The 256,472-nt window shown below is 44.9% G+C and overlaps 2 protein-coding genes across 2 annotated transcripts; both read left to right on the forward strand.

Moving 5' to 3' along the window:
• The first annotated feature begins 7,139 nt into the window (after positions 1-7,139).
• Positions 7,140-158,424, forward strand: LOC144693541 (1-phosphatidylinositol 4,5-bisphosphate phosphodiesterase beta-2-like). Its single transcript, XM_078563385.1, has 31 exons — positions 7,140-7,280; positions 21,135-21,212; positions 22,470-22,538; positions 38,160-38,300; positions 40,808-40,887; positions 47,699-47,752; positions 47,966-48,041; positions 63,103-63,203; positions 63,659-63,843; positions 66,126-66,272; positions 67,421-67,578; positions 69,018-69,100; positions 78,127-78,211; positions 82,603-82,768; positions 93,489-93,592; positions 99,807-99,903; positions 101,576-101,660; positions 102,852-102,976; positions 105,913-106,064; positions 113,679-113,846; positions 119,659-119,758; positions 120,667-120,771; positions 128,312-128,403; positions 130,929-130,998; positions 140,494-140,692; positions 142,847-143,036; positions 143,623-143,699; positions 148,810-148,905; positions 153,991-154,048; positions 154,771-154,857; positions 158,182-158,424. Exons 1-31 carry the CDS (start codon positions 7,140-7,142, stop codon positions 158,422-158,424), a joined length of 3,612 nt encoding a protein of 1,203 aa, XP_078419511.1.
• A 14,850-nt stretch (positions 158,425-173,274) lies between these two features.
• LOC144693252 (EH domain-containing protein 3-like) lies at positions 173,275-233,112 on the forward strand. Its single transcript, XM_078562923.1, has 6 exons — positions 173,275-173,551; positions 190,105-190,281; positions 193,450-193,547; positions 209,195-209,607; positions 217,413-217,577; positions 230,680-233,112. The coding sequence occupies exons 1-6, from the start codon at positions 173,325-173,327 to the stop codon at positions 231,199-231,201; spliced, it is 1,602 nt and encodes a 533-aa protein (XP_078419049.1). The 5' UTR covers positions 173,275-173,324; the 3' UTR covers positions 231,202-233,112.
• Positions 233,113-256,472: the final 23,360 nt, after the last annotated feature.

The following is a 256,472-nucleotide window of genomic DNA, read 5'->3' on the forward strand; positions in this document are numbered from 1 at the left end:
ACAAATTGGCTAAAAAAAACAACAGACCTGAGGATTGGGAGCAGTTTAGAATTCAGCACAGGAGGACCAAGGGATTGATTAAGAAGGGGAAAATAGAGTCTGAGAGTAAGTTTGCGGGGAACATAAAAAGTGACTGTAAAAGTTTCTATAGGTATGTGAAGAGAAAAAGATTGGTGAAGACAAATGTGGGTCCCCTACAGTCAGAAACAGGGGAATTTATAATGGGGAGCAAAGAAATGGCTGACCAACTAAATACATACTTTGGTTCCGTCTTCACAAAGGAGGACACAAATAACATACCAGAAACGTTGGGGAACACAGGGTTTAGTGAGAGGGAGGAACTGAAAGAAATCAGTATTAGTAGGGAAATGGTGTTGGGGAAATTGATGGGATTGAAGGCCGATAACTCCCCAAGGCCTGATAATCTACATCCCAGAATACATAAGAAAGTGGCCCTAGAAATAGTGGATGAGCTGTGAGGAGGATGCAGAGATGCTTCAGTGTGATTTGGTCAAGCTGAGTGAGTGGGCAAATGCATGTCAGATGCAGTATAACGTGGATAAATGTGAGGTTATCCACTTTGGTAGCAAAAACAGGAAGGCAGATTATTATCTGAATGGCTATAAATTGAGAGAGGGGAATGTACAATGAGACCTAGGTGTCCTCGTACACCAGTTACTGAAGGTAAGCATGCAGGTGCAGCAGGTGGTAAAGAAGGCAAATGGTATGTTGGCCTTCATAGTGAGAGGATTTGAGTACAGGAACAGGGATGTCTTGCTGCAATTATACAGGGCCTTGGTGAGACTACACCTGGAATATTGTGTGCAGTTTTGGTCTCCCTATCTGAGGATGGATATTCTTGCAGCGAAGGTTTACCAGACTGATTCCTGGGATGGCAGGACTGACATATGAGGAGAGATTGAGTCAGTTAGGATTATATTCACTGGAATTCAGAAGAATGAGGGGGATCTCATAGAAACCTATAAAATTCTAACAGGATTAGACAGGGTAGATGCAGGAAGGATGTTCCCGATGGTGGGGGAGTCCAGAACCAGGGATCACAGTCTGAGGATACTGGATAGACCATTTAGGACTGAGATGAGGAGAAATTTCTTCACCCAGAGAGTGGTGAGCCTGTGGAATTCGCTACCACAAAAAGTAGTTGAGGCCAAAACACTGTATGTTTTAAAGAAGGAGTTTGATATAGCTCTTGGAACGAAAGGGATCAAAGGATATGGGAAGAAGCTATTGAGTTGGATGGTCAGCCATAATCATAATGAATGGTGGAGCAGGCTCGAAGGGCCGAATGGCCTACTCCTGCTCCTATTTTCTATGTAACTCCTGATGAACTTTTCCAAGAACATTATAAAGGAAAGTGTGGTGGGGTGCGGTGAAATATGGTGTGGAAAGGTAAGCTGTGGTGAGAAACAGTTAGACTGGTGGGGAATGGTAAGGTGAGGTGAGCAACGGTGAGGGACAGTGCAGCCAACGAGGAATGGCGTAGCCAGTGAGGAATGGTGAGGGCAGTGAGGAAAAGTAACATACAGTATGAAATGATGCTGTAAGGAATGATGAGGTACACTGAGTAGTGTGTTGTGGTGCAGTAATGTATGATTAAGTGCAATGAGGTATGGTGTGGAATATTAAGGTATGGTGAAGTACAGTAAGTAACTGTGAGTACCAGTGAGGTATGGTAAGGTACGGAGAGAATGCAGTAAAAAAAACAGATAATGCTGGAAATACTCAGCAGATCAGACAGAATCTGTGGAGAAAGAAACAGACTTAACTGGCTGAATTCTACCCACCCCGGGGCTTAGAGGAGGGGGAGGGGCTGGGAAAATAGCAGAAACCTTGTCAGTATGGCTCTCTGCTGCTGTCCCACCTCACGTTGGCTTCCCCAGGGGAATTGGCAGCCCGTTCCACAGAGGCGGGCAGCCAATAACTTCAATTAAGGTTCCAATCAGGTAGCATTTTCCCATGCCTACGGAATTTCCCCAGTGTCGTACGGGACCCCAGTTGAATGCAGAACCTGGCAACTGCTGCAAGTGGCTTCCTGTCTGAGTGCCATCGGAACCTCCTCTCAAACTCCTAGTGAAGGAATGGCAAAGCTGGAAATGGTCATGGCCACAGTCACAATCATTTCCATGGGAGGGCACCCCCTTCATACCAACATCTGAGAGTATTCATCTACCCTTCGGCAGCAGCACCCTTTCCTGGTGGCGCTGCCAGTTGTCCAGTGCTGCGGGCCCTCTCATTGGCCTTTCTGTGTCGCGATCCCTCCCACCATCCTTAATTGGTCACCAAACCTAGATGCAGCCAATTATGAGACCGCCTCATTGAAAGCTGCCCCAGCATGTGTTCGGGACCCACATACCTTCCAAATGTCAGAGTCCCAGTGCCCATGGGAAAATTCATCCAATTTTCAGGTTGATGACTTTTTGTTGGAACTAAGAGTTAACATTGGAGATGTAACAGATTTTAAGCAAATTCAGAGGCAGGAAAAGGTGGGAGGGAAGGAAAGAACAAAAGGGAAGTCTGTGATAGGGTGGAAGGCAAGAGAGATTAAATAAAAAAAAAAGGGAAGGTGGTGCAAGACACAAAGAGATGATAATAGGGCAAGTAAAGAAACAACTTTGGGGTGTAGAGGAAGTGTAAATGGTAATAACAGGATCCTCACCAACAGCTGCTGCCTAAAAAAATGGGGACAGAGGTTATGATCTGAGTCCAGAAGGCTGTAAAGTGCCTAATGGAAAGATGAGGTGCTGATCCGCAAGCTTGGGTTGGGTTTCATTGGAGCAGCGTTGGAGGGCAAGGACAGAGAGGCCAGAGTGGAAGTGGAGCAGGGAATTAAAGTGACAGGCAGTTGGAAGCATGGGGCCGCATTTGTGGACTGAACGAGGTGTTCTACAAAATGGTCACCTAATTTGCATTTGGTCTCTCCAATGTAGAGAAGATTGCACCGTGAACAGTGAATAAAGCATATTAAATTGAAAAAGTAAACTAAATCTCTGTTTCACCTCGAAGGTGTGTGCTTAGGTCTTTGGATAGTGGGAATGGAGAAGCTAGAAGGGCAGGTGTTGCATCTCTTGTGCTGGCGCGGAAAGGTGTACGGGAAGAGAAGGAGGTGTTGGGTTAATTGAGGAAAGGACCAGGGTATCACAGAGGGAATAGTCTCTTTGGAATGCTGAAAGGGGAGGGGAAGATGTGTTTGGTGGTGGGATCACACTGGAGGTGGTGGAAATGGTGGAGGAAGGTTTGTTCAATTCAGAGGCAGGGGGATGGAAAATGAGGACAAGGGGAACCATATCTTGGTTTTGAGAGCAGAAGTTGGGAAATGGGTCAGACATAGTCGAGGGCCCCATCAACCATAGCGGGAGGAGGAATCCTCGGTTGAGTAAAAAGGCAAACAAATTGGAAGCCCTAGTATTGAAAGTGGCATCATCAGAACACATGTGACAGAGACAGAGAAACTGGGAGAAAGGAATAGAGGCATTACTAAAAAATGGAGTGAGGAAGAGTAATGAGGCTAGAATGCTGAGTGGCTGATCCATCTCGGCCTCCTGCTGAGGTCCCCTGCATCACAGATGCCAGTATTCAGCCAATTCGATTTACTCCACATGATATCAAGAACGGCTGAGTGCACTGGATACAGCAAAGGGTATGGGTCCTGACAACATGCCATCCCGGCAATAGTACTGAAGATCTGTGTTCCAGAACTAGACACAGTACAGCCACAAACATTGGGTTCTACCCGACAATGTGGAAATTGTCCGGGTATGCCTGTCCACAAAAAGCAGGCAAATTCAATCATGCCAACTACCACCCTATCAGTCTACTCTCAATAATCAGAAAAGTGATAGATAACCTTCTCACTGTTGCTCAGTTTGGGTTCCGCCAGAACCACTCAACTCCAGACCTCATTGGGGCCTTGGTCTAAACATGGACAAAATTCCAGAAGTGACTTCCCTTAACATCAAGGCAATATTTGACCGAGAGTGGAACAAGCAGCCCCAGAAAAATTAACTTCAATGGGAATCGGGGGAAAACTCTCCATAGGTCAGTGTCATACCTAGCACAAAGGAGAACAGTTGTGGTTGTTGGAGGCCAATCATTTCAGCCCAGGACATTGCTGCAGGAATCCCTCGGTAGTGGCCTCAGTCCAACCATCCTCAGCTACTTAATGACCTTTCCTCCATCAGAAGGTCAGAAGTGGAGATGTTCGCTGATGATTGCACAATGTTCATCATTCACGACTCCTCAGGTACTGAAGCAGTCTGTGTCCATCTGCACAAGAGCTGGACAACATTGGGATCAAGCAACATTTACGCCATACAAGTGCCAGAAAATGACCATCTCCAGAAAGACAGAATCTAACCATCTCCCTTGACATTTAACAAGATGGAGGTGTAGATTGAGTTTGGGCATCCATGGTGAAGAAGAGACAGTTTGGGCCTGGAAACTGAAAACTGTTAAAGTGACAGAAGACATTGGAATAGCCACAGAGGTAGGTGGGAAAAAATTGGACAAAGGGAGAAAAATAGAGTCAAGATAGGAAAAAATCAGTTCAGTGGGCAGGAATAGGCTGAAACTGGGAGAAACTGAAACATCTACCTGGGCAGTCCTGTTTGTGGATCTTGGTTTATGTAGAACGGGCTTTTTGGGTTTGGAAGTCATAGAGGGAAGACATCAGAGGAATTGAGGTCAGTGATAGTGCTGGAAACAAGAGCTTGATGTTTAGTGATTGTGTCATGATCCAGGGGCAGGTAAGAGGAAGTGTCAAAGAGTTGGTGTTCAGTAAGTTAAAGGTTAGTTAATTGAGCAACAACAGTGACCCCCCTTATCAACAGGTTTAATGACTTTATTGGTGCCATTTCCTGCTTTCGCCCTGAATTTCATCAACTTTGCTTCAAATTTCCACTCATCTTTCACCTTCACATGTCCCATCTATGACTCTTCCCTTCCCTCCCTTGACTTATCTGTCTCCATTTATGGGAATAGGCTATCAAAGAATATTCACTATAAGCCCACTGACTCCCCAGCTACCTTGACTACATTTCTTCCCATCGAACTTCCTGTAAGTATTCTATTCTATTCTCTCAGTTTCTCTGTCTCCATCACATCTGTTCTGGTGTGGCCAACTTCCATACTAATGCTTCCAATATGCCTTCCTTCTTTCTCAGCCAAGAATTCCCCACACAGTGATTTATTGGGTCCTCGACTGTGTCCATCCATTTCATGCACACCTGCTCTCACCCCTTCCCCTCCCTCCCTCCCTCCCAGAAACATGATAGGATCCTCTCATCATCACTTTCCACCACACCAGCCTCTGTATTCAATGGATCATCCTCCGCCATTTCTGCCACCTCCAGCATGATGCTACCACCAAACACATCGTAGCATTCTGAAGGAACAGCTCCCTCTCAATATCCTGGCCCATTCCTCAATCACTCCCAGTACCCCTCAACTTCCAATGTAACCTAACAATGCAAGAGCAGGAAATGTAACACCAGCTCTATTACCTACTTCCATGGCCCCAAGCATGCCTTACAGGCGAAACAGCAATTTACTTTTACTTCTTTTAATTTAGTATACTATATTCACTGCTCACAGTGTAGCCTGCTCTACATTGGGAAGACCAAAGGCATATTTCCAGTTCTGATGAAAGGCCATTGACCTGAAACGTTGACTTTATTTCTCTCCTCACATATGCTGCCAAACCTGTTGAACATGCCCAGCATTTTCTGTTTTTCTTTCAGCCTTCCAGTATTTGCATTATTTTGATTTTGTAGTGTAGTAAGGTACAGTAAGGAATGGTGAGGTACAGTAGTGAGCTATAAGTAAGTTAAAGTGAGATTCAATGAGTTACAGTAAGGTAGTGAATTATGGTAAAATAGTAAGGTTAATAATGTTACAGTGAGCGATGGTAAGGGGTGGTGCGTTGAGTTATGAAACAGTAGTGTATGTTATGGGATCATAAAATCATAGAATGGATACGGCAATGGACACAACACAGTAGAGGCCTTTCGGCCCGTCGCATCAGTATTGGCCCTCTGCAAGAGCAATTTACCTTTACTGTGCCACTCCCCTGCCTTTTCCCTGTAGCCCTGCAAATTTTTCCTTCTCAGATAATGATTCAGTTCTCTTTTGAAAGCCACAACTGAATCTGCCTCTACCACACTCTCAGGCAGAGCATTCCAGATCCTAACCACTTGCTGTGTTAAAAAAAAACTCTCATGTCACTGTGGCTTCTTTTGCCAATCACCTTAAATCAATGTTCTCTGATTCTCGATCCTTTCACTAATAGGAATGGTTTCTCCCTATCTACATTATCCAGACTTCTCATGATTTTGTAAAACTCTGTTAAATCTCCACTCAACCTTCTCTTCTGTAAAGAGAACAACCCCGGTTTCTCCAATCTATCCATGTAACTGGAGCTCCTCATCCCTGAAACCATTCCCATTAATCTTTTCTGCATCCTCCCTTCACATCCTTCCCAAAGTGTTCCACCCAGAACTGGATGCAGTATCCTAGTTGAGGTCAAACCAGTGTTTTATATAGGTTTACTATAGCTTGCTTGTTTCTGTATTCTATGTCCCTATTTATAGAGCCCAGTATCTCTTATGCTTTAAAAACCATTCTCCCAACCTGCCCTGCAACTTTCAGTGATATGGCTGGGCCAGCATTTATTGCCCATCCCTAGTTGCCCTTGAGAAGGTGGTGGTGAGCTGTCTTCTTGAACCACTGCAGTCCATATGGTGTAGGTACACCCACAGTGCTGTTAGGAATGGAGTTACAGGATTTTGACCCAGCAACAACGAAAGAACGGTGATATATTTCCAAGTCAGGATGGTGAATGACTCGGATGGGAACTTCCAGGTGGTTGTATTACCCCCAGATCCATCTGCTCCTGCACCCCCTTTATAATTGTACCCTTTATTTTATATGCCTTTCCTCATTCTTCCTACCAAGATGCACTGCAGGAATTCACCAAGGCTCCTTCAACAGCACCTTCCAAACCCATGACCAAAACCATCTAGAAGGACAAGGGCAGCAAATAGATGGGAATTTTGAGGGAGCTTGAAGGTGAGTGCGGACAACGTGGTGCTGCTGCAAGGGGGGTGGACCTAGCTGAGGAGAAGATGGAAGAGCTATATGTCTCATCCCATGAGGAGGACGTCAAAGGGAATGATGATGATGAGATCCTCGAAGACGCGGATGCTGACAATAATGACATCGCACTGGCCAGGTCAGACAGGGGCGCTCGGGAGACCCTCATAGCTGTAAGATTCGTGGAGGATGAAGATGAGATGTAGTGAGGACAGTCCTGACATCCTCACCTTGCATCTGTGAACGTTTGATTCCTGTGTGGCTGATGGCAGCGCGCATAAGGATGTGAAGGGAGGATGCAGAAAAGATTAATGGGAATGGTTTCAGGGATGAGGAGCTCCAGTTACATGGATAGATTGGAGAAACCGGGGTTGTTCTCTTTACAGAAGAGAAGGTTGAGTGGAGAATTAACAGAGTTTTACAAAATCATGAGAAGTCTGGACAATGTAGATAGGGAGAAACCATTCCTATTAGTGAAAGGATTGAGAATCAGAGAACTTTGATTTAAGGTGCTCAGGCTCATGTGATGGAGACTTAGCAGAGGCCCTAGTAGTCGCAAGATTCCAGGAGGATGATCATGACATGCAGTGAGGACACGTTTTAGATCTTCACATTGCCTCTGTGAATATCTAATTCCTGTCTGGCTGAAGGTAGCTTGCTTGTGCTCTGTGATCAGGGTCATATCATGGAGAAGCACCTGTGAAACTTTAAATGCATCTGATCCTTTGTCAGCCTTCAGCACCTGAACCCTGGTCACAGATGCTGAAGAGATAGGGGGGCCAGCCCCACCTCAAAGATGCTGAGAGTACATAGAGAGAATGATGGAACTCTGTGGTGCCTGCCCGCGACATTCTGGCAGCAATGACAAGCACCTCTGATGTGTCCAGTGAGTGTGAAGCCAGACCATCACTTTGCTCTGAAGGTTACACACTGCACAGGGAAGAGGCCCTGGACTGAGACACCTGCCTTTATCTTGTGCAGGAACCAAGGTTTCACAACTGAGTGACAGGAACACTGCTCATCATAACGAGGAGTCATAGGCAAGGAGACATTCTGGGAGTTTATTTACAATAGTGAATCCTATGTACATGATTAACACCCATGCCCACACTGTGCAACTACATCTACTTAACTTTCCTAACCCTGCTGCTATGTCTTGGTGTTCCCCCGACAACCACAGTGGAAGTGGAGGCAGCCTGCTGACTGCTACACCCTGTTGTCTGTGATGACTTCGGTGTGCATCCCCTGGAGGGCCGAGACCTGGAGGGTCCCGGCCTGCTTTGGGTGTCCTGCTGTGAGCCAGCTGTACGCTCCTTGGCCAGTGGAGCTGGATCAGCGGGGGTCACAGGAAGAGAGGATTTGGATCAGTTGAACATTCCTGGAGTCATCTGGGTGGGTGGCCGAGGGGCATCGTGCTGCTGGTCCTCCACCCTGTGGGTGCCCGACGGCTCCTGGCTGACTCCTTTAGGAGAGGGGAATACTGGAGTGAGATCGAGCTATCCTGCACCTCTCTTGAGTTGACACTGTTGGAGGCCAAGTTGACGTCAATGATGGAGTTCAGCCCATGCAGCAGTGCAGGGCCGATGTCCTGGAGCAAGGTCTCCATGGCGGCTGCCATCCTGCCAATGTTGACCTCTGGAAATGGCATGCTGGCACTATCACCTTGCACTGAAGGCAGACAGAATGCTTGATCATCACTTGCAATCTGAGGTGTGCACCGGACATTCCTTCCTGATGTTCCCGTGATTGTCTTTGCAGCTTCACGAACTGATTGTCTTTGCAGCTTTACGAACTGATTGACGACTGAGTCCAGAGGCTCATCATCTGACTCGGACTCAGCAGATTCCTTGCCCCCAGCAGTCCTCTGAGTGCCAGCCACCAAGGATGTCCCTGCCTCCGCCTACTGTGGAACAGATTGTGCTCACCAGATTGTGACCCTTAGGCTGCTCTACATCTATGCCCCACCGAGGTGCGTGTTGCTGCGCTGGTGGAGGGTGCGGGTGAGCTCCGTGACAGGTCTTTAACGGTGCTGCCTTCAGGGTCCTCATCTGAGGTGCTCTTGGCACTGGGGTTGGGCTCAAGGTTGCCTGAGGGCAATGGGTCAGATGTGCCTAGGACAGAAAGTGGAGATTATTAGCGTTTGGCAGCCACGTTGAACACAGAACATTGGACTCAGAGTAGTGTTGAGAGGGGGATGATGTGGTGCAGGATCCTCACGTGCGTCTTCCCTGCTGACCTCACTGTCACCACAGGAACAGTCTGCATCCTGTCCGGACAGCTCCAATGCGCAACTCTTGAACAGAGTGAGGACCTTGATGTCCAGCACTCCACCCCCGATCTGGGACCTCTCCTGGTGATTGTGCGCAATCTTGTCCTGTATAAAGATAGATGGAGAGAATGTGAGCAGGGAGCACGCCAGACCAAATAAGAAGGATGCCAGACGTATGTGTGTGCTGAGTGGAGCCATGGACGGGTTGAGGAGGCAATCTCCAGAGGAAATGAGCCAGATGGAGATGTGAGGGTGTGTGTGAGAGGATGAATGGTGATGTCCTTTCAGCTGGCAGTGAGTGATATGCCAGTGAATATGTGATGGGCTTGTGAGTGGGTGATTTGAGATTGATGAGATGGTTTCTGTGCTGGGTTGTTGACCTCTTGTGTGCAGCATTGGCACTGACCACCTCTGCCACCACCTCCCAAGCCAGAGAGGTGAGACTGTTGGACCTCCTGTGGCCAGAGCGGGAGTAGAGGACATCGCGGTGGGCCTCCACGGCATCCAGAAGGCATCCCAGGGATGTGTCACTGAATCGGGGTGCTGCACTCTTCTTGGACTTTGGGCCAAGTCTTCACCGGAGCAGTCCTGGGCTGCAAACATTGACAACTGTGCATGTGGCTGCAGATTAAACATGGTGCCCAGCGTGAAGAAGCGGCGAAGCAATGGCGTGGCGGGCAAATCAGTGGCCAGGAGCCAGCGATCCAGCGTGTTTCCCATGACTGCATTATTTATGACGAGGGAAGAGGATGATACAGCACAAAAACCACCAGTACCCGTTACCCCACTTAGTGTGAATCTTAATTCTATCCATCCTCTCCAGCACTGCAATGTTCTCCTTAATCAATACTGCAAACCCCCTCCTTTCTTTCCTTCTCTATCTTTCCTGAACACCATGGGTGGAATTTTCCATCCCTGTTTGCTTCGGGCGTCATGGTGGGAGTGAGTGGACAATATGGCGGGAAGGTCAAAAATTGCTTTCACGCTGTCGTGAAACCAGTTGCGATTGTCCACTACGCCCGTCATGGCGGACTGCGTTTCCTGCTGCGGCACGTCAGGAATGTCATTTTAATACATCTGCATATCATTATAAGCCCTGCTTGCCAGACTATAAGACCAAAAGACGCAGAAGTAGAAGTAGGCCATTTGGCCCATCGAGTCTGCTCCGCCATTCAAAGAGATCATGGCTGATCTGATAATCCTCAACTCCACTTTCCTACCTTTTCCCCATAATCCCTTGATTCCTTTACTGATTAAAAATCTGTCTATCCCAGCCTTGAATATACTTAGTGGCCCAGCTCTACAGTTCTCTATGGTAAAGAATTCCACAGATTCACTACCCTCCGAGAGAAGAAATTCCTAATCTCTGTCTTAAATGGGCAACCACTTACTCTGAGATTATGCCCTCTGGTCCTAGACTCTCCCACAAGTGGAAACAACCTCTCAGCATTTACCCTGTCAAGCCCCCTAAGAATCTTATATGGTTCAATATGGTCACCTTTCATTCTTCTAAACTCTAATGTGTACAGGCCCAACCTACTCAACCTCTCCTCATAAGAAAATCCCTCCATACCCAGGATCAACCTAGTGAACCTTCTCTGGACTGCCTCCAATGCCAGTATATCCTTCCTTAGATAAGAGGACCAAAACTGTTCATAGTATTCTAGGGACAGAATTTTTCTCTTGTCGGGTGGGCGTGTGCCTGATGTTATGAGACAGCCTTTTGGTATGGCTGAGTTATTTAAAAATTCCAGAGGGAAACTTTAAACAACTGTCATAACCTATATTTTAAGTGGTATGCTCGAGATGCAACTCTAAATTCAGGAATCAGACCACCCGTTCTCAAGAGGTTTTATATTAAACTAAATGAAACGTTTTATTAAATTACAACACATTAAACACATACACATGGCTACAGATTACTACTATCATAACTTTTAACAAATTCCCAAACTAATCTGCATTAAGGCAACAGTAACCCATAGACTTAACCAGACACCAGGCAAAGCATTTTCACCTTATGAATTCAAAATGACGTTCCTCTCATTTTGGTTCCTGTGGAGACAGTTGTAGGCTTACAGCTACTTTGATCTTACATTGCCTCTGCCCTGTACACACAAAACTGCTGAAGTTATACCTAACACAGCTCATTGAATGTATATTCTAATTGTATCACCAGCCCCTTCTAACAATAAAACCCATTTCATAGTACCAATTTTATTAGTAATATAAACATTGCTTGGTCTCTGCTAGCTAGATGCCAGATTTCACTCGCTTTCTTGAATGCTCTATTCAAAAAATACAAATGTACTCTACCTCTCTTACATCTCAAAACTAGTACACATCAAAGCACCCAGACTAGCTGGCTTAAATCCAATTAAGACACACCCACAGACTAAACCTCTATTTTAAAAGAAAAATATTTTCCAATAATATTATATACATTAATAGCTTCATGACATCTGACCCGAACGAACATAAAATGATGCATGAAGATGTCGGGCGAGCGTCCTAACATCATCATGTACTCGCAGGATATTTCGGTCAGCGGGCGTGCGTGGGAGTCAGCAGTGTGCCCGCCAACAATTAAGCAGCCTATTAAGGCCCTAAATCAATTAATTGACTAGAACTTTTGGCTGCCTGTCCAACCGTTCTGTTGATGGGTAGGCGAAAAGGCCAAGCGACCTTTGCGTTTTTGGTGAAACCTCATCCACAGGCTGGATGAGGTTTCGACCAGTGATTTAAAAAAATAAAACCTTTTAACACTCACCATTTAACATGTCCCTGCTTATGTGACAGAGTCACATGAGGGGACAAGTTTTCATTATTTTTAATATCTTTATTTTGATGTTAAAAATCTTCAGCTCTCTGAGGCAGCTCTGTGCCTCAGGGAGCTTTTACTGTGCGCACTCGCGTGCATGCAGGAACTTCAGCGCTCACCCACCACCCAACCCCACCTCGGCAGTGCTGAGGCTCTGAGCGCGCCTTTTAATTGGCCAGCCAGTGTGAAATCGTGATCGAGGCCTGATCGCAGGCGGCAGTTGGCTTCGCGACCACTCCCGGGCCTGCCTGACGTGCCCACCCAATGAGGGCAAAATTCAGCCCTAGGTGTGGTCTAGCTAGTGTCTTGTATAGTTTTAGCAAGACTTCCCTATTTTTAAATTCCATTCTCTTTGAACTAAAGGCCAACATTCCATTTGCCTTCCCTGTTACCTGCTGAACCTATATGCTGGCTTTTTGTGATTCATGCACGAGGACCCCCAAATCCCTCTGTGCTGCAGCTTTCTGCAGTCTTTCTCCATTTAAATAATATCCAGCTGCTCTATATTTCCTGCCAAAGTGCAAAACCTCACACTTTCCCACATTATATTCCATCTGCCAAGTTTTTGCCCACTCACTTAGCCTGTCTATATCCCTCTGCGGACTCTTTGCGTCATCTTCACCACTTGCCTTCCCGCCTATTTTTGCGTCATCCACAAACTTGGCGATAATACATTCACTTCCCTCATCCAAGTCATTTATATTGTAAATAATTGTGGCCCCAGCACTTATCCCCGTTGCACGCCACTAGTTACAGGTTGCCATCCTGAAAATGCCCCCCCTTATCTCAACTTTCTGTCTTCCATTAGTTAGCCAATCCTCTATCCATGCTAACATATTACCCCCAACACCATGGGTTCTTATCTTATTAAGTAGCCTTATGCGTGGTACCTTATGAACGCCTTTTGGAAATCCAAATATATTACATTTACTGGTTCCCCTTTATCTGTCCTGCTTGTTACCTCCTCAAAGAATTCTAATAAATTTGTCAGGCATGATTTCCCCTTCATGAAGCCATGCTGACTCTGCTTGATTATATTATGCATTTCTAAATGCTCTGCTATTACATCCTTTGTAATAGACTCCAACATTTTCCCAATGACAGATGTTGAGTTAACTGGTCTATAATTACCTGATTTTTGTCTCCCTCCCTTTTTGAATAGGGGTGTTGCACTAGCTGTTTTCCAATCCTTTGGGACTTTTCCAGAATCTAAAGATTCTTGGAAGATTACTACCAGTGGATCCACTATCTCTGTAGCTAATTCCTTTAAAATCCTAGGATGCAACCCATCAGATCCAGTGGACCTATTGGCCTTTAGCCCCATCAGTTTCCTCGTACTTTTTCTCTGGTGATAATTATTGTATTTATTTCCTCCCCCACTTTTTCCCCTTGATTATTTAGTATTTTTGGAATGCTATTATCTTCTACTGTGAAGACTGATGCAAAGTATTTATTCAACTGCTCTGCCATTTCCTGGTTCCCCATCATTATTTCCCCAGCCTCATTCTCTAAGGGCCCATGTTCACTTTGGCCTCTCTCTTCCTTTTTATATATTTAAAGAAGCTCTTTCCGTATAAAAAACTGTCCGTTTTTATATTACTTGCTAGTTTACTCTCAAAGTTTGTTTTCTCCCTCTTTATTATCTTTTTGGTCATCTTTTGTTGGTTTTTAAAACTTTCGCAATCCTCTCACTTATTATGTGATTAGTTGTATGCTTTTTCTTTCAATATGACACTATCCTTAACTTCCTTGGTTAACATTGTTGGTTTATCCCCTTCTTCCTTGCTGGGATATATCTTTGTTGTGAGTCAGGAACTATTTTCTTAAACATCTGCCATTGTTCATCAACTGTTTTTTCTGCTAAACTCCTTTCACAGTCCACTCCAGCCAACTCGGCCCTTATTCCTTTGTAATTACCCTTATTTAGGTTTAGCACAGTTGTTTCTGACCCAAGTTTCTCACTCTCAAACTGAATGCTAAATTCTACCACGTTATGGTCACTGTTTCCTAGGGGATCTTTCATTCTGAGATCATTTATGAAACCTGCCTATATTCACATTACCAGATCCAAAATAGCCTGATCCCTGGTTGGATCCATAACACATTGTTCTCGGAAACTGTCCCGAATACACTCTATGAATTCTTGCTCATGGCAACCTCTGCCAATTTGATTTTCCCAATCTACATGAAGATTAAAGTCATCCATGATTAATGTACTGCCTTTTTCACATGCCCTCATTATTTCCTGATTTATTCTTTGTCCTACAGTATAGCTACTCTTAGGGGGCCTATAGACTACTCCCACCAGTGTCTTCTTCCCCTTGTTATTTTTTACCTCCATCCATATGGATTCTACATCTTCCGATCCAAGATCATTTTTTGTTATCGCACTTATTCCACCGCGTACTAATAAAGCTACCCCATCACCCTTTCCTTCCTGTCTGTGCTTTCAAAAAGTGACATACCCCTGAATATCTAGTTCCCAGCTTTGATCTCCTTATAATCATGTCCCTATAATGGCTATAAGATCATACCCATTAACTTCTATCTGTGCTATTAATTCATTTATTTTGTTCCAAATACTACATTTACTATGCATTTAAGTAAAGAGCCATTCATTTTGCCTTTTGACCATTCTTTCCCCCTTTGACAATATTTGCTGCTTTTTTTTAATGTTTGTACACTCTGTCCCTTCCTGACACACGCTGGACAACATTACCTAAATAGCTGCCCTGCAATGATGCCATATTCTTTTGTTTTGTAAGCTTATTTATCCCCTCTCCAGAACCCTCCTCCCTCTATTTAGCTTAAAGCCCTGTCTACAGCCCTAGTTATTCGATTCGCCAGGACACTGGTCCCAGCACAGTTCAAGTGAAGCCCGCCCCACCAGAACAGCTCCCTTCTACTCCGGTACTGATGCCAGTGCCCCATGAATTGAAACCCATTCCTCCCACACCAATTTTTGAGCCACGCATGTAACCCCTTGACTTTATTTACCCTATGTCAGTTTGCCTATGGTTTAGGTAACAATCCTAGCCAGGATCTTTAGGTCGGCAAGCAGGGGGCGGGGTCCGCTTGCCAACACGTAAAATGATGTGGGATGATGTCGGGTGGAATCCCTGACGTCACCCCATGTCATTTCAACTTTCAGGTCAGCGGGGGCACAGCCGAATCAGCTGTGCACCCACCGACCTGTCAACGGCCTATTGAGGCCATTGACAAACTCAGTAACATCATTAATGGACCTGCCCGTCCAACCTTAGGGTTGGCGGGTTGACCGGGAGCCCTGGTGGGCTTCATAAAAAGCATGAAACCTCATTCACGGGTGGGATGAGGTTTCATGAGGACTTTTAAAAATGTAATAAATGTTTGATTTAAAGTGCCCCAACTCATGAGGGGACATGTCAGGGACATTTTGTTTATGTACATTTACCATTTTTAAATTTGACGCTGATCTCCCTGAGGTAGCACTTAGCCTCAGGGAGATGAGTGTGCTCTTTCACGCATGCATGAAAGAGCGCACTCCCAGATGAGGGAATCACCCCCGCCCACACAGGAAGCGCATAGCTCTTCCTGGCGGACGTCAGCTGAGCGGGCCTTAATTGGCCCGCCCACATAAAATGGTGGCAGATCGGAGGCGCGCCTGCACGCGCCCGCTCCTGAACATCCCCCCCAACAGGGGGAAAATTCACCCCCTAAGATTATTACCTTGGAGGTTCTGCTTTTTAATTTAGCTCCTAACTGTTTAAATTCTTTCAGCAGAACCTCCTTTCTAGTCCTATCAATATCGTTGGTACCAACGTTGGTACCATCCCTCCCCACCCACTCCAAGTCCATCTCCTGAGGAGATGTCCTTAACCTTGGCACGGGGCAGGCAACCCAGCCTTTGGGACTAATGCTCATGGCTGCAGAGAACAGTACCTATCCCCCTAATTATACTGTCCCCTACCACTACTACGTTCCTACTTCCTCCCCCAACTTGAATGGCTCCCTGTACCACAGTGCCGTGGTTAGTTTGTTCATCCTCCCTGCAGCCCCCACTCTCATCCACACAGCTTGCAAGAACCTCGTAACTGTTGGACAATTGCAGGGGCTGAGTCTCCTCGAATGCTACCCTCTGCGTCCCAATACGTGCCTCATCTGCAGTCACACCCTCTTGTCCCTGATCACAGATCAAATTCATAATACCTAATCTTAGGGGTGTGACCGCCTCTTGGAGCAAAGTGTCCAGGTAACGTTCCCCCTCCCTGATGTGGCGCAATGTCTGCAGCTCAGACTCCAGCTCCTCAACTCAGACTCAAAGCTCCTTGAGCTGCAAACACTTACTACAGATGTGTTCGCTCTGGATCACCTTGGTGTCTAGCAGGTCCCACATGCTGCAGCAGCAGCACATCACCTATCCTTCCATCTATCGTAGTTTAATTAATTAATTAATTAATTACTCTAGTATCCCTGCTCTTTACACTTGAAGAAGCCCCACTCTTTACTTTATTGTAATTAATTATTTTTATATACCAGTATCGATCTTCTACTTAACAAGCTATTATTAAGAAAAAAAGACTGGAGACCTAAACACAAACTAAAGACTTTACTTTTACTTTAAAGACCAGAAATACTCACCAATCCTACTCACCAATCAGCTGCTTTCCCTGCACTCGTTGTGGTTCGTGATGTCACTCTGCTGCTGGTCTGACATGAACTCTCATCACTCTTTTTGAAATGATGTCTCCCTGCTCTCCCCGCTCTTTTTAAAGTGAACTCTCCGTGCTCTTTTTTTAAAATGCCGGAATCAGCCCCCCATGCTGGATCACCCGTGATTGTACGCTGATGTATTTCACATAAGCAACATGCACCTGGTGAGCTGCACTTCATTTGGAACGTTGAAGCTTGTTTGCCTACCTTGCTTCGGGCAGCACTCACAGTCATCAGCACTAGGCTTCACAGGCAGCACCACATCACTTTTAGAGGACTCACAGGCAGATCTCTACCTACCAGACCAGCAGTAAGGCGGTGGTTGCTTTTCAACAGCTGCAGAGCGAGTGCTGTGCTGGGGAAGGAGGGTATACACAGGGTGTGTGTGGGGGCACATGTTGATCTGTGCAAGTGGCCCCAAGATGGTGAGGGCTGAGGAGGCAGTCTCCAGAGGAGATGAGGCCAGATGGAGAGGTGAGGGTGTGTGTGAGAGAGTGAGTGGTGATGTCCCTTGAGCTGGCAGTGAGTGAGATGCCAGTGCATGTGTGATGGCTTTGTGTGTGTGTGAGTTTAGAGTGATGAGATGGTTGCCCGACCCTGGTGGCACGGATGAGACCATTCATCCTCTTTCTGAACTGGATGACCAACCTCTTGTATGCAGCATTGGCACTGACCACCACTGCCACCGTCTTCCAAGCTGGATTGATGAGATTGCTGGACCTGCTGTGGCCAGAGCAGGGATGGAGGAAATCATGGCGGGCCTCTGAAAGATGGGTCACTGAACTCTTCTTGGCTTTCAGGGCCATGTTTTCACTGGAGCAGTCCTGGGTTGCAAGCATTGAGAACTGTGTGCACTGCTGCAGTTTAGATAAGGCACCCAGAGTGAGGAAACAGAGAGGTAACGGTGTGGCGGGCGATTCAGAGGCCACCTGCCAGCCTGACGGCGTGCTTCCCATGGCTGCATAATTAATGAGGCGGGAAGTGGGTGATATGGCGTGAAAACCCGCCATTGCGGCTGGAGGATAAAATGTCCGTTTTCCTGCCCGCTACCGCAATTAGTACAAATCTGGGATGATCCTGCCCCTTGTATTCAGGAATATTTAGTACCAATCCTGCCCTATTTTGAGCCAGGTCTCTGTAATTACAGCCACATCATATTTCCACATGGCTATCTGCGTCTGCAGCTCACTAACCTTATTTACCACACTCCGCGCATTCATGCACCTGCACAGTAACTGTAAATTTAGATTTTAATACATTCTCTCTTACCCTGACTCCACCTAATTTTCTATTCTAGCGCTACCTGTCTCTCCCAATTCTCTGTGCACCTTAGTATTTCTCTCTGTTATTATGTCTTGGTTCCCACATCCCTGCTAAGTTAGTTTTAAACCTTGGCAGGTCTGGCAGCATCTGTGGAGAAAGAAACAGAGTTAACATTTTGAGTCCAAATGACTCTTCTTCAGAGCTAAAGAGAAGTAGAAATCTGATGGATTTTATATTGTTTAAGAGGGAGTGGAGCAGATGGAGAAAAATAGAAGGTCAGGGATGGGTGGGAGCTAAGGAGAAATTTGACAAAGATGTCATGGACACAAGACAATTGTAACAAGACTAAAAAGGGTGCTGATGGTAGCATAAAGGTAAAATAACAGAATGTGTTAATAGCAGAACAAGGGTCAGCGCTCTGTGAAAGCAAAACATAAAATCAAGTGACAGATGGCCCTGTTGATGGAATGGGTGGGGGGGGTGGCAGAGCTTAAGGTAAATAAATAAACAAAATAAATAAATAGATGGATGAAAAAGAGGTAAATATGGAGTATTTATATATGGTTTGAAATTGTTGAACTCAATGTTAAGTCTGGAAGGCTAATCAGAAGATGAGGTGCTGTTCCTCTAGTTTGCATTGGGCTTCACTGAACATTGCAGCAGGCCAAGGACGGGCATGTGGGCATGAGAGCAGGATGGTGTGTTGAAATGGCAAGCGACAGGGAGGTCTGGGTCATGCTTACTGACTGAGCGAAAGTGTTCTGCAAAGCGGTCACCCAGTCTGCATTTAGTCTCCCCAATGTCGAGGAGACCACATTGGGAGCAGCAAATGCAGTTGACCAAATTGAAGGAGGTACAAGTGAAGTGCTCCTTCGCCTGAAAGGAATGTCTGGGGCCTTGGACGATGCGGATGCAGTGGTAGGATCCCTCCCTCTGAGCCAGAAACTCTGGATTTGATTCCCATTCTGGGACTTAATGGCCATGTAAGGTGCATTCATAAAGAGGCCAAACAGGCTGCTTATCAACCTGTAGATTCTTCTAATACACCTATGGCAGGTGGTAAAAGTGGGAGGGTCTCTTGGCCACCCAAAACTGCAGAAGGCAATGATAAACCACTGTAGTACCTTACCAAACATAACTGTGAACTAAAACATGGAAGTCCATGGTCACCAATGCCCTTTTAAGGCATGGTACCTGAAGAAAGTGTGAAGTATGGTGAGATGCATTGTACTGTACAGCATGGTAAAGAATGGTGTGACCAGTGTTACGATTAGGTGATCACTCCTTGTTTGACTGTAATAGTTTTTAAAAAAAAGAATATGCGCGCCAATTCAGTGAATGTTTAACTGTTTACATACTGTGCCAGCAAAAGTCACACACAGACAAGTTTCCTTGAAAGTTTTTAAAAAGAAAAGAAAATAGTAATTATTGCACTTAACTGGGTCTAATAAAAATATTAACAACACTCCGACTTTCACACACACACAAACACACACAAGTAAGTTACAGAGTGGGAGGATAGGTCAAGCAGTCTTTTTAGAGTCCAATAAAAGTTAAAGGTCTTGTAGACTGACAACTTGGATGGTTTCAGGCTGAATTTGAGGGTCCCTCTGGATTTGGCGTCGAGATGATTTAAATATGTTGACAGATAATTTCTCTGTTTTTATGGTGTAGGTAGCAGCTGGTTCTTAAAACTTTGCCTGGGGTGGATGGATGGTCAATCAGCAGACAGGGCTCAAACTTACAAGCTGGCTGGAGAAAGTGTCCCACTCAGTGGTCCAGCCTTTTTGGCGTCTCTTCTGCTTCTGTTCTGTGGCCTGGAGAAAAGCAGTTTCATATACACAAAAGAGGGTTAGTTGGCTCATCACATGATCAGTTACCCAAAAATGGTCATGGCTAATGGATTCCAGGTCCATGGTTTACATGATTAGATTATGGCTGGATGAATTCCTTTCTCAGCCAGAGTTCATTGTCGGAGATGATTATGTCTAATGTTTCTTACCCTACCGAGTTGAGTACACAGGTGATTGTATGGATGCCTTGTGAATGGGTTAGGAGATAGCCCATCCACACTCCTTCAAGGTAATTGTTTCTGATGGAGTTTTCTAGACAGGTTGACTGCAATTTAATACTTTGTAATTTGTAAGATATCGTGATGCAAATGTTCACCCATCTTAGAAACTGCTGTTTCAAGTCACTGGAATACTCTTTTAGTCCTTTAAAACATAATCACTGGTTTTTGGCCACAAATACATAAGTCATTTTTGATATAAAGCATGGCTTTATAACACTAAGTACGAAACAGTGGTATATCGTAAGTTACAGTAAGACACAGTGAAGTATGGCAAGATAAGTGAGTTACGCTGAGGTGCACTGAGATATGGCAGGCTAATATACAATCTTTTTCTTTGTGTCTCTCTCTTTCTATCTTTCTATCTCTGTCACTTTCTCTTTCTCCCTCTCTCTTTGCCAGTCTCTTGCCTCAGTTGGATGAATGATGAATTATTAAATCAAGATCCCGTCTGTCCTCTCAGGTGGATATAAAAGATATAAAAGAAATGATTTAAAGAAGAACAGGAAGTTCTCCCTGGCATCCTGATCAATACCTATCCCTCAATGAATATCACCAGAAACAGATCTGGTGAATATCTGATTACTGCCTATGAAACCTTGCAGTGTGCAAACTGGGGCTGCTGTGTTTCCCACATTACCCCAGTAACTACACTTCAAAAGTATTTCATTAGTTCTAAAGTGCTTTGGGACATCCTGTGCTCATTAAAGGCACTATAGAAATGTAAGTTCTTCCTTGCTTTCTCTTTCCTCTTTCCACTCTTCTTGCTCACTGTGCCATCAATGCCAGAATCCATTGAAAACACAGCCAGACAACTCAATTCTCATGATAGCAGCAGTTTTCTAGAGTTCCCGAGACCAGATGTGAGCTGGCAATATTTAAGCCAATGTTGTGTTATTTTGTACCCTCAGGATACAGGGGTTGGATCACCAGTGGTTCTACGTATTGATTCCCATGGGCACTTTTTGTACTGGACCTATCAGAATAAGGTAAGGAGAATAATCAAAACTTCAATGGCCTAGAACTTGCACATTTCCCTCTCAATTTTCTCCACTCCTGGAAACAGGACGTGGCTATTCAGCCCCTTGAGCCTGTTCCACCATTCTACCATTATACCCTAATTGATCTGTACTCAATTCCATTCACCTGCCTTTGCTCCAGATCCCTTAATCCCTTTACCCAACAAAAATCTATCAACCTCAGCCTTGAAAGCTCCAATGGACACCCAGAATCTAAAGCTTTTAGGGGAAGAGAGTTCCAGATTTTCTTTCTGTGAAGAAGTGCTCCCTGATTTAATTCCTAAATAGGCTGGCTCTAGTTTTAAAATTATGCCACATTGTTCCAGACCCTCTCATCAAAGGAAATAGTTTTTCCATATTGAAGTGTTTTGCCATCTCAAACACTTCAGTTAGATCAGCCCCCCCATTTCCAACACTCAACTCCTGAAGGCAATGATACTCTGATGTTCGGGTTCCATAGATACTAATACTCTTTAGGGAATATTAGAGTATGTTGAAACAAAGATATAAAGGTGGGTTAAATTGAAACACATCTACCAAGAGTTAACCTGAGAAAAGGTGGGTTGGTTGGATTGAGAGATATGCTGAGATAGTGGGGTTGAGGGATAAGGTGAGATGGTGAGGGATATTGTGGGTAGGTGGGGTTGAGGGATATTATAGGTAGGTGAGGTTGAGGGATATTGTGGGTAGGTTGGGTTGAGGGATATTACGGGTAGGTGGAGACTGATGGGTGTAACCACTGATGGGTGAGATAGAGCCAGGCTCAGATCTCTGCTTTTTACACGTCTCTCTGGGGCCTGTGGTCTCTCTCTCTGGTCTCTGTGCTCTCAGAACGTGGGGTCTCTCTGCATCTGTGTATTCTCTGGGTCAGTGGTCTCTCTAGGGGCCTGTGGTCTCTCTTGGGGCCTGTGGTCTCTCAGGGCCTGTGGTCTCTCAGGGTCTGTGGTCTTTGTGGGCCTGTGGTAAACCTGTCAGTGTTACTGAGAGGCAAGTGTTAAAGAGACGATTGCATTCCATTTAACAATCGAAAGGGGAGCCGGTCCATATGGAATGAATCGTTGATCAGAAATGCAACTAAAACATTAAGGGACTACCCAGTGTGACAACAAACAGCAGGAAGGAGAGAGACTAATGCTGCTATTCACCAACCTCTATGCGTGGTCTGTTGGGGCAGTAATGGGCTACAAGTGATTCATGATCATCATCCACTCCTGTTTCTTTTTGCAGCATTTGGAATGCCTGGACATCACCGTGATCCATGACACAAGAATTGGAAAATATGCCAAAGTCCCAAAGGTAAGGTCTGAGACCTTGACAAGTGCTCTCCCACAAAGGAGCAGCTGCCTATTGGTTGGTGCTTCCCATTCTCCCTCCCTACACTTTGCTCACACTAAATGTACTCAAACACAATGGGAGATGAAGGAAGGGCTGCCGGAACTCTCCATTCTCAATATCTTTTTTTCAGAAGCCCACTGATTTACTCAGTCGAACCTCTTCCCCCTACCCTGCCATTCCCCATGCGTGACAATCTCACACCAATTCTTCAAGCTTCACCAACCTGGTGCCATTAGCAGAGCCTGGTGTGGCAGAGAATTACATTGAAATGGCAGGATGCAAATTGACCATTTAGCCCACCAGGTGGTGTTAGTGTTTACCTTCAATATGAGCACTATTCTAATCCCATGACCCAACCTGTCCACATATCCCTTTGTTCCCCTTTTGGTCAACCACTGATCTAATCCATTCTCAATCGTTGACACATTTCTGCAGCAATCACCAACTCCAGCAGCGAGTTCCCTGGGTGGAAAAGCTTCTCCTACTCGCTGAATATTCCACATTTAAACTTGTCCTCGGGCACTAATCCTCAATCTCTATAAACAATCAGCTTACTCCATCTATTCTCTCCCATCTATTGGGAATAATAAGGGAGAAGAGTGGGAGTCCTTCTTTCAGGAGCGAGTTAGAGGCTCGAATCATGGGATTCAGGGGTTTGAACGTACACCTGGAAGTGAAATACAGACTGGGATCTAATCAAGGAGTTAAGAGGATTCATATATAGAATAACAGATACCTGGAGTGAGTTAGACGATGAAACTAACCAAGGGGTTTGGCTAGTTTATAGATGGGGACTTGTGCCTAAATCGCAAGAGCTCCCATAGATTAGTCAAGCAAAAGCCTGACATAGTCATATTCACTAAACCATACCTTACAGCTTATGTCCCAAACTCCTCCATCACCATGCCTGGGTATATCCTGTCCCACCAGCAGGACAGATGCTGCAGAGGTGGCAGCACAATTGTATCCAGTCAGGCAGGAGTTATCCTGGGAGTCCTCACCATTGACTCCGGACCACATGATGCCTCATGGCATCAGGTCAAACATGGACAAGGATATCTCTTGCTGCTTACCACCTACTACACCCGCCCTGCATCCCCCACACCTCTCTTCCCTTCAGCTGTTGAATCAGTGCTTCTCCATGATGAACACCATATGGAAAAAGCCCTGGAGGGGCACAGAATACTCTCTGGTTGGGGGACAGCACTGAAGAATGTAACCAGGAGTGGCTCAGTTACACCATTACTGACTGAATCGACTGAGTCCTAAAGGACATATCATTCTCACTATCTACTTGTCGCAGATTCATCTGACCATGACAGTATAGGAAGAAGTGACCACAACACTACTGTTGAGGAGATGATGTCCCGCTTTACACTGAGGATACTGTCCTCAGAAGACCAGAATCAGATCAATCTGTGACCTTATTAAATGGCAGAGCAGGCTCAAGGGGCCAAATGGCCTACTCCTGCATCTATTTCTATGTTGTATTTTTATGTTCTTATGTAGTAGTATGTAGTATGTGTCATATTAGTCTTCAATCCATAGGAAGGGTACTGTGGCTTCAGAGAGGATATCAGCACAGATTCAGTAGGATGCTGCCTGGTATGAGAAATTATAAATAGCAATATAGATCTGAAATAATAAATTCACAGTAAAATAATGATGACTACGGAGCAATACAAATGGTTAAAATTATGAACAGATGGGACAAGATAGTTTGAAACAAACTATTTCCAGTAACAGAGTGGCCTAGAATGAGGGCCCGTAGATACAAGATTAAATTTAAGACATTTACAAATGAGAGCAGGAGAAACTTCCTCACAGAGTTGGGAGGCTATTGAACTCATTGCCAGGATTAGTGATTGAGGGGAAAACTATGTCAATATTCCAGATTCGATTGGATAGATGGATGAAGGAGGAGATAAAATAAATCTGGGGGCAAGGCAAATAAATGTGGCTAGAATTAGATGTTCAGGGTAAACACCAACACATGGAAGATATAGGATGTACGGCACTGAAAGATGGCGTTCAGCCGAACCAGTCCATGCTGGTGTTTATGCTCCACCTAAGCCTCCTCCCATCATTCCTCATCTAAATCTATGACCTTCTCTCTCATATGCTCGTCTAGCTTCTCCTTAACTGCAACTATGCTATTTTCTTCAACCACTCCCTGTATAGCGAGTTCCACATTCTCACCACCCTTTGAGTGAAGAAGTTTCTTCTGAAACACATGCTGGTTGAGATTAATAGCCTTTGAGGTTTTACAATTTGTGTATTTCAGTGCACTGAGGATCCCCCCAACCTCGAGGCTGTGTTGAGGTCCCCTGTGTGAAGGCTGTATCAAAGTCCCCTAGGGAGGCTATGTCAAGCTCCCCAAAAACAGGGAAGCTGTGTCGAGGCCCCTCCAACCTCAAGGAGCCTGTGTCGAGATCCCCTGGGAGGCTGTGTCAAGATCCCCAAATACAGCAAGGCTGTGTCAAGGGCTCCTGGGTAGACTGTATCAAATTCTCCCGGGGAGGCTGTGTCAAGATCCCCAGATACAGGGAGGCTGTGTCGAGGCCCCTCCAACCTCAAGGGAGCTGTGTCTAAGTCCCCTGGGACGCTGTGTCAAGATCCCCAAATACAGCAAGGCTGTGTCAAAGGCTCCTGGGGAGACTGTATCAAATTCTCCCGGGGAGGCTGTGTTGAGGCCCCTCCAACCTTAAGGGAGCTGTATCATGGTCCCCTGGGGAGGCTTTGTTGAGGCACCCAAATTCAGGGAGGCTTTGAAAAGGTCCCCTGTGGTGTGGGTGATAGGCGTTTGCCTCCATTTTTACTCATAAAAACTTGCATTTATATAGTGCTTTTCATGACCACCAAACGTCTCAAAGTGTTTTCCAGCCAAAGAAGTACTTTTGAAGTGTAGTTACTGTTGTAATGTAGGAAACTCAGCAGCCAATTTGTGCAAAGAGAGGTCCCACAACAGCAATTTGATAATAAGCCAAATAATCTGTTTTTGTGATGTTGATTGAGGAATAAATATTGAACGGGAAGAACACCCCTGGTCTTCTTCAAAATAATGCCATGGGATCTTTTACATCTATCTGAAAGGGTAGACAAGGCCTTGGTTTTCTGTCTGTCACCTGTGACAGTGCAGCAATCCCTCAGTGCTGCACTGGCCTTCATTTTTGTGTTTAAGCCCTGGAGTGGGACTTGAAGCCCAGATTCTTGTGATTCAGATGTGAGAGTGCTACCGACTGAGGCAGCTGTTGGATGACAGGATAAGCAATTTGTTTAACCAGAATGCAAAACCACTGTCCCTGAATGCACAGATCCACTGATCCATGGGATTAACAAATACAAAAAACATGCAAATACTACGAACTGACAGCCTGAAGCACTGACACAAGAACACGAAAGTTAGGAACAAGAGGAGGTCATTCGGCCTCTCAAGCTTGTCCCCGCCATTTGATAAGAACATGGCTGATCTAATTGTGATCTCAATTCCACTTTCTCTTGACTCCCTTGCTGGTCAAAAATCTAACTCAGCCTTGAACGTATTAATTGATCCAGCCTCCACTGCTCTCTGGGGAAGAGAATTCCACAGACTAAAAAAATTTCTCCTCATCTCAGTCTTAAATTCAAGAACATGCTAACAGTACAAACCACACAAAGGGAAAAGGTAGGCTGGAATCTGAACTCTGGGTATTGAAATTAACAACAGTAAATGGAAACAGTTAGGAACATAAGAAAGAGGGTCAGTCAATCAGTGCCTGTACAGGGGTCAGTCTTTATACACAGGGTGTTAGCTCCTGTAAACAGGATCAATCTTTGTGCACAGGGTCAGTCAGTCTCGGCATGTACATCAGTGGTGGAAGGAGTGAATGTTTAAGGTGGTGGATGGAGTGCTAATCAAGCAGGCTGCTTTGTCCTGGACGGTGTTGAGCTGCTTGAGTGTTGTTGGAGACGCAGTCATTTGGGCAAGTGGAAAATATTCTATCACAGTCCTGACTTAGGAGCTAGGCCTAGGACATTACCCTGCAGAACTCCAGCAGCGATGTCCTGGGACTGACATAATTGGCCACAACCATTTTCCTTTGTGCTAGCTTTGACTCCAACCAGTGGAGAATTTTCCTCATGGTTCCCATTGACTTCAGTTTTGCTAGATCTCCTTGATGCCACACTTGGTCAAATGCTGCCTTGTAGCTGGTGGACAGACTTTGGGGAGACAGGGGGTGAGTCACTCGCCTCAGAATTCTTAGCCTCTAATCTGGTCTTGTAGCCAGGGGATGTATATGGCTGGTTCAATTGAGTTTCTGGTCAATGGTAACTTCCAGGATGTTGATACTGGGGGATTCAGCGATGGTAATGCTATTGAATGTCAAGAGGAGATGGTTAGATTCTCTATTGTTGGGGATGGTTGCTCTTTTTGGAAATGGACATTGCCTGGCCATTGTGTGATGCAAATGTTACTGGTCACTTATCAGCCCAAGCCTGAATGTTGTTCATGTCTTACTGCATAGGGACACAGGCCGCCTCAGTTGCAAATGGTTCTGAATATTGTGCAATCATCAGTGAAAATCCCCACTTCTGACCTTATGATGGATAGCAGGTCATTGATGAAGCAGCTGAAGATAGTTGAGCCTATGACACTACCCTGAGGGATTCCTGCAGTGATATCCTGGGACTGAGATAATTGGCCACAACCATTTTCCTTTGTGCTAGGTATGATGCCAACAAATAGAGAATTTTCCCCATGATTCCTATTGACTTCAGTTTTCACACTCGATCAAATGCTGCCTTGATGTCAAGGGTAGTCATTCTCATTTCACCTCTGGAGTTCAGCTCTTTTGTCCCTGTTTGCACTGAGGCTGTAAAGAGGCCAGGAGCTGAGTGGTTGCACTGGTACATTCCTCAGTCCACTTTAGACCAGACCTGGTCACTGTCACCTTTGGGCAGTGCATACAATGGTGCTGCGATTTCTGCAAATTGAGAAATGAAACTGTTGATACCCCTCCAGCCCGAGGATGGAATGTAAGCCAGTCTTTGAGGTGGGCAGGGCCAGATGTTGGATGGTCTCAATCTTGTGTTGATCAGGGCTAATATCAGATGACCCGACTTGGACTCCCAAAAAGGTGACGTGGTCCTGTACCAGCTGTGCTTACACGAATGGACTAAGTCTGGCCTTCTTTAGTAACTGCAGCAGTTCCTTTAAGAGGGTTAAATTTTGGGGGCAGTCCTTAGTGGCAAAGAGGAGGTCATCGATGTACTGGAGTAGGCAGCCTGGTCATGAAAAGCCTTTCAATGCCCCAGCCATACGTTTATGGAAGATGGTGGGGGCATTGTGAAACCCTTGTGGCAAGCATGTCCAGGTATAGCCCTCGTCTTTGAAGGTAAAGGCAAACTTAAACTGGTCCGTCTGTTTTACTGGGACACTCCAAAAACCATTCGAAATTTCCAGGGTAGAGAAAAATGCTACCGCTGGGAATCTTGGAGAGTAGGATAGGGGTTTCCTGCACTACCGGGGTGTAAAACTGGGGTGATTGAGTTCAGTTTCTGATAATCGGTAATCAGACAGCAACTGCCAGTGATTTTTTAACTGGCCAAATTGGGGGGTTTGTGGTAACCGTGTCTTTGCGGACAGCACCCTGCCTTAATAATGACTCAATCGTAGCCCGGATATACAGTACGCTGTTGACTGGGTAGGAATACTGTTTCACAGGAGCATGTACCTGCCTGTTAATTTCCTCACGTCCAGTCATGCCTCCACATTCATGCTTGTCAGCTGGGAACGCACCTAGGACTGACTCGAGAATTGCCTGAACCTCAGGGTCATCTGAAGTGACCGGTTCGTACTCCCTAACTTTTTTGATCGCGAATACCGAATGCACACTAGACACCAAAGTCAGGAGTCCATTCAAGTTCCACCAGATATAATTATTGACATAATCAATTACGCTCTGTAACCCTTGAGCACGTCACTACCCAATAGGCCCCTGGCCGTCATGCATGGCCATATAAATCGGGGACAAAATTGTGACTCGGATCCCGTCTACGTTTAGTTTTATGGGAAGGAGCCCTGTATTGACGTCTGAGTGGAGTTGCCAAGCCCTGTTAAAGTTTGCGGTGGGCTCTTCCTGGTGTCCGGCTGGGGGTTGTGGATAATAGTGGAGGAGGAGCCGGAGTCGATTAGCATTAAATGCTGACAGCCTCTACCATCAACAGTATGGACTACCGGCCTCCCATGGCCATTGTATCGGACAGGGGAAACCTCCTCTCCCTGGGAGGCTGGTAGGAGTCACAGTGGAGGCTGTGTCACTGACCTGGACTGCTGAGACACTGCTGTGGCTGCCTGCCGAGTCCCATTTTCCAATCCTCATGGCCTCTAACGCGGCCTCCATCCTCTAGACGCTGTTCAACCGAGTCAGGACTCATCTGTACTGGAGGAGGAAGTGGAGGGAAGCAGAGCACGTTATTCTTGCCAGCCCCTGCCCCCGTACACCTACCACGGCAATCGCGGGCATGATTGCAATAAAAACAGCGAATTTGAATGCCCCTTCTTTGTATGGAGTTCTTAGGCAACGCAAACTTTTGGTTGGGTAAGGGGCTGTGGACAGCTGCTACCTTGGCTTTTGCGGGTGTTCGAGGAATGTTGTTACAGACTTGTCCCCAGACTGTGTTAGCATATTGGATCAACTTATCCCGGCCCACTGCTCTACTGTTATAAACCATCAAAGCACTACGAACTAATGACTGGAGCACTTTCAAGAAAAGGCTCTTGAAACTTGGGGAGTTACAGTATGCACCCTCATCATCCGAATCACCTCTCTCCTCTGACCGTGTCTTCTGGTAACAGTTATGAAACCTCTCTGCAAATACACCTGGGCTTTTGGTGGGGTTCTGTTTGAAACTAACTAGGACCTTGTGAAAATTAATGTTCTCCTCTCCTAGTGCCCTCTGTAGGTAACCATAATATACTGGTTCACCTCTAGCTTTAAGTCTAGGGAGCATGCAGCTAGGTGGATCTGTTAAAATCCTCCTTCTCTAACTCTGGGTGAGGCTTTAAAAAATACCCATTTTGACACTAGGAGAAGGAGGTCAAAACTCATATCCATTGTAATTCCCCAACTCTTCCCTCAAAGCCCTAGCTTACCCTGGGCTAAGGGGGTCTGTGCATGGTTGTGACCTCCTCCTCCTTAGACACGCTGGATTGTCATTCGCCATCCCCCTCTGCTCCTGTCTTTGCCCTGGCCTGGGTGACTATGCATACCAGCCTCACTGCATGGCGGTGGGGGAACAGAGCACAGGAGGCCGTGCTCTCAACAATCTCATTCCATCAAAAGCCCTGGTATTGGAGACAGCAGCCGCAGCTGCTTGCTGTTGACTGATCTGTGTCTGGAGTTGTCTGATTTTAGCTAAACAAGGGTCTGCATCAGGGGAGGCAAAGGCCCTCCTCCAGTCTCATTCTCTCAAAACCCTCCGCGCATCCTCTAGCTCTCCCTTCAACTCGGCAATCCCTGCTCGTAACTCAGTGTTTTGTTCCAGTATCTGCTCTATCAGCTTCTTTTTATAACGTGCCTCATCACGTGCCTCCTGTTATCACTGTAACTGAGTGTGTAAGCTGTCACATTTCTTTTGCAGCTTATTAACTTGTTCCCTTGACTCCTTATACTTTTTATTCGGCTGTAAGGCACACACATGTAAGCCAACTTATTTCAGACTGTTTTTATCCTAACTTTACTCTTCTGAACTTCTTTAGAAAGCTTTTCAAAAATAGGCTTGTAATCTCCCTTGCATTCCTCTACAAGTCCCAGTGCTTCTCTTGCTCCTGATGTGCCTGTTTTCACAGTCAGCCTCTCTATCTTTAGCATATGCCAATGCCAATGCCATTGTCATGTCTGGTTTCACTTAACAACTACCCACACATTTAACTACAATCTAAAACTGTTGCTTCTCAAATTCCAAGCCAATCTCGACTACTGTGTACCCCACTCCTGACACCATTTGTGAGATTTCGGGGTTCATGGCCACAGATACCTAAATAGGCAGTCGACTAGTCATAATTAAGAAGTATACGACCGTGACAGTTGAAAGCAGTTTACCAGTTCCAGGGGATAGACAAATGAATGTAACTGATCTTTGCAGCCCAAGGTGGTGGGGTGGGGGGTGGTCGCAGTCCTTCACCGATTACACACGGCAGTCTCCCTCTCTTACTTTATTTGCCTTTTCCTCAGGTTGGCTGAGACGTCAGGAGGCTCTCGGTCTCCCCCCAGGCAGTGGTTCTTCTTTTCCCCTCCCTCCTATGCACCCCTTGATATACCCTATTTCTGGGGGCTGGTAGCTTACCCAGTGTCAATCATCTATCTACCCGCTTTAGCCCAATGGATACAGGACAGGCACCCAAACTGTCAGGATGGTTACCATCTCCCCCTGCTCGCCACCCTGCTCGAGGTTAGCTTTTTAGTTTACATCATGCTGACAGTCATATCCTAGTTCTTTCTAAACAATTGCACAGATAAGGGGGTACACAGGACACCACCTTAACAACTTAGGAATGTCAACATGAACCAAATGACCTTGCCTGTTTCCACAGACTGTTTAAAAATTGTTGCCATTTTAGTAAATTTTTTAGGGGGAGTTAAATTATGCAGAAAATATCTGTTTATTCAAGACCCCAGTTTCTTACAAGCCTCCCTGGTGTCAGGGTAAAGGACGTCACTGAGAGGGTGCCGAACTTTCCCCAGGTGGAAGGTGAACGGCAGGAAGGAGTGGACCACATGCAAACCAATGACATCGGAATAAAGGATTGAGATTATGCTGTCAGAGTTTCAGGAGCTAGGGAGGAAGTTAAAGAACACAAGCTTAAAGATAATAATTCCTGGATAATTTCCAGAGCCATTGGCTGGCGAGTACAGGGATAGTAGGATAAGTCATATTCAGAGGTGGCTTGAGGAATAGTGCAGGAGGGAGGGTTTCAGATTTGTGAGGCACTGGAACCAGTTCAAGGTGGGATAGCTTGCGCCTTAATAGAACGGGGATCAATTTCCTCGCAGGAAGGTTATCTAGGGGTGTGGGGGAGATTTTGAAATAATTTGGCAGAGGTTGAATACGATTATGAAACATTACATAGCATAACATAGGATATAAAGCACAGAAACAGGCCATTTGGCCCAACTAGTTCACACTGGCGTTTATGCTCCGTTTGAGTCTCCTCCCATCTTTCCTCATATATTATCTATTTCCTTCTCCTTCGTAAACTTGTCTAGCTTCCCCTTAATTGCATCTGTACTATTCACTTCAACCACTCCCTGTGGTATGAGTTCCATATTCTCACCACTCTTTGGGTAAAGAAGTTTTTTTTCTGAATTTCCCATTGGATTTCTTGCTGACTATCTTATATTGATGGACTCTAGTTATGTTCTTCCCCACAAGAGGAAATATTCTCTCTGTATCCACACTATTAAAATCTTATATAATTTTAAATATCCCTATTAGGTTACCCCTCAGCCTTCTTTTTTTGAGAGAAAAGAGAGGCAGCCTATTAATCCTTTCCTGATAAGCATACCCATGCATTTCTGGTGTCTTCCTTGTACCTCCTCCAGTGTTTCTATGTCCTTTTTATGATATGGTGACCAGAATTGCACACAGGTTCGCAGTGTATTTATATTAATGTGGTAAATAAAGTTGATGAGCTGCAGGCACAAGTCACCAAAAGGGACTCTGATGCAGTGGCTATAATAGAGACATAGTTCAGAGAAGGATTTTTTAACTAATATTCCTGGCTACAAAATATCCAAAAAAGAGAGGGAAGAGAAAAAAGGAGGAGAGGGCTAATAGTATTGATCAAAGGAACTGTTATTGCACTGGAGAGGGATGATGGAGTCAAGGGGTCATTGACAGAATCTATTTAGTTAGAATTAAGGAACAATTAGGGAACTTTACACTACTGGCTGTATACTATAGACCACCAAATATTGGGAAGGAGATAGAAATGTAAATTTGCAAACTATTTAAGTTGTTGGTGCATTTGTAACTGAGTCGTAGTCGTTTTCTCTGGTGTAAGTGTCTCAAAAACATCTTCCAATTCTCCACTGCCATAGTGAAGGAGCAAGGCCTTTTTCCTTTCATCATCTGTGATTGTAAAACCTGCCACTGTGCCTTCAAACTGGTGTAATCACTTTTGCCAATGTGGGAATACAGATGATGGCTCCAAATGCACATCTAAAGGTGGTGGATTAGGCATAAACATATTCATCAGCAATCCCGCTATTAAACTTGTCTGTAAAAGCTTTCCAGCTTTTTAGATCTGAACTTGTGTTCACTTAACACAGCCTGAGTGTGTCTCTAATTCTGCAACTTAAAATACGGCCTTCCCCGTAGAAAGTAGGCAAAACCCTCCAAAAACGATCCTCATCTGGAAGGAATGTTTCATACTTTGCATCCTCCTCCTCGTCTGCTATCTTGGGAGTATCTGTTATCCAATAACACCACGTTGGATGATTAAATCATCCATCCCCTGACAAAATAAGCCAGCATTCGGGAGGCTCACCCACAGACTTTGGAAAAAGCATGGAGTTTGTCTCAAAACTAAGATCAAAGTCTGCCAGGCAGTGGTCCTCACATCACTTCTCTATGACTGTGAGGCATGGAGAATCTTCTAGTGTCACATAAAGTAACTAGATGCATTCCACCTTCGCTGTTTAAGATCTATCTGCAACATCAAGTGGCAGGACAAAATCTCAAACACCAAAGTTCATGCAAGGTGCCACATACTGGTATCAAGAGCATGCTCATCAGTGCTCAGCTTTGCTTTGTCAGTCATGTGGTCCGCATGGAGGATTCCTGCATACCAAAGGCAGCATTCTATGGCCAGTTAAGCATGGGAACCCACACTATAGGATGTCCCAAAATTCTTTTCAAAGACATCCTGAAAGCCATCCTTAGCGCCTCTAAGTTGGACCTCATGACATGAGAAAAAAAACAACCTTAGAGAGATCAAAATGAAGAAGTCTCTGTCATCAAGCAACCTTAACATTTGAGGAGAACAGAGTCAGGTCCTTACAGGACAAGTGAGCACATTTCAAAGTCAGTACCTTCACCCACCCCTCCAACAATGACTTCATATGTAATTTGCAATCAGATCTGCAAATCAAGATTTGACTTAACATCACATATGAGTTGACTGCCAACCTAGAAGATGAATAACTGGTCTCCTTGCTGAACATTCATCCATCAAAGTGATGGGAGAATCCATTACATGGGGTTAGTGAGTGCACCCCATACCAGTATGACACACTGTGATGCTTCTGAAAATTTGTGCTGTTGTCCTTATAAATAGTAAGCCTGACTGGGAGGCAAAAGGGAGTGGATTTCCTAGTTTGCAATGCTGTGATTCACCTTCACATAAACAATAAAATCAGGCTGGTAACAGGAGCTCTATGTGTACAGCTGGAGCTCTTAGGCAAATAAGTTGTTCCTGACTTCCTCACTTGACTCTGAGCGTCTGACTTAGGGTCGCAAGATTTTGACACAGTATTCAAACACTATCATTATCAGTTTGTAAATAATGGATCCCAACAAAGCCTCATCAAGCTGCAGACCCTCATCCAATCACCAACTGGCCCTCACCCATCCTGGTCGGCCCTTACATACCCTCACCCACCCTGCCTGTTACATCCTTCTATTTGATGTAAAAGTACCAATCATGCAACAAAGACCCTTTATTAGAAGACTATATACATACATTGTTAACTAGGAGACTGTACACATGTCTGATTTCTGCCACTGCTGCTTTTAGTCTGAGTTCAGAGTCATGGGACTACTAGGTCACATCCTATCTTGTGGTAGTGATTGACAGCAGTTTAAGATACGCCCTCTTAAATGTACATGCACATCATATCACCCTTTAATCGAAATTAGAAGGATACCCTTAGAGAATCAACCTATTTACATGAAAGCAAAACAAAAATAATGGGCGGAATTTTCCAAGCCCGCTGGTGGCGGGTGTGATAGGTGGAAAATATGGCGGGACCCACTTCACGACGGTGTGAAGGCAGGTCGCGATCTTCTGCTCAGCCGGCCAATAGCAGGCCGCATTTCCTGTCATCAGCCGGTGGAGAGATAATTGTAATACATTGGCATAATTAAAAGGCCATCCGGTCAGGCTTTTGGAACCCCGCCATATTGTCTGTCCAAGTCAGTGGGAAAGCACGATGACGTGTTTCACAGGAGCATGCAGGCAACGTGCACTTGGCGGCCTTCGCTTTGGGGCAACTGAGGTGAGTGAGCAGCAGCGTTCTCCACAGCTCACCCATTGTTTATAGGCCTCAGGGATGCCGGAGGGTGGAGGAAACCCCCGCAGGTGACTGCTGAGGAGTGGGGGATGGTGTCTGGGGGCAAGTGCTGGCCAGCCTCGGGGGTGACTGCTGAGAGGGGTTCGGGGCGGTCAAGTGCTGCCCTGGTGCTGCATCCCGCGCACAGGCAATCGAGGTGGGGGCAGGGTAAGCTAGGGAAATGGCCACTCATTAGGGACACTTGTATAAACTGATCATGCCTCTGCAACTAAGACAGATCAGGCGCAGGCAGAGTGATATGATTGGGGTCAGGCTCCTAGCCTACCCACCCATGCAAGTGTCGCGAAGGCACCAAAGGGCCACTAAGCGCTCCAGACCTTACACCCCCCCCCGCCGCCTCGCCTTCCCCCCCCACCCTAGTGGCATAGACTTCGAGTCCTCCACCATTTTATTGGACCCCAGAGCAGTTGGACTGCACACCTTGTACAATCTCCTCGCCAGCGCTGGCCATGCAGCTGTCACTGCTGGAGGTGCTCACTGCTCCTTGCAATCTCAGCATCCTGGTTTGGACCAGTGTCCCCCTAGTCGCAGTTTGACATGGCAGCCATGCAGCGCACTCATCCCTGGCCATCCGAGAGGTGACCAGGACTCTCCGGGAAGCATTAAGGGGCGGTCACATAGGGCCAGGAAAGGTGCTAAGTACAGTCATGATAACCACGTCTCTCTCTCTTTCAAGCTGCAGGAGGACCACATCAGGATCATGGATCCTGGTGACCTAGCTGTATGCCTGATGGCTTACAGAGAGCGGAGAAGATGGAGGAGAGAGCGACTGAGGCACCTGGCCACGCAAAAGCAGGGGCAGCAACCTCATGAAGAAGGGGCAGCAGGGGCTTCCACACATGCTGCCGAGGGGCGACAGCGAGCAGTGGCTGGTCAGTGCCTAGCGACACGCAGGGTCGATAGATGCCGTCTGCCATTCCTGCAGATGACTGAGAACCAGTGTTGCCGACGATGGCGCATGTCTTGGGACCTGGTGGCTCACATCTGCCACTTGTTTCAGGACTTGGCGCCAAGGGGATGTGGAGGGCATCCACTGCCAGTGGCTGTAAAAGTGACTGCGGCGCTCAATTTCTATGCCAGTGGCTCCTTTCAGGGCTCCACAGGTGACCTCTATGGAATCTCACAATCTGCTACCCACAAATGCATCCATGGCGTCACGGATGCCATCTTCTCCATGGCACACAACTTTCTGCATTTTGCCTGGGATTGGGACAGCCAGGATGCAAGGGCCATTGGATTCGCCCTGATCTCGGGATTCCCACAGGTGCAGGGTGCGATTGACTGCGCTCATGTGGTGCTCAGGTCTCCATCACTACACTCAGTGACTTCATCAACCGCAAAGGCTTCCACTCACCGAACGTGCAGCTGGTATGTGACCACCAGAAACATATCCTGCAGGTATGCACATGGTTTCCAGGGAGTGTGCACAATGCCTACATCCTGAGTTGCTCGCAGATCCCTGCAGTCTTCCAGGGTCCACAGAGGTTGCAGGGTTGGCTCCATGGGGACAAGGGTTACCTGCAGAGGCCGTGGCTGATGACAAAGTGTGGCGGCCATCCCTTCCTGATGTTCCCGAGCTTGCCTTTGCAGCTCCAGCAACTGTGCCATGACCGAGTCCAATGGCTTGTCATCTGACTCGGACTCAGCAACGTTCTGGCCTCCAGCAGTCCTCCAAGTTCCGGGGAAATCTCTGCCTCCACCTGTTGTGGATCAGAAAGTGCAATGTGCTCACCAGATTGTGGTCCCGAGGCTATTCTAAAGCTAGGTCCCACTGAGATGTGTGTCTCTACGCTAGTGGAGAGTGTGGGTGAGTGCTTTGATGGGACTTCAGGGAGGGTGCCTTCAGATTCCTTTTCAGAAGTTTCTTCAGAGCTTGCTTGGAGGCTCTGGGTCATGTGCTCCGCTTGCTGCTTCCCAGATGTGCCTGCGAAAGCAAGGAGAGATAACTAGTGCATGGCAGTGGCCTGTGAAAGAGGACACATCACTCACAGCATGGCTATCTGGTGGATGTTGCACTGCTGGATCCTCACTTGATAGAGCAGCGCCGACCTCACTGTCAGCACAGGACCGGTCCCGGTCATCGCCGGCCAGCTGGATGGCTCTGTTTTCAAATCCTGTGAGAACTTTGAATTACGGCATCCCTCCACCTGTCTGTGACCTTTCCCTCCTGTTTTGAGCCAGTTTGTCCTTAATGGATAGAGATGGAAAGAGCGTATCAGGATGCCTGCCAGGCCGGATGATAAGTATTCCTGGCCTGTGTGGGTGGTGAGTGGTCCCATGGACGGGATGAGGGCAATGATGGTGTGTGTGAAAGAGTGAATGGTGATGCCCCTTGCACTGGTAGTGAGTGAGGGCCCTGTGGGCGTGTGATGGGTTTGTGAATGTGTGAGTTGGGAGTGATGAAAAGAGTGACTTACCCTAGCAGAATGGAGGAGATCATTCCCCTTTTGCGGCACTGGGTGGCTGTCCTCTTCTGAAGGGCATTGGCGCTGACCACCACTGCCATTTACTCCCAAGCTGGATTGGTGATATTGCTACCCATGTGGCCAGAGCAGGGATAGGGCACATCCCGACGGGCTTTCACGGCATCCAGCAGTCGCTCAAGGGACCAGTCGTTGAAGTGGGGGGGCTGCAGTCTTTTTTCCTTTGCTGGCCATGTCTCCCAGGCAGCGGTGGTGAGCTGGTGGCAATGAGCGCTTTGCTGGCGGCTGCATTTTAAATCTGGCGGTCGGCGTGATGCAGTAGTGGAGTGATGGCAAGCGGGCGAATGAGAGCCCGCCTGCCATGGAAACGGTGTGTTTCGCAGGAGTGAATATATAATGAGGTGGTGCCTTATTTTAGGACAAGAATATATATATACATATACATACAATGGTAACTAGGAGACTATGTAGACATGTCTGACCTCTGCCACTGCTGCTTGTAAGCTGGGTTCAAAGTCATGGGACCACTACATCACATCCTCTCTTTGTGGTAGTGATTGACATCAGTTTAAGATATGCCCTCTTAAAGGTACATGTACACCACATCACAACACTGCCCAGCTCTCACCCAATACCCATCCACCTCTTACTTGACACTCGCCCACCTCACTTGGCCCTGCTTGATGCTCACCACCACCCCCCCCAATACCCACTGGAATCTGCCCCATTCTTGTCTGGAACCTGGGTGGCTCAGGGTAGGGGATTCATTATTGATTGTGAGTAGGATGCTATGTATTTCTTTTGTTTTATTTTTTTCTTAACAGAATCCTAAAATTCGTGAGATTTTTAACGTAGAAAACCCGGAGTCTAATTTCTATTCCAAGTGTCTCACCGTGGTGTCAGGGTCTGATTTTGTTAATCTGACTTTCGACAACTTTGTTGCTTTCAAGGAAAATGTGGTCAAGGTAAGTGGACTGTGTTAACTCATTGCCCTGGGGCTGAGATGACAGAGAGAGTGCTGGAAATATGTAGACACAGGCTCTTCTTTGATGCTGTGTAATCACAGCAAAACCTGTACTTTCCATCATCACCACAGGTTCCACAGGTACATGAACCTGAGAAGGTAGACCAGGCCTCAGTTTAATGTTTCATCTGAAAGACAACACCACTGATAGTGCAGCGCTCCCTGAGTACTGCCCCTCCGACAGTGCAGCGCTCCCTGAGTACTGCCCCTCTGACTGTGCAGCGCTCCATGAATACTGCTTCTCCGACAGTCCAGCTCTCCCTGAGTACTGCTTGTCCAGCAGTGCAGCACTTTCTCAGTTCTGTCCCTCTGACAATGCCACACTCCTTTGGTACTGACCATCCGACAGTGTCACATTCCCTCAGTACTGTTCTCTGACAATGCCACACTCCCTTGGTACTGACTTTCTGACAGTCCCTCAATACTGCCCCTATGACAGTGCAGCACTCCCTCAGTATTGTTGGGTGGGATGGGTTTGTTTGGGTGGGGTCAGTTAGGGTGGTTAGGGTGCAGTTGGGGTGGTTAAGATGGGGTGAGTTCAGGTGAATGATCACCAGCACTACCATCTCTATGATGACCATTAATATTACCACCATCATCATCATCACCCTCACGTGGAAACTAGATATAAGCAAATACCCATTCATTGGCATTACTCACTCTCTCCCATCACCTCCTATGAAATAAGGTGATTATTTTTTTATTCATTCATGGGATGTGGGCATTGCTGGCTAGGCCAGCATTTATTGGCCATCCCTAATTGACCTTGAGAAGGTGGTGAGCTGCCTTCTGCAGTGGTTCAAGAAGGCAGTTCACTACCACTTTCTCAAGGGTAATTAGGGACGGGCAATAAATGCTGGCCTAACCAGTGACACCCACATCCCATGAATGAATCAAAAAAATCATCTTCTTTTATAGGATGTAATGTGAGGGAGGGAGTGATTGAGGAAGTGTGAAGGGAGTGAGTGAGTGTGAGTTGGAGGTGTGAGGGGAGGGAGTGAATGTGAGTGAGGAGGTGTGATGGGAAGGGGTGAGTGTGAGTTGGAGGTGTGAGAGAAGGGAATGAGTGTGAGTTGGAGGCGTGAGGGGAGGGAGTGAGTGTGAGTTGCAGGTGCAAAGGGAGGGAGTGAGTGTGAGCTGGAGGTGTGAGGGGCGGGAGTGAATATGAGTTGGAAGTGTGATGGAGGGAGTGAGTGTGAGTTGGAAGTGTGAGGGGAGGGAGTGAGTGTGAGCTGGAGGTGTGAGGGGAGGGAGTGAATGTGAGTTGGAAGTGTGAGAGGAGGGAGTGAGTGTGTGTTGGAAGTGTGAGGGGAGGGAGTGAGTGTGAATTAGAAGTGTGAGGGGAGGGAGTGAGTGTGAGTTGGAAGTGTGAGGGGAGGGAGTGAGTGTAAATTGGAAGTGTGAGGGGAGGGAGTGAGTGTGAGTTGTAAGTGTGAGGGGAGGGAGTGAGTGTGAATTGGAAGTGTGAGGGGAGGGAGTGAATGTGAGTTGTAAGTGTGAGGGGAGGGAGTGAGTGTGAATTGGAAGTGTGAGGGGAGGGAGTGAGTGTGAATTGGAAGTGTGAGGGGAGGGAGTGAGTGTGAGTTGGAAGTGTAAGGGGAGGGAGTGAGTGTGAATTGGAAGTGTGAGGGGAGGGAGTGAATGTGAGTTGTAAGTGTGAGGGGAGGGAGTGAGTGTGAATTGGAAGTGTGAGGGGAGGGAGTGAGTGTGAATTGGAAGTGTGAGGGGAGGGAGTGAGTGTGAATTGGAAGTGTGAGGGGAGGGAGTGAATGTGAGTTGTAAGTGTGAGGGGAGGGAGTGAGTGTGAATTGGAAGTGTGAGGGGAGGGAGTGAGTGTGAATTGGAAGTGTGAGGGGAGGGAGTGAGTGTGAGTTGGAAGTGTGAGGGGAGGGAGTGAGTGTGAATTGGAAGTGTGAGGGGAGGGAGTGAATGTGAGTTGTAAGTGTGAGGGGAGGGAGTGAGTGTGAATTGGAAGTGTGAGGGGAGGGAGTGAGTGTGAGTTGTGAGTGTGAGGGGAGGGAGTGAGTGTGAATTGGAAGTGTGAGGGGAGGGAGTGAGTGTGAATTGGAAGTGTGAGGGGAGGGAGTGAGTGTGAATTGGAAGTGTGAGGGGAGGGAGTGAGTGTGAATTGGAAGTGTGAGGGGAGGGAGTGAGTGTGAATTGGAAGTGTGAGGGGAGGGAGTGAGTGTGAATTGGATGTGTGAGGGGATGGTTTATCAGTGAGTCAGGGCTCCTTGCAGGAAAACAATTCTTGTTTTGAGAGTCAGGGCCCAGAATGTCGGAGCTTCACCAAATAACATGAAATTAAACCAGTCACTGATTTCTTCTCTGGACCTTTGGAATTGCTTTGCTTCCTATGATGTGCTGGTGGAGTGTGTAGAGGTGATGCAGTAACAGGCTCATGTTCTCCAAAGCTTCATCTGCACCTTTCCTTGTTTTCTTGTTTAGGGCTGGGCAGATGAAATCCTGAATATCGCTACCCATCCACTGTGCCGCAATCCTCCCCAGTCTGTCACCATCAATAAAATGTAAGTGTTCCCTGTAGCTTTGTGCAGAGATTAGATTCTGCCTGTAAATCATTGGCCTGCAGACAGTGAGCCTCAATAATACAACATCCTCACAACAGGCGTGTCTGAGAGAGAGTGTGGGCATATGTGAGAGAGTACTACATTTGTGTGTGAGTTTGAGGGGTGAATTTTCTGGGGGGGCGGGGCGTATTCTAGCACCTGTGTCCACCCCCCTCCCCCAGTTAGAAAAGCTGGCCGCAAACCAACTAAAAAAGGCTATCCCTCAGTGATATTATGCCGCAGGTGGCTTCAGTGGAAGGACGTCCTCTCCTCGAGAGCTGCTGGCCAATCTGGTTGGCCAACAGCTCTTGCAGTCCCAGCAGCACCAGAACTCAGTTGTGGGCACCACTGGAACTGCAAACACTTCCACGGAGAAGATAGCATGGATACTGGACTCAGGTAAGTCTGGTATTTTGTGGGGAGAGAGGGGTAGCGTGCTTTGGAGGCCAGGGTGGAGGCACAAAAGGTGGTGGGGGATACCGACTTGGGGGGAGGGGTTGCACTCAATGTGCAGAATTGGTGAAAAAGCGGCCAATCAACTCTTATCCACCTTCCACTGCCAACCGCATTATGGCGTGGGCAGCGTATATTTCGGGTCACTTGCCTTGTTAACAAATGCCTTTTAATAAGTCTTTTACAAGCAGTGGGCAGGCTGCCCGGCTTCAGTAATATGGAAAACTGGCATGTTAACGTTGGATTCACAACCTGGCATCATCACCCCGGATTTTTGTGAGTACGTGTGACTGTGTTTGTGTGTGAGTGTGAGTTTGAATGTGTCTTTGTGTCCATATGTTTGTGTGTGTCTGTGGGTGTGTGTGTGTGTGAATGATACAAGCCTGTAGATATGAGCAGAGCCTATGGAGGAGTGTCTTGAAGTGATCTGGGTTTAGAGGAGGTCTCTGATTGAATCAGGGCCCATCGATGTAATTGAGTTTCCATTTGGAAGCCACACACTCTGTCTTTATTGTTTATATAAACCCGATGTAAATTCTCAAGGCAGGGCCTAGCCCCTTTCCTCCTCACTCCTCCCTTATCAGACAATCTCTTGCCACACACTGGGCGGAATCTTGTTGAGGCCTCGGGGTCTCATCTGCCAGCTAGAGAACCCGTCAAGCAGTGGTGAGGCCAGTGGTGGGCCATCCCCTGGAATCAAGGCCCCGGGGCCGGAAGTCTCACCTACCGAGAGCTGCTAGCCAATCAGAGGCAGCTGTTGTGTTCACCAGTGCCTCTGGGGCGACCATGGCCGCAGCTGGAAGGAGAGGCATCAGAGTCCCAGTATCGCAGAACGACCCAGGCCACAGGTAAGTAATGTGGGGGTAGTGGGATTTTGTGAGGTGGGGGTTGCAGGGTAAGGAGTGAGGGGGGTTCAGCAGCAAGGGCAGGGGGGTGTCTCTCAGCGAGACCCCCCATTCCTGATGCCCAGTCTCTTGATCGGGCACTGAGTGCCTTTGATTGGGTCCTCCCATCACATGTGACAAGTTAGCTGCACAGTTTTACCTGCCGTGTATGCCACATGGTGACAGGGGCAACTGACCATTAATTGGCCACTTAAGGGCCTCATTAGGTGGAGGGGCGGAAGGTTGGCCATGGGCTTTTCTGCTGAGAACTTAATTCTGGTGGAGGCAGGGAGGTGGCAGGGTTCCGGTAGGCCACCATCCTGTTTAAGTAAGTGCCCTTCCCATCTCCAAGCTTGCCACCAGCGAGAGCACAAGATTCCAGCCACTGTCTCCATCTGATTCCCCAGGGACTGGTGGGTGGAGTGGGAGAGATACATGAGCTGGTGTTTGGTGTCCCGCCTGAAGTTCAGCCCACAGTTTCAAACTCACCCTGAGCTATCACCTCCGCCTTTTGATTGCTCCACTCTTCATTCTTCTTCATCTGATCAACTCTTGCTCTCTACATCCTCTCTATACTTGCATCGCCTTCATTGACAAACTATTCTCAACAAGTCCTCTTTTCTTAGCTTTGTGCCAGGCTACCTGCATATGGAGTGAACGTTATAAACCCTGGCGACTTGAATACTCTGTCCCTGCCCATCCCTCAGCGATTGGAACCTCGCCTCGTGAATCTACCCTCTTCCAGATCCAAAGGGCAGTCGGGCTGTCTGATACCATCAGCTATTGAGGGGTCCTGGATCCCTGCAGGCAGCCCCCTGACTCCATAGGGATATCTGGGGACCTTCTCTTCCAGACCCCTGGACACGATATTAAAGAAAACATATCTTAGTGGTAACCTCTTCACCATTCCATAGAATCATATAGCATAAAAAGTGCCATTCAGCCCATCATGGCTTTGGATCAGGTACCAATGAACCCCACTCCCCTTCTCTTTCTCTGTAGCCCTGCACAAATTTCCTTTCTCGCTGACTTTATTGCCACTATTAAGAATTACTACACTGAACTATTCCTCTCTTGTACCTTCTCATCTCCAAATGCTTTGCCTGGTGAATACACACACACAAGCCCACAGACTCTCTCCCTCTCTCACACACATGCACACACACAGACACACACACACAATCACCCACACACTCACTCACACACACATACACCCACACACCCTCACACACCCACACACCCTCACATACCCACATACACTCACACCCACACTCACAACTCACCCCCTACACACACACATACACACTCACACCCACCCTTCCACACACACACATTCTCACTCACACCCACACCCATACCCGCATGCTCACACACCTACACACACACACACACATGCTCACACACACACACACATGCTCGAACACTCACATACGCACACATCCACACCTACACACGCCCAGACACACTCACAACCCACATGCTCACACGCCCACAACACATTCACAAACTCATACTTACAAACACACCCATACACTCACATACCCAAACCCACACATACAATACAGATATAGACATACACATACGCGCACACACACACACATATACACACACACACACCCATACCACACTCTCTCTCACACACACTCACATCCACACCCACACCCACAAACCCATACACGTTCACAACCCCCCACACACATACACACTCACTCACATTCATACTCACACACCCATACCCGCACACTCACACCCTCACACACCCACACACACTCACATCCACACACACACCCACCCACCCCCACACAGACACACTCACTCATGCTCACGCTCACACTCACTCATGCTCGTGCTCACACTCACTCATACTCACGCTTACACTCACTCACACACCCATATGCATACACTCACACCCACACCCATACCAACACACTCACACACCTATACTCACACACCCACAACACACTCACACACACATTCATACACAAACTCATACTCACACACACACCCACACACTCACATACCCACACCCACACACACACAGATACAGCCACATACACACAAACACACACAAGTATACACATGCGTACACAACACATGCAACATTCACTCCCTCCACCACCAATGCACAGTGACAGCAGTGTGTACTATCTACAAGATGTACAAAGTGTACTGCAGCAGTTAACCAAGACTCCTTTGATCGATAGCACCTTTACCCACCTAGAAGGGCAAGGGCAGCAGATGCATGGGAACGCCAACAGTTGCAAGATCCCCTCTAAGCCACACACCATCCTGATTTGGAACTATATCACTGTTCCTTCATTGTCACTGGTTCAAATTCCTGGAAGTCCCTCCCTAACAGCACTGTGGGTGTACCTACACCACATCAACAGCAGCAGTTCAAGAAATCAGCTCACCATTATCTTCTCAAGAGCAATTAGGGATGGGCAAAATGCCTAGTCAGTGATGTCCACATCCCAAGAATGAATTTTTAAAAATACACACACATCCACACCCACACGCACATACACACACACACACACACACACATAGACATACGGGTATACACTCACATATATATAAACATGCATACACACACATACAAACATGCATACACACACACATATACAAACATGCATACAAACATGCATACACACACACACTTACCCCGCGAGGTAAGGTCAGTGCGCCAGACAACAACAGTACCACCCTTGTCAGCGGGTTTGATGACAATGTTGGGGTTGGACCTGAGAGAAAGGAGTGCAGTAAGTTCAGAGAGTGACAGGTTAGAGTGGGTGAGAGGAGCAGAGAAATTGAGACGGCTAATGTCACGCCGACAGTTCTCAATGAAAAGATCAAGAGAAGGTAAGAATCCAGAGGGAGGGGTCCAGGTGGAGGGAGAATATTGGAGATGGGTAAAAGGATCCGTTGAACGTCTGTCTCTCTCTGAACTTACTGCACTCCGTTCTCTCAGGTCCAACCCCAACATTGTCATCAAACCCGCTGACAAGGGTGGTACTGTTGTTGTCTGGCGCACTGACCTCTACCTCGCGGAGGCTGAGCGTCAACTCGCAGACACTTCCTCCTACCTCTCCCTGGACCATGACCCCGCCACAGAACATCAATCCATTGTTTCCAGGACTGTCACTGACCTCATCTCCTCTGGAGATCTTCCTCCCACAGCTTCCAACTTGATAGTCGCCCAACCTCGGACGGTCCGCATCTACCTCCTACCCAAAATCCACAAACAGAACTGTCCTGGCAGACCGATCGTGTCAGCCTGTTCCTGCCCCACGGAACTCATTTCTCGTTATCTTGACTCCCTTCTCTCTCCCCTTGTCCAGTCCCTTCCCACCTACATCCGTGATTCCTCTGACACCTTACGTCACATCAACAATTTCCAGTTCCCTGGCCCCAACCGCTTCCTCTTCACCATGGATGTCCAATCCCTCTACACCTCCATCCCCCACCAGGATGGTCTGAGGGCCCTTAGCTTCTTCCTTGAACAGAGGCCCGAACAATCCCCATCCACCACTACTCTCCTCTGTCAGGCTGAACTTGTTCTCACACTGAACAATTTCTCCTTTAACTCCTCTCACTTCCTCCAAATAAAAGGTGTGGCTATGGGTACCCGCATGGGCCCCAACTATGCCTGTCTCTTTATGGGGTATGTGGAACATTCCTTGTTCCAGTCCTACTCCAGCCCCCTCCCACAACTCTTTCTCCGGTACATCGATGATTACTTCGGTGCTGCTTCATGCTCTCGTTGGGACCTGGAAAAATTTATTAATTTTGCTTCCAATCTCCACCCCTCCATCATTTTCACATGGTCCATCTCTGACACTTCTCTTCCCTTCCTTGACTTCTCTGTCTCAATTTCTGATGATAGACTGTCCACCAATATCCATTACAAGCCTACCGACTCCCACAGCTACCTCGACTACACCTCCTCACACCCCGCTTCCTGTAAGGACTCCATCCCATTGTCTCAGTTCCTTCGCCTCCGTCGCATCTGTTCTGATGACACTACCTTCAAAAACAGCTCCTCTGACATGTCCTCCTTCTTCTTTAACCGAGGTTTTCCACCCACAGTCGTTGACAGGGCCCTCAACCGTGTCCGACCCATATCCTGCGCATCCGCCCTCACGCCTTCTCCTCCTTCCCAGAAACATGATAGGGTCCCCCTTGTCCTCACTTATCACCCCACCAGCCTCCGCATTCAAAGGATCATCCTCCGCCATTTCCGCCAACTCCAGCATGATGCCACCACCAAACACATCTTCCCTTCACCCCCACTAGCAGCATTCCGTAGGGATTGTTCCCTCCGGGACACCCTGGTCCACTCCTCCATCACCCCCTACTCCTCAACTCCCACCTATGGCACCTCCCAATGCCCACGCAGAAGATGCAACACCTGCCCCTTCACTTCCTCTCTCCTCACCGTCCAAGGGTCCAAATACTCCTTTCAAGTGAAGCAGCATTTCACTTGCATTTCCCCTAACTTAGTCTACTGCATTCGTTGCTCCCAATGCGGTCTCCTCTACATTGGAGAGACAAAACGCAAACTGGGCGACCGCTTTGCAGAACACCTGCGGTCTGTCCGCAAGAAAGACCCAAACCTCCCTGTCGCTTGCCATTTTAACACTCCACCCTGTTCTCTTGCCCACATGTCTGTCCTTGGCTTGCTGCATTGTTCCAGTGAAGCCCAACGCAAACTGGAGGAACAGCACCTCATCTTCTGACTAGGCACTTTACAGCCTTCCGGGCTGAATATTGAATTCAACAACTTTAGATCTTAAACTCCCCCCATCCCCACCCCGTTTCTTCCCCCTCCCCCTTTTTTTTTCAATAATTTATATAGATTCTTCTTTTCCCACCTTTTTCCATTATTTTTAAATCTACAACTAATACTTTGTTAGTCTGTCCACCCCACCCCACTAGAGCTGTACCTTGAGTGTCCTGCCATCCATTCTTAATTAGCACTTTTCTTAGATAATATCACCACCTTCAACACCTCTTTGATCCTTTTGTCTGTGACATCTTTTGATTATCTGCTCCTATCACTGCTTGCTTATCCCTACAATGACCCCACCCTCAACTTCTCTCTCCCCCCGCCCCCCACCTTAGACCAGCTTATATTTCACCTCTCTCCTAACTATACTTCAGTTCTGCCGAAGGGTCATGAGGACTCGAAACGTCAACTGTTTTCTTCTCCACCGATGCTGCCAGACCTGCTGAGTTTTTCCAGGTAATTCTGTTTTTGTTTTGCCCAACATGCACTCTCCTTGTAACTAATGGCATGGCAGGATGTATCAATCGATGGGTGTAAGACAGTCCGGTAAGAGACTCTGATAGTTTCGCGAACAGCATTCTGTTGTGGTTGTTGAGCACTCCAGATCAATGGGAATGCCGATTAATTTTATCATTTTATTCTGCAGATTCACTAAAATAAAGCTGTTTGTGAATGAAGAGAGGAGGATTCCAGTCAGAAAGTATGTTGAGAATTTGAAAAACGAATCTTAACTTTTGATTTATAAAAGTGCAGGTGTAAGAAAATATATAAAATAATTCCTTATCTGACTAATGAGTGAATATTGCCACAAATCCTGATATTTAAATAACTCATTGGTGGTAAACTGGTCTTATAATATAAGTAATACTGGAGTTAAGGATGTTCTTTCTTCTCATGGTGTTTGCGTCTGCAGCATTTACCAGATGTTTCCAGCTGACAGGAAGAGGGTAGAGGCAGCACTGGTTGCCAGTCATCTCCCCAGTCTCAAGGTGAGTGTCAGTTCTACCGAAGTCCTTTTTTAAAATACTAAAAGATAACTTCCTGGGATTCAACACACAGCAGTCCTGAAGCAAGGAGGTCCACACAACTCTGGGAACAACAACCCCCCACAATGGAGATAACAGTCCCCAGAGATTACAGTTCGTCCTCAAATTCCCTCTGAGATTATAGCCCCCATGGAGATTACAGACCCCCCAGAGATTACAGTCCCCCTCAGAGATTACAGTTTCCCACTGCAGAGATTACAGTCCCCCAGAGAATACAGAGCCCCCCAGAAGTTACAGTTCCCTTAGCGATTACAGGCACTGCCTCTCCGCCGAGAGATTACAGTCTACCATTACAGTCCCCCACCCCTCAGTCTCTGCAGAGATTAGTTTCCTTAGAAATTTATTTTTATTCATTCATGGGATGTGGGCATCACTGGCTAGGCCAGCATTTATTGCCCATCCCTAATTGTTCTTGAGAAGGTGGTGGTGAACTGCCTTCTTGAACCACTGCAGTCCATGTGGTGTAGGTACACTCACTGTGCTGTTAGGGAGGGAGTTCCAGGATTTTGACCCAGCGACAGTGAAGGAACGGTGTTATATTTCCAAGTCAGAACGGTGAGTGGCTTGGAGGGGAACTTCCAGGTGGTGATGTTCCCATGTGTCTGCTGCTAGATGGTAGCGGTCATGGGTTTGAAAGGTGCTGTCTAAGAAGCCTTGTGAGTTCCTGCAGTGCATCTTGTAGATGGTACACACTGCTGCCAATGTGGGTCGGTGGAGGAGGGAGTGAATGTTTGTGGATGTGGTGCCAATCCTGGATAGCGTCAAGCTTCTTAAGTGTCATTGGAGCTGCACTCATCCAGGCAATTGGGGAGTATTCCATCACACTCCTGACATGTGCCTTGTAGATGGTGGACAGGCTTTGGGGAGTCAGGAGGAGAATTACTTGCTGCAGGATTCTGAGCCTCTGACCTGCTCTTGTGGCCACTGTATTTATATGGCTAGTCCAGTTTAGTTTCTGGTCAATGATAATCCCCAAGGTGTTGAGAGTGGGGGATTCAGTGATGGTAATGCCATTTAATGTCAAGAGCAATGGTTAAATTCTCTCTTGTTGGAGATGGGCATTGCCTGGCACTTGTGTGGTGCGAATGTTACTTGCCACTTGTCAGCCCAAATCTGGATATTGTCCAGGTCTTGTTGCATTTGGACATGGACTGCTTCAGTATCTGAGGAGTTGCGAATGGTGCTGAACATTGTGCAATTATCAACGAACATCCCTACTTCTGACCTTATGATGGAGCAGCTGAAGATGGTTGGGCCGAGGACACTACCCTGAGGAACTCCTGCAGTGGTATCCTAGAACTGAGATGATTGACCTCCAACAACCACAACCATCTTCCTTTCTGCTCGGTATGATTCCAACCAGCAGACAGTTTTCCCCGATTCCCATTGACTCCAGTTTTGCTGGGGCTCCTTCGTGCCACACCTGGTCAAATGCTGCCTTGATGTAAATGGCAGTCACGTTGACCTCATTTCTGGAGTTCAGCTCTTTTGTTCATGTTTGAACCAAGGCTGTAATGAGGTCAGGAGCTGAGTAGCCCTGGTGGAATCTAAACTGGGCGTCAGTGAGCAGGTTATTGCTAAGCAAGTGCTGCTTGATAGCACTGCTGATGACCTCTTCCATCACTTTACTGATGATTGAGAATATTCTGATGGGGTGGTAGTTGGTCGGATTGGATTTGTCTTGCTTTTTGCGTATAGGACATGCCTGGGCAATTTTCCACATAGCCAGGTAGATGCCAGTGTTGTAGCTGTACTGGAACAGCTTGGCTAGGGTCGCAGAAAGTCCTGAGCACAAGTCTATTAACAGCATTCTTCCATATAATTACTCCACACAAGGGGTTGAATTGGATACTATTTTATCAGTTATCTCACAGGGTAGAAAGATCAAATGACTCCTGAGCAACAAAGTGGAATGATTGAACAACATAGGTCTTCACTGTCAAAGAGAAATTTTGGAGTCCTCAGATGTCTCTGTGTGACACAACTTTTAAGAGACCAAAGGACAAAGACTTAATAGTTCACAATTGTATCTGTGTTTTCTTGATCAGCAAGTTTGAAGACTCTGCTGATTGCTAGTTCTCGTTACAGTACAATATCTTCTATGCAACACAGCTTTGTCACGATATTCCAATACCTCAAAAAACTCATATAAGCAGCAAGATAAACACAGAAACAAAAAAAATAGGAGCAGGAGTAGGTCATTCGGTCCTTTGAGCCTGCTCCGCCATTCAATATGATCATGGCTGATCCTCTATCTCAAGCAATGGGTTTTGGAGCTCGAGTGTCAGCTGGAGACACAGCAGAGCATCTGTGAGGCTGAAGGTTACATGGCTAGCACGTTTTTGGATGTGGTCACTCCGCAGCTTAAGGAAGTGCAGTCAGAGAGGGAATGGGTGACCACCAGTCAGAAGAAGGGAGGCAGGCAGGTAGCCAGGAAAGCCCCAGAGTGCATCTCACTCAAGGTCCGTATTTCTGTGTTGGAAAACGGTGAGGGTGAAGATTCCTCTGGAGACTGTAGCCAGAGCCAAGTTCACGGCCAAGTGGCTCAGCTGCACAAGCGGGGATGAGTAAGAGTGCAAGAGCAATAGTGGTAGGAGACTCAATAGTGAGGGGTGCAGACAGATGCTTCCGCGGCCGCATATGTAACTCCAGGGTGATGTGTTGCCTCCCTGGTGCCAGGGTCAAGGATGTCACAGAACAGCTGCAGGGCATTCTGAAGGGGGAGAGCAAACAGTCAGAGGTCGTGGATCACATTGGTAACAATGACATAGGTAGAAAGAGGGATGAGGTCCTGCAACAAGAATTTAGGGAGCTAGGCTAGTGCTAGTGAGTATAGGAATAGGAGGACAGAGAGGATGAATGCTGAAGAGATGGTGAAGGAGGGATGGCTTAGTTTCCTGGATCACTGAGTCTGTTTCTGGTGAAGGTGGGGCCTGTACAAGGTGGATGGGTTGCACCTGAACGGGGACAGGACCAACATCCTTGCGGGGAGGTTTGCTAGTGCTGTCGGGGAGAGTTTAAACTAATTTGGCAGGGGGATGGGATATAGAGTGGAGATACAGTAGGGGGTGATGCACCGCTAAATATTGAAGAGAAACTTAGTCAGGCTGGAAGGCAGAGCAAATATAGACCTGTTAAGGCACAAGGGAATAATGCGAGGCTGGATTGCATCTATTTTAATGCAAGGAGTCTTACAAGTAAGGCAGATCAATTGAGGGCATTGATTAACACATGGGAATATGAGATTGTTGCTATCACAGAGACATGGTTGAGGGAAGGGCAGGCCTGGCAGCTCAATATTCCAGGGTAAAGAATCTTCAGGCATGATGGGGGAGGGGTAAAAGAGGAGGTAGTATTTCACTATTGATCAAGGAGTCAATTACTGCTGTAAGGAGGTATCTAAGAAGGTTCCTCAAATGAGGCCATATAGGTAGAACTTAAAAAAAAAGGGGCAATCACTTTGCTGGGAGTGGACTATAGGCCTCCAAAGAGTCAGGGGGAGTTAGACAAGTCAATATGTAGGCAAATCGCAGAGAAGTGCAAAATAATAGGGTAATAATAGTAGGGGATTTCAACTTCCCCATATTAACTGGGATAGTCTTAGTGTGAAAGGCTTAGAGGAGGTGGAATTCTTAAAGTGCACCCAGGAGAGCTTTTTGAGCCAGCACGTAGAAAGTCCTACAAGAGAATGGGTGGTACTGGACCTAATCTTAGGGAATGAAACCGGGCAAGTGGTAGAAGTGTTAGTGGGGGAGCATTTCGGGGATAGCGACCATAACTCTGTAAGATTTAAGGTAGTTATGGAAAATGACAAAGATGGACCGGAAATAAAGTTCCTGAATTGGGGGAAGACCGATTTCAATATGATAAGACAGGATCTGGCCAAAGTGGACTGGGAGCAGCTACTTGTAGGAAAGTCTACATCAGAGCAGTGGGAGTCATTCAAAAGGGAAATAGTGAGAGTTTAGGGCCAACATGTTCCTGTAAAGGGGAAGGGTAGGACTAACAAGTCCAGGGAATGAACCCTGGATGTCAAGAGATATAGAGGATTGGATAAGGGAAAAAAGGAGGCTTATGACAGATACAGAGGGCTGAAAACAGCAGAAGCCCTAGAGGAGTATAGAAAGTGTAGGGAGGTACTTAAAAAAGTAATTAGGAGAGCGAAGAGGGGGCATGAAAAAACACTGGTGGGCAAGATAAAGGAAAATCCCAAGGCATTTTATAAATATATTAAGGGCAAGAGGATAACCAAGGAAAGAATGGGGCCCATTAGGGGCCAAAGTGGCAATCTGTGCATGGAGCTGGAGGACGTAGGTGAGGTTTTGAATGATTACTTTTCATCTGTATTCACTATGGAGAAGGACAATGTAGGTGTAGAAATCAGGGAGGGGGCCTGTGATATACTTGAACAAATTAGCATTGACAGGGAGGAGGTATTAGCGGTTTTAGCAGGCTTAAATTGGATAAATCCCGAGGCCCAGATGAGATGTATCCCAGGCTGCTATTTGAGGCAAGGGAGGGGATTGCAGAGGCTCTGACACTAATTTTCAAATCCTCTCTGGCCACAGGAGAAGTGCCAGAGGACAGCAAATGTGGTACTATTATTCAAGAAGGGTAGTAGGTATAAACCAGGTAATTACAGGCTAATGAGTCTAACATCAGTGGTAGGGAAACTATTGGAAAAATTTCTGAGGGACAGGATTAATCTCCACTTGGAGAGGCAGGGATTAATCAGGGATAGTCAGCATGGCTTTGTCAGGAGGAGATCATGCCTAACAAATTTGATTGAATTTTTTGAGGAGGTGACTAGTTGTGTAGATGAGGTAGTGCAATTGATGTAATCTACATGGACTTCAGTAATGCTTTTGACAAGGTCCTGCATGGGAGAATGATCAAGAAGGTAAGACCCCATGGGATCCAAGGCAATTTGGCAAATTGGATCCAAAATTGGCTTAGTGGCAGGAGGCAGAAGGTGATGGTCAAAGGTTGTCTTTGCGATTCGAAGCCTGTGACGAGTGGTGTACCGCAGGGATCAGTGCTGGGACCCTTGCTGTTTGTAGTGTACATTAATGATTTAGACATGAATATAGGAGGTATAATCAGTAAGTTCGCAGATGACACGAAAATTGGTGGTGTTGTAAATAGTGGGGAGGAAAGCCTTAGATTACAGGACGATATAGATGGGCTGGTAAGATGGGCAGAGCAGTGGCAAATGGAATTTAATCCTGAGCAGTGTGAGGTGATGCATTTTGGGGGGACCAACATGGCAAGGGAATACACAATGAATGCTAGGACCCTCGGAAGTATAGAGGATCAGAGAGACCTTGATGTACATGTCCATAGATCCTGAAGGCAGCAGCCCTAGAGGTAGATAAGGTGGTTAGGAAGGAATATGGGATATTTGCCTTTATTAGCGGAGGCATAGAATATGAGAGCGGGGAGGTTATGTTGGAGCTGTATAAAATGCTAGTTAGGCCACAGCTGGAGTACTGTATGCAGTTCTGGTCGCCACACTATAGGAAGGATGTGATTGCACTGGAGAGGGTGCAGAGGAGATTCACCAGGATGTTGCCTGGGCTGGAAGATTTCAGCTATGAAGAGAGACTGGATAGGCTGGGGATGTTTTCTTTAGAGCCGAGAAGGCTGAGGGGGGACCTGATGGAGGTATATAAAATTATGAGGGGCATAGATAGGGTAAATAGGGAGACACTTTCCCCTTAGCAGAGGTGTCAATAATCAGGGGGAATAGATTTAAGGTAAGGGTCAGGAGGTTTAGAGGGTATTTGAGGAAATATTTTTTCACCCAGAGAGTGGTTGGAATCTGGAACACACTGCCTGAGGGGGTGGTAGAGGCAGGAACACTCACAACATTAAAGAAGTATTTAGATGAGCACTTGAAATGCTACAGCATACAGGGGTACCCGTCAAGTGCTGGAAAATGGGATTGGAATAGATAGGTCCTTGATGGCCGGTACAGACACGATGGGCCAAAGGGCCTGTTTCTGTGTTGTATAACTATATGACTATGTCTCAATTCCATACTCCCGCTGTCTCTCCATACCCCTTGACACCTTTAGAGTCCAGAAATCTATCTATCTATATTCAGTGACTTGGCCTCCATAGCCCTCTGTGGTAGAGAATTCCACAAGGTCACCACCCTCTGAGCAAATTAATTGCTCCGTATCTCAGTCCTAAATGGCCTACCCCATACCCTGAGACTGTGACCTCTGGTTCTAGATCCCCCAACTAGAGGAAACATCATCCCTGCATCCAGTCGGTCCAACCCTGTCAGAATTTTATACGTTTCAATGAGATCGCCTCTCATTCTTTTGAATTTCAGTGAATACAGGCCTAGTCGACCCAATCTCTCTTCATATAGCAGTCCTGCATCCCAGGAATCAGTTTTATGAACCTTTATTGCACTCCCTCTATGGCAAGTATACCCTTTCTTAGTTAAGGAGACCAAAACTGCACAAAATATTCCAGGTATGGTCTCACCAAGGCCATGTACAGCTGCAGTAAGAGATCCTTGCTCGTGTACTCAAGTCCTCTCGTAATGAAGGCCAACAAGCCATTTGCCTTCTTAACTGCTTGCTGCACCTGCATGCTTACTTTCAGTGACTGGTGTACAAAGTCCCAGGTCCCTTTGTACATCAACACTATCCAATCTACCACTGTTTAAATAATACTCTGCCATTCTGTTTTTCCTACTGAAGTGGATAACTTCACACTTATCCACATTATTCTGCATCTGCCATGTATTTGCCCACTCACTCAACTTGTCTAAATCGCCTTGAAGCCTCTTAACAACCTTCTCACCATTCATATTCCCACTAAGTTTCATGTCGTCAGCAAACTTGGAAATATTACATTTGGTTCCCTCATCCAAATCATTGATGTGTTGTGAATAGCTGGGACCCAAGCACTGATCCCTGCGGCACTCCACTAGTCACCACCTGCCACTCCAAAAAAGACCCATTTATTCCTACTCTCTGTTTCCTGTCTGCTAACCAATTCTCAATCCATGTCAATATATTACCCTTAATCCCATGTGCTTTAATTTTGCACACTAACCTCTTATGTGGGACTTTATTAAAAGCTTTCTGAAAATCCAAATACGCCACATCCACTGGTTCTCCCTTATCTATTTTGCTAGTTACATCCTCAAAAAATTCCAGTAGGTTTGTCAAACATGATTTACCTTTAATAAATTCATGTTGACTTTGTCTAATCTCGTTGATATTTTCTAAGTGTCCTGTTATCTCATCCTTTATAATAGACTGCAGCATTTTCCCTACTACTGATGTTAAGCTAACCGGTCTATGATTGCCTGTTTTCTCCCTCCCCCTTTTTTAAAGAGTGTGGTTACATTTGCCACCCTCCAATCTTCTGGGACTTTCCCAGAATCAACAGAATTTTGGAAGATGACAACCAATGCAACCATTATTTCCATGGCCACCTCCTTTAGTACCCTGGGATGTAGATTATCAGGCCCTGGGGATTTAGTGGCTTTCAGACCCATTAATTTCTCCAACACTATTTTTTTAGTAATACTAATTCCCTTCAATTCCCTCTTCTCACTAGACCCTTGGTTCCCTAGTATTTCTGGGAAGTTATTTGTGTCTTCTTCTGTGAAGACAGAACTAAAGTAGTTGTTTAATTGCTCTGCCATTTCCTTATTCTCTATTATAAATACTCCCGTTTTGAACTGTAAGGGACCTACATTTTTCTTCACTAATCTTTGTCTTTTTACATAGTTATAGAAGCTTTTACAGTCAGCTTTTATGTTCCTTGCAAGTTTACTCACATACTCTATTTTTCCCCTCTTAATCAATCCCTTGGTCCTCCTTTGCTGAATTCTAAACTGCTCCCAATCCTCAGGCTTACTACTTTTTCTGGCAACCAAATGTGACTCTTCTTTGGATCCAATACTATCATTAATTTCTTTGTTAGCCATGGTTGAGCCACTTTTCCTCTTGTGGTTTTGCACCAGAAAGGAATGTGTAACTGTTGCAATGAATAAGTTTGTTTCTTAAATATTAGCCATTGCCTATCTACCATCATGCCTTTTAATGAAGTTTCCAAGTCTATCTTAGACAACTCCAGCCTCATAGCTTCATAGCTTCCTTTGTTTAGATTTAGAACCTTAGTTTCGGTTTGGACTACTTCACTTTCCATCCTAATGAAGAATTCTATCATGTTATGGTCACTGTTCCCTAAAGGACCCCGCACAACAAGGTTATTAATTAACCGCTTCTCATTGCACAATACCAAATCTAGGATAGCCTGTTCCCTAGTTGGTTCCTCGACGTACTGGTCTGAAAAAACCATCTCATACACACTTCAGGAATTCATTCACCACAGTATTATTGCTAATTTGATTTGCCCAGTTTATATGTAGATTAAAGTCACCCATGATTATTATAGCACCATTGTTACATGCATCTCTAATATCCTGTTTAATGCCACCCCTTACCTTACCATTACTGTTTGGAGGCTTATAGACAACTCCCACTAATATTTTCCACCCCTTCTTGCTTTTTAGCTCCACCCAGACTGATTCTACATCTAGATTTTCTAAGCCAATATCCTCTCTCACTATTACACTGATTTCATCCTTAACTAACAACGCCACCCCACCTCCTTTTCTTTTTTGCCTGTCCATCCTAAATATCGAGTTCTCTTGGATATTCATTTCCCAACCTTGGTTACCCCGCAGCCATGTCTCCATGATCGCAATGATATCATACTCATTTACATCTATTTGGCTGTTAATTCATCTGCTTTATTGTGAATATTCCATGCATTCAGATACAATGCCTTAAGACTTGTCTTTTTAATATTTTTACATATTTTTTTTTGTACTATGGCCCTATTTGCTGCTAGCCCTTGTTTCCTCTGTCTTCTGCTTTTCCTTTCTACTTTTCTGCCATTCACTCCTATCTTTGGTTCCCTCTCTTTCACCCCACAAAGTCTGCTCAGTAAACTTCCATCAGCAGCAAAATAAACAGAACTCCAATCATGATTCCACTCTCCATTTGTAAGATAATTATGGATGACAAAGGCCACCTAGCCCAGCTCATGGCATTCATCCAAATGACATAAGAACATACATATTAGGAGCAGGAGTAAGCCATTTGGCCCCTCAAGCCTGCTGTGTCATTTGATAACATTGCCTGCCTATTACCAGTGACTACAACTCAAAAGTATTTAATTGGCTGTAAAGCGATTGGGACATCATGAAAGATGCTGTATAAATGTAGGTTTAGTCTTTCTTTCATTACACCTGCATGTAATAAGCAGAGTGGCCGAATCAAAGGTGAAACTGGAGGCCCAATGCTGATTCTCTAAGGATAATTAATCATAGATCAATCAACTGATGTTAGGAAAGTGGCTACATAGAAATCACTACATTTACAAAACAATTCAACTTTGTAGCTAATACAACCATACTATTCTGACTTCTCAGGTGCCAACCCACAATATACCATAAATGGCACCTGCTCCTTTTACGCTAACAACAATATCCCCAGGATTTGTCAGTTAGACATCTACCAGCAGCTCAGGAAAATGTAGATTGAATTGTTGTTCTGAAAGTTTCAGAGAATAATGATACATGGTACATAAATTCAGTACATCTATAACTCAAGATCTGGATTGTTTCCCCTTCCCACAGAAACTGTCATGCAAATTATGTTATACATTGTGAATTTACAGACTACCTGGGGTGAACCTAGGATGGAATAGAGATTTGTAAAACATTCTTTCAAGCAATCTCTTAGGCTGGAATTGTCTGCTCCTGTTGGCAGTGGGCATCATAGTGGGCGTGAGTGGACAATATGGCGAGAAGGCCGAAAATTGGTTTTATGCCGATCGCCATTCCTGCAGGTGACTGAGAGCCAGTGTCGCCGAAGATTGCACATGTCTAGGGAACTGGTTGGTCACATATGCCACCTGCTGCAGGATTTGGTGCCACTGGGACATGGAGCGCATCCACTGCCAGTGGCCATGAAAGTGACTGTGGCGCTCAACTTTCACACCAGTGGCTCCTTCCAGGGCTCCACAGGTGACCTGTGTGGATCTCACAAGCCTCCCCGCACAAGTGTATCCAGGAGGTCATGGATGCCATCATTACAAAGGCACAGAATTTTGGGCATTTCGACCAGGATCAGGCAAGCCAGCAAGCAAGAGCGCTGGAATTTGTGCAGATCTCTGGTTTTCCACAGGTGCAGGGTGCCATCAACTGCACTCATGTGGCGCTTAGATTTCCATGGCAATAAGCAATCAATTACGTCGGCTGCAAGGGCTTCCACTCGCTGAATGTTCAGCTGGTGTGCAACCACCACAAATGCATCCTACATGTCTGCGTACGATTCCCAGGGAGCGTCCATGACTCCTACATCCTTAGCAGGTCTCAGGTCCCTGACATCTTCCAGGGTCCTGAGAGGCTGCAGGGTTGGCTCCTTGCGTCAAGTTCTACCCACAGAGGACGTGGCTGATGACCCCCATGCGGTGGTCTCAGACAACAGCACAGAGACAGTACAATGGGGCTCATGCCGCAACCAGGACCTTGGTGGAGCAAATGTTAGGCATATTGAAAATGAGGTTCCGGTGACTCTACAGGTCCAGTGGAGCACTGCAATACAGTCCCCAGAGTATGTCGTGCATCATTTTAGCTTCGCTGTGCACTACACAACTTGATGATCCAAAAGGGGGGGGATCTGGCTGAGGAGGAGATGGAAGAGCTGCATGTCTCCTCTGATGAGGAGGATGTCGAAGGGGATGATGGTGATGAGGTCCTTGAAGGTGAGGATGCCGGTGATGAAGCCATCACACTCGCCAGACAAGGCAGATGTGATCATGAGGCCTCATAGCCCCAATATTCATGGAGGGTGATGACGAGAATCAGTGAGGACAGTCCTGACATCCTCGCCTTGCATCTGTCAACGTTTGACTCCTGTGTGGCTGATGGCAGTGCAATATCCTCAGTGCTCAGGCTCATGCTGGAGACACAGCAGAGGCCCTAATAGTTGCAAGATTCCAGGAGGATGATCACGACATGCAGTGAGGACACTCCATAGGTTTTTACATTGCCTCTGTGAATGTCGCACTCTTATCTGGCTGAAGGCAGCATGCTTGCGCTCTGTGATCAGGATCATATCATGGACACACAATCATGAAATTTTAAGTGCACCTGATCTTTTGCCAGCCTTCAGCAGCTGACCCTTTCAGGACTCCACCATCACTGGACACAGATGCTGAAGAGATGGGGGGGACAGCCCCACCTCAAAGATGCTGAGAGCACACAGCGAGAATGACGGAACTCTGTGACACCTGCCCGCGACATTCTGGCAGCAATGATAAGCACCATCGAGGTACAGGCATCACTGATGTGTCCAGTGAGTGTGAAGCCAGACCATCACTTTGCTCTGAAGGTTACACACTGCACAGGGAAGAGGCCCTGGTCTGAGACACCTGCCTTTATTGTGCGTAGGAACCAAGGTTTCACATCTGAGTGACACAAACACTGTTCATCATAACAAGGAGCCACAGACAAGGAGACATTCTGGCAGTTTATTTACAATCGTGAACATTGTGTTCAAGTGATTAACACCTATACCCATACAGTGCAACTACATCATCTTAGCCTTCCTAACCCTGTCACTACGTCATGGTGCTCCCCCGACATCCACAGTGGAGGTGGAGGCAACCTGCTGATTGCTACGCCTTGTTGTCTGTGTTGACTTGGGTGGGCATCCTCTGGAGGGCCGAGACCTGGAAGTCCCCGGCCTGTTTTGTGTATCCTGCTGTGGGCCAGTTGCACCCCCCTTGGCTTGTGGAGCTGGAGATAATGGGGTCACAGGAAGAGGGCATTTGCATCGACTGGGCATTCCTGGAGTCACCTGGATGGATGGCCCCGGGGTGTCGGGCTGCTGATCCCTCTCCTTTTGGGTGCCCAACTCCTTGAGGAGAAGGGGAAGCTGCAGTGAGATCGAGCTGCCCCACACCCCTCTTACGTTGGCACTGTTGGAGGCCAGGTAGGGCGTCAGCAAGGGAGTTCAGCCTGCGTAGCAGTGCAGGACAGATATCCTGGACCAAGGTCTCCATGGTGGCCGTCATCCTGCCAGTACTGACCTCAGGGCACAATGAGAATTTGGACTGCTAGTTATATGTTGATTTAAATTCAAAAGAGAATTTTGAGAAGTGTACAATATTAAATTTTGTGGTACTAAACCTCTAAAGTGACCCCCCCCAACCCTCCACCTCATCCTAATGCCCCCACCCCACCCCACCTACCACCCCTGCCAATCCACCTACCCCCCCACAGCCACAACATCCCCCATCCCTTAACCCACCACTCACCCATCCCCAACCTTACCCTTACCCCCTCACACCAACCCCATCCCACCTCCTCCCCAACTACCCATGCCCTTTACCCACTCCACCACTCCCTCAAACCCCCACCCCACCCACCACCCACACCCCAACACACCCCAGCACTGCACCCCCATCCCACACCCCTCCCCTCCACACACATATTGTCCAATTAGCTCCAAAATAGTAACTGCTACTGACCTTCAAGCAGCTTCGTAGTTTTCTGGCGGGCTTTCAAAAAAATATAGGAACCACGAAGTTGCCCAAAGGTCAGCAGCAGTTCCTAATCATAGCAACTGTCAGTGAAACTGACCTGAAAGCTCAAGGTAATCAAGAAGAGTCAGCATGTTTTTGTGAAAGGGAAATCATGTTTAACCGATTTATTGGAGTTTTTTGAAGGAGTAACATGTGTTATGAATAAAGGGGAGCCTGTAGACATACTATACTTGGATTTCCAGAAGGCATTTGATAAGGTGCCACATCAAAGGTTATTACAGAAAATAAAAGCTCATGGTGTAGTGGGTAACATATTAGCATGGATAGAAGATTGGCTGTCTGGCAGAAAACAGAGAGTATGCATAAATGGGTCTTTTTCCGATTTGCAGGATGTGACGAGTGGAGTGCTGCAGGTGTTTGTGCTGGGGCCTCAACATTTTACAATTTACATCAATGACTTAGATGAGGAGAGTGAGGGCATGGAGAGGCAGTAGCATAGTGGTATTGTCATTAGACTGGTATTCCAGAGACCCAGGGTAATGCTCTGGGTCCTGGGTGCGGATCCCACCGGCAGATGGTGACATTTGAATTCAGTACAAATCTGGAATTGATCATGAAACCATTGTCGATTATTGTAAAAACCCCTCTGGTTCACTAATGTCCTTTAAGGAAGGAAATCTGTTGTCCTTACCTGGTCTGGCCTACATGTGACTCCAGACCCACAGCGATGCGGTTGATCCTTAACTGCCCTCTGAACAAGGGCAATTAGAATGGGCAATAAATGCTGGCTTAGCCAGCGACGCCCACATCCCATGAATGAATACATTTTTAAAAATTGCATATGACACAAAGGTAGGTAGGAGAGGAGGTTGTGAAGAGGACATAAGGAGATTGCAAACAGATATAGATAGGTTGAGTAAGTGGGCAAAGATCTGGAGTTTAATGTCGGAAAATGTGAAGTTGTTCACTTTGGCAGGAAGAATAAAGAAGCAGAGTATTACTTAAATGGAGAAAGGCTGCATAATCCCGAGATGCAAAGGGATCTAGGTTAGTAAAAAGTTACTTTGCAGGTACAGCAAGTAATTAAGAAAGTTAATGGTGCTATCCTTTATTACGAAAGGAATTGAAGATAAAAGTAAGGATGTTATGCTTCAGTTATACAGGGCACATCTCGAATACTGTGTGCAGTTTTGGTCTCCTTATTTAAGGAAGGATGTAAATGTGTTGGAAGCGGTTCAGAGGAGGTTTACTAGATTGATACCTGGAATGAATGGGTTGCCTTATGAGGAAAGGTTGGACAGGCTGGGCTTGTTTCCACTGGAGTTTAGAAGGACGAGGGGTGATTTGATTGAAGTGTATAAGATCCTGCACGGCCTTGACAAGGTGAAAGTGGAAAAGATGTTTCCTCTTGTGGATGAGTCTAGCACTAGGGGGCACTGTTTTAAAATTAGGGGTCGCCCCTTTTAGGACAGAGATGAAGAGAGATGATTTTTTTCTCTAAAGGGGTTGTGCAACTTTGGAACTCTCTACCTCAGAAGGCGGTGGAGGTGGGGTCATTGAATATTTTTAAGGCAAGGGTAGATAGATTCTTGTTAGCCAAGGGAATCAAAGGTTATCGGAGGTAGATGGGAATGTAGAATTCGAAACACAAACAGATCAGTCATGAGCTTATTGAATGGTGGAGCAGGCTCAAGGGGTCGAATGGCCTACTCCTGGTCCTATTTCTTATGTTCTTGTCGAATGCCTTTTGGAAATCCAAGTTCACCACATCCTTAGGTTCCCCTTTATCGACCTTGCTTGTTAACTTCCTCAAAAACCTCTAATAAATTAGTCAAATGCAATTTCCCTTTCACAAAACCATGTTGACTCTGCCAACTTGTATTCTGATCTTCTAAATGCCTTTCTATTACCTCCTTACTAATGTATTCTGGCATTTTCCCTATTACAGGCCTATATTTTGCTGCTTTCTGTCTCCCTTCTGCAGTACCCCCAGCGATTACAGTCCCCTCCAAGAGATTATAGTCTCCTCAGAGATTACAGTCTTCCCAGAGATTACAGTCCACTCAGAGATTGTAGAACCACAGAGATTACAGTCTTCCCTGGAGATTACAGCCCTCCCAGAGAATACAGTCTCCCCAGAGATTACAGCTTCTCACTCCAGAGATTACAGTCCCTCAGAAAATACAATCTCCCCAGATATTACAGTCCTCCCCAAACCCTGGAGATTACAGCCTCCAACCACAGAGATTACAGTCCCCTTGGAGGTTACAGCCCACCCAGAGGTTACAATCCCTGGAGATCACAACCTCCCAAAGATTAGAGTCACCCTCCAAGGAGTGCAACACCAGGCCTGTCATACCATCTAACCAAAACCCTGTTTAATGATTTTTATTTTCTCACTATTTTCATACAGACCGACTTGATCAATCCAGAAGATTTCACTGAAGTGGTCTTCAAACAGTTTCTGTCCCACCTGTGCCCAAGGCCTGAGGTTAATCAGATCTTCGAATTGCTGTGAGGCACTTTTTAAAATGTGATTTCTGCAACTTTGTGAAGTCCTTATTTCTGCATGAATCAAAACCCATTTCTTAACAGTACCTTCCCCTGTTTTTATTGTCTGTTTATCTCATGGTTCCACTTGGCCCACTGTATCCCAGGAGGGAGGCCCAGATGGGATGGTGGCCAGAATCAGTGAGAAAGGGTAGCAAGGCATTCAGAGACCCCCCCTTGCATTGACTTCCTGACCAGTGAAACTAAGACAAATTTGGCTGAGTGAGGAGATTCAATGAGTGGAGGGAAGATTATACATGGTTTGTGGGGGAAGATTAAATGGGTGAGTCGAGCCCATGTCAGGTTAGAGTGTACATGGGCTGTGAAAGGAGAATAAATGGGTGGGTATAGTGAGATTGAAAGGAATTTATATGTCCTGTGAAGTAGCAAGCCTGTGGAACAGTAGGTTGAATTCACAGATCTACTTGTCTTTCCAGGGATGTGTTGGTAAAGCCATACTTGACTCGACAACAGTTGTCTACATTTATAAACAAGACACAGAAAGATGCCCGGCTCAATGATTTTTTTTTTAAACCATTGCAATCTGAACAAATCCAGAACTTAATTGACAAATATGAACCTGTCAAAATGAATTCGCACAAAGGTCAGTTCTGTTCATGTATTCTCATTAACCTAGGGTGAAAGCTTTGTTCTATTCATGTATCTTCACTGAGTTAAGTTCAGTTTATCACTGAATCTGAGTGAAAAATCTCCTACAGTTCACCCATTTCTATTTCCTTCTTCTTTAGAAGTGGCTCCATCCATCTTCTTTTCAGTGTTATGCCACTTTGTGTTACAATGTTGAACAAGTTTGGTGTTTCATTCTGAGCTGTGTGCCACTAGTTTCGGTGTAGTGGGTTTGATGAATAGATTCTGCAGGTTTAGGGAAACGTACCTGCTCTCCTTCATTTCTGGAAGGCTGCAGTCTGGGGCTGTCCAATTCTGATCACAGCTGTGGTAACAATGGAGCTTCTGTGTTTAGAGAGAGATTTCAGCCAGGTCCTATTTCATATCACTAACTAGCAATGTCAGGGTGAGACTGGGATCCGTGAGTCCATGATCTGGTGAGACTGAGACCTGGTGAAGCTGGAATCTGGTTTGGCTGGAATCTGGTGACTGAGATCTGATGAAACTGGGATTGGGTGAAGCTGAGATCTGATGAGGCCAAGACCTGGCAAGGCCAGGATCTGGTGAAACTGGGTTGCTTTTCATGGCTTGAAACATACCAGCACCCAACTTCTAGGATCAGCCCTTATATTGACAGCTGTCTCAGCTCATCTGCTGCTGAAACCCTCATCCATGTCTTTGTTACCTCTAGACTTGACTATTCCAATGCACTCCTGGTTGGTCTCCCACATTCTACCCTCTGTAAACTTGAAGTCATTCAAAACTCTGTCCATGTTCTAACTTGCACAAAGGCCTGTTCACCTGTCACACCTGTGCTCACTGACCTACATTGGCTTCTGGTTAAGCAACATCCCAATTTTAAAATTCCACCTTATTTTCAAATCTCTCCATAGCCTTGCCCTTTCCTATCTCTGTAACCTCTTCTAGCACTGGAGCTCATTGTGATGTCCACAATTCTGGCCTCTTGAGCACTCCTGAATTTAATCACTCCACCATTGGCCATGTCTTCAGCTGCCTCAGCCTTAAGCTCAGGAATTCGCTCCCTAAACCTCTCCGCCTCTCTATCCCATTTTCCTCCAATAAAAGGCTCCTTACAACCTACCTCATTGACCATCTGACCTAATGGACTGGATTTTATGGAAATGCCGCAGCTCCCACCACCCCCAACACCCATCCCCACCCCATCAACAACTGACGGCTGCCCCACAGCAATTTCACGCAGGGAGCAGTGCTAATTGCTTTAAGGTGAGGCTTCTGGCCCTTTCTCAGAATATAGTCTCGCCAGCTGGGAGCAGTGACCACTGCTGTGATTACAGGTAGTTCCACCATGTCAAAGAGCACAGGTAAGCCTGGGTTTGAGGGGTTTCAGCATGGGGGTGGGAGGGAAGTGGGCTGTGTTCAAGAAGCCAGGAGAAAGGTTAAGATGGGGTGGGGACTGACCTTAAAGGGGGGAGGCATGCCTCTGATTGGCCAAGAGAACCCCCATAAGAGATCCCCGTGCCTTGCCTGACACCAGCCCAGGCAGCCAAATCTGCTGGGCTTCCCACAAGGCGTGGGCCTTCCCTTGCCATGGGTAAAATATCAGCGAAGGCGGGATAAGATCCATAAGTGGCCATTAATTGGCCACTTAAGGGCCTCAATAGCCCAAAGGTCAGCAGGCTAGCTCAGTTGGCTAGATGGCTAGCATGTGGATCAGATTAATGGCAAGCGCACAGGATTCGATTCTGGTTCCAGCTGAGGTAGACTTGGGACCTGCCTCCTCACCCTATAGACAGTAAAAAATCACATGGTAACAAAGCATTTTGTTATGGTTTGGCAAATAATTACCAAGGACCTGCTTTCAGGCAGAGAACTAAAGAAGAAGAATGCATGAAAAATGCTATGGGACATTTTATTACATTATTGGCACTCAATAAATTCAAGTTGTTGTTGCAGAGGGATATCAGGGAATGAGAGAGCAATGAGAGGGGTATGAGGGATTGAAAAAGGATGAAAGGGCTATAAGTGAGTGAGTGGGGAATGAGAGGAGTACAAGAGAAGGGATGGGGTGTGACAGACCCGTAGTGAGAGGTATGAGGTTACTGTCATAAACACTTGCTTGATGACCATTAAACTGTCCTTTTACAGTTAAATTTGGGGACAAATATTTGAGTAAATTCCCCTGGATTGTGCAGCTGCCAGGGCCTCTGGTTTGGGCTCACTAGAAGCTGTTCGACACAGCTCACTCCCTGGCCTAATACTCTTTTGGTTCCTTCACAGGTCACATATCTCCAGAGGGGCTGATCTGGTATTTGTCTGGTCCAGAGAACAGTCTGCTATACCCAGAGAGGCTGACGGTATATCAGGACATGACGCAGCCTCTGTCACATTACTTCATCAACTCCTCTCACAACACCTATCTCACTGGTAAAAACATGGGAGGACACAAATAGAAACTGAAAGGGGAGGGGCTGGGGAGTGTGTCTTTGTCATGTGGTGTAGGTACACTCACAGTGCAGTTAGGAAGGGAGTTTCAGGATTTTGATCCAGCCACAGTGAAAGGAACAATAATATAGTTCCAAGTCAGGACGATATGGAACTTGGAGGGGAACTGCAGCTGGTGGTGTTCCCATGCGCCTGCTGCATTCGGGCTACAAAGGGCATGAATGAGGAAGATAGTTAAATACAATGGCACTACTTTGTGCTGAAAAACATTTTAAGGGCAAAACTTTAATAGATAAAAAGTGGTCCAGCAATTCGAGCTGAAGGCCAAGAGTTGAATTATGAATGGGCCATTATTTTTCACTGTTTGTCCACTGTAGCTTCATTGGCGAGTACATTAACACGTTCCTGAGTATGTACACTCATTAATAAATATGAATACACATTTATAAATATGTACACTCATTGAATATATTTACGTTTAGATGAGTACATGTGTTCATGCATATGGAGACTTGCTGGTGAATATATACGCATATGAATGAATATGCATACACATTCATGAATATATGTTGAAGAATACTCATTGAAGAGTACAAACTCTCATAGAATATGAATATATATTGAAGACTAAATGTACTCATTGATGAATATGTCCATCATTGATGAATATATGTACTCATCAATGAATACATGTATACACTGATGAATATGTGCATCATTGATGAATATGTGTACATATTGATGCATATGTGTACTCATTGATGAATATGTGCCTCATTGATGAACATGTGTACTCATTGATGAATATGTGTACTCATTGATGAATATGTGTACGCATTGATGAATACATACATCATTGATCAATATGTGTACTCATTGTTGAATATGTGCCTCATTGATGAACATGTGTACTCATTGATGAATATGTGTACTCATTGATGAATATGTGTACGCATTGATGAATACATACATCATTGATCAATATGTGTACTCATTGTTGAATATGTGCACCATTGATAAATCCGCACACTCATCGAAGATTTTGTACATTAATCAAGGAATTCTTACCCTCATTGGGCATTTCTATCTTTGATGTTGGTCCTCTCTGCTTTCCATTTCAACCCTGTTAGCTGGCCAGTTCTCTGGGATTTCCTCCCCAGAGATGTATCGCCAGGTCCTCCTCGCTGGCTGTCGTTGTTTGGAGCTTGACTGTTGGAAAGGACGGCCGCCAGATGAAGAGCCAATCATCACGCATGGTTTCACTATGACAACAGAAATTCTCTTCAAGGTAACCTAATGAATTCTACACTTGGTAAGAGGACTTGGCAAAAACTGAGAGATTGTTTTATCGAGGTGATGGCTCAAGCCAGATGTGTTTTGATGTTATTGACCTTGTTGTGTAGATTCATTGAGACATGTGAATCCCCCACCAACTTTCCTCTCTCTCTGTTGGATATGGTTTTCAGCACTCAGCATCTTCTGACAGTGGTCTGAAATCAGGAATGAGTCCTGCCTGGTCTCTGCAGTGGAATTGTGCTGCTCCGAAAAGAATTGAGGCACTTCCCATGGGTTTCTGAGGTTCTTTAGTAAGATGCAAAGAGAGACTCCCCCAATGCACTGGTTAATGTAGCAAAGGCCAGGTCTGAGTGTGAGATCACCGTGTAGCTGATCTACCTGACCAGATTATCAGATCAGTAACCCAAGAATTGGTTCCATTCAGGTATTTAACCAGCAAAGCAAAACACTTAGAACAATATTAAAATTATAATACATAGTAAAAACCAAATTATAACCAAACTGTGTAAACCTGTGGCTGCCATTTAAACTATTACTAAAACCCTTCAATTAATGATGGTGGCACCAAAATAGTGTTAATAGTTCATAAACTAGTGTTGGTCCCCATAAGCTAGTCTTAACATCACACATACTGGTGTTAACGGCACACAAATTAGTGTTAGTGCCCAGACACTGGTGTTAACGGCACAAAAACTAGTGTTAACGGCACACAAACTAATGTTAACAGTACACAAATTAATGTTAACATCACACAAAATTAGCATTTAATGCCCATAAACTAGTGTTAACGTGATGTAAGCTTCTATAATGTTCATTCAAATTTGTGTTTATATGTCCAAAACTGGTGGTACAATAATTCCGACCTAATGCACACTTGAATATATCTGCATGTATTAGCACACATGGGTGTGCACAAGCAGGCACACACGTTCACCCGTGCAGGCATAATCACATACATTCACACAGATACACGAGCAAACACGTATACATATGTCCAGACATGCACAAATACACCAAAATATGAGTACATGCATGTAGATGTGTTAGTTTGTGTGCCATTAATGTCAGTTTGTGTGCCTTTAACACTAGTTTGTGTGCTGTTAACATTAGTTTGTTGACGCCAACTCAAGTTTGTGTGTTCTTAGCACTAGTTTGTGGGCACTAACATTGATTTGTGTGTCATTAACGCTTGTTTGTATGCTGTATGGGGTATTGGGGTATAAGGGGCAATGGCGGTCAAGGTATAGATCAGCCGTGGTTTAGCTGAATGGTGGAACAGGCTGGAGGGGAGGAACGGCCTTCTCCTGTTCCTATGAAGGCCTATGACACCCTATGAACTGATCAATACAAACAATCTCAGAATGTAAATCAGCTGACAAACGGCACTTGTTTACTGGAAATGAATATGTTATTTGATGTTTTCTGTAACAGGATGTGATCGAGGCTATTGCAGAAAGTGCTTTCAAAACCTCCCAGTACCCAGTTATACTGTCCTTTGAGAACCATGTTGACTCGTAAGTGAATTCGACTTTTTGAAAAGATTAGAAAGTGAACAGAAGTGCAAGGTGGAAATTCCCGACAGTGGGAAGGGGAGTGGGGATCTCCAGAATGCCAATTGTAACTGTGACAGAGATCCCACTCCCATGTGTCTGAGCTTTTCACAAATGTTACATCAAAGTTACGGCAGTTGGTCAAGAAAACACTCCCAAAAGTTCCTGCCGTTTGAGCCTACTCAGGTACTCCACTCATAGGCATTTATTGGGTGAAGCCAATTGCTGACTGGTTACTCCAGATCTCTGCCCATTTCACATCCCATGCAATGTCCAGGTTGGGTTCCATACTAGTGGCAGAAATGCCATGGTTTAATGTTAATTTAATTAAAATTAGTGCATGATAATGTCTTTTAGATGCCCATCCAATTGCCTGATTCATGCCCCGTATGGTGTGGTAGCCTAGCAACTGTAGCATAAGGGCGTTCGGCATCACAAGGATGAAAATGGGACTGGAGAACAGTACTGTCCACAGTATGATGTAGAGAGTCCTGTGATAGTAGACAGGGGGCAGAGTGGTGTAGGGAGAGCCTGAGAGAAGTCAGCATGGAGATAGTACCTAGTTAGGGCTATACCTTGGAGATATGTATATAATTGTGTGTAAACAATAAACGGTTTACGTTCAACCACAAAGCCTTCAGACCTCTTAGTGAGACACCAAACAATCTTACAACAGCAACAACAGAAGTTGTGAGTTCAAATTCTGCCAAGGCAAGTGTGAAATTGTATTCAATAAGTATGGTCATTTATCGCCAGAAAATTAAGTATGGAATGAACAAACTTACACTTCTGTGACGTTTTTCCCAACATCAGGACACCCCAAAACACTTTATGCACAATGAAGTACTTTTGAAGCATAGTCACTGTTGATATATAGTCTGAGCTTTTCACAAATGCTCCCTCAAACAGACTTGAGATAATGATCAGATAATCCTTTTTTAGCCATGTTGGTTGAGGGATAAATGTTAGTCAAGACATCGGAAACAACTTCCTTGCTCTTCTTTGAAATGGTGGCTGGGGATCTTCTAGGAGAGGGCAGATGTTTCAACTAAGAGATGGCACCTCTGGAAGTGCTGCACACCCTCAGTACTGCATTGGTAATGTCAGCCTAGATTGTGTGTTCAAGCCTCTAGAGTGGGACTTGAACCCAAGAACCTCTTGAAAGGGCTACTCAATAAGCCACAATTGATTGGAATCTAAAATAAAAGAAAAAAACTGCGGATGCTGGAAATCCAAAGCAAAAATAAAAATACCTAGAAGAACTCAACAGGTCTGGCAGCATCTGCGGAGAGGAACATAGTTAACGTTTCGAGTCCGTATGACTCTTCAACAGAACTAAGTAAAAATAGAAAAGAGGTGAAATATAAGCTGGTTTAAGGGGGGTGGTTGGGACAGGTAGAGCTGAATAGAGGGCCAGTGATAGGTGGAGATAGCCAAAAGATGTCATAGACAAAAGGACAAAGAGGTGTTGAAGGTGGTGATATTATCTAAGGAATGTGCTAATTAAGGGTAGAAAGCAGGACAAGCAAGGTACAGATAGCCCTAGTGGGGGTGGGGTGGGGTGGGGTGAAGGGAAGGGATCGAAATATGCTAAAAGGTAGAGATAAAACAATGGATGGAAACACATTTAAAAATAATGGAAATAGGCGGGAAAAGAAAAATCTATATAAATTATTGGAAAAAAAGGGGGATTGGAAAGGGGGTGGGGATGGAGGAGAGAGTTCATGATCTAAAATTGTTGAACTCAATATTCAGTCCGGAAGGCTGTAAAGTGCCTAGTTGGAAGATGAGGTGCTGTTCCTCCAGTTTGCGTTGAGCTTCACTGGAACAATACAGCAGGCCAAGGACGGACATGTGGGCATGAGAGCAGGGTGGAGTGTTGAAATGGCAAGCGACAGGGAGGTCTGGGTCATGCTTGCAGACAGACCGAAGGTGGTCTGCAAAGCGGTCACCCAGTCTGCGTTTGGTCTCTCCAATGTAGAGGAAACCGCATTGGGAGCAATGAATGCAGTTGACTAAATTGAGGGAAGTGCAAGTGAAATGCTGCTTCACTTGAAAGGAGTGTTTGGGCTCTTGGACGGTGAGGAGAGGGGAAGTAAAGGGGCAGGTGTTGCACCTTCTGCAGTTGCATGGGAAGGTGCCGTGGGAGGGGGTTGAGGTGTAGGGGGTGTTGGAGGAGTGGACCAGGGTGTCCCGGAGGGAACGATCCCTGCGGAATGCTGCCGGGGGGGAGTGGTGAAGGGAAGATGTGTTTGGTGGTGGCATCATGCTGGAGTTGGCGGAAATGGCGGAGGATGATACTTTGAATGCGGAGGCTGGTGGGGTGAAAAGTGAGGACAAGGGGGACCCTATCATGTTTCTGGGAGGGAGAGGAAGGTGTGAGGGCGGATGCGCAGGAGATGTGCCGGACACAGTTGAGGGCCCTGTCAACCACCATGGGTGGAAAACTTTGGTTAAGGAAGAAGGAAGACATGTCAGAGGAACTGTTTTTGAAAGTGTCATTATCAGAACAGATAATTGGAATCTGTTGGATTGCTGGAAAAACTCATGTGGTTCAGTAAATCTCTTTCGGGAAGGGAAACTGCCACCACCATTTCCCCTACCCTACCTGACCACCAACCAGTAAGGCTTATGCATGATTTTACTTTCACTCTCTGTGATTGCCTCTTAATGCCCTCTAAGTATTAATTTTTGATTTGTCCTGTTTCCACTTTGTTCCTCAGGAGGTTTGAGCCAAATATTTTGCCCTGCCAATTGGTCTGTTGACAGTGAACTTTCCAAAGGGGAATCAACATTTGTTTCTATTTCTTGGAGCAGTGGAAGGAGGTTGGTCAACACCAGAGGCAGTCAGGCCAAGCTGTCACCCTCCCACATTTACAGGCACAATCTCACCTATCAGGCACTTTCAGTGGCTGCAATGGCCTGCATTGTTCTCCAGCCCTCTTGTCCTGTCCTTTGTCCAATGGGTAGGATGCAGCCCTGGGGAGAAAGCAGGAGCACCTGCTTGGTCACTATGCATTCAGCACTGCCTCAAGTCTCCATACAGGGCTGCATTGTTCCATCAACCACCCTCAAGCACCATTTCCAATCTCCACATATGTTGTCGATATTTTTTTAACCATAACAGCCTGTCTGAAATTGCATTAATATATAAATAACTCCAGCATTTTTGCCATTGCTTACTTTTAAGGTATATTCCTTTAAATTTATCCATCACCGATGCAAGCCATTCTCTGCTGTAAGCAATTGTCCCCCTCCTCCTCATGAACTCCCATAGCCAGGCCTTGTATAGGTCAGGAGCTGGCCTTCATTCGGTAAACAAAACTGAGCTCACAACTTCAGACAGGATCGACATGTGAATCTGCTCCAAGTAGAGAGTGGTATGAACCAGTCCTACAAACTGTCTATGGTACCAACCGTATTCACAGAGCTAAACAACAATAATGTCTTCATAATAAAGGAAGAACTGGGCATCAGATGACTGGATGAATCGTTTTGATCTCCATAAGACCATTTTGTGTCCCTTATACAGGTCTACATAGAGAATCAATTACATGCCACTCCCTGTCCACCCCTACACCACAACCCCTGCAACCCCCACAAATACTCAGTCTCTCTCCACCTGGTGACTATTTTGTTCATTCATGTGGTGTGGATGCCACTGGCAAGACCAGCATTTGTTGCCCATCATTAATTGCCCTTATGAAGGTGGTGGTGAGCCACCCTTTTGAACCATTGCAATCTATGTGGGATAGGTACACCCACAGTGCTGTAAGGGAAAGAGTTCCAGAATTTTAACCCAGCAACAGTGAAGGAGTTTTTAAAAAAAATTTTCATGGCAAGGCCAGTATTTGTTGCCCATCCCTAATTGCCCTTGAACTGAGTGACCTGCAGGGCCATTTCAGAGGACAGTTAAGAGTTAACCACATTGCCGCAGATCTGGAGTAGGCCAGACCAGGTAAGGATGGCAGATTTCCTTCCCTAAGACAATTGTCCTTTTTCAAATAAGGAGGCCAAAACTGTACACAGTACTCCAGATGAGATCTCACCATGTCTCTGTACAGCTGCAGTAAAACTTCCCCACTTTTATATTCCATTCCCCTTGCAATAAATACCAATGTTTTATTTGCCTTGGAGAGTTTTCCCCATGATTCCCAGTGACTTCAGTTTTGCTGGGGCTCCTTGTTGCCACACTTGGTCAAATGCTGCTTTGGTGTCAAGGGCAGTTACTCTCACCTCACCTCTGGAATTTAGCTCTTTTGTCAATGTTTGGACCAAGGCTGTAATGTGGTCTGGAGCTAAGACCTGGCAGAGCCCAAACTTCTGAGCAGGTTATTGCTGTGTAAATACTGCTTGATAGCACTGTCGACGACACCTCCCATCACTTTGTTGATGATTGAGAGTAAACTGATAGGACAGCAACTGGTCACATTGGATATGCCCTGCTTTTTGTGGACAGGATATACCAATTTTCCACATTGTTGGGTAGATGCTAGTGTTGTAGCTGCACTGGGATTACTTGGTTGGAGTTGGGACTAATTCTGGAGCACAAGTCTTCAGGACCACAGACTGGACGTTGCCAGGGCCTCCATAGTTTTTGCTGTATTCAGTGCCTTCAGTCATTTCTTGATATCATGCCGTGACTCAAGTTGACTGAAGACTGGCATCTGTGATGCTGGGTACCTCAGGACGAGGCCAGTGAGACAGGATGAGCCCAGGGATGGTGAAGGAGGAGTATGGGACATTGGGTGTAAGGTATGATTCTGTGAGCATGATTATGTCAAGCTTTTGGACAGCTCTCCCAGTTTTGGCACAAGGACTCTGCAGGGTCGACTGGGCTGGGTAGTGCCTTTATCATTCCCAGTGCCTAGGCTGATGCCAGGTAGTCCATTGGGTTTTATTCTTCTTCAACTTTTTTGTTGTGTTTGATACAACCTTGTGGCTTGCTCAGCCATTTCAGAGGGAAATTAAGTGTCAACCACACTGCTGTGAATCTGGAGTCACATGTAGGCCAGACAGTTGCCAATGTAACATCTATATTCAAGAAGGGAGGGAGAAAGAAAACAGGAAACTGTAGGTCAGTTAGTTTGACATTTGGAAAATTCTAGAATCTATTATGAAGGAGGTAGTAGCAGGACATTTAGAAAATCATAATACAATCAACATGGTTTTGAGAAAGGGAAATTGTGTTTGACAAACTTATTAGAGTTCTTCGGGTAGGTAACAAGCAGGGTGGACAAAGATGTAGGTGTAGTGTGCACGGTTTTCCAAAATGAACTCTATAAAATTCCACATAAAAGATTACAGCATAAGCTAAGAGCTTATGGTGTTGGGGGTGATATATTAACATGGATAGAGGCTAATTAACAGGAAACAGAGAGTTGGGATAAATGGATCATTTTCAGGTTGGCAAACTAACTACTAGTGGAGTACCACAGGGATCAGTGCTGGGGTCTCAACTATTTATGATCTAGATTAATGACTTGGATGAAGGGACTGACCGTATTGTAGCCAAATTTGATGACAATACAAAGATAGGTAGGAAAGCAAGTTGTGAGGAGAATACAGTAAGTCCTCACTATAAATAATTTCACTATAACGTTGTTGATTTTTTCGTGATATATGTCGCCATTTTCCATGTTACATCATCTGCACTCTAGCCCTGCCTCCCTACTGAACTCTGGACCAGTCGCCACCATGTTCTGATGCCAGAGCTGGCGCTGCAGTCACCAGAGGCTGAGGCTGCAGGTTGAGAGCGAGGCCTGAGATTCGGGAGATGATGCACAGGGCAGGGACAGGAAACTGATGGCTGCCTTACTGTGAGTAACCCAGGTTGAGAGCGGGGGGCAGTGAAGGAGTGGCCCCCCACCCCAGCTTCTTCCCCGGTCCCTCCAACTTTTTCCATGCGCACCCCACCTTCCCAGTTTCATCCACGGCACAATTTGGGACAGGGGCTCGGTCCCCACAAACTGTCAGGAAAGAGACAGGCTCTGGAGACAGAGATAGAGACAGAGTGGGAAAGGAGAAAGGCAGTAGGAAAGGAGAGAGAGAGACTGTGGGAAAGGAGAGAGAGAGGGAGACAGAGGGAAAGGAGAGAGAGAGAGACCAAGTGGAAAAGGAGAGAGAGAGTGGGAAAGGAGCTAGAGAGAAAGAGAGACAAAGTGGGAAAGGAGAGAGAGAAAAGAGACAGAGTGGGAAAGGTGAAAGAGGGACAGAGTGGGAAAGGAAAGCAAGCAAAAAGTTGAACTGAGTTTCAAGAGTGCTGTGGGTGAGACACAGAAACTGTGCTACGCAGAGCCTTGTTTGCATGATTTAGTGTTATCTAATTTCAATGTATATAGCGTTCCTGTTATATTCAGTGATTTATATTATTTTGCAAGTTATTCCAGCTAAGAATGCACAGAGCTGTACATCTATGGTACAGTACTTCAACTTGTACATTGGTTTATCCAGATGAGAAATCACAGAATCACAGAATTGTTACAGCTCAGAAGGAGGCCATTTGGCCCATTGTGTCTACACCGGCTCTCCAAATGAGCAATTTATCTAGTGCCATGCCCCCATTTTCTCCACGTGACCCTGCATATTCTTCATTCACAGATAACAGTCAAATTCCCTTTTGAATGCCTCTATTGAAACTGCTTCCACCTCACTCTCAGGCAGTGCATTCCAGACCCCAACCATGCATTGTGTGAAAAAGTTATTCCTCATGTCGCTTTTGTTTCTTTTGCCAATTACTTTAAATCTGTTCCCTCTTGTTCTTGATCCTTTCATGAGTGGGAACAGTACGTGGGAACATCAATTCAATCAATGGTACAGCAGACTAGTGCTAAAATACATTGTGCTGACATTCCAGCTCAGATGTTGCAGTCATGTTCACAGTTGTTACACCTCTCAAATTGAGAGCAACTTCTGGCATGCTATCATGCAGTTAAATGTAGAAATCAGAAGTTGCTGTCAGTGATTCTGTACTTCGCCAGAGGGTGCGTAGTTGAGGTCTCCCCAGATTGAAGTCAACTGAAGGACATTTAACTGATGAGCATTTCCATTCTTACATGGTTAGTCTCACTTTAAAAAAAACACCCTTGGAAATGTTACACCTTGTAGAATGAAGTGTAAATGGGTTTTTAAATGGAGTCCAAAGTTCATAATTATTGCTAAACAGCCGTACTGTTGGATAGACTTGGGTTGTTTTTGTTGGAGCAGGGAAGACTGAGGGGCGACCTGATCGAGGTGTACAAGATTATGAGGGGCATGGACAGGGTGGATAGGGAGTAGTTGTTCCCCTTAGTTGAAGGGTCAGTCCCGGGGCGACATAAGTTCAAGGTGAGGGGCAGGAGGTTTAGGGGGGATGTGAGGAAAAACTTTTTTACCCAGAGGCTGGTGACTGTCTGGAATGCACTGCCTGGGAGGGTGGTGGAGGCGGGTTGCCTCACATCCTTTAAAAAGTACCTGGATGAGAACTTGGCACGTCATAACATTCAAGGCTATGGGCCAAGTACTGGTAAAGGGGATTAGGTAGGTAGGTCAGGTGTTTCTCACGTGTCGGTGCAGACTCGATGGGCTGAAGGGCCTCTTCTGCACTGTGATTCTGTGAAAGTAATTTTGTATTTGTTGAATGTAAAATTTTTCCATTACAAGAAATAGACTTAAGTTTGATATTTTAGCTTCTACCATCATTCTGAATACATGTCCTATTTGTTTTTCTTTTTAAAATTTAATGATTAAAAGTGAAGCTAATCAGTGGTTTTACTCCTAATTGCTGCTGTGAGAACCCTTCAATGTGATCGTCTGCTTATGCTGCGTCTTCAAGTTGTGGTCACTCCCAGCAGTCTCCAATGCTGAGTACCTGTTTGAGTGTGGCACACTCCCCGAAAACTCCTAAACTTTCTGCCTCTTCCTGATGGCTATCCATCTACTATGCTGAACCCTTGCTGCCTATTGGTGGCCACCCCCTGGATCCAGGAAACTCTCATCCTCCCTGGTGCTTCGCAGTGACTCCAGCTGCCAGTAAAACTCAGAAATCCTCAGCCCAGCTGAAGCAACTGTTCAAAGACGCCTAACTCTGGCTTTAACATCGATTCCTATGGGAACACATGATTCACATAAAGTTGTTTCACTTAAATTCATGATTTTCAGGAATGCAACCACAACTTATAGTGAGGACTCACTGTACAAAGAGTCTGCAAAGGGATATAGATTTGTTATGTAAGTGGGCAAAGATTTTGCAGATGGGTTATAACGTGAGGTTGTCCACTTTGGTTGGAAGATTGCAGGGTATTGTTTAAATGGAGAGAGACTGCAGAATGCTGCAGTACACAGGGACCTGGGTGTCCTTGTATATGAATCACAAAAAGTTAACATGCAGGTATACAGCAAGCAATTAGGAAGGCAAATGAAATGTTGGCCTTTATTGCAAGGAGGATGGAATATAAAAGTAGGGAATTGTTGCTACAACTGTACAAGGCATTAGTGAGTCTAGACCTGGAGTACTGTGTACAGTTTTAGTCTTCTTACTTAAGAAGGGGTAAACCTGCAAATGGGGCAGTTCAGAGAACACTCACTGGGCTGATACCTGGGATGAAAGGGTTGTTTTATGCAGAATGTTTCTCTACCCCCAGTGTCTGTCTTGCTCTCTCTCTCTCCACATGTGTTGCAATTCCCTTCTCTCTCTCTCTCCCTTAGTGCCTGTTATCCGGCCAGTGTCCGTTTCTCTCTCTCTCTCGCCCAGCATCTGTCTGTCTGTCTCTCTCTCTCTCGCCACTGTCTTTCTCTCTCCTGCTCCCCCTACCCCGCCCCACCACCCACTCCCAGTGCCTGCTTCTTCCCCTCAGTTTGTGTCTATCCCCAATAGAATCATAGAATGGTTACAGAACAGAAGGCTCTCTGCCAGAGCAACTAACCTAATCACATTTCTCTGCCTTTTCCTATGGTCTTGCATTTTTTCTTTTCAATAACCTGTCTGACTTGTTTCCTTAAATTTCCAACAGCCCTAAACAGCAAGCTAAGATGGCAGAATACTGCCGAACAATATTTGGTGATATGTTACTGACAGAAACGATGGATAAATACCCAGTAAGTACAGACTGGCATCCATAGAGGGTGTGATGTGATGGTAAGGGGTGTGGGATGTTGGTGATGGTGAGTGTTGGTGATGGTGAGGGGTACGAAATGTTGGTGCTGATTATAGTGAGGGACTTGCTATATTGTGGAGGTCTTTTGTTGATGTTTGTTGTGTTCTTGGGGGAGCCTGCGTGTTTGTAGTTCAAAGCTTTCCAGCGTTACACAGTGTGGTACTGATCCTGACAGACCCTGAGGAAATGAGCTTTAAACCCTGCTCTGTGCAAAGTTTGCACATCTCAGCCAGCGCAGCGCTTCAAGAGCCGCACACAACGTTTGCTGATTGGGGTGGGGAATTGCTGGAAAATCAACCGGGGTTCCCACTTCTGATCACCATCCAGTGACCTTTATGGGAAACCAGCATTTATGTGGAATTTAGTTAAGGAAAAGATGGGGCCTTGCTCTCTATGCTCTCCCCGATTAGTGTATAGTCTTCCTGATAGTGGATGAATGTTCTTACTTAGAAGTTTATTAGTTACATCTCAATATAATAGGGTCCAAATTAATTTACTGTTGGTGTACACAGAGTATAAAGCATCGAGTGAAAACTATTATTTGGTTTCCAAAAGGGAATTGGATAATTATTTGTAGACAAAATATTTGCAGGGCAATGGGGAAATGATGGGGGAGTGGATTAGCTGAGCTGCTCTTGGAGAGAGCTGGCATGGACACAGCCGCTGAATGGCCTTCTGTGCTGTAACCATTCTATGATACTCTTGAATCATAGAGTGCAGCTGACGCTCAACAGCAGCACTTACATTAAAACTCACAAGTTCGCCGAGAAATTCAAACACTTTGCTACAGTTCTCAGCTCAAAGGGTTCGTGGCTGATTGGGCCCACTCTAACACCTCTCTATTATATATCTGTTGCCCATCAGCTACTTGAAAATTTACATGTTTACACGTTGCCCAGTGTAGATATACCATTAAGCACTGATGTGCCTTTCCTGTGCTTGTAGTGAGTAGATCAGGCTCCCTGCTTGGTAACTTTCCCTCGTTTTCCAGATCGATTATTTTTTCCAAAAATATACTGTATTCATAAAATTTGTAAAAGTACATTCCAAAACATTTCAAATTGAATATTACAGAAGGTTCAATAGAATTCAGCTTTTCTTCACACAGCATGTCCCTCTCTGAGATGCTTCAATACAAGTTCAATACTCTTGATGTTCACAATGTAGGGTTCTACAGTTTCCAGCCCCTCGGTGTAATATGGCTGAAAGGCCTCAGACAGTCACCTTTCCCCACTGCACCTCAGCAGCAACTGCCCCAAGCTTTAGTGTGTCCCTCAGCATTTTATCCTGAACCTTGGAATGTGTCAGTCTGGAACACTGGATAATTCTTTACACTGGAAGACCAGCAAATTTCTGACAGACCAAAGTGCACTTTTTACTGAATAGGAGATCCTCTAGTCAGAGTTGATGTTTATCTCAGTGTGCGTCCGTGGAAACAGCCCGTAGAGCACAGAGTCCAGTGGCACAGAGCTGCTCGGGATGAACCTCGACAAAAACCACTCCATCTCTCCCAGACCTTCTTTGCAAAGACACACTCCAGAAGGAGGTGACCAACAGTCTGTACCCCATCACAGCCACCTCAAGAACAACATGCGGAAGGGGTGAGACTCTGGGCGTGTAGGAAGGATTTGACAGAGGGGGCCTTTATCACTGCTAGCCAAGCTATGTCTTGGTGCTTGTTTGAAAGTTCTGGTGATGAGGCATTTTGCCAAATGACTTTGACAGTCTCCTCAGTGAACTATCCGACGGAATCCACCATCTCCTTTTCCCACAGGGCCTCTAGGACGTCATGTGTGGACCACTGCCTGATGGACCTGTGGTCAAAGGTGTTTTTCTGCATAAACTTTTCCATGAGGGGTACATGGTATGGCACGGTGCAACTGCTTGGAGCGTTCCGCGGTAATATGACCAGACCCATCCTTCACAACACTGAGGACAGGTAGAACCTCAGCACATAGTGAGACTTGGTTTTGAGTACTGAGGGTCCATGCACAGCTTCATGCAGCTGGACATAAGAATGGCCATCAGGATGAGCACAGTGTTGGGTATGGTTTTTCCTCCTTTATCTAGACATTTGTATATCATGTCCCTGCGAACATGGCCCATTTTCAAACTCCAGATAAAGCGTATGATGGCTCGGGTGACTGCCACAGTGCAGGAGTGAGGACTGGGCTAGATCTGTGCATGTACAGTAACATCGAGAACACCTCACACTTGATGACCAGGTTTTCACCTGCAATGGAGAAGGAGCGTCTCTCCCATTGTTCAGCTTCTGTTTTACTTGCTCCTTCTAGATTTTGGTGCATGCTCCAGCCCCTCCGAACCATATACCCAGAACCTTCAGGTAGTCTGACCTGATGGTGAAGGAGACAAAGGATCAGTCGGCCCAGTTCTCAAAGAACATGGCCTCGCTCTTGCCACAGTTTACCTTGGCTCAGGAGGATGGTTCAAACTGGTTGCAGATGCTTATCGGCCTGTGCACCAACAGCGGATCTGAGCAGAAGACGGTGACATAATCCAGGTAAAGGGAGGCTTTGACCTGAGTGCCTCCACTGCCTGGAATTGACACCACTCTTTTGCCCGCATTTTTCCTGATGGCCCCAATAAAAGGTTTGATACAAAATGCGAACAGGACAGGGGAGCGAGGGCAGCCCTGCCTGACTCCAGATTTGATCGGAAAGCCACTGAAAAAATTGCGCTACTGATGTTTATGTAGGGCAGTTGTATCCAATTGCAGATTCCCTCCCCAAACTCCACTTTGGAGAGCATAGCCATCATGTGTGTGTACAGTATTCTGTCAAAGGCCTTCTCCCGGTCCAGGCTGATGAAGTAGATGTTCACCCCCCTGCCCTACACATAGCCTCCTGCTACTCATGGAAATGATTGCCTATCAGTAATCTTCCTGCCAGGCGCAGCACAGGTTTGGTCAGGATGGACTACCAACTCCAGAGTAGGCTTGGCAATGACTTTGGACAAAATTTTGTAATCCACATTCAGTTGTGAGATGGGCTGCCAACTTCTGATTCCCCCAACCCTATCCCCTCCCCCACCTTACACATGTAGATGATGGTGCTGATGCCTTTCCAGCCAGAAGCAAAGTGCCCTCAGTCAAGTGCCCTCTCAAGACTGGAGCTAGGAAAAGACAGACACTAAAGACTGTCTCTGCTTGGTACAACATTTAATTATCACTGGCTGATCTGAACACTGGAGCTCAGTTAACAGGCAAAAGCTAATACTTTATAATATTACATTATAAAGAGAATTAACCTTTTCTTTACACTCCCAACATCACCAGTTACACATGATGAATATTCATTTTGACAACGTGCGATTGGCTGTCTCGTTCCTTCACCTGTATTCTATCACAGACCTTCAGGGGCAAAATTGGGGCCTTGTGGGTGGGTTTCTTTGTGCATTTGTTTCCCAGTATATGGAAGTTGACTATTTGTGATGTTCTTAAATCTTCTACCATGCTGTGTGTCTCTGGGTGGAATTTCACAGGGTGAGGGCGCATCACTCACCCCCCCCACCCTTGCAAGAATCAGCCAGCAGCCGACGGACTCAAAAAAAGCCCGCCCCACAACAGTAACACGTTGCTAATGGGCTAAACACACTGAGAGTGGGACTTCCGCACCTTAGTGGAAGGAAGTCTCACCACCGAGAGCTGCAGGGCAATCTGATTGGCCAACAGCTCCAGCAGTCCTAGCAGTGCCAGAACTGAATAGCGGGCGCTGCTGAGACTACAAGCTTCTCCAAGGAGGAGAGAAGATGGATGCCGGAGCCAGGATGAGTTGGGCTTTTTTGGGTGGGGAGGGATCGGGCAGCCTAGAGAGTTGGGGGGTCGGGTTTAGGATGCTAGTTGAGGAGGCACAAAGTGGGGTAGGAGTGCCCCTGATATGCAAAGGACACCCCCTGAATGCTTTGCACCGCCCCCCCCCACCCTTCCTTCCGTCTTTACAAAACTTTTTTTCAAAAGCAGACTCCTCACTCCAGCATACACCCCCCATGCCAAACATTTTATAGCTTGGGCAGGGTAAAATATGGGTCAATTGGCTCGGTAGCAAGCTCAATTGCCTGTTAATTATTTATTTTAAAATGGTGGATAGGGCTGCTGATATACCCGCCATATTATGGGAACTGAGTCAGGGGTGGGCAAGAAGATGGTGGGCTTGCCACCCCTCGTATTTCACACATCTGGTGGGAGGGGGCCATGAAATCCAGCCCTCTATGTTGCAGGCTGCACAAAGCAGTTGAGTTGATGACACTTTAGCCCCACAGGTTGGTGAAGCATGTCAGGGGCATGTCTCAACATATTTGTCCCTTCTGTGACAGCTGAAGCCTGGTGCCCCTATTCCCAGCCCCCAGGAGCTGATGGGCAAAATCCTCATCAAGAACAAGAAGAATCAAGTGACCAGTCAGAGAAACCAAGAGGGGAAGAGGAGGAAGAGCTTGGAGCCAATGTCGGATCAGACAGTCCAGGCTGACTCAATTCAGACAGGTACTGCTTCCTTTTTCACTGTGTATGTGTCTTGGCAACAATTGAAAATACTTACCGCAGTGTTAACGGCAGTGAGTAACATGTCAATTCATTGACCAGAGACAGGAAAATGCTGGAAAATCCATAGGTATACCCCACATTTCTCACTGTGAAACCGATGTACTCCACACCCTCTACTGTAACATTGCTGTAGCTACAAACCTCATTGTAACACTGAATATACCCCACAACCCTGTGACACTTTGAAATAAGCCACAGTCCTCACTATAGTACTTAGACATAAGAACACACGTACATAAGAACATACGAAATAGGAGCAGATGTAGGCCATTCGGCCCCTCAAGCCTGCTCCGCCACTCAATAAGGTCATGGCTGAAATAAAAACAGAACATGTTGGGAAAACTCAGCAGGTCTGGCAGCACCTGTGGAGAGAGAAATAGAGTTAACGTTTCAAGTTTGTATGAATCTTCTTCAGAGCTATGGCTGATCTGTTTGGTTTTTGAATTCCACATTCCCATCTACCTCCAATAACCTTTGATTCCCTTGCCTAACAAGAATCTATCTACCTCTACATTAAAAATATTCAATGACCCTGCCTCCACTGCCTTCGGAGGCAGGAAGTTCCAAAGTCACACAACCCTCGGAGAAAAAATTTCTCCTCATCTCTGTCCTAAAAGGGCAACCCCCAATTTTAACACAGTGCCCCATAGTTCTGGACTTACCCAGAAGAGGAAACATCCTTTCCACGTCCACCTTGTCAATACCGATCTTTAATCAAGCATTCAATCACCTCACTCTTCTAAACTCCAGTGGAAACAAGCCCAGTCTGTCTAATCTGACCTCGTAAGACAACCTGCTCATTCCAGGTATCAATCTAGTGAACCTTCTTTGAACTGCCTCCAATGCTTTTACCTCCTTCCTTAAAAAAGGAGACCAAAACTGCACACAATATTTGAGATGTGGTCTCACCAATGCCCTGTATAACTGAAGAATAACATCCTTACTTTTATCTTCAATCCCTCTCATAATAAATAAAGGATAGCATTCCATTAGCCTTCTTTTGCTTGCGTACCTGCTTACTACCTTTTTGTGACTCATGTACTAGAACACCTAGATCCCCCTGCACCTCAGAATTCTTAGCCGTTCTCCATTTAAGTAATACTCCGCTTTTTTATTCTTCCTGCCAAAGTGAACATCACATTTCATACTTTATACTCCATCTACCAGATTTTTGCCCACTCACTCAACCCATCTATATCTGTCTGCAACCTTCTTATGTCCTCTTCACAACATACTTTCCTACCTACTTTTGTGTCATCTGCAAATTTAGTTACCATGCTTTCACTCCCCTCATCTAAGTCATTGATCTAAATTGTAAAAAGCTGAGGCCCCAGCACAAACTTCTGTGGATCTCCACTCATCATATCCTGCCAATCAGACAAAGACCCATTTATGCATACTCTGTTTTTTGCCAGCCAGCCAATCTTCTATCCATGCTAATACATTTCCCCCTACACCATGAGCTTTTATTTTCCACAATAACCTTTGATGTGGCATCTTATCAAATGCCTTCTGGAAATCCAAGTACAACACCTCTACAGGCTCCCCTTTATCCACAGCGCATGTTACTTCTTCAAAGAACTCCAATAAATTGGTTAAACATGATTTCCCTTTCACAAAACTATGCTGAGTCTTTCCAATTACCTTGAGTTTCTCTAAGTGCCCAGCTATAACCTCCTTAATGATCGATTTTAAGGCCTTCCTTGTTAACTTGTAGACATCTTGTTAACTAGCCTTTAGTTTTCTGTTTCCTGCCTACCTCCCTTCTACATCACACACTCCCATATGTCACACACCCTTCATTCAAACACTGATATACACCAGACCGCACTATAACACACTGATATACCCCACACCCCTCACTGTAACATAAACCCCACACTCCTCAGTGTAACATTGATTTACCCCACACTCCTCCTTGTAACCCTGATATATCCCACACCTCAATGTAACACTGATATACCCCAAACCCCTCACTGTAACACTAATATACCCCAAACCCCTCACTGTAACACTAATATACCCCACAGCCCTCACTGTAACCCTGATATACCTCACACTCCTCATTGTGACCCTGATATACACCACACCCCTCATTGTAACATTGATATATGCCATGCTCTAACTGTAACCTTAATATATCCCACACCACTCACAGTAACATAGATATACTCTGCACCTCTCCCTGTAACACTGATATACCACACACCCCTCTCTGTAACACTGATATAGCTAAACCCATCACTTTACCACCCTGATATAAGCCACACCCCTCACTGTAATATTTGGTTATATCACATACCCCTAACTGTAAGATGCTGAAATACTCCAGATCCCTCACTGTCACACACTGAAGCTCCCAATACCCCTCACTGTAACACTGATATACCTCACACTCCTCATTGTGACCCTGATATACACCACACCCCTCATTGTAACATTGATATATGCCATGCTCTAACTGTAACCTTGATATATCCCACACCACTCACAGTAACATAGATATACTCTGCACCTCCCCCTGTAACATTGATATACCACATACCCCTCTCTGTAACACTGATATAGCTAAACCCATCACTTTACCACCCTGATATAAGCCACACCCTTCACTGTAATATTCGGTTATATCACATACCCCTAACTGTAAGATGCTGAAATACTCCAAATCCCTCACTGTCACACACTGATGCTCCCAATACCCCTCACTATAACACTGATATACTCCATACCCCTCATTATTACAGATATACCCTACACCTGTTACTTTAACCCTGATATATCCCACACCCCAAACTGTAACTCTAATATCCCCCCACACCGCTCACTGTAATACTCTGATATATCCCACACCACTCATTGTAATACTGATATACCCCACATCCCTCAGTGTAACACACTAATATACCCCACAAACCTCACTGTAACACTCTGATATATCCCAGATCCCTCGCTGTAACACACTGATATCTCCCACACTCTTACTGTAACACTCTGATATACCCCACATCCCTCATTTGAACACTCTGATACACCCTACACACCTTACTGTAAAACTGATATATGCCCACACCCTCACTGCAATACTTGGATATATCACACACCTCTCGTTATAATGCTGAATGCCCCAGATTCCAGTGTAACACACTGATATACACAATGCCCTTCACTGTACACTGATATATCTCACACCCCTCATTGTAACACTGTTATACCCCACAAACATCAGTGTAATATTGATATACCCCATACCCCTCATTGTAACACTGCTATAACCAAACCCATCTCTGTACCACCCTAATGTAAGTCACGCCCCTCACTATAATATTTGGTTAAAGCACAAACCCTTCACTGTAACATACTGATATACACCAGCCCCCTCACTGTTACACACAGATATACCCTAAACGCCTCACTGTAACACTAATATACCCTACACCCCTCACTGTAACATTGATAGATCCCATATCCCTCACTGTAATAATGATATACCCCACAAACCTTATGTAAAACTGATATATGCCACACATTCACTATAACAGTATGACACACTGACATATCCCACACCTTTCACTGTAACACTGTGATTCACCCCACACAGTTCATTGTAACACAAATATGCTCCATACCCCAAACTATAACTCTGATATCCCCACACCCCTCACTGGAATGCTCTGATATATTCCACACCACTCATTGTAAAACTGATATATCCCACAAACCTCAATGTAACACTGTGATATACCCTATATCCTTCACTGTAACACTCCGATATACCACACATCCCTCACTGTAACACTTTGATATACCCCACCGACTGCATTGTAACCTACCATACCCCAGCACCGTACCACTCTGATATAAGCCACATTCCTCACTGTAATACTCAGATAAATCACACACTCCACATTGTAGCTCTGTTAAACCACAGAACCCTCACTGTAAAACTGATATACCCCACATCCCTCACTGTAACACTATGATATACCCCACATCCCTCACTGTAACACTATGATATACCCCACATCCCTCACTGTAACACTATGATATACCCCACATCCCTCACTGTAACACTATGATATACCCTACATCCCTCACTGTAACACTATGATATACCCCACATCCCTCACTGTAACACTATGATATACCCCACATCCCTCACTGTAACACTATGATATACCCCACATCCCTCACTGTAACACTATGATATACCCCACATCCCTCACTGTAACACTATGATATACCCCACATCCCTCACTGTAACACTATGATATACCCCACATCCCTCACTGTAACACTCTGTAACTGGGCAAGATTGCTGCCAAAATAGGGTGCATCAAAGCTACCCTGTGGGATAATGGCTACCCCAATCAGATCATTGCTCATTATATATCGTGCAAACTCATGAATGGGCCTAAGGCCTCCACTTTCAGTCCTGAAAAGTGCCCAGTCTACCTTAGATTACCCTAGAAGTGTAAGGTATCTCAAAAAATTGAGCAACAGGTGAAGCTATCTGTTTCACACTGCTACTGTGTAGTAGCAACACAAGTGGTATCCTCTCACTGATGTATCCCACACCTCTCACTGATGTATACAACACCCCTCACTGTAACACTCAAATATATCTCACACCCCTCATTTTATCACTGATATATCCCATACCCCTCACTGTAATGCACTAATACACTCCTAACCCCTCACTGTAACGCACTAATACACTACTAACCCCTCACTGTAACGCACTAATACACTCCTAACCCCTCACTGTAACACACTAATACACTCCTAACCCCTCACTGTAACACACTGACACTGTTACGGTGCAGGACAAGGCCATTCAGCCCATCGTGTCTCTACCAGCTCTCCGAATGAGTATTATGACTCAGTGCCATTCTCCTGTCTTTTTGCCATAACCCTGCACATTGTTTCTATTTAAATAATCATCTAATGCCCTCTCGAATGCCTCGATTGAATGAGCCTCCACCACAATACCAGGCAGTGCATTCCAGACCCGAACCACTCACTGTGTGAAAAAGATTTTTCTCACATTGCATTAGCTTCTTTTGCAAATCACTTTAAGTCTGTGCCCTTTCGTTCTTGACTCTTTTACTAGCGGGAACAGTTTCTCCCTATTTACTCTGTCTAGCCCCCTCATGATTTTGAATATCTCTATCAAATCTCCCCTTAGCCTTCTCTCCATGAAGAACAGTCCCAACTTTTCCAATCTATCTTCATAATTGAAGTTTCTCACCCCTGGAACCATTTTTGTAAACCTATTCTGCACTCTCTCCAATGCGTCCACATCCTTCCTAAAGTGTGGCGCCCAGAGCTGTACATAACTCTCCAGCTGAGGTCTAACTAGTATCCTATACAAGTTCAGCATAATCTCCTTGCTCATGTACTCTATGCCTTTATTCATAAAGCCTAGGATACTGTATGCTTTATTAACTGCTCTCACCACTTGTCTTGCCACTTTTAATGATTTATGCAGATATACACCCAGTTCCCTCCACTCCTGCATGCCCTTTAGCACTGAACCCATTATTTTACATTGTCTCTCTATGTTCTTCCTAGCAAAATCAATCACCTCACACTTCTCTGCATTGAACTTCATCTGCCACCTATCTGCCCACTCCAACTTGTCTATGTCACCTTGATGTTCTACACTGTCCTCCTTACAGTTTACAATGCTTCCAAGTTTTGTATCACCCGCAAACTTTGAAATTGTCCCCTGCATAACAAGATCTAGATCATTAATATATATCAGGAAAAGCAAGGGTCCCAATACTGACCTCTGGGGAACTGCACTACAAACTTTCCTCCAGCCTGAAAAATATCCATTAACCATTACTCACTTTTTCCTCTTCCCCAGCCAATTTTGTATCCATGTTGCTACTGTCCCTTTTATTCCATGAGCTATAACTTCTCTCACAAGTCTGTTGTGCGGCGCTAAGGGGAGGCAATGGGCATAGTGGTATTGTCGCTGGACTAGTGATCCAGAGACCCAGGGTAATGCTCTGGGGATAAAAGCAAAAAACTGAGGATGCTGGAAATCCAAAACAAAAATAGAAACAGAAATACCTGGAAAAACTCAGCAGGTCTGGCAGCATCGGTGGAGAAGAGCACAGTTGACGTTTCGAGTCCTCATGACCCTTCAACAGAACTAAGTAAAAATAGGAAAGGGGTGAAATATTCTTCTCCGCCGATGCTGCCAGACCTGCTGAGTTTTTCCAGGTATTTCTGTTTCTGTTTTTGTAATGCTCTGGGGACCTGGATTTGAATCCCACCACAACAGATGGTGGAATTTGAATTTAATAAAAATCTGGAATTAAAAGTCTAATGATGACTGTGAAACCACCGTCAATTGTTGTAAAAACCCATTGGGTTCACTAATGCCCTTTAGGGAAGGAAATCTGTTGTCCTACATGTGATTCCAGACCCACAGCAATGTGATTGACTCTTAAATGCCCTCTGAAATGGCCCAGCAAGCCACTCAGTTGTAACAAACCGCTACAAAGTCACAAGAAAGGAATGAAACTGGACGGACCACCTGGCTTCGACCTAGGCAACGGAAACAACAACGGCAATCTCCAATCTTCAATGTCCACCACCAAGAGTGGCTCGATAGCATCACTACTGACCCGGCTGGCCGAGTCCTAAAGAACATAGCTGCTAGACCGGGTCTGCGGCAGGTGGTGAGGGAACCAACAAGAGGGAATAACATACTTGACCCCATCCTTACCAACCTACCTGCCACAGATGCATCTGTCCATGACAATATCAGTAGGAGTGACCATGGCACAGTGGTTGTGGAGATGAAGTCCCATCTTCACATTGAGGATATCCTCCATCGTGTTGTGTGGCACCATGCTAAATGGGGTAGATTTCGAACAGATCTAGCAACTCAAGACTGGGCATCCATGAGGCACTGTGGGCCATCAGTAGCAGCAGATTATACTCAAACACAATCTGTAACCTCATGGCCCGGCATCTCCCCCACTTTACCATTACCATCAAGCTAGGGGATCAACCTCCTGGTTCAGCAGGAGGGTATGCCAGGAGCAGCACCAAGCATACCTAAAAATGAGGTGTCAACCTGGTGAAGCTACAACACAGGACTACTTGCGAGCCAAACAGCATAAGCAGCAAGTGATAGACAGGGTTAAGCAATCCCACAACCAACGGATCAGATTTAATCTCTCAGCCCTGCCATGTCCAGTAGTGAACAGTGGTGCACAATTAAACAACTTACTGGAGGAGAAGGTTCCACAAACATCCCCACCCTCAATAATGGAGGAGCCCAGCACATCAGTGCAACAGATAAGGCTGAAGCATTTGCTACAACCTTCAGCCAGAAGTGCCTCGTGGATGATCCATCTCGGCCTCCTCCGGAGGTCCCCAGCATCACAGATGCCAATCTTCAGCCAATTCGTTTCACTCCACATGATATCAAGAAACGGCTGAAGGCACTGGATATTGCAAAGGCTGTCAGCCCTGACAATATTCCGGCAGTAGTACTGAAAACTTGTGCTCCAGAACTTGCTGCGCCCCTAGCCAAGCTGTTCCAGTACAGCTACAACACTGACATCTACCTGGCTATGTGGAAAATTGCCCAGGGAAGTCCTGAATACAAAAAGCAGGACAAATCCAACCTGGCCAATTACTGCCCCATCAGTCTTCTCTCCATCATCAGTAAAGCAATGAAAAGGGTCATCAACAGTACGATCAAGTGGCACTTGCTTAGCAATAATCTGCTCACTGATGCCCAGTTTGGGTTCTGCCAGGGCCACTCTGCTCCTGACCTCATTACAGCCTTGGTTCAAACATGGACAAAAGAGCTGAACTCCCGAGGTGAGATGAGAGTGACTGCCCTTGACATCAAGGCAGCATTTGACAGAGTGTGGCATCAAGGAGCCCTAGCAAAACTGGAGTCAATGGGAATCGGGGGAAAACTCTCCATTGGTTGGAGTCATACCTAGCACAAAGGAAGGTGGTTGTTGTTGTTAAAGGTCAGTCATCTCAACTCCAGTACATCACTGCAGGAGTTCTTCAGGGTAGTGTCCTCAGCCCAGCTATCTTCAGCTGCTTCATCAATGACCTTCCTTCCATCGTAAGGTCAGAAGTGGGGATGTTCGCTGATGATTGCACAATGTTCAGCACCATTCTCGACTCCTCAAATACTGAAGCAGTTTATGACCTGGACAATATCCAGGCTTGGGCTGACAAGTGGCAAGTAACATTCGCACCACACAAGTGTCAGGCAATGACCATCTCCAACAAGAGAGAATCCAACCATCGCCCCTTGATGTACAATGACATTACCATCACTGAATCCCCCATTATCAACATCCTGGGGGTTACCATTGACCAGAAACTGAACTGGACTACTCATATAAATACTGTGGCTACAAGAGCAGGTCAGAGGCTAGGAATAGTGCGACGCGTAACCCACCTCCTGACTCCCCAAACCCTGTCCTCCATCTACAAGGCACAAGTCAGGAGTGTGATGGAATATTCCCCACTTACCTGGATGTCTGCAGCTCCCATAACACTCAAGAAGCTCAACACCATCCATGACAAAGCAGTCCGCTTGATTGGCACCACATCCACAAACATTCACTCCCTCCACCACCGACGCACAGTAGCAGCAGTGTGTACCATCTCCAAGATGCACTGCAGGAATTCACCAAGGCTACTTGACATTAACATTGATATACTCCACACCTCTCAGTATAACATTGATATACCCCCCCAACAATCCTCACTGTAACATTGATGTACCCCACACTCCTCTCTCTAACACTGATATATACCACACCCCTCACTTTAACACTGATGTACACCACATCCCTCAGTGTAACACTAATATACCCCACATTCCTCACTGTAACACTGATATACACCACACCCCTCACTTTAACAATGATATATACCACATCCCTCAGTGTAACACTAATATACCCCATACTCCTCACTGTAATACTGATATTCCCCACGCCTCTCACTATAATGCTGATATACCCCACACCTCTCACTGTGACATTGATATACCCCACAGTACACCCCCAAACATTGATATACCCCACACTCCTCACTGTAACACTGATATACACCACACCCCTTACTTTAACACTGATATACACCACACCCCTCAGTGTAACACTAATATACCCCACACTCCTCACTGTAACACTGATATTCCCCACGCCTCTCACTATAACACTGATATACCCCACACCTCTCACTGTGACACCAACATACCCCACACCCCTCAGTGTAACACTGATATACCCCACACTACCACCCCCCCTTCATTGATATACCCCACACTCCTCACTGTAACACCGATATACCTAGACCCCTCACTGTAACTCTGATATACCCCACACTCCTCCCTCCAACACTTATATACCCCACATCCCTCAGTGTAACATGGATATACCCCACACTTCTCAGTATAACATTGATATACCCCTCCACCTCACTATAACACTGATACATCCCACACTCCTCTCTCTAACATTGATATATTCACACCTCTCAGTGTAACACTGATATACTCCACAGTCCCACCTCTAGCATTGATATACCCCACACCCCTCATTGTTACACTGATAAACCCCACACCCCTCACTGTAACACCAATAAACCCCACACCCCTCACTGTAGCACTGATATACACCATACCCCTCACTCTAACACTAATATACCCCACAACACTCACTATTATACAGATGTACCCCACACCCCTCAGAGCAACACTGATATACCCCACACCTCTCACTGTAACACTGATATATTACACACCTCTCAGTGTATCATTGATATACCCCACACTCCTTAGTATTACATTGATATACCCACACCCCTCAGTATAACACTGACATACCTACCTCACACTCCTCTCTCTAACACTGATATACCCTACAACTCTCAACGTATCATTAATATATCCCACACCTCTCATTGTAACACTGATATACTCCACACCTTTCAGTGTAACACTGAGATACCCGACACTCCTCAGTGTAATGGTATAACCCTCATTCCTTTCTCAAACACTGATTTACCTAACACCCCTCAGTGTAACATTGATATACCCCGCACTCCTCACTGTAACACTGATATACACCACATCCCTCAGTGTAACACTGATATACCCCACGCTGCTCAGTGTAACATTAATACATCCCACATCTCTCACTGTAACACTGATATACTCCACACCTCTCACTGTAACTCTGATATGCCCCACACACCTCAGTGTAACACTGGTATACCCCTCATTCCTCCCTCTAATGCTGATATACGCCACACCCCTCAGTGCCACATTGATATACCCCACACTCCTCACTGTAACACCGATATACCACATACCTCTCAGTGTAACACCGATATACACCACACTCCTCACTGTAACACTGATATACTCCACACCCCTCTCTCTAACACTGGTATACCTCACACCCCTCAGTGTAACACTGATATACCCCAAACTCATCTCTTTAGCACTGATATAGCCTCTCAGTGTAATACTAACATACCCCACACTCCTCACTGTAACAATTGGTGGTGATAACTGTTATCTTTGTGAGCAACTTGGTGATTGCTGGGTCCAGCCTGGTGATGATTGTGTGTGTTTGCCTTGGGGTTATTCCAGGAGAACCTGCGGTGGATCTATGTGAGCTTGAAGAGGAGCCTGAGAATATTGAGCAGGAGGAGGAAGAGGAGGAGGAGGAGTTGAAGAAAAATGAATCTGACGAGGTGTGATGCCTTAGGTTTTACTTTTTTTTCTTCTAATCTTGGAGTTCAGTCAACCTGAGAAGGTGGTGATGAGCCTTCTTCTCAAACTGTTCAAGACCATCAGATGTGGATTCCTCACAATGCTGTCAGGTCAGGAAGTCCAGGCTTTTGACACAGGATTATGCAGAAAACGTTCAGATTGTGGTAACATCCCAAATGCTTCACTAGATCTCTTCTGGAAGAGGTGTTTTTATTCTTATGCAACATAGCCTGCATGAGATTCCAGTCCTGCGCTATTTTATTGAGCTCTGATGCCCTTTGAAAGGGTCAAACCAGTCTGCAGCTGTAAACAATCATGACAGCGTTTTGTTTCTAATTATTTATTGATTTATCCATTGAAAATGCATGTGATTAAATGTTGCTCTTGAAGGGTGATAGGGGCTAAACCTTTGGGAGACCATCTACTGATTACTGCTGCAAAGACATTTAAATCTCTCAAAGTGGCCATTTAAAAAAAAAAACTGAGGGCGAAATCAGCCTAGATTTGCACAAAGTGCGGTAGAGAGTGGGATAATGGACGTTTTAACCACCAGCCACAATGGTGGCTTTTCGCGCCATATTGTCCCATTCCCGGCATGTACCGCCTCATTACTTATACATTCCCAGGAAAATCTGCCAGGCTGCTGGTGGGACGGCCTCTGACTCGCCAGCCCCGCCCTCACCTCAGGCCTCCAGTAATCCTGGCATCATATTTAAAGGGCATCCCTGCACAGTGCTAGCTCTCTCTAAGCTGCTGAAAACTCATGCTGCCAAAGGGAGGAAACCTGCTGCCCCCAAATTTAGCACTGCCTCCCTTGGATGCCTATTGGATGCTGTGGAGGCTCACCGTGAAGTCCTCTACCCCTGCTCTGGGCAAAGGCCAGCAAGCAAGGCCACCAATCCAGCATGGGAGGTGGTGGCAGCGGTGGTCAGCACCAATGCCCTGCAAAAGAGGACAGCCATCCAGTGCCGACAGAGGATTAATGATCTCCTCCGTTCCACCAGGGTAAGTCACTCTTCTCATCACTCTCAACTTACGCACTCACAAGCCCATCACACATCCACAGGGATCTCACTCACTGCCAGTTCAAGGGACATCACCTTTCATTCTCTCACACACGCCTCCATCTACCCTATGGTTCATGTCCTTATCCCATCCATGGCACCACTCATCACCCACACGTGCCAGGCATCCTTCATCTAGCCTGGCAGGCATCCTGCTTACACTCACTCTGTCTGTATTCATGCAGGACAAGCTGGCACACAAAAAAAGGGAGGAGCCACAGTCTGGTGGAGGAATGCCTGACATCAAGCTCCTCACAGACTTTGAAAATAGGGCCATCCAGCTAGCCGGCGATGACCGGGACCGGTCCTGTGCTGACTGTGAGGTCGGCGGTGCTCAACCAAATGAGGGTCCAGCAGTGCAACATCCATCAGACAACCATGGCATGAGTCAGTTTCCCTGTTCCGCACTAATTATGCCATGCACTAATTATCTCTCCTTGCTTTCGCAGGCACATCTGGGAAGCTGCTGAGGGTGTCTATGACCCAGGTCCTTGACTCAAGCCTCGGAAGAAGAACCTGATGACACCCTAATTGAAGACCCGTCACAGCGCGCACCCACACCCTCCACCAGCACAGCGACACACACCTCGATGTGACCTAGTTCTAGAGTAGCCTCGGGGTCACAATCTGGTGAGCACATCGCACTGTCTGAATCACAGCGAGTGGCGGCAGAGTCTTCTCAGGTTTCCGGCACTCAGAGGGCTTCTGGAGGCCAGAAATATGCTCAGTCTGAGTCAGATAAGGAGCCCCTGGACTTGGTCATACTTCAGTTGCTGGAGCTGCAAAGACATGCTCGGGGATATCAGGAAGGGATGTCTGCTGCACTCCTCAGATTGCAAGGCATGATAGAGGAGTCTGTCCACTTTCAGTCTGAGGTGGCCGGCATGCCAATGCGCCAAGGTCAACACTGGTAGGACGGGGCCGCCATGGAGACCTTGGTCGAGGACATTGGTCCTGCACTGGTGCGCAGGCTGAACTCCATTGCTCATGCCATAGTTGACCTCCAGCAGTATTGATGTGAGAGCAATGTGGGGCAGCTCAATGTCACTCCAGCTTCCCCTTCTCCTCAAGGAGTCAGCCTCGGGCACCCACAGGGAGCAGGATCAGCAGGTGCACACCCTGGGGCCATCCACCCAGGTGAATCCAGGAGTGTCCAGCTCATTCGAATCCCCTCTTCTTGTGCCCCCAGCAGCTCCAGGTCCACAGACAGCAGAATCCTGAAAGCAGGCCAGGGCTCTCCAGGTCTCGGCCCTCCAGAGGATGCCTGTCAAGGTCATCACAGATAGAGCGTAGCAGTCAGCAGGCTGCCTCCACCTCCACTGTGGATGTCGGAAGAACCAAGACGTAGCGGCAGGGTTAGGAAAGTTAAGAAAATTTGGGCTTGGGCATTAATCACTTGTACATAATGTTGACTATTGTAAATAAACTCCAAAAAATATCACCCTGTTTATGGCTCCTTGTTATGATGAGCAGTGCTCGTGTCGGTCTGAAGTGAAACCTTGGTTTGTGCACAAGACAAAGGCAGATGTCTCAGACCAGGGCTTCCTCCATGTGCTTTGTGCAACCTTCCCAGCACACTGATGGTGCGCCTTCACAGTCACTGGACACATCAGTCATGTCTGTACCTTGATGGGGCTTATCATTGCTGCCAGAATGTCCTGGGCTGGCGGCACAGAGCATCTGTGTCCAGTGACAGTGTGGTCCTGAAGGGTTCAGCTCACGAAGGATGCCATAGGATCAGGAGAAGTTAAAGTTTCCCTGCTGTATCTCCATGGTATGACCCTGTTCACAGAGCGCAAGCAAGCTGCCATCAGCCAGACAAGAGTCAGACATTCACATTGGCTTTGTGAGGATCTATGGTGTGTCCCCACTGTATGTCTTCATCATCCTCCACGAATATAGTGGCTATGAGGGCCTCCCCAGCACATCTGCCTCGTCTGGACAATGCAATGGCCTCATCACCATCATCCTCGCCTTCGAGGACCTCATCACTCTCATCCCCATCGACATCCTTCTCGTCGGAGGAGATGTGCAGCTCCTCCATCTCCTCCTCAGGCAGCTCCTCCGCCTGTTGCAACGCCAGGTTGTGAAGGGCACAGCAGGTGATGATGATGCGTAACACCCTCTGTGAACTATATTGCAGGGCTCCACCAGACTGGTCCAGGCATCAGAACTTTATTTTCAACCTTCCGATGGTTTGCTCTACCGAAGTGCGAGTTGCAGCATGAGCCTTGTTGTATCTTCCCTCTGCTACACTTTGAGGCCGCCACTCAGGCGTCATCAGCCACGTCCTCTGTGGGTAGCCCTTGTCCCCGAGGAGCCAATCCTGCAGCCTCTGTGGACCCTGGAAGACGTCGGGGATCTGAGACCTATTGAGAATCTAGGAGTCGTGGACAGTCCCTGGGAATCGTATGCAGACCTGCAGGATGTATTTGCTGTCATTGCAGACCAGCTAAACATTCAGCAAGTGGAAGCCCTTGTGGGTGACGTAATTGATTGTTTGTTGCTTTGGAGACCTAAGGGCCACGTGAGTGCAGTCGATGGCACCCTGCACCTGTGGAAAACCAAAGATCTTCACAAATCCCAACGCTCTTGCTTCCTGACTTGACTGATCCCAGACGAAATGCACAAAGTTGTGTGCCTTCATGCATAAGGTGTCTGTGTCCTCTTGGATGCACTTGTGTGTGGAGACTTATGAGATCCTGCAGCAGTTACCTGTCGAGCCCTGGAAGGAGCCACTGGCATAAAAATTGAGCACTGCGGTCACTTTCACAGCCACTGGCAGTGGATGCCCTCCAAGTCCCCATGGCACCAAATCCTGCAGCAGGTGGCAGATTTGACCGACCAGCTCCTGGACATGCACAGTCTTCGGCGACACCTGTTGTCGATCACCTGCAGGAATGACAAGCCCTGCTTATAGACCCCGGGTCCAGCTAAGCACTGACCTGCAACTGCTTACTGTGGCCCTTCAGCAGCATGCGCAGGAGCCCCAGCTGCCCCATCTTCTTCAAGGTGCTGCTCCTCCCTCTGCCCAGCCAGGTGCCTCTGTCGCTTTCATCTCCTTCATCCCTGCTCCCTGTAAGCCATGAGGCATACAGCTAGGTCACCAGGTTCTATGCTCCTAATGTACTCCTCCTGTAGGAGGAAAGTGAGAGATGCATGGGTTAGCATTAGTCTCATAGGGACCTCTCATGGTTAAGTGTGCAGCTCCATCTCAAGGCCCCTTAACGCATGCCGGAGAGTGCTGACCACCACTTGGATGGCCAGAGTTTAGTGCGCTGCATGTCTGCCTGAAACCCCACCCATCACCGCCTCGCTCCACCTGACCAATTGGCGGCAGCCTTGCCCATTGGACTGCATGCTGTGCTCCCAGTCCAGGCGCAGGCATTCTCCTAACCCACACTGCAAGGCTGCGCTGTTAGCTTGAACCATGGGGGAATCTAGTCCAAACATAAATGAAGACATTGCAAGGGACTTTGAGCATCTCCAACAGTGACTGCTCCATGGTGAGCTTCTGAAAGGAGATTGTACAACTTGCCCAGTCATCCAATTGTTCTGCAGCACACTAAAATGCTCATTAATTTGCAATCTGATTTTTGGCCTTCTCGCCATGTTGTCCCATTCCCCCGCCTGCCATGACATCTGCCGCCAACGGGGGTGGAAAATTCTGGCCTGAATTTGAAGTGAATATTTCTGCTCATTGACGTGAGGCATGTTCATTTTTGGGATTAGAACACTGGGGTGCAAGCGTCTGCATCGAACACACCCTGGGCAGGTACAGCATGGGTGCAATACAGAGCAAATCTCCCACTACACTGTCTCATCAAACACTACTAGGATAGGTATAGCAGGGGTTAGATAAAGAACAAAGCTCCATCTACACCGTCCCATCAAAAATTCCCAGGGCAGGTATAGTACAGTTAGATACAGAATAAAACTCCTTCTACATTGCCCCTTCAAACATTCCCAAGGCAGGTACAGTACAGGTTAGATACAGTGTAAAGCTTGTTCTACACTGCCCCATCAAACAGTGGGGCCGATTAGGAGGTGCAGAGCATGGCTGAGGTACTAAGTGAGTACTTGGCATCCGTCTTTAAAGAGGAAAAAGATGCCTAAGTCATAGTGAAAGTAAGATAGTTGAGATACTGGATGGGCTTAAAATTGATAAAGAGGTGGTATTTGAAAGCTTGGCTGTGCTTGGAAGTTGATAAATCACCAGGACTGGATGGGATGCATCCAAGGACATTGAGAGAAGTAAGGGTGGAAATTGCATTTGTATTGGCCATAATCTTCCAATCCTCCCTAGGTGGTGAGGTGGTGTTAGAGAATTGTAGAATAGCAAATGTTACACCCTTATTCAAAAAAAAGTATAAGGATAAGCTGGGCAACTACAGGCGAGTCAGTTTAACCTCAGTGGTAGGAAAGCTTTTAGAAATGATAACCCGGAACAAAATTAATAGTCATTTGGATAAATATAGATTAATTAAGGAAAGCCAGCACAGATTTGTTATAAACAAACCATATTTAACTAACTTAAATGATTTTTTTTTCATATGAGGTAACAGAGAGGTTTGTTGAGGGTAATGCAGTCGATGTGATGTATATGGACTTCCCCTGTGGGAGGCGCTGCCCTATGTCACTTGCTCACTTTAGAGAATAGAGCTGAGGCATGCCCAGAGTTGTGCTTTTTTATTCATTTTTGGGTAGCGAGCATCACTGACAAAGCCAACATTTATTCCCCATTCCTAATTGCCCTTGAACTTAGGGACTTGCTAGGCCATTTCAAAGAGCAGTGAAGAGTCAATCACATATAGGCCAGCCTGGTAATGACAGCAGATTTCCTGTCCTTGTCCCATCAGCCAGATGGATTTTCATGATAATGCAGTATTTTCTTGATTATTATTAATAACTCATGTACTAGTTTTTATTCCCACAGCTGCCATGGTGGGATTTGAACACCTGCCTCCAGGGTATTTGCTTAGGCTTTTGGATTACTAGTCTAGTAACATTACCACCACTATGCTACTGTACTTTTGTAATTGTGGACCTACTGTCTTGACTGCAGCGCTATCCTTGCTTGAACTGGCATTGTTTGTAGCTGAGGTGTAACTTATGCGTTCTTTCCTAACAGGGCACTGCTGGCCAGGAAGCGAGAGCGTATGAAGAGATGTCCCGTTTAGTCAACTACATTCAGCCTGTTAAGTTCGAGTCCTTTGAAGTGGCTAAGAGTAAGATATTGCCTGTGATCCTATACTCTCTGTGGCACTCAATTCAGTTCACTCCTTCTGTCCTGGCAAAGCTCAAGGGCATTGGTGTCCAATGAGGAATTGTGCATGGACAGCACATAGCTGCATCACAATTGATTGCAATATCAGAACTGAGAGGTTATCATTCTGAGGAAAGAAGAGATTGAGGCTCTTTTCCCCAGAAAGGGGAAGACTGAAGAATGTCCTGAAAGGGGTCTTCAAGATAGTGATAGGGTTCGTGTGTTACAGATCACTCAGGGAGTCCCCGTTGCCTTGGCAACATACATTTATTACATGTATGTTGTAGTCTGGAGTTATAGACAGTGATGGTAGAGGTTCTAACTTTCTTTGCATCACATGGTACCCCACTCTTATATGTGTTGGCAGATATTCAACTTGCTTCGTCATATTATGAAACACTTTCCTTGCCCATCAAATCCTGGGGTGGGACTTAAATCCAGAGCTTCTGACTCAGAAGCAGGAATGCTAACCCGCTGTACCACAAGACCTCCAGTAACAAAGGGTAGAGGTGGAGAAAATGCTTTCATTTGCGGGCAAGACCAGAACTAGGGGCCATAAATATAAGGTAGTCACTAATAAATGCAACGGGGAATTCAGGGGAAACTTCTTTACCCAGAGAATGGTGAGAATGTGGAACTTACTACCAAAGGGAGCAGTAGAGGCAAAAAGCAGAGATGCATTTAAGAGGAAGCTAGGTACATGAGGGAGGTAGGAATAGAAATATTTGCTGATAGGGATAGAAATTGGGCAGGAGGAGAATCATGAGGAGCATGAACATTGGCATAGACATTCTGTTGAAGAGTCATACAGACTCGAAACATTAACTGTATTCCTCTCTGCAGATGCTGTCAGACCTGCTGAGTTTTTCCAGGTATTTTTGTTTTTGTTTTGGCATAGACCAGTTGGGCCAAATGGCTGTTTCTTTGCTGTGCACTCTGTGTAATTCTATGTATTATTACTCAGATCCAGATAAACACATGTTGGTAGAAACATACAAGCCACAGCAGAAACCTGTAGTTCTATGTTTACCTGATCTATCATTGTCCTTATGAAATGCATTCTCTGATCACTGACCTGTGATCAAATCCTGGAGTGGGATTCAAACCGAGTTTGAAGCCAATGCAGGATCTGGGGAGGCAGTCTACCCCATGCTTCACCTGTCCCCTCCAGATCCTCACAGTGTCCTTTCTGTTTAAGCAATGGTCAGTGTTCCCCTGAACGAGCCTTTCACATTCCTTCCAATCTTCACATCTATTATCACCATCAGTGATTGTGGCCCAATCACAGCCTTCTCTCCATGGTCCTGTAGAATTCACCTCAGCTGGATCTGGATAGCAGTCTCCCATCTTCAGGAAGGGCTGCCTGACACCTCACAGGTCTGTGAATTCCTATACACCCCCAACAAGTGCAACAAGAGACAAATGAGTCACATTTACCCCAAGTTCATGATCACAGACTATAGCTGCCCTCCAGTAACTCACTCTGAAGCTGAAAGAAAGAACAAACTTGCAATTTAATAGTGCCTTTCACAATCTCAGGATGTCCCAAAGAGCTTATTTAATACAGTGTAATAATATATTCTGGTAAAACTACAATGTAAATACTTGCTAAATCAGCTCTCTTCATTTTACAGAAATAAATAAATCCTACATCATCTCATCGTTTACCGAGACCAAAGCTCTGGATCTGCTCATCAAATCCCCCACTGATTTTGTTGAGTATCCTTCCAAAGGCTAACTATATCAGGTTCATACAAAGACTCAATGCTGAAGTGTGCTGTTCAATACTTGGGCAGCTGATGTTGGGGTTACTGTACACTACCATGAGAGGGAAAGCTAATAAATCAGCTGCAACACAGCCAAGCAAGATACAGGGAATAGCCAATTCCCCAGAATAGGATACAGTTTGGAATCTAACCGAGCGATTCATGTGGTTTATATATAGAATAACCGATATCGAGGCATGAGTTACAGTCTGGAATCCAATAGAAGAGCTAGGGTTGTTTATATATAGAATATCCAGGGAGTGAATTAGATTGTTCTGTGCCAACTGGATTCTTTTGTGGAATGGTGTTGCAGGTTTTTTAGTGAAGATTTAATCCTCTGTCATTGCCTCAACTGACATTGACCCTTTCTTCATATCAGTGCATCACTCTGCTCCTTTGTAACTTAGTCTCTTATTCTGACTGTGTGATGTCACCTGCCTTCACCTCATCCCTGGACTGTCTGTAAAAGAAGAGTGATGTAGAACTTTACTGAAATCTACTACATTCTTCCTCCCATCCATAGTTCCTGGTGCCTAGTCTTTCATCAAGCTTGGTCTTCAAATTTTAGCTGGATTCACCTTTTCCCCATTTCTTCCCCCTCCCTCATCCTTCCTTCTCTCTTTTAACCTCCTCTTCTTCCCCTTCATTCCTTCCACTCCACCCATACCCATTCAGCTGCTTCCTTTCACCCTTGCCCCATCCCTTTGCCCCATTTCCTCCCTCCAGCTCTCCTGTTGCTGACACCCCCATCCAGAATCTTGTTTCCCTTTGTTATGCCAGTCACTTCCACCCTGCACCTTATACCCCACCCCACTCCCAGCTCCCCAACATGTTCACCCTTTTTGAAGCCTGAGTCTACACTGAAGCTGGGGAGGCAGTTTAACCCATCCCTCGCCCATCCCCCGCCAGATCCTCACAGTGTCCTTTCTGTTTAGGCAATGGTCAGTGCTCCCCTGAATGAGCCTCGTATGTTCCTTCCAATCTTTACATCTACCATCACCAACAGTGATTGAGGCCCAATCACAGTCTTCTCTCCATGGTCCCCTAGAATTGACTGCAGCTGGATCCAGATAGCAGCCTTCCATCTTCAGGAAGGGCTGTCTGACACCTCACAGTTCTCTGAATTCCTATACACCCCCAACAGGTACAACAAGAGACAAATGAGTCGCATTTACCCCAAGGGAACAAGGGTGGATTCCTCGAACTACATGCCCCATGTCTTCTGGAATGCTGGCTGTCAGATGGTAGCTCTCAACTTCCAGACTGCAGGTGAGTGGTGGAGCAGAGAATGGACTCAGGCCTGGGCCCTAGTTTAATTCACTCAGAACTCTTTCAATAAGACAAAGTTAAAATCAACCCCAGGGACTCTGGGTCCTTAGTCAGTCACAGAAATTTACCCTAGAGGTTAGTAAGAGATTAGCAACAACAATTTTCATTTATATAGCACCTTTAACATTGTAAAATGCTCCAAGGCGCTTCATATGAACCTTAACAAACGAAAATTGACACCGAGTCACTTAAGGAGATATTAGGAGGGATAGCCAAAAGCTTGACCAAAGAAGTAGGTTTTAAGGGGATCTTAAAGGAGGAGAGAGAGGTGGAGAGGTGCGAGGTGTTGGGAGGGAATTCCAGAGTTTACAGTTTAGACAACTGAAGGTATGACCACCAGTGGTAGAGTGTTCAGAATTGGGGATGCTCAAGATACCAGAACTGGAGGAGTACAGAGATCTTGGAAGGTTGTAGGACAGGATAATTCATGAGGTAGCTAATTAGAGAGTAATTAAACAGAGTTGATTAATAAAATGAAGGAGATTAATGAGAGAATTAATCAGAGATTAACAAGAGGTTGAAGGTTAATGAGCCATTTAACAAGAGGTTAATCAGAGGAAAGAGATTAATAAAATAGGTTGATGGCAGAGGTAATGAGGGATTAACAGAAGGTGAGAAATGTACAACATTGTTAACTAAATATTAATATAATGAATGATATCAATGAGAGATTACCGACAGAGAATAAGAGATTAATTTGAGGAATGAGACTGACAGAAGGATTAGGACAACAGATTAAATAGAGTTAGGAGGAATTTGATATAAACGAGATTAGCAAAAGGGCTAATTAAAATTAGTAAAAGAATAAGAAGATGGTTGAAATCAGATGGATGGACAAGAGCATTAACAAGAGAAAGGTCGCACACTGGTTTTTGTATTTTGCCAGACTGAATTGATGTAATATTAACATATGTGTTTTCATCAAATTATAATGTACCAGAGGTGGTCAGGGTCAGAGCACATGAGAATTTCAATCAACAAATTACTGAGGCAGGATGTCAGCATTTCACAGAACACTATTCCTAAAATGATGATAGCAGCGATCTGGTGCTTTTATCTCAATGTTTGCATTGCTACTCAGCTCATTGCACTTCCTTTAAATTTATACAATACTGTTCAGACTTGATAGAGGATCTTCTGAAACTGACCAGGCAGCTGAAACAACATGGTCTGATACTAACTCTGGATCGGATACAGGATCCTCTGACACTGACTCTGGATCTGACACACGTTGCTCTGATGCTGACCTTGGATCAGATACAGGATCATCTGACACTGACACTGGATCTGATACATGATCCTCTGACAGTGAGTCTGGATCTGATACAGGATCGTCTGATACTCACAGTGGATCTGATACAGGATCATTTCATACTGACCCTGGATCTAGTACAGGATCCTCTGCTACTGACCCTGGGTCTGAGACAAGATCCTCTGATACTGACTCTGGATCTGAACCAGGATTCTCTGACTCTGACTCTAGATCTGATACTGGATCCTCTGATATTGACCCTGGATCTGTTACAGGGTCCTCTGATACTGACCCCAGAACTGATACAGGATTCTCTGATACTGACTATGGATCTATTGCATGATCCTCTGATACTGACTCAGGATCTGAAACAGGATCCTCTGAAACTGACCCTAGATCTGATACAGGACCCTTTAATAATGACCCTTGGTCTGATACAGGATCCTCTGATACTGACTCTGGATCTGTTACAGGGTCCTCTGATACTGACCCTAGAACATACAGGATTCTCTGATACTGACTATGGATCTATTGCATGATCCTCTGATACTGACTCAGGATCTGAAACAGGATCCTCTGAAACTGACCCTAGATCTGATACAGGACCCTTTAATAATGACCCTTGGTCCGATACTGGATCCTCTGATATTGACCCTGGATCTGTTACAGGGTCCTCTGGTACTGACCCTAGAACATACAGGATTCTCTGATACTGACTATGGATCTATTGCATGATCCTCTGATACTGATTCAGGATCTGAAACAGGATCCTCTGAAACTGACCCTAGATCTGATACAGGACCCTTTAATAATGACCCTTGGTCTGATACAGGATCCTCTGATACTTACCCTGGATCTGATACAGGATCCTCTGATGCTGACAATGGATCTTATACAGGATCATCTGATACTGACACTGGATCTGATACAGGATCCTCTGATACTGATCCTGGATCTGATATAAGATCAAAACAAAAAACTACTGCGGATGCTGGAAATCCAAAACAAAAACAGAATTACCTGGAAAAACTCAGCAGGTCTGGCAGCATCGGCGGAGAAGAAAAGAGTTGACGTTTCCAGTCCTCATGACCCTCATGAAGGGTCATGAGGACTCGAAACGTCAACTGATATAAGATCCTCTGATACTGACCCTTGATCTGACACAGGAACCTCTAATACAGACCCTGGATCTGATACAAGATCCTCTGATACTGACTCTGGATCTGATACATGATCCTCTGATACTGACCCTGGATCTGGTACAGGATCCTCTGATACTGGCTATGGATCTAATGTAGGATCCTCTGATACTGACTGATGATCTGATACAAGACCCTTTAATACTGACCCTTTATCTGATACATGATCCTCCGATGCTGACTATGGATCTGATACGGGATCCTCTGTTACTGACCCTTGATCTGAAAAAGGATCCTCTGATACCAACTCTGGAATGATACAGGATACTCTGATACTGATTCTGGATCTGATAAAGGATGCTCTGTAATTCAAACTCCTCTTTTCTTTCAGATAATAAGATGACTACCTGGGTCTGATCTATTAGAAATCTAAGAGCCATTCACTATCTAAGATCTGATGATCAATTTCTCTTACTCTCCTTCAGATATACCCATGCAACTGAACAGCTCGTTCTTTGAGTTCAATGGGCGGAGTGGCTACATTCTGAAACATGAACTGCTGCGCTGTCTGGAGAAGGAGTTTAACCCCTTTGCTGATCGGATTGATGTTGTTGTGTCGATCACTGTATCCATCTTGGTAAAGTTTGCATTGATTCCAATTAAATCCATTCTAGATTAATTCAGCACTCCTCGCATGAGGATAATAGGGTGTTAAAGGGAACTCCATATTCAAACACTGTGCATTCTGGAATCTGTATTTCCCTTGTTCTGTAACAACAGTTCAAGATCATAAACTGGATCATCAGGTCAGTCACACAATGACATGCATGATTTGAAGGGCACATCTCCAAAATGATCTGAAAGTGTTGCAAAGAAGTAATATTCAACTTGAAACATTGGGTGGGACTTTCTGGTCCTACCTGTGGCAGGCGTGATGGCGGGCCAGAGGGGAAAATTTGGCGGTTGTCCAAAAATCAGTTTCCCGCTGGTGTAAAAATAGATCGTGATTGTTCCTTGGACTTTCATGGCGGGTCAGGTAGGCTGCCACACTATGTCGGGAACCACATTTGCATGTACTTAAATGTCATGAATACTCACCAAAAAGCCGGCTCACCAGAATCACCTCCACACTCCAGGTAAAAAGGCCACACCAGCGGCTAATTAGTCCGGCGTGATTCACAACTGGATATAAGTGATGGGCACCTGGCGACCTGCGCTTCACTCATGACTTTGAGGTACGTTCGCTCGTGGCTGCTCTGACTTTGTGCTAAGGCTGCACATGCAAGACCAGCAGGAGCTCAAGCAGGGCTCGGAGCCAAGTGTCTCCATTGCAGACCAATGGTATGATGGCGGTGGTGATGGGGATGGTGGTGGAAGGTGATGGAGTGCAAAGGCTTGACTTGGGGGTTTGTGTGAGACAAGACAGAGGCAAGAGAAGAGGCTGGAAGGCAAAGGCTTGAATGGGGGAGGTGGGGGGAAGAATGGGGAAGGGTGCACACAGTTACGTGACTCATGGTGGGGAGGGGGAAATTATTTGTGGCCCGAAAGCACAGACAGTCCTGGACAAGAGCACAAGAGATAGTCGGGGCCAGAATGCATTGACAGTCCTGTAGCTCAGCGCTAGAATTTAGAGGGCTGTGCTTGGAAGGACTGCCCTTGTCTCAGTCCAGGGAGGTGTGGGGGGGGCCTGTCAGTCCTGTGTCAATTGTGCCCAGCATGGTGCACAGGGCTTGTTCAGTCCCTCACACACATTGATCCTGGGAGTTTCTGCCTTCATACTGGGCCGCAGATGGTACAGTCACAGTCAGGGAGGCACCTGCAGCCTTAGATGGGAAAGAGGTAATGTAGGGGCAGGCACTTGGCCTCATTGGGAGGGCAGGGGGGGTGCTCTGTAGGCCACAGTGCAGTCGGCCTCAAGATGCGGAGGGGTCAGGTTTACATGGAGCGTTGGGGCATAAGCATCAAAGTGGGTAGGACAGGGATCTCCATGACTGTCACGATCGGATCAAGGGTTAGTGGGGAAGGGAGGAGAGTGATTGAAGTGTGGGAAACCTGAACATGATGCTCTTCCTACATGATGGGAGGGATTTCCACAGTCACAAGGGAGGGTTGAAGCTGGTCTGGGAGTAGAACCTCAGGACCGCCATTTTCCAAGCTGAATCAATGAAAAAGAAAGTATGGAAAAACTTACCAGGGGAAGGCTCTCAGCTCCTTGGGGAGGAGTCGACCACTGTGCTTGTGGGCCAGTTGAAGGGTCACCCTACTAAATTCCGATTTTCCTAATGGAGAGGAAGGCACAGCTCAGACATGTTAGGAGCAGTCAAATACCAATTTAGGGAATTTGGCACCTTAACTCTTCTAGTGCATTCATGCGAGAGTATAATTACGATTGGGGCTTTGTAAAGATCCTTTGTTTCACTCATGGGAAATCCCGAGTATCAAAAAGAACCGACAGAAAAGGGTCCATGAGCAAAAATGCAGGTGCCTAATGGCCACAGGATCTCTAAACCTTGCAGCTGGCAGGTTCAGATATGGGAACCACCCACCCACCCCCAACAAACTCTTATTCCATCACTGCAAGTCGGGGCTGCTGTGTAAACCAAAGGATACAGTCTGAGAGCGCCTTGCCTGAGGCTTCTAATATCTTGCAGAACTCTTTCAGATCCAAGCCCCTTTGTCAAAGCACTGTCACTGGAGTTGTGTTTGTTGGGGTTGGGGTGGGGTGGTTGGTGCACTTCGGTGATCCTGAAGGCTATAATAACGTTACAAAGGGATTAAGTGGGGATGTAATGGCTGGGATGAAGTCACTCCACAGTCATTCCCTAGTAAGCAACAGGAAGATGTGCTTTGCAGGCTTATGCTCAATCATGTTTCTGTTCAATGTCCCTGCAGAGAAGAGCACAAGGGAAACATCGATGGAGCAGCCAGCTTTGCGCTCATCCTGGCAATCAGGCAACTAAAAAGGAGAAGAAGTGCCCATCGCTGCCAGACTGGGGAAAGGGAAGAGCCTCACCCTGATGAACAACACCCAGAAACTGAGGATGACGGAGCCATTAAGTGAAGGCATCTGGCAAGACCAAGGATGTACAGAAGATGCTTCTCATACCTACAGATGAGCAAGAGACAGTGCCGTTGATGCCTTCACATGTCTAGGGATGTGGTGGCTCACAGCTGCCACATTCTCCAGGAGGAGTTGAAGCTGCAGGGACCGGGAGGCCATCCATTGCCAATGGTTCTCAAGGTCACTGCCGCTCTGAACTTCTTTGTGAGTGGCTCGTTCCAGGGCACTATTGGGGACCTCTGTAGGATTGCTCAAGCATCTACTCATAAATGCATACGGGAGGCCACTGATGCCCTATTTAGCAAGGCTCACAGTTATGTGCAGTTTTCTCTAGATTACACCAGCCAGGCTGACAGAGCAGTGGGCTTTGCTGCTATCTCCAGATTCCCACAGATGCAGGGTGCCATCGACTACACTCATGTGACATTAGGAGCTCCCTGGCAGCAGCCACGATGACTCATCAACAGGAAAGGGTTCCACTCTCTCAATGTGCAGCTGGTCTGCAATCACCACAAGCAGCTTATGTAGCTATGTGCGAGATACCCTGGAAGCTCCCATGCCTGGCACATCTTGAGTCGCTCATAGGTGCCACAGATCTTTGAGGGCCCTCAGCACATCCAGGGTTGGCTCATTGGTGACAAAGGCTACCTGCAAAAGATGGCTGATGATGCTTGTTCAGCGCTGCAAAGTGCCTAAGAGGAAAGGTATAACCCTGCCCCTATCACAACACACTCATTGATGGAGCAGACCACTGGTATCTCAAAGATGCGTTTCTAATGTCTGGAGGTCAGGCGGCACTCTCTAGTACATTCCTCAGAGAGTCTCATACATTATCATGGCTTTCTATCCTTCACAACCTGGCGCTCCAAAGGTGGGGGGGCAGTGTCCTGCCAGATGCCAAGATGGACGAGCTGCACGTGTCCTCCAATGATTAGGACGTTGAGCGTGATGAAGGCGAGGAAGCTGAGGGTCTAGAGGAAGAAGCCATAGCATGGGCCAGCTGAGGCAGGTGTGCATATGAAATGCTAATAGCCACCAGGTTCCAGGAGGATGACAATGACTAGCTATGATGATCCTCTCACCAGGGCCCTCCATGCTGGGTTCGCCTTATCACCTTCGTTGCTATCCCCCTCATCTCAACGCACCACTTCAATCTCTGAAAGAGTAGTTACACTCTAGCATCACAATGTCCTCATCCATGGAAAGTACGGTATCTTGGGAGCATGTGATCTTTCTGTAATCTGATAATAACAGCAACAGGGCATTTTGTGAGCACAGTTGAGAAAGTGCAGCCTCTTCAAGCATCTCACCAACATTCTACTGCCTACGGCAGCATACAAGAGGTTGGAGCAGCACTCCATCCTCAGTGCACTCTTGGCAGTATGCCTGCATTGTGACAAGGCATCTCACAGAGGTCAATCTTCACTCAGTGGTTATCACCTTCATGTGTGAGGCCCATTCTGATTCCGCACTGTGGTTTTTCCGCACAGCCAATTATTCATGCAAGAAAGTGTTGATGATTCTTCATCATACTCAGTCCTCAGCATCACATATATCCTCAGGACACAGTCATCTGTAAATCTCAGTGAAAGATGCAAAGCTGCAGTTCAGCTCACCTTTCAATGGGTCTTGTAAACTTCATGAGCAGTATCTTCTGATATTTGCCTGCCACTCATGAACATGCCTTTGTTTGGAATCTTCCAATTTCCCCTGATGCCTAGTCGTGGCATTTGTGCTCCTGAAAATGCTCTCCATCTAGCCCTTAAGGACCCAAATTGTTGATACCAAAGAGCACACATCAGATGTATTGCAGCCTCGTTCTGATCCCATTTCAGGTCTACACATTTTCATCCCAACACAGAAACCAGGCACACCGATGCCATTGTTAATTGCACATAACCATTTTGATTGACCACCTGAGAGCTGGCAGAGGGTTAATGTCAGGAGATGTTAGCCAGCAACCTTATGGCCCAGTGCAGCATCCTCCCATGTCCACACCTGGGGCCTTTGCACACAACTCCTATGTCGCACACTTTTAACCATCTAGCAAGAGATGCAAGGACCAACATGCGTCAGCAAGGTTGAAAGCTCAAAACATGGAGGTCAGAAAGTGGGCACTAATCTTGGGGTGATGTACAGATGTACACGTGGATGTGAAATAATGCTGCAGGCAGACAGGAGCACGTAAGAGCTCAAAGTTTGGGTTCATTGGTAATGCACACTCAAGGCTGATGGAAAGTACATGCAGGACAATGAACATTCCAAACATTTCATCACCTAGGATCCACACTGAGCACTCTACAATGCAGAAGCATCAGGGAACTAAAGCAGCCTCCAGGTTCTAGGCTCATGACTCAATATCAGGTGAACCTCTGATGCAGGTCTCAGAGGTGCCTTGGCCAACCACAAAGTTCTTTGAGGCTGACGCTTCACTCATGTCAGTACTGAACAGAGAATGGACAGAAGCTGTTGTGAAATGGTTCTACACACTATAAAGCTGAGACACATGATGGGACATCTGCGAGGAGGGTGGCACTACAATAACCGCAAAGCATATCATCAGATAGAAGAGGTATACCCAACATGAAAAATGGAATGAATGGAATCTATTTACATCAGTGCAAACTCCATACAGATTGTGAACACCCGTGCAACCTTGGAGCTCCTAGTATTTTTTAATTTTTCTAATCCTACCACTACATCTTGGCGCATCCCCAACATCCACAGCAGAGGTGGAGGCAGCCTGCTGACTGCTATGCTCTGTTGTCTGTGATGATGTTGGTGGGCGTCCTCTGGAGGACCAAGATCTGGGGGACCCCAGCCTGCTTTGGGTCCCCTGCTGTGGGGCAGATGCACTCTCCTTGGCCTGTGGAGCTGCAGCTGATGGGGTCAAAGGCAGAGGGGATGTGGATTGGCTGGACACACTCAGAGTCACATGGGTGGATGGCCCTGGGGTGTCCAGCTGCTGGCCCTGGTCCTTATGGGTGCCCAAGGACCCCTGGCTAACTCCTGGAGGAGAAGGTCTTCCGGAGTGAGGTCCAGTTGCCTCATCTCCCTCTTGCTTAGCCAGCGATGGATCCCACCTATGCCTACAGAGATGGAGTGCAATTCCTGGTGCACATCAGGCACTATGTCCTGGACCAAGGTCTCCATGGCGGTCGCTATCCCACCAGTGTTGACCTCGGATCACTGACATGTCGCTGCAATGACATCAGACTGAACGTGGATGGACTCCATTGCCTGTTGAAATCTGTTGATCATATCTGACAACCTTGCCTGCTTTCCTGTGTCTGTCTTTCCAGCTCCTACATCTGTGTTAGGGCCAAGTCCACATGCTCGTCATCTGACTCGGACTCAGCAGAATCCTGGCCTCCAGCAGTCCTCCGAGTGTTGGAGACCTTGGATGTCCCTACCTCTTCCTGCTGTGGACTGGAATCTGTGCTGTGCTCACCTGACTGGGACCCCCGAGCCTACGCTACAACTAGGTTCCATTGAGGTGTGTGTCTCTGCGCTGGTGGAGGGTGCGGATGAACACTGTGATGGCTCTACATCTAGTGGATCCTCAGGATACTCATCTGAGGTGGCCTGAGGGGTTGAGGAGCTGGCTGCCAGTGGGCCTTTTCCATTTCCCATTGGTGCCTTTCAAAGAGAGAAGAGATAATTAGTGATTTTCTGCATAGTAACCAACATTACAAAGCACTAAGATAAAAGCAAAAAACTGCGGATGCTGGAAATCCAAAACAAAAACAAAAATAAAAATACCTGGAAAAACTCAGCAGGTCTGACAGCATCTGCGGAGAGGAACACAGTTAACGTTTCGAGTCCGTATGACTCTTCAACAGAACTAAGGAAAAATAGAAGAGAGGTGAAATATAAGCTGGTTTAAGGGGGGTGGGACAGGTAGAGCTGGATAGAGGGCCAGTGATAGAGGACCAAAAGTACAAAGCACTCACAGTTTTGTTGGGTGAATGATGAGCTGGTGATGGGTCATCACTTGCTTGAGAGAGGCTGGTATCACCCTCAGTACAGGCACGGTCCCGGTCCTCGCCAGCCAGCTCTGCTCTTCAATTAACGGCCAGTCAGCGTGAAACGTGCGCTGAGAGCCTCAGCGCTGCCGGGGTGGGGGTGGGAGGAGCACAAGCGCTGAAGTCTGCGCATGCGCGGGGAGCGTGCACTGAAAGATCCCTGAAGGTACAGAGCTGCCTCAGGGAGCTGAAGAATTTAAAAATGAAAAGTAAAGATTTTAAAAATAAGGGGAAAACATGTCCCCATATGTGACTCAGTCACATGAACAGAGACATATTAAAAATTATGTTTCAAAATTTTATTTTCTTTAAAATTACTGTTGGAAACCTCATCCCGCTTGTGGGTGAGGTTTCCTCAAAAATGCAAAGGCTGCCTGGCCTATTCGCCCGCCTGCCAACCATAAATAGGATTAAATTAATTAACGAATGGCCTAAATTTGCCTCTTAATTGTCGGCGGACATGCTGCTGACTCCTGCATGCACCCACCGACCAAAATATCACGTGAATGCGCGATGACGTTGGGACACTTGCCTGACGTCATTGCGCACTATTTCATTCCCAATCGGGTCAGGCGTGCACCCGCCCACGGGGCGTAAAATTCTGCCCATAAGATCCTGAGAGGATGTTTCCCCTTGTGGGAGTGAACAGAACCAGGGGACACAGTTTAAAAATTAGGGGTCTCCCATTTTAGACAGAGAAGGGGAGAATTTTTTTATCTCAGAGGGTCATGAGTGTGTGGAACTCTCTTCCCCAGAGAGCAGTAGAGGCAGGATCATTGAATATTTTTAAAGTAAAGGTAGATAGATTCTTGATTGACCACGGAGTCCAAAGGTATAGGGAATAGGAAAGTAAGTGGCGTTGAGGCCACAATCAGATCTGCCATGATCATATTGAATAGCACAGCAGGCTTAAGTGGCCAAATGATTTACCCCTGCTCCTAATGAGTATGTTATTATGTGTGCTGATCGAGGTAACCACTCGTTCTATGTTGGAAAAGGTGAAATCCAAACTCTGGAAGTTGGTGCCAAACTACTCCATGTTTCCTGACATTGTCTGGCAGATTTTTCAATGTACCAAGCATTTGGGTGTATACATCACGCATCACAATCCCTGCAGCTGTTTCCAGGCACGAACCAATTTAACCTCCATTGTTTCCTGTTACAGATTATATCGGGACAGTTTTTATCGGATCGTAACTCTAGGTTCTATGTTGAGGTTGAGTTATTTGGGCTCCATCATGATCCTAAACGGAAATACAGGACAAAATTGAACACTGAGCAAAACTCTATCAACCCCCAGTGGAGGGACGAGGAAACCTTTGTGTTTGAAAAGGTAAGTTGTAGCGGGCACACAATGCTTCCTTGTTGACAGGGCCCTCAGCTGTATCTGTCCTATTTTTTCTGTACTATTGCTCTCACCATGATAGGTTCCTCTTGTCCTCACATTGCGCCCCACCAGCTCCCACATTCAACGATCATCCTCCGCTATTTCCACCACTTCTAATTTGATGCCACCACCTTTCCTCCCCTTTCAGCATTCTGAAGGGCCTTGCTGACAGACTCTGGGTTCCTAGGTTCCCTCCGCGACATGTTGGTTCACTCCTTAGTCACCTACAATACCCCCTCCCATCCCTGCAGCACTTTTCAATGCAGGCGTAAGAGATGAAATATCTTTCCTTTTACCTCTTCTCTCCTCACTGTCCATGGCCCCGAGCACTCCTTTCAAGAGACACCAATTTGCATGTACTTCTTTCAATTTAGTTGACAGTGTTCACTATTCATGGTGTGTTCTCCCCTACATTGAGGAGACCAAACGCAGACTGGATGATTGCTTTGCAGAACACATCCATTCAGTCTGCAAAAGTGACCCCAAGCTTTGGGTTGCCTGTCATTTTAATTTGCTGCTGCACCATTACTCTGACCTCTCTGTGCTTGGCCTCCTATGCCTACACTGTTCCGAATGATGAAAAAAAGATAGATTGTCTGCTATCACTCAGTTGGTAGTACTTTCACCTCTGAATCACAAGCTTCCACTTTCAGGTCCCATTCCATCATAAAAACAGACTATCTGGTCATTATCACATTGCTGTTTTTGGAAGTTTGCAGTGCACATATTGGCTGCCTCAGTTTCTACATTACAACAGTGACTACACTCCAAAAGTACTTCATTGGTTGTAAACCACTTTGAGATGTCCGGTAGTTGTGAATTGTGCTATATAAATGTAAGTCTTTTTTTCTTTCTAATGAAACTCGAGGAACAGTTCCTCATCTTTCAATTAAGCACTTTACAACCTTTCCGACTCTACTTTGAGTTCAAGAATTTCACACCATAACCATTGTCGCAATATTTTCAGGCAGCAGCTATTGGTGATGATTTTGCTATTGCCATTTACACCTCCTGTAGATTAAATTTTTTATAGAATGATAGAAGGGTTACAAAACAGAAGGATGCCATTTGGCCTATCATGTCCATACTAGCTCTCTGCAGAAGCAATTCATTTGGTGACACTCCACTGTCTTTTCCCCATAACCCTGCACATTTTCCTTTTCAGATAATGATACAATTCCCTTTTGAATCCCATGATTGAACCTGCCTCCACCACACTCCCAGGCAGCGCCACTAACTGTGTAAAATACGGTTTTATTCATGTCGCCATTGCTTCTTTTGCTAGTTACCTTAAATCTGTGCCCCCTGGATCTCGATCCTTCCATCAATGGGAACAGTCTCTCCCTATCTACTCTGTCCAGACTCCTCATGATTTTTGAATACTACCTCTTTCAAGTCTCCTTTCAACTTTCTCTTCACCAAGGAGGACAGTCCCAGCTTCTCCAATCTATCTGCACAACTGGAACTGGAACCATTCTTGTCAATCTTTTATGCACCTTCTCTAATGCCTTCACATCCTTCCTAAAGTGTGGTGCCCAGAACTGGAGGCTGAACCACTGTTCATATGGGTTTAACTTTAACGTCCTTGCTTTTGTACTCTCTGCCCCCATTTATAAAGCCCAGGATGCCATTTGCTTTATTAACCACTCTCTTTCTTATGTTTCTTTACTTGTCCCATTCCCTTGCACCATCATCCCTTTTGTCATTTAATTTCTTGTGTCTTCCATCCCATCACAGACCCTCCCTTTAGCTCTTTCCTGTCCTCCCCTGTTTAGCAGACCTGTGTTTGCTTAAAAACCTGTTACATCCCTAACTTTTTCCAATTGTGATAAAAGGTCATCAACCTGAAATGTAATTTTGTTTCTTTTGCCACAGATGCTGGGTATTTTCTGTTTTCATTTTGGCTATGTTTATTTTTTCCACAACACTAGGGGGAGAATTTCCTGCACTTATTTAAGGAAAGATGTAAATGCATTGGAGATGTTTCAGAGGAGGTTTACTAGATTGATACCTGGGATGAGCAGGCTGTCTTATGAGGAAAGGTTAGACAAACTGGGTTTGTTTCCGCTGGAGTTTAGATGGGTGAGGGATAACTTGATTGAAGTATATAAGATCCTGAACAGTATTGATAAGGTGGATGTGGAAAGGATATTTCCTCTTGTGGATGAGTCCAGAACTAGGGGGCATTGTTTTAAACTTAGGGGTTGCCCTTTTAGGACAGAGATGAGAATTTTTGTCTCTCAAAGGGTTGTGCGACTTTGGATCTCTGCCTCAGAAGGTGGTGGAGGCGGGGTCATTGAATATTTTTAAGGTGCAGGTAGAGAGATTCCTGTTAGACAAGGGAATCAAAGGTTATTGGAGATAGATGGGAATGTGGAATCCGAAACACAACCAGATCAGCCATGATCTTAATGAATGACGGAGCAGGTTCAAGGGGCCAAATGACTCACTTCTGCTCCTATTTTGTATGTTCGTATGTATATACAGTGTCAGTCTTAGTATCAGAGCTGCTGCATTAAAACAAACAATTTAGCTTGATGCAGATTAACAAAATTCAAGTTATCCATTTTTTGGGCCTCTGCAGTCCTTAACCAATTGCAAGTTCTTGTACCTTTCATTTATCTACTGTTCCCTCTGTAAAACATGCTTTTGATGATTCAGTTTTGGTCCCCTTATCTAAGGAAAGATATACTGGCATTGGAGGCAGTCCAGAGAAGATTCAGTAGGTTGATCCTGGATATGGAGGTATTTTCTTATGAGGAGATGTTGAGTAGGTTGGGCCTGTACTCATTGGAGTTTAGAAGAATGAGAGGCGACCTTATTGAAACATATAAGATTCTTAGGGGGCTTGACAGGGTAGATGCTGAGAGGTTGTTTCTCCTTGGGGGAGAGTCTAGGACCAGAGGGCATAATCTCAGAGTAAGGGGTCACCCATTTAATACAGAGATGTGGATGAATTTCTTGTCTCAGAGGGTAGTGAATCTGTGGAATTCTTTACCACAGAGGGCTGTAGAGGATGGGTCGTTAAGTATATTCAAGGCGGAGATAGATTTTTAATCAGTAAGGGAATCAAGGGTTATGAGGAAAAGGCAGGAAAGTGGAGTTGAGGATTATTAGATCAGCCATGATCTCATTGAATGGTATAGTGGACTCGATGAGCCGAATGGCCTACTTCTGGCTTTATGGTCTTATTCAGTGAAAGATGAAGATATATAACCAGGAAATTTCAGTAAATGAGATTCCCAATGTTTAATGGTTCTCATAGTTCACGGAGAATGTGGAGAATTGATGGTAATATTTTTTGGTAAAAATAAATTTTATAAAGTACTTTGAATAAAATACTTAAGAAGAAATTGATTATCTCATGTAGAATTGAAAACAATGTTCCTGAGACTAACAGTCTGATTATGTGCTACCTGGGCTGAGAGACTGTTTGCACAAAGGATTAACATGCTGAGGAGAAAATAGCATTTAAATAAACTCATTTACTTTGTTTATTTTCATGATCTAATTTATTATAGATTGCGGCAAGTTAATTGATGTTGTGTGGTGGGGAGGGGGTGGGGGGGTGGGCTTGACCCCTCTGAAGATCCAGCCATTTCTCTATCTTGATTTCATTGCAGAGCTTTAATAAGACATCAATCGTAGCACTAACACTCATTCAATGGTGATGTAAATAGGCAGCTTTACAAAACAGGATTTCACATAATAATCCAAATAGACAAAAATCCTATCCCGCCCGCAAAGGGGTGTCAGAAACAGTTGTGCATGTGCCTGCAGCTGTATGTGGGTCAAGTGTGCATCTGATGTTGCCACACTTCCAGTTGGTGGCAAGAGTTACATTATTTTTGCATCCTGATATATCTGGATTGACTGATTCTGGGTTACTGTTGTACCCGGACTGACAGACGCTGGGTTCCTGTTGTATTTTGACTGAAGGATTCTGGGCTCCTATCGTATCTGGATTGACGGATTTTGTATCTGTGCTGAGGGACTCTGGATTCCTGTTGTATCTGAACCGATGGAGTCTGGGTTACTGTTGCATCTGGACTGACGGACTCTGGTTTCTTGTCATATCTGAGCTGACAGACTCTGGCTTACTGTCATATCTGGGCTGATAAGACTCTGGTTTCCTATAGTATCTTGACTGACGGACCCTGCGTTACTGTTGTATCTGAGCTGACAGACTCTGGCTTCCATTTTGGTCGGAAGAATAAAAAGGCAACTTATTATTTAAATGGAGAGAAACTTCATAATGCTTCAGTGCAGGGGGATCTAGGTGTCCTCGTGCATGAATCGCTGAAAGCTTGGTACAGCAGGTAATAAGGAAGGCAAATGGAATTTTGGCATTTATTGCTAAAGGAATAGAGTATAAAAATAGGGAAGTGTTGTTGCAGCTGTACAAGGCATTGGTGAGACCGCACCTGGAATACTGTGCACAGTTTTAGTTCCGTTACTTGAGGAAGGATGTAGTTGCATTGGAGGTGGTTCAGAGGAGGTTCACTAGATTGATTCCAGAGATGTCTTATGAGGAGAGATTGAGCAGTTTAGGCCTATACTCACTAGAGTTTGGAAGGATGAGAGGAGATCTAATTGAGTTATATAAGATGCTAAAGGGGATAGACAAAGTAGACGTGGAGCGGATGTTTCCCCTTGTGGGGCATTCTAGAATGAGAGGCCATAGTTTTAGGCTAAGGGGTGGTAGATTTAAATCAGAGGTGAGGAGGAATTACTTTTCTTAAAGGGTCGTGAATCTGTGGAACTCACTACCTCAGAGTGCAGTGGATGCTGGGACGCTGAATAAATTTAAGGAGGAGATAGACAGATTTTTAATTATTAACGGGCTGAAAGGTTATGGGGAGAGGGCAGGAAAGTGGAGTTAGGCCAAAATGAGATCAGCCATGATCATATTGATTGGCAGGGCAGGTTCGAGGGGCTGAATTGCCTACTCCTGCTCCTAGTTCTTGTATTCTTATGTTACTGTTGTATCTGGACTGATGGACCCTGGGTTATTGTCATACCTGGACTGACGGACCCTGGGTTACTGTCGCATCTGGACTGATGGACTTTGGGTTACTGTTGTATCTGAACTGAAGGACTTTGGCTTACTTTTGTATCTGGAATGACAGAGTCTGTCTTACAGTTGTATCTGGACTGATGGCCTCTGGCTTACTGTTGTATCTGAGCTGATGGACTTTGGCTTTCTGTTGTATCTGGACTGATGGACCCCGGGTTACTGTTGCATCTGGACTGATGGACTCTGGGTTACTGGACTCTGGGCCCTAATCTGGCCTGGGCTCATTAGCTCCCAAATCTCTTGTGCTTTGGGCTTGCTAGGCCCACAGTCCAATGTTTCCATGGCAATGGGTCCACAATCCCACTATGCCCCTGGAATACCTAAGCAGTACTTCAATCACTGAAAAGCTGCTTGGAACTCTCCCACACATAGGGCCAGTCTGCACTGATGCCCCCATCACTATTAATCTTCGACAACCTGCGCCTTGTTTAAAGTATACTCAATCCTATCACATTTATCAGAGAAATGACACTGAGAAGGTCCTTCAGTGCCTGCAGCATATAACGAACACAGAAGACCACAGAGATGTTTAAATTTCCTGACCAAGGGCAACTCATTTGACTGCAGCTGATTCCACGCTCAGCAGTATAAAGGTAGCTTCTGCTGCCAGTGTCTCAGCTGCCCATGTGTTCTAGTATTAATCTTACATTGCAGTTTAAAAGGCTATTTTCTGACTTTCAGATCCTTGTGCCAGAGCTGGCTTTCATAAGAATTACCACTTTTGAAGATAGTGGAAAATTCATTGGACACAGGATTCTTCCAGTTACTGCTCTTCAGACAGGTAACCCAGGCACTGCTGCTTCCCACAATGTGGCATGGGCCAATCAAATCACCTGACTGTTGGAGGCAACACATGGACATATCCCACACTGCTGAGTGACATCACATGGACATACCCAACACTCCTGAGTGACATCACATGGACATATCCAACACTCCTGAGTGACATCACATGGACATATCCCACACTCCTGAATCACATCACATGGGCATATCCCACACTCCTGAATCACATCACATGGACATGTCCCACACTCCTGAATCACATCACATGGACATATCCCACACCCCTGAATCACATCACATGGACATATCCCACACCCCTGAATCACATCACATGGACATATCCCACACCCCTGAATCACATCACATGGACATATCCCACAACCCTGAATCACATCACATGGACATATCCCAAACCCCTGAATCACATCACATGGACATATCCCAAACCCCTGAATCACATCACATAGACATAGCCAACATTTCCCTAGCCCACATTTCTGAACCATGTTACTTGGACATATCCGACACTCCCACATCTTGTTACAGGGACATATCTTACACTCTTGAACTACATTACATGGACGTAGCCCACACTCCTGAACAACATTACAAAGACATATTCCACACTCAAAAATCACATTACAAGGACATAACCCACACTTCCGAATCAGATTACCTGGAAATATCCCACACTCCCACACCTCATTACAGAGACATACCTCACACCCCCAAACCACATTGCATGGACATATCCCACACTGCCACAACACATTACAGTCTAATTTATCCCACTCCTTCCTCTCCTCTCCCTTACTCCCACATCTAAGTGTCACTCTTAGTTCCATTCCATGCCCCCCTACTGTGCTATGTATTACTGATTGAGATGTGGCTTCTCTCCTGTAGGATATCGCTATATTGGCCTGCGGAGTGAGACTAACCAACCCCTCACCATGCCGACTCTGTTTGTTCATATTGAAGTGAAAGACTACGTGCCCGACACTTGGGCAGGTATGGTAGAACATCACACGTCAAGCTCAACTGTCCTCACTGCCACTGCAACACATACAGGCTCCAATCCCTTTCTAACCCATATTGTACGTGAAGAATCCTGCTTCGGATGCCATGAAGGCTTTGTAGTCTTGAGTATATTAACAGCAAGTCTTTATTAACAACTTGTAATATATATATACATATATACATATACATATATACACTAGAGGCTACAGGTGTGGACCTGACTCCACCTGCTCTATCTTTTGACTGCCCCTGGCTCTGGGTCATGTGCCTTCTTACATCACTTTGTGGGTGGTACTGTACTCAGTCCCACATTAACCCTGTATGTACCAGACCTTACTACTACACCCCCCCACAAGTCTTTATCCCATAGGTATAGTTACTTTAATTCAAGTCTTACATTGTTATAAGTTACATTGTTGTAAGTCTTGTGCAGTTACCTCATTGTTACATCCTTAATGCTATTCCAACATTGTTGCTATTACACTATTAACATTAACAACATTCTCGCTACCCCATCTCCCTCCTTCAAGGCCTTGAAGTTAGAGATTCAAGTGGTCTGGAGGCCTTATAACCCTTCCACATCTTGTTTGCCATTCTGTCGGGCACGTGGTTCTGGTTCCTGTTGTTGGCTTGGAGGTTGGACTGGTGTTTGGGTATGATTTCATCCGTTTCTTCCATTGCTTGATGTTAAACCATGCCTGGTTGGTCTGGCTGGTTTGGGGGTGCATGGTTGTTATTACTTTTGATTGGTTCCTCTAGGGAGGGCAAAAATGATATTTGTCTGCTTGGAGGTGCCTTTTCTTCTTCTATTTCCGTTTGGGCCATCGGGAAGCTCTCTGAGGCTGAGGAAGGGCCTTCCTCTGGCAAGGAGAAGATTGAGTAGCATGCTCACCTCTAAGCATTCCTTGTGGTTCTGGCATGCTAGCTGGAAGTTACCATGTGTGTACAGTGGTTGGTGTGTCTCCCAACCATACCATCATTGTAGTTGGGGCTAGAGGCTCCTCAGACTGTTGATCCTTCTCTGGTACCACTTCCACTGGATGTGCTATGGTAATCTTGTATGTGGTAGGTTGGTCTGACCACTGGAGACTTTCCATGACCTGGATTGATGATGGACACATCTGCTCTGCAAAAAGAAGAGAGATCGCAGATGAAATGAGAGTCTGAATACTCTTTAGTGTTTGAAGACTCAGGACCGTGCTGTTCTGGCTGGCTAACAACAGTAGTAGTCCTGACACCGTCTGCCGTCTGGAGGAGATCCAGGGCTATGCAGGCATCCCTGCACAGAAGAGAGAAAGGCTGATTCTGGACAATGTACACCAGCTCTAAGACCTGTTTGTTGTCATACTTCAGTAGTTCAAGGATCATGCCGATAACTGGGAGTCGGACTCCCCCTGCTCAATACAGTGGAATGTATTGGAACCAAGGTTCCTCGTCTGGCAGGACTGTCATGCTGGCATTTGAATCTAATTTAAAATATGTCAGATGACCATTTACCAGGGTATCAGCGTTCCAAAATGAAGAACCGCATTCTCTGATATCACCCAAGATGAATGGTGGTGTGTCTTCTGGGTCTTTGGTCTCGATGTTGTGGGTTATCTTTGGGATGTCTGTGCGGAGCTGGGGTTTTACCTTGCACAGTTTACCAAGTGTCCCTGTTGATTGCAGTGGAAGCATTGGGCAGTGCTCGCAGGGCACTGATCTCCCCTGTGAGGGTGCTTCACATCGCAGTGCTGGCAAGGACACTCTGCTGGGCGGTTCAGGGGTTGCTTTCCCTGACTTGAATGGTTCCTGTGTTTTTGTTACTTGATATGGCGGACTGAGGGTTAGTTTCTGTGTTCTCTCCGCTTAGGATGGTCCAGCGTTGCTCACGTAGCTCAGACAGTCTAACTAGCTGGATTGCCTCATCGAGGGTAAGATCATCTTTAGCTTGTTGGAGGTCAGGGAGTGAATTGTCTGCAACACCCACCACGGTTCTGTATTGGATGGAGCTCAGACTTTAAATCACCAGCCTGTAGAGATTATTTATGAAGGAATCGACAGGTTCCCTGGGCATTTGGATTCTCTAACTAAATTTGGCTCCCTCCAAAATTTTATTGGATCTCAGTTTGAAATAAATGTCGAATGATTTTAAACCATCATCAAATTTGGCAGATGACTCATCGATAACTTGTCGTGCAATGATGTTGTCTGTAATTGCCCAAGCGAGTAAAGAAGTTTATTGACTTGTTCTGCTTCTGATTTTTTATTTAGACTTTTATTTATTTATCTTAATCTTCTCCTCCAAAGACTCCAATTCTGCGACTGGCCCGGGCCATGGATGAATTCCAGTGAAGCTGGAAGTGTGGAATTGTGATCCATTTTGAAGATTTTGAAAAGTGTGGGTACAGCTTTAAGAGATTACAGGCTTCCCAGGTGGCATCGCCTTTCACTGCTGAATGATGGATCTTCCCGCGCTTGCTGGTTTTTGGCTGGCTTTTCAAAATGGTGGCAGCGCACTTCTGCCTAAAGAAGAAGGTTCTGCAATAGCTGCGTGGATCGGCCGGCTGCCGACTTGATTTAATCAGCGGTATAGCGCTGCGAGTCAGGATGAGTGCAAAAGAACCACAGGCTTGTTGTGTAGGAAATTGGATGGTCACAAGGTACCAGAAGTAGACAAACTTAATTATTAATTTAATTTATTTTCTTTGCCGAGCTCGGGAGACACGTGTAGAGACTTGGGGCGGAATTTTCCATGCCTGCTGGCGTTGGGCATGCTCAGCGGTGTGAGTGGACAATAGGGCAAGAAGGCCAGAAATTGGTTTCACGACGTCATGAAACCAGTTTGCGATCGTCTGCTCAGTCCGTCAATGACAAGCCATCGGACATCGGGAACCTCATTGTAACACATCTGCATGTAATTATAAGGCCAGTCTGCCAGAATCATCCCCTCCCACTGGATCGTCCGCTCATGTTGTCGTGATTGCACACTGGTGCAGAACACATCTTGACAAGTGTGACATGCAGGAGTCACCAGGGCCTTGCTCACATCGCAGACATCTGAGGAGCAGAAGATGCTGGAGCCTGACAGCAATGGCACATTGGAAGAATGTCCATGGCATGCTGGTGGATTGTCATGGACATGGCTCTGCTGTGAAGCAGCCCACGGAGGTTGGAAAGTCACCGTTATGGGTCTGGTCACAATGGATGATGGTCGAGGGGGTGGAGAGGATGATCCAGCTGTGTTTGGAAGAGGAAGATGTACTGGGGGGTGGTGGGGTGAGGTTGGGACCGGGGGTGGGTGGTGGGGGAATGAAGGTGTCAGGATGGGGTAAGGTTGGGGGGTAGCGAGTACGGGGGGAGGAGGGGCTAACGGGAGAAGACGGCAACTGGGCAGGTAGTTGTAAGGAGGATGGAAGGTGTAAGGGAAGGAGTTTGGAGTGGGGAAGGAGTGCAGAGAGGGAGGGGATCTGGGGGGAGAAAGAGGTAAGGATGGAGGAAGGAGTCAGGAAGGGGGAAAGACTAAGGGTGGCGGAAGAAGTAAGGGTGTCTGAAGGAGTTGGGAGAAAGGAAGGATTAAGTGGGGGTGAAGTCCGTTGGGAGCAGAGAGGACCAAGAGAGGGGGAGTTCAGCAGGGGGAAGGGGTTCCAAGGGGGGAATTGGTCCGGAGTGGGGTGATGTCCAGGTGAACGTGCAAGGTAGGGCTCTGATGAGTCCAAGACTGCCTCCTGGGGAGCAAACTGAGGGTGGGCGTGGAACGAGGGAATGGTGAGAAAGACTGATGGCAGAGTGAGGTGGTAGGGTGGGAGGGTGAGGATTCGACGGTAATAGTAGAAGGGACGGTGAGGGTGGTTGGTGGGGACTCAGAGGCAGACACAGACCCTGGGGTGGGAAGGAGGAGGTTGGGGAGATTAATGTGGATGGGAGTGGGATGTTTGGGAAGGAAGGGAACGTGCACATTCACCAGGACATCCCCGAAAGAAAAGGGTTGTGGCTGGTAGGTCACGGAAGAGAGGTGGAAGGGGATGCCAGGGGGTCATCAGTGATGGAGGAAAGGAAATGGGTGACCAGGAGAGAGGAAAAGATGGGGGAGCACACGAAAAGCTGAATCACGACCATGCTGTCTAAATCAAAAGTGAAACGAGAGTCGTGGTGGGCGAGATCAGGTGCTGCATGGAAGTGTAGTCAGTGGGTGGGCAGAGATGCAGGTCGGCTCAGATGGACAACTGAAAGCGAACTCCAGCAGGGAACATTGAAAATGCTCAGGACAGTGAGATGATCCGCATGTGTGGGAGAGTGCTTGCACGAGGCTCTGAAAGGCCCTGCCACACAAACACTTCTCCATCCAGAATCACTCATTGGCCAGCTGCTCCCTCTGCGGTGACAGAGGACGAGGTTGAGGGGCTCACAGGCATAGGGGACTTGGAGGGAGAGGACAGACTCTGAGATTCCTAAGTGGGTGACCCAGTGGTGTCCAGCTGCCGCTCCTCCTCCCTTTGGGTGCCCGAGGGCCCCAGCCTGACTCCTTGTGAAGAAGGAGCAGCTGGAGGGATGTCAAGGTGCCCCATTTCCCTCTCGTGTTGCCACTGCAGGAATTCACCCATGGCTCCTGCGATGGCATCCAGGGCGGCACACATCTCCACATTCTGCTGGACTAGGGTCTCCATGGTGTCCACCATCCTCCCCATGGAGACCTCCATACGTGCACATGTGGGCACCACTTCATCAGAAAGCAGGTGGACGCACTCCTCCGACTCGCGTGCCACTCTGTTGAGGGCTTCCAACAGCTCTGCGTGATGTTCCCCCACCTACTGCTGACTCTCCAGGATGAGTTGGAAGGCCAAATCCAGAGGCTCATCATCTGACTCGGACCTCACTGATGCCTCTTCCCCAGTAGTCCTCTGAATGCCGGGGAGTTCGGCCGAATCTGCCTTCTCCTGCTATGGACATCTGTCCGTGCGGTGACCACCAGATTGTGAACCCAAGCCTGCTCTAGATTTAGGTCTCACTGAGGTGTATCTCTGTGCTGGTGCAGGGTATGGGTAAGCTTTGTGATGGGTCTTCCAGGCTGTTTATTTCCAGCTCTTCAATGGAGGAGGTGTCCTCTTGGCTGGAGGTGAGGACATGGATGGAGCTGAGGGACTGGTTGGCTGAGGGTGTTGGTCACTTGGCAGAGCTCCCTGTGAACCAAAGTAGCGATAATTAGTGCATGTCAGCAGAGTCAAAAGCAGGAGAGAGAGCACTCACAGTTGGGTTGAGAGAGGGATGATGTGGTGCAGGATCCTCATGAGGGTGGTCGCCACTGACCTCACCGGCATCGTAAGCATGGTCCACGTCCTCACCAACCAGCACGATGGCACGCTCCTCAAAGTGAGTGAGGGGCCTAATGTGGGCCACTCCATCCCTGGTCTGGGACCTCTCCCTACTGATGTGAGCAGGCTTCTCCTGCATGGAATCAGAGGAGTATGAACAGGGAACATGGAACTGCATAGAATGTTTGTGTGTTGAGTGAGCGGAGCCACAAACAGTATGCGTACACGAGCTCGAGAGGGTATGAGCCTGATGAAGATATGAGGGTGTTTGTGAGAGTTAGTGGTGTTGTTCTTTGAGCAATGAGATCCCTGTGGATGTGTGATGGGTTTGTGAGCGTGTGAGCTGAGGGTGATGAGAAGTGTGAGTTACCCTGGCAGAACGGATGAGATCATTCATCCTGTAGCGACACTGGGTGGCTGTCCTCTTTTGCGGGGCATTGGCGCTGACCACCGCTGCCACCACCTCCCATGCTGGATTGGTGATGCAGCTGCCCATCCTGCAATCTGAGTGGGGGTAGAGGACATCACAGTGGGCCTCCACGGTGTCCAAAAGGCACTTGAGGGATGTGTCACTAAACTGGGGGGCTGCAGTCTTTTTGCCTCTCGGGGCCATCCTGTTCTCTGTGCAGCAGTTCTGGGCTAGGAGCACCGAGAGGCGTGCATGCGACTGCATTTTAAATGTGGCACCCAGTGTGATGATGCGGCGAGGTGATGGCGTGGTGAGTGAATGAGAGCCCGCCCGCATTGAAACAGCGTGTTTCCCAGGAATGCATAATTAATGCAGCGAATTTGGGAAGATACAGCATGAGAAGCTGCCATTGCAGCTGGCGGGTAAAAGGTCATCTTTCCCGCCCGCTACCACACTTAGTGCAAATCTGGGACGATTCCGCCCTTGGAGTCGGGGATCGGGATTAGTGACAGGTTTCTTTCAAACAGCATTCCTGACTGAACGAGTGAAAAGGAGTTTCTCAGGACTGGCTGGCCTAGAATTTTTAAAATGTTATCTCACTCTTGCAGGCTGTGAACTCTGCTTGCTGAAGCTGGACTTCCAAGAGAAATTCAATGGAGTCTTATGCTGGAGTAAAGCTTCTACCTTTTCGCTTCTAGGCTCTTCTCTCTTGAGCTTTTTCTTTCTGGTGAATTTTCTCCGTGTCTGTAGCTTCAATTGGGTGTTTGTTTTAGTTCAGAATCTGTTGAAGGTGTTCTTTCTCTCAGTTTTTTCTGCATTCTTTTGAGGATAAGGCTTTTTGATCCAGACACTCGCCATGAAGAATCCTTTTTCGGACACCATGAAGTAGGCTTTGTAGTCTTGAGTATATTCACAGCAAGTCTTTATTAACAACTCCTAACTATATGGCATATATACAATAGAAGGTACAGGTATGGAGTTGACTCCATCCTAGGTCTTTATACACCTCTGTTCATCTTTAGATTGCCCATGGCTCTGGGTCATGTGCCTTCTTTCATCACTTTATGGGAGGTACTGTACTCAGTCCCACATTAACCTTTTATGTCCAGACCCTACTACAACAGTACCTGCTCTGGGACTGTTTGGGACAGTGTAGAGGAAGTTTTACTCTGTATCTAATCCATTCTGTACCTGTCCTGGGACTGTTTGAGGGGGCAGTGTAGTGGGAGCTTTAGTCTATATCTAACCCATACTGTACCTGCCCTAGGAGTGTTTGATGGGACAACATAGAGGGAATATTACTCTGTATCTAACCCACACTGTAGTATAAAGGGTTAACAGATGGGATATGCTAATGTATTATGTAGAGGATGATGTAGCACTGACATCAGGCAGTCATGTGCTAGGTACTCTAGGGAGTAGACAGGTAGCATAGAGAGATGTGACTTCCCTGTAACCCACTATGTACATTCTGTAAATAGTGTTAATAAACTAGTTTTTAGATTAATACCCTGATAACGCCTACAGCTCTTCCTTGTTAAAATCCTGGTTTAGCACAGTCTGCAACATGGTAGCAGCTTTGCAAGTGTTTGTTGAGACAGTGTAGAGGGAATATTACACTGTATCTAACCCATGCTGTACCTGCCCTGTGAGTGTTTTGGGCCCTTCAAACTGTGTACAGGGGTTGGAGAGGGAACTGGACATTGTGAGCAATCAATGGAGGAAGTGAGGGTATATTTTGAAGGAAGCACTTCAGGACTAATTCTCACAGAGCTGTCCATTTCTGCGTAGTTCTGAGCTAGAACACTTGACACTCTGCTTGTCTTTACAGATTTAACAAAGGCTCTGGCTGACCCAATTGAATTTGTCTGCACATTGAAGAAACAATGCAGACAAGAGACAGCAGCAGCATATGGTCAGGAGGTGAGCAGGAGGGAATAATAGGGAAGCAGTGAGAGACAAGAGGGTAGAACAGGGGAAATGGTGAAAGATGGGGGATAATAGGGGAAACGGTGAAGGACAGGGTGTAATAATAGGCATAACAGTGAGAGACGGGGGATAATAGGAAAAACAGAGAGAGATGGGGGGATATGAGGGAAAGCAGTGAGAGATGGAGGGAATAATATGGGGAACAATGAGAAACAGGGATAATAGGGGAAACAATGAGAAATTGGGGATAATAGGGGAAACAGTGAAAGTCGGGGGGGATAAAAGGGGAAATGGTGAGAGATGGGGGATAATAGAGAAAACAGTGAGAGACAAGAGCTAACAGGGGAAACAGTGAGAGTCGGGGGGATAAAAGAGAAAGCAGTGAGAGACGGGGGGATAATAGAGGAAACAATGAGAGATGGGGATAATAGGGGAAACAGTAAGTGATGGGGGGATAATAGGGGAAACGGTGAGAGATAGGGGATGACAGTGGAGACAGTGAGAGTCAGGGGAAAATAGGGAAACGGTGAGAGATGGGAAGATAATAGGGGAAACAGTGAGAGGTAGGGGGAATAATAGGGAATACAGGGAGAGATGGGAGGATAACAGGGGAACAGTGAGAGATGGGGGTGTAATAGGGGAAACAGCGAGAGACGGGGGATAATATGAAAGATAGGGAGTGACAGGATAAATAGTGGAAATGGGGGTGATGGGGGATAATAGGGGAAACAATGAGATATGGGGGATAATAGTGGAAATGGGGAGAGATGGAGGTGATGATGTGGATTCACAGTATGTTGGCTTTGGACAGATGATATATGGAAGTAAGTGTGCTGTCTCTGGGAAGAGTACCTGCTAGTGAGAGAACACTGTTGGGAAATAATAGATCATTCTGATTCCAATGTGATATAATAAGAGCAGGGTAATCAAGGGTGTCATGTGATCCACTCCCATCTCAGTAATAGAATCACAGAATCACACAGTGCAGAAGAGGCCCTTCGGCCCATCGAGTCTGCACCGACACATGAGAAACACCTGACCTACCTACCTAATCCCATTTACCAGCACTTGGCCCATAGCCTTGAATGTTATGATGTGCCAAGTGCTCATCCAGGTACTTTTTAAAGGATGTGAGGCAACCCGCCTCCACCACCTTCTCAGGCAGCGCATTCCAGGCCATCACCACCCTCTGGGTAAAAAAGTTTTTCCTCACATCCCTCCTAAACCTCCAGCCCCTCACCTTGAACTTGTGTCCCCTCATGACTGACCCTTCAACTAAGGGGAACAGCTGCTCCCTATCCACCCTGTCCGTGTCCCTCATAATCTTGTACACCTCGATCAGGTCGCCCCTCAGTCTTCTCTGCTCCAACGAAAACAACCCAAGTCTATCCAACCTCTCTTCATAACTTAAATGTTTCATCCCAGGCAACATCCTGGTGAATCTCCTCTGCACCCCCTCCAGTGCAATCACATCCTTCCTATAATGTGGTGACCAGAACTGCACACAGTACTCCAGCTGTGGCCTCACCAAGGTTCTATACAACTCTAACATGACCTCCCTACTTTTGTAATCTATTCCTCAATTGATAAAGGCAAGTGTCCCATATGCCTTTTTCACCGCCCCACTAATATGCCCCTCCGCCTTCAGAGATCTATGGACACACACGCCAAGGTCCCTTTGTTCCTCAGAACTTCCTAGTGCCATGCCGTTCATTGAATACTTCCTTGTCAAATTACTCCTTCCAAAGTGTATCACCTCACACTTTTCAGGGTTAAATTCCATTTGCCACTTATCTGCCCATTTGACCGTCCCGTCTATATCTTCCTGTAGCCCAAGACTTTCAACCTCACTGTTAACCACTCGGCCAATCTTTGTGTCATCCGCAAACTTACTAATCCTGCCCCCGACATAGTCATCTATGTCATTTATGTAAATGACGAATAATAGGGGACACTTTCTTTATTCATTCACGGGATGTGGGCTTCGCTGGCTGGGCCAGCATTTATTGACCGTCCCTAATTGCCCTTGAGAAGGCGGTTGTGAGCTGCCTTCTTGAACCGCTGCAGTCCATGTGGCGTAGGTACACCCACAGTGCTGTTAGGAAGGGAGTTCCAGGATTTTGACCCAGCAACAGTGACGGCGATATATTTCCAAGTCAGGATGGTGAGTGACTTGGAGGGGAACTTCAAGGTGATGGTGTTCCCATCTAGCTGCTGCCCTCGTCCCTCTCGATGGTAGTGGTCGTGGGTTTGGAAGGTGTTATCCCCTGACCCCTTTGATATTGGTCTGTAATATACAGACCCCTTTATTATCAGACTGTAGTATGCAGACCCCTTTAATATCAAAATGTAATATACAGGTCCCATTAATATTGGATTGTAATGTACAGATTCCTTTAATATCTGACTACCATTCCTTTGTTTTGTGTTCTGGTGTAAGGTTCTTGGGGAGGCTGAATGCTGTTGATACATGGATATGTTTTGGTGACACTGAATTCCCTCTTGTCTATTCTTTGCAGATAGTCATGGAGGCGAAAGCAGAGATACCAGACAGCAGCGATGGAATGATGGACACCAGCGAGCTAAACAGTAAATAAACATCCTGCCACCTTTTATAGGCCCACATTGGGAAGAATAGTTCCGTTCAAAGCGGGTGAGCTGGGAAAATCCAGCATTTTGAATTAATCCTCAATTCCGCTGGCTCCATCCTACCCTGCCTCCCTCTCTTCTTTCCCACCTGCACGTATTGAATTGAGTGATATTTAGGAATTAACCTGTAAATCAAGGACAGTCAGGTGTTTGTAATATTTAAGAGCCAGTGGTTTGCAGTTATGGAGGTGACTTGTGGGGATCAGTGCACTGTAGGAGAAGGGAAAGTTTAGACTATCCAAACCCTCAAAGGTGGCAGGTCAGAAGGAAGAGGTTAAAGGCCATTTCAGAGAGAAACTTCAGAGAGGAATATAGCATCTTCCACTACCTCAGGATGTCCCAACATTCTTTACAGCCAAAGAAATACTTCTTGAAGTGTAGTCACTGTTGTAATGCAGGAAGCAGCCAATTTAAGCACAGCAAGATCCCGCATACAGCAACATGACAATAACCAGATTGTCTCTTTAAAGGATAAATATTGACCAGGACACCAGGAGGAGCTCAGCTGCTCAACTTCCAATAGTGCCTTGGAATATTTTAACTCTGCCTTATAAAGCAGATGGAGCCTTTTAATGCCTCATCCAAAAGGTAGCACCTCCATCAGTGCAGCACTCCCTCAGTGCTACTCTGGAGTGTCAACCTAGATTTTGTGCTGAAGACTCTGGAGTGGGACATGAATCCACAATCTCCTGTCTCAGAGGCAAGAGTGTTACCCACTGAGTCACAGCTGACACTGTTTGAGAGGTAGCTGGAGCTGGCTAACAAGATATTCCCGGTGGGAGGCTGAGAGCAGAGAGCTGAGGGTTGAGCAGGGAGATGAAGAAAGGAGCAGAGAGGGTAAACAAACTACACTGGCTTGTTCTAACTGGGTCTGTCATATAATTGGCTCAAAGATAAATATAACTCAGCAATATAACTCTGTGACCTCTGAGCCACAAACATGGAGCAAGACCACCCAATGGTGTTGCCTATGAGAACTCTCAGACACGCTGCTCAGCCAGAGAGACAAAGTTGGGATGGTGAGGGAATGGGGATGTGGGGGGTGGTTGGCAGGCTTACATAGATCGATTGAGACCACGGTACCCAAGCTATCTGCAGGGGGGATGCAGGGGGTGGGGAATGCAGACATATTGCGGTGGGTTATACAGGATAAGCTTGTTGGGCCTGGAGGAAGCACTCCTGCTCTTCCAGGCCTGCGAGCAGTGCTGTGAAAGCACTTACCTCATGGAATCAGCCTTCTCACCTCCTTTTAATTGCCTCTCCTGGGGCCTGGGAAATATGGTTAACATGGGTTTAAAGAAAAAACATTGGGTAGAATATTCCACTTGGCGTGCGGGCACGTGATTGACACGCTCAAGCGTGAAATAATGCGCGATGATGTCGGGTGAGCATTATGACATCATCATGCGATATTTCAGTCAGTGGACGCGTGCAAGAGCCAGCAGTGCACCCGCTAACAATTAAAAGGCATATTAAAGCCATTAAAGTAGCAATTGATGGTGATTTTTCACTGCCCGTCCAATGTTGGTGGGTGGGCGAATCGGCCAGGCAGCCTTTACACTTTTGAGGAAACCTCATCCAAGGGTGGGATGAGGTTCCCGTGATTAATTTTTTAAAAATTTAAATGTTTTGAAAAGATTTTCAGCATCCATGTGTTGAGGTGACTCATTCTGAGACATGGACGTTTTTTCAGGATTTTAAATTCTTCTTTTATTGATTTTAAATTTGTCAGCTCTCTGAGGCAGCTCTCTGCCTTCAGGGAACTTTCCTTCTGTGCTACCCGGTGCCTGGGCTGACTTCAGTGCTCGTCCCCTTCCCGGCAGTGCTGAGCCTTTCAGCGCGCCTTTCACGTTGGCTGCCCGTTAATTGGCCAGCCAGCGCAAAATCGCAGTCGGACGCCGATCGCGGTCAGCGGTCCATTCCCCAACTGCTCCCAAGCCCGCCGATCATGGCTGCCCACTGACCCAAAAACTCTGCCCATTGGCCGTAACCTCCGAGCTCCCCAGTGTTGGATTTGGGGGGGGTATCCCAAGGATGCGCTGGGGAATCTCTCTGGGAAGTTCCCAGGTAAGGGTTTGCACAGCAATTGCCCAGAAGTGCACACTTCCTCTGGACAATTGCACTGGGCTGGGAACCATTCGAAATTGCAAACTTTGAATGATTCCGCCAGGGTTATACCAATCGTTACCCAGAAAAAGTTAGAAGAATTAAAACCTCTTCTAATTTCTGGCTGACTATTGTAAAGACCCAGGCCGATCCCCTATGGACTTCCCCCACAGCCCTCCGCACCCCGCCCAAGGGGACTCCCCCACCCCTGACTAACCACCCCCCCACAATGGTATTCCCCACCCGCCAAACCCCCATGGGTTTCCCCTGACCCACATGGGACTCCTCATTGGGTAAACCCCACCCCCGACACCAAAAGTGCCGGACTTTGACACTGGACTTCAGAGACATCTGCTCTGTCAGGATCCCGCCCGGCCTGAGTTGGAAGAAATTTAGTATAGGTAAGTGGTCATGGAGTGGGAATCTAACGACCTGACCTGACTCCCCACTCTCTGCCAATATCCAACCCTCCCAGACCCCGAGTGTCCGACCACCCAACCCCCACGAATGTCCAGCCCACCCGCACCCATGAATGTCTGACCCGCTCCACCCCCTCCTGATGTCCAAACATCCCCCAGCCTTCCCCACGATGTCCGGCCCCCCCCCCACTCCCATCCCCCTCGAATGTCTGACCACCCCACCCCTCAACCTGCCCGAGTGTTCAGCCTGCTGCACCCCCTCCCAATGTCCGACTCCTCACACACAACTCCCGATGTCCAACCCCCCTCCCCCCATCCCCACCTGACCTCTGAACACCCCCACCCCCCCAAATCCTTTTCACTTACCTTAGGCACTTACCTTTTCCCTGGCCTGTCAATTTCAATGGGACCTTTAAACCTACCTACTTTACAGCAGCAAGTGTATAAAAAAGGGGGCGTACCCTCCTTCGATTCTATGGTGCTGGACTTTGAGAGACTGCCTAGATCTAGCCTGGCCTGAATTGGAAAGTCGGGCGAGACAGGCATGGAAGAAATCTGGCATAGGGAAGTGGGCATGGAGTGAGAATCTGACACTGATTGCCACTCCGAGGAAGTTATGACCCATTGTTAAAATGGTTGCACACAGGCTCCTTAAAAGATTTCAATGACCAACGTGTCGCCTCAGAGCAGATTACTCACCCACTCTCCTTTCCTGCCTCCGTTAAAACCGGAGGCGGGTGAGTTTGAGGTGGCTCGGGTTCCTGGTTAAGATTTTTAAACTCTTAACCTCTAAGTTGACCCAAACCCACTGGTTTTCGAGGATTAAATCTAGCCCAGCGAGTATCTAGCAGTTGTTTGGTTCTGGAATGGATTTAATGGCTTCACTTATTCTCAAGCAGGCCCCTCACAATAATAACGCAGTGCCACAATCTGAGGGTCCAGTGTTTCAACCTGGTTCATACAGTCAACCAGCAGCATGAAGGGTCATGGGCAATGATTACTGTCCCAAATCAGTCAAACAGCAGCCCCTAAAAAAAGCCCCAACCTCCCAATGACATTGCAACACATATCCACTGGATAATTGCCCCAATCAAACTCCACTCAACCCTACATCACTGCAGCAATAAGGCCCTGAATACTGTACCCCATCCAACTCCCCCCATTTCACACACACACTGTACCTCATCCAACTCCCACCCCTCACACACACACACACTGCACCCCATCCAACTCCCCGCATTTCGCACACATACTGTCCCTCATCCAATTCCCTGTTCACACACACTGTATCCCATCTTACTCCTCAGCTTTCACACAAACACTGTACTCCATCCAACACCCAGAATCTAGTCTCATTCCTCACCATGTAGCCCTGCAAGGTTTTTTCTCTTCAGATAATTATCAAATTCTCTTTTGAAAGCCACAATTTAATCTGCCTCTACCAAGCTCTCAGGCAGTGCATTCCAGATCCTAACCATTCGCTGTGCAATAAAGTTTTTCCTCCCATCGCCTCTGGTTCTTTTGCCCTTCATCTTAATTGGTGTCCTTTGGTTCTCGGTCCTTCCACCAATGGCAACAGTTTTGCTGTATCTACTCTGTTCAGACCCATCATCATTTTGAACACCTCTATCAAACTTACTAAACTTCTCTTCTCGAAGGGCAACAACTCCCGCTTCTCCCCTCAATCTGTGTAACTGAAGTTCCTCGTCCCTGGAACCATTCTGGTAAATGTTTTCTGCACCCTCTCTAATGCCTTCACATCTTTCCTGAAGTGTGGTGCCCAGAATTGGTTACAATACTTCAATTGAGAGCGAACCAGCGTCTTATAATGGCTCACCATAACTTCAGACAGTGCTGAAAATACTCAGCAGGCCTTTCAGCATCTGTGGAGAGAAAAACAGAGTTAACACTTCAGATCTGTGACCTTTCAACAACATGTTGACTATTTCCAGCAATTTCTGTCGTAATTTCAGATTTCCAGCATCTGTAGCATTTTGCTCTTGTTCACCATAACCTCCTTGTTTTTGTACTTGATGCTTCTATTTATAAAGCCCAGGATCCTGTTTTCTCAACCTGTCCTTCCACCTTCAATGATTTGTGCACACATACCATGAAGTCCCTCTGCTCCTGCACCTACTTTAGAATTGTATCATCATTATTATTATCCTTCTGTGCTGTAAATGGCTCTATGACTCTATTTTGTATTGCTTTTCCTAATTCTTCCTTCCAAAATGTTCCCTACTTTAAATTTCAACTACTACTTGACCATCCATTCCACCAGTCTATCTATGCCCTCTTGAAATCTATCTCTGCCCTCCTTACAGTTCACAGTACCTCCAGGTTTGATTCCCTTTTATGTTAGCTGCCAGTCTCTTCTCATATTCTCCCTTGCTCCTCGTTTCTTTTTGCACTTCCCCTCTGAATTTTCAATACTTAGCCTCGTTCTCACTTATATTATCAATCAGACATCTATCATACACACCCTTTTTCTGCTTCATCTCATTCTCTATCTTTTTCAATATCCAGGGAGCTCTGGCTTTGTTTGCCCTACCTTTCCCCCTCATGGGAATGCACTTCAACTGTACCCACACCATCTCCTCTTAAAAGGCAGCCTATTGTTCTGTTCCCCTACTGACCCTTGATCCACTTGATCCATCTCATTCCCCAAAACCAGATATAGCAATGCCTCCTTCCTCATTGGACTGGAAACATACCAATGTAGAAAATTCTCCAAACACACTTCAGAAACTGTTCCCCTTTCTGCCCTTTACACTATTACTATCCAATCTACATTAGGATAATTAAAGTTCCCCGTTATAATGACTCTATAGTTTTTGCACCTCTCTGCAGTTTCCTTGCCAATTTGCTCTTGTATATTTCCCACTAGTTGATGGCCTAAAAGGTACATCCAGTAGTATCTCTATTGTTTCTTAGATCTAACCAAATAAATTCTGTCCTTGATGCTTTGGACAACCATTCTCCCCAGCACTGTAATATTCCCCCTAATTAATGCTGCCACCCTTCCTCCTTTCTTACAAAGAACAAGAACAAAGGAAAGTACAGCACAGGAACAGGCCCTTCGGCCCTCCAAGCCTGCGCCGATCATATTGTCTATCAAACTAAAACATTTTGCACTTCCGGGGTCCGTATCCCTCTATTCCCATCCTATTCATGTATTTGTCAAGCTGCCTCTTAAACACCACTATCGTACCTGCTTCCACCACCTCCTCTAGCAGTGAATTCCAGACACTCACTACCCTCTGCATAAAAAACTTGCCCCGCACATCTCCTCTAAAGTTTTCTCCTCTCACCTTAAATCTATGTCCCCTAGTAATTGACTCTTCCACCCTGGGAAAAAGCTTCTGACTATCTACTCTGTCCATGCCACTCATAATTTTGTAAACTTCTATCAAGTCGCCCCTCAATCTCCGCCGCTCCAGTGAAAACAATCCGAGTTTCTCCAACCTCTCCTCATAGCTAATAACCTCCAGACCAGGCAGCATCCTGGTAAACCTCCTCTGCGCCCTCTCCAACGCCTCCATATCCTTCTGGTAATGTGATGACCAGAATTGCATGCAATATTCCAAGTGTGGCCTAACCAAGGTTCTATACAGCTGCAGCATGACTTCCCAGCTTTTATACTCAATACCCCTGCCAATGAAGGCAAGCATGCCATATGCCTTCCTGACTACCTTATCCTCCTGCATTGCCACTTTCAGTGACCTGTGGACCTGTACACCCAGATCCCTCTGCCCGTCGATGCACTTAAGGGTTCTGCCATTTACTGTATAATTCCTACCTGTATTAGACCTTCCAAAATACCTTCACTATTTTTCTTGAACATTTATTGCCAGGAATATTTAGTCCCCAGTCCTACCCATTTTTGAGCCAGGTCTCCCTTATCACCCTAATATCATATCCCCACAAGGCTATCTGCACCCTCAGCTAAACAACCTTATTTACTACACTCAGTACATTCACATACAAGTACAGGAAACCTAATTTAGACCTTATTACATTCCCTCTTACTCTGATCCCACCTAATACTTTACTATTCCCTATTCCAATGCTACCTGTCTCTCCCAATTCTCTGTGGACCTTGTTTTGTGTTACTAATATTCTTCCTGGTTCCCATGCCCCTGCCAAATAATTTTAAACCCTTTCCGATAGCACTAGCAAACTGCTTTCCCAAGGACATTGGTCCTGGTTCTGTTTGGGTGCAACCTGGCTGTCCTGCATAAGCCCCATCTTCCCCAGAACTGGTTCCAATGTTCCAGAGATTACTGCACTTGAGGCTCTATTTGCTGACTGCTCCACTCCCAGCCTTCACCCTCTCTGTGGCTGCTCCATTCCTGGCCACGCCCTCTCTCTGGCTGCTCTGCTCCCAGCCTCATCCATTCTCTGACTGCTCTGCTCCCAGCCTCGCCCTCTGACTGCTCTGCTCCCAGCATCGCCCTTTGACTGCTCTGCTCCCAGCCTCGCCCTTTGACTGCTCTGCTCCCAGCCTCGCCCTTTGACTGCTCTGCTCCCAGCCTCGCCCTCTCTCTGACTGCTCTGCTCCCAGCCTCACCCTCTGACTGCTCCGCTCCCAGCCTCACCCATTCTCTGACTGCTCTGCTCCCAGCCTCGCCCTCTGACTGCTCTGCTCCCAGCATCGCCCTTTGACTGCTCTGCTCCCAGCCTCGCCCTTTGACTGCTCTGCTCCCAGCCTCGCCCTTTGACTGCACTGCTCCCAGCCTCGCCCTTTGACTGCACTGCTCCCAGCCTCGCCCTTTGACTGCTCCGCTCCCAGCCTCACCCATTCTCTGACTGCTCCGCTCCCAGCCTCGCCCTCTCTCTGACTGCTCTGCTCCCAGCCTCACCCTCTGACTGCTCCGCTCCCAGCCTCACCCATTCTCTGACTGCTCTGCTCCCAGCCTCGCCCTCTGACTGCTTCGCTCCCAGCCTCACCCATTCTCTGACTGCTCTGCTCCCAGCCTCACCCTCTCTCTGACTGCTCTGCTCCCAGCCTCGCCCTCTGGCTGCTCTGCTCCCAGCCTCACCCATTCTCTGGCTGCTCCGCTCCCAGCCTCGCCCTCTCTCTGGGTGCTCCATTTCCAGTCTCACCCTCTCTCTGGATGCTCTGCTCCCAGCTTCAGCCTCTCTCTGGGTGCTCCATTTCCAGTCTCACCCTCATCCAATCATAGAGTCATAGAGATATACAGCACAGAAACAGGCTCTTCAGCTCATCGTGCCGTGCTGGCCATCAAGCACCTATCTATTCTAATCCCATTTTCCAGCACTTGGCCCGTAGCCCTGTATGCTATGGCATTTCGAGTGCTCATCTAAATACTTCTTAAATATTGTGAAAGTTCCTGCCTCTACCACCCCCTCAGACAGTGTGTTCCAGGTTCCAACCACCCCCTGGGTGAAAACATTTTTCCTCAAATCCCCTTTAAACCACCTGTCCTTTACCTTAAATCTATTCCCCCTGGTTATTGACACCTTCGCTGAGGGGAAAAGTTTCTTCCTATCTGCCACTGCTCTGCCCATCTTACCAGCCCATCTATATCATCCTGTAATCTAAGGCTTTCCTCCTCACTATTTACGACACAATTAATTTTCGTGTCATCTGCGAACTTACTGATCATACCTCCTATATTCATGTCTAAATCATTAATGTACACTACAAACAGCAAGGGTCCCAGCACAGATCCCTGTGGTACACCGCTGATCACAGGCTTCCAATCGCAAAATCAGCCTTTGACCATCACCCTCTGCCTCCTGCCACTAAGCCAATTTTGAATCCAATTTGCTAAATTGCCTTGGATCCCATGGGCTCTTACCTTCTCCCATGTGGGACTTTGTCCAAAGCCTTACTGAAGTCCATGTAGATTACATCAACTGCACTACCCTCATCTACACAATTAGCCACCTTCTCAAAAAATTCAATCAGATTTGTTAGATATTTGTCTCCCTGACAAAGCCATGCTGACCATCCCTGATTAATCCCTGCCTCTCCAAGTGGAGATTAATCCTGTCCCTCAGAATTTTTTCCAATTGTTTCCCTACCACTGATGTTAGGCTCACTGGCCTGTAATTATCTGAGTTATCACTACTACCCTTCTTGAATAATAGTACCACATTCGCTGTCCTCCTGTCCTCTGGCACTTCTCCTGTGGCCAGAGAGGATTTGAAAATTAGTGTCAGAGCCCCTGCAATCTCCTCCCTTGCCTCACATAGCAGCCTGGGATACATCTCATCTGGGTCTGGGGATTTATCCACTTTTAAGCCTGCTAAAACCGCTAATACCTCCTCCCTTTCAATGCTAATTTGTTCAAGTATATCACATTCAAGTATTTCTACACCTACATCGTCCTTCTCCATAGTGAACACAGATGAAAAGTAATCATTCAAATCCTCACTTGTGTCCTCTGGCTCCACGAAAAGATTGCTACTTTGGACCCTAATGGGCCCAACTCTTTCCCTGGTTATCTCTTGCCCTTAATATCCTCTCTCTGGCTGATGCCCTCTCTCTGGCTGCCCTGCTCAAAGCCTCACCCTCTCTTTGGGTGCTCCATTCCCAGCCTCGCCCTCTCTCTGACTGCTCCGCTCCCAGCTTTGCCCTCTCTGACCTATCCGCTCCCAGCTTTGCCCTCTCTGACCATTCCGCTCCCAGCTTTGCCCTCTCTGACCACTCCACCGGGCCCTTGTCCTCTCTGACTGCTTCACTCCGGGTCATCATCCTTCCTGACGGTCCATCCTGGGACCTTGTCCTCTCTGACTCCTCCACTCCGGGGCCTTGTCCTCTCTGACTTCTCTACTCCCAGGCCTCCCCCTGTCTGGTTATTCACTGCTGCCACTCATTTTCAGTACCATTTCTGGTGTTTCAGTGCTCTCCAATCTATTGAAATAATCTTTTATCTTCCAGAGTTGGAGCCTCTGACTATAGATGAGCTTAAGACTCATAAGGCCTTCGTCAAAGTGCAGAGGAAGCAAGAGAAGGAACTGAAGGAACTGGAGAGGAAGAGTCAGAAGAAGAAAGATGATATGATACAGAAATATTCCAGCAGCTTCTCAGAACTACGCAAGAAAAATTCCTTTCTTAACAGAGGGCAGAAGAAAAAATGGTAAAAATGGCAGCTTAACACTGTAGCCCACCCAACTCCCCATCGTTTCACACACACACTGTACCCCATCCAATTCCCCACCGTTTCACATACACACTGTACCACTTCCAACTCCCCATCCTCTGAAACACACACTGTACCCATCCAGTTCCCCGCCCTTTCACATACACATTCCAGTATACCGAACAATAGCTGACAACTACATCATAGCAAGGATTACACAGGCTCCAACTCTTAAACCTGGCTTAAGATTCAAACTTCACTTGAGAGCCACTTACTGTGTTTCTACAAATTAAAGAAGCTCCCACTAGCCTTTCCAGCACTGATCTACTTTCCTTGGACCATAGTATCTGGATCATTTCTCTTGTACCCCAACTCCTACCTGTACCTCACTTCCCCTCTCCTTTCTGTACCTCCCTCCCCTTCTTGTAGATCCCTTCTTTTACTGTGTCCCCCCATCATGTACGTACCACTCCCGTGCATCTTCCTGTATCTCCTCCTCCAACTCTACTTCCCCTCCTGTAAGTTACTTTCCTCTTCTTGTTCCAGCGTTCATTCTAACTCTGCTGGGTTGTAATTACTGTAATCTATTCTCACACTCTGCTGGGATTATGGGGATTTACTGTAATCCATTCTCACACTCTACTGGGTTATGGGGATTTACTGTAATTTACTCTCACACTCTACTGGATTATGGGGATTTACTGTAATTTACTCTCACACTCTACTGGGTTATGGGGGTTTAATGTAATCCATTTGCACATTCTGCTCGGTTATGGGATTTACTGTAATCCATTCTCTCACTCTGCTCGGTTATGGGATTTACTGTAATCCATTCTCACACTCTGCTCAGTTATGGGATTTACTGTAATCCATTCTCACACTCTGCTCGGTTATGGGATTTACTGTAATCCATTCTCACACTCTGCTCAGTTATGGGATTTACTGTAATCCATTTGCACATTCTGCTCGGTTATGGGATTTACTGTAATCCATTCTCTCACTCTGCTCGGTTATGGGATTTACTGTAATCCATTCTCACACTCTGCTCGGTCATGGGATTTACTGTAATCCATTCTCACACTCTGCTCGGTTATGGGATTTACTGTAATCTACTCTCACACTCTACTGGGTTATGGGGGTTTACTGTAATCTACTCTCACACTCTACTGGGTTATGGGGGTTTACCGTAGTCCATTCTCACACTCTGCTCGGTTATGGGATTTACTGTAATCCATTTGCACATTCTGCTCGGTTATGGGATTTACTGTAATCCATTCTCACACTCTGCTCGGTTATGGGATTTACTGTAATCCATTCTCACACTCTGCTCGGTTATGGGATTTACTGTAATCTACTCTCACACTCTACTGGGTTATGGGATTTACTGTAATCTACTCTCACACTCTACTGGGTTATGGGGGTTTACTGTAATCCATTCTCACACTCTACTGGGTTATGGGGGTTTACTGTAATCCATTCTAACACTCTACTGGGTTATGGGATTTACTGTAATCCATTCTCACACTCTGCTCGGTTATGGGGTTTACTGTAATCCATTCTAACACTCTACTGGGTTATGGGATTTACTGTAATCTACTCTCACACTCTACTAGGTTATGGGGGTTTACTGTAATCCATTCTCACACTCTGCTCGGTTATGGGATTTACTGTAATCCATTCTCACACTCTACTGGGTTATGGGGGTTTACTGTAATCCATTCTCACACTCTGCTCGGTTATGGGATTTACTGTAATCCATTCTCACACTCTACTGGGTTATGGGGGTTTACTGTAATCTACTCTCACACTCTACTGGGTTATGGGGGTTTACTGTAATCCATTCTCACACTCTGCTCAGTTATGGGATTTACTGTAATCCATTCTCACACTCTACTGGATTATGGGAATTTACTGTAATCCATTCCAACACTCTGCTGGAGTGCAGGGATTTATTGTAACCCATTTTAACACACTGCTGGAATAGGGATTTACTGTAATCCATTCTGACACTTTGCCGGGATGGAGGCATTGATCCTTATGGTTTCTGAGGGTGAGTTTCCTTAGTTTTCTTGAAATATTATTTAAATATGGTTGTGTAACCAAATTAAGCACGCAGGCAGTCAGCTGATAGTGTGTCTCTTGCTGTTACAGGAGCCGCGGCAACATTCATGAGAGTGTCCTTTGTGGGGAATCCCCAAGCCCCACAGACAGCAGGACAAGAAATGGAGCAACGGCTGAGAAAGTGAGTGAGCTCGAGGACAAGCTGAAGGCAGATTTACAGCAAGTGTGCACAGAGCAGTACAAACTCGTCAGGGACAGAAAAGAACAACACATCTCCGAGGTATAGTACTGGGACAGTGCTGCTTTGTGTGGGAATGCAACTGTTTGGACTTTAGGGATCACAAAATATGACAGGTTACAGGCCCATCAGATCCATTCTCATGCCTCACTTCCAGGAGCCAAACTTCATCACACAGGCCAGGGCCTGAGTGTGAGCTGGCTATTGAGTTTTTGACATGCAGAGGCCTGGATTGATGCAGCATACTGAGGGGTTTCAGTGGCTGAGCAGTGGGGAAGGTTGGGAAGGAGGTTAGGCAGATTCTGCCTGTTCCAAATGGGGTGCCAAGACTCCTGGGTAACCAAGCATAGCAGGGATGGGCATTCATGTGCTGTGCCTCAATGCAGAGTTCTCCAGTACCAACTAAGCCCCACCCCTGAGAGGAACAGGGAGAAGCTAAGAGAAGGGAGTTTAGCAACTGTCATCTTCAGTGTCCAAGAGCAGGGCCATCCTCTGGTGTATCCTTTCCTCATCCCCGGTACTGATCCCTGTGCACAAACGGTGATGGGCTATTGTTGGAAGCAGACCATATTCCAGCATTTACAAATTGTAGACAATCTAACTGATGGTTTTATCTTCAAACCTGCAGCAAGTGGCCAAACTGATGGAAATAGCAAAAGAGAGGCAAACAGCGGCACTGAAGAGTTTAAAGGAGTCAGCTGAAAGGTGAGGAATCATCATGAAAAACTGGGAATATCCAGCAGAAGAGTGCAGGGATTTCCAGCAAGAACAATGGAATGGTGGCATAGTGGTAATGTTACTGGACTAGTGATCCAGTGGCCTAGACTAAAGCTCCAGAGACATGCATTGAAATCCCACCATGGCAACTGGAGGAATTTAAATTCAAATGAAGCTGTAATTAAAAAGGTAGTCTCAGCAATAATGATCATGAAGCAACCAGATTGTTGTAAGAACTAATCCTCTTCAGAGAAGGAAATCTACCATCCTTACCCGGTGTGCTCTACACGTGACTTCAGATCCACAGCAATGTAGTTGACTAAGCCACTCAATTAAGGGCAATTGGGGATGAACAATAAAAACTGGCCTTGCCACATCCCATTAATGAATAACAAAAAGGTTTGCAGGTCCAGCAGAAAGATAAGTGAATGCTCAGCAGCTAATGGACCTAGATCCAGCAGAGGGTGAAGGAACTCCAAGTAAAAAATGGACCCAGATCCAGCAGAAAGGGAAGAGAATTTCCAGCAGGAAATAGACCTAGGAAAGTATGAGCTGTGAGTCTGTGGGGTAACTGTTTTCCTACAAGACATTGGTTCCACCACACAACAGCCTTTTATTCAATGGTGGCTGTTGTACTTGAGGTAAGATACTGTATCTATCCTATCAAATTCTTTTAACGTTTTAAATATCTTGATCATTTTAAATATCTCACCCTTTCTAAAGTCAAGGGAATGCAAGTCTAGTCTGTGCAACCTGCCCTCATAATTTAAACCTTCCCTCGTAATTTAAACCTTTTAGCCACAGGATCAGCCTAGTGAATCTGCACTGCACCTTTTCCAAGGTCTCCTGTAGTGTGGCACCCAGAACTGAACAAAATTCTCCAGATGGGAGCTAACTAGATCTTTGACAGCTGGAATATCATTTCCCACCCTTTGAACTCCAGCCACTTTGAGATAAAGGCCAACACTTCTTTTAATCTTTTCGATTACATTTTGTGGCTGTGCATTAGCTTTTTCTGTGCAATGATACCTAAATCCTGTTACTCCTCCAGCACTCTGTCTCTCGCCATTAAGAAAATAACTAGCATAGTAATAGAATTACTAACCTGAGAGATAGTCACAGAGAAGATAACCCAATAAACAACAGCCAAGATGTTAGTATCGTTGGTGGACATGCATTAGTGACTGAGTAAAGGGATGGGGCATGTGGTCTGAGAGGAGGTGGGTCTCACAATGGGGGAGAATTTAATGTCAGGTGCTGGTCTGTTGAAATGAGCTGGATTTACAGATTGAATACAAGGTCATTTAATGGTACCAAGTTAGCAGACTGTGAACATGTAATAATTTATAGCTATTTTGCAATGATTTTTCATTTCCACGACAAGAATTGAAATGTTTTCAATTGAAAAGAACAATGGTTGCTACAAACAGCCAGAGACAACAACAGACAAACCTACATCTCCTCTTTTAAAGGAGAGCATTATGCTCTTTAAACTTCATCCTGTCAAGCATTACTGATCGTAAAATCACTTTCAATTTTCGTATTTGAAATATCTCTCACCCTTCCAGGAAAAATTAATTTAAGCTTCACAATTAAGCTCAAATTACAGAAGCCTCCAATATATTAGAAAATGCACCAATTTTTAAAAAAATTCATTCGTGGGATGTGGGCTTCGCTGGCTGGGCCAGAATTTATTACCCATCACTAGTTGCCCTTGAGAAAATGGTGGTGAGCTGCATTCTTGAACCGGAGCAGTCCATGTGGTGTAGGTACACCCACAGTGCTGTTAGGAAGGGAGTTCCAAAATTTTGACCCAGCGACAGTGAAGGAACAGCGATATATTTCCAAGTCAAGATGGTGAGTGACTTGGGGGGGAACTTCTAGCTGGTGGTGTTCCCATCTATCTGCTGCCCTGGTCCTTCTAGATGGTAGTGGTCGTGCGTTTGGAAGGTGCTGTCTAAGGATCCTTGGTGAATTCCTGCAGTGCATCTTGTAGATGGTGCACACTGCTGTTACTATGTGTTGGTGGTGGAGGGAGTGAATTTTTGTGGATGTGGTGCCAATCAAGTGGGCTGCTTTGTGCTGGAAAGTGTCAAGCTTCTTGAGTGTTGTGGGAGCTGCACTCATCCAGGCAAGTGGAGAGTATTCCATCACACTCCTGACTTGTGCCTTGTGGAAAGGCTTTGGGGAGTCAGGAGGTGAGTTACTTGTCACAGGATTCCTAGCCTCTGACCTGCTCTTGTAGCCACTGTATTCGTATGGTTAATCTAGTTCAGTTTCTGGTCAATGGTAATCCCCAGATGTTGACAGTGGGGGATTCAGTAATGGTAATGCCATTGAACATCAAGGGGTGATGGTTAGATTCCCTCTTGATGGAGGTGGTCATTGCCTAGCACTTGTGTGGTGCGAATGTTACTTGCCATTTGTCAGCCGAAACCTGGATATTGTCCAGGTCTTTCTGCATTTGGACATGGACTGCTTCAGTATCTGGGGGGTCGTGAATGGTGCTGAAGATTGTGCAATCATCAGAGAATATCCCTACTTTCGACCTTATGATGGAAGGAAGGTCATTGATGAAGTAGCTGAAGATGGTTGGGCCAAGGACACTACCCTGAGGAGCTCCTGCAGTGATGTCCTGGAGCTGAGATGACTGACCTCCAACAACCACAGCCACCTTCCTTTGTGCTAGGTATGACTCCAAGCAGTGGAGAATTTTCCCTGATTCCCATTGACTCCAGTTTTGCTGGGGCTCCTTGATGTCACACTCGGTCAAATGCTGCCTTGATGTCAAGGGCAGTCATTCTCACCTCACCTCGGGAGTTCAGCTCTTTTGTCCATGTTTGAACTAAGGCTGTAATGAGGTCAGGAGCTGCAGTGACCCTGGCAGAATCCAAACTGGGCGTCAGTGAGCAGGTCATTGCTAAGCAAGTGCTGTTTGATAGCACTGACCTCTTCCATTATTTTACTGATGATCAAGACTGATGGGCTGGTAATTGGCCAGGTTGGATTTGTCCTTTTTGTGTACAGGACACACCTGGGTAATTTTCCACATAGCTGGATAGGCGCCAGTGTTGTAGCTGTACCGGAACAGCTTGGCTAGGGGTGCGGCAAGTCCTGAAGCACAAGTCATGGTACTATTGCCGGAATATTCTCAGGGCCCATAGCCTTTGCAGTATCCAGTGCCTTCAGCCGTTTCTTGATATCACGTGGAGTGAATCGAATTGGCTAAAGACTGGCACCTGTGATGCTTGGGACCTCCGGAGGAGGCCGAGATGGATCATTCACTCAGCACTTCTGGCTGAAGATTGTAGCGAATGTTTCAGCTTTATCTATTGCACTGATGTGCTGGGCTCCCCCATCATTGAGGATAGGGATATTTGTGGAGCCTCTTCCTCCAGTGAGTTGTTTAATTGTCCAACACCATTCACGACTGTATGTGGCAGGACTGCAGAGCTTAGATCTGATCCATTGGTTGTGGGATTGCTTAGCTCTGTCTATCACTTGCTGCTTATGCTGTTTGGCACACAAGTAGTCCAGTGTTGTAGCTTCACCAGGTTGACACCTCGTTTTTAGGTATGCCTGGTGCTGCTTCTGGCATGCACTCCTGCACTCTTCATTGAACCAGAGTTGATCCCCTGGCTTGATGGTAATGGTAGAGTGGGGGATATGCCAGGCCATGGGGTTACTGATTGTGCTCGAGTACAATTGTGCTGCTGTTGATGGCCCACAGTGCCTCATGGATGCCCAGTCCTGAGTTGCTAGATCTGTTTGAAAGATTGAGACCATTTAGCACGGTGGTAGTGCTACACAACACATTGGAGTGATTCCTCGATGTGAAGGTGGGACTTTGTCTCCACAACGATTGTGTAGTGGTCACTCCTACCAATACTGTCATGGACAGATCAATCTACGGCAGACAGGCTGGTGAGGATGAGGTGAAGTATATTTTTCCCTCTTGTTGGTTCCCTCACCACCTGCCGCAGACCCAGTCTAGCAGCAATGTCCTTTAGGACTCGGCCAACTTGGTCAGCAGCGGTGCTACCGAGCCACTCTTGGTGATGAACATTGAAGTCCCCCACACAGAGTACATTCTGCGCCCATGCCACCCTCAGTGCTTCCTCCAAGTGGCGTTCAACATGGAGGAGCACTGATTCGTCAGCTCAGGGAGGGCGGTACGTGGTAATCAGCAGGAGGTTTCCTTGCCCATGTTTGACCTGATGCCATGAGACTTCATCGGGTCTGGAGTTGATATTGAGGACTCCCAGAGCAACTGGATATCACTGTGCCACCACCTGTGCTGTCGGTGGAACAGGACGTTATCTGTAAGATATGATTCCGTGAGGATGACTATGTCAAGCTATTGCTTGACTAGTCTGTGAGACAGCTCTCCCAGTTTCGGCACTAGCACCCAGATGTTAGTAAGGAGGACTTTGCAGGGTCGACAGGGCTGAGTTTGCCATTATCATTTCCGGTGCCTGGATCGATGCCGGTTGGTCCGCCTGGTTTAATTCCTTTTTTGAGTTTTTGTAGTGGTTTTATATAACTGAGTGGCTTGCTAGGCCATTTAAGAGTCAACCACATTGCTGTTGGTCTGGAGTCACATGTAGGCCAGACCAGGTAAGGATGGCAGATTTCCTCCCCTAAAGGGGATTAGTGCACCAGATGGGTTTTTACAACAATCGACAATGGTTTCATGGTCATCATTAAACTTTTTAATTCCAGATTTTTATTGAATATCCTGCCCTGGTGTGATTCAAACCCAGGTCCCCAGAGCATTACCCTGGGTCTCTGGATTACTAGTCCAGCGACAGTACCATTACACCATCGCCTCCCCAGTGGAAAATGAAGCCCCACCTGGAAAAGAAATGACTCATCTTCAGCACTCCTATTCACTGATAATAATTTATAAATCAACCCTTTTTGCACTACAAGTGCTTCAATGTTGGTAATAGGATCTTTTATCACCTTTTCGAAGTGAGTTAAGTGCTAGTGTTGAATGTTAGTCCACGTGTGTACGGTTAATTGTTCAGACTACGACACCTAAGAGATCCCTGCAGTCAGGACTCAGTCGTTCACTCCAAATCAATATTTATTTCAGTGAGATGAAAGAAGTGAAGAAAAAGATTGAGCTGAAGCGACAGGAGAAGATTGAGACCATGCTGAAAACCACAACGGAAAAGTGTACCCAAGAGAGGTGAGTGATCAGCACCTGCCCCTGCTTTGTTAGGAACAACCTTTTAATGATAAAGCAGCCTGGACTGAGAACTACCGTCTTAATCGCTAGGTGACAGTGTGCTAAATCTGATCTGCTAACCACTCGTCCTGATAGTGGTGCAACATTCTGGCTTTAGGGGTCATCCAGCCCAAAAGGTCCAGCCCAACCAGTGTCCACCATTACTCGACATAGCTGCTGCCATGAGGTGCTAGGGGTTTATCTCCCAGGGCCTGACTGCAAGTGAACTGAACTTAGCGGGACCTCACACCTTGGTTTTAGAACATCAGTTGTTTGGGTACCCTGAGAAATCACAAAAAAACACACAAGTGATTAGATCCATTTGTGGCTGTGTCAGCACTGGTCACAGCAGGGAGAGATGAGATTAAGTTATTGGGATGAGGGAGGGCTCATAGAAGTTCAACAAATTTATTGTCAATAAACCTTCTTTTTAATGCCTCCCACCAGCTGAGTGAGGTTCATGCCAGATGGCTGGCCCACTGTAAACTTTGGTCCAACCTCTGTAGTGAGGGTAGATGCTGGGAGAGATGTTTCCCCTGGCTTAGGAAAAAGAAATAGGAGGCAAAGTCCCAGAATAAGTCCATTTAGGACTGAGATCAGGATAAATTTCTTAATTCAAGGAGTTATGAATCTCTACTGCAGAGAGCTGTGAATGATCAGTTGTTGAATACATTCATGGCAGAGGTTGATAGGTTTTTGGGTATTATGGGAATTAAGGAATTTGGGGATAGTGCAGGAAGATGGAGTTGAGATTGAAGATCAACTTGAATGGCAGAGCCATGACTGAAACATGTAGGAATCTGTGGAATGTGTTGCAATCCTGGACAACCATACCTGTAGTAAGTGCCTGCAGCTTGAGTAACTTCAGAATTGCTGAGCTGGAGTCTGAGTTGCAAATATTGCAGGGCATCAGGTGGGAGAAGAGTTACTTGGACACTATGTTCCTGGAGGCAGTCACACCTCTTTGGTTTAGTAGAACTTTAGAGTTGGCCAATGGTCAGGGACAGGAGGGTGTGACTATGAGTCAGGCAGGTTGTTGACCCAGCATGTAGTGATGGAAGGGCCACAGTGCTTGACTTTAACCAATAGGTCCAAGGTACTTGGTACCTGTGTGATGAAAATAAGGACTGCAGGGTGGATGAGCTAACTGACCATGGCACCATGGTGCAGGGTGCCATTCAAACGGGTGGATTGGAAAGGAATGTGACAGGGGACAGTATAGTCATGTGAATAAATACTGTTCTCTGCGGCCTGGAGCTTGAAGGTTGTGTTGCCTACCTGGTGTCAGCGTTAAGGAAATCTCCTCATAGCTGGAGATGAACTTGGAATTGGAGAGTCCAGTTATTGTGAGTCCACAAAAGAACCAACAACATAGGTCTGCTGAGAGAGTTTGAGGAGTTAGGGTCCAAATTAAAATGCAAAGCCTCAAAGGTAATCATCTTTGGATCGTTAACTGAGCTATGCGCTAATTGGCATAGAGTCAAGCAGATTAGAGAATTAAACATATGACTCAAAGAGTGGTGTGCAAAGAAGGGGTTTTTCATGGGACACTGGCACCATTACTCAGGAAGGAGGGAGCTGTTCGGCTGGGATGGGCACTACTTAAACCAGGCTGAGGCCAGTGTCATTGTGAATTGTATAGCTAAGGCGATGGGTAGGGCTTTAAATTATCGGCGGGGGTGGTGGGGTTGGCATGGGGGTTGGTTCGGGTGTACAGAGATTTAGAAATCGAAAAAGATAGGTTGAGACAGTAGAATAGTGTAGCGATGTGAGTAAAGACAGCACAGTGGCACAGGAAGGGGCAGAGTGTTTGCCAGTGATAGCACATCAGCGAGTATAAGGTCCATGTAGGGAATAGTAGTAAAAAAACTAAAAGCTCTTTATCTGAACGTGCAAAGCATCCCCAATAAGATAGATGAACTTGTGGCACAAATAGAGACAAATGGTTTAGATCTAATCGCCATTACAGAGACATGATTACAAGTGACCAAGGTTGGGAAATAAATATTCCAGGGTACACAATATTTCAAAAAGACAGACAGAATGGAAAAAGAGGAGTGGTAGCCCGAATAATAAAGGATGACATAAGGACTTTAGTGAGAAAGGGTCTTGCTTCAGAAGATCAGTATGTTGAATCAGTATGGGTGGAGATTAGGAATAGCAAGGGTCAGAAAACACTAATGGGAGTAGTTTATAGGCCCTGTAACAGTGGATAGAGCTTAAACAAGAAATCATTGGATCTTGTACTAAAGGCAATGTAATAATCATGGGGTCTTTAATCTTCATATGGACTGAACAAGTCAAATTGACAAACGTGGTCTGGAATATGAGTTTGTAGAATGCTTTTGTGAAGTTTCTTGAAACCATACATTGTGGAACCAACTATGGATAAAGCTTTTTTAGATCAAGTGTTCTGCAATGAGGCAGGGTTAATTAGTAATCTCATAGAAAAGGATTCGCTGGGAAACACTAATCATAATACAATTGAATTTCATGTTAAGATTGAAAGCAACATACTCCAATCACAAACAAGAATCTGAAACTTAAACAAAGCCAATTACATAGGTATGAGGGGAAAACTGGCTAAGGCTGATTGGGTAAATAGACTAAAAGATATGGAGATAAATGAACATTTAAAGAAACAATTCAAAATGTTCAACAAAAATACATTCCATTGAAAAACAAAAACTTAGCAAGAAAGACCCATCCGTGGCTCACTCAGGAATTAAGGGTAGTATTAGATAAAAAGAAGAAGCTTATAATGTTGCAAAGAATACTAGTCAGTCTGAGGAAAGGGAGTATTTTGGAAACCAGCAAAGGGCTACCAAACCATTGGCAAAAAGGGAAAAAGTAGTGTTTGAGAGTAAACTAGCCAGGAATATGAAAATAAATTGTTAGAGCTTTTACAAGTATGTAAAAAGGAGAATAGAACGTAAGAAATAGGAGCAGTAGGCCATTTGACCTCTCAAGCCTTTTGCACCATTAAATAAGATCATGGCTGCTCTGATTGTGACTTTAACTCCACTTTCCTGCCTGATAACATTTGACTCCCTTGTAAATCAAAAATCTATCTAACTCAGCCTTGAATTTATGCAAAGATCCAGCCCCCACTGCTCTCTGGGGTAGAGAATTCCAAACATTAAAGACCCTCTAAGAGAAGAAATTTCTCCTCATCTCTGTCTTAAATGAGAGATCCTTTATTGTGAAACTGTGCTCCCTAGTTCTAGATTTGTCCAAGCAGGGAAACATCCTCTCAGCATCCACCGTGTTAAGTCCCTCCACCAGCATTGCCCCCAACAGAATCTTAAATGTTTGAATAAGATCATCTCTCATTCTTCTAAACTCCAATGAGTATAGGCCCAACCTGCTCAACCTTTCCTCATAATACAATCCTTCATCCTAGGAATCAACATAGTGAACCTTCTTGGAACTGCCCCCAATGCAAACGTATCACCCCTTAAATAAGATGACCAAAACTGTACACAGTACACTAGTTATGGTCTCACCAATGTCCTATACAGTTGTGACAAGCGTTCTTTTATGCTCCATTCTTCTTGCAATAAAGGCTAACATTTTATTTGCCTTCCTAATTACTTGCTGTATCTCCATGTTAACTATTTGGAATTCATATTCAAGGGCACCCTGTTCTGCAGCCTCTCTCTATTTAAATAATATTCTGCTTTTCTATTCTGATTTTCTAAATGTTCTGCTAGTACTTCCTTAATAATGGATTCCAGCATTTTCCCAATGACAGATGTTAGGCTAACTGGTCTTTAGTTCCTGCTTTTTGTCTCCCCCCTTTCTTGAATAGAGCTATTATATTTGTGGTCTTCCAATCTACTGGGACCTTTTCAGAATCTTGGGATTCTAGTAGCTAAAATAAACATTGGTCCCTTAGAGGCAGAGACAGGATAAATTATCATGGGGAATGATGAAATGCAAAGGTATCTGGGTCTTTATTGCAAAGGGATTGGAGTAAAAGGATAAAGATGTTTTGCAATAGTCGTACATGGTTTTGGTGGGACCACATCTGGAATAATGTGAGCAGTTTTGGTCTCCATATTTAAGGAAGGACATACTTTCATTGGAGATGGTACAGTGAAGATTTACTAAATTGGTTCTTGGGATGACAGGACCATTCTTGATGAGAGGCTGAGTAAATTGGGTTTATATTCTCTGGAGTTTAGAAGAATGAGAGGTGATCTCATTGAAATATATAAGATTCTGATGGGTCTTTTGACAGGGTAGACACAGATTGTTTCCCCTGGCTAGGGAACTGTGAACCTGGGGGCACAATCTCAGGGTAAGGGGCCCAATCATTTAGGTCTGGGATGAGGACAAATGTCTTCATTCAGAGGGTTATGAATCTTTGGAATTTTCTACTCCAGAGGGTTTTGGATGCTCTGTTGTTGAATATATCTAAGGTTAGGATAGACAGATTTTTGGTCTCTAGGGAGTTAAAGGATATGGGAAACAGGTGGGAAAGTGAAATTGAAGCCAAAGATCAGCCATGATCATACTGATTGGTGGAACAGGCTTGATGGCCTATGCCTGCTCCTATTTGTTATGTTCTTATGTGAGGAGAGTAATCAAGGAGATAAGGCCAATGAGGAAGTAGCAAGACTCAATGCCAAACTCTGTGGATTCAAAGTCTGAGGGCTCCATGAGAAAGGGAGTAAGGAATTCAACAGTTTTCTGGCCCTGGGTAAGAATGAATTGGAACGCTGTGATGGGTCTAGATTTGCACAGAGAAAGAGTGAGTCAGCTGAGGGATATGGAGCTTTTGAGAAGAATGTTGAATTAGACCTTGACCCCTGAGCCAGAAATCTCTTGCCCCATTGAAGGGCCTGGCTAGGGAAGGGTTTGAGCTACTCAACTGTGAGCTTCAGATCATTGACTGAGAGGAGCGATGGTTCTTAGTAGCTCTTATCTATGGATTGCTTTGCTACTGCACATATTGTGAGAGAGAAGCAGTCCAATCTGGTCTGAACATGTTGTATTACCAAGATCACTCAGCTCACAGAACGCTTTGCTTCTTGTTTGCAGGCGCAAGAAGGAGATCAATGAGCAACATATTCAGATGTCAGTGAAATTTTTCAAGCTGGTATGTGGCATTGCTCAGATGGGATTACAGTTTGCTCCACCATCAACAAACCAAAAAGGAGAAAATAAAAGCACTAGAAAGGCAATTTAGCCCATTGAGCCCATCATGCTACTCAATGCCAGTTGCACCGTACAACAATCCCACTCCCAAGTAAGAATCCCACTCCCCAAATAAGAAACTGACTCCAAAAACAATTATCCCAATCTCCCAAAATACCAACCTCACTCCCCTAACCAACAATCCCACCCTCCCAACCAACAATCCCACCCCACCAACCAACAATCCCACGCTCCCAACCAACAATCTCACTCCCTCAACCAACAATCCCACTCCCCCAACCAATAATCTCACTCCCACAAACAACATTCCCACTCCCCCAATCAACAATCCCACTTCCCCAATCAACAATCCTGCTCCCGAAATAAGAATCTTACCCCCAAAACAATAATCCCACTCTCTCAAAACAATGATCCCATCCCCCCAAAAAACAATCCCAATCTCCTAAACAACATTCCCACTCCAACAAACAACATCCTCACTCCCAAACACCGATCCCATTCCCAAACATTGCCACTTCCCAAACACCAATCCTGCTCCCCAACAATCACACTTCCCAAATAACAATTCCACTCCCCAAAACAACATTCCAACTCCACAGCCAACAATCTCACATCCCCAAACAACACTTCCACTCCACTTATTATATTTCCTTATTATTGCAGGCTTTAGTGAATCAGTCGAATGATGAGAGCAAACTTGAAGAACAACACTCTGCTAAATTAGAGGAAATTAAGGAAAAGGAAAAAGAGGTAACAGACCTACCCTGGGATGTTGGATGGGGTACAGTGTGTGTGAGAGGGTGGGTGGCTGGTGGGGTACAGTGTGTGTGAAATGGTGGGGAGTTGGATGGGGTGCTCCTCAGAAACTGAAGCAGTCCATGTCCAAATGCAGCAAGACCTGGACAATATCCAGGCTTGTGCTGACAAATGGCAAGTAATATTCGCGCCACACAAGTGTCAGGCAATGAACATTTCCAACAAGAGAGAATCCAACCATCACCCCTTGATATTCAATGGCATTCTCATCACTGAATCCCCCACTATCAGCACCCTGGGGGGGTTACCATTGACCAGAAACTGGACTGGACTAGCCATATAAATACCGTAGCTACAGGAGCATGCTCTTCCATTACCTTACTGATGGTCAAGAGTAAATTGATGAGGCGGTAATTGGCTGGGTTGGATTTGTCCTTTTTGTGTACAGGACACACCTGGGCAATTTTCTTCATAGCTGGGTAGATGCCAGTGTTGTAGCTATACTGGAACAGCTTGGCTAGGGGTGTGGCAAGTTCTGAAGCACATGTCTTCAGTACTATTGCCAGAATGTTGTCATGGCCCATAGCCTTTGCAGTATCCAGTGCCTTCAGCCGTTTCTTGATATCACATGGACTGAATCGAACTGGCTGAAGGCTGGCACCTGTGATGCTGGGGACCTCCGGAGGAGGCCGAGATGGACATCAGCACATCTGGCTGAAGATTGTAGCAAATGCTTCCACCTTATCTTTTGCACTGATGTGCTGGTCTCCCCCACCATTGAGAATGGGGATATTTGTGGAGCTTCCTACTCTAGTGAATTGTTTAATTGTCCACCACCAGTTATGACTGGATGTGGCAGGACTGCAGAGCTTAGACAGAGCTAAGCAATCCCACAGCCAACGAATCAAATCTATCACTTGCTACTTATGCTGTTTGGCACACAAATAGTCCTGTGTTATAGCTTTACCAGGTTGACACCTCATTTTTAGGTATGCCTGGGGCTGCTCCTGGCATGCCCTCCTACACCCTTCATTGAACCAGTGTTGATCCCCCAAATTGATGGTAATTGTAGAGTGGGGGATATGCTGGGCCATGAGGTTACAGATTGTGTTTGAGTATAATTCTGCTGCTGCTGATGGCCCACTGTACCTCATGGATGCCCAGTCTTGAGTTGCCAGATCTGTTTGAAATCTATCCCATTTAGCACGGTGGTAATGCCACACAACACGATGGAGGGTATCCTCAACGTGAAGGCGGGACTTCATCTCCACAATGACTGTGCGGGAAGGGAATTCGATGGGGCACAGAATGTGTGTATGTGTGTAAGGGTAATGAGTTTGATAGGGCACCATATGTGTTTGTGTGTCTTTGTGTGTGTAAGTATGGGGAATTTGTCGGGGCTCGGGTATGTGTGTTAAAAGGTTGGGGAGTTGGGAGTTTGATAGGGTACATTGTGTGTGAATGGGTGGGAAGTTGGATGGGGTACAGTGTATGTGTGTAAGTGTGGGGAGTTGGATGGGGTACAGTGTGTGTTAAAAGGGTGGGGAGTCGGATGGGGTACAGTGTAAGTGTGGGGAGTTGGATGGGGTACAGTTTGTGTTGAAAGGATGGGGAGTTGGATGAGATACAGTGTGCGTTGAAAGGATGGGGAGTTGGATGGGGTGAAATTTGTGTTAGGGATGGGGAGTTGGCGTTCAGGAACTTTTTATTGTGAAGCTGGTTTAGTTTTTTTTCTAGGAGCCTTTGTAAACTTTTACCCCTTTCTAATGTGTGCTGAAGTCTCACAGCACATATATCAGAAATTTGCAGACTGCAGTTAAATATAGCAATAACAGTGAAGTTCATACCAGGTAATACTGACAATACTGTGCCACACCATAAACCAAGCAAATGGTTTGGTTCAACCCTGTACCAAATGTTTAATTTCTGTGTATTGCTGGTAGCGCTCTCTCCTCTGAGTCAAAAACTTGTGGCTTCCAGCACTTGGGATGGGATTTTCTGGTCTCGCCCATGATGGGACCGGAAGTTCCTGCCCAAAGTCAATGGTCCACTTGATGCTCCATCAAATTTACTGTCCCGCCTGCGACAATTCCCACGGGACCAGAAAATTTAGGCTTTGAACACAATAATGTTAGCTGACACTCCAGTGCAGTACTGACTGAGTGCTGTAGTGTCAGAGGTGACATCTTTAAGGTGTTAAACCAAGGTTCTGATCCGTGCATCTATTTGAAGGAAGAAAAACTTTCATGACCTGAGGATATCCAAAAGCTTTTACAGCTAATGAATTACTTTTGAAATGTAGTCACTATTGTAATGTAGGAAACATGGCAGCCATTTTTTGCGTAGCTAGCTCCCACAAACAGCAGTGGGGCAATTACCAAATAATCTGTTTTAGTGATGTCAGCTGAGGGATAGATATTGACCAGGACACTGAGGAGATCTCTGTTGCTCTTTGAAACAGTGCTATGGATTCTTCCATGTCCATCTGAGAGGTCAGACAGGGTCTGGGTTTAATGTTTCATTTGAAATTAGGCATTTTCACCAGTGCAGCAGTCACTCAGTACTGAAGCAGAGAGAATTATCCAGGGCAACATCACCCACAACAGTTTAACTGGTCCCTTGAGTATAGACAATTAAAGGGTGATCTACTTAAGGTGTTTCCCACGATTAAAGGATTTGATGAAGTAGATAGAGAAAAACTATTTCCTCTGGTGGGGGAGTCCAGGACAAAAGGAGTTAAAATTAGAGCTAGGCCGTTCAGGGGTCATGTCAGGAAATACTACTTCACACAAAGGATAGTAGAAATCAGAACTCTCCTCCTCCAAAATACTGTTGAAGACATGGGGGGAGGGGAGGCAGAGGTCAATTGAAAATTTCAAAACTAAAGTTGATAGACTTTTGCTAAGTGAGGGTATTTTGTTTCATGGACCAAGATGGGTGGATAGAGTTAATATACAGATCAGCCATGATCTGATTGAATGGCAGAACCGGCTCGAGGGGCTGAATGGCCTCCTCCTGTTCCTATGTTGCTATGGTCACTCATACCTTTGCTTCTGCAAATGTGCTGTGAGCCTTTTCCTTCACTCCACACAAATTCAGAGTATGTGGAACACTTAGACATGTTGTGGGACTGCATAAATGAGCAAATTGTTATCCAAGCGCAGCAGGTTTGCATTGACAATGCTAGAGGGCCTCAGGCATAACTACACACTCACCCAAACCATAACAAATCTGAGCCAGCACACAGGATTAGGGTAAAGACCCCTGTTTGGGCCACCATTCATCTGTTTTCCTTTCCTTGTTTTCCATGATATTCAGTACCAGCAGGACTCCCAGAATGAGTATGAGGTAAAAATGAGGGACTTGCCACAAGTGGTGGCGGAGCTGAGCAAGTCAATCATCGCCACCAGGTTCACGCTGGAGCTGCAGGATCAAGGGAAAGATGTGATAGAATCAAAGGCAAATGAATTGCCTCCCACTAATGAGATGACGGAGAACCCACCATGCAATGCAACTAACGAGGCTAAGGACAACCTGGAGGATCTTATCGCTGAGCTATAACTTAGTTATAAGCTGCCAATAACACCAGTAAACCCTGCACCAGAGATGGCCTATCCTGTGTGCAGAACTGGCACTGGGTCGTGGTCGGCAGAAAAATGGGCTCAGCAGTTTCACTCAGTACTTTCCACTGGTGCAAGGCAGCACATGCTCACTTGCTGATTTGGTATTGTACTTTGCATAGTCTCACTTGTTAGCATGCACACATCCAGTCAGGGATTGGCATCGTTTAAGGATGGGTTGTCAGAAAAGTGCTTCATATTCCTGTCTATCTGTGGTTTGCATGACATTCCTTCTTCCATAGTTGGAAGTCTCTCTTGTAAAGCTTTGCATTCAATCAGCAGCTCCTTGTGTGTCAGGAAATTTTGTTCTCCTTTTACCTTAACACTAACCCATTGACACTGGACATGTTACAGTAACACCACACATCTTGGTAATGTTAGAGATCATAAAATTATTAATGTAGAAAGTTATAAGACAGTTATGTCTGTTATCTCTTTCCTTTGACACATTTCCTCTGCCTTTTTATAACAGTAGCAGGAGAATGGAATTAAGGAGAGAGCTCGTTTGCAGAGTAGGCACAGTGTGATGAGCCATATGTCTGTTTCTGTGATCTAAAATTCGGCAGTTCAATGAAATTTTAATGTGTTTGTAACAGGCTGTCCTTTTTAGGTTCACGATTCAGTCAATTTCCTTTGAATCCTAACCATAAAGCAAAACTATTTCCACCTATTCTTGGAACATTCACTTGGAGGGGTTTTCTGCTTTGCATATCTGGATCGCATGGTAATTTTTCAAGACATTAGAGGTAAAAGTTAAGGTGCAGCAGCTTGATGACTGACCTCGTGGACCTTTCCACAGGCAGTGTCCCTGGGTGCAAATGTGTATCATTGAGGATTTATTATGATAGGAATTGTGTGTTCACTGTAGCAGCAATGATCCGTCTCTATGAAACCAGCCTGTTGTACTAGAAACACTGGACTATGTGTAGAAATTGGGGTAGGGATAAGGCCTTTGTGGCACCACTGGTTATAAATAATCTTGAGTAGGTACTTCTCTCTGAATCAGTTTACCATGGTTCTCTGGAAATTATTAGTTGCGAGTTGTGTAGAAAATGATTACAGTACATTTAAAATGACTTAGACTACAGCCTGAGTGAATAACACCTGCAGATGCTTTTGACAATAAAAATGTGAGCATTCTCTACTTCAGATGTGTGTTTTTTTGATATGAGAGACTACTGATTTATTAGGTTACCCATTGCAGTCTTGAATGGGTCTGCTGGGAGGCATACACCCCGGGCACAGTCCATCGTCTCTCGAGATGGACGGATGTCTACTACTGGGGGCAGCGCAAGCTCACAGCCAATGCCAGCAGATTGAATGGTCTGAAATTTGGGATTCAACATTAACTGGCACCATCTGACCGTCTTGGTTCTGGGTTATTAATGTTAACAGAGTAGTTGATGGGCAGGAGGTTGGGTCAAATTACAAACATGAATCGAAGATGTCAGTGACACCAGCAAGCATCGATCAATGGGCATGGGGAGGGGATGTTCCTAATTGCTAATCTGACATCTCCTGGGGATGCTTTGCTCTGACCATCATTGAACAGGTACAAGCAGAGATAGTGGGAGTGAAATACGTCTTTGCCAGTACAGTGAATCGGCAACTCATCTCACATTGCAGATCACTTCCTTTTCCATTGAAGACATTGAATCAGGTTGCCCATTCACCATCAGCCCATATCACACAACTCACACTTTTACCCCCAGTGTTACTCTGAGGCTCAGGGACACTATACTTCTTCCCCCAGAGGAACTTTTGTTATGTTCTCTCAGTCTGTGGCCATCGCTGCCAAGACCCATTTAATGCACATCTCCAGAAACTGAACTGGACAAGCCATGTAAATACTGTGGCTACAAGGGCAGGTCAGAGGATAGGAATCCTGCAGCAAATAACTCACCTCCTGACTCCCCAAAGTCCATCATCTACAAGGCACAAGTCAGGAGCGTGATGGACTGCTTCCCGCTTGCCTGGGTGAGTGCAGCTCCCACAACACTCAAGAAGCTTGACACCATCCAGGACAAAGTAGCCCGCTTGATTGGCATCCTATCCACAAACATTCACTCCCTCCACCACCGACAAGCAGGTGGCAGCAGTGTGTACCATCTACAAGATGCACTGCAGGAACTCACCATTGTTCCTTCCAAACCCACACTACCATCTAGAAGGACACCACTACCTGCAAGTTTCCCTTCCATCCTGACTTGGAAAAATATCACCGTTCCTTCATTGTCACTGGGTCAAAGTCCTGGAACTCGCTCCCTAACAGCACTGCCGATATACATATACCACATGGTTCAAGAAGGCAGCTCACCACCACCTTCTCAAGGGCAATTAGGGATGGGCAATAAATGCTGGCCTAGTCAGTGACACCCACATCCCATGAATGAATAAAAGAGAAGTTACCACTGAGACGGTGATGGTGCATCTTTTCCTTGACCCACTGCATTACGTGTTATGAAAGTGCTCCAACATTGCTGTTAGGTAGAGTTTTGCAGGAAATTGGCCCAGTGACGATGAAGGAACAGTGATGTATTTCCAAGTCAGGATGGTATATGACTTCGAATAGAAGTTGCAATAGATGGTGCTGCCAAACATTGCTACCTTTGTGGTTATGGGCCCAGGAGGTGCTGCGAAAGAAAACTTGGTGAGTTGCTGCAATGCAATCGGATTGCATTAAATCAGATGTACAGCAACTACAAAGGCAGTGGAGGAGACAGATAATGAGTTCAGTGCTTCAATCAAGTTAATTACCCTGTCGTAGATGGTGCTGAGGTTCTTAGGTATTGTTGTAGTCACACCCATCAGAGAGAGCGGTGAGTATTCCACCAAAGACTTGAACTCTACAGATGGTGAAGCTTTGAGGGGTCAGGAGGTGAGCCACTCATCATAACAGTACCAGCCTGTGCCCTCCTTTCGTAGGCATGGTGTTAATATGGCCAATCCAGTTCAGTTTCTGGTCAATGGCAACCCTCAAGATGTTGATGGTGAAGGGCTTACTGATGGTTGTGGGAGATGGTTGGACTTTGTGTAGATTGGATAGTCATTACTTCGCACTTATATGACACAAATGTACTTGCTGTGTGTCAGCTCAAGCCTGGATGTTATCTGGGTTCTGCTGTAGTTTGGTATAGGCTGCTTCATTATCAGAGGACTGGTAAATGGAGCTGAACACTGAAGAGTTGTTTACTCTTGTGAGGAAGAGAAGATGAATATATGCTTCCTTTCGAGCTGCTGCAGTGATATCCTGGGTCTGTAATAATTAGCCTCCAAAAACAAAATACATCCTTCTTTGTATCAGGTATGGGTCAACCGCTGGAGGATTTTCTACTGGAAAATGATCATTCCAACCCCCAAATGAAGGTCAGTGAGAGATGCTAATGGTCAGTGTCAAGGATCTCAATGACCAAAAGGATCCACCGTTTTTATAAACTTTTAGAAATGACCGGTTAGTCCTCAGCTAGAATCATAGAATGATACAGAACAGAATGAGACCATTCAGTCCATTATGTTGGTTTTGGCTCCTTGGGAGAGCTCTGCAATTAATCCCATTCCATGGAACTTTCCCCATAACCATGGGCAGAATTTTCAGGTCCGAGTGCGGGGGCAGGCCCGTCACGCCGACACATCAAATGACGTGTGACGGCGTCAGGCTTGCGTCCCGACATCACCGTGCGCCAGTGCAACATTTCAGAAGGCGGGCACGCTATGAGTTCCGAAGTGTGCCCACCATTAATTAATGGACCAATTAAGCCACTTGAGGCAGCAATTGACAACGATTTTTCACAGCCCGTGCGATTTTCAGTGCGTCGCACGAGCGCAACGGGCGGGTGGGTACGCCACATTTTTAAAAGCCTGATCCACGGACAGGATAAGAGGGGTGAGTGGGCTCGCTAATGTGAGTTGTTAGTAATTTAGTTTTTAAACTTACTGCTACTCGCTTGTGTGAGCCGGGCAACTTCAATTCTCTTCAGAGCTGCTTTGACAGAAAGAACACGTTTCAGTTGAGGACTCTGGAGGAATCATAACACTTGGAGGCTTGCAGGCATCAGACAGCCTTCCCTTACCCTGGGAATGGAGATTGTGCTCTCCACTGGAGGCACTTCCTCTGAGGAGGGAGGGCCAGAAGGGGGAGGAGGCCAGGGGTCCATATTCAGCCTCCAGGGGAGCCGCCTTTGGGAAGAGAGGCGCAGGCACAAGGGATGCAGGGCCAACAGGAAGTGCAAGGTGGAAGGGGCCACAGAAGACGCCACTATCCTGCTGCCAGGGTTTACAGGCGGCGATGCAGCTACCTCAATATGAGGTGCAGTGCCAAAGGAGGCACCGTCTCTCAAGGGAGACAGTGACCTCCATCTGTCAGATGATCGGCGCTGAGATCAGCTCCGACTGCGTGGGTGGACACCCCAAGCCAGTGGCGCTGAAGGTCACGGTTGCTCTCAACTTCTATGCCTCTGGCACTTTCCAGGGGTCAGTGGGGGATATTTGTGGAGTCTCCCAGTCAGCTGTCCACAGTTGTGTCAAGCTAGTGACAGACGCTCTATTCAGCCGTGCATTGACTTTCATTCACTACCGCTCGGACGAGGCTAGCCAGGCAGAGCGAGCCAGAGGCTTTGCAGCGATTATTGGGTTCCCCCGTGTCCAGGGTGCAATCAATTGCACACATGGCCATCAAGGCACCAGCAGGTGAGCTGTTCATCAACAGGAAGTGATTCCACTCCATGAACGTGCAGATAATGTGTGACCATAGGATGCAGATTCTGCAAGTCTGTGCAAGGTACCTAGGCAGCTCCCATGACGCCTACATCCTGAGGCACTCCCAGGTGCCGAGGCTCTTCAGTGCTTCTGCCCAGCTAGATGGACGGCTGCTGGGTGACAAGGGCTATCCCCTTAAAAGGTGGCTCATGACGCCTCTCTGCCATCCAAGAACAGAGGCCGAGCAGTGGTACAATAGGAGCCACGCCTTCACAAAGGCTGTGGTAGAGAGAACCATCGGTCTTCTCATGATGCGCTTCCAATGCCTGGACCATTCGGGGGCACACTCCAATACCTCCCAGATCGTGTGTCATTGATAGTGGTTGCATGCTGTGCTCCCCGCAATCTGGCGCTGGAAAGGGGGGAAGCAGTGGAGGAAGATGTAGACACAGATGCTCTGGCTGCAGATGATGAGTCCAGTGGTGAGTCTGAGGATGAGCATGCACAGGAGAACACTGAAGGGATAGACGCTAACCTGGGCAACCTCTAGGGAGGCAGGGAGGCTTTGATCCAACGCTCCTTCAGCGAGCGTACCAAAGATGAACCATCAACACATGCCAGGGCTGCAGGCTCCATACTCAACACCTGAGAGCAACATTTGCCTGATCAGCAACATTATGTGCCTTGTCAATAAAGGTCAATGACAAACAAGTCACTCATAACCTCATGGGTTTCCCTTCACCTGCAGAACTAACGAAGCACCCAGAGCCTTGTTGAGAACCAAAACATTTAATGATTGCCAACTTGCATACAGAAATCAAAGTGCATTAAAAGGTGTTGAACAACTTAAACGGAGGGCAAAAGAAAACCACCAGTGATAAGCCCGTGGTGTGCCTAAGGTGATTTACGTTTACGTTTGTGGGTGCTACGTCTAGGTGCTCCCCCCTCGCTGGCACCGGCATTGGAGACAGCCTGCTCACTCTGCTGTCCTGTTGGCCTTGATGATCTAGGCGGGTGTCTTCTGGCCCGTGAAGCCTGTGCAGGCCCCAACTGGGAGCGTCCAATGGCCGGCTGGTATCTCCCCAGTCGCCGCAGCCTCATCAGATGCCATGTCACTGGCAGAGGGGCGGAGGAGCTACAGCTGTCAACCGGAGCGCCCTGATAGGAGCCCGCTGAGACGCCGTGAGGTCGCTTTGGACCTCCCTGCTCACCATTGATGGACGGGGACCTAGCTGGAATACTGGGTGCCCAATCCATCTTCCACACTGACACTGACCAGCTGAGGTCAATGCCGATGTGAGGGCTTGCAGGTCCGAGCGCATCCCCAGGAAGCCCGATCTTATCTCCCAGTGGCACCCCAACCTCACCGCGGCCGGTAGACCTGGGCGCATGGCGCCTCTCCAGCTCAAGTATCTCCTGCTCGTATCTGGTGATGGTGAGAAGGTGGGGCTGCCCTCCGCCAGACTGCCGTCGCTCTGCATTATTGTGGGCTGTCTTCTACTGAAAGGAGAGAGGAACATTGATTAGTCCACCCAGTACCTGCATTGCCATTGCAGCATTGCCAACCCCACCTGAGTGAAATATTGCAAGGCTTATCTGATTCATGACCCTGGAGCCACCATATACTCACCCCAAGCAGCCAGGACTGACCCCCCTTGCCCAGATGCTACCTCACATTTGCCACTCACACTCTAAGACCTTGCTCAAACCCACAAGCACTACCACCTAGAAGGACAAGGACAGCAGATAGATAGATACACCGCCACTCGAAGTTCCCCTCCAAGTCACTCAGCATCTTGACTTTGAAATGTTTTGGGGCTCCACCACTGTCTATAGGTCAAAATCCTGGAGCTCTCCCCCAAACACTACTGTGGGTGTTCCCGCACCATATGCAGCGGATGCAGAAGGTAGCTCAGCACCACCCTCTCAGGGGCAACTAGGAACGGGCAATAAATGCTGGTCCACCCAGCAAAGGCAACATCTCGTGAACGAATGAATGCAGAAACAAAATTCTGAGTTGGGGGGGGCCAACCTAACCACTGTGATAAGTGACCTATGCCAACACGGTACTCACCCTTCCCGATCGCAAGAGGTCATTAAACCACTTATGGTACTGTGCCCAGGTGAGTCTCACCACATCGTGGGAGCTGACCCTTTCTGCCATCTCCTCCCAGGCACATTTTGTTATGGAGGGGGGCCTTCTCCTCCTGTCCCTTGGCACAAGGATCTCACGGCATGCTGCCACCTCCTCAAGGAGGGCAGTGAGGCACTCATCCGAAAACCTCAGGGCCACCTGCCCCACTGACCTGCCCTCCCGCCTGGCCTGGTCTCCGAGAACGCTATCCAATATCCTCCTGTCCGACATCAGTGGCAGCCTTTGGAAGGCTGTCTGCACCGTTTTTGAATAGGCCGCCGGGTCACCATTGAACCCGGCGGTCATTAGCCTCCTGCTGCTGCCTGCCCCTCCCGCTGATCTCGGGAGCCGCGATTCACACTGGGCGGGCCTTAATTGCCCTGCCCGCGTAAAATGGTGGCGTGGAGCCGATTGCAGGCGGCGATAGGTTCCGCGTCCACTCCCGCCCACCATAAGTAAAATCCTGGCCATGTATTTTTTTTTCTCTTCAAGTGTCCATCCAATTCTCTTTTGAAAGTTACTATTGAAACATCTTCCACTGCTCTTTTAGGCAGTGCATCCCAGATCAGAACAACTCATTCAGGAAAAAAAATGTCTCCTCATGTCACTCCTGGTTCTTTTATCAATCACCTTAAATCTATGTCCTCTGGTTACCAATCATTCTGTCTGGAAAGAGTCTCCTTACTTACTCTATCAAGCCAGCTCATGATTTTGAACAGCACTATCAAATCTCCCCTTTAAACTCTCTCCGCATTATTGAAGTGTCTTATCCCTGGTACCATTCTAGAGAATCTTCTTTGCATCCTCTCCAAAGACTTGCTCAAGTGTGGTGCCCAGAACTGAACACAGTTGAGGGCTAACCAGTGTTTTATAAAGGTTTAGCTTAACTTCCTTGCTTTTGTATTGTATTAATAATGCCAAGGATCATATATGCTTTTTTAAACAGACTTCTCAACTTTTCCTGCCAGCTTCAAAGTTTTGTGTACATATTTGTACATATTAAAAAGTACCTGGATGAGCACTTGGCACGTCATAACATTCAAGGCTATGGGCCAAGTGCTGGTAAATGGGATTAGGTAGGTAGGTCAGGTGTTTCTCATGTGTCAGTGCAGACTCGATGGGCCGAAGGGCCTCTTCTGCACTGTGAGATTCTGTGATTTGTGTGCTGGTCCTGCAACCCCTTTAAAATGGTACTATTTGTTTTATACTGCCTCTCCTCATTCCTCCTACTAAAATGTATAATTTCACACTTCTCGGCATTAAATTTCATCTGCCATATGTCGGCCCAGTTCACCTACCTGTCTAAGTTTTGCTGTTATTAGTTCCTTCTTTGAGAACAAACCATGCTGCAAGGTGAACTGGAGACATCCAAGATCAGGGTATTGGCACCAGCTGGACCTGATCATCACCAGACATGACTCTCAGAACAGCAATCGCAACATATGCTGCTATCACTGCGCTGACTGTGATACAAATCACTCCCTGGTGTGCGTCAGGTTTAGGATGCAATCCATGAGGCTTTTTCATTCAAAGTCGAAATGCCATCCTGGTATCAACGTCAGCCATACTGCCTACCCAAATAAAAACCAACAGCTCCTCTATTTGATTGAACAGGCGCTCTCCAGCATTCTCAAGCAGAGTGCAGAAACGAAATGGAACATACTTCCAGACACCATCTAAAATACCGTACTCTCAACATATGGGAAGCAAGTACGGAAAAATGCTGACTGGTCCAAGGCTAAGATTGCTGAGATGAAACCTGTTAGTGAAGCAAAGCGACCCTCATTAATTACAAGTGAGATCTGAGCAGGAAGACTCTGAATGCACGAAAGGGTGCTCAAAGTAAAGTCCAACAGACTGCTAGGTGCTGCACAAATGATTACTGGTTACAACTTTGCCAGAATATCCAGATGTGCTTCAACACAGGGAATGCTAGGGGCGTTTATGAGGAGATCAAAAAGGCAACTAGTCCATCAGCAAAGAAAATGGCTCTATTGAAAATAAAGGCAGGGAAGTCATCAGCAACTCCTATAAACAATTGGAGAAATGGGTGGAACACTACCTTGAGTTGTAGTCTAGGTAGAACACGGTCACCAAGGAAGCTCTAGACACACCAGAAAACCTGCCTATCATGGCAGAGCTGAGTATCAAACCCACAGTGAAGGAGCTTAGCAAAGCTACTGACTTATTTGCCATGGGTAAAGCTCAAGGTGCTGACGTTATGTCACCTGAACTCATCAAGCATGGGAAACCAGCACTCCTGCAGCATCTGTCTCTGTCTCTGCTAGAGGGAAGGAGCAGTGCCCCAGGATATGTGTGATGCAAAGATTGTGACCCTGTACAAGAACAAGGGCCACTGCAGCGATTGCAAAATATATCGCGGCATCTCCCTGCTGAACATTGTGGGAAAACTATTTGCTTGTGTTCCCCTTGTTAGACTACTGATCCTGGCTGAATGCATCAACCCTGAATCCCAGTGTGGTTTCAGGACTGGAAGATCTACAAATGACATGGGGCGGAATCGTCCCAGATTTGCACTAAGTGCAGTAGTGGGCGAGTAAAATGATGTTTTTCCCGCCGGCCACGATGGCGGGTTTTCATGTCGTATCGTCCCGAAACCGCCACATTATTTATGCATTCCCAGGAAACACGCTTCATCCTGCCGGGCGCCATATTTAAAGCCCAGCCATGCGCACCACCAGCCCACGACTGCTGCAGGGACGATGTCCACGGATGTTCACGAAAGGCAAGAAGACTGCAGCCCCCAGGTTTAGCAGCGTGTCACTGGAACACCTTTTGGACGCCGTGGAGGCACGCCGGGATGTCCTGTACCCCTGCTCTGGCCGCAGGATGGGCAGTGGCGTCACCAACCAGGCTTGGGAGGAGGTGGCAGTGGTGGTCAGCACCAATGTCCTTCAAAAGAGGACAGCCACCCACTACCACAAGAGGATGAATGATCTCCTCTGTTCCGCCAGGGTAAGTCACTCTTCTTATCACTCTCAACTCACACACTCATGAACCCATCACACATCTACAGGGATGTCACTCACTGCCAGTTTAAGGGACATCACCATTCACCCTCTCACACTCACCGTCATTGTCCTCATCCTGTCCATGGGACCACTCAAAACTCAAAACCCACACATGCCAGGCATACTTATCATCTGGCCTGGCAGGCACCCTGCTTACACTTTCTTCATCTCTATTCATGTAGGACAAGCTGGCACACAAGAGGGAGAGGTCTTAGATTGGTGGAGGAATGCCTGAAATCAAGGTCCTCACGGACTTTGAAAACAGAGCTATCCAGCTGGCCAGCGGGGATCTGGACCAGTCCTGTGCTGACAGTGAGGTCAGCGGTGCTCTACCAAGTGAGGGTCCAGCAGTGCAACATCCATCAGACAACCATGCTGTGAGTGATGTGCCCTGTTTCACACGCTACTGCCATGCATTAATTATCTCCCCTTGCTTCCACAGGCACATCTGAGAAACAGCCGATGGAGTCCATGACCCAGGGCCTCCAATCAAGCGCCGAAGAAACCTCTGGAGAGGAATCTGGAGGCACCTTCCCTGAAGTCCCGTCACAGCGCTCACCCATACCTTCCACCTGTGCAGAGACACACACCTCGGCTGGACCTAGCTTTAGAGTAGCCCCAGGATCACAATCTGGTGAGCACATTGCACTGTCTGATCCACAGCAGGAAGCAGCAGGGACTTCCCAGGTGTCTGGCACTTGGCAGACTGCTGGGGCCAGAAATTTGCTGAGTCCAAGTCAGATGACGAGCCTCTGGACTCGGTCATGTCCCAGTTGCTGGAGCTGCAAATGCAAGCTCGGAAGGGGTGTCTGCTGCACTCCTCATATTGCAAGGCAGGTTGGAAGAGTCCATCCGCCTTCATTCTGAGGTGATAGTGCCGGCATACCAAAGCACCAAGGTCAACACTGGCAGGATGGCGGCCACCATGGAGACCTTGGTCCAGGACATCGCTCCTGCATTGCTGCACGGGCTCAACTACATCGCTGATGCCATAGTTGGCCTCCAACTGTGTGTACAGAGCTCGATCTCACCCCAGCTACCCCTTCTCCTCAAGGAGTCAGCTTGGGGCCATCGGGCACCCATAGGGAGGAGGATCAGCAGGTGCACAAACTGGGGCCATCCATCCAGCTGACTCCGGGAGTGTCCGGCTCATCCGAATCCCCTATTCCTGTGACCTCAGCAGCCCCAGTTCCACAGGCCATGGAGGGTGCCACTCCCACACAGCAAGACCTTGAAAGGGGGCCAGGGCCCTCCAGAGGATGCCCACCAAGGTCATCACAGACAGGGCATGGCAGTCAGCAGGCTGCCTCCACCTCCATTGTGGATGTCTGGGGAGCACCAAGACGTAGTGGCAGGGTTAGGAAAGTTAAGAAGAATTAGTTGCACAGCCTGGGCACGGGTGTTAATCACTTGTACATACTATTCACTATAGTCAATAAACTCTCAAAAATATCTCCCTGCCTATGGCTCCTTGTTCTGATGAGCAGTGTTTGTGTCACTCAGATGTGAAACCTTTCTGCACAAGTTAAAGGCAGGTGTCTCAGCCCAGGGCCTCTTCCCTGTGCTTTGTGCAGCCTTCAGACCAAAGTGTTGGTCTGGCTTCACACTCCTCTGGACACATTACTGATGCCTGCACCTCGACAGTGCTGGTCATTGCTGCCAGAATGTAGTGGGCAGGCGTCACAGAGTTCTGTCATTCCTTCTGTGTACTCTCAGCACCTTTAATGTGGGGCTGGCCCCCATCTCTTCAGCATCTGTGACCAGTGACACTGTGCTCCTGGAGGACTCAGTTGCTGAAGGTGGACAAAGGATCAGATGCTTCTAAAGTTTCATGGCTGCATCTCTATGATATGACCCTGATCACAGCAAGCTACCCTTGGCCAGACAGGAGTCAGACATTCTCAGAGGCTATGTGAAGATCTATGGAGTGTCCTCACTGCATGTCATCATCATCCTCCTGCAAACGAGTGACTATTAGGGCCTCCACTGCGTCTCCATGACAGGACCATTATCACAGAGAGTATGCGCGCTGCCATAAGCCAGACTGGAGTCAAACATTCACTGGTGCAATGTGAGGATTTATGAGGTATCCTCACTGCATGTCGTCATCATCCTCCACAAATCTAGCAGCTAGCAGGGCCTCCCGAGCGTGCCTCATCTCCATCATTATTGCCTTCAAGGACCTCCTCACCCTCATCCCCTACGGTGTTCTCCTCATCGGAGGAGACCTCCAATTCCTCCATCTCCTTCTCAGCCAGCTCCTCTCCCTGTTGCAGCGCCAGGTTGGAAAGGGCGCAGCAGCCGACAACGATGCGTGACACCCTCTGTGGGCTGTATTGCAGGGCTCTACCAGACTGGTCCAGGCCCCGGAACCTCATTTTCAGCATCCCGATGGTCTGCTGTACCAAGCTGCGAGCTGCAGCATGAGCCTCATGATACCTTCGCTCTGCTGTGGTCTGAGGCCGCCGCACGAGTGTCATCAGCCACACCCTCTGCGGGTAGCCCTTGTCCTCGAGGAGTCATCCCTGAAGCTTCTGTAGGCCCTGGAAGACTTCAGGGATCTGTGAATGACTGAGAACGTAGGGTTCGTGCACACTCCCTGGGAACTGTGCACAAACGTGCATGATGCATTTCTGGTGATTGCACACCAGCTGCACATTCAGCAAATGGAATCCCTTGCGGTTGATGTAGGTGACCACATGTTGCGATGGAGACCTGAGCACCACGTGAGTTCTGTCGATCACACTCTGTACTTGTGGAAACCCAAGATCTGGGCGAATCCAATCGCTCTCGCATCCTGGCTGACCTGGTCCTGGGAGAAAAGCACAAAGTTATATGCCCTCACAAAGCTGGCATCCATGACCTCGTGGATGCACTTGTGGGTGGAGGCTTGTGAGATCCCACAGAGGTCACCTGTAGAGCCCTGAAAGGAGCCACTGGCGTAGAAATTGAGTGCCACTGTCGCTTTCGTGGCCACTGGCAGTGGATGGCCTCCAAGTCTCCATGGCGCCAAATTCTGCAGCAGGTGGCAGATGTGACTGACCAGTTCCCTAGACATGCGCAGTCTTCAGTGACACTGGTTCTTGGTCATCTGCAGGGATGAAAGGCAGCGTCTACAGACCCTGGGTGTCGCTAGGCGCTGACCAGTGATGGCTCGCTGTGGCTCTTCGGCAGCATGTGCGGGAGCCCCAGCTATCCCTTCTTCCAAGAGGGTGCTGCTTCTCCCTCTGCATAGCCAAGAGCATCAGTCACCGTCTCCTCCGTCATCTTCACTCTGTAGGCCATCAGGCAAACAGCTAATTCACCAGGCTCCATGCTCCTAATGTACTCCTCCTGCAGGATGAAAGACAGAGACACATGGGTTAGCATGGGTGTAAGACCATAAGACCATGTACTAAGAACCTCTTCTGGTTAAGTCTGAAGGGCTCTTATCACTTTCCGGAGAGTGCTGACCATCACTTGGATGGTCAGAGATCAGTGCGTTGCATGGCTACCCGAGACCACACCCACCTCCGCCCCACTCCACCTGATCAATTGGTTGCAGCTTTTCCATTGGACTGCATGCTGTGCTCTCAGCTCAGGTGCAGGCATTCTCCTAACTCGCACTGCAAGACAGCACTGTTAGCTTGAACCATCAGGGAGACTGGTCCAAACTGGGATGCTGACATTGCAAGGGGCTGTGAGCGCCTCCACCAGTGATTGCTCCATGGCCAGTCTTCGCAAGAAGATTGTACAATGTGTGCAGCTGTACAATTGTTCTGCAGTCCACTAAGACGCTCATGACATTGCAGTTTGTGCCGGGGGCAGGGGAGTAGAAAGCTCTGGAGCACTTGGTGGTACTTTGATGACTCTGTGTTGGTTGAGCGGGCAGATAAGCTAGAAGCCCGACTCCAATCATATTAATGGCTGTGCTTGAACTGTCTCAAGTTCAGAGGAATGGTCACTTTATATAAGGTGTTCCTAATGCGTGGCTGCTTCTCTCACCCACCCTACCCCCCCACCCTGAATGCTTGTGCACTACATTCAACTGCAAGGCAGCCCTTGCCCCTGCTGCGAAGCTGCCTCAACAGCAGGGCTGCCCTTGCCCTGTCTGCAAGTCACCTCAACCGCAATGAAGCCCTTGCCTCCCCCTCAAATCGCCTCAACGGCAGTGCTGCCCTTGCCCCCACCCCAACGCACCACAAGCTTGAAGTTCAACAAGCGACTCTGGCAAGAGCTGCACATCATTGCTGTGTCCTCGCCTCCGAGTTCCCCTCATAGTGCAGCCCGCCAAGTGCACACGTTTTATATGCTGTCGTGAAACACATCGGCATGCTTTCCTGTATCTTCCTCTGCAGCAAATAATACAGACTGTCATACCAGACTGGGGTTCCTGGGCCACACCAGGTGATGCTTAACACAGAGTTGACCACCAATGCGCAAACCATCATCTCACAAGGTGGAAAGCTGCCAGTGGATGGGAAGAAGAAAAGGGGGCTGCAATAGGGTAGGGCAGGTTGAATGACAAAAGAGTTCAGCGACGCCAAAGGGATGGTAATGGATCAAGTAAAGAAATAAAAAGTTGTGTCCAGAGGAGGAGGTGTAAATGCAGAATCAGGATCAGCTGCTGCCAGAAAGTCAAGAAATACAAGTTAAAAATCCTTTGGAGAATGGTCTTTGTAAGGGCTGTCACAGCTACGATGGTCGAGTGGCCCCTCCCCCAACACGCCCCCTCCCTCTCTCCCTCCCTCTAGTCCACACGCCGCTCCCCTCCCTTCTCCCCCTTCCCCACAAGCCCCTCCTCTCTCCCTCCCTCCCGCTCGCTCTGGGCGGTCTGATTCTGCGCATTGACCGCAGACGAAGAGGAACTACAACCTCCAGCAGGCAGCGCGGCAGCTTCCGGTGCGGAGGGGGCGGGGCTGGTGCTGGGCGTTTTTTTTTTGACGGCGAGAGGAGTGTGCTGAGTTGGTCAGAGGGAGAGTGAGTTGGGTGATAGGCACTATGTTCAGCTGGCTGGCCGGGCCTCAGGCCCGTGGGAAGGACTCGGCGGTGTTTAACACTGTGTCCGAGGGGTTGCGCTCCCTCTACAACAAGAGGCTGCAGCCGCTGGAGGATTACTACCAGTTCCATCACTTCCATTCGCCCGCCCTGGAGCAGGCCGACTTCGAGAACAAGCCCATGGTGCTGCTCATCGGGCAGTACTCCACCGGCAAGACCACTTTCATCAGGTAAATCCAAACAGGAGCTGCTGGAGCTACTCAGCAGGTCTGGCAGCATCTTTGGCGAGAAAAGCAGAGTTCATGTTTAAGGTCCGTGACCATCAATCAGGATTGGAAAAAGTTAGAAATGTAATATTTTTGAACAAGGGGAAGGGTGGCAAAAGAACAAAAAGGATAAGTCTGGGATCAGGTGGCGGACAGGAGCGATTAAATGACAGGGTTTCGCGATGCAAAACCAAAGGGCGTGGAAATGGGACAGTGATAAGGAAACTAAAGGTTTGCCTGGAGGATGTGTGACTGGCAGACTAGTTAACTGTCGTCCAAAAGTAAAGTCAATGAGAGAAACGAGAGTAAAAAGCAAACCTGCAAAGAAAAATGAAACCAGATGGGGGCAGAGGTTACAATCTAAAATTGTAGAACTCAAACATTAAATCTCAAAAGCTGTAAAGTACCTTATTGAGAGATGAAGCGTTGTTCTTCAGCCTTACGTTGAGTTTTACTGGGATAGTGAAGACAGGTCTATGTGGGAGCAAGGTGGAGAATTAAAATGACTGACGATCAGAAGCTTGGGGAAATTTGCAGTTTGATGATCTGACTGTAGAAGAGAACACATCCTGAGCAGCAAATGCAGTATCAGGGAAATATCTGAGTAGATTGCTGAAGAGGAGGAGGACATTCAATACCTTAAACCTGTTTTGCCATTCAATGAGATCATGGTGGCTCTGCATCCTAACCCCATATGGGACATATCTCTTGGTGAACAAAATCTATCAATCTCAGGTTAAAATTTACAATCTTGAATTGATTTAATTTCAACTTCCATTTGCGAAGAGTGGCCCAAACCTCTACCACTCTTTGTGTGAAGAAGTGTTTTCTAATTTCACTCCTGAAAGGTTTGGCTCTAATGTTTAGACTCCTAGCCTCTGCAACAAGGTTTCTCTCCATCTACCCTATTTGTTGCCTGTAATATCATGAAAACTTTGAAAGGTTAAGGGATGATTTGTTCAATTTCCAGGGAATTTAACCCTAGTGTGTGTAATCTTTCCTTGTAACTTAACCTTTGCAGTCTAGCATCGTTCTGGTAAATCTACACTGCACTCCAAGACTGATATATCCTTCCTAAGGTGTGTGATGTCCAGAACTGCTCACAGTACTCCAGGTGTGGGCTAACCAGGACTTTGTTTAGCTGCCCCCTTATATGCTAGCCCTTTGGATATAAAAGACAACATTCCATTAGACTTTTTGGTTATTTTCTGTACCTGATCATGACTTTTTTAATGACCTGTGCCCCCAAATCTCTTTGGACCTCCACTGTTTCTAGCTTTTCACCATTTAGAAAGTACCCTGTTCTATCTTTTTTAGGTCCAAAGTGGATGACCTCACATTTGCCTACATTGAAAACCATTTGCCTCAGTTTAGCCTGTTCATTTGATCAATCAATATTTCTTTGTAATTTTATGCTACCATCTGCACTGCTAATGAAGCTGCATATCATTGTGTCATCAGCTAATGTGACTTTCTATTCCATCATAAGTATGATGAATCGTTGAGGCTCCAACACAGGCCCTTGCAGGGCATCACTACAGTGAGGGGTGGTATTATAAATACTTAGGTTTGCAGTCAGGCAGATGCTGAGTAAATAGTCCTGCAGTTGGGAGTTATCATGTAGTAACAACAATTTGTCCATGAAAGCTGCTGGTTTATTTTAAAAATCAAACTTTCCTTAAATGTCCTTCAGTCATCTCTCCTTAGTCTACATATGATTCCATTAAACTCTTAATTCCTGCTGTTTTGCTGGTGCACTCTATAGGCCCAATAACAAATGGTGTGGTGGGATGGGCTTTAAACATAACTGATATATAACATCTAACCGAAATAAGTGCTTTCTTTGTTTTCATTTGAGCTGGAAAATTATGGTACTTGGGGAGCAAATGTTAATCATACAAATAGTACCATGGTATTTTACTGATTTCTAATTGCTTGTCCTACGTAGCAATTCTTGTGTCTGGGATAAACAGCATATAATTAACTGGGACCTAGCTTGATTTCAGGTAAAATAAGTGTAAGGTGCCTTTGTTTTTAAAGCTGCCTGAATTTATACAGGTGATGAAGAACTACATAACCACATGCAGAAATGGCATACACATTAGATGTGTTAGATAGATGTACCGTGTATAAGATGAGGATCAGCACAGTAGAATTCATTTGGCCCTGTTCACATGTGGTTTGTGTCAGCTTTGCCTCTGTGGTGGTATTCATGCCTGAGTCAGAAGGCCATACATTCAAACCTCCACGGCCCCACCCCCCCAACCCTAGAAGCTTGAGCATCAGACCTAGACTAACATTTCAGTTGAATACTGAGGGAGTGCCTGCACTGTCAGATGTGTTGCCTTTCAGATGTCATGTTAAACTGAACTCCCCTCAGACCTCTTTGGTAATTGCAATGCCTAATTATAAATCAGGCAGGGCCTGACTCACATTTGCTGACGATTGTACAATGTTCAGCACCATTTGCGGTGACTCAGATACTGAAGCAGTCCATACCCAAATGCAGCAAGACCTGGACAATATCCATGCTTGGGCTGACAAGTGGCAAGTAACATTCGTGCCACACAAGTGACAGGCAATGACCATCTCCAACAAGAGAGAATCTGACCACCTTCTCCTGATGTTTAATAGCATTGTCATCACTGAATCCCCCACTATCGATATCCTGGGGGTTACCATTGACTAGAAATTGAATGGGACTAGCAATATAAATACCGTGGCTACAAGAGCAGGTCAGAGGCTAGGAATCCTGCAATGAGTAAACTCATCTCCTGCCTCCCCAAAGCCTGTCCACTATCTTCAAGGCACAAGTCGGGATTGTGATGGGATACTCCCTACTTTCCTCGATGAGTGCAGCTCCTATAACACTCAAGAAGCTGGACACCATCCAGGACAAAGCAGTCGGTTGATTGGCACCGCGCCCACAAACGTTCACTCCCTCCACCACCAACGCACAGTAGCAGCAGTGTGAACCTTCTACAAGATGCACTGCAGGAATTCACCAAGGCTCCTTCGACATCACCTTCCAAACCCAAGACCACTACCATCTATAAGGACAAGGGCAGCAAACAGATGGGAACACCACCAACTGGAAGTTCCCCTCCAAGTCACTCATCATCCTGACTTGGCAATATATTGCTGTTCCTTCACTGTTGCTGGGTCAAAATTCTGGGACTCCCTAACAGCACTGTGGGTGTACCTACACCACGTGGACTGCTGCGGTTCAAGAAGGCAACTCACTACCGTCTTCTCAAGGGCAACTAGGGATGAGCAATAAATGCTGGCCCAGCCAGCGAAGCCCAAATCCCATGAATGAATAAAAATAAATAAATAAATATGCTTATGTTATGGTTAAAGCTGAAAATGTGTGTGCAGCTGTAAGTTTTTTATGTTTGATAAGAAATCAGTATGTAAAAGACCAGTTATGTGACTTTACAAAGAGGACTGAATTACTTGCCTTATCCCATTTATCCCTTGCCCTAAACACCACTTCACTTCAGGATAATATTAGATTTTAACTCAGCTTGGGAAACTGAATGTTATGCATATTATACATATGCCTAATTCAGGCAAATATCAAGGGAACTACATAAATCAGGTTAATAGGTGTAATATAAACATTTATTCTTGTATTAAATATCTTTTAATGTACACATTTCAGTCTTGCCTATAAATAATTACTGTAAGTGCCGTCCTTGTCCGGCCAGACCTAAGCTTATTTTTTCTTGCCTTCAGTAGCTGCTCTCCTGATCTGCCCAGCCCAGCCAGCTCAATGAATAAGTTCATTTTTTAGAAGTTACTTTATTTTTTGAGCTTTTTGTGTCTATTGCCTGCTCTTGACTTTTACTCCGTGGCCTCTTTTGCTTCACCCTTTGCTTCCTTGACCTTTTTGACCCATTTTGTGTATTCGGGTCTACTGGCGGTTGCCCTGTTAATCGACTTCAGTAATTTTTAAGCTTGGAATTTGTGTTCTGGTATTTAACACAGTGCATCCTACTGCACGGACCATATTCCTAAGGCTTTTATATTTAGTTACAAATGATACTAAATGAAATAGCTTATGTTTGTGTACCTAACTCCCCTCCAGCTCTACCTGCCCCACCCCCCTCAAACAGCTTATATTTCACCTCATTTCTATTTCTCCTTAGTTCTGATGAAGAGTCATACGGACTCGAAACGTTAACTGTATTCCTCTCCGCAGATGCTGTCAGACCTGCATAGTTTTTCCAGCTGTTTTTGTTTTAGACTTCCAGCATCTGCAGTATTTTGCTTTTATCCCCTGCCCTTTAATTTCACTTGATTGCCCACTACACTTGTTCTTGGCTCCTGATATTCACTGTTGCATGAAATTGTTTCAGATTTTATATTTACAAAAAAATCTGCATGTGTTCCTCTCAGTTTGTGTGACACCCAGATTTGAGAAAAAATTCGTGCTCAAGTAGAATTTTTTTGAGCAATACTCTTGGGCTTTCTCCTGCAAGGTGACGTTTAAACAGAATTTGAGTTGGCTAGTTAATCATTGAGGCGCTATGGAAGTGTAAGTAGAGAATCCATACCCCAGGAAAGCCATTGTGAGAATTAAAAAAACTGTCCCATAAGTCAAAATTCTGCAGATGAAATAAGGAACATTAGCAATTTGCAGCCAAATCATGTATATGATCAAGAAGGCTAATGGAATGCTATCCTTAATTATGAGAGGAATTGAAGATAAAAGTAAGGATGTTATACTTCAGTTATGCAGGGCATTGGTGAGACCACATCTCGAATACTGTGCAGTTTTGGTGTCTCTATTTAAGGGAGGGTGTAAATGCATTGGAGGCAGTTCAGAGGAGGTTTATTAGATTGCTACCTGGAAAGACCGGGTTGTCTTATGAGGATAGGTTGGGCTTGTTTCCACTGGAGTTTAGAAGAGTGAGGGGTGACTTTATTGAAGTATGTAAGATCCTGAATGGTCTTGACAAGGTGGATGTGGAAAGGATGTTTCCTCTTGTGGGTGAGTCCAGAACTAGGAGGCACTGTTTTAAAATTAGGGTCCCTCCCCCTTATAGTACAGAGATGAGGAGAAATTTTTTCAGGAACTTTGGAACTCAGCAGAGGCGGGGTCACTGAATATTTTTAAGGTAGAGGTAGGTAGATTCTTGTTAGGCAAGGGAGTCAAAGGTTATTGGGGGGTAGATGGGAATGTGGAACTCAACACAAATAGATCAGCCACAAATAGATCAGCCATGATCTTATTGAGTGGCGGAGAAGGCTTGAGGGGCCAAATGGCCTCCTCCTATTTTGTATGTTCTCATGTTTATAAATGTTGCTTGTAGTTTTACCAAATTCATTTCTTGCTTTGGACACTGGGGTTACCCATGGCTTGGGAATAACTACCTGATAGCCACTTGAATGCCAGTTAACCAAAAATATTCTTGGTATGCTCAATTCTATTATTAGGTAAGTTGCATGTTAAGTATTTGTCGTATTCTTCACTATAGAGAGCAGAGTATTTCAGAGAGCTGGTATAACGTGGAGCCTCCCCATAAATAGGGATGGGTGAGTGCTGATGCTATGATTCACAGCTTGGTTAATGAAGTATAGAACTCAGCCAGCACCCATTTTGTTTACTTTTCAGTAAGACTTTCTGGGTAGTGATCAGGTACAGGGACCTCACTGGTTTCCCCTACCCCACACTCTAAGGACACTGAGGAATCCAGTTGTTGTCCTGGCTGAGGTCAGCTAATTTGTTGCACTTCTGGAATAAGCTGTGGTCTTGTGCTTTCGAACCAAAGGGAATGCTGCTGAAGTGGTGACTAATGCTTTGAAATTCATCCCATATCAATCTAAGTCTCAGTATTCTGACACTCAATTTGGAGCTGCTTTCCTAATAGGGAAATGATCAGCGACGTTCTCGTCACCTAATTTTCTGCAAGTTGCCTTAAACCACTCAATTCTGAATCAGGGATTTGATTTTTGTCACTGTGTCCATGGACTGTTCTAAGGCCAAGCTATGTTACTCCATTGTGCTTTTCAGTTGGTGATGGCTTAAAACTTATCTGCTTTTGTCCTTCTAAAAAAAATTTAGCAGTTAAAAGCAAAGACTCTGTCGATTAGTTACTCGGAAGGTTGTTCATATTTCAGAGCTTTGGTTTGCATGTTTTGTGTGAAACTCCACACCCTTGAGCTTTAGACAAAAGAAGTGTGGCCCATTATCAAGTACCTTGTTTATTTCTTTCCTATTGCCTTTCATGCCTTCTCTGAGATCATCTTGCTCTGCTCCGTTGACCCTAATCCCACTGAACTGCTGACCACCAATCCCCCTTTCCTGGTTCCCAAGTTAGCTTATATTGTTAACAGTTCCCTTCCAGTCTGCCATCATCGCCCCTCTATTCAAAAAAAAACCTCACCGTTGACCCCTCTATCCTTACTAATTATTGCCCCACCTCCAACCTCCCTCTCCTCTTAAGTCCTTGTCGCCTCCCAGATCAATGCCCATTTGTCTCGCCATTACATATTTGACCCCCACCGATCAGGTTCCTAACTCTGCCACAGCACTGAGATGGCCCTCATCAAAGCCATAAATTACATCGCATGTCATGAGTTCTCCATATTGGTCAGGAGGCATGGATAAAACAACAATTTCTATTGCTTATTTTTGGAACCCCTGAAATCTTCTCATGTTCCCCATTGAGAACCTCTATCTTGTATGACTATGGCATCGGTAAGATATCCCTCCTCACCCTTCAACAACAACAACTCATTTCTGTTGTGTCTTTTAACATAATGAAATATCCCAAGATGGTTCACAGGAGCATTATAGAACAAAGTATGACACTGAACCACAGAGATATTAGAGCAGATATACAAAAGCTTGGTCAAAGAGGTAGATTTTAAAGAATGCCTTAAAGGAGGAAAGCAATGTAGTGAGGTGGAGAGGTGTAGGGAGAAATTGCACAGATTGGTGGCCGTGCCTTCAGCTGTCCAGGCCCCGGTGGTGGAGCATTTATGAGTGGGAATGCCTAAGAGGCCAGAATTAGATGAGCACAGATATCTCAAAGGGTAGTGGAGCTGGAGATCACAGAGATAGAAAGGAGCAAGGCCATGGAGGGATTTGAAAACGAGGGTGAGAATTTTAAAATCAAGATCTCACTTGACTGGGAACCAGCGTAGGTCAGCAAGTACAGGGGTTTTGGGGAAACAGGGACTTGCAGCGAATTGAGATACTGGCAGCTGAGCTTTTGATGACCTCAAGTTTACGGAGGTTAGAATGTGGGCGACCAGCCAGAAGCACACGGAATAGTTGAGTCTATAGTAACAAAGACATGAATGAGGGTTTCAGTGACTTCTCGACCTGTCTGCAGCATTTGACAATAATGACCACACCATCCTCCTTCAACACCTCTTGAACGTCATCCATCTGGGTGGAACTGCACTTGCCATTCCTATCTAACCAGTCATTGCCAGTGAATCACCTGCAATGGCTCTATCCTTGGCCCCCTTCTATTTCTCATCAACGTGCTGCCCCTTGGCAAAATCTTCCAAAAACAAAATGTCAGATTCCATATATACGCTGCTAATGCCCAGCTGTACCTCACCACCATCTCTCTTGAACCCTCCTCTTTTTCTAATTTGTCACATTGCTTGTCTGCCATCCAGTACTGGGTAAGCAGAAATTTCTCCCAATTAACTTTTAGGAAGACTGAAGCCTTTTCCTTCGGTCTCCGCCACAAACTCCCTTCTCTGGCCACTGACTCTACCCATCACCTTGGCATTTGTCTGAGGCGAGCCAGACCAGTTGCAACCTTGGCGTACTAATTGACCTTGAAATGACCTTCTGACCACTTATCCCCACCTCACAACGACCACCTACTTTCATCTCCGTAACATTGTCTCTCTCTGCCCCTGCCTCAGCCCACTTGCATCTGAAACCCTTATCCATGCCTTTCTTATCTTTGGACTCGACTGTTGCAATGCTTTCCTGGCCAACCTCTGACCTTGTACCCTCTGTAAACTTGAGCTCATCTAAAATTCTCCTCAACCCTGTGCTCACTGACCTACATTGAGTCCTGAGCTGGTAATGCCTCGATTTTAGAATTTTAGTTCTTGTTTTCAGATCCCTCCAAGGCTTTGTCCCTCCCTACCTCTGTAACCTCCTCCAGTCTTGTAACTCTCCAAGATTTCTGCGTTCTTCTAATTCTAGTCTCTTGAGCATCCTTGATTTTAATCGGTCCACCATTGGTGGTTGTATGTTCAGATGTCTAGGCTGGAAACACCAGAATTCCTTTCCAAAAACTCTTTGCCTCTCTAACTCTCATTTCACCAAGTTTTTGATTACCTTTCTTATTGTTTCTTTGTGACCGAGTGTAAGATTTTGTTTCATGCTCCTGTGAAGTGCCTTGGGACGATTTTGCACATTAAAGGCGCTATGTAAATGTAAGTTGCTGCAATGCCATAGACTTTGTTCAATCCTAAGAAATTGCTCTAACAGTTGCAGAAGAGGAGCTATTGACAGCTCTTGAAACATTGTATTAATTTGTTTTTTTATTATACCTGATATTGTAAATAAATTGATTTTGATCTGTTGAATCACTAGGTTTGTGCAGTACTTTGTTTAGTTGAAGTAAATATCCTGAGCTGAGCTTCAAATTTATATCTTCTCAGTTAATACTTCCATAAAATAATATTGGCCTCTTCGCGCCCCCTCCTTTGCGAAGACTTCTTTTAAATCTATCTCTTTGACCAAGCCATTAGTCACACCTCCTAATATGTCCTTATTTGGCTCAAGTGTCAAAGTTGTTGTAAATGTGTGTGTAACACATTGCTGTGCTTCATTTAGTACCAGTACCACAACTGGAATAATTGTTAATCTCTGAGTTGAGTTCTGTTTAAGGAAATTAAGTCAGCCTGTTGAATGGAAAAAGGTGCAAACTGTAAGATGGCTGGGTTCGTGTACTCGGTGGAAGTTGAAATTCCAGAACTAAGCAATTTAAAATGTTTACCATTAAAGTTTTTGGCATCAGAGTGAGTTTTCAGTTCCACATTGGTTGGTTCTATTTGCTTTTGTATTTCCACATTGTCCAGCAGCGCTACTGCCAGCTTAATGCAAATAGTTTTGTCTAAAGTTCCAGTGTTAAGATTTGTATCTGGGAATCAGTGGCCAGGAGATTTATTAGTTTGCGATGTATGCCCAAGAGATCCCAAATCCTATAATGCTAAACAAGCCGTTTAGTTGGTCCACTTAATTCTTTTATATGTTGGACAAGAAAGATTGCTCCTGGCATATATCACTTCCTTGTTGGAAAGGAGAGAGGGAGAAGCAGTACATTCTCTTACTATCTTCTGGATAATATATTGGATCAGAAGTGGATTTAGGATTGTTTGCCCCTTTTTACAATACTTTAGCATTCTTATGTATGTTTATTTCACAGTGTATTATGCTTTACAGTTAGAGAGCTAAACAAGAGCATGCACTGAACACTGAAATGCTTCATTTTATTTACATGAGGGTAATGGTTTGCTATTTTTATGTTCAAGATGCTAACTTCAGATTAACTTAAATTTAGGAATTTATTTAAATAGACAGCCCTTGAGCTGTTTCCTAGGATCATATGGCTTCCAAAGATAACACTGCCTAGTTTTACTAATGGTAAAGTTAGTTAGTTAGTTAAAGTTAGATGACTAGTTTTACATGGTGGCAAGCAGCCACGATGAATTGAAACAAAAAGAAAGCTGAACTTTTTTTTAGCCTGAATCCAATTCAAGGTGTAGTAATTTAGAAAATGGATATAGAAATGTTCAATTCTCCATACCTATTCTAAACTTTATAACTAAAGTGAATGCTGGAAATCTGAAATTTAAGCAAAAAATGCTGGAAGCACTCAGCATCTAGGAGAGAAAGCGTTGAGCATTATATTGCTATTTAGTGAGGGTTATAGACAATGAGATGTTGAACAGTTGCCTTCAGAATGAATGTGCTAATTGATCTACTGTGGGGTGCACATGAGTGGCTGAAGGACAGGACTCATCAGAAAAATGTTTTTGACTTGAGAGGCTGGGACAAACCGATTTTGGTGAAGGTCACAACAGCAAAGGGAAGAAGAGAAGAAATAGAGGAGGGGAGGGTGGAAGAAAAGTTCCTGAAGCATGGGGAAGATATTAATTTTTCTGCCATGAATAATGAACTTGTAACTAATTACTCAGTTTCCAATGGAAGAAGGTGTAGGTTGGCAGAGAATGAAGAGACATAGGATACAAAAGACCTGAGTGCAATTCTGACCACATGAATCTTAAGAGTCCTGCAAATTTAAACTGAGGATAGTACTGTTTTTAAAATACTGTTGAGCCATTGAGTTGATACTTTTAATGAAATATATACTTTTTAACTAATACTGATGAGCTTGAGGCATAGGATAGTACAGCTGCAGCAATGAATTTGCATGTTATAAAATTAATGTGTTTAATTACAGAAGCAAAATATTGTACACTGCAGATGCTGGAAATCTGAAATAAAAACAGAAAATGCTGGAAGTACTTTGCAAGCCTGGCAGCATCTGTGGAAAGAAAGAGTTAATGTTTCCGGCCTGTGACCTAGTCTAATGAAAGACCACAGAGTTGAAATGTTAACTCTTTTTCTCTCCACAGATGCTGCCAGACCTGCTGAGCCTTTCCAGCATTTTTTGTGTCTAATTTCTATCTTGCTGGCACCTATAAAATCTAATTGCTGGATGCTTCTGTACATGAGATGCAATTGGTGGGGTGGGGGATGTGGGAGAGGGTGGCAAAGAGAATTGTTGTGCAGCTCCATCCAGGCCAGCGAGTGCAATGACATGCAGACTGAAACAGTTCTTTTAAACTAAGTATCTGAGCTTCAGAGACTGCATTAACTGGAAAATACAAAAATCATGGTTGCATCCCAGGAAACACATTTAACATGGGAAGATGTCTGTGGAATTTCTGAATAGAAGTTTTTGATGGAAGACACAGAGTTAAATGTACAGATTGTTTGGTATGTCTACTGGGCATTTTTTGATTGACAAATTCCCTCTGTCCTTGTGTTCTCAAGTCAACTCTTCAACAGATAAATGCTTTAGCAGGCATCTTAACCTTAAACCATATGTGGACAAATTTATCATCGAATTATGCCGTTTGGCTCATATCTACTTCTTAAAAGAATCTTGTGGATTCCTATTGCTCCTAAAACAATTGAAAATTTGCTGTGTTGGTTTCTGTTGATTTAAGCTATTGAATTTTGTTTTGCACAAAGTCTTGTTAAACATTGCCATGCCAGCTGCTTTTCTGTTTGGACACCTTCAGACTTGCATGCAATTTTTTCAGAAAATTTACCTTCAAAAGGCATGGTAACGTATGCAAGGCTAGAATTTAGCTGCATTAACTCTTCCGTGAAATTACTTCTTGAGTTGTGTGGTTAGAATTTTATGCTGTTTTTCCTGGAGATCAAGTGAACACCAATGGAATGAAAATCCAGTTCAAGACTGACTTCTCCCCACAACATTGGTTGTGCAATGACACCTTTTGGTTTTTTTATTCATTTATTGCATGTAGATGTCACTGGCAAAGCCAGCATCTATTGCCTGAGCCTATTGCCCTTGAGAGCAAGTAATCTGTTTTTATTCTTGATCTGTGCAAGTCTGCCCTGACATCAAGGGAACTTAAAGCAACTGCACGTTTGTGACTCCAAAAGTATGTGTTGCTGCTTGTCCCTGAAATTCACCCACTATTCAAAGTCTTACCCTTGGAAAGAGCTTGCTTCCAGTGAGTATAAACACCACTGCTGCTAGTTGGCAGAATTCAGTTTTGTGGTTGGAAGTTCTCCAATCCAATGGGTAAAAGGGTTTCTTATAAAATTTAAACAATAGTGCTCCTTCTCATAGGCACAAGATTTTTGTTTGATTTGATTGAATTGGGAGAGGAAGAGTCAGTGTCTGAATAACTGTCTTGTCATCATATAATGTCATTTTAATTCCTATGTCGAAAGATCATTAGTGTTCTCAACACCAGCTGTATATGTGGTCTTTTCATGCCCTAATAGTTATTATCAAGCTCTGCTCAATAAGAATTAGGCAGATGGTATTTTGGAGGTCTTGTGGCGAAGTGGGTAGTGTCCCTGCCTCTGAGCCAGAAGCTCTGGATTTGAGTCCCATCCCACGACTTGGTGTCCATGGAAAGTGCATTTATAACACGGCCAAACAGTTTGAGTATCAACCTGCAAATCCTTCCAACACACTGCAATGGGAGGCAGTAAGAGCAGGAGAGATTTCTGGTCAGCCATGTGATGGAAAGAAAATTGGAGCCTCTATCATCACTATCCATAGCTCCAGACTATAACATGCATATACAAGTGCATGTTGCCTCAGCAACTCTGACTTCCTGAGTGAACGGTAACACACCTCCACCAGATGGTATTTTGGGAACATAGAAACAAGAGGCCAGTTGGCCCCTTGAGCCTGTTCCACTATTCATTTAGGTCATGCTGATCTCCATTTACCCACTTTGTTTCCATATCTCTTTATACCCTTGCCTAACAAAAAACCCTAGCAATCTCAGTTTTGAAATTTTCAATCAAACCCATCCTCAATAGCTTTTTGAGGGAGAAAGATCCAGATTTCCACTACTTTTGTGTGAAGTGCTTCCTGACATCCCTATCAACATCCCGGGGATTACCATTAACCAGAAACTGAACTATAAGACATAGGAGCAGAAGTAGGCCATTTAGCCCATTGAGTCTGCTCTGCCATTCAATGAGATCATGGCTGATCTGATAATCCCCAACTCCACTTTCCTGCCTTTTCTCCATAACCCTTGATTCCCCCTTACTTAATAAAAATCCATCTATCTCAGTCTTGAATGTACTTAATGACGCAGCGTCTATAGCCCTCTGCAGTAAAGAATTCCACAGATGCACTACCCTCTGAGAGAAGAAATTCCTCCTCATCTCTGTCTTAAATGGGCGACCCCTTATTCTGAGATTATGCCCTCTGGTCCTAGACTCTCCCACAAACCCCCTAAGAATCTTTATATGTTTCAATAAGGTCACTCCTCATTCTTCTAAACTCCAATGAGTACTGGCTCAACCTCTCCTCATAAGAAAATCCCTCCATACCCGGGATCAACCTAGTGAACCTTCTCTGGACTGGAATGCTAGTATACCTCCCCTTAGATAAGGGGACCAAAACTCTTCACAGTATTCTAGGTGTGGCCTAACTACCTAGACCACCCATATAAATACTGGGGCTATAAGGGCAGGTCAGAGGCTGGGAATTTGGTGGTCAGTAACTCACCTCCTGACTCCCCAAAGTCTGTCCACCATCTGCAAAGTACAAGTCAGGTGTCTGATGAAATACTCTCCACTTGACTGGATGAGTTCAGTTCCAACAACGCTGAAGAAGCTTGATATCATCCAGAACAAAGCAGCCTGCTGAACTGGCACCTCATCCACCATCTTAAACATTCACTTCCTCCATCACTGACACCCAGTGGCAGCAGTGTGTACTGTTGACTCTGTCTTTGAGTACAACTGACATACGGACAAACAAGTCTTACTACCGGTAGTTTGTTTTAAGCCGACTTTATTATATCACACAGATTTACTCAAAAGCGCTTTACCAAAAGGTAACTCTCCAAGCTTACACAGTTTGGAAGTAGTGATACTACCCATTCAAGGAGAGGTGATCAGTCTCTGGCTTGGTGGTAGATCTTGTCGCTGAGTCCCTGACTCAGGGTCCACTTTGCGAGGGTTGTTCCTGCAGGTCTTTGCTGTCGATGCCTCCGAAGTTCCTTCTTTTATACAGTTGCACCCAGCATTGAGAACGTTCTTAATCACATACTCATGTGAGTCGTGTTCATCCGTTTACTTAGCGATAAGTGTAAAACAGGTTACATCTGTTACATTGTTCCTTGTGATTAAGTTAGTTTCTCATTTGTGTTGATTCATCCAGTGAAGGGAGGGGGGGATCCTTCTGTTCCCTGCAATCAACTGCCCCTTCCTCTTTTGCTGATAATGCACATTCCATTCCTGCACACTGCTTCTATGTTGATATCCTTTACCATCATGCTCCATGAATGTTGCAGCTTCCTTAGCCTTTCCGGCTACAGTACCATCTACAAGATTCACTGCAGCAACTCACCAAGGCTCCTTTGACAGCACCTTCCAAACCCATAACCTCTATCACCTAGAAGGACAAGGTTAGCAGATGCATGGGAACACCATCACCTGCAAGTTTCCCTTCAAGCCACACAGCATCCTGACTTGGAACTATGTCACCATTCCTTCACTGTCGCTGGGTCAAAATCCTGGAACTCCCTCCCTAACAGCACAATGGATGTACCTACACCACATGGACTGCAGCGGTTCAAGAAGGTGGCTCACCACCACTTTCTCAAGGGAAATTAGGGATGGGTAATAAATGCTGGCCAGGCCAGCAACGCCTACGTCCCAGGAAAGAATGTATTTACCCTGTCAAATCCTGTAATCATCTTAAGTACTTTAATTGGACTGGCCGTTAATCCTCTATGTTAAAGCGAATAGATTAGGCACCTATGCAATCTGCCCTTACAATTTAACCCATCTAACCCCAGTATCATTCCACTGAATCAGCACTGTGCTTCCTTCATGGTCTTTGTACCCTTCCCGAGGTGAGGTGCCCAGAACCGAATGCTCTAGATGGGTCGAACTGGCACTCTTTAAAGCTATAACAAACTTCCGTCCCTTTTGTAATCCAGACGTCTTGAGGTAAAGGCCAGCTTTCCGTTAGTTTTTTAAAAAAATAATTATTTCTGACTCTCCACTAGCTTTTAGTGATTTCTTTACTTGAACCATTAAATCTCACTGCTCATCCACAGTTCTTAGCTCGCCACCATCTAGTAAATGTTGATTGGTCTTTCTTGGATCCAAAGTAGACTTCATACTTTCCCAGAAGGAACTCCACCTGCCACAGTCCTTGGTAACTTTCTGCTCACATCAGCACTTATCATGCCATCCAACTTAGTGTCATCAAGAAACTTGCAAGTGTGACTCTCTGTTCCTTCAACCAAGTCATATATACATTAAGGGCTACTTCATCACAAGAAAAAGATCTTTGATGCTCAAACCAGCATTAGAGACACTGCTACTGTCTTGGGTAATTTGAAGAGATATTAGGGATATATTGCACTGAGTAATGCTGCACTAGATGTTCTTTAGAACATTGTTAAACACATAGATTTGGAGAAAGAATCCCTTTGTGGTGCTGTTGCAGGCAATTCAAATCTTGGGATCCCTTATTACTGTTGACCTGTAGCTAGTGCAGAGGCTGTTGCTTTCAGTGCATTTCGTTTCAGTTGTATAGAAATAAACAAAGGTAACAGCATGACAACAAGCTATTAGTCTCAACCGGTCTGTGTTGATTCTGCTGAAGGGTCATGAGGATTCGAAACATCAACTCTTTTCTTCTCCGCCAATGCTGCCAGACCTGCTGAGTTTTTCCAGGTAATTCTGTTTTTGTTTTGGATTTCCAGCATCCGCAGTAGTTTTTTGTTTTTATATCAGTCTGTGTTGGTGTTTACCTTCCACATGCCAGTAAATAATTCTAGCCACATTTACCTGCCTTGCCCCCAGATTTATTTTATCTTCTCCTCATCCACCTATCCAATCTAATCCGGAATGTTGACATAGTTTCTGCCTCAATCACTAATCCTGGCAATGAGTTCAACAGCCTCCCAACTCTGAGGGGAAGTTTCTCCTGCTCTCTGTTGTAAATGTCTTAAATTTAATCTTGTATCTATGGTCCCTCATTCTAGGCCCCTTTCATACCGGAAATAGTCTGTTTCAAACTAGCTTGTCTCATCCATTCAACCACTTGTATTGCTCTGTAGTCTTCACTATTCTACTGAGAACTTATTTCATATCTGTTTTTCTATTTGTAGTTCCTCAGACCAGTCAGCATACTACAAAATCCATGCTATTATCCTTTCTAAAGCCTATGTATCTTCCTTTGTATCCTCTAGAACAGCGCACACCACTGTAGCTGAAGTCTTACTAAAAGTTGTCGAAAGGTTCATCATGTTATATTCTAAACTTTGTGATAAAACCTAGAATTCCATTAAAAACAGACTTGTCAACTGGAGGTTTTGCTTTTAACGTCCTGTAAACCTCTACCTCCAAGTCCCTCTGCACTTGCACACCACTGAACCTACTGCCACGCAGAGTAAAGTTACAACTTTACTGACAGTGAATTCCATATGTCACTTTAACCCATTGCTCTATCTTATCAATATTCCTTTGCAGCTTTGTCTTTGAAATAATTAATTCTGTCTCCAATTTTAATATAATCGCCATGTATCAAGACAACTCCCTCTAGACCTTTATCCACATCGGGGTTAGTTTTAAAAAGAGTCATGGAGAGTTCTCAGTTTTTTAACTCTAGTCTCATGGTGTGTTTTGCAGTAATGTCTGAGAGGATGTATTTCCTCCTTGAGGTGCTGTAGAATGTGGTGATGTTGGAATTTTAATTGATGTGTTCTTTTGATACTGTTAGATACCTACTGGAACAGGACTTCCCAGGGATGAGGATTGGACCTGAACCAACAACTGATTCCTTCATTGCTGTGATGTATGGAGAAGAGGAAGGGATCATTCCTGGCAATGCGCTTGTGGTAGATCCCAAAAAACCCTTCCGAAAGCTGAATTCCTTTGGAAATGCTTTCCTAAATAGGTACATGTGATCTTGCATGTTAAGATTATATTTTAATATGATTCTAAAGTTATAGTCCTTTACAGTTGATGAGATAACCAGGTGCTTTATCTGCAGCTAAAACAGTATTGTGTACTTAGTTGACGAAATTGTTCTTTCACTTGGGGTCAGTTTCTTTCAGCATGGACCTCTCCCTACTAATTATGTGACTCTGGTGTGAAATGAGCTTGCGCAATCTTCACCCAAGCTACCTGTTCATAACACAATCTACACAAGAGGTTGCCATATCATTGTGGATAGCCAGTGAAGAAGAGCAGTATGTGATGATCCCTGATTGGTAGTTAATCTGGTTGAATGGGTTAAGGGGAACGCAAAGAGAAATATTGTACTAGTTTACTTACCCCATTTTTCTCTCTCGCTTAAAAGCATGGACAATAGTTGGGGTACATTTCCGCAGTTGTTAGCAGTCCAAGTGGTGGTTTTCACAGGGTGAGCCTAAACAGCAAAGACCAACAGACTATTGAAGTGTAGAGGGTATCATGTGTGCTGTTACCCATAGCAGATGTATGTGCAGCAGAAGTTATGTACTAGCTATCAGGAATGGGATTCCGCCTCTTCCACACCGCCCCCCTCCCCCCCAAAACCATTTTTATGCAGGGGCATGAAAACTGATTAAGATCCACTTGGAGTGGCTGAGACTAACTCAAAGAAGATTAGGTTGGGACTCTCTGACCTGCACAGCACGATATGATGCTGCTGTTCGGAAATGTCGCTAGAGTTACTACCTGTCTACGAACTGACCGGACTTCTGTGTGACTTAAGCAGATGGGATTTGTGAGCAAGAAGGATTAGATAATCAGAAACCTCCACCCAGAGGCAGTCCTTGACATGTATTAAAAAGAACACATTTGTATTTTAAGTGATCATGCAGCTGTAAAATAATTACAGTATTTAAAATAATTGTTTTCCTGGATAAAACATTTAAATATGTATTAAATCATTATGTAATGCACATCCACACAGTTCAAAGCGGAATCCTCAGAAGGGATTGGAGAGAATTTCTGCTTCTGTGCGATAACAGTTTGTATTTGATAAGGATAACTTATGATGTGGTGCTTCATTGTGCTGGGCCTGTCATTTCCCTACATGGAAAGTTTTCAAGCCAAGTTAAACAGGTCTGGGTATCTCCACTAAGGAGAAGGGAAAAGGGATTTGATCACCTTTGCCTTGTGTAATTCTTTTTAGATAACCTTAGAAACTGACATTGGCCAAGATTTAAAAGCAAATCAGTTTGTGCAAATGTGGTACAAGGAGACCCGAAAGAGAGGGTGAAATACAAAATAACATCAATTTATTTTGTTAAATCAGAGCACAGCTGTGAAGTCTTTATCATGGCATTTGATGCTAGCTGGATGCAGTTCCTTATTTGATACAATTAAAGAAAAGCTGACTTAAGATTATTAGACCAAAGCGTTTAAAATTATTTGTAGCAAGCTTCCCTTTTTTCCTGTTTCCTTTTCTGAACGACATAATTACAGTTGTGTGTTTTGTGTGTTTGAAAAGATTTATTGGGTAGAAGTGCAATAGTTGAAGTTTTGGGTTTTTTCTGCCTTCCTTACTCTGCGTTTATTTTTCTACCTAAAATTCCTGCCTAAAATTATTTTCTTAGATAAATCCCATCTCCGTGTGACCTCAAGAGCATCTTGACTATCCTTGATATGTACCCAAGCTTTCACTAACATGAATAGGGTAACAAATGTGTGCTTTATTATTACATGCATTTGCAATAGAAATGACACTCTCTTGCTTTTCAAACAAAAACATTTGTAATTGCTGTATAAAATTATATTTTATTAATAAATATTTTACTGTTCAGTGATTCCTATCTCTCACCATTGATCTGACCTAAAGTTTAAATTCTGAACCAATGCTTTGATTAAAACAATTATACCCCCTTAGATAGCTTTGAGACGTTAGTAGGGACTTCCTGGATTTATATAACTGACAATTGAAAAAGGAACTGTCAGGCACATAAATAATGCTGTGTGATTAGTTTGGTTATGTTTGAATTATGTTGCTTGGTTCCTCTTTCAAATCTTTGACAAATGCCTTTGCAAAAAGATATGCATTGATTTCAGGGTTAGGATGTGGAATTTAACTACAGCCTGGATTTTAAACTCCTCATGCATTGTGATTGAAATTAAAGGAGCAGACGACAAGCCAAAAATAGGCAAAATACTTAATTTTTGTCAAAGCATCTTTCACACTTATACCCTCTCTGCTCAAAACCAACCAGTAACAGTTTGGCAGCCAAAAGCAGTGGCTACTTTTCCCCTAACTAATGGGATGCAAATTGTTTAGGAGCACACTGCATATATTGCCTAAATTAAGTCAGTAAGCTTCTATTTTTAATTTTCTTTCAAGTTTTCTTCCTCCACTCGACTGACACCAGCGACTTGTTGGAACATAGTTTCACGAATGTTCCTTGACATCCAGTACCTCATACAAATGGATATTCCTGAGCAGAGTTTATTGATGAGCTATCTGACTATGAGAAGCATGCATCTACAGTTCCAGCAGAAGTTGCTGATAGCAGTCAGATGCAGGAACTTGGGTTTCCCTCCCTCCTTCTTAGCTCAAGCGTGCTTTGGTACCTCAACTGAGATTGATCAATTGAGAGACTACTGATTGACCACTGACAATATGTTTACATAGCTAAGTGCAGGCAGCTATTTATGCATTAAGCCATTGTAAAGACCCCAAAATGTATTGATGTGGGTGACTGAAACAGTTGCAGAACAGGACCTGTGCTATGGTTATTTTAATAAAACAGTCTGTTAGATGTCTCTAATGTTAGGTATCTCTAATGTAATCCCCTGGTCCTGCAGCTTCTGTAACATCCTTTATCATTAGATTTATCTGAGGACAATTGTATTGTGGACAAATTTCTTTCAATGTATTCCCCTATGGCTGCTTGAGGACATTTATAGTGTGAGTACAGGTTATGTACAGAATTTTACCAGGCACTAATGTGTGCTGCAACTCTTCTTGTTCTTCATAAACTAGTTGCTTATGTATTTAAAGTTCTGCTTTCATTTAAATAGATTGACTGGTGTCTCAAGATTTAAGGAGAGATCCTTCTGGAGTATACAGGGCCTCCCTCATGCCATGTCCCTTTCCTTTTTGCAGGTTCATGTGCGCTCAGCTTCCAAACCAAGTGCTGGAGAGCATTACTATTATCGACACACCTGGAATCCTCTCTGGGGAGAAGCAACGGATGAGCAGAGGTGAGTGTGCTCTTTTAAAAGGAAGCTGGGTGGCTATAAGGCATCTCTCCTGAATTGCGCACAGGAAAAGCTGAGTATATTGTTTTCTGTTTCCTCCTGGGTGGTTATATTTATTGACAGTGACCTTGACTGTCATTTTCAAGTTTTCATTTTCCCATGCTAGAATTTTTTTTTTGTTTGCTAATTTAATTTCCTTTTTCTTTTCCCTTATTTTAAAAATAGCCATTTCCTTAGTCCTCTCTTCAGTGAATTTAGTCTGGGTTCTGTCAACTCCAGGCTGATTGTCTGACACCCTGACCATTGAACAATGCTTATGAATAAAGAATGAAGCCTGACAAAGTAAACAACTGGAACCAAGTGTTGGCAAGGGTACAAATTCTGATGCTTGAAACAAACTATATATAGTTAGCCACACAGCACACTTTCACAGCATGGTTTCTATCATGGAAGTCTGGTAATGGTGTGTTTGTGCTAAATCAATTGGAATCATGACTAAATTTCCATAACAGTGTAATAACATCCAAGTAGGTCTGGTAAATCATGGTAATAATTGCTTACCTTGAGTTTTTCTCGAGCATACTGTGAGAATCCAGGTGAGTAAGTGTATGCTGTGTGTGTAATTGTCCTGAAATCAAGGAGTAAAACCACATACACCAAGCGCTTCCTTTTACTCCCTGATTTCAGGACAATTACACACACACCACATACTTACCTGGATTCTCTCCCATGTGTATCTGTCTGTGACTAAGCAAAATCGGCTTAGTTTTGTGACACCTGGTCTAGATTCAACACCTGTTTCACAGGAGGGCCCCAGTGCATTGTAACAAATTAAGTTACTTGCATGACCATGTCTCTTATAATAAATGAATTGTCAAGCCCTGGCAACGTTGTTTCTTAGAATTGTGATTGGATCTATTGTCACAGCCAGTTGACTTCTGTTGTAACCATGCAGGTAATGAACTCTGGGAAAAGGTGAAATGTCATCTCACCACATCTACAATGCAGAATGGTTCATAAAAGGATTTATTTTCTCAAGCTTGCTCCATACCTCTGCTACTTTTATTAGATGTTGCTTTTGGGGTTTAGCAGCTGAGAATGAGTTGCCAAACTGAATATTTGACCTGGCAGGAGTTAATTTTTCCATCAAGGACACCTCTGTTTTCCTAGGTACAAATAGACTATTATTTACAAAATGTGCAGCATGCTAAATTGTACAAGATCATTCCTCTTTTCACCATTTGTCCACCTCTTAGGTGATTGGGGATTATCTGTGAGTAGTTACCTGATTTTGTTTTATCTGCAGCACAAGTGCATTTCCATAATGTTACTGGCATCTAAAACAGTACTAACAATGTTTTGTTAATATGATAACTAGTATATATTGACAAATATTTCTAATATGTAATGCGCTAACCCATTGAGTTACCTTGTAAATTATGCAACCCTTTGTGCACACTAGCATTGCTTTGCATCATGTTATCTCATTTTGATAGTCTTAATAGCATTCTTTGTATTAAATTCACCTCCTGACCATGTGACTTTGTGCCTAGAGCACAACATGTCAGTCCTTGCAAATTATTAGGCCATTAATATTTGTTCACAGGCTTTAATCCTGTCCTGTATATGAGCTCTTAAAATCTGCTTATGTTACAGATTTTTAGTTTCAATGGGCTGAATTTTACAAGGGGATGCATTGTTCAGTTCCCTGTTAGAAAAGTTGGTCCCAAAGCAACCAACTTGAAAAAAGGCTGCCCCGCAGCAATATTATGCTGCAGATGACCTTAATGTGCAAAGAATGGGACTTCTATCCCTCAGTGGAAGGAAATTCTCTTCCCCACCCCGTCCCACCCCTGCCACCTTGAGAGCTGCTGGCCAGTCTGATTGGCTGGCTGCTCTTGCAGTCCCAGCAGTGCCAGAACTCAGTAGTGGGTTTTGGAGGCCAGGCAGGGGGCACAAGGTGGGTTACGATTTTTGAGAGGTACAAAAGGCATCCCCCAAAAGGGTATAGCCCCCACTTCTTCCCACTTATTCATCAACTTTGGTGAAAAAATGGCCTCCCCGCTCTTGCCCACCTTCTACTGCCCAGCGTACTATGGCAGTGGAGGTGGATTGAGGAGTGGCCACTCGAGGGCCTTGATAGGCCCAAGGGTGGCTAACGGGTGCCTTACCCAGCCCTCATTTTACGGGGGTTGGGTTGGGGGTGGGTGGCAAGGCAGTGGGCTACCCACCCGTCGTATTTTACGTGGCCCACCCCCCCTCCCCCCACCCAGGGGTTGAAAACATATCTGTCCAGGGGCAGTAAAATCCAGACCAATATGTGTAAGTGTCTTTGTGAAATGTTTCATAAAGTTATTAAAATTACTAGGGTCTTCCCATCTGACCTACTTATTTCTACAACACTTCAAAATTAATGCATTGACCAGGGCCACTCAGCTCCTGACCTCATTACAGCCTTGGCTCAAACATGGACAAAAGAGCTAAACTCCCGAGGTGAGGTGAGAGTGACTGCCCGTGACATTAAGGCAGCATTTGACCGAGTGTGGCATCAAGGAGCCCTAGCAAAACTGGAGTCAATGGGAATCGGGGGGAAAACACACTGCTGGTTGGAGTCATACCTAGCACAAATGAAGATGGTTGTGGTCGTTGGAAGTCAGTCATCTCAGCTCCAGGACAGCATTTCAGGAGTTCCTCAGAGTAGTGTCCTGGGCCCTACCATCTTGTGCTGCTTCATCAATGACTGACCTTCCATCATAAGGTCAGAAGTGGGGATGTTCACTGATGATTGCACAATGTTCGGCACCATTCGCGACTCCTCAGATATTGAAGCAGTCCATGTCCAAATGCAGCAAGACCTGGACAATATCCAGACTTGGCTGACAAATAGAAAGTACATTGCCTGACACTTGTATGGTGCGAATGAGCATCTCCAACAAGAGAGAATCCAATCATCACCCCTTGATGTTCAGTGGCATTACCATCATTGTATTCCCCACTATCAGCATCCTGGGGGTTACCATTGACCAGAAACTGAACTGGGCTAGCCATATAAATACTGTGGCTACAAGAGCAGGTCAAAGGCTAGGAATCCTGCAATGAGTAACTCACCATCTGACTCCCCAAAGCCTGTCCACCATCTTCAAGGCACAAGTCAGCAATGTGATTGAATACTCCCCACTTGCCTGGATGAGTGCTGCTCCCACAATACTCAAGAAGCTTGACACCATCCAGGACAAAGCAGCCCACTTGATTGGCACCATATCCACAAACATTCACTCCCTCCACTACCGATGCACAGTAGCAGCAGTGTGTACCATCTACAAGATGCACTGCAGGAATTCACCAGGGTTCCTTCGACAGCACCTTTCAAACTTGACAATACCCAGAGACTGAGCAGGGAAATGCACATCAGCTTATTGGAAAACGCTATGACGCTCTTACCTTCTGCAGGCCAGACCAATGCTCAGGGTATAAAGCAACAAAGCTTATTTAACATAGAGTACTGTACGTCCTCTATGTAAATCAATTAATGTGAAGTAATTAAAACAATTTACTAATACAAAAATAAAATACTGTGGATGCCAGAAATTTGAAATAAAGAAAATGCTGGAAATACTCAGGAAGTCAGTCAGCATCTGTGGGGAGAGAAACAGAGTTAACATTTCAAGTTAATGACCTTTCATCAGAACTGTGAAAAATTAGAAATGTAATAGATTTTAGCAAGTAAAGAGTGGAGAGAACAAAAAGAAAGATCTGTGACAGGGTGCAATACAGGTGAGATTAAATGACAAGAGTTGGTGCTGCAGTGTCAAAAAGCGGGGTAATGGGGCAAGTAAAGCAACAAAGAAATGAAAAATATGTCTAAAGCAAGTATGAATAGCAGAATGATGAACAGCTGTCATCCAAAAGCAAAAACAAGAGAAAGACAAGAGTAATGCCTCCAATTTGTTTCCCTTTCTTTGCATGATTCAGCCTTGATGATCTGGAGCAGAGGAGGACAGGAAGGGAAGGAGGCAGGGCAAAGTAATGGATAAAGGAGCCTGGGGTTGCCCTGTTGAATTATTGATTACACACTGATTGCTGTCAGGAGCAGAGTCTAGATGCAAGAACCCCTAGTGTGATCTACCACAAATTGAACTGGTTGCCATGGTTCTGGGAGGGAAGGGAAGGTGTGAGGGCAGAGGTGAGGGAGATGGGTCGGGCAGGGTTGAGGGCCCTGTCAACCACAGCAGGTGGGAAACCTCGGGTAAGGAAGAAGGAAGACATCTCGGAAGCGCTGTTTTGGAAAGTAGCATCAACGGAACAGATGCAACGGCAGCAGATACCTCTATCCTCACCCCCTTTTTTAATCCCTTTTTTCAAAATTCATTTTTATTGTTTGTTCACTTATTTTTATTTTTGTTTATTGATTTATTCTTTGTTTTATCCCCTTTTTTATCCCCCTTTTATCCCATTTTTTATCCTTTTTCCCCCACACTGCTCCCTCCCCTCCCACCCCACCCCCAATCCTTGCCCATCTTCAAGGAATACCCTTGCATGGATCCCACTCCTATTTTGTTAAATTCCTACATTATTTCTTACAACTGACTACGTTTCCAAAAAAAATTCATTGGCTTGAAAGTGCTTTGAGATGCCCAGAGGGCATTGAAGATGCTATATAAATGCAAGCTGTTTCTTAAATGGTGCAGAGAAAGTGGACTCAGGATACTTTAAGGCCAATCAGGCCAAGAGGCGCAAATAAAAATGAGAAAAAAGTGAATTTAAAACCAAAGGTGTAAGAGGTTCACGTTCCTGTTTTCCCCTTGGGGATGGTTCTTGCTTTTAGGATTTTATTAAGGACAAAATTACACAGACATGGGGCTTGGCTCAACCACAAACTTGTTGTTTATTTAAAAAAAAGACTCCTAATGCCCTAATACAAAAAGCAATTGACGCTACCCAACACTTAGTTGGTTAGTCTGATTTAAATCTCTCCATTATTTGACCTCTGCTTCTACTTAAACACATAAAATCACCATGACTTATTAGAAAGCCTGTACTTAAAAAAAACCACAGGCAAAACCCCACATTTCTGCCCAAACCTTCCTCAGTTCAAACCCAAATCTTCCCCAGGATTTGGTTGTTATCCTTAAGTTACTTTAAAAACCTCAGCCCCAATACCCCTCACATTTGGGTGATAACTTACAAGCCCCCATGCAGTTGGTCCTTCTGGTATGAATTGTAGGTCCGCAAGCCAAGGTGACCATTCCTGACCATCCCCCTTGACTGCAGTGGCAAACCCTTCGATCATGTCCTTTTTATGATTCTTATCGGAATATCATAAACACATCGTGTTGGATGGCCAGTGCTTAGCACCTTTCAATCTTTTTAGTCTGTCGCATGTCCTGGTACAGACACTCACTCAGTGCTGATGTTATTTCCATCACCGAAATCAATGGACTCCACCCAGGTGAGATATCTCTGGATCCAAAGGTGATGGGCATGCCAATGTTTTTCCTCTTTCCTTGATAGGAGTGAATGTTGCTATGTAATGGCCATCGTCTGGGGTCGTTATGCTATTGGCAGTCCCGTTTTCTTAATTGGATTATGTGATGACAGCTGTCCTGTACCATTGTATATGATTCAGTCCCTTAACTACATCAGGCAGAAGCAGTTACCTTGCACCATTCCAGTCTCTTAATTGTCAGTTCTTCTTGTGATGTTGGAATGTTTGAAATTAGCCCCTTACAGTATAGTCTGCCTCGGTGTGTCTTGTGTTGAGGTTTGGCTTTTATTTATGGTACTTGTGTCCATGGTTTCTGGGGTTTTTCATATTTTGTAAAGTCCAGTAGAGCGGATTCTGATCTCACAAAGGTAGATAAAATTCTTTCCTTTAAAAAGTGGTAAACATTGGATTCTATTGCCTGGTAGTTTGCTCTCATTAATATCCTCAGAGCAGAGGGTGGAGCTGGATGTTGGGATGGGGGTTGAAATACTAGCAAGATGCTACCATGAGCCAATAGCTTTTTCTTGTTGTTTAACATTTCCTCATCTTTCTCTTGGAAGAACATTGTCTTTCTTGCAGGTTTGTCTATGTCCATCCAGTGATGGAACTGATGCCAATCACCATGACCAAATGTTTTTAAATTGAAAATTGCAGAAATTGAAACTGGTTTTGGGTCTTCATATCTGTGAATCTGGCAAATGAGGAAGTGTGCAATATAATCTTAATATATCTCGATGATCTGATGGTGTGAGCAATTTAAGTATGCACAAACTGTGCCAAGCCATCTGCAACCAGTGTATTATATTGAGTTATTAGCAGATGACTCTCTTTTGTAACATTGCTAGCTCAGTGTTTTCCACATTTAGGGAACTCAAGCAGGCATTTATTGCAGAAATCTCCTCCTCCCCAATTGCTCAATTCCTTGGTCAGCATTTGAACTTCTTTCGCTATATTTAGACTTCCTTTGATATCTTTCGTCTGAAGAATGGAAACAGTAGTGATAAATGGTTGTTTTTCAGATTGGAGGAAGGTTTGTAGTGGAGTTCCCCAGGGGTCGGTGTTGTGACCCTTGCTCTTCCTGATATATGCTAATGACCCAGACAGTGGCATGCAGGGCATGATTTCAAAATTTGTAGATGATACGAAGATTGGAAATGTTGTCCACTGTAATGGGGATAGTCTTGAACTTCAAAAAGACATAGACATGTTGGTGGATTGGGTAGACAAGTGGTAGATGAAGTTCAATGCAGAGAAGTGCGAGGTAATTCATTTTAGCAGGAAAAACATGGTGAGACAGTATAAAATAAAGAGCGAGCCTCTAAAGGAGGTGCAGGAGCAGAGGGACCTCAGTGTATATGTACATAGGTCATTGAAGATGGCAGGGCATGTTGAGAGAGCAGTTAATAAAGCATATAGTATCTTAGGTTTTAAAAATAGGGGCATTGAGTACAAGAGTAAGAAGGTCATGTTGAACTTGTATAAGATACCAGTTAGGCCTCATCGGAATACTGTGTCCAGTTCTGAGCGCATACTTGAGAAAGGATGTGAAGGCATTGCAGAGACTACAGAGGAAATTCAAAAGAATGATCCCAGGGATAAACAACTGTAGCTATGAGGATAGATTGGAGAGGTTGGGACTCTCTTCCTTGGAGAAAAGAAGATCGAGAGGAGACTTGATAGAGGTATTCAAGATCCTGAGCGGTATGGACAGGGTAAATAGTGAGAAATTGTTCCCATGCAAGAGAGCATCAAGAATTAGAGGACGCAGATTCAAAATAATTAGCAAAAGGAGTAATTGTGATGTGAGGAAAGCATTTTTCACCCAGAGGGTAGTTGGAGTTCTGGAACAAACTTCCTGAGATGGTGGTGGAGGCAGGATTGATCGATGTATTCGAAAGGGAATTGGATTGCTGCCTGAAGAGAGAAAATGTGCAAGGTTATGGAGGTACGGCAGGGGTGTGGGACTAGGCGGAATGCTCTCAGAGAACCAGTGCTGACTTATTGGGCAGAATGGCCTCCTGCACTGTAAAAATACTGTGATACGATTGCTAAATTGTGAGATTTCTTCCCAACTTGGCCAGAAGAAAATTCCTATGAAGATCAACAGAGCCAGCCTTCACATTCCTGCTTGCTGTTTTTGAAGAGGTGCAAAGGGAATAAGTGACAGCCTGGACCTGTGGCAGTAGTATGGTGTGGTGAGAAATGGTGTCCTCTCCTACTTGCCACCCTAAATCTGCAATGATTGTGTGGTCTTTCTTATGTAGGTCACCCACTAACACTGAAGGTGCTACAAATATTCTAGTGACAGTGTGTCCACTCCCACTGTTCATAGTTTGTAACAAAATTATAAATGTTTTCATAGTGAGCTTTCACTGAGTGTTATCCCATTATCATCATCTATCATCTATCTTCTACAAATAAAAGTTTTTCATAGTTGGCTCATTTGCTGTTGTATATTCACAAATCTGCTCAATTGCCTTGAAACAATTTTCTCAATTAAACCTCCTTACCAAAATGAACCAGCATATGATGCTGGTTAAATCCTGGAATTTCCTTTGAGGAAAATAGTAGTTAATGGTATTTTTATTACTTTTCATATGCTGCAGCACAATACCACTGAGGCATTTTATTGTTTAATGCTTGACTGTAGTAAGATATGGGTTGGGTCTGCCAATTTCATTCTGTTCCTGTTAAAAGGCACAAAGCTGGATGTTATCCCATCGGAGCTGGAGTAAGCTCAGTTTTTAGTGGGCTGTACAGATGACAGAAATAGATAGTTTTGTTTTGTAGGGAGTGGGGGGAGGTGGGAGTGAGGAGGATGGTTAAGCAAAAAACAAAAGTCCCTCTTCCTGAACATCCATGCATCTGGTTGCCTTGAATACCTTCATATCACATCTATGACTTCCACTGGTATTGGTGGCATGTCTTTACCTTCTGAACTTTTATCTCATGCTTGAGTTCTCCCTCAATGCCTTTGTTTCTTTCCCCCTTGATCTGTCTGTTTGCTTCTCTCCTGAGCCACTCTTTCCCGCCACAATTGGGCTTTGCCTGGGTGAGTATTTTTGCTGTGTAACACAAGATTCAAGAATTTTTTGGTGCAGGTTTGGTACTATTTGTGTAAAGAGCAGGATATTATGTATTGTAGTGTATTGGCTCAACTCTGCCTCTTGTATGAAAAATACTGATATTTATTAAGTAAGGCTTAACAACATGGGTCATTTTTTTCAAGTCATGTTAAGGAATTCTTCTGTAACTGAAAAATCCAGTGGTCAGAGGTCTTACAGAGATTGTATTGCTTTAAGATTGATTAGTGTAATAAATAAATGGTTCTGTTTGACTAACGTAGAATTTATTGCAGGACACTAGCAAACTGAACAATAACTTATGCTTGTTTTCCATAAGCAATTTTTTTCCTTCCTCTGTTGTAATTAATTATCGGACAGCTTGCTGGCTTCTCACCACTTTGCAAGCTGCCAAGACATTATTTTGACATGGTTAATATATTCCCGTAACATGGCACACTTTTATTTAGTATAAAAATAGAAAATTCTGGAAAAACCCAGCAGATCTGGTAGCAAGTGTGGAGAGAGAAACAGAGTTAACGTTTTGAATCCATATGACTCTTCTTCAGAGATAAAGAGAAGGAGAAATGTGATGGATTTATACTGTTTAAGAGGGGGTGGAGCAAAATAGGAGGTCAGGGATAGGTGGGAGCTCAGGAGAGATTGACAAAGATGTCATGGACACAAGACAAAGGGAGTGTTAATGGTAGTGTTAAAGACTAAAGAAGGTGCTGATTGTGGGATAAAGGTGAGATAGCAGAAAGAGGGTCAGCGCTCTGTGAAAGCACAACACAGAAATGAGGGACAGGTGGCCTGTGGGTTGGGGGTTGGGAAAAAGGATTTTTAAAAAATGTTAAATTATTTTATTTAAGGTAGCTGAGGAATGCATATTAACATTCAAAAGTAAATGACCACCAGGCCTATTAAATTCACCCCATTCCAATATGGTGCAATCATGCAGAGTCAAAAATCCAGTTGTCAAATCAGGAAAAACTGGGCAATTCCACGCTGACTTTTAAAAGCAATTGAGTAAAGCTCCAGGAGAAACTGGTAGTCAATGTCTCCTCATAGTTATGTCTAGCTTGGATCTTACCTTGTACAACTAGAAATGTCCTCTTCATTCCAGATTCTGTTACATTCCTCTTTAAAATATTGCAGCTAATCTATACTCATCACATTCAGGAACCCTGTTCAAAATAATGCTCTTTAGCAAAATGGTATCTCTTTGTCTATGTACTTTACAATATGCCTATAACAGGTCATTGTCTAGATTTACACAGAGCTGTCGCAGGTCTTGTATTCCAGGATTTTTTTGGATGAGGTTAATACTGGAAAGGCTCAAAGCTTATTTGCAGGGCTGGACAAGGAGATCACTGAGCAAAGTCACACTCGTGCTCAAAATATATGTGTAAACTCTCAGAACACTCAACTTACTCTTAAAGGGATGTTATTCCTTACATATGTCTGCGGTTCCAACCTATGCATGAAAATCACCATAGCGAGGAAAGTTTGGGATTTTACTCCCACTTTTTAAAATTCTGTACATTGGATGGTTTCAATGGACCATATTTTACAGGAGTGGGCATCTCTGTGTGTCCTTGCAGGCTTGTTTGTGTAGGTTTAGGCTTTTAACATCGTTTTGACCACAAAGTTGCTGAAAGTACAAGTTGATAACAGCATGGTGAGGACAACAGGGAATCTTGACCTTGGTAAACAATTGGAAAAACAGTGTATGTCCTCAACCAATGAGATAAAAAGATTGAGAAATAAACAACAAGGGCTGGGAAGGATGGTGAATTAAAGGATCAGTGTCCAATCAAGTACAGAAAGATAATAGAGAGAATAGATATAGAGAGAAATAGAAACAAAAGAAAAGTAGTGATCATTTAAAGTTTGACATTGTTAATATTTGCAGCAATTCAATATGGAGGAATGAAACTCAGCATTTTTAATTGTTCAATTTCTGGGTGAGGGACATTGAATGGCAGTCATTATCAAGTATAACATCATTAAAAGAGCCCTTACATTGTTAATTAGTAGACTGAGCTTACTGTGATGAGTTTAACGGACAATTAATATACAATGTCATGAAAATCATGATAACATTCAATACCATTTCGCAAAGCCAATGACAGTGGTACAAGTCGACAGGCAGCTTGTGATTCACAATTCACAGGTTATCTTTTCCTCGCCACAAGTTGCAAGCTGACTTATGCATTAACAGGGAAGGTTCACATATATTTATTCTTTCAGCAAATTCTGAAACAATGTATAATGTACTCAGGATTCATTTTTGCAAAGTAAGATAGAGCACACAGCCTATGAATTTGAAATCCCTTATTTAATGACAACTTGTTTGTCTTCAAGTGGAATTATTCAGACCTGATAGCATAACAAATACTGTAGCTGCAGCGTTCTACTGCAGGAGGCAAAAAAAATTGAATCTTGATGTCCTGGATACAGTAATCTAATAGTATTCTTTAATCTCATCTTCTGGTATTCAAAACCATTCATCGATTCCTAATAGTAATTTTGAATTGCTGAATAGCATTTGATTCTCTGATTCGATGGGATCCTGTGCAGGCAGAAGCTGCTGCCTCAGCAGGAGAAATTTTGTGTCGTTATCTAAACCTCCATTTTGCTAATTTCGTTTTGTTTCATTTTCTTGCTTGTCTGAGTAAACATCAACAGGAAATGCTACTCCATTATGAAACAAAACCAAAATACTGTGGATGCTGGGAATTTGAAATAATAGAAAATGCTGGAAACATTCGGCAGATCAGGTAGCACCTGTAGAGTGTTAGGAACAATGTATAGCTTTAAAGTTAATTTATATTTTGTATTTGGGTGTTAAGGAAGGTGAAATCTGGTTTTTGTTTCATTTAAAGGTTTTTGTGAACTAGGCGATGGGAACCCTGGAGCCCTGTTTGTATACATGCATTTTTAATGAGGTTTTACAACGCTTGAAGTGAAGAGATGGGTTACCAAGGAGTTAGTAGTTTAGTGAAGTTAATAAAAATAAAGTAGAAAAAACTATGCTGTTGCCTAGCAATGGGAGTCCAGAGATGCACAGAGAGACATAGAAACACAGAAGGGCAGTCAGTTAGTGTGTGTATACAAGAGAGTGCTGGCAGAAGACCTAATCTCTCAAAATAAATCCTGCAAGCCTGCTGGGGAACTGAGTTTAGGGAACTCATGTTTGCTCTGAAGTTGAAGTAATAGGGAGTTTAGATTGCAGTTTTTGGGTGTCTTAGGGAGAGATACCAACTGAAGAAAAGTATCTAGTGAATGTCCGACGGAAGAAAGCTATTTGAAACTGAGCTAATTCGAGCAAGAAACCTTGGTGTTGAGATGGTGGTAAATCTTCACTGGAGTTTTGTATCTGTAAGGGTTGCTGGGATAAAAGGAATAGTGAGTTTGAATCATTTTCTGGTATCGGTATTGAAATCTTTCCAATTTTTTTTTGTCTAGTATAATATAGTTCATTTTTTCTTGTTTGATAAATGTTTTATTCTTGTGTTAATTGTATACTGGTAGACGCTTGTGAATGTGTTCAGTAACTGACCTCCGTGGTTTCTTTAAAAAAAAACATTAGGATCTACCAAGCAATGTTTCACTCAGGGACCTGACTTATCCAGCATTAACATCAGCTGGAATCATAACAAGAGGAAGAAAAACAGTTAAACGGGTCAATAACTTTTTCATAAGCTGCCTCATATGTTGTGTCTATGTCCTGGGCTAATGTGCAGTTACTTTTGTTTTTCTCTGAGTGATGTGTTTTCATGCAGCACTGATCTTGCAACTTAGAATGACTGGCCTTTGGAACTTTTCTATTTCAAGATGGCCTTAGCAGACTCCCACCTTAGTTTTCTGTTCTGCTTTGCCATTGTTTGATGTGTATGTGAAGGGTAACTTGAGAATAAAGTCACATGACTTACTATAAATATGGCCTTTCCTCATTCTTAGTTCAATCATTTTTTTAAATCTCAAGATTACTATTTATGTGTTAAATTACCTATATGAAGTTTGTTTCTTTGCCCCCTTTCAAAAAAAGCTGTTTTACAGATTCTAAATAATCATTAGTTGTTACGCACTTCACGTTCAGAAGGTATAGAGGCAGTTTCTATGTGACCGTCCCCATTCCATTCCAAAATCTGTCTTTCTGTCCTTGCAGATTTAACAGTTAACCATCTAGCATCTTTGTGTCATGCCCAGCCCAGTAAAGGCAGGTCCTGTTCATAATTTTTAAAACAAACTTTACTCAATGTGGCATCTTCTAGAACTGACTTTTTTCTTTTATAAAATGGAAAATAAAATGCTGCAGAAGATGGCCGCTGAGGGTCATCTGCTTTGGCCTGCAGATTCAAAACTGCCCACTGTTTCAAAAAGACACATTGCAGCCTAGAGATGTCACCACCCTTCTCATGAAATCATCCAAAAGGTGTTTCCTGACTTGAATGGGTCATTCTGAAACCAAGATGGTGATTGTCTCAAACCCCCAGGGTAAATGTCTGCAAACAATGACCCAAGTTGTGGCTAATCAACTTAAGCCCAACACCATATTTGGAAGGGAAATGTGTGAAGCCACATGGTAAGGCAGCCATGTTGTTCTCCCTATTTAATCTTTAAGTACTGCACACAACTGCAAGCAATAAGAAGAGAAACAGCAGCAGCAGAAAGGGAGCAACACCTTTGCCTTAAGAACTGGAAACTATAATATGGTAAGGTCTCCAAGCCTGATCCTTTTTTGAGCCCACCAATATAGCAAACCAACCTCCTGGTAAGCAGACTACAAGGAACTAACTTTGACCTGCAGGAAGCCCATCTGTTCGAGAGAATCCAGCAACAACTCTAGCATATTAAATTCACCTAACTTCACTTCAGGAATGAAAATCCTTTTTATTTAAACCCACTGAAAGCTTGCTGCTGGGTTTCAAATTATCCACACACTTGGGTTAAGAAACACACTTGTCTTTCTTTTCAAAAAACAAGCTGATTACAGACAGTAGGGAAGGAAACAGGGGTTTCAGTAGTTCTGTCTCACCCTGTCGACTTGGACTTGCTTCCCCCAGTTGAGAAATCCATTTGACGTACATGTGGTGAATGTTCTCAAAGCCCTTCAGATGAACAAAATTCAGGAACCACTAGAAGGGCCTAAATTTTATTCCCTTTTAGTTTCTTTTGAAGAAAAAATACATTTGATGTAAATACCCATCCGTTCAATAACAGTATTACCCATGAAAGAAGAAATGGGGAAATGTATTTTGGGTTCAGAATCTAATGTTTTCAGCTTTTGTTCATAACCGCTGGCTACTTTTCACACTTAACAGTTTTCCCTGGGGTCTAACAAATGATGTGGGCTGCTGTTTGTAGCACAGAGCTTTGAATCAGTGCATTGTACTGGTTGGGTTAGATCTTTACTATCATATTGGCCAATTCTGAGAAGGATGTTGAAGCCTTGGAGAATGTGCAGAAGAGATTTACCAGGACGGTACCAGGGATGAGGAACTTCAGTTATGTGGGGAGTCTAGAGCAGCTGACATTGTCCTCCTTGGAGCACAGCAGGTTGAAGGCAGATTTGATAAAGAAGATCAGAATTATGAAGGATTTGATATAATAGATGGGGAGAAACTGTTTCCACTGGCAAGGCAGTTGATAACCAAGAGACATGGATTTAAAATAGTTGACAAAAGAACCAGGGGGGAGAAGGTGAGAACTTTTTTACACAGCAAGTTATGATGACCTGGAATGCACTGCTTGAGAGGTGGCAGCAGGCTCAGTAGTAACTTTGAAAAGGCAATCAGGTTTATATTTGAAAATAAAAAAAATTGGAGGGCTATGGGAAAAGAAGAATGGAGCAGGACTAATTGGATATCCCTTTTAAAGAACCAGCGATGGCATGATGGGCCAAATAGTCTCCTTCGGGGCTGAAAAATTGAAATTTACAATTGGTAAAGAGAAACACTGTTAAGTGGATATGATTTTGCCAAGCTATTTTTTCATTTAACCATTCTATTCTTTTGAGTGTAGAAGTTGCTACCACTAAGAGTGGTAGGAGCAAATGGCATAGATGCATTTAAAGGGAAACAAGATAAACACATGAGGGAAAAGGGAATAGAATTGATGGTGTTAGGTAATGAATGAAGGGTGGGAGGCAGATAGTATGGAATATAAACATTGGCCTGGACCTATTGGGTTGAATTATCTTTATGTGCTGGGAATACCAAGTAATGTAACCTTGTGCAAGAAGCTATGTGAAGCAAATCGCCAGAGAAGCCCATTTGCCACACAGCATCATACAAAGAAGCACCAAATATGCTTCAGCCATCCCATAAAGTGGCTTTGAAGACATTGAATAGTTGGATTATGGGGCAACCAGATGATCTTTATATTGCAGCACTGTCCTTGGCTATATGGTGAGCTGTATATTCCAGATAACTTTGGGTCTTCCCTGACTTTTAAGGAATCTAAAATTCATCAGATTAGGTTCCAGATCTAGTTATGGGATAGCCTACAGCAAATATTTTTTGCAGTAGAGGGGGCTAAGAGATGAGGTTGTGTTTTTGGTTCTTTCTAATGTAAGATTATGCTCCACTCCATTTTGACATGATGGGCAATTGCTAGACCTGTCCTGGAGAGGACAACATGATATGGTGCAATTTTATAAAACTGTGTTTTCTTAAAATGCCATTGTTTAAAATGTAGCCCGAGTTCAGGTCAGTAGAATGGCACCTCTGTTTTATCCTTGTTTATACAGATTGGTAATTGGAGAATGGTCGGCTTATGCATCTTGGATATAGCTGTCCTCTTCATTACACACTATTTTGGGATTGAAATGAGCATGTGTGATGATAAATTTATTGCAGCCTTCTTCAGTTGAAGAAACTGAGGATGTGATCAATACAAGACCCTGTATAGAGCTAACTTGGGGTAGACTCTCAGGGGACTCTTCCTGGCAACTTGATTGCCAGGAAGGCAAGGTATTAATGCTAGTCCTGAGGGTTTTAAAAAATATATATTTTGGGGTTTCTCTACCAAGCTGTTTGATGTTTATCCTAGGTGAAAGAAATATTTAACCAATCTTCTGTCTGCATTTTCTTTAGGTTATGACTTTTCAGAAGTTTTGCGATGGTTTGCTGAAAGAGTTGATCGTATCATCCTGTTGTTTGATGCTCACAAGTTGGATATATCTGATGAGTTTTCTGATGCTATCAAGGCACTAAAAGGGCAAGATGACAAAATTAGAGTTGTCTTGAACAAGGCAGACCAAGTTGACACACAGCAACTGATGAGGGTGTATGGTGCATTGATGTGGTCCCTCGGCAAAGTGATTGACACCCCAGAGGTTGTACGTGTCTACATAGGCTCCTTCTGGTCCAAACCCCTCCAGATTACAGAGAATCGGAAACTTTTTGAGTTGGAAACAGAAGACCTCTTCAGGGATATCAAGGGTTTACCTCGGAATGCTGCACTGCGCAAACTCAATGACCTCATCAAACGAGCCAGGCTTGCAAAGGTAGGCATTTAAATGATCCTTCAGTCTAGCTCATTACAACATGGTAATGGATCATTTAAAAGTGGTATTGTCAGCCCTCTACAGCAAAAGCAAAATACTACACATGATTGGAATCTGAAACAAATTTAGAATTCTGAGAACACCTGTGTGGAGAGAGTTAAATTTTAGAGAGAAATGTGTTGAGTGTTTTTATTGTCAGCTGTTTAGATAGTTAGCTTTTATTTGTCTGCGTTCCTAGAAGGCATGAAATGTTGGATTCGACATTGTTTTAGGAAGAGTTTAAGCTAGGTGTGGCACAGTAAAATCCCAAAACGTATGCATTCTCATTCCCTCCTGCTATTTAGATTTCATTATTTGTTGTTTTTAGAAGCAGCCTAACTCTCCCAGCTGAAGATAGGAATTTTCAAATCCATTGGATCCTGAAGGGAAGTACCTGTAAACTTAGTATCTTCTGCTCTTGTCAGATTTTCAGTGTTTAGAATTTCTGGGTTACACAATTTAGAGTACCCTATAGGTAGCCTCTTCTAAAGCAGTCCCTCGGGATCGAGGATGACTTGCTTCCACTTAGGTTCGATGCGTTCTGATGTGGCTGATAAGTCCCTTGTGCATTTTGCAGACTCTGCTACATGTGGGGCAGGTGGTGCTAGAAGGATTGGGTAGATGGGTTGTTTGGAGCTTTGTTGCACGCCTTCCAACGTCTTGACTTCGCCTCTGCATGTTCCCGACAAGGTGTCTCAATGTGTTCGGTACCTTCCCAGATGAGCCGCCTTCATTTTGGTCACCCACAAGCTAGGGATTCCCATGACTCGGCTGGGATATTTGACCTCTTCAGGGGGATACTTTGAGAACATTCCTTAAGCGTTTCTGCAGTTGTCCTGGGAGTCTCCTGCTGTGGGAGAGTTCCCAATAGAGCAGTTGATTTGGGAGTCTAATGAATGACATGTCCCACCCAGCGAAACTGGTTTTGAGTGATTAGTGCCTTGATGCTGGATATGTTGACTTGGGAGAGGACATTGTTGCTGGTCTGCCATTCTTGCCACTGGATTTGGAGGATCTTGCGAAGACGCTGCTGGTGGTTCTTCAGTGCTTTGAGGTGCCTGCTATTGGCTGTCTTTGAAGTCTTTGAAGCATATAGGGGTGCGGGAATCACTGCTGTCTGGTAAACCTGACAGATCCTGGTCTTCAAATATTCTTTTCCTGTCGGCAACAGACTTGGAATATACAAATAGCAGATGGGAATATCCTTAAATGAGGAAGTACTGAGAGGGGTAGATGAACCAAGATTTAGGGGCCCAAGTACACAAGCTATTAAAGCTAGCTTCCAAATGTAAAAGTGATCAAAGTGGCAATGGGATAGAATGTGTAGAAGTTAAAAGCTTGGAGGTTTTCCTTCAGTGTTATAGAACCCTGGTCTGATTGTATATTTTTAGAGGGAATTATGGAACAGAGACACCTGGGGGTGCTTGTGCACAAATCTTTGAAGGTAGCAGATCAGGTTAACAAAACAGTTAACACAATTATATAGGATCCTAGACTTTATAAATAGAGGCAAAGAGTACAAAAGCCAGGCAGTTATGCTGAACCTATATAAAACACTAATTCAGCCACAGCTGGAGTACTGTGCCCAATTCTGGGTGCCATACATTAGGAAGGATATGAAGGCTTTGTAGAGGGTATAGAAAAAATTTACCAGAACCAAGGATGAGAGATTACATTTACGTCAATAAAGCAGCACCAACTTCTCCAGTCTTAGTGCGGAATAGGCTAAGGGGCTGTTTGATAGAGGTGTTTAAAATGATGACAAGTAAAGAAAGAGAAACTGCTTCCATGTTTGAAGAGCTGATAAACAGAAGGTCAGATTTAAGGTGATTGACAAATGAACCAGGGTGATGTGAGAAAAAACTTTTTTGTGAAATGAGTAGTTAGATTTGGATACAATGCCTGTTATCAATCCAAAGGGACCTTCAAAAGGAATTGGATAAATACTTGAATGGTTTTTTAAAAATGCAAGATTATGGGGAAAGAGTGAGGGAGTAAAATAACTAGATTTTTCGAAAGAGCTGGTATAGAAATGTCGATTGGCCTCCTTTTGTGTTGCACTGTTCTATGATAGTGTGTTCAGTTTTGATTGGATGGATCGGTCTTGGAAAAAGGCCAGCAATGATTCACCAGGATGGTGCCTGGGATAAAAGGAGTCTTTTGTGATAGAACCCTAGATAATGTTGGATTACATCTTTGTGTCGGTCATGAGGTTAGCAGGTGATTTGACTTGAGGTGTTTGAAATAATGAAGTCTTTAACAAGATATATAGGAATGACTATTCCTTTTGCAAAATAATTCAAAAGGGAAATTCAGACTAAACATTTTGAAGTAAATTTCGGGAGGCACCTCTCCAAAGGTTTGTGTGAATGTGTTCTCGAAGGCCATAGATGCTTTCTATTGTGGTGCCAATAATATAAATAAACACTTGGAAAGGAAGAGCTTCAATGGATGTGAAAAATGGTGAGGGACTGGGAATAGATGGAGCTGCTAAGGCCAAAAAGATGAAGAATAACTCGGGTCAAACGCTGCCTCATTTTGCTTTGAAGTTATGAAGAGTGGTATTGGGGACTGATGTAGGGATGTTGAGTTCAGATATTTCCACTTATAACAGTTAGGATTATTTAACTGTTGTATTGTTGTTCTTGTTAATGCCAGAATTCCAGCTGTCACCCTAAACTCCTGGAGGATGAAGATGGGGGAAATTTCTCAGTCAAGTGAATTTTATGTACACACTTGATGTCAACATTTCATCAAAGCAAAATTGAACCTGAGAATGCTTGCTTAGTATAGGGCCTGCCATATCTCAGAATTATATCTCCTTTATAACTTCTGAGCAAAAGAATGCCAAAAGTAGAACTGATCCTGAAACCAGGTTACCATGGCATTCACCACGTCAGTGTTGCTTTTCAATTCAATGTAATTCAATGGAGTTGTGCATTTTGCCTTGATTTTCTGTCTGTTGAACACTAACTGAAGCACTGCAGGATTGAACATCATGCTAGCATAGTATTGTTTACCTCAGCTGAGAGGAGCACTGTGTTATGGACTTGAACCTCACTCGGGGTTAGCCTCATTCATGAAATGATCCCAGGTGGAATGGACTGTTGAGATGTACAAGGTTGATTTGATAATTCTAATTGTCGCCGTTGCTGCAAATCCATTTGGCAAGTGCAGCTGCAAAGTAAATTGCTATTTAATAGGAGTAACACTGTTTCAAATATATATGTTGCATATAATTAGTATCATTCTCTTGGATTTACTATAGCGTGTAACAGTCCAACAGAAACAGCACACATGAAATGCTGCCCTTGCTACAACCTAAGCTGAAGGGTGTGTTATATTTATATAACTTGTATCCTGAGGATGTGCTCTGTAGTCATGCTGGAAACTTTTGAACGTCTTAAACTACAAGGTCACGTACAAACAGTAATTTAATGTCACATTTCCAGTGACTAGTAGATGGAGGTTTTTTAATGCATTGTTTTTCTGAAGTGATAAAATGTACGAACATGAGTCATTTATACATTGGCTTCTGGAATGTACTTTGTGTTCCAGTATGCAGTTGGCTTGAACAGCAATGGTGCTGAATTTGATTTGGAAATAAGAGCCTTGAACTCGCAACTATTTGCATAGTGTCCTATTTGAAATTTCTTCCCATTTTTATCCTTTTAATTGTATGGAAAATGCTTTCTTTCTGCAACACAAACTATCATGTTATGAAACATTTCAATTCTGTTCAGGATTTCTCGGAATAAGCCTGTACTGATGAATTCTGTGGGGTTTATCTAATTACTTTTCCTGCCAGCTTACACTGTAATCTTCATGTTGTTTATGGCTGACAATGAGTTTTAATTTGGGTTTAATATCTTCTGAAGTTTACTCCTAACGTACAGTGTGCACCCACATCTGTGCTCTGTATTGACTTTGGATCTTCCGGCTGAATCTGGTACCACAGCAGTCTCCTGGCCACAAACTTCATCCACCGTTCCTGAAAATTAAATGTTGCTATCTGTACTATATAATTTTACTGCACTGAAGATGATCATTTGGCCATTGTGTCTATACTGGTTCTGTGCTTAAACATCCAAAATTAATCTTACTGTCCCGTACTTAGCCCACAGCTCTGTATGTTCCTCTGATTCAAATATTTATCCAATTTTTCCTTTCGAGATGTAATGGCTATCTATCTCAAGCAGGCCCTGCAGCAAAGCATTCCCTGCTCCAACAACCGGTTGTTGTCATGTTCTGGAAAAAGTCTCTATTTTCTTTTGTGCAATGTCCCTTTGAGTCCAAAGTGGGCTGGGGAGTATTCTGACAGAGGGTTAATTGGTTTCGTAATTACAACCTCATTAGGTTCTAAGAAATGCCCATGTGACCTGAGGTTGCCATGGGGACGAATAGCTAAGACGCAAAGGGTAAATAGAAAGCTAGTTGCAGTGGGGTTGGATCAGCCTGTGTTTTCTGTTTGGCAGTAGAGAACACTAGAGTTTGTGTAAAGAGGAAATAGAACAGTTTTCTGTTTGGCAGACTTCGAACAGATGCTGGTGGTGAAACAGATCTCTGAAAATAGAGCAAAGACTGTATTACTGTGTGTGTTATACAGTTGGAAAGAGTAGAGCTGAAGACAGGAAGGGCAAAGGGCTGTGAGTTGGACAAGATCCATTGCTGCAGTTTGTGTTGCCAGAACCCACCAGACAGTTTAAAGGAATCTGAGAAAGGAGTCTCTGGGGATTCTGTGCCATCAAAACTGTCATGACCCAAGCGTGAGAGAGTTTGTAGACATGCGCCTTGTCACCGGTAACTGTGTCCAGGAATTTACTGGTGTATGCGACTCGAGGGGCAAAACAATTGAGTGGGAAGTGAGAGATCCTACACAGCTGAGGCCAAGTTGGAAAGACTGAAAGATTGCACATGGTGCCACATTTGTGCAGATGGTTTTGTGGGGATTCCTTTTTTAAAAGTTATTGGCCTCTACGGGGATCATAACGCTAAATATTTTCTTAATTTAGGCAAAGAATAGATACTCTTTCCTATACAACATCAGTTGGGGGGAAACTCTGAAAGAGGCAAGGACACAAAATATACTCTGATGGGAGACTTAAATTTGCAAGAGTGGCTTGGTGGTACCACTGCTGACTGTTGGCAAGGTCCTGAAGCTGTTTGCTGCCAGCCTGTACCTGTGTCAGGTGGTGAAGAAATTTTGAGGAAACACAAGTATCCTGCTTGACCTTGTGTCCTTGATTGCAATGGTAGAAGTTTCCACTGCACCGTCCTTGTGAAATCGTATTATGTGTAGATGTGAAGAGAATGTTTGTTTTCATTTGAAGAACCTAAAACATAAATATAAGATGCTGACTAATAAATCCAAGAGTGAAATAAGAAGAAATTTCTTAACTCAGAGTGGTTAGAATATGAAACTCGCTATGGGAAGTGCTTGAAGCAAACAGTTTAGACACTTTCAAAAGGAAATTAGATGAGTGCATGAGAGAAAAGAGAATAGAAAGAAATTCTGAAAGGCTGGGATGAGGTCGAAGGACTGGGAGGAGACTCGCATTGAGTACAAACACCAGCACAGACTAGTTAGGCTGAATAGCTTGTTTATTCTATGTAAGTAATGCAAATGTAAAATCTAACTGTATATAAATGTGTGCTTTCATGTATACATATGTACATGATCACCTCCATTCAGTCCCGATTCCGTAAATGTGAATCTGAGGGGAAACACTTAGCTTCCACTTGTTTCCTCACAATGGCATGACTTAACTAAGCATGGGAGACAGGAGTGAACCAACAGCCACAGCCAATCTGTGCTTCACATTACAACACGTTTTATCTCACACAACTTTGCTTTTTCTGAGTATTGTATCTTTCATGTTCCCATGCTTTGGCTTCAGATCCTTTAATGGAGCTTTTTCGTCCAAATCCTGAACTGCATTGCTGAAAGGGAGAAGTTGTTTCTTTACATATGGTACTGGGGTGGGTATAAGCATTAGATATAAGGAAGCATGTGTTTCATGGAGAAATAATGTGCTTCGACAAAGTTAACATCCCTGTGTGGAGTACAATGTCTTTTGCACACAAGCCTCAGTACATCCGTTACCTATAAATTTTGATGCTTTTCTAATGTGAAGGAAAATAAAACCCAATATTACAGCCATCCACATAAAGTGGCATATATCGGTTTTGCAATCAATCATAGAATCATAGAAAATTTACAACACCCAAGGCGGCCATTTGGCCCATAATGTCCGTGCTGCTTGAAGAGCTACCTAGACTAATCTCACTTTCCTGCATCTAGTCCATAGCCCTGCAGATCACAGCTTTTCAAGTAGACATCCAAGTACTTTTTAAATGTCTTTCCTCTGCATCTGTGTTCTCTCCTGATCGCTCTCCCAGTCTGCCCTGTCTGACATTAAACCTCAGGAATATCCCCTCCTCATTTATTCCACATGTTCTCATTTGCTTAAGTGATCCATCTCCTCAGCTCCCTGCAGTAGCTTGCACCTATCTCTTCCTCAATCTTTTACATCATTTTCTCCCCAATGCCTTGCCTTTCTCTCGGTCTTTGTGTTTCTGTATCTTTCTGCCTCATGTCTGCTGTCTGCTTGTCTGTGATGTCATGTCTCTATGCCTTTAATGCCCCATGAGCTGGAACAGCTGAAAATAAATTGGCTAAGTGGCCCGCAGGCTGAAAAAAAAACAAAGGTCTCCAGGTGGTGCGGAATGGCCGCCTGGGGCCAAGGAAGCAGATGTGGTAGTACAAATGTTAAATGGTCTATAGGAGTGCAGGAAATAAGAGCCACAATGAAATTGGCCCATAGGATGAGTGATACAGAAGAGTGGGGCCAGAATTGAAGGGAGACATTTTAAAATATTGATAGCGTGTTGGGGCCAGAGGTACAAAGTTCAGCAGGAACACCGGCACAGAATTTGAGAAACACCGACATTTAAAACTTGTAGGAAGTCTTGCAAACATTAAGCTTAGATGAGCAGGCCTCAGCAACTGGGATATAGGAGCAGGAGTCATTATAGCACCAGCTAGTGGCAGGAAATTCCTACTGTAGCTGTTCACACCTTGAGATGCTCCAGGCTTTACAGCTAATGAACTACAATTGACAATGTAGTCTTAGGCAGTTTCGGCTATAAATGTCAACCATAGCCATTGCAAATGACAAATGAACACAAGCTTAATTGGCAGCATGTGTACATTCTCAGCAAGATCTTTAATGATCTCCTGTGACATTGCACATTGGAAATGAAAACCAAGATGAAGTGGGGTTATAGGGCAGTGGGATAGTTGGTTCAGGTCATGGAGGCATAATTCATTCAGCATTTTAAAGTCATGTGTTTTGTTCTTACTGTTGCAAGTACAAATTTTGATAATTTTAATTATTTATTTTGCAGTCAAATAGAAAATCTTGAGTAATATGCAAAGCAGAGAAAGAATCTTGGTTGGAATGGAGGTGTTTATTGTGAAGTAGGGGCTGAAGGGCTGGGAGAATCAACCGATCTGCAGCACCTCCATTGGCAGGAGGCCTGGTTCTGTGATAAGTTTACATAGACGATTTCCATTGTAAATGGGGCAAATTGTAATGTTAAAGTTTGACTCAAAAGGGTGACCAGAACATGAACGCAGGAAGTAAGATTTGTAGGCAGTAAGTGTGTATAGAGGTAAAACTTTCAACATACTATAAATGTATGTTTAAAAAAAATACACTGGATCTTTAATACTTTTTCTAACCATTACCTGTGTGGCTTTCCAGGTTCATGCCTACATCATCAGTTACTTGAAGAAGGAGATGCCAGCAATGTTTGGGAAAGAACTAAAGAAAAAGGAGATGATAAGTAGACTTCCAGAGATATATTTCATCCTCCAACAGGAACACAATATTTCTGCTGGTGATTTTCCCAACGTAAAAAAGATGCAGGTACGGTGAACTAAACAAGTGCATCCAATAATTTTCCATTTGACAGGGAACAGTGCAATTTTTTTATGGAAAGAGACGCTGGGAGTGTGAGAGAAGGAATTGACACTGTTAAATCTAGAATTAATTGATAGATTTATCACAATCAAATCTTGCTATTCTGTTTTTTCAAAAAAGTGAAAAATTATCACTCTTCCCTTGGCACACCACTTCAAAGTATTTGTGAGGTGAATGTTATGTTGGTAGCAAAATAGCGGGATAGAGAATGGGGTAGCCAAAGTGTGTTTGTTCAGTTGGATATAACCTTGCTTTAGGTGCAAGTGCATGCAAGTTACAACATGGAAACAGGCCATTCAGCTCAACCTATCTGTTTTGGTGTTTGTCCTCCACATGAATAAATAATCCTGATCATAATTGCCCTGTTCCTAGATTCATTAATTCACTTTTCCTTCATTTGCCTATCCAATCTAATAATACATATTAACATGGTTTCTGCTTCAACCATTAAACCTGGAAGTGACTTCAATAGCCTCACAGCCCTCTGTATGAACGTGTTTCTCCTCACTGTTGTAAATCTCTTTTCCATTTGATCTTGAATCTCTGGCCCTTCTATATAGACTCAACTACTCGAAACAGACTGCTTCTAACAACAATACCCCATTTTTCCATAAATCTAAATACTTCAGTCAAATCACTCTGCAATCGGTGTTATCTTAGTGAGATAAAAAAAATTCTTAAATGTTTCTTCATCATAACCTCTTGGCTTTTATAGAATATAATCCAAGATTAAAACCTAGAATTCTGCAAGCATTTTTTTAAAAATAAATTTATTAACTTTATTTTTATTCTTTCATGAGATGTGAGCATTGCTGGCTAAGTCTGTATTTGTTGCTTATCCCTAATTGTCCTTGGGGAAGGTGCTGGTGAGCTGTCTTCTTGAACCACTGCAGGCCATGTGGTGTAGCTATACCCACAGTGCTGTTATGAAGGGAGTTCCAGGATTTTAACCTAGCAACAGCAAAGGAGCTGCAATGTAGTTCCAAGTCAGAATGGTGTGTGGCTTGGAGGTGAACTTGCAGGTGGTGGTGCTCCCATGCATTTGTTGTCCTTGCCCTTCTAGGTGGTAGAGGTCATGGGTTTGGAATGTGCTGTTGAAGGAGCTTTGGAGTGTTGCTGCAGTATGCTATATATAATATACACTGCTGCTCTTATTCATCGGTGGTTGGGGAATGAATGTTTAAGATGGTGGATTGGGTACCAATCAAGTGGGCTGCATTGCCATGTATGGCCTTGAGCTTTTTGTGTTGCTGGAGCTACACTCATTCCAGGCAATTGGAGAGTATCCCATCACAGTCCTGACATGTGCCTTGTTGATAGTGGACAGGCTTTGGGGAGTTAGGAGGTAAGTTACTCACTGCAAAATTCCCAACCTCTGACCTACTTTTGTAGCCACAGTATTTGTATGACTGGTCCAGTTCGGTTCCTGGTCACTGGTAACCCCCAGGGTGTTGATGGTTGAGGATTCACTGATGGTAATGCAAGTGAATGTCAAGGAGAGATGGTTAGATTCTCATTGCCCAGCATTTGTATGGTGCAAATGTTAATTGCAGCATATGAGCCAAAGCTTGAATGTTGTCCAGGTCTTGGCATATATGGACATGGGATGCTTCAGTATCTGAGAAGTTGTAAATGGTTTTGAAGACTGCAATCAGTGAACATCCCATTTCTGACCTTATGATGGAGGAAGGGTCATTGTTGAAGCAGCCAAAGAACCTGAGCTGATGTCTTCTCTTCTCCCCGTGCACCAAGGCAGATAGTGGAATTTGAATTCAAGTAATTGATAAATCTGCAATAAAAAGCTAGCCTGAATAATGGTGACCATAAAATTACTGGATTATTCTAAAAACCCATTTGGTTTACTAATGCCCTTCAGGGGAATAAAATCTGTATCTTCACCCATTCTGGCCTACATGTGATTCCAGAAGCACAGCAATGTGGTTGACTCTTAACTGCCCTCTGAAATGACCTAGCAAGCCATTCAGTTGTATTAAACCGTTATAGCAAAGTTTTTTTTTTAAATGAGGGCAAACAGACTATCTGGCATCGACATAGGCACTGGAAATGACTGAAGCACACCCTACCCTGTCAACCCTGCAGAGTTGTCCTCATTAATACCTGGGGACTTGTGCCAAAATTGGGAGAGTTGTCCCACAGACTAGTCAGGTAACAGCCTGACATGCTCTCAGAATTCTATCTTACAGCCCATGTCTGAGACTGCTCCATCACTGTCCTGTGCTACAAGCAGGACAGACCCTCCAGGGGTAGTGGCACAGCGGTATACAGTCAGGAAGGCATGGCCCTGGGAGCCTTCAACATTGACTCAGGACTCCATGAAAGTCTCATGGCATCAGGTCAAACATGGGCAAGGAAAATTCCTGCTGAATACCGCCTACCACTCTCCCTCTGGCAAATTGAGTGTTTGTTTGAGTCCTGAAGACCATATCTGCCAGGCTGGATTTGTGACAGGTGGTGAGAAAACCAGCAAGAGTGGAAAAACTATTTGCCCTTGCCCATACTAATTTACCTGTTACTGATGCAATGTCCATGACCATCTTGGTAGGAGTGATCACTGCACAGTCCTTGCGGAGACAAACTCCCATCTTCCAACTGTGGATGCCCTCCATCATGTTGTGTAACACTACCACTGTGCTAAATGGGATAGATTGAGAACAAATCTAACAGCTCAAAGCTGGGTATCCATAAGGCGCTGTGGGTCATCAGCAACAACAGATTTGTATTCAACCACAATCTAATCTCATGGCCTGGCATATCACTTTCTGTAATATCATGATCAAGACAGGAAATGCAGTGGATCAACCCTGGTTTAATGAGGAGTGCAGGAGCACATACCACGAGCAACATCAGGCGTACCAAAACATGCAGTGCCACTCTGGTAACACTGCGACACAGACTAAATACACGCTAAGCAGCAAAAGCAGCATGTAATAGATAGAGCTAAGCAATTCAACAGTGATGGATCAGATCAAAGTTCTGGAGTCCTGCCATATCTAATTTTATATGGTGATGAACAATTAAACAAATGAGAGGAGGTGGCTCATATGATGGGAGAACCTAGCACTTGAGACAGGGCTGAATTGTCTATAACCACCAGCTAGAGGAGCCCAGTGGATGACCCATCTTGGTGTCTTCCTGAGGCCCCCACCATCATAGATGCCAGCCTTCAACCAATTCGATTTACTTCATGATGTGAAATGGCTGAATGCAATGGATGCACCAATGGCTAATGGCCCTAGTAGCATCTTATCAATAGTTCTGAAGACTTGTGCTCCAGAACTAAGCATACCCCTGAGCCAAGCTGTTCCACGACAACTACAACGTTGTCATGTGCCTGACAATTTAGAAAATTGCCCAAGTACATCCTGTCCATAAAAGCAGGACAAATCCAATTGACCCAGTTACAACCCAATCTCACTCATGAGCAAAGTGATGGAAGGTGCCATTGACAGTACTATAAAGTGGCACTTACTCAGCAGTAACCTGCTCACCGATGCTTAGTTTGGGCTCCGCCAAGACCACTCGGCTCCAGATGTTATGCCCTTAGCCCAAACATGGAACTGGACCAGCCATTTAAATTCTGTGCCTATGTGAGCAGTTCACATCTGCATCAAGTAAAATGTCTCCTGACTCCCCAAACCTGTCCTCCATCCACAAGACACAAGTCAGGAGTATGATGGAATACTCTCAATTGACTGGATGAGTGCAGCTCTAACATCACTCTAAGCTCGACACCATCTAGGACAAAGCAGCCTGCTTGATCGGGACCCCATCCACCACCTTAAACATTCACTCCCTCCACCATTCAAACACTGGTTGCAGTGTGTACTCATCTACAAGATGCACTGTAGCAACTTGCCAAACCTCCTTTGACAGCACCTAACAAACCTGCTACCCTTACCACCTAGAAAGAACAGCAGGTACATGGGGACGCCACCATCTGCAGGTTCTCCTCCAAGTCTCTTACCATCCTGACTTGCAACTAATAAGACCATAAGATGTAGGAGCAGAAGTAGGCCATTCGGCCCATTGAATCCGCTCCGCCATTCAATGAGATCATGGCTGATCTGATAATCCTCAACTCCACTTTCCTGCCTTTCCTCCATAACCCTTGATTCCCTTACTGATTAAAAATCTGTCTATCTCAGCCTTGAATATATGTAACGGCCCAGCCTCTACAGCCCTCTGCGGTAAAGAATTCCACAGGTTCACTACCCTCTGAGAGAAGAAATTCCTTATTTCTGTCTTAAATGGGTGACCCCTGACTCTGAGATGATGCCCTCCGGTCCTAGACTCTCCCACAAGGGGAAACAACCTCTCAGCATCTACCCTGTCAAGCCCCCGAAGAATCTTGTGCTTCAATAAGGTTGCCTCTCATTCTTCTGAACACCAATGAGTACAGGCCCAACCTACTCAACCTTTCCTCATAAGAAATTCCCTCCTTACACGGGATCAACCTAGTGAACCTTCTCTGGACTGCCTGCAATGCCAGTATATCTTTCCTTAGATAAGGAGACCAAAATTGTTCACAGTATTCTAGGTATGGTCTAACTAGTGCCTTGCATAGTTTTAGCAAGACTATTTTTATACTCCATTCCCTTTGAAATAAAGTCCAACATTCCATTTGCCTTGCCTATTACCTGCTGAACTTGTATGCTAGCCTTTTGGGATTCATGCACAAGGACTCCCAAACCCCTCTGTGCTGCAGCCTTCTGTAGTCTTTCTCTATTTAAATAATATTCAGCTCCTCTATTCTTCCCACCAAAGTGCATAACCTCACACTTTCGCACATTATATTCCATCTGCCAAGTCTTTGCCCACTCACTTAACCTATCTATATCCCTCTGTAGACTCCTTTTGCCATCTTTACCACTTGCCTTGCCACCTATTTTTGTGTCATCTGCAAACTTGGCAATAGTACATTCACTTCCCTCCTCTAAGTCATTAATATATATTGTAAATAATTGGCCCCAGCACTAATCCCTGTGGCACTCGACTAGTTACAGGTTGCCATCCTGAAAATGCCCCCCTTATCCCGACTCTGTCTTCTATTAATTAGCCAATCCTCTATCCATACTAACATACTACACCAACATCATGGGCTCTTATCTTAAGGTACTGCACATAAGGCTACTTATCGAACGCCTTTTGGAAATCCAAATATAGCACGTCTACTGGTTCCCCTTTATCTTTCCTGCTTGTTACTTCCTCAAAGAATTCTAATTAATTTGTTAGGCATGATTTCCCCTTGGCTGAATATTGGATTCAACAACTTTAGATCTTGAACTCCCTCCTCCATCCCCACCCCCTTTCCATTTCTTCCCCCTTCCTTTTGTTTTTCCAATAATTTATATAGATTTTTCTTTTCCCACCTATTTCCATTATTTTTAAATCTAAACCTTTTATGCCCTGTTAGTCTTTCCACCCCACCCCCACTAGAGCTGTACCTTGAGTGTCCTGCCATCCATTCTTAATTAGCACATTCGTTTAGATAATATCACCACCTTCAACACCTCTTTGTTCTTTTGTCTGTGACATCTTCTGATTATCTGCTCCTATCACTGCTTGCTTGTCCCTACAACCACACCCCCTCCTCCACTTCTCTCCCCCCACCCCCACCCCACCCCCACCTTAAACCAGCTTATATTTCACCCCTCTCCTAATATTACTCAGTTCTGTTGAAGGGTCATGAGGACTCGAAACGTCAACTCTTTTCTTCTCCGCCGATGCTGCCAGACCTGCTGAGTTTTTCCAGGTAATTCTGTTTTTGTTTTGGATTTCCAGCATCCGCAGTTTTTTGTTTTTATTTTTTGCACTTTACCCATCTGTGATTTCCTCCACCCCACCTGGACTATGTATATCAGCAGTTCATCATTCACTTTATCTCTTCAGTGTGCTTTCTGGTTCCTGATATGAAATTCAGAAGTATAGGAGTTTTTGGGCAGCACCCCCATGTTTATACCAGCTGCCTTATCCTGCTGGCACCACATCCATGATTTTGTGGCTTGAAGGTTACTGTTGGGGACTAAGTTGCCTATTCTGAGCTAATCTAATGTGCATTTAAAAGCCACTATTGCCTGATAGCCTAATGCTTGGTAAAATAGATCCTATAATAATGATATAGTCCAGTGGTGTGAATATTTATGCTACTGCAGTGTCTACTTTTGCCACTAGAGGGTATAGGTCAGATTAGATGGAAGGTAATTTACTCACATGGGGCAAACTAATATCTGACAACAGACAAGCTGGCAGTTTAAAGCGGGAAAATTAGCAATGGATGAGTTATTTATCTAATGTTTCAGTCTTTTAACAGATATCTGTTCAAACTGCAGGCATCACCAACACAAATTATATATTGCGCATGCTTTTATAGTTTCCCTTCTTATCTTGGTCAGTGTGTTTGCATACACTGGGCCTATTTTGAAGATTGTGTATTTGGGTCTATGTTTATTTGTGTGATGTGTAATTTATGAGGAGAGTCATGTTGAGGGAGGGTGAGGAGATTGCATATGAACAAAATTTAGGCGTTTCAGCTCATTAGCACTTTTTTGATATTGAAGCTGCCTTGAGGTTAACACATCCAGAAATCCTGTCATGTTGAGAAGGGAAGTAATTCTGCCTTGATTGAGATACAAACAACCTCTTGTTGAATGAGGAGAGGGCATGAGCCAAGCAGTTTGGTGGTTAACCCTGCTTTGACAAAGAAGGAACTTAGTAGAAACATTCAGCCCAATACTCAATAGTGCCTAGACTCTGTAGTTGGATGTTCAAGTGTGTGTTTTTAAATAGGGCTGATGATCAGACCTGTCTAATGTGATAATCTACATTGCATTTAAAATAATGTACTACTGTTTTCGCTGTCACATTCAGTAATTGTCACTTATTTAGTCATCGTTAAACAGGGACTTTAATTACAAAGTTCTGTTCACATGGGATTTTCACCAGTGTTTTGAGGTTATATTCTGTGATTCAGTCCCATTTTTGTTCACCAAGCAAGTCCCAAAGTCAGTGGACTCTAGCAATAGTTAGAGTCACTGGTTGCTCAGTACTTATTGCAGGGATGTGAATCAAGCCAATTCCCTTGAAATCGCTACATTGTCTTTCAGAGAGCAATGTAGTGTGGAGAGCATTGAAGACTCTGCTCCAACACAGACATGAAGCCAATCACACTTACATTCAGTGTAACAGTGTGATATCCTGGAAGACCTTTTAAAGCCAGAAGAGCAGATCGTGAAACCCATCTTTTTCATGGTTACTGAGGATGGTTGAATTTTACCAGTTATTATGCAGACTTTCAACCCTGACCCCGGCATTGTTTGAAGGTATGCAAGCAATGGCATTTACTGACGTATAGGGAAGTGTCTCATACTGGAAGCTGATCATGAGGGACCTTTGGCTCCTGAAGTTGAAGCAATCGACATTACCTTTTGTAACCTGGCCAACAGTACTAGTGATCTCAGGTGGGAGAGTTCTAGAATCTTCCTATCTGCACATGCAGGGGCCTCCATTTGCAACAATTGACATTTGAGTCTCCTGGGACATTGGAGTGTGCTAGAAACTAAGGCTCGTCTGTAATAATGTCTCAAAAGCTGTCTGGGAAGCAGAGTGGGGGAGATGAGTTGGTAGACTAACAGTGATAGCATAAGTTTATACATCATTTACACTTATGCATTCACAAAATGATTTCCTTAGTTTTGGTTTTCTTCCAGCAAAGGTAATGAGATTAGAGAATTATCTAGGGGCGGCAGGGAGGAACAGTGGGTGTTGAGAGTATCTCTGCTGCTGCTGCCTTGCCTCGTATCTTGTGGCTCATGGAAGAGTGGCATTGGGAGAGAGTAGGTTATACTTGATGTCCCAGGTGGAGAGTGCTGAAAAGTGCCAGAGAGAGCAAAACTTAATGCAGATGGGGAGACATAGGATAATACCACTAGGCTAGTAATTGAGAGGCCCAGGCTAATGCTCTGGGGATACTGGTTTAGATCTCACCAAGGCAGCTGGTGGATTTTAAATTCAATTAATAAAATCTGGAATTAAAAGCAGCCTTTGTCATGGTGACCATTGTCAGTTGTCATAAAAACCCATCTGGTTCACTAATGTCCTTTAGGGAAGGAAAACTGCTGCCCTTACCTGGTCTGGCCTATTGGTGACTCCAGACCCACAACAATGTAGTTGGCTCTAAAATGGCCTAGCAACCCACTCAGTTGTGTCAAACCGCTATGAAGTCGAAAAGGAATGAAATCGGACAGACCACCTGGCATTGACGTAGGCACCAGAAATGACATAGGCAAGTCCAGCCCTGTCGACCCTGCAAAGCCTTCCTTACTGAGGACTTGTGCCAAAATTGGGAGGGCTGTCCCACTGACTAGTTAAGTAACAGCCTGGTATAGTCATACTCACCAAATTGTACCTTACAATGTCCCAAAATCCACCATTACCATCCCTGGGTATGTTCTGCCCCACTATCAGGATAGACCCACCAGACGTAGTGGCACAGTGGTTAACAGGAGGGAGTTGCTCTAGAAGTCCTCAACGTTGATTCTGGACCCCATGAAATCTCATGGCATCAAGTCAAACATGAGCAAGAAATCTCCTGCTGATTGCCACCTCTCTTCACCTCCCCACCGCCCCTTAGCCAGTGAATCAGTACACTACTTGTTGAACACCAATTTGAAGAAGCAGCACTGAGGGTGGCAAGGGCACAGAATATACGCTAGGCAGGAGGCTTCAATATCCATCACCAAGAGTGGCACAGTAGCACCACCATTGACCCAGTTGGCCGAGTCCTAAAGGACATAGCTGCTAGATTAGGTCTGTGGCAGGTGGTGAGGGAACGAACATGAGGGGAAAAGCCTACTTGATCTCCTCGACAATCTACCTGTCACAGATGCATCTGTCCATGACTGTATTGGTTGGAGTGTCCTTATGGAGACCAAGTCCCTCCTTCACATTTGAAGATACCTCCCACTGTGTGTGGTGCTACCACTGTGCTAAATGGCATAGACTTCAGATCTAGCAACTCGAGACTGGACAACCATGAGGCACTGACGGCCATCAGCAGCAGCAGAATTGTACTCAACCACAATTTGTAGCCTCATCAACCCTGGTTCAATGAAGATTGCAGGAGGTCATGCCAGGAGCAGCACCAGGCATACCTAAAAACAAGTTGTCAACCAAGTGAGGCTACAACGGGACTTCTTGCATGCCAAACAGCGGAAGCAGAATGCGATTGACAGAGCCAAGTAATCCCACAGCCAGCGGATCAGATCTAAGCTCTGCAGTCTTGCCACGTCCAGTAGTGAATGGTGGTAGACAATTAAACAACTAACTGGAGGAGGAGGATCAACAAACATCCCCATCGTCAATGATGGGGGAGCCCAGCACATCAGTGCAAAAGACAAAACTGAAGCAGAGGCAAAGACCCTTCGACTTGCTCATGAATTATAGGTGGGGTGTGTTATTTGATGTCATATAAAAAACTGTGGGGCAGGAGCATCATAGAATGGATAATGATTGAGACATGTCATGGTTCAGTCAGTTGGCATAAATTCTGCAAGATGCCTAGTGTGAATGAAGTTTGGACTTTAGACATTTGAAAATGCACCAGAAGTCTTTTTCCTGGTATATGGTTTGAGGGAGAACAGTGCCAATAAAACCATTTTTATCCAGATTTAGTTTTCTTAATTACTTGTGCATATTATTACATTTTAAAACTGAAGCTAAGTAGCAAAAATGCATCTGAGTGACCATGATAAGGAGGCAGTATAATACCTTGTTATGTCTTTGATCCAGCACAATTATATGCTTTCACAGTTAAATTTATGAAGATCTGGTTAGAAGACAGCAAAAACAAAATGTATCCCTTTGTCTGGAGGGTCTTCAATCAACATCACCTGTAATATTGGGGGAAATTAACAACAACGTCCAAGGCTGTCAAAAATTGTGATCATCTGTGCATTTCCTGTCAAAAGTCAATCAGTTCTTCAAAGTGTGGAAATGTTGATGAACTTCGACATGTATAATAGTTGGAACAAAAGCATGCTTGAACCAGTAAGCTTTACATTTAGCAAGAACTAGGACTTGAAAACGGGGGAAAAAAAGCTTATATTTGCTGTTGAAGAACTTAGCTTGCCGAGGACATTAAAATTTCGAGCTCATGGCTTGGAGTTGTTTCCATGTTCCTCCTATTGAATATTTCAAACTGCTGATCTTACCCAGGCTCTCCTGCTTTAGATTGAGGATATCAGTAGTGAAGCCTTTGGACTGAAACTTGCATAGTTATGTAGGAATGTGCTTCATTCCTACTTGCACAGAAATCCCTGTTCCCAAAACCAAGGGCTTAGAACAAAAGCTGTACATTCTGCAGTGCCCAACTTGTAATACATAGCTCAAATATTGGAAGGAAATTAGGAAAGCAAAGAAACGACAATGTTTTGTGTTGAACCTGCAGTCAGTGTAGTGAAATTGTTTGACAAGTTTGGAAATAATTCATGGCACAGTCTCTGGTGTAAACACACTGCAGTAAAGAATGGGAGAATACAATGGCAGTGCTTTGGCACTCTTTAAAGGTCAAATAATGTTGCATTTTTCTTGGATGTGGGAGTTCCTTTGAACATCCTCTTGTTTCTGGAATTGAATGTGGACTGTGTTGAAAGCAGTCACCGCTTAACGTTCCAAGTAGGCCATTCAATCCTTCAAGCCTGTTCCACTATTTAATAAGGCCATGGCTAATCTTCCTCAGCTACACCTTCCTTCACTATCCTCATAATTGCTTGATTCTTTTAGTATCTGAAAATCTATTGATCTGTGCTGAATATACTCAATGACTGAGTACCCACAGCTCTCTGGGATAGAGCATTCCAAAGATTTGCAATTTCTCCTCATCTCAGTCCTAAATGACTGACCCTTATCCTGAGACTGTGACTCCGTGCCCCCCAACCCCAGTAGTTGTAGACTGTCCAGCCAAGGGAAACACCCTTCTCGTACCTACTCTGTCAAGCCCTGTATGAATTTTATATGTTTCAATAAAATCACCACCCCTGCTTCTTAAAGACTCCAGGTAATGTAGGCCTAGTCTACTCAATCTCTCCTTATAGGAAAATCCCCTCAGTCCAGGAATCAAGCTAGTGAACCTTTGCACTCCCATGAAGGCAAATACCTTTCCTTGGATAAGGAGACTGTGATGACCTTTGACCTAGAAGCAGTACAGTAAGGAAATTTTTTAAATTCTTGAAAAGATTTGCGGAATCTTTTTTTTAAGAACTGTTGAAAAGGACTTTGAACATCAATTGTAAAGGAATCAATGTAATTTTCTTGGATAATAAGAAATACTGGTTGATGTGATCTAGCAACATTTCCTGGAAACAGCACCAGCAGGAAGGAAGTTCGGACAGAAGCTGTGTGGCTTAGAGACACAAAGGAGAGCTACAAGCAGAGGAACTGGAGGGTGAAGGTGATCAGTGCAGAGATGTAGACATAAAAGGAGCATACAGAGACAGAAAGAGGAACACACAAAATTCTTGAGGAGAAGAAGCAAATCACTGAGCTCAATTTTTCTGTGGCAGAAAGGAAACAGGAGCTCATGGAGATACTGTGCAAGCTGGCTAAAAAGGTCTCAAACCTGGAAAGCTGTATGATTAGCTCAGAGACAATGAAGGGCTGGGTGTGTTCCCAGAAATGACCAAACTGTGAACTGGGGTGTTATTGGTTGAAAAGGAACTCTGGAAAGCTTCACCATTGAAATTGTCATGACTTGAAAGAGATGGTTCGTAGAAGTGTGCCATGCTGATGATTGCACCCTGTTGTCGGAAAGGACACCTGACCTACCCTGGGTGAATAAAGAACAGCATATTGTGGAACTGTGTGGCTACGTAGTGCCACATTTGCACGGGGAGAGATGAAGGTGATTGTGGTTGTGTAAGACATATTTTTGTTGTATCGACTATTTAAAATGAAATTTACCCTTTTATTTGAAGTATCACTTGCCTGTTAATTCATGTTTCATTTGTTTTAGTTCTGATTTGTGTTAAAGTAAAGGTTACAAAAAGTGAAACCTTGTTGGTAATTTCTTCATTTGGGTGTCATTTTGTAAATTTGATTATTCTGATTTACGGTTCCCTGACGCGCCCCAAGAATAGTAGAAAATCAAGAGGCAAAAAGGATGGAGGAACTTAAAATAATGACAATCCCTAGAGGGAAAAATATTAGGAAAAGTAATGGGACTAAAGGCTGACAAGTCCCCTGGACTTGATGGCCTGCATTCTAGGGTCTTAAAAGAGGTGCCTGCAGAGATAGTGGACGCATTGGCTGTGATCTTCCAAAAGTCCCTAGATTCTGGAAAGGTCCCAGTGGTTTTGAAAACCGCAAATGTAACACAACTTTTCAAGAACGGAGGGAGACAGAAGGCAGGAAATATAGGCCAGTTAGTCTAACATTGTCATTGGGAAAATGCTAGAATCTATTATGAAGGATGTAGTGACAGGACATTTAGAAAATCATACTACAATTAGGCAGGGTCACCATGGTTTTGTGAAAGGGTTTGTGTTCGACAAATTTATTTAGAGTTCTTTGAGGATGTAACAAGCAAGGTGGATAAAGGGGAACCAATAGATGTAATGTATTTGGATTTCCAAATGACATTCAATAAGGTGCCACATAAAAGATTACTACATAAGATATGGGCTTATGGTGTTGGGGTGATATATTAGCATGGATAGAGGACTGGCATTCATGCTGCCCATGAACCTCGTCCCATCCCTCTTCATCTAATCCTATCAGCATAACCTTCTGTTCCTTTCTCTGTTTATCTAACTTTCCCTTAAATGCAACTAGTCTAACCGCAGTTAGAACAGACTCTCCAAAGGACTGAAATATTGAAAAGCATCCAGATTGAATAGATAATGCTTGGTGATTTGTCCACTGACAACTGGACATTAAACTGTGTAGTTCTTCGATCAGAGTATAAAAGGGTTAGTAACCAGGACTGACTCGATTTTGCTGCTATTTAATGATTAACTTCTTTTTGCTTTGACAGGAAATGTTGCAGTCCTGTGACTTCAGCAAGTTTCATACGCTGAAACCCAAGCTGCTGGAGTCAGTGGATGAAATGTTGGCCAATCACATCGCTGAATTGATGAACCTGATCCGGCAAGAAGAGGCGAACAAGCCAGCACAGGCTGTGACGGGCGGGGCATTTGACGGCAACCTTAATGGGCCCTTTAATGAAGGGTATGGTGAGGGTGCCGGTGCAGGAATAGATGAGAGTGAGTGGATTGTGACAAGGGAGAAGTCAAAGTATGATGAAATTTTCTACATGCTCTCACCAATTAATGGCAAAATCAGCGGGAACAATGCAAAGAAAGAAATGGTCAAGTCTAAATTGCCAAACACTGTCTTGGGGAAGATTTGGAAACTGGCTGACTACGATCGGGATGGAATGCTGGACGATGAGGAATTCGCTCTGGCCTGTCACTTGATTAAGATAAAACTCGAAGGATATGATTTGCCCGGTGAATTGCCAGGGCACCTCATACCTCCGTCCCAAAAAAAGAACTGAGTCCATTTAGTGGTTTACAGTAGAGACAAATTGGTGAATGGATGGCAGAAAGGGCTGTTCAGTTAATTCTGGGGGAGGGTGGTAAGAGCTGTTGATTGGGTACATCAGATCTATTTTCTATGTAATATAAACCTAAGATACTCACTTAACCATTTTTGCTAAATCAAATGCTGGTGCATTTTAACTGAAAAATATAAAAGTTAATGGGTCACACTGCACTTTCTGATACTTGGATTTCTAACACCTCCCAGGAGCATGATGCAGTGCTGCAAACGTCTGATTAACATGACTGAGTACTTCTACATAAGTTTCATGTATCTGAAATGTCCTGTCTGGCTGCAGATGTGCAGAGTCCTTGCCACTCTTCCTCTAATGTCCATCCCTCTTATTTTCCTCCACTCCATCATATTCCTGTTCTTTTGGGTGGCAGGGCAATCTGAACAGGTTTGATCTGGTGTGCTTGACCAAGGTATGAGGGCACTCCACTTCTAAACGGGCTGCAAACTTCCTGAAATTAACTGTGCACTGCCCTGTCAGTTCAATGTTTGTCACAGCCTTCATCCTTTTTGTAAAGCATTTCATGGCTATACTCAGATCTGACAGCTGACTGCAATTAGGGAAAACTCACCAGAGGCTTGCAGCACAGATTGATTAGTTCAAGCCAGCCCCCTAGGCTTGAACTATATTGGTTGTGTGACCATTGCAGTACTAGGTGAGCCCATTAATAAGTGTTAAACTTGTAACTGCTGTCAATGGATGAACACTGCACCAGCACAATGTAAAGCAAGATTTATTTATTTTTTTCTAATTTAAAAAAAAAATTATACGGAAAAGTTCTGGTGACCAAAATTTTGAAACTGTATCTCCTGCCCACCAGTATCATGGTTAAAAATTAGAGAGAGGAACATTTCCTATGTAGTCAGTGGAGCATTGGCCTCGTCCAGCAACTACCAAAAATACAATCAAGAAGAGGCAGGCCTCAATCTGTACAGCAGCATAACGTTATTAATCGTGGAATGGAGAGTGAACTCCACATGAAATGAAGTGACTTAATCCTACTGAATTGAATTTTAAAGAAACATTCCAATTCAAAGCTTCCAAATAGTGGCTTCTGTTCTAGCAGGTGTTTCAAGTAAGGGTCTTGACCAAAACAAACGTGCAGACCACACGTTGTTAAAAGGACTGAAAGTAGATAAACCTACTTGCACATTTAAAGGCTTCTCTTTCTTCCCTCGTCCCTGCTTCAAAATGACTTCTTTTGGAGACTGATCTTGTGTCGTAAATCATGCCCTCATCATAGTAGCAGGAATGGTAAGCTTTGGGGGCTATTCAACACCAAGACCAACGGCCACAATTTGCATTTACACTGCAGTTTTAAAGTCAAAAAACTCCCAAAGCGTGACATGGAGGTGTTGGCAAAAAAATCCTGTTGCCAGTGGAGTGAAAGGATATGCCTAATTCCACACTGCCTCCCAGCAGTTTTAAAATGCAAGGTAATGTCATCAGGGCAATAAGAGATGCTGATAAGTGTGCAGCAGTGCTGTATCACATTGTGCGTTTACTGCAAAATAGCTTGATCTGAGAGGTCGCACATGCACTCATTCTTCTCTCAAATTTGGAACCACTGTCCTCAAAATATAAGGAGAGGGAGGAAAACTTCTGTCCCAAGCCAGCTGGGTTAAACCTTTATTAGAATTGCTCAGGACTTGTGGGGGTGGTGGGGAGGTTGAGGGGAGTTTTTTGGGAGAAGGGAGATATTTGTAAAGCTGCAATGTATTTTGAAACATTAAAGTGACAAAATCAGGCATCAGCTGGCAGGAAAGAAACTGAGTCCAAACAATGAAAAGTTACTTTGAAGTGTTGGCATATTTGACATTTTGTAAAATTAAAGGTCAGAATAATTACACTGTTTGCAGAATGTGTGCATGTCTGTCCTTTCAACATTTTTCCTGACTCTGCATTACTTTGCTGTACATTTAAATAATATGCAGAACGAATGAAGTGTAACTTTCTTTCTTGATCTTCTGCAATTTCAGGATGAAGCACTGAAAATCGTAATTTGAGAACTGATGAGATCAAATTGGTTAATGCACCGTATTGCAAATCATTTTACAACCAGAGCTTTTAGGAAGGGTTCCAATTTTAAACTCAGCCGCTCAGTGCAGTAGAGGGACAAGCCTGATTTAGGTCAGTTTCATTCAGTGCTGATGACTTAAATCATAGAGTTTTGCAGGTGTACTTTGTTTTATGTTGCACCATTATGAAATATAGATAATTATGTATATTTCCATTTACTCAGGCCTGTGAGGCAGTTTCAGGGAAATATTGAATGTGACAACTGTACTGGGGCGGCTGCTAAGTATTCAGTGATGAGGAATGCTAGAACGCGCCAATTGGAACTTCTGAGATCTGTTTTTGAGAGAAATTGCAATGAGCCTTTAGTGAGTAGTGGCAACATCATAACAGAAGATCCCAGGTGCTTAATAGTGGTGACTGGTCCTGGGTGAAGGCAGCTAATTACAGCTGCAGAGATTGGATTCAGGCTGTTGCAATTGACCTCACACAATACTGGCAAAGAACATTGTCCATGTGCCCACTGATGTCAGACTTAAAATTCATGCTATGCTGGATGTAATTCTTGACATTAGCCTGCCTATATGTTGCAGCGGCTGTCAGTCCTTTCGGATTTTTTGGCTAAAGTTTCACCTGTTTTTGTACCTGACTCAACAAACTTTGCTGGTTCTCATAAATCCATCCTCAAAAAATGCCATTGCATCTGTTTTTGCGGTTCTGCGTAATTTTGTTTGTGACACTGGTCATAAAGTATATATAGTTCTGTTTGTATAGTTGCCCATCATTCTCAGCCTTCTCCAAATGACAGACAGTGACAGCTCCCAACTTGAAGCTACCCCGCTTCCTAAACTAAGAGCATGGAGATTGACTAATCTGAAGAGCAAAATGAGGCAAATGGTGACTGTCACCTAGAGGCTATATAACCACTGTAATGCCTCTAGTTGTAGAAAACCTCCAGTTGTGTAGTAATACCTTTAATTTGCTTGTAGGCATACTTGTTCCTGGGCAGTATTCCAAAATGGTGGTTTTTGAAATCACAGTGTAATTGTATGTTATTGGAGATCCCCAGATGCTGCCATTGAAGCTGCTTGATTAATTGATTTTTATTCATAGGAATAGAAGCCATGACTGCACACCTTTTACATTTATGTTTAGAAATTGTGGAGAATAACAGTAGACTGCATTAAATTTATAACACAGTTCTCCCTGTCTCTGATAAAATCTCAACTGGAATCTAATAAAAGGTAAATGCTGCCTGAGAATCTAGTGCAGTGGCATCCTGATGTTTCACGTTATCTTTACAGTGCAGAAGGAGGCCATTCGGCCATCAAGTCTGCGCTGGCTCTCTGAAAGGGCATTACACCTAGTCCCGCTCCCCTTCCTTATTCCCATAACCTTGCACATTCTCTCTTCAGATAGCAATCCAATTCCCTTTCGTATTCCTCGATCGAACCTGCCTCCACCAGCCTTTCAGGAAGTTTGTTCCAGACTCCGACCACCCTCTGGTTGAAAACATTTTTCCACACACCACATTTACTCCTTTAGCCAATTATTTTGAATTTGTGCCCTCTAGTTCTTGTTCTTTTGAGTGGGAACAGTTTCTCACTATTTACCCTGTCCATACCCCTCAGGATCTTGGATACATTTATCACGTCTCCTCTCAGCTTTCTTTTCTCCAAGGAAAACAGTCCCAATCTATCCTCATAACTACAGTTCTTTATCCCTGGAATCATTCTTGTGAATTTCCTCTGTACTCTCTCCAAAGCCTTCACATCCTTCCTCAAGTGTGGCGCCCAGAACAAATTCAACATGACCTCCTTAGTCTTGTACCAATGCCCCTATTGTTAAAACCTAAGATACTATATGCTTTATTAACTACTCTCTCAATATGCCCTGCCATCTTCAATGACCTATGTGCGTATACACTGTGGTCCTTCTGTTCCTTTAGAAGCTCTCCCTTTATTTTATACTGTCTCACCATACTTTTTCTGCAAAAGTGAATCACCTCACACTTCTCTGCATTGAACTTCATCTGCCGCTTGTCTGCTCAATCCGCCAACATGTCTGTCCTTTTGAAGCTCAAGACTATCCCCATCACAGTAAACAACATTTCCAATCTTCGTATCACCTGCAAATTTTGAAATAATGCCCTGCACAGCACAGTCTAGGTCATTAATATGTATCGGGAAGAGCAAGGGTCCCAACACTGACTCCTGAGAAACTCCACTACAAACCTTTCTCCAATTTGAAAAACAACCATTTATCACTACTCTGTTTCCTGTCACCCAGCCAATTTCTTATCCAAGTGCCTACTTTCCCTTTTATTCCATGAACTAGAACCTTGCTCAAGTCTGTTGTGTGGCAGTGTATCAAATGCCTTTTGAAAATCCATATACACCACATCAACAGCATTTTCTTTTCAATCTTCTCTGTTAAACCTTCAAAAAAAACCCAAGTTAGTTAAACATGATTTTCCCTTAATGAATCCATGCTGGCTTTCCATAATTAACCTGCACTTATCTAAGTGACTATTGATTTTATCCAGTACTATAGTTTCCAGAAGTTTCCCTACCACTGAGGTCAAACTCACTGGTCTGTAGTTGCCAGCTTTATCCTTGCATCCCTTTTTGGACAAGGATGTAACATGTACAATTCTCCAGTCCTCTGGCATCTCTCCTAGAAGATTATCACTAGTGCCTCCGCAATTTCTATTCTCACTTCCCTTGGATGCATCTCATCTGGTCCTAGTACCTTATCTATTTTAAGTAAAGACAGCCTTTCCAACACCACCTTCCTCTCGATTATAACTTCTCCCAGTGTACCAGTTACCTCCTCTCTCACCTCGTCCTGGGTAGGATCCTCTTCCTATGTAAAGACGGGTGCAAAGTACTTATTCAGCACCTCCGCTACTTCTCCTGCCTTCATATGTATGTCCCCTTTTTTTGCCCCTAATTGGTCCTACTCTTTCTTTAACTACCCTTTTATTATTTACATGCTAATAGAAGACCTTGGGATTCCCTTATGTTTGTTGCCAGCCTCTCTTCATGCCCTCTCGTTGCTTCTCTTATTAGTTTCTTCACTTCCCCTCTGGTCCTTCTATATTGGGCCTGATTCTCCATTGTATTTTCTACCTGACATCTGCCGTATGTGCACTTCCTTTTTGATTTACCTCTACCTCTCCTGTCATCCAGGATTTATTTGTCCTACCTTTCCCCTTCAAGGGAATATATCTTGACATTGTTTACAGTACTTTTTCTTTGAAGGTGGCTCATCGTTCAGCCACCGTTTTTTCTGCCAACATTTGATTCCAACTCACTCGACTCAGATGCATTCTCATCCCATTGAAGTTGGCTTTCCCCCAATTAATTATCCCTGCTCTGGATTTTTCCGTGTCCTTTTCCATGATTGACCACTGTATCATAAGGTTTAGGTTAATGTCCCCTAGAGGTTCTCCCACTGACGTTTGATCCATTTGGGCCAACTCATTCCCCAGAACCAGGTCAAAAAGTTCATGTCCTCGTTGGAGTGGAAAACACTGCTGCAGAAAACTATCTTGAATGCATTCCAGGAACTCTCGCCCCTCTTGTCCCTTTGTACTATTCCTATCCCAGTCTATATTTGGATAATTGAAGTCCCCCATTCTGATTACTGTATAAGTCTTGAACCTTTCCCTAATTTCTTTGCAAATTTGTTTCTCCACATTCCTCCAACTAGTTGGTGGTCTATATACTCCACCAATCAATGTTATTGCACCTTTTTCATTCCTTGCCTCTAGCCAGAGAAATTCCATCCTTGACCCTTCTGGAACACCCTCTCTCCAGCACTGTAATGCCATCTTGAATCAATATTGCCACTCCCCCACCCCCCTCCCCCCTTTTTTTTCTTCCTTTCCTGCCTGTCCCAAACACCTGTACCCAGGAATATTTAACACCCAGTCCTGCCCTTCTTTGAGCCAAGTCTCTGTTATAGCAATAATATCATAATTCCATTTGTCAACCTGTGCCTGTTGTTCACCATTCTGATTAACCACACTCCGTGCATTCACATACATGCACATTAGCCCTGATTTAGGCTTTTTTACTTTACCCTTTATTCTGACCCCCATCTAATGACTTACTATTGCCTACTCTAATTCTACCTACTTTGATAGTACTCTATGATATATCCTCGTTATCAGTTGATACTTCACCAACTCCCACTGTCAGTTTTTCTCCTCTCTGAATTGCCCCTCACGTTCCTACCCCCCCCCGCCAATCTACTTTAAATCCTCCCCAACAGCATTAGCAAACCTGCCCGTGAGGACAATAGTCCCTGTCCTGTTAAGTTGTAAGCCGTTCTTCTTGTACAGGTCCCACCTGCCCAGAACCAATCCCAACGCCTCAAATTTAAAACCCTCCCTCCGACTTAATTTCTCCAGCCACATGTTGAACTGCTCAATCTTCCTATTCTTATACTCCTGGTGGCACTGGGTGTAATCCTAAGATTACTGCTCTTGAGGTCCTGCTTTTTAATTCCCTTCCTCACTCCTTAAAATCTGCTTTCAGGGCATCATTCCTTTTCCTATCTATATCATTGGTCCCAGTGTGGACCATGACCTCTGGCTGCTCGCCCTCCCCCAAAAGAATGTCCTGCAGCCGATCTGTCACATCCTTGACCCTGGCACCAGGGAGGCAACGTACCATCCTGGAGTCACAGAATACCATCCTATGGCCACAGAAATGCCTGTCTGCTCCTCTAAGTATGGAATCCCCAACCACTATAGCACTTCCACTCTTCTACCTCCCCTCCTGTGCAGCTGAGTCACCCATGGTGCAATGAACTTGGATCTTGCTACAGTCCTCTGAGGAACCATCTCGCTCACCGGTATCCAAAATGGAAAAGCGGTTAGAGAGCAGGATAGCCTCAGGGGACCCATGCACTACCTGCCTGTTGTTGTTAGATACTCTGGCGGTCACCCATTTCCTCTGTGTACTTCTTAGCTGTGGTGTGACTGCCTCTTTAAACATGCTATCCACGTAATCCTCAGCCTTCTGGATGTACCACAGTGACTCCAGCTGCTGCTCATGTTTCTGCAGCTGGTAACACTTCCTGCAGATGCAGTCATCAAGGGCACTTTGTGCCTGCATGACTTCCCACATCCTGCAAGATGCACATTCCATATGCCAAGATGCACTGACATACCTTAAACTTTATATAGTGTTTACTCACCTGTCACTCGCTAAACATTGTCTTCTCTCTCTTGTGCCTCTTTATGAAGTCCCACTGTTCTCTTCCTCTCATCTCCTGGGCTCCTCTCTAGCTCCCTGTGACTTCACACTATTTTCTCCAAATCTGGTCAGTCCACTGAGACACAGCACCAGCACCATAACTAGCTCCTTTTGAACTCCCGTCTCTTCTCCCACTCCTTTTGAACTCCTGGTTCCTCTTGCGCTCTTTTATTACTGTTAATTTAATTATTTTTCTTAATTTACTTTATAATTAACAAATCCTGCTACTCAGGATTAACTTACTATTTATAAACCGTACTGATGCTAATAAAACCTTACAATTACAAATAAATGACCAATTCGAAAGACGATCAAAGCAAAGGCAATGGATACTCACCAGTCAATCGCCTACCTACTTCCCTGTGATGTCACGTCTTGATTTTTGTTTTAGAATGCAGAAACTGGTTAGAAGTCAGCCCCCGTTTAACAGACAAGTTAAAGGAGCGATAAGCTAGATGCTGACACTGGCTAAATCATTTTTTGTTCTTGGCGGTATGAGAGATTGTTTACTTCTGCACTGAAGTTTGGACAAAATTATTTTTAAAAAATGATGCCTGTTGTTTAAGAAAATCCTATACAAAAGCAAAGTACTGCAGATGCTGGAAATCTGAAATAAAAACAGGCCCAGCATCTGTGGAGAGAAAAACACAGTTAACGCTTCAGGTCTCTGGCCTTCCATCAGAACTCAATTGAAATGTCATAGGCCTGAAACATTAACTGTTTTTCTCTCCATAGGTGCTGCTGGGTATTTCCAACATTTTCTACTTTTTATTTGATATGTTGATATGAAAATTATTCCCTCTATTAATGGATGCATCCATTCTACAAACAGCTGGCATCTTAGCTCTTCAGGTTTCCTTTAGACCACAATGCTTAGATGTTTTTATAATATCCCATACTAAGCAGTGAACCAGAAACTGCTACAATGTATAAATTAGAGAGGTTAGTGATGGTGGGGGCTGCATGAATGCTGGTTGAGTTTTGAAATGAAGGATGAGCCACCACTTGTGGTGGGTGACTCATTGAATTTTCCAGTTTTACTGCCGTTGGAGTCTGCTATCTAATTGAAAGTTGTGGCTGTGCAACAAAGCCTTTTCTAACTGTCTACTAGTCTCCTAATTGAAGAGTGCACTACTGAATGATTTTAAAAAGGTGTTTATTATGGATGTGATGACATGGGGGTGGACCTCAGTTTCACTGATATTGATTTAATTTTCATCAGTAATCTCTTGTCAGAATGTCAATCACAAACTAAAAGGAGAATGGAAACATGCTACCTGTGGCTAGATAAGAAAAGGGTAAACTTGTGAAGGTAATGGGAATGATAAAACGGATACATGTTTGTAAAAAATATTGATATCATATGAGGGTTATGAGCAAATGTTAAACAGTACATAGCCATCCAAGCTCTTCGCAGCCTAAGAATTCTAACAAGTACAGAATCCTGTGTGAAAAGCTTTCCCATAGGAGAGCCTTTTTTACATTTTGTTTTTGCCAAAGTGTCCCTTTTTATTTGCATTGAAAGAATGAATTTTAGTGTTAATGTGCCATTTCGGGAATCTAGAACTGGGGGCACAGTTTCAGAATAAGGAGGGTCTCCCGTTTAAGACAGACATGAGGAAGAATTTCTTCTGAGGGTTGTTAATCTTTGGAATTCTCTAATCTAGGGAGCAGTGAAGGTGGAGTCCTTGAATATAGCTGAGGCTAACTTTTTGGTAGACAAGTTTTTGACCTACGAGGGAGTTGAGTGTTATGGGGAACAGGCAGAAAAGTGGAGTTGAGGCCACAATCAGATCAACCATGATATTGAATGGTGGAGCAGACTCAAGGGCCGGCGCCTCCTAATTCTTTTGCCATTTATTAGGTAGGATCAGTGCTAAAGTTGTGTTTGTAAATTCAAAGATTATGTTAGGCATTAGAACATTTGATTGAATAACTTTTTATGAAGTGAGATTTTCAGTTGTCTCGTAATATTCCCAGTGTTTAATTTCTAGAATAATTTCCTTTCACTAGCGTATGCATTATTCCCACCAAATTTCCAAAAGTGGGTGCTTCATGTTATACATATAAAGCACTTCTTGGCCCAGACAAATGCTATGTATTAAACTTTTTAAGATTTATGTTCTTACATTGAATGTGTTCTATGATGTCACTCCTTTATGTCACTCCTTTATAGCCAAGTTGGGACATGTAAATCTCCTTTTGCCTATAGTGTTTTATGTAACCCAGCAGGACATCCTCCTGTATCTTCTACCTTAGCTTGTGAGATGCTGCCTTTTTGTCCAATTAATTGTCAGATTCTGCTTTTTGTTCAGATTTTCTTACTGCGTACTACAGGTTTCTTTAAGTTGGAATGATTGTTAGCTTGTTTTCCAGCTTGAGACAGTATTGTGTTGGTGAACTACACTCTGGTTGCTGTTTTTTTTTTTGAGTAAATTTTCTTGTTCAAAGGAGCTTGGAGGTGAATAAATTCAAACTGTTTACTGCTTGGGCTCTGTGCCACTCCCACAGCTGCATACTTTCCTTCAGAAGAATTTTCAGCAAATCATGAATGACAAAGCCACTTCATTGCCCTGTTCACAGCAAGCATCCTCTATCCAAATGGTTTATGCCAGTTGAGTATTTTTGTATGCTGCAGGAGGTTGTACAGGTGAAATGATGTATGTTAATGAGCATGTTACTCATGTAATTTGTGGGGGAATTGCAATGAATTGAAACCATTCCAGGTGTACAGGACAGACTTGCATTGTGCACCTGTGATACAGCCAGATTGATCTTGCTACTCTTACCTGAGACACTAAGAATTCCTTGCAGAACAACATCAGAAGAAGATTGCAGTCAAGGGAGAAAGGTTGTTCCCTTATAATTAGATTATGGTGGAAAGTTGGATGGACTAATTACATAGGGAAAGGAGAAGGTGCTGAATGTGACAAATGCACTCTGATATTAATAGTATGTCACATACAAAATCAAATACTGCCATTGAGGTTTTTCCAAAGTGCCTTGCTCAGAATCTGAGACATGCCAATATATTTTTAGTTTGTGTTACAGTTACAGACCAATGAATTTTGTTGCAGAAGGTGACTTTGATAAGCTGCTGATCCTGCTCTTTGGCCCTTGCAGCCTCCTTTCTGGGGTTGTTACCTGTCAATGCATTCTGAATCATACTATATATTTGTGAAGCAGACTGCAGCTTGGCACATTGAGGTGAGAATACACTGTTCAAAGTATTTTGCAGGACTGTTTGTGATGAATTGTTACTGCATGTCTCATCCTTGGAGTAGCCCCAAACTTAACTGGATTATCTCAAATGTGGCTAAATATCAGGCTGCCCTGCATCATTTATGAAGGAAAGTTTAAAGTGATATTGGACATATATTTAAAAACCTGCTCGTGCTTTAGATGCTATTCTCCATAAACTTTAAACCCCTATTTGGACATTAAGTTTAAACATGGCTTATCTAATTTTTTCCTTTCAAGCACTTCTATATTGGAAAAGATAGAATGATTTTATAGTTTTAAAGTTGTTACATTTACATCTTCAATGTAAAATTGCATTAAAACGTTCTCTCTGAATAAATAAAATCTTGGTTTCTTACTGAATATGACTTTCTTTTAATTGTTGCGTTTACGTTCTCGTGTCGACTCCTTCCACCCAACTTTGTACATCCTTGAGATGGGAGAGTGAGTGACCAGGGAAAATCAATACTGTGCACAGTTCTGCTGTTGGATTGAAGAATAAAACTCACTTACATATTCTAATTGACATATCCATTGCTGTCCTGCATACCTTGTGATGGTGCACCAGAGGGTAGCACCTAATGTGTAGTCTCACTTAAAGCTTGTTAATTGTATGCTCAAAATGCAATCAACATGTGACTATGATGAAGTTTTATCTAGCCAGCTAGTTATGATGATTCAATTGGTCCACATTGGTTCATCTACAGTGGGCACTAGTATACCTGAACATGACTCAGATTTTCCTCCAGTTAACTCTGCATACCTTGAAAATCAAAATCAAACTCAGAACTGCGTTAAGTCCTTGAAGTCGCGAGATCATCTTGATTAATTTATTTTATTATATTGACCAAACTCTGATATTTGATCTGGTGCTGACTGACACAGCCTCTAGAATAATACTTTAACTGTAGTTTCACTGGGAGGCATGACACGCTCAAATGTTTATGATTAGTCAAGACAACAGAGGTTGGTGTTTGGGAAGGAAACACATGATGGAAAGATGGGTGAGATGGCCATCAGGTCAATAATGCTCACCATATTTGTTAGACTGTGCAGCTTCAAGCACCACCTTAGCCAGTTATTATAATGCAAACACTTCAAAAGGCAAAACGAGGAAAAAATACCTGTGGATAATTTCAGGAAAAATTCAGGAAGCCGGTGTTGTTCCAGAACAATGTGCTAGAAAGTAAATCTCTGTATATGACGCCTTTATCCCAAATTCATCCTGTTAGCCCTCTCGTCAAGGGTGCCAAATTAATGAAAAGAAAGACTCCACATGGCACATTTCACAACCTAAGGGCGTCCCTGAATGCTTAGTAGTGAATGAAGATCTTTTGAAGTGTAGCCACCGTTATAATGTAGGAAATGGGATAGTCAATTTGCGTAATGTAATCTATTTTAGTCATGTTATTTGAGGATAAGTATTGGCCAGGAGAATAACTGCCCTAATCGTTGAAACCGTGGCATAAGGGATATTTTACACCCACCTAAGTGGTTTAATGTCTCGGGGGGTGGGGGGGAGGTGGGGGGGGAGAAAGTGCACTGAAATGTCAGCCTAGATTTGTGCTCCAGTCTCTAGAATTGGACTTGAATCCATGTTCTCTTGCCTCATAGGAGAGAATTCTACACATTAAACCATAGCTAACACATTCATCAAAGATTGGAATGACACCAACCAAACCTATTTCACATGCTCCCCTTGCACATTAGATTAGATTGAAGACTTTCACCGATTTGTGCTGGATTTGGACTTGTGCCGGAGTGTAGTGTGCTAATTCACAATTTGCTACCTGCCTTCTTCACATCCTCCTTGTACTTTAAAACACTTTCCAACTTTGTAGTTGATAACCTGCTACGTTATATGCTAGTTACCAAAATTGACCCAGTTCCTGTTCCAGCTTTAGAAGGAGAAACGTGATGATATTAAGATCAACCTTTGCCTTCTCTTTACAATCTAAGTAGTTTATTACCCATTAGAGCCTAGCTATTCTCATCCTTATCTATGTGCAAAGAATTTTTATAAACTCTTTCATAATTCCAAGCATCCATCAACTCATTCATAGCAAGCGAGCTTCCTTGTCAGGTGTGGTGAATAAATATTTGGCAATTGACTCCTTGTTTTGATGTGCTGAAAGTCTGGGGGGACAAAAAAAAACAAAGTGTCCCTCACTCAAAAACTGTTACACTAAGGGCAGAATCATCCCAGGTTTGCACTAAATGCAGTAGTGGGCATGAAGAAAGATGTTTTACTCGGTGGCTGCAATGGCAGGTTGTTGCGCAGTGTTGTCCCGTTCCAGCTCATTAATAAAGCATTCACGGGAAACTAACCAGATCGCTGGCAGGTGGGCTACGATTTGCCTGCCACGCCGTGATCTCAGAGCTTCCTTGCTCTGGGCACCATATTCACGTCTACAGACCAGGACTGTTCCAGGTGACAGATGGCCCTGCAAGACAGGAAGGTGGCAGCCTCCAAATTTAGTGATGCCTCTCTGGGGTGCCTGCTGGACGCGGTGGAAGGCTGCCGCAATGTCCTCTACTCCGATCTGGCCACAGGAGGTCCACCAGAGTCACCAATCCAGCCTGGGAGGCAGTGGCAGTGGCGGTCAACGCCACCAGAGCACAGAGGAGGTCAGCCACCCAATGCAGAAAGAGGATAAATGATCTCATCTGTTTTGCTGGGGTAAGTCAACCGCCTCATCACTTTCAACTTTCACACTCTTAAACCCATCTCACATCCACCGGGATCTCACATCTCAAGGGACAACGCCACTAACTCTCACACACGCCCTCACATCTCCATCAGGCTTATATCCTCCGGAGCTTGCATCCTCATCCCGTCAATGGTTCCACTCACCACATAAGCATTCCATACAGTGCCACGCATCCTGCTCTCTCTCCATCTGTTTTCATGCAGGAGAAGCTGGCTCACAAAAGCAGAGAAAGGTCCAAGACTGGGGGTGGAGTGGCCCACATTAGGCCCCTCACTCAATGAGAAGTGTGCCATCATGCTGACTGGACAGAATGTGCACCATGCTGCAGCGATTGCGTGGTCGATGGCAAACACCCATGTGAGGATCCTGCACCACATCATCCCCCTCTTATCGCAACTCTGAGTGCTATCTCTCTTGCTTTTGACTCTGCTGCCTTGCACTAATTTTTTTCTACTTTGGTTCACGGAGCTCTGCCAAGTGACTGACCCTCAGCCAGCCAGACCTTCAGCTCCATCCATGTCCTCACCTCCAGCCAAGAAGACGCCTCCTCCATTGAAGATCTGGAAATAAGTAGCCTGGAAGACCCTTCACAGCGCTTACCCACACCCTCCACCAGCGCAGAGATAGGTACCTCTGTGGGACCTAGATCTAGAGCAGGCTTGGGTTCACAATCTGGTGGTCACCTCACAGGCACATGTTCACAGCAGGAGGAGGGAGGTTCAGCTGAGCTCCCCAGCACTCTGAGGACAGCTGGGGGATAGGCATCAGTGAAGTCTGATTCAGATGACGATCCTCTGGATTCAGCCTTCCAACTTATTGTGGAGTGTCAGCAGAAGGCGGAGGAACATCATGCAGAGCTGTTGGAAGCCTTCAACAGAGTAATGTTGTCTTTCAGCTCCATTGACAAGCTTTGCAAGTCGTCCCCCTGCATTCACCCCTCGCCCACTAGTAGTTCAACTGCAGCAGCTGGACCACAAGTGATTCTGGAGGGTGAAGCGTATATGTGGCTGGGCCTCTCGGAGCCTTATGCAAGCATTCTCCCATGTGTGCGGAGCCTTCATCCATCTCACACATTTTCAATGCTGCCTGCTAGGGTTCTCCTACAGTTGTCCATCTGAGTTGACCTGCATCTCCGCCCACCCACTGCAGCATCTGTGCCATCCAACTTGAGGCTCTGCTAACTTTGATTTGACAGACATGGTCATGGTAAAGTTTTTGATTAGTTCCTCAGTCCTTTCCCATCACCCATGTCCTTTCCCCCATCACTGGGCCCCCAGGTTCCACCTCCCCACTGTCACCTACCAACCGGAATCCTTGTCATTCCTGGATGTCCAGGTGAACATGCACGTTACCTACCTCCCAGAGAACCCCACCCCCGTCCACATTGACCTCCCCGACCACCTCCTTCCCACAGCCAGAGTCCATGTCTGCCTCGGTGTCCCCACCAGCTACCCTCACCGCTCCTTCTACCATTACTGATGCACCCTCACCCTCCCACCCTACTGGCTCTCTCTGCCCCCTCACACTCACCACGCCCACCCTCAGTCCGCTCACTAGGAGGCACGTTCATTTGGACATCCCCCCCCCCAACCCCCACCCCCCCCAAATTACTCTCTCCTCCACTCTTACTCGCTCCTCCCCCAGGACACCTTCCTCTCTCTCTGAACTCCCTCCTCTCATCTGATACCTCCCCCTCTCTGAACTCCTTCCCTTACACCTTCGACCCCGCTTGCAGCATTCTTCCCTGTTACACCCTCCTCCCCCTCCCAATCTCACCTCTTCCTCAGTACACCTTCATCTCCCACTCACACGAAAACCTTCCTCTTTCAAACCGCACCCCCCCCCGACCCCGCCACACCCCCACAACCTTCGCCAATCATGGCAGCCCATGGCCAAGACCATGATGTTCCAAAGCATCAACGGAGACCTCCCACCTTCTGAGAGCTGCTTCGTGGCCGGAACCACCAGCATGCGATGCATGTGATCCTCCAGGGTCCGGTAGCTGTAGGGCTCCAGCATCACCATCTCCTTGAATGTCCGCGATCTGTGCAAGGCCCTACAGGCTAATCACAACTTCTGCATGTCACGCTTATCTAGATGTGCTCTGGGCTGGCGCATTTCCCGCAGGTATAACGGTAAATCCCATTAGTGGGATGCAAACCATGTTCACACTGACCTCCAGCAGGATTCGCGTTTACTAGGGCGGACACCGTCGGATGATCCCGCTGATTTCATGCCGGTGTGAAACCGGTTTGTACCCCTCACTCTGAATTCTTCCCCGTGCCTGCCACGATGCCTGCCACCAACAGGACCGGACAATTCCACCCTAAGTGTTTGGAGTGAATCATACAGAGCAGAAATGGGAGGTGGGGGGGGGTGGTGTAGGGCATTATGGATGCACAATAATTGCTGGCCTAGTCAGCAATGCCCATATCCTGTGAATGAGTAAAAAAATTCTAGATCATAACTATTCTGGGAAATACCAGCTACATGAATATTAATTGCTGTCAACTCACTATCCAGATGGATGGAATTGTGAGACATGTGCAGCATAACAATCTAACATCCCATCACAGACCCAACAACAGGTTCCTGGCTTTGCCCTCCCTTAAGACAATGGACAGTGTGCAACTGAATCCACACAGAGCATAGAGAATGCTACCTGTTCCACAAGTGGATGATGAAGGACGATCCAAAATGCCATTATGGCATGACCATGACCATGGAACCCTAAACCTCAGCTTTCCACTCAGTATCTCAGGGGGCCATTGAATAGATAGACAAACTGGACATCCCTTTTCCTGTCGTGCAAAAGTAGTATTGTACAAAAAAAACTCACCTGGCTCCTTTGCTGATTACCTTAAATATGTTTTTGCTGGGTTACTGATCTTCCTAGGACTGAAAACAGTTTTTTTCCTTGTTTACTTTATCAAAACCCTACATGATTTTGAACACCTCTATTAAATCCCTTCTTAACCTTCTCTGCTGCAAAGAGACAATCCCAGTTCCTCTAGTCACTCCATGTAAGTGAAGCCCCTCATCACTGGTATCAGTCTAATAAATCTCTGGACTCTCTCCAAGGCCTTGACTTCCTTCCTGAAGTGGGTATCCAGCACTGAACACACTATTCCATCTGAAGTATAACCAGTGTTTTACAAAGGTTTAGCATAACTTACTTCCTTCTGTACTCTATTCCTCTATTAATACAGCCAAGGACCTCACATGCCTTTTTAATGACCATAACAATTTATCCTGCCACCTTCAAAGATTTCTGTACATAAATCCCCAGGTCTTTATGTTCCTGGATACCTTTTAAAATTGTACCAGTTAGTTCATATAAATAGAACAGTAGGGATTGCCTGAGTATGTCTCCATATGCAGGAAAACTGACTGGCAATCTGCAAATGCATGTACTACCACACAACAACTAACTGGAGGAGGAAGCTCCATAAATATCTCCATCCTCAATGATGGGGAAGCCCAGCACATCAGTGCAAAAGACGAGGCTGAAGCGTTTGCAACAATCTTCGGCCAGAGGTGTCGATTGGATGATCCATCTCGGCCTCCTCCCAAAGGTTCCCAGCATCACAGATGCCAGTCTTCAGTCAATTCGATTCACTCCACATGATATCAAGAAACAGCTGGAGACACTGGATACTGCTAAGCCTAAGGGTCCTGACAACATTACAGCAATAATACTAAAGACTTGTAGTCCAGAACTAGCTGTGCCCTTAGCCAAGCTGTTCCAGTATAGCTACAACGCGAGCAACTACCTGGCAATGTCGAAAATTGCCCAGGTATGCCCTGTACACAAAAAGCAGAACAAACCTAACCCAGCCAATTACCATCCCATCAGTCTACTCCCGATCATCAGCAAAGTGAAGGAAGAGGCAGTCGACAATGCTATTAATTGGCACTTACTTAGAAACAACTTGCTAACTGATGCTCAGTTTGGGTTCCACCAGGGCCACTCAGCTCCTGACTTCATTACAACCTTAGTTCAAATATGAACAAAAGAGCTGAACTCAAGAGCTGAGGTGAGAGTGACTGCCCTTGACATCAAGGCCTCATTTAACAATGTGGCATCAAGAAGCTCTAGCAAAACTGGAGTCAATGGGAATCAGGGGGAAAACTCTCCACTGGTTGGAGTCATACCTAGCACAAAAGAAAACGGTTATGGTTGTTGGAGGTCAATCATCTCAGCCCCAAGGCATCACTGCAGGAGTTCCTCAGGGCCCCTAGGCCCAACCATCTTCAGCTGTTTTATCAATGATTTTCCCTCCATCATAATGTCAGAAATGGGGATGTTCGCTGATGATTGCACAACATTCAGCATCATTTGCAACTCCTCCGATACTGAAGCAATCCATTGCCATATGCAGCAAGACTTAGACAATATTCAGGCTTGGGCTGAAAAGTGGCAAGTAACATTCGCACCACACAAATGCCAGGCAATGACCATCTCCAACAAGAGAATCCAACCATCATCCCCTTGACATTCAATGGCATCACCATCGCTGAATCCCCCACTATCAACATCCTGGGGATTACTATCGACCAGAAACTGAGCTGGACCAGCCATATAAATAATGTGGCTACAAAAGCAGGTGAGAGGCTGCGAATTGTGCGGTGAGTAACTCACCTCCTGACTCCCCAAAGCTTGTCCACAATCTACAAGGCTCAAGTCAGAAGTGTGATGGAATATTCTCCACTTGCCTGGATGAGTGCAGCTCCATTAATACAAAAGAAGAATTACACCATTCAGGATAAAGCAGCCTGCTGACTGACACGACACCCGCCACTTCCACCATCCATTCCCTCCACCACCAATGCACAGTGGCAGCAGTGTGTACCATCTCAAGATGCATTGCAGCAAATCATCAAGGCTCCTTCGGCAGCACCTTCCAACACGTGACCTCTAGAGGGACAAGGGCAGCAGATGCATGGGAACACCACCACCTACAAGTTCCCTTCCAAGCCACATACCCCTACTGACTTGGAATTATATCCTTCACTGTTGCTGAGTCAAAATCCTGGAACCCCCTCCCTAACAGCACTGTGGGTACATCTACACCACATGGAGTTCAAGGGGGCAGCTCATCACCACCTTCTTAAGGGAAATTAGGGATAGAAAATAAAAATGCTGGCCTAGCCGGCGATGCAGGTGTCCTGTGAAAGAATAAATAAATAAAAAGAATTTAAAAAATGTGGAACCAAACCCAGCCAATGGAATTATTCAAATGATTTCTTCAAAGTTTTCAGTACCCACCTTGGTTTCTTGCTGATGCTAGGAATCCAATTTAAAAGTTAGATGGATAAACAATTAATTCTTAAAACCATTAAGTTTACCTGTAGTGTTTTACCTAGGGGTTACAAATGGGCAAACAGATCAGCCATGATCTTAATTCATGGCGGAGCAGGCTTGAGAGGCCGCATGACCTATTTCTGCTCCTATTTCATATGTTTGTATGTATGTGCAGTGTCAGTCTTAGTATCAGAAATGTTGCATTAAAACAAACAATTTAGCTCGACGCAGATTAACAACAAAATTCAAGTTACCCATTTTTTGAGTCTCTGCAGTTCTTAACCAATTGCAAGTTCCCGTAGCTTTCATTTATCTACTGTTCCCTCTGTAAAACATGCTTTTGATGATTCAGTTTTGGTCCCCTTATCTAAGGAAAAATATACTGGCACTGGAGGCAGTCCAGAGAAGGTTCACTAGGTTGATCCCGCGTATGGAGGGATTTTCTTCTGAGGAGAGGTTGAGTAGGTTGGGCCTGTACTCATTGGAATTCAGAAGAATGCGAGGCGACCTTATTGAAACATATAAGATTCTTAGGGGGCTCGACAGGGTAGATGCTGAGAGGTTGTTTCCCCTTGTGGGAGAGTCTAGGACCGGAGGGCATCATCTCAGAGTAAGGGGTCATCCATTTAAGACAGAAATGAGGAATTTCTTCTCTCAGAGGGTAGTGAATCTGTGGAATTCTCTACTGCAGAGGGCTGTAGAGGCTGGGTCGTTAAGTATATTCAAAGCTGAAATAGATTTTTAATCAGTAAGGGAATCAAGGATTATGGAGAAAGTGGAGTTGGGGATTATCAGATCAGTCATGATCTCATTGAATGGCAGGACGGGCTGAATGGCCTACTTCTGCTCCCACGTCTCATAGTCTTATGGTCTTTTTAATCCTTTGGGCTTTGTTCCCTATATCTTTATCTTCAAATTAGCCCAGATGATTGCATGCTTAGCATAGACAGTCTGCAACTGTGAGATATTATGAATATTAGGTTTGTGCTAGTTATTTTTATTCTGGTTCAGCATCGTTAGTTACTTAGATATTGAGCCGGTAAAGGCATATACTCCAGAGTATAGGGGACTTTAGGACTACTTAAGGGAGCAGTTGGTGACATTGAACACAAGTAATAAAATATTGAGCATAAAACGCAGAAAAATAACATATTATCAAAGCTGGACTGTGAGCTGTACTTTGACTGTATTGAACAGTGCATTCTCCCACACACTGTATCATGAGCAACATCATGAGAGATTGCAAGTAAAATTTGATCCTATCTGTACAATGGACCAAGGAACAACAGGCTTGTAAATATATTAGTAAATAGTCGAAAAAAATAGGGCATTTTAATTAGGCAACAAGAAGTCTGAAAAGAACTGAAAGTGAAAGAGAGCATGTTAATTTAGAGTGCAGCCTCCTTTCAGATGACCTAGGGCTTGTCTGTCTTAGGAGAAAGGTTCATGAAGGTGGAACAGAGGAACCCTTAAAGTAAACCAATATAATGTTTCAGGGTTATAAACGTTAAGTTTAAAAATTAGGAAGTAAGGGGAACATTTTCACCCAAACAGTAGGACAACTGTTACTAGGAAGGGGAGCATGACCTATCAAAAAGAGATAAAATGTTTGTGCCTGAATAATCTCTTCCCTAAAAATTTTTATCATTTTACAGGAATATTGTAGAATGAATCTTCTGATGAAACATTAGATTGACAGCCAACAAGTCTTTCAAACCCCTGGGGTGATACTTTAATTTGTATTTCTGTGCCCGTCAAGCTGAGGAATGTTGGGTACAGCATGGATGAATGGAGAATGAAACTACTTCTATTCAGTCAAACACAGGCCGGTACATCAAATTTAGATGATGATTAAAGCTCCTTCGATGCTGCCCCATCAAACACTCCCACATCAGGTAGTGCAAGAGCTAGATTGAGGTTTCTGATGAAAAGTCACAGGTCTGAAATGTTAACACTGCTGTTTCTCTCTCCACAGATACTGCCAGACCTATTGAGTATTTCTAACATCTTCTGTTTTTATTAAAGTAAAGCTCCCTCTACACTGTTCCATCAGACACTCCCATGGGAGGTACAGCACAGACTAAGAGCAATGACACATGATGGTTAAACTGCTGGAGTAAGGAGCATTTTTCTGTGGTTTTTCAGATCAAAACACATGTTTAAACATGGCATTGGTTTTATTGTTAAACACATAAATATGTCAATGCAAGAGGCTTGGAGCAGTAGAGTATCATGCCATAGACCAATTGTCAACCTCTTCTGTAGGGAACTCTTCTGGCTCATGTTGCACTCAGGACAGGATATCGGTTGAAAGCTCTTTGGTGGGTAATTCTATCATCTTTAGCTTCAAATCTCCATTGCAACCGTTCTTATCTTCCTATTTTAACCATGTTATTGTGTCCAGGCTCTTCTAAACCTTCCTCTCCTGTCCCACAAACTTTTCTAAATTAACAGCCACTACTCCTTCGTAACCTTCCCTTTTTACAAACACTAAACCTAATTTGGGTGTCATCTAATCGATGCTGTCCATTTCAATTGAGAAAAGTAGATGAAGGGACAAGGTTCTGTAATGACTTGATGTACCGGACAGGTCTCTACTTGAAACAGGTAACTTTATTACAGAGCTCTTTTAGAAACTACATGCTTGAACCAGATCCATGACTAGAAAACTCTGCCCCTGAATTATCCGCGCTTAGGGCTCATTCATCAAGAACAATCACGTGACCCCTAATAGGCAGTAGGAAAGGTTATGCCTTCAATCACTACATTTCCTCCCTCTTTAGTTTTTTTACATTTTCTATTCACAAAGAACATTTTAATCCAGAACATATACTTATATATAGGACAAGTGGTTAAAGGTTAAGTCTCTGAAGTGGATTTTTAATTCGGTTAGAGCGGCATAGCTCTACCACTTGAGGTTCTCCCACTGGATCGACATGATCAGGAACTGCAGCATCGGGTAACACCATTAGAAAGTGGCAGTTCAGGCTTAGGCAATTCAACAGAGACACCAGGTATGTTTATTTTCGGTCAAGCTGTCACCTCAGGGATTAAAGGTTCGACATCAAATACAGGCGGAATAGCTGATTGTTGGAATGTCCCTCTACTCCTTAGATGATCCACATGTTTTCAAACAATTCAGTCTTCCACTTCTACTTGGAATGACAAGAGACCAGTTTCAGAGGCAATTACATCAGGAACCCAACAAGGTCCGTTTCCAAAACTTCCGCACGAAAACTGTATCTCCTACAGTAAATCTTCAAGCTTTGCTATGAATATCATGATTCAATTTTTGATTACTCTGATTCTTCTCTACCTTCCCCTCTAAGTTTGGAAACACCAGACTTAACCTTGTTAATCTCATCAATAATTCATACAGTGTTGAACCTGTAGTTGCATGAGGAGTCATACGATAATTGAGAAGAAAATGGGAAAGTTGAGTTTCTAGAGTACCTTCCGATAACCTCTTCATTCTGATTTGAAAATTTGCACTGCTCTTTCAGCTAACCCATTTGATGAGGGATGATATGGTGCTGTTTTGATATGTTTGATTCCATTTAAACTCATGATCTCTGAAATTCTGTACTAGTGAATACTGTACCGTTATCCAAAACGATGACTTCCAGTAGGCCATGTACACTAAAACATTGGCGCAGCTTTTCAATAGATGCACTTGATGTCGGTGATCTAACTTCATACACATCCATCCACTTAGAATGCGCACCAACGATCAATAAAAACATGGTACCAGGGTCGACCAGGCCACTCCCACGGATGCAGTGGAGCTGAAATGGGCAACTTCTGTTGTCACTGACACTGGCGACAGTGCTTGACCATGCTTTCAATGTCACTGTCTATGCCTGGCCACCAGACATAGCTTTGCGCATGCATCTTCATCTTCGATATGCCTGAATGCGCACTGTGAGGCTCTGTCAAGAGTGGTTCGCTTCCTTGCAAAGGGACGACAACTCTTGATTCCCACAACAAGGTTCCATCTTGACAACTTTACCATATTCTATTTTATGGGCCTGGAATGGTCTTACCTCTTCAGAATTCGACCACCCTTAAAATACAAGGTCTTGGACCTTTGACAAAATTGGATCTCTGTTTGTCCAATTCCTTATTTGCTTTGCACATACAGGCAAAGAGTCCAAGAAATTCAGAACAAATACAACTTGTGGCGCTGGAGTATGTATGTATCTATCTGGTAATGGGAGACGACTGAGTGCGTCCACATTTGCAATACGTACGCCAGGACAGTGCATAAAGGTATAGTCATATGCAGATAATATCAAAGCCCAACATTGAATTCTTGCTGATGCTATTGGTGGAAGGGCTTTATCCTCACTGAATAAACCCATTAATGGTTTACGGTCCGACACAATGGTGAAATGTCATCCATGCAGATACTGGTGGAATTTCCAAATATTACTGATAAACCTTCCTTTTCTAGTTGTGAAAAACCTTCTCGGCTGCAGAGGGGGTTCTGGAGACATAGCCAATTGGCTTTTCGGAACCATCTTCCACCCTGTGTGATAACACAGCTACCTCACGTAAAGAGATGCATCACAGGTTAATATTAATTCTTTTGATAATTTACCAGTAGATATGAAGAATGTAACAGCTTAACTTTTATGTGGGCTTCTTGTTGTGAATTCCATGACCAACGATGATTCTTTTTCAATAACAAATGCAATGATGCTAACACTGTTGTCAAGTTTGGCAAGAAGCGGCCATAATAATTAATGATGCGAAAAAAAGACTTGAGTTCAGTGACACTGGAGGGAGGAGGCACCTCTTTGATGGCCCTAATTTTCTCCTCTACTGGATGAAACTCCATGGCATCCACTCAGTGACCCAGGTAAGTGATTTCTGGCACTTGAAATGTACATTTCTCTTTCTTTAATCATACGCCAGCTTCCCCAAAAATCTTCTTAAAATCTCTTCTAGGTTGGCCAAAAGTTCGACTTCCATTGACCCTGTGATCAGGACATCATCTAGGTGTACTACTACTCAGGGAAGTCCTTGCAACAGACTATCCATGGCCCTTTGGAAGATTGCACATGCAAATGATACCCCAAAGGGTAGGCGCGTATATTGATACGGGCCCTTGTGCATCTTGATGGTTACATATCCTCTAGACGCACTATCAAACTCTAGCTGGTCGTATGCATGGCTCATATCCAGTTTGGTAGATGATTTGCCTCCAGCTAGCTTTGCATACATGTCGTCTATCCTCGGGATAGGATATTTGTCTAATTTACCTGCCTTGTTCATGGTCAATTTGTAATCACTACAAATGTGAATAGTTTCATCAGGTTTCATCACAGGGACTATGGGCACTGCCCATTCCGAAAATTGGACTGGCTGGATGATGCCTAGATTTTCTAAGCAGCACAATTCTGCATCCACCTTCTTTAGGGCATAAGGCACAGGAAACAAGGTGTCACCTCGGAATCGACATATATTTTTACTTGTAGGCTTTTTAGCTTTCCCAACTGGTCGCGAGATACACTGCCGTATTTCCTTGACAGCTCAGGAATTTCTCCTGTTCTCACTTGAAATGTTTCAGTTGAGCTTAATCTTTTGTAACCAGTAGTGGCCCAGAAGACCAGGTCCTTCACCTGTCACTATGATCACTGGAAGCTGTGCTGTCTGTTGCCTATAGGACACAGGTACTGTGGCAATGCCCATAACCTGTATGGACTCTCCAGTGTATGTCTTCAATTGAGCTGTGATTTGCTCCAGATTCAGTGGCTGGGTACCTTCAATTAGGTATTAAAATGAGTGCTCTCCCACCACTATAGTTGAGGCTCCCGTATCTACCTCCATGACTAATGGCTTCCCATTCACTTGAATGGTGACGGTTATTGGTTCAGTTTTTACTGCTTTGACATTGTACAGAGAATAGATATTAGTATTGGCAACTTCAGGTTCTGTTATATTATTCACTTCATTCATTTTGGTCTACCGTCTTATGAGCTGTCTCAATTTCGTCCTGCATTGCTTTATTATGTGCCCTCTCCTTTGGCAGTAATGGCATTCTGCCACTTTAAATCTTCAGGTTCCCGGTACCTGGTTACCCCCACATCTGTAACAAATTAATTTTGGAGTTGCTGCTGAAATGCTTCCACTAGGCCTTTTCGTTTATCGAGCAGCAGAGACTGTCTCTCACTTCACTGCTGTCTTTCTGGGTTTTGCGCCACGCCTGACGGGTGGTTCCCGCCCCAACTGAAGAACGGCGCCATGTTGCACACTGTGTAAAGCCTATGAGTCCCTCATAGTACTTTCCATGGCGCGCCTCAAATCGATGTTAACTTCTGCAAGTAAACAGCGCTGAATGGCGTCGTCGTGAACTCCACAAACTAACCGGTCCCACAACATGTCATGGAGTGTGTCTTCGAAGTCACAGTGCTCAGTCAACTGCTTCAACTTCTCTATATAAGTTGTGATGGACTCTCCCGGGGCCCATACTCTGGAGTTAAACTTAAACCTCTGCATTATTATTGATGGCTTTGGTGGAAAATGCATCTTCACAAGATCCACCAATTCGTTAAAAAATTTAGAATTGGACTCGTTTGGGGCCGTCAGACTGCGGATGAGGTTATATGTCTTGCTACCACAGACACTCAAAAGAATTGCCTTCTGTCTCTCCTCTGTGGTTATTTCATTCGC

The sequence above is a fragment of the Cetorhinus maximus genome, chromosome 18, assembly GCF_964194155.1.
Source record: "Cetorhinus maximus chromosome 18, sCetMax3.hap1.1, whole genome shotgun sequence".
In the NCBI taxonomy this organism is placed as follows: Eukaryota; Metazoa; Chordata; class Chondrichthyes; order Lamniformes; family Cetorhinidae; genus Cetorhinus; species Cetorhinus maximus.

Bases quoted from the DNA above. Each gene is read 5' to 3' on its own strand.
- LOC144693541 (XM_078563385.1), top strand. From the start codon at position 7,140: ATGGAAGAGCTATATGTCTCATCCCATGAGGAGGACGTCAAAGGGAAT. The intron at 78,212-82,602 runs GTAAGTACAGAC...CTTCTGTGACAG, and splicing joins AAACGATGGATAAATACCCA to CTGAAGCCTGGTGCCCCTAT. The intron at 154,858-158,181 runs GTAACAGACCTA...CATGATATTCAG, and splicing joins TTAAGGAAAAGGAAAAAGAG to TACCAGCAGGACTCCCAGAA.
- LOC144693252 (XM_078562923.1), top strand. From the start codon at position 173,325: ATGTTCAGCTGGCTGGCCGGGCCTCAGGCCCGTGGGAAGGACTCGGCG. The intron at 173,552-190,104 runs GTAAATCCAAAC...TGATACTGTTAG, and splicing joins GGCAAGACCACTTTCATCAG to ATACCTACTGGAACAGGACT. The intron at 217,578-230,679 runs GTACGGTGAACT...TTGCTTTGACAG, and splicing joins CCAACGTAAAAAAGATGCAG to GAAATGTTGCAGTCCTGTGA.